At 39.9% G+C, this 288358-nt stretch overlaps 3 protein-coding genes across 7 annotated transcripts; 1 reads left to right on the top strand and 2 right to left on the bottom strand.

Moving 5' to 3' along the window:
* Positions 1-20789: 20789 nt before the first annotated feature.
* GPR6 (G protein-coupled receptor 6) lies at positions 20790-21779 on the bottom strand. Its single transcript, XM_070739433.1, has one exon. The coding sequence runs from the start codon at positions 21771-21773 to the stop codon at positions 20790-20792; it is 984 nt and encodes a 327-aa protein (XP_070595534.1). The 5' UTR covers positions 21774-21779.
* A 71372-nt stretch (positions 21780-93151) lies between these two features.
* Positions 93152-193481, bottom strand: FIG4 (FIG4 phosphoinositide 5-phosphatase). Its single transcript, XM_070733336.1, has 23 exons — positions 193120-193481; positions 181394-181492; positions 179893-180016; positions 162548-162704; positions 158469-158519; positions 156703-156851; positions 154737-154865; positions 151983-152083; positions 150204-150366; positions 145271-145368; positions 136578-136711; positions 133947-134063; positions 126605-126650; positions 125507-125655; positions 124316-124482; positions 123111-123249; positions 116277-116335; positions 113773-113920; positions 112616-112699; positions 107428-107626; positions 99937-100019; positions 97827-97913; positions 93152-93577 (listed from the first exon to the last, which is right to left on the bottom strand). Exons 1-23 carry the CDS (start codon positions 193180-193182, stop codon positions 93400-93402), a joined length of 2724 nt encoding a protein of 907 aa, XP_070589437.1. The 5' UTR covers positions 193183-193481; the 3' UTR covers positions 93152-93399.
* A 1461-nt stretch (positions 193482-194942) lies between these two features.
* Positions 194943-282837, top strand: AK9 (adenylate kinase 9). 5 transcript variants are annotated; one of them, XM_070733332.1, is made up of 41 exons: positions 194943-195040; positions 195950-196074; positions 203177-203240; positions 208295-208347; positions 208829-208925; positions 210599-210711; positions 210990-211181; positions 212125-212244; positions 213865-213939; positions 216184-216282; positions 217960-218099; positions 218178-218358; positions 219637-219781; positions 220186-220305; positions 225919-226029; positions 226996-227147; positions 230575-230731; positions 231988-232102; positions 235750-235805; positions 236518-236613; positions 237764-237841; positions 238265-238342; positions 240417-240623; positions 245310-245446; positions 247207-247419; positions 249264-249539; positions 251511-251632; positions 256404-256623; positions 257820-257882; positions 260256-260459; positions 261104-261322; positions 264639-264852; positions 265729-265930; positions 266760-266906; positions 272883-273103; positions 275274-275470; positions 276280-276449; positions 277849-277947; positions 278029-278131; positions 279601-279715; positions 281961-282837. In XM_070733332.1, the coding sequence occupies exons 2-41, from the start codon at positions 195955-195957 to the stop codon at positions 282158-282160; spliced, it is 5691 nt and encodes a 1896-aa protein (XP_070589433.1). In that variant the 5' UTR covers positions 194943-195040; positions 195950-195954; the 3' UTR covers positions 282161-282837. The 5 variants fall into 5 exon arrangements, 4 of the variants coding, with proteins under 4 accessions (XP_070589433.1, XP_070589432.1, XP_070589434.1 ...); XM_070733331.1 differs by having other exon boundaries at positions 194943-195044; XR_011557404.1 differs by having other exon boundaries at positions 194960-195044; positions 261108-261322.
* The last annotated feature ends 5521 nt before the right edge of the window (positions 282838-288358 follow it).

Raw genomic sequence — 288358 nt, 5'->3', positions numbered from 1 at the left:
TGATGACAAAGGTGGGTTTTAAGGAGTTTACAAAAGGCAAGGAGGGTAGGGGCAGTTCTAATCTCTGGGGGGAGCTGGTTCCAGAGAGTTGGGGCCACCACAGAGAAGGCTCTTCCCCTTGGGCCCGCCAAACGACATTGTTTAGTTGACGGGACCCGGAGAAGGCCCACTCTGTGGGACCTAATCGGTCACTGGGATTCGTGCGGCAGAAGGCGGTCTCGGAGATATTCTGGTCCGATGCCATGAAGGGCTTTAAAGGTCTGTACACCTACATTTCAATATATAATTGAAGAAGGTCAGAACATCCCAAACATAAATAAGTTTATTCTCTGCATGTTGCCCTTAGTAGATTTGCACATGAGTGAGATTAACAATGTAAGCTTTAACAGCGCATCATCCTTCTGTGGGCCCTTTGGTTTTATCCCCAGGCAAAACTCCTGCTGTATATGGATTGAATAAGGTCTGGATAAAGGCTCTGGTATTTAACCTATTTGTATAGCTCATGTAATAAAAAGCTTGGCTTTGGAGTGCTGTCAATTTATTCATTTACTTATATATTTGTGAACATTTTATGACATAAATTGATGCAGAGCAGATGTAGACATTTACCAGCTTCATCCATTTAAGTCTGAAAGCCTTGCTTTATTGATGTCTGTGTAGGGCACTGCGATTTAGAGGTTTCTCTCTCTGCACGACACTCAACCAATCATTAGACTCACTTTGGGTGCCAACAACATGCACATCACAGGCTGGAAGGATTGCTCCTGCAGTGATCAGATTGCATCTTCCCAATTTCCAAAGGAGAAGATGGGTACTGTCACTTTTCTCCTCCTCCTCCTCTTCCTCCTCCTCCTTACACACAATCCACCAGATAGAACTGCCTGGATTTGTATTTTTTAGTTATTATTGGAGAATTTTATTCTTCTCAAGGTCTTAGGATGGTTACAATTATTATGATTAAATCAGCATAATTATCAAGGTACAGTCACCAAAGAGACTCATCAGGCTAGACTTGACATTCTTCCTTCCACTTTTCCATATGGATGCAATGGAGGACAGGGGTGGAATACCGATTGGTAATCTAGAGATATTTGGTTTTATGAAACCTCTCTAGGATATCAACTCATTGCTGGAAATGAACTGATTTCACCAATCGCAAAATATTTACTTCATAGTTAGCTCATTTCTGTCTGGAACAAAATATAATATGCTTCAGGTTATTGAAGTGAGTTGGCATGCATTGTTAGATATGTTATGAGATTTTTATAAAAATATTTAGAAAGAATTTTTATCCCCCCATGCCAGGGGTGGGCAGGAGGCATGACAGGGTGGAATGCTGTTCCACCGGCAAAAATGAAGCTGCGTGCAGCTGACCAGCGGCAGTCGCTTCCGGGATTATCGGGCTCAGTTCCCCTTTTTTTCTCTGCTGCTGCCATCTGCACGTCTTGCTTTTTTCCTCTTTCCTCCTTCCTGGCCTCGAATGAGCTTCCCTCTCTCCTGCTTGGCTCCCCTCCAGCCTCACGCAACCGCCTCCCGAGGCGAGGAAGAAGGAAAGAGGAAAAAAGCAAGAAGCGCACAGCAGCAGCAGTAGGGAAAAAAGGAGAGCCAAAGCCTTTTCATCTCAGCTGCAGGCAGAGTGAGGATTTCGTGAGGGGAAAAAGACCGCAGCCCGGGAGTGAAGCATCTCCCACCGCCGAGAGGAAGGAAGGAAATGGAAGGAAAGGAAAGGAGAAAAGGAATAAAACAGGGAAAAGGAAAGAAGGAAATGAAAGGGAAGGAAAGGAAGGAAGTAAAGAAAAGAAAGAAAGAGGAAGGAAAAGGAAAGGGAAGAATGGAACAAAGCAAAGAGAGCTTTTTTCACAGTTGCCATGCAGCAGCGGCAGCACCTTTGGCGTTTCACTTTTCCACATGACAGACAGGCTCACTCCATTCCCAGGGCTTCAACAAAGCTTTGAGGGAGTTGCAAACACCAGAAGGGCAGTGGCGATGGCGGGAGAAAGCAGTGCAGCATGTGCATGTGTGTTCGCTGCTTGTGTGATGAATGAGCCTCACTTCCTGCTGTCTTCAGCTGGCTGTGATCTATCGCACGGGGCTTTGGGTAGGTAGTCCAAGCAGCCGAGAAGAAGGGAGCTCCCTTTGCTGTGTGCCAGGTGACCTTGGCCCAGGAGGGAAGGAAAAGGAAGGGGAGGAGGAAAGGAATTGAACATGGGAAAAGAAAGGATAGAAGGAAAGGAAACAGGAGGGGGAGGATAAAGGAAGGGAGGAAAGGGAAGGGAAGGGAAAGAGGAAAGGAATGGAATGGGGGAAAGAAGGAAAGGGGAAGGGAGGAGAAAGGAAAATGGGAAAGGGAAGGAGGAAAGGAATGGAGCAGGGGAATATAAAAGAAAGGAAAGGGAGGAGAAAAGAAGGAAGGAAATAGAAGGAAAGGAAGAGAGGAAAGGAGAAAAGGAGGAGGAAAGAAAGGAAGAGAAAGAAAGAAAGAAAGACCTATGACCACAATTGAGCCCAACATTTGGTTGCTAAACTAGAGTACAGGGTACATTCCAAAAGTAATGCAATTTTTTTTAAAAGTAATTTATTGAACAGATTTGCACAAACACTTAAAATTCTTCAAAGTACTGTCCTTGGGCCTCTACACATTTTTTCCAGTGACTCTGCCATGACTGCTACACGCCCTGAAAGGCATATTCGGGGACCTCTCGCAAGGTCTTCATCACAGCTGATTGGATCTCTTCTATGGATGAAAAACGGGTTCCTTTCAGAGCTGGGAACAAAAAGAAGTCTGCTGGGGCGACATCAGGACTATAGTGGGGGGGACGGACAGCATTGGCATCTGGTGTTTGGCCAGGAACTCGCGGACTCATAGCACGTTGTGGCCAGGTGCGTTTTTTGTCCATAGAAGAGATCCAATCAACCATGACAAAGACCTTGCAGAGAGGTCCCCGAAAATGCCTTCCAGGGCATGTAACTAGCTAATTGCTAGTTCTCTGAACTACTCAAAATTTCCACTACCAGTTCTCCAGAACCTGTCAGAACCTGCTGAATTTCACCCCTGGTTTGGTCCTCTCCCTGATCTTGCTTTCCTCTTCCGGAGACACTAGAACACGCCAGGCCTGCACGGGCCACCATAGGCACACCCGATATGAGTGACATCAAGCTGGCCAATCCCACCGCAGCCACGTTCACCCCGGCCATGCCCACCTGGCCCCCTGAGGTCAAACACAACCTGATGCAGCCCTCATTGAAATTGAGCCTGCCACCCCTGATGTAAAGGGAATACAGTGTTCCCTCGATTTTCGCGGATTCGAACTTCGCGGAAAGTCTATACCACGGTTTTTCAAAAATATTAATTAAAAAATACTTTGCGGGTTTTTCCCCCTATACCATGGTTTTTCCCACCCGATGACGTCATATGACATCACCAAACTTTCGTCTGCCTTTAATAAATATTTTTTTTTATAAACTTTAATAAATAAACATGGTGAGTAATAATTTGAATGGTTGCTAAGAGAATGGAAAATTGCAATCTAGGGGTTTAAAGTGTTAAGGGAAGGCTTGTGATACTGTAAATAGTGTATTTACTTCCGCATCTCTACTTCGCGGAAATTCAACTTTCGCGGGCGGTCTCGGAACGCATCCCCCGCGAAAAGCGAGGGAACACTGTACTGTATTCACATCAGGCATGATTTAGAAAGAATCAACGTTAACTTTACAGTCAAGTGATACTAATTTAACCTCTGTAGTTAAGTCATGAAACCGATTAAGCCTAAATTTATCTCTAAATAAATTCTGCTTCAGTTATTTCATACTGAGCCTTCTTGCCATGTGAGCAGGCATTGTATGCTCCTGAATTTTAAATAGCTCTCCAAACAGGGTGAAGAGAGTTTAAAAATGACATATATACAATTACACAGTGCACATCATTTCTTCCTGAAAACGCTTTCAGCATTTGCATATGTGACCCCAGGCTTTTCTAATCTGGAAAAAGCAGAAATGTGGTTGCTGGTAATAATGGTATTCTGCTCAGGTAGCCTTGCAGATCACAACTGTGCCTGATGAAAAGCCACCTTTTTACTGCAACTAGACTGACGTCAATTCTAGTCTAAGAGTTAACCAGAACAAAACTGATCTATCCTCTTTATTTAGGATGATTTCTTCCCAGAAATCGTTAGAAGCAGAGAGTGATTTCTTGCAATTGTCTCTATACCAGACCATTTACATTATTATTCATGTGACTGTTAGAAGCATTCAGAGACCTGGGTTGCTATGAACGTAGGGGGAGGTTCTTTTAAAAATGAACAATGGTTTATCCAATTTTTTTTTGAGAACAGTAATGGCTATTTTACTTACTGTATTTTTCGGAGCATAAGACACACTTTTTTCCTCCCTAAAAGAGGCTGAAAATTTGGGTGCATCTTATACTCCCAATGTAGCTTTTTCGAAACTTTTCTTTCCAGCTCTAACTAGATGTGTTGCGGTTGGCTCTGGCCCAGCTCCTGCCCCAAGGAATGTGGAGGTGGATGCAGGGGAAACATCAACATGTCATAGGCCTGTTTTATTGCCGACAGAGTCAGGTAGTGAAGTTTCCTCGGAAGAAGAAGAAGGTGGGGGTGACTTGGAAGAGGGGAGTTTGGCAGACAGCCCAGGAGGAGATCAATCATCCTTATCATCCCTGGATTCTGAAGAAGAACTTATGACACAGCAACGCATGCGTAGAGTGATGCATCGAAGAGAACAACTGAAGGATTATTACAGGAGATAAGTGAGGCCACCTATGGTTGGGTGGGGCTGTTTTCATTCCTACTCCCTCTGAAAAAGTTTTTTTCAGCTGTAACCAGGGGATAAAATAATGTGCTGAAGCTAGCCAGATGAACCCCTGGGAGGTAGACTTTTTATAGAAGATGGCAACTCCACCTCCTCTATGGGTTTCACGATCAGACTGGCAAACATGATGGTCTCATACTTTATAATAGAGTCAGGGAGGGATGCATTCAGCCATGTTTTGTAGAAAAATATAATATTGAATTTAGCCATTCTTAGTAAGAGGAGGAGTTCAGGTATTTTGTTTACAATGCTTCTTGCATTAATTAACTTGCATTTAAGATCAGCATAGTTGGTATTGAGGAAGTAAGGGGCGTGCATACCTAGTTTTAGATGATTGGGTGATAGCTTTCAATGATGGCGGGTTGGACGTTCAGTTGGCTTTGGATGATAGTGGGTGTCTAAATGAAGGCCTATGGGCTGGATCCAGCCCACAGGGTGATTAGATCTGGCCTGTGGGGCCATCTTGGAAACAGAAAAGGACCAGCCTGCAGTGCCTCAGCCTGGCCCAGACCAACTGGGCACTGATCTACAACTTAGTGGTGTCTGTTTTATTTGGCAGAGTGCTGGAGGAGGCCATTGCAGCTGAAAACAAAGGAAGGAAGGAAGGAAGGAAGGAAGGAAGGAAGGAAGGAAGGAAGGAAGGAGATTATAATGAGAGCAAGGGAGAGTCCTGCCTGAGCCACCAGCAGCCCTGCTGTCCTTTCACCATCTCCCTGTCTCCTCCTCCTGACCTCTCCTGATGGTCTTCCACCCTATCACTGCCAATGCTTTGGTTACAAAGCCGGGTCTCCTCGCATGGAGAGGGAGTGGGCCTCCTTGTGATCCTCCCACACATACCTTGAGCAACCTGGCCAAGGAGAACAAGCACAGCAGCCACCACCTTGAGGAGGAGATAAACTTAGCCAGGCACTGCCTTGGGTAAGCTGGGCTGGGCTTGACTATGGAATTACAGTGCTTTGGGCAGCCTGCACTGCCATCTAAGGGTCCTCTGTGTGGCCTGAATGGGATGGTAAGGGTCCTCCACAGGACAAGGGTTTGGTCCTCTCTCTGGTCTCTCCTTCCTCTACTGGAGACAATGCATCCCCCCAACCCCCAACTGGGCCACCACAGATGCCCCTGACATGAATGATCTTGAGTTGGCCATGCCCCTCCCAGTCATTCCCCCCCCACCCCAACCCTGAGGTCAAAATACTGAATTTTGCTTAATGCAATATTTCTCCTGAAGGAGCAACCACTTATATTAAAATGTAGAGCATTGCTTGTATGACTTGTTTTGCCAGTATGTAACTTGCTGAGTAAACATTAAATATGTTTACTATATACCACAAACCTCCCAGAGATCAATAAGATCACATAGAGTTGACCTCCTCTGTATTCCGTCAACTAAGCAATGCAGGTTGGTGGGGCCGAGGGGGAAGGTCTTCTCTGTGGCTGTCCCAGTTCTATGGAACCAACTGCCCCCCAATGTCCATACTGCTCCCACCCTACTGGTCTTCTGAAAGGCCATGAAGACCTGGCTGTGCCGGCAGGCCTGGTGGCCATGAAACTAACATCTGTCACTGCCAATTATATTGAACGGTATGTATGTGTGTTGCCTGGATTGATGGAATCATGTTTGTTTGTTTTTTAATTGGGGGTTTATAGTTTTGGATTTGACTTCTTTTTTTTTACTGTACAGTGATACCTTTTCTTACAAACTTAATTCATTCCATGACCAGGTTCATAAGATGAAATGATTCCCTTCATTTTTGCCGGCACTGCTTTGAATCCCAGCGAGGGGAGTCTCAGGGGAATCCCCGCACTTTGGCTGACAACGGAAGTCCAGAGGGGGGCATCCCAGTGGCGGCGGCTCGGGTTCATAAGGTGAAAATAGTTCGGAAGAAGAGGCAAAAAAATCTTAAGCACCAGGTTCATATCACAAAAAGTTTGTATGAAGAAGGATTCATACAAACTGTTCACTGTATTTGTATTTTTATATTGTTGTACGCCGCCCTGAGTCCTTCGTGATTGGGCAGCATAGAAGTCAAATAAATAAAGAGAGAGGGAGGGAGGGAGGAAGAGAGAGAGGGAGGAGGGAGAGAAAGAGAGAGAGGGGGGGAGGGAGAGAGAGAGAGAGAAGGAGGGGAAGAGAGAGAGAGAGGAGGGAGAGGGAGAGAAAGAGAGAGGGAGGGAGGAAGAGAGAGAGAGAGAGAGGAGGGAGAGGGAGAGAGAGAGAGAGGGAGGGGAGAGAGAGAGAGGGAGGGAGGGAGAGAGAAATAAATAAAATAAAATTAGAGGGGTTCTCAATGAGTGTGGACCTTAGAAGAAAGACACTTTTTTTAAAAAAAAAATGTTTATTGGTTATATACATTAAAAACAGGGTACAGAAAAGTAAAGGGAATATATATAATGTACCTTCTAGCAATTATAGTTTACTTATATAGCATGTGTGATTGAGGAAGGAGAGGGAAAAAAAGGGAAAAGGATTTAGAAAAAAGGGAAAGAAATACAAGAGGAGGATGAATAGAAAAATAGAGCAAAAAAAGAGTAGTAAGAAGAAAGAAAGACACTTGTGTGATCCTCATGTATGGTGCTGTACAGTATATATAGGTTTTTACCAAGGGGTGGGTTCTATTTACCTTCCCCACTGGTTCACATTGCGACGGAAGTGCACATTTGGCACATGCACATCCTTCTTGGAAAATAATGTAAACTAAGATTGTGGCGCCCAAGTACCAGCACCGACAGAAACAGCTCCGTGACATCACCACCAGTTTACTAACGGTTCTAAAGTTCTAAAGAACTATTTAGAACCGGTAGGAACCCACCCCTAGTTTTCACTACAGGTGTACCTTCCAAAAAGCTTGAATAACCCTAGTGAGAGCCAGTGGTATTTGAAACTGCAACCAGCTGTGGGTGGGAGAAAGGAAGGATCAGCAATTTACCAGTAAGGCAGCCATGAGACTATAACAAGAGTTTACAAGTTCAATTTTCATCTTTCTCCTTCTTCATACTGCTGACTAATTTGTGATAGTGACTTCACTTTGCCTTAGTTTGAAATTGAGTTTATAATTATGAATGTCTTTGGGGTGCAGTAAAAAAGATAATCAGTACTTCTTTTCCAAACTCCAGCATTGTTTACGTAGCCAAATAACAGCCCCCCCCCCCCGCCACCCAATTCATGAGTACATTCGAAGCAGATCCAGGGTAATCCTAAAATGTTTGGAATGACGAGTCAAACTTTATACAGGATACCTCCTAAAATTAAAAGCTGCTCACTGTTCTCTGCCAATAAATAAATAAATAAATAATGAGCCAGTGTGGTGTAACTCAGACGTTAGAATATGAGCAAGGAGAATCAGGTTTAAGTCCATCTTTAGTTACAGAAGGTCAAGCTATTTTCAGCCCAGACTAACTCATTGAACTGATGCTGTGAGAAAATATTGGAAGGCAATGTTATATTTGTATGTTATATCCAGTGATGGGCTCCTACGGGTACGGTCAGGTACACAGAACTGGCAGAAAAATTTTGGTCAGGTATGCAGAACCGGTAGAAAAAAAATTGAATTTATTTTCTTTTTTTCCTTTCTGGGCTCTAGATATGCTTTTTCTATCACAGTAAATGAGGTTGAATTTGTATAATTTTAGAAGAGCTGTGTGTGTGTGTGTACATACACATACAGTTTATATAGTAGATTATATTTTTGTGTGCCTATGTGTAATATTTACACATATGGCATATATACATAGAATTAAATAGTATATTTTGGATGTTCAGTAATAGTAAATAGATAGGGAAATTGTATATCTTTGAGGCAAGGAGAGGCAAGGCACCTTAATCCTAACCCAAAGCTGTGTGTGTGAGTGTAGAGTCTGTATAGTAGATAATGTATATTTCTGTGTGCCTGTGTGTAATATGTATGTACACATATGGCATATATACATAGAATTAAATAATATATTTTGGATGTTGAGTAATAGTAAGTAGGTAGGGAAATTGCATCTCTTTGAGGCGAGGAGAGGCCAGCCACCCTAACCCAAACCCTTGACGTGAGTGACGTCTGGTTGGCCACCTTTAAGCCAGTCCCGGTCACATGATTATCAAGCCACTCCCACCTGGTCACATGGCCAACAAGCCACACCCATAAAATAAGCCACGCCCACAGTGGGGTAGTAAAAAAATTTGCAGCTCTTCACTGGTTATATCCATGCTCTGTATATAGATTTATATATCTGACTCTGGTAAAGCAGGACATGAAGGATGCAAATATCATCACACTATATAAGAACAAAGGTGACAGGGGTGACTGTTACAACTACCGTGGCATCTCTCTTCTTAGTGTGGTAGTGAAGCTGCTTGTCTCTGTCATATTGAAGAGGCTCCAGGTGGTTGCAGGGAGAGTCTATCCAGAATCACAGTGTGGATTCCTGTTAAGTAGTGATGGGCGAACCCAACGGTGTTCAGGTTTGGCAAGTTCAGCCGAATTTTACGCAAAATTCGGCTGAACCCAAACAGAACCTGAACTCAAACCCGAACTCGAACCCGAACAGGGAATCCCTCCCATGAAGAGATTCCGGAGGCGGAGCTTTGATGTCACCGGCAGGTTGCTAAGGATGCCAAGGTGATCACTTCCTGGATTCCATGGAATCCAGGAAGTGATCATCTTGGCGTCCTTAGCAACCTGCTGGTGACATCAAAGCTCCACCCCCGGAATTTGTGGGAGGGATTCCCCAGCTCCTTCAAAGGGAGGTCTTCACGTAAAAATAAACATTGTTGTTTTTATGAAAAAGGACACCGCAGCGATGCTGCAAGTAAAGGGTGGTCCTTTCACGTAAAAATAAACATGATATCCAGCTGATAGCCCAGAGATATGAGTAATACAGTATACAATCCAGACACATTAAGTGTATAAAATGTTATTTACTTTGGCAAATACCTTAGTCAAGAACAGTCCTAGTCATACACAGTTAAATCAGTCAATACATATACAAGTCTTACTTGTTCAGCTTACAAAATACATAAACCAGAATTTAGCACACAGCAATCACAGAGAACATAACAGTAATAACAGAGAATAATCAGAGAGAGTGAATCACACGTCTGGCTCCCTCTTATGGCAATCCGCAACATTAGTTCTTAAAGCAATAGTGTTCTAATAGATGTAAGCGTACAATGTTGGTTTATTTTATATATTGCCAAACCCAACTTGTTATGTACATAATACTAACAATTCAGAGCCCACAGGTCCACTACAGATATTTTCTCCTAGACAGCTGCAGGAGAAATGCAGTGGACAAAGACAGCCACTTTTTGTAGTATTTATAGATCTTATGAAAACTTTTGACCTGGTTAGTAGGGATGGCCTTTATAAAATCCTCCCCAAGATCAGCTGTCCACCTCAGCTCCTCAACAATATCAGGTCCCTTCATGAGGAAATGAAGGGCACTGTAGGATTTTTTTTGGGGGGGGGGATTGTACAAAATTTTCTTTATTTTTCTCCAACGTACAATAAAAAACAACGTATGCAATTAAAAAAACAGCATCACTGCCTAATAATACATAATATTTCTTTGTTACATTAAACATTCAAAAAGAAAGTCTAAATATCTTAAAGTACACTTTTTACTAAAGTGATTTGCTCTTCTCTGCTAAATTAATTAAAGTTAATTGCTCATCAAACATATATCCTCTGCAAATAATGATATTATAAAATCTATTCCCTTATATCCCTTTTTCTATCTATATTAAAACATAGATATCTTGACTCAATATCCAATTTCATCCTTTCACCTCTGTGTTAAATCCTTATCCATTGTTGCCACCAATCCTTATTTTGTCATCTGGGTGCTTAATAGATTAAAATTAAATCATCATACATTTCTTTAAAAGTGATTTAAAAAGGACACGGTAGTTTGTGAGGGCTTAACATCAGATTCCTTTGACATTCAAAGTGGAGTGAACCAGGGCTGCATCCTTGTGCCAACTCTTTTCGGGATCTTTTTGCTGTCATGCTTAAGCATGCTTTTGGAACTGTAACAGAGGGAGTCTATCTCTGGACCAAATCAGATGGGATTTCCTCTTCACTGACGATGCTGCCATTACTGCTCATTCTGCCGAAGATCTTCAACAACTCATTGACTGTTTTAGCAAGGCCTGCCAAGATTTTGGATTAACAATCAGCCTGAAAAAAATGCAAGTCATTGGTCAGGACATGGTTTCACCTCCCCACAAGAATTGGAGGTCGTCCATGACTTTGTGTACCTTGGCTCAACCATTGCCGACTACTCTCTTTCTAGATACTGAGCTAAATAAACATACTGGTAAAGCAACAACCACATTCTCTAGACTCAGAAGGAGAGTATGGCTTAATAGAGAACATACAAAGATCCAGGTTTATAGAGCCTGTGTCCTGAGCACACTCTTGTATTGCAGTGAGTCTTGAACCCTTTATGCATGGCAAGAGAGAAAGTTGAATATTTCCATGTGCACTGTCTCCAAAGTATCCTTGGCATCCATTGCATGACAAAGTTCCAAATACTAGTCTTGAAACGTACTGGAATTCCTAGCGTGTATACAGAGTATACTGAATTTCTAGCATGTATATATTGAAACAGAGACAACTTCGCTGGCTTGGGCATGTTGTGAGAATGGATGATAGGCAGATTCCAAAAGATCTCCTATATGGTGAACTAGTGCAGGTAAAGTGCCCCAAAGGGAGACCACAGCTGTGATATAAGGCTATCTGTAAGAGGGATTTAAAGTCCTTGGGAATGGACATTAACAGCTGGGAAACCTTGAGCTCTGATCGTTCAGCTTGGAGGCTAAAGAAACAGCATGGCATTCTCCATTTTGAGGAGACACTTGTTCGGCAAGCTGAGGCAAAGAGGCAGTCCCGGAACCAGCAAAATCCAGGGGCCCAGGCAGGGGACAGAATGGATCTGTGCTCAGTGTGGTAGGGATCTTTTAATTTATTCTTTGTCCAATATACAATACATATGAAAGAGAATAGACATTGAGTAATATGTATAAAGATAGTAAGTAAAAAAAGAAGAGAAGTATATGAGAGGGATAGAATATATATGATACATGAAATAAAGGAAAGACAATTGGGCAGTGCACTTATGTACGCCCCTTACTGGCCTCTTAGGAACTTGGAGAGGTCAATCGTGGATAGTCTAAGGGAGAAATGTTGGGGGTTGGGGGTTGACACTATTGAGTCCGGTAAAGAGTTCCACGCTTCGACAACTCGATTGTTAAAGTCATTTTTTTTACAGTCAAGTTTAGAGCGGTTAATATTAAGTTTGAATCTGTTGCGTGCTCTTGTGTTGCTGTGGTTGAAGCTGAAGTAATCATTGACCGGAAGGACATTGCAGCATATGATCTTGTGGGCAATACTTAAATTGTGTTTTAGGCGCCGCAGTTCTAAGCTTTCAAGACCCAGGATAGTTAGTCTATTTTCGTAGGGTATTCTGTTTCGAGTGGAGGAATGAAGGGCTCTTCTGGTGAAATATCTTTGGACGTTTTTGAGGGTGTTGATGTCCGAGATGTGTTATGGGTTCCAGACAGATGAGCTGTATTCGAGAATGGGTCTGGCATAAGTTTTGTAGGCTCTAGTCAGTAGTGTGAGATTGCCGGAGCAGAAGCTGCTTAGGATCAGGTTGACAACTCTGGAAGCCTTTTTGGCGATATTGTTGCAGTGGGCTTTAGCACTTAGGTCATTTGATATTAGTATTTCAAGGTCTTTTACTGAATGTGGGTTGACTGTGAGAATTTGTTTATTCAGTTCATATATGAGGTTTGGATTCTTTTTGCCGATGTGGAGGGTAGAGCATTTGTTGGTTGATATTTGAAGTTGCCAGGTGTTAGACCAATCTGAAACAAGGTCAAGGTCTTTTTGGAGAGTGAGTGTGTTGTCAGTGGTGTTGAAAAGTTTCACATCGTCGGCAAAAAGCACACAGTTGCTTTCGATATTATCACAGAGGTCATTGATGTATAGGATGAAAAGAGTAGGACCTAGTACGCTGCCTTGCCACTTTCAGATTTGCCTTGTTAGTCGCACCAGATGCTGTTCTAGGAACTCTTTCCAGAGCACGATACCATCATCTTTCAAGACTCCTGATGATGTTTGCTGTGACATGGGGACTAAGGGAATGAACTACAGTTGTGTATGTACTGTGGAGAACATTGATATCAGGGGTGGGTTCTAACTGACCTTGCTGAAGTTTCGCTTCCTCCTGTGCCATGTGGATGCATCACATTGGTGCTCAAGAACTTCACATGTGCGTGCATGCTCAATGGTGAAAAATCCAAAATCCCCCACTGTTCTGTCGGGCTCTCTGGTAGACTCCTCCCAAAAATTCACAGGTACAGCCCTCTTTTGGTATAGCAAAGAGCACTGGTCTCCAAACAAACTGGTAATTTGTACAAGTCCCTTATCAGTTCTGTGATACTTAGCTTGCAGCTGTGAGGCAATTCACAGTCCTTCTTCTTTCACAAAGTGAAACACACTTTGCTCTGGTTTAGTTTCAAAGCGGGGGAAAATCAGCACACAAAAGGTCAAAGTCAGTAAAGCAGTCATGAAACACAACGATCAGATAATCCTCCACAATGGCCAAACCCACAGGCTGCTATTTATAGCAGCCTCACTAATTACCACAGCCCCACCCAACCACAGGTGGCCTCATTTTCTTTGATAATAATCTCTCAGTTGTTGCCTATGCATAGCTCTCCACATGCGTGGCTGTATCATTAACTCTTGTTCTGAATCCAAGGAGGAGCTAGATAATTGATCTCCTTCTGAGCTGTCTGTCACACTCTCCTCCTCCCTGTCACTCATGTCTTCTTGGTCAGAGGAGCCTTCATCATCAGATTCCACCGGGGGCAAAACAGGCCTGCAGCATGTGGATGTCTCCCCCACATCCACAGTCCTTGGGGCAGGAGCTGGGCCAGAGCTAACCACAACACCCACAAAGCATAAAACAAGATGGTGACACATGTGAGTGATGGAAACCTTGGCTTCTGCACATACAAATTAAAAAACATTGTAAATTGCAGTCACCTGACTGCGGGATACTACAAATAACCATAGAGATGAACCTGTTATAAGTGCCCAAAATACAATAACATGATCACTAGTATGTTTGTGTGTGGACTATGGCCATTGTAACTCCAAAACTGGGCTGTAAATAGCTCTGGCGAATTCTCTTTCAACTTCAAATGCTCATTTACTGATTGTATATCCAGGACTATCTATAGTAGTAGAATTGGGTCACTAATAAAAGTAAGTCCTGAGTATTAATTGTTTCCAGTTTCCAAGATATAGCTTCAGGTCAAAGTTCCATCAAAAATAGGAGGGGTGTGTGTGATTATGCTGCATAACCTTTGTGCAAAATGTGATATAGCAATGAGAATGGTGCCACACCAATTGTTATAAATTTATATTTTTATTGATACCAATAACATAACTTTCCATCCATTCATTGGTTTTTTTATGGAACATTTTCCTGCTTTTTGCATGAAAAACTGACAAGCTCTAACATCAAATTAAACAATAAGGTTCCATCTTTATGAATGGCTTTTCTCTTGTGAACTGCAGTAGGATCATCCCAGGGGAGATTGTTAGAATATTCATGACTGGGAGAGCCAATGGTAACAAGGTCAGCCAATGAATAGGCATAGCAACTAAGTCAGCCAATGAGAGCTAAATCCACCTGAGTCTGTGCAGAGAATCGAAACTGAAACTTAAGAAGAAAGGCTGGGTGTGGCTCAGCCCACTCTGTACTCTGTCTGGTCTGAACTCTGAACTAGAAGCTGCTTGTGTATTTGTCTGTAACTGCTGCTATGTTAAAGAACTCTGTTACTGGTATTGTAAATACTCATCTGTTATTCTTGTAGATAAATAAGTTTTTTATTTAAATGAATCCTGCTGCATCAGTCTGCCTGTGTGTGCTTTCTGGATTTAATTTTCTGCAACAAACTCTGATAGTGTTTCCAGCAGTAATCGGCAAGTATGGACGGACTCCATTTCCCTTTGCATGATGGTGAGAAACACGGAGAAATGTGATGGAGCTGGAAATCAGATAGGCAAAAAGAAAAATGCTTGGGGTGAGCGAAGGTATCTGGCCAGTGCTGGCAAACCCTTCTTCTCATCTTTGACCACTGACACCAAAAGGCAGCGCAAGAGCTGCTGGAAAGAACATAAGAAGAGCCATGCTGAATCAGGTCAAAGCCCATCAAGTCCAGCATTCTGTGTCACACAGTGGTCCACCAATTGTACATAGGGATCTTGAGCAGAAAGAGAAGCAAAACCTTCCCTTTCCCTTGACCCCCAACAAATGGTACCCAAGGGAATCCTGCCTGCCTCAACCAGCATAGAGGCGGCACTTGGACATCTGTTTCAATAAGAAGAAGCCAGTTAACCCAGGAGTCTGGAATACCCTTCCTCCCTTGCTCCACCTTTCTCCACCTGCCACACTCCCAAATTACAGCAAAGGTGAGGGGCAGGAAGCTCTGCCATACCTGGCAAGGGGGAAAGGAGAAGGGGCAGCAAGAGGAGTTCCATCTTGCTTCACATGCTCCAATGAAAGGCAGTGGCAGCCCAGCCGCTTCCCTTCCCCACCCTCTCTGGTGCTGGAAGCCACATACACACCCAGTTACACCTGCAGAGATCAGGAAGGCCATGGCAAAGGCAGGCAAATGTACTGAGCTGTGTGGGAGGCAGCTAAGGGAGGAAGAGTCACCAGGCAGAGATCAGCTGGGCTGCGGGAACCAGAGAGCAGCAGCAGCTATGCCACAGACATGACTATGGGAATCGGTCAAGGTGGGCAGGGCGAGATAATGAGTGAGGGGTGGGGTTGGGCCAGCCAACAATATAATAACTGGCTCAGCCAAAGGGGTGTGAACCAGTTGACTCCCACTAGTCGCAGGTTGTAGCCGGTAGAGGACAATAACTAGTTAGGTCTCACAGAGTTGGCCTTCTCCGGGTCCCGTCAACTAAACAATGTCGTTTGGCGGGACCCAGGGGAAGAGCCTTCTCTGTGGCGGCCCCAACCCTCTGGAATCAACTCCCCCCAGATATCAGAGTTGCCCCCACCCTCCTTGCCTTTCGTAAGCTCCTTAAAACCCACCTCTGTCATCAGGCATGGGGGAATTGAGACTTTCCCTTCCTCCTAGGCTTATAAAATTTATGCATGGTATGTCTGTATGTATGATTGGTTTCTTAAATTGTGGTTTTTAAATTAACTTAAATATTAGATTTGTTTACATTGTCTTATTATTGTTGTTAGCCGCCCCGAGTCTATGGAGAGGGGCGGCATACAAATCTGATAAATAAATAAATAAATAAATAAACGAACGAACGAACGAACGAACGAACGAACAACCAAACAAACAAACAAACAAACAAACAAACAAACATGGCATCCCAGGAGAGAAAATGGAAATGAAACTGCGCGCGCAGCTCCAGTTGACCGGCAGGCAGGTGGGCACATTGGCTGGAAGCGAAATCTTGTGTGAGGATGTGCGTGCGAGTGAGATTTTTGTGATTTTTGCTGATTTTTTGCTTCCACACAACCCAAAATCTTGCTCCTCACACAAGATTTAACTTCCAGCGCATGTTCAGAAGCTGAATCTCATCCTGATGCATGCGCACATGCACGCCAGATGTGTGTGTACCTGCGCTGGTCACCAGGAGCCATCTGGGAGCGCCGGTGAAGAAGAATCCTTGTCTAAACCCCTCCACTGCTTCCTCCCTTAGTTTGTGTCATTTGTGAATTTGTTGAGCATCCCTGCTATCCCCTGAGCTACGTCAACTGTGGAAATGTTGAAGAGCTCTGGATCCAAAGCAGAACAGGAGATAAGCAGTGACCAATGACCATTATATATGGTGGTGGTGCAGTGGTCAGAATGCAGTATTTCAAGCCAGTAGTTCAATCCTGACTAGCTCAAGGTTGACTCAGCCTTCCATCCATCGAAGGTCGGTAAAATGAAGACCCAGATTGTTGGGAGCAATGTGCTGACTCTGTAAACCAATTGGAGAGGGCTGCAAAGCACCATGGAGTGGTATATAAGTCTACGGGCTATTGCTACCATGTTATATATCCATCATAAGCAGCAAAATTTTACAGAAGAGGTTACAAAAGTTCTCACCTGAAGGAAGTTAGACTTGTGAATATTAGTGCAACTGATAGACCTATACATAAGGGCATAGAATGGGGTGGCTTCTTTAAATGAAGCTGTTTTCCCAGCTTTTATATCACTTTGCATGCTAGACTTTATTATTTAAACCAGTGATGGCGAAACTATGGCACGGGTGCCACAGGTGGCAAACAGAGCCATATCTGCTGGAACGCGAGCCGTTGCCCTAGCTCAGCTCCAATGTGCAAGTGTGTGCTGGCCACTGATTTTTGGCTCACACAGAGGCTCTGGGAGGGCATTTTTGGCTACCAGAGAGCCTTCAGGGGGATGGGGGAGGGTGTTGTTACCTCCACACTGGCTCCAGGGAAGCGTTTGGAGCCTGGGGAGGGCGAAACATGAGCCTACTGGGTCCACCAAGAGTTGAGGAACAGGCCATTTCTGTCTTCCAGAGGGCCTCCTGGGGCAAAGGAAGCTGTTTTTGCCCTCCCCAGGAATTGAATTATGGTTGTGGACACTCGCCCATATGCGATAGGGCGTGCCCACGCTCTTTTGGCACTCAAGGAAAAAAAGGTTCGCCATCACTGATTTAAACATTTCATAGCAAGCTATCAAGGGCAGAGAACAGTACTGCAGTCAAGCAATTAGAAATATTTTGGAGGCTTATACATCTGCAATGCTTCTTTGTTTCCTGTTTGCAGACCTGGATTTATAATAGTCCTCAACGCTTCTGCATTTTACAATCTTTATTGTCAAAAACAGTAAAGTATAACTGCAGCTAGTAAACATCATTCACGTTCCACTACTACTGAGCTCAAGTTCCCCATAATAGTCCTTCATAGCAAGCTAAAAGACTCCAGGGGGCAGAGGCCTTTCAGTAAGATGAGTGCTCCATTATCCCTTCAAAAATGACAAGGGGATACTATAATATATATGGCCATACATGCACATGCAGCCCCATTGTTTCTGAATGAAATCCTGCTCCTTCAAACTGCAGTTCAAGTTGTAGAAAATCTAAGTATGAAAACTCATCTCACCTCTGTATGCAGATTGAAATGGGGCATTTAATTTTTTTGTCCATGTACTGTTAGCATTACAGTTGCCAGACTGGTATTATATGAATGTCTGTATGACTGTAGTCTGAATGTGTACGATTGATTTTAACGTATCTAGGGATTTTAGATTGTTTGTTTTAGCGTAATTAATTAGATTTATCTATTGCATTATGTTGCTTTTTATATGTTGTAAGCCACCCCAAGTCCTTGGAGAGGGGCAGCAAATAAATAAATAAATAAATAAATAAATAAATAAATAAATAAATAAATAAATAAATAAATAAATAAATAAATAAATAAATAAATAAATAAATAAATAAATAAATAAATAAATAAATAAAGTAAGTAAGTAAGTAAGTAAGTAAGTAAGTAAGTAAGTAAGTAAGTAAGTAAGTAAGCAAGCAAGTAAGTGTTCTGTCTGGGTTCCCCCAGACGTCAACACCAACTAAAAAGAGTAGCCAGACACGCTGGTAAAAAGCAAAGTCATTTTATATCTTTGAAAACAAACACAGATAACAAAAACTGTTCTTACAAACTGGAATGGTATGAAGCTTCACAGAAGAGTCACAACGGCCAGACAATACAACAGGCTTCTTGCTGGCACACACACCACTGTAGATAATAAAACCCACGCCTCCCCCAAGTTTTCAGCCTTCGAGGCCACAAGCCAGAATCAGAGACGCCAAGGATCGAAGCAAGGTCACAGGACTCCCAAAAGAGAACTCTCCACAATACAGGAAGGGCAGGCCGGCCTTTTCAACCTTTCTGAGGAGAACCACACCCAAACCCAGCTGTTGCCTATTAGGGATGGAAATACCTGGCTAATTGTCCCCTTCGTTGTGCTGCCCTTCTCTGCCTCATATCTATGATGGCTTGTGCGTTCTCATCTAATGACTCCAGGCTACTCGCTGGGGAGAGCTCCCCCCCAGGGGTCTCAGGCTGTTCTCCCTCCTCCTCGTCCTGACATTCCTCTTCCCCATCTGCCTGGTCCTCCTCCTCCTCCTGTTCCTCGTCCTCCCCCTCTGAGCATGGAGCCGGCAGAGTTCCAGTCGTTCCCTGAGGAGCCTCAGGCTGAATCACAACAGTAAGTAAGTAAATATTCTGTCTCAATTTTGCTGTTATCAGATAATAAAGTTAATAAAGTTAGCTCTGACCTTTTTTTAATTTTAATTTTTTAATTTATTAGATTTGTATGCCGCCCCTCTCCGTAGACTCAGGGCGGCTCACAACAATAATAACACAATATATAACAAATCTAATAATCAAAAGTCACTAAAAACCCTTTATTAACAAGGAAACATACACACAAACATACCATGCATAAACTGTATAGGCCTTCCTTCCTTCCTTCCTCCCTCCCTCCCTCCATCCATCCATCCTTCCCTCCCTCCCTTCTTTAGAATACACTATTGCAGAATGCAAACATTAGCCAGTTTGATCTGAATTCTAGATTTTAGAAAACATCTAAATTTGGGAAGGAGTTTGGGAGATATTATACAGCAATTAGCCTTAATATATGTTGCAGTGTTCAAATGAAAAAAAAAGAGCTTATATAGCAATTAGCCTTAACATATGTTGCAATATCCGAACGCAAAACTGATAAATAATTTGACTTCCAATTACAGAACATATTGCCGAGTCTGAAGTATGTTGCAAGAGGTAAAAATGTTACATCCAGAGAATCGTAAGGTTTAAAAGGTGCCTTAAATGTCTGCTAATCCAACCCTTTTTCTGAGGCAGGAATCACACCAAACCAGACAAGACAGGACTGTCCAGCCTTTGCTTGAACATTTTCAGTCATTGGGCATCCACAACTCCAGGAGGCAGCCTGCTCTTTGCACAGTGCTCTCACAGCCAGGAAAAACCCTTCTTTTGAATTTGGCTCTTCTTCTGTGAAGCTTCCACCCAGTATTTCTTTTCTTACCCTTGGGAACTACGAAGAATAAATCCACATATTCCTCCTAGTGACAGCTTTCAAGTATTTGAGGATTGGTATTTTATCTCTCCTTACCCTTCTAAAAAATTGTGTTTATTATGAATTATATTTTATATAACCAAAGATTAAAGCTAGGAATTTCCAGCAAGCAAAGTTAATGACTATTCTAAAGCTTGCTTTGGTGGGTTTTTTTAAAAATGAAAAATAAATTACTACTTGCCAGAAAGTAAACAAACAAAATAGTTTTATTTTGTTTCCTTGTTTTATGATATGATTTCTATTTTCACAGAATTTATATGAATATACCCAATGAATGTTTCTTTTAAATAAAGGTGAGGCGGTGTGAAACCTTGATTGTGTTTTTAAAGCCATTGAAACAGTTCAACACAGAAGAAGAAAAAATGTAATGAATTTGTTTATTTGTATACAAAATGTCATAATTTATCAATACTGTGCAGCAAAATATATTATCACTCACATCCCAAACTAGACAACCTTTCACTTATTTTCATTCTCTCGTTGCCCTTTGAAAATGGCAATACTGTTTTTGGCAGTTCAGCAGCTAAAATAAAGTGCTATAATTATGCAGTCTTGAAATGCCTTCACTTCACAAATACAATGTACAATCTTGTATACATCCATGGTTTTTTGTTTGTTTGTTTGTTTTAGTTTAGTTTCACATAATCAGAAACTCCAGACCTGTCACATTCTCAGGAATACACATACATAAAGTGCTACTGTTTAAACATCTTCCCCCCAAAACAATTTCACACAACATGGGTCTGGTTCATACCAGGCACTGTAATTCACAAAAAGTTGAAAATTGTCACTTTGTGCAAACCTACACAGAAGGAGACATCACTCAAACATCACTGGGGGATCTTGAACGAAAGGACACTTTGGATTGAAAGCAGCCACAGAAGAGAACCCACATGGACCTCTGAATCTCTTGGTTTCTGTAGGCATAAATTATGGGATTGATCATGGAGTTGTAGGTAGCAGGTAAAAGTGTGGCGTAAGTGTACACTGCGGGGTAGTTTGAATCCCCAATGACACAGTAAATCGCGAAAGGTAACCAACTGGCCCCAAAGGTCCCAAGGATGATCGCAAGTGTAGAGACTCCCTTTTTGGTGGCGACGTAGTGAGAGGCGGTTAAGAAGTGCTGTTGGAGTGCGATTTGATGTGCGTGCCTGCAAACTATCTTGCAGATTTTGATGTAGAGGTGGAGCATGAGGATAAAAATGAAAAAGAAGGAGACAGATAACAAAGTCACGTTGCTTTTGGTCAAAGGTCTGACAATACTGCAGGAGGAATAATCTTCCATACAATTCCAGCCTAGGACAGGCAATAGTCCTAAGCAGAGCGAAACCCCCCAGGTGATGATTAGCATCATATGGATGCAAACGACAGTCTTCTCCGAGTAATAAGTCAGGGCGTTGTATAGAGAAAGATAACGATCGACTGTGATCGCCAATAAGCTACTCACTGAAGCAGTGAAGGAGGCAACTAGGAAACCAACGGTGATAAGGCTGATGGTTTCTGACTGAATCACATACTGGAATACAAAATTAAGGATCAGGCCAACTCCAGCCAGGAGGTCTGCCGTGGCCAAGCTCCCGATCAGCACGAACATCGGGGTTCTCAGGTTGGGAGTGTAGAAGATAATGGCCACCACGATGGCATTTTCGCAGGCAATGATGGTTCCCGAGATGCAGAGCATAATATCCCAAGGATTGAGGATGAAGACGGGGAGCTTGGAGGAAAACTCCAGCGAAGAATTGCCGCCGCTGCTCTGAATCCAAGGCGCCGGAGCTCCGGTCTCATTCAAGGGGGCGCTTTCGTTCATTTCTGCCACCGCCGCCGGCAAAAACAAAGCCACCTGGGCAAAGAGAAAAAGACGAGAAAGAAGAGGGGGGGGGGAGGTTAAAACAAGGCAAAGTCCGTTTCCCTGCAGCCTCTAGAAATAAACAAGGAAGGAAAGAGTGGAGGAAAAGAAAGAAAGAAAAAGAACGGAGACGAAAGAGGGGAGGAAGTTGAAGGGAAGGTATGAAGGAGGGAGAATTGTTCTAAGTGTAATCGGAGCAGGAGGAACCTTGTGTGTCCAATCACACTTGGCCGATAAAGAATTCTATTCTATTCTATTCTATTCTATTCTGTCCCGTCCCGTCCCGTCCCATTCCATTCTATTCTATTCTAGGAAGAAAACAAACGAACGGAAGCCGGTTCGCCTCGGTTAACCGAGCCCGGCTTGCAAGAAGCGGCGGAGTGCTGTCCGTGGTGCTGAACTTCAAGTTTTCCTTTCCCGCCCCATTTGCCTCTTGACAGTAGAGTTCCAAACCTAAAGTGATGGGCTAGACCCCAGTCTTTTTACTGGGGTCTAGCCCAGTAAAACAGATCCCTCCATTTGCTACCATGAGCAGCGCGCCGAGCACTTTCTTCTACAAATTCTCCCACCTTACTAAGCCCCCCCGAACCGGCAGACCCCGCTTTTTTTCTTACTCGGATTCGATCTCCTCAAAGCTGACGGCTGCTTTTCATGGGTCTCGCTTTCTTCGGTGGCTGCTGATTTCGCCGCAAATTTGCTCCCGTCCCCGTGGCTTGCAAATCCCCGGCGATTTGCCTTTGGCGGGCAGGAGTCGAGGAGGCGGAGAATTTAGCCGGCGCCGCTGTGCACCCTCCGTAGCTCAAGAGTGAAGGAGGAGGAAAAGAGCGGGAGCCTTGAGACCGCGTTGAGTCTGACGCAAAGGCGAGAGCGAGGCGAGAGGGCAGGGCGAAACTCTCCGTGCGCTCACAGGGAGCTCTGGCCCGGGAGCGCCAGCCAAGCGGTTGGGAGTGGGTGGGAGGGGGTGGGCGGAGAAAGGAGGGAAAAAAACCCTCCCCAGGCTAGGGAAAGTGCTGCCGAGCTCCTGGAGAGGGGAGGGGGAACGAGAGAAAAAAAGAAGGAGGGCCTTATAGTAAACCCAGTCACCATTGGGAGAAAGGGAAGAGTGGGCAGAACGCGTGGACTGCTAGGAGGAAAGCCAAACCTGGCTGGAGCGGAGGAAAGTGCTGTTTTGTGGAAAGGATCCATCGTAAACCTAGAGGAGAGAGGACGGGGGGGGGGGGGGGAAGTTGGAGGAGAAACGGAGAGGGGGGGGGGTCCCATAAGGGGTGTTCAGCGTTCAAGGCAAAGCCAAGGGACTGATGGTAAAGAGCCCCTGCCCAAACAGAAGGATGGAACCTTTGATGCCAACGAGAACCACTTTCTGAAGATTGAGATACTCCCCGTAGCCTGAGCCATTTCAGTGAAAGGAGTAGGGTGATCCACCATGTATAAAGTGAATACCATTGGCAGCTGATCTTCCAGCTCCTACATAGGCTCTATGCCTGTTGCAAACCTGTTCTGTGTTGCACTTGCCTTGGCCATTTTAAAAGCGGCACTTGCATGCACGTTGGTCAATAGGTGGCAGCATGTAGCCAACCTTGTTTTTATTTTTTTATTTATTCGTGTATTTATTTACTTACTTACCTACCTACTTATTACATTCTATCCTATTTATTTATTTTGTCAAGCATTTTTGAGAAAATAACTATAAGTATAAACATGTATAAGCATAAGAAATGAGTAAAAAATGGGAACAATAGGACAGGGACAGTAGGTACACTGGTGCACTTATAGACACCCCCCCCCCTCTTCGGAATGAGTTAAGGTCCACGGTAGACAGTAAGGTTAACGTTATGGGGGTTTGAGGATGTAGCAACTGAGTAGTGTAGTGCATTCCAGGCATTGACTATTATGTTGCTGAAGTCATATTTTCTGCAATCAAGTTTGGAGTGGTTTACTATGAGTTTATATCTATTGTTTGCCCCCGTGTATTATTGCGGTTGAAGCTAAGTAGTTCATTGATAGATAGGATGTTGTAACAGACAATTTTGTGCCCTAAGCTTAGGTCAGACCATAGGCAGGTCCAAATCTCAAGCCTGGTGGCATAAGCTATTCTATTGCGAGAAGAGGAGTGGAGGAGTCGTTTCATGAAATGCCTCTGGATTCGTTCAGTTGTATTAATGTCTGATATACAGTATGTATTCTAGGAGACGAGTTATATTTGAGTATTGGTCTGAAAATGTTTTATATGCCCCAGTTTGCAATATAATGTTACCAGAGGAAGACGTTTTACAAAATTAACAATTCTTAATGCCTTTTTTGGCAATGCTGTTACAGTGAGCTCTAGGACTTAGATCTTTTGAAGTAAGTACTCTCAGGAGTGAAGGTCGTCTACGAGGTTGTATCCTCCCAGTTTGTATTTGGTGTTTTTGTTGCCAGTGTATAAGACAAAGCATTCATTGGTTGAGATTTGAAGTTGCCAATTATTCAACCGTTCTGACACATAGTCTAGGTCACTGATTTTCAACCTTTTTTGAGCTGCGGCACATTTTTTACATATACAAAATTATGGGGCACATTGAGCGGGGGGGGAGTGGGGGGCTAAAAAAAGTTTGGACAAAAAAATTATCTCTCTCTCTTCCTCCCTTTCGCTCTATTTCTCTCCCTCTTTCTCTCTCTTCCTTCCTTCCCCTCTCTGTCCATCCCTCTTCCTTCCTTCCTTCCTCTCTTTTTTGCTCTCTTTCTATCTCTCCCTCCTTCCCTGCCTCTCTTTCTCTCTCTTGCTTTCTTTCTCTCTCTCTCTCTTTCTCTCTTGCTTTCTTTCTCTCCCTCTTTCTCTCTCTCTTGCTTTCTCTCTCTCTCTCTTGCTTTCTTTCTCTCTCTCTTGCTTTCTTTCTCTCTCTCTTGCTTTCTTTCTCTCTCTCTTGCTTTCTTTCTCTCTCTCTTGCTTTCTTTCTCTCTCTCTTGCTTTCTTTCTCTCTCTCTCTCTTTCTCTCTTGCTTTCTTTCTCTCCCTCTTTCTCTCTCTCTTGCTTTCTCTCTCTCTCTCTTGCTTTCTTTCTCTCTCTCTTGCTTTCTTTCTCTCTCTCTTGCTTTCTTTCTCTCTCTCTTGCTTTCTTTCTCTCTCTCTTGCTTTCTTTCTCTCTCTCTTGCTTTCTTTCTCTCTCTGTCTTGCTTTCTTTCTTTCTCTCTCTTTCTCTCTCTTGCTGAGCTTCGTGGCACACCTGACCATGTCTCGCGGCACACTAGTGTGTCACGGCACACTGGTTGAAAAACACTGGTCTAGGTCACTTTGTAGGGCAGCAGTATTGGTGGTGTTAAATAGTTTTACATCATCAGTAAAGAGGACGCTGTTGCTTATTATATGATCGTAAAGGTCATTTATGTATATTAGAAAAAAAGTGGGTCCTAGAATGCTACCTTGGGGAACACCACTATTAATTGGTGCAAGGTTTGATATGGCATTCTGTATTTTGACTACCTTTTGCCTGTTTGACAGGAATGCAACTATCCATTTGTGCAGTGATCCGGAAATGCCACGAGCATAGCTTTTACCCAGTGTACCACTGAATCAAAGGCTTTGCAGTAGTTTATTAAATCGTGTCTATTGCTTTACCCTGGTCAAGTTGTGAAGTCCAAATGTTTCTGCAGTGTAGGAGTTGTAGATTAGAGGACAATTTTTTTAAAATCCAAACTGCTTGTAAGAGAATAGGTTGTTTGACTCTAAGTGAAGGATAATGGATTGGTTTATGATTGATTCCATGACTTTGCAGGTGACACAACATAATTAGATTGGTCTAGGAAGTTAAGCAAGATAATTGGCCTAGGAAGTTAATCTAGGAAGCTAAGCAGAATAAAATGTGGATATTAATTTAGATGGAAAACCAACCAATATTTTCAGAGTGTAGATTAGATTGGAAATGGGAACATGCATCCTGGGATTTTCCTGTGACCAAGAAAAATGGATCAATGTGCAATAGACTCTTGGGAGTCAAACTTGACTCAATAGAATAAGTAGGAATAGTCTTCTCCAATGTTGTACCTCCAAACTGCAAGCTCTTTAATTGTTACTCTCTGCAAAGAATATTTTTTCCAGCCCTAAGTCTTTGCAGGCTTTTTTTCCATTGCTCTACTTGCTCTGTATATGTTTCTTTCCAGCCCTAACCAGGTGCTAACAATGTTCCCAGATCTTACCAGCTCGCAAGCTCTTTCATTGTTACTCTCTCCGAATAAGGCTTTTTTAAAGACATAACCAGGGATAAAATAATGTGCTGAAACTGACCAGATTAAGGACGCTAGCCAGATGAATATCTCGTAGGCAGATTTCCCCCCCTATTTTCCTCCCCAAGACTAAGGTGCATTTTATACTTCAAAAAATGGTTATTTATTATATTTATTTAGAAATTCTATATTGCCACCTATTTGCACATGGTGATTCAAGGTGGCTTACAAGTATATAAAAAACTACATAAAAGAAATAAATAATAATAATAATAACCCCCCACCCTGGCAACCACATGCATTTATACTAGCCATTTAATGGGTTCCATCCTATTCTGGGTTCTCCAGGCCTGCTATCAGAACTTCATCTTTAGAACCTTCCAAAAGAGTGTTAGAGTGAAGACCAATCTAATCTCGGGGTGGTGGTGGTGGTGGTAGTTTGATACTGCAGAGAGAGGGAGCCATAGCAGAGAAGGCCTTTCTTCTCGGTCCTGCCAGATGTATCTCCTTAGGCGATGGGAGCCACAACATTCCTTGTCTTCCCACTCTAGTGGGTTGGGTAGATGTGACCTGCAATAGAAAAGGCTGGTTTGGAGTCTCGTTAGAAAAGTAGAATGTAGAGGCAATGGATGAGCCCATAGTAAGGTCATGCGATGTTATCAGATTCTTCATGTCTGCATTAAAGGTCACGTTGTAATTGCTTTCACTGTTTTTGTAAATCTCACCATTTCAAGGGTATATAACTTTTAAAGGGGGCAGTGCATGATGGCTTGGAGATTAAAGATGCTGAGCTTGTCAGCTGGACCTAAGCACCATGTCATGGGATGACCTGAGTTCCCATTACTTGCTCCAATTCCTGTCCACTTAAGTAATTAAAAAGCATGCAAATATGAGTAGCTAAATAAATAACAATTTGGTGGGAAGGTAACATAGAAACATAGAAGATTGGTGGCAGAAAAACACCTCATGGTCCATCCAATCTGCCCTTATACTATTTCCTGTATTTTATCTTAGGATGGATATACAGTATTCAGTTACTGCGGATTTACCAACCATGTCTGCTGGAAATTTGTTCCAAGCATCTGCTACTCTTTCAGTAAAATAATATTTTCTCACGTTGTTTCAGATCTTTCCCCCAGCTAACCTCAGATTGTGCCCCCTTGTTCTTCGGTTCATTTTCCTATTAAAAACACTTTCCTCCTGAACCTTATTTAGCCCTTTAACGTATTTAAATGTTTTGATCATGTCCCCCCTTTCCCTTCTGTCCTCCAGACTATACAGATTGAGTTCATGAAGTTTTTCCTGATACATTTTATGCTTAAGATCTTCCACCATTTTTGTAGCTCGTCTTAGGACGAGCTCAATTTTATCAATATCTTTTTGTAAGTGAGGTCTCCAGAACTGAACACAGTATTCCAAATGTGGTCTCATCAGCATTCTCACCATTGTACTATAACACCTTCTGTGCATTCATAGTTATGCTGCCACATGTACATGGAAGAACACTGGCTCCTTTGGCTAAGTGACAGAGCTGAGTACACTACCCCCTAGAGTTGGACAGGGGAAACCTTCACCTTTATAACCTGTAACCTTGTTGGATTTAGAGTTCTTCTGCATTCTTTTGGTGAGAAGCCCAGTAATTATAGTAGTTGTGGATGCAAATAAAAGATATTTTATTACATCTGTCCCCAAACATTTTGTTTCTTTACGTTAAGTGGACATTTTTTCACAACAGTTCCTTCAGTAGCAGAATTTTTAAAAAGCCAAAACTGTATATTTTATTTATTTAATAAATAAATAAATGTTTATTTATTTATGTTTTTTATTAGTGTTTCATTGCTGAAGTTCGGGAAAGAGTGTTTTATATTTTATGCATTCACTGAGTATTGTTTTCTAAATTTTAGAGCTTCATTAATATGCTATTGCATTTTTATGTCTGTATTTTGCTCATTGCCCTTTGGTCAAAGGTGCAAAAAATACTTTATAAATATTCAAATGAATGGGCTTGAAACTACTCTCAGACATTCCGCTGCCCCTTTCCAACCCAATACCACTGGAAAGAGTCTAAAAAATGGACATTACAGAATTGGTACTGGTACATGGTGGATCACATTCATTTTGAAATCATGGAAATAAAATTAAACAATTTTGATGAAAACAAATTGGAGAAGCTGATGGAACGATGGAATAAGGTGAAAGATTATATGTTGAGTAGAATTTGTGACGAAAATGCGAAAAATAAACTCCAATCACTCTTTGAATAGTAAACAAATGCAAACTAGAGCTAAGGAAATAAAAGAACATAAACTAGTAAATATTTGAACCCCCCTAATTGGTGGTGGTGGTGGTGGGTATTGTCAGTCGGGTGATGGGCACATGCACTGTGCACTGTTTTATGTTTGTTTTATGTTATATATAAATGTGCAAAACTAATAAAATATATATTAAAAAAAACAAAAAACCAGACATTCCGCTGCTATGCTTTGTGTAAACTCCAACAAAATTTTATTGAACTGATTTTCAAATAACTTTACAAATAACAAAATAAATAAGTTTACATTTAAATTGTATTCTCAGTTCAAAATGACTCATTGTGATCTTAGACAAATTTCTTCAGGAGAATATTGGAAGGAAGAATATTCAAAACAGGAAGCAATTCTCTTATATTTTTATACATATACATTCAATATATATTCCCATCCCCCCCAAAAAAAATTTTTAGGCTTTGTTAAAACAAAGGTGACAATTAAATTGCCTTCTCACATTCATCTGAGAATTTAAAAAGCTATAATTGTGCAGGAGGTTTAATAGGCAAGAAGCTGACCAACATAGCTACAACAACATTTATTGACTTAAACTGGAACTCAAGAACAGCAGGAAATGCCTGTAATGTATACCCTGTGAAATTGATTGTCAATCAGTGGACAGTTTGATTTCACAGAAGTTTGATTTACTTAGAGTTATATTGTGTTGTTTAAGTGTTCCTTTTATTTTTTTGAGCCATGTATATTCAGTTAGGGGTGGGTTCCACTTTTTTTTACTACCATTCTGTGGGCATGGCTTAATTTTGTGGGTGTAGCTTGATGATCATGTGACTAGGTGGGAATGATTTGGCAGTCATGTGACTGGGTGGGCATGACCAACTTGATGTCATTCACATCGAGGGTTAGGGATAGGGTGCCTGGCCTCTCCTCACTGCAAAGACATCAATTTGATACAATTTCCCTATCTATTTGCTACTACTGATTCAGTACATAACAGCTGCCTTACAAGAATTTAATTTAATCTGATGTGTCCCCACAAGCTCCAAAGTACCTTTGTCCTTTTGCATTTACTCTCAGCAAAGGGGAAAAAAACAATGCCTGCAAAAAGGTAAAAATTTCCCTGTCCAGTCATGTCCAATTCTAGGGCACGATACTCATCTCTGTTTCTTGGCCGAAGAAACCAATATCATCCAAAGACAATTTCTGTTGTCCTGTGGCCAGCATAGCTACTGTATATGCCAAAGGCATACAAAATGCTGTTACTTTCCACCAAAATGGTACCTATTAATCTATTTGCATCTACAAGCTTTCCTATTGCTAGGTGGGGAGGAACTGGAGCAAGGAATTGGAGCTCACTTGATTGTCCCAAACTCAGGCTGTCCAACTGACACATTCAGCATCTTTAACCATACTCTCCGTACAATGCCTGACTTAAACCAAAATGAGGGCTACTTGTTTTTGTAGCTTGATGTAAAACATTGAAAGCTTTAAAAGCGTTGACTTTAGCAGGGTGGAAAAATAGCCCAGAAGTTGGGGTGGTGGGGGAGGAGGCAAGAGAGTTCTCACCAATCAGAATCAATCTACTGTATCTTGCACCTTTATCAATAATGCTGAAAGTTACCTTCACAATATTTCCTCCTGCACCATAGCCGAGCCATCATAAAATCATGGAGTTGGAAGGACTCATTTCGAACATAGGATCAACCCTATGTTGACTGCAGGAATGTTAATGGAATTCTTCTGAAGAAGAATTCTAGTGTCGCAATGCAGGAGAACAGAACCAATTCCAAAATGTTACATGTGGAGGAGCCACGCCTTAATCAGAGTTCATTGTGTTTTGGAAGATACAGAGATCATTTACACTAATATGCAATCAACCAACCAATCAACCAATCAATCAATCAATCAATCAATCAATCCATGCACATTAAATATTTCAAATTGTAAGCATTGTACACATAGTTGTATACGCAAAATATCTTAATATATCCACCCACAGAAATCATATATGGTATATGTGGCACAGGAAATGCCATGTAAAGTTAAGAGATAATTTTCTTTAGCTAAAAGCAAAATAGATTATTTTAACATTTGGTTCCTGGAAAATGTTTCTTAAACAACAGTAGGCCATGAAGGCTGATGGATACTTGCAAAATAAATTATTCCCACTCAGTCAGCTTAAAAGCTAAGATTAAACCATTTTAAATTTCAAGGTAGCAGTGAAGTGGAAATGAAGTAAAAATAGAACTACTGTATAAGTTTTTTACAGCTGGCTGAGAAGGTAGCATTATAAGGACTTCAGTGATGTTTTCTTTGAAGGAACGCGATACCAGCTGCATTAATGCACTTAGTTCATGTGTTGTTGTATTGTGGATGCAATGATGAAATTCATCAAATGTATCCACTTTTGAGTCAGTTTCCTGAAATTTTATATTGCATTTCTGCTCAGATATAATGATGATACTTCTTCTACAGTTGCCAAATTCTGTTTCAGACTTCATACAATTATGAACAGATAGGATATTAATTATGATTCAATTAGGCAACTATTGAATCAGGCAACTTATAGATTTTATGTCAGTTTATACTACATTTTTTAATTTTGTACTCTTGAAAACTATTTGTTGTTGTAGATTAGTCAAGTAACCTTACACCACTTTGACTTGTACTTTGTTGCTCTGACTTTTTTATTTGATATTATTTCCAATTTATTTATAATATAAGTGGTCAGTACAATAACAAAAATGTTCTGTTCCATTCTTATACAATTACAGTATATTTTTTCTTGATTTGTTGAGTAGCTAATGACAATGACAGGGTGCTGGAGACTTTTGAGAGAGAAAGAACCAACCTAAAAGACATACACCTATTCCATTTGACATTTTAATATTTTATTCCTTTCTCAGTTTCCAAAAGACCATGTTGCATGGACTTTATTTATATTAATAAATATCTGTACTCAAGGTTCGTATGAATACAGATGCAAATCTTCTGGGTTCCCCCAAAAAAAGGAGAATGAAAGGAAAGAAGGAACTGAGGGAGGGATGGAGGGAGAGAGGGGGTGGGTGGGAGATGGAGAGAGAGAGAGAGAGAGAGAGAGAGAGAGAATTTCAGGGGAAGACTTCATACCTTATATCTTGATTTTTTTTTGCAAACTCAGTCCTCTATTAAAATCTTATTTGTTTGTTTGATTGTTTGATTGTTTGATTGTTTGATTGTTTGATTGTTTGATTGTTTGATTGTTTGATTGTTTGATTGTTTGATTGTTTGATTGTTTGATTGTTTGATTGTTTGATTGTTTGATTGTTTGATTGTTTGATTGTTTGATTGTTTGATTGTTTGATTGTTTGATTGTTTGATTGTTTGATTGTTTGATTGTTTGATTGTTTGATTGTTTGATTGTTTGATTGTTTGATTGTTTGATTGTTTGATTGTTTGATTGTTTGATTGTTTGATTGTTTGATTGTTTGATTGTTTCATTGTTTGATTGTTTGATTGTTTGATTGTTTGATTGTTTGATTGTTTGATTGTTTGATTGTTTGTTTGTTTGATTGATTGATTGATTGATTGATTGATTGATTTCTATGCCACCCTTCTACTGAGACTCAGGACAGCTTACAACATGTTAGATAAAGTCTCTGGTTAAATCACTTCCTTGTAGTTTCCCTGAAGAAATACCTAACCGGGAATGAAAGGTGCAATAGAATAAATAATAGATTTTGAAATAAAATGTAAATTGACTCCTAAACTGGGAAGAAGTGGAACTGGGAAAGTATTTTTAAATATTTGAATTATCCATATTCAAAAGGTATTCTGCTTTTACATTGACTGCATAATTTTTTTTAAATATTATTATTATTATTATTATTATTATTATTATTATTATTAATTAGATTTGTATGCCGCCCCTCTCCGTAGCGATGGATTAATAAACTGAAATCTAAGAGGATTTTTCTCTCTTAATTGTTGTCAACATTCTGTAAGAGATAGAGACACATACTGCGATGTTGTCACGATACACGGAAGAATTCAACTTGAATTTTCTGTGAAATCCTTGTATCATTTGAAACCAACAGATCCACTCTGAAACTGTTTGTTCTGCTATTTCCAGTTGTGATAATAGAAAAGCCCATCTTGCTTTCATTATAACATTTTATAGGTGTTATAGATGTCCTCACAAAAGCATCTTGTTCCCATAGTATACGCAGCTCTTTTTCTTTTCCGTTTTCTTGAGTTGTTTTTGGATTAATAACTGTTTTAATCACATTTTCTCTGAATCACCTCTACATTATTTGCTAGGGTTTTTTTACTTTTGAAAAAGTTCAGAATATGGTTCTTTGCCTTTTCTGTTATGTCTCCTACCCTATAGAACATTCTCCTTCCTGGTCTTCCTTCTAGAGTAGTGATGGCGAACCTTTTTTTCCTCAGGTGACGAAAGAGCGTGGGTCTGCGCTATTGTACATCTGTGAGTGCCCCCACACATAACTTAATATTTGGGAAGAGTGAAAACAGCTTCTCTCACCCCCCAGAGGCCCTCTGGTGGCTGGAAATGGCCTGTTTCCCAACTTCTGGTGGGCCCCATAAGCTCGTATTTTGCCCTTCCCAGGCTCCAAAGGGTTCCCTGGAGTTGGGGCAGGATAAAAATGCCCTCCCCCATCCCCCGGAGCATCTACGGAAGGCAAAAATGTCCTCTCAGAGCCAAAACTCAACTGGCTGGCACACACATGAACGTTGGAGCTGAATTAGGGCAACGGCTCGAGTGCCAGCAGATATGGCTCCACGTGCCACCTGTGGCACCCATGCTGTAGGTTTGCCATCACTGTCCTATGGGCTGGGCTGGGAAGTTATGGCTCTTACCAGTGTGGTCCAGAGCAATGCACCAGTAGGAACCCACTGATGATACAATTTTTTGGATTTCCCCCCCCCCGTCATCTCCATGTCAAAAGAAGTCCTTCTGCCTGACCTCATCTTAATGCCAACCTTTATTCTTCATCTGAAGCACAGCTGAGAAGCTCCTTCTCCGAAGACACTGGGATAAAAATCGCCAAAAATTGTATCATCAGTGGGTTCCTACTGGTGTGGCACACTGGACCGCAGCGGTTGAGCCCAACAAAACGTACCTGTGTTGTAAATTTGTTATGGTGTCTCATCTACTGTTATGTAAACAAGATGGGCAACCATATAAGTTCTACCAAGAAATAAATTTAATAAGGACCAAAGGTTATGCATCTCAGAAACTGCAAATACATTATGGTTGGTTCATCAGGTCACCCCGACCTCACGGTCTTTCCCCCCCCCTCCAAAACAGAGAGTAAAAATCCATTAACAGAGGGCAGAGGTCCGCATGTCAAGCCGGTGCAGAAATTGGTGATAAATTAACGGCTTGTCAGCAGAATTGCGTTTCCACCATTCCCAGCAGCCTCTAATTAAAGTTAGGAATTACTAAAAAGCTTTTAATGGCTCTGAAAGTTAAAGCAAAGAGCCAGGTGATTAGGCTTTCTATTTTTGTAGAAATAGATAAATGAAGTACATAGGCATGAATTTGAGCTAGACCTTTTAGTTCTATTCAGTTGATCAACGGCACACCTTTAGATCCGGCCCCCAAAAGGTATGTATGATTGTTAAGGGGTTTTAACGGTTTTAAATTGCTTTTTAAATGTTTTTTTTTCCTTGTTGGAAACAGCCCACTGTCCTTCGGAAGTTGGGCAAATCAAAATCAAAATAAATAAAGATTTTCTACGTTTGAACTAACCTTTCATGAGTCTCTCAGGCTATATTCATGAAGTATATATTTTCTTTAGAATCACTTTGGAGATCTATAACATTTATGAAGTGTCTCATTATGATGTTATATTTGGGACAGTTTATAGTCGTCAAGCACTATCTTTGCGCAAAGTACTGTTGTTTCTTTTTTATTTTCCTTTTTAACCACTTAGCCTATTTGACTATGACCTGTAATTTGTCACTGAATGTTTGCACTTCAATACTTAGAATTGAAAAGGTGGCTTATATTTTCTCCTTTTCCAAAGGTTGACTTCGTTTTTCTTCTGTGTGATTGGTTTATCAAAGGATTGAATCCCTGAGTCATCACACTTCTCGTCTGTATAATCAGGAGGTAGCATTATCAAATTGTTTCCATTTTGTTTAATTTTGACTGTTTTATCATCAGGAAGGCAACACAGGTACGAAGCCTTATATATGTTGTGGCATCATTCCATTGCTATGTGTGAACCGGTTCTAGCATCTCAGTGTGACAGCACCCACATAGGTTTAAGTCTTGCTAGAACAACTCAGCAGCAGGCAGATTAGACACATACAATTCCTCACATCTGGTTCCAATATTTGAGGGGAAATAAATGTATCTGTTGGAACCCAATGTTCAAATAGACTTGACACTATAATAAGGGGAGAATATATCCCTAAAACTAAAAGTCAAGGAGCTCAGTGAAAAGTGACTAAGATTAAACATAAAGAAGACCAAATTAATGACAACTGGGAGAACAACCAGTAAAACTGCCAATGAAGAAATCAAAATTGTAGACAGATTCTGCTTGGTATGATCAACTATGAACAGTAAAGGAACAAACAGTCAAGAAATATGCTGCAGATAAGACCACACTTGGAATACTGTGTTCAGTTCTGGAGACCTCACCTACAAAAAGATATTGATAAAATTGAACGAGTCCAAAGACGGGCTACAAAAATGGTGGAAGGTCTTAAGCATAAGACGTATCAGGAAAGAATTCATGAACTCAATCTGTATAGTCTGGATGACAGAAGGGAAAGGGGAGGACATGATCGAAACATTTAAATATGTTAAAGGGTTAAATAAGATTCAGGAGGGAAGTGTTTTTAATAGGAAAGTGAACACAAGAACAAGGGGACACAATCTGAGGTTAGTTGGGGGAAAGATCAGAAGCAACGTGAGAAAATATTATTTTACTGAAAGAGTAGTAGATGCTTGGAAGAAACTTCCAGCAGACATGGTTGGTAAATCCACAGTAACTGAATTTAAACATGTCTGGGATAAACCTATATCCATCCTGTAGTCCCTTCTCTCCCTTCCCCTACCCTTTTCTTTTCTCTTCCTCTTCTTTCCATTTCCTTTCCTTTCCTTTTCTTCCTTTCCTTTCCTTTCTTCTTTCTGGACTGGATTACTTGCTCTTGACCATATTTTATTTATTTATTTTGTCAAGTACGTATTGGTAATACACAGTACAAAGATATAACAATGTTTATATACATGATGATAGCAAGAAAGAAACATTAGGACAGGGGACGGTAGGCACGCTGGTGCACTTATGCATTTTTTGGGGGGTGGGCGGAAAAGTATAGTGTCTGAGCGGCAGTCCCTTCGGGACTGGGCAGCACAGAAATAATAATAAAATTTCCCTCTTGGCTTCTGGGCAGGTTTGGAAAACTCTGAGTTGATGATGATTTTTAAGTGAGCGATTGCTCACTGCTCAGCTTAGAGGGAACTATGGCCCAGAGGCCAAGATTTTTCCATAGACCGCAAAAAAAATTTCACGGACCACCAGTAGTCCACAGACCACAGATTGGTGACCTGTGACCTAGAAGGCTTCCTGTCTTCTGTGATTTCTATGCTTTCCCTGCCCAAATTCCACCAGGAGGCTTTCCCAGCACTGGAGAAACTCACCCTCAAACACTTCAGTTGCAAATTAATGTTAAAATATATCTATCATACTATTATTCTATTGTGTAATTGTGTTTAATGGCTTTCTATATTTAACTAGTAGGATATTGCCTATCTGGACTTCAGCAAAGCCTTTGATATGGTTCCACATAAAGAGATGATAGATTAATTAGTGAAGATTGGATTTAATCCCTGGATAGTTCAGTGGATTTGCAGCTGGCTGAAGCGTAGACATCAGAGAGTTGTTGTCAATGGCGAGTATTCTGAGCAGAGACTGGTTACAAGCGGTGTGCCACAAGGGACTGTTTTGGGTCCTATTCTTTTTAATATGTTTGTGGGTGACCTAGGGGAAGGTTTGGTAGGAAAGGTGTGCCTATTTGCTGATGACTCTAAAGGGTGCAATAGGGTTGATATTCCTGGAGGTGTCTGTAATATGACAAATGATTTAGCTTTACTAGATAATTGGTCAAAGCAATGGAAACTGCAGTTTAATGTTTCCAAATGTAAAATAATGCACTAGGGAATCCATAATCTGAGTATTGTATTGGCAGTTCTGTGTTAGCAAAAACTTCAGAAGAGAAGAGTTTAGGGATAGTGATTTCTGACTTGTGTGTCCGATCACACTTGACCAATAAAATTCTATTCTATTTTATTCTATTCTATTCTTATTCATCTTGGCCTTTAAGGTCAGTTGAACCACTGTGCAACACCATCATTACACATGCACAGGTTTATATCCCTCCTGCCATGTTTTGCTTTAAAAATGCTAAACACATGGTGTACAGTGGTGGGTTGCTCCCGGTTTGGCCTGGTTCTCTGAACCGGTAGTGCCGGCGGCAAGAAGCTCTGCCCACCCACCCAGGATGTTTCTGCGCATGCCCAAACCAGCAGCAATGGATTTTAGGACCCACTAGTGATGGTGTGTTATTATGAAATCTGAGGTCTGTGTTTTTACTTACGTTGTCTGGGGATGGTGGGGGTTTTAATGAAAGACCCTGGATGAAGGCTACCTTAGCTAGCTACTGAAACCAGCCCATCCAGCAACTGCTCTCATGGCAAAGCTTTATTAGTGATGACATTTATACCGCTGTAGCAGAAAGAAGAAAAAACCTGACTTGATTTGGAGGTAAAGTAATTGAACAAACGCAGCCAAATCTGAAATTAATTTGTTGAACAAACCTGCCCTCCTTACCTGGTGTGACTCAGCAGCTGGGCCCAGCATATTTTCACCCAGTATCTGAAACATGGGACTTGCCACATTGCTCATGCGAGTAGGCAACATTTCCATGACAACTCCTTCTCCTGCTATGGTAAAGCACAGACTAGGGTTCATCTTTTTTTAAAAAAAAAAAAAGTAGTACTAAAAAAAAAATTAAACTGGAATGAAGATAAAAGCCCTGGGAAAGAAGACATAAGTTACATGAAAATATTGTCAGAGGAAGATTTTCTCTGGCTTTGGAATGTATTTTCATTTGCTTTTGAGGTTCTTGCCTTTTCTGGGCACATCAGAGACTTCATTAGTTAGTACTGTAAGTCATTTGTTTGATCTCATATGTTCAGCAAGGGAGCTGGAGTAATGAGTTTTGCTTCGCTCTTAGGATTTAAATGATCGTATTCAGTGGGATAGAAAAGTCCTGCCTGCCTCTTGATCAGGTGTATTAGCAATCTTGCTTCCCTCCCACACATTTGCTCCTGCCTCCAAGTTGAGAAATTAATTTTTCTTACTTGCTGAGTCACTTGTTTTAGCTGCTCCTGCCTTTGCTTTGTGATATCCCTATAAAGGAGTTTCATGTGGGCAGAATGTGGTGGAGTTGAAGGTACTGGCTGAACCATCCCACTCTGGAGAGATAACTTTATGGACTTCATCACCAGAACCGTAAATCCTCCCCATCACACAACTTCATTTCTTTCTACATATGACCTGCAATATTTTGAATTGCTACCATTAGCGATCTAAAATGTAAATAGGCTTGCTATCTATTTGCTCCTCTTGGTGCAAGTGATTCCAGCTCAGATTCAGGTATTAGTATTATAAAAGTTGTTCTGAGAGAAAATAATATAGTGTTCCCTCGATTTTTGCAGGGGATGCGTTCCGAGACCGCCAGCAAAAGTCGAATTTCCGCAAAGTAGAGATGCAGAAGTAAATACACTATTTTTGGCTATGAACAGTATCACAAGCCTTCCCTTAACACTTTAAACCCTGAAAGTGCAATTTCCCATTCCCTTAGCAACCATTTAGATCATTACTCACCATGTTTATTTATTAAAGTTTATTAAAAAAAATATTTATTAAAGGCGGATGAAAGTTTGGCGATGACGTATGACGTCATCGGGCGGGAAAAACCGTGGTATAGGGGGAAAACCCGCAAAGTATTTTTAAATTAATATTTTTGAAAAACCATGGTATAGACTTTTCGCGAAGTTCGAACCCGCGAAAATCAAGAGAACACTGTACATTCAGTTGGTCCTAAACCTGGTTTTCCTCCATCTTCATCCAACATCTTGACTACTACATGTTTGTTCTATAGAATCCAGATATGCTTCAATTAAATAGAAACAAATGAAAGGGCACCTGCAAAGAGAAACATCTGCAAAGGCTCAAAAGCTCAGGGTGTCGATTGCAACTATGTGATTAAAACCCCATTGCCCCTCCCCATTGCCTCCTCTTTCAAGGAAAAGCTCTTAAAGACATGCCTTGGCCGCCATCTTGAGTTTTCAGAATGTTGCTGCCTGAGTTTGAAGAACTGTTGCAGCATAGAATGGTCTCTGTTCAGCTATCAACCAATCATTCCATTTCTTCTCCTTTCCTCCAGTTTTCAATTATCCATAATTTTCTATGACTACTCAAAATGCACAGTCACTAGGTATCTCATATTTCTGCATATGTCACTAAATTGCCACTAAATTTCTCTTAGGTGTGATAGTTGGGTTTATCCACATAAGAAGGTACTTTTAGACAAACTTTGCTCAGCCAATAGTGAGAGGTTCTGGAAGTTATTTATTCAGCACAAGTTCTTCACCGCTGATTTAAAGCAATAGGGGCCACACTGCAAAGTAATATAAAGAATTGTTGTAGTTTAGCCCAGTGTTTCCCAACCTTGGCAACTTGAAGATATCTGGACTTCAACTCCCAGAATTCCCCAGCCAGCGAAGGCTGGGGAATTCTGGGAGTTGAAGTCCAGATATCTCCAAGTTGCCAAGGTTGGGAAACACTGGTTTAGACCGCTTGGATAGTGATATATTTTCTTCATTTTACACAACCTCTGCCTGGGCGCAGTCGTCAGAATGCAGGATTGCAAGTTGTTTCTGCTGACTGTCAGCTGACTGCAATTTAGCAGTTCAATCTCACCAGGCTCAAGGTTGACTCAGCCTTCCATCCTTCTGAGGTTGGTAAAATGAGGGCCAAGATTGTTTGGGGAAATATATGCTGACTTTGTAAACTGCTTAAAGAGAGGCTGCAAAGCATTGTGAAGCAGTATATAAGTCTAAGTACTATTGCTATCACTGTCGTTGCCATTATCCTCAGCCACAAAAAATTGCCTTCTTTATTTTAGAGGATCATTAGTTAAAGCAAGCAAGTCATTTTTGCATCCCAGAAAATTTCTGTCTCACATCCTAATTTTTCTGAACTCCTTGTTCCAGCACTGCCTTTTAAGTGCCAAGCACCACTGGCAACAACAATAACAATTATTCTTTGTGATTCTCTAAGGGGCACAGGAGACAGTGACTTCAGTAATTCATGGACAGAGACTTGGCCAAACAAAGTGCTAAGCAGACCTTTAACATGGGTGTTATGGATTGAGTCACTTGAAAACAATTCAGAAGATTCCTTTGGGATGGAGGTGATCTGAGCCATCTTTCTTTTCTGCAACTTTTGCTTTACATAAATAATGAAAAGATGGAGAAAGGGGCCCTCAAGTCCTTTTCATTTACTTCTCAGTTTAAGGGAGGGTTGTCTTAATTAGAGAAAATGAATTAAAACACATGGCTCCCTTGACAATTGTACCATTGTGTTATTAATATGCTTATTGGTCAAGAGTTGCCCCATTAGGGGCATTTGAATGTCTATCAAAAGAGTGGCACAATGAACAGGGGTCCTCAAACTTGGCAACTTTAAGACTTGTGGACTTCAACTCCCAGAATTCTCCAGCTAGCAGAACTGGCTGGAGAATTCTGGGACTTGAAGTCCACAAGTCTTAAAGTTGCCAAGTTTGAAGACCTCGGGATTAGAACGTAGTACTGCAGGCTACTTCTGCTGCCCGTGGCTGTCTGAAATTTGGCAAATTACCAAATAATCTCACCAAGCTCAATATTGACTCAGCCTTCCTTCTTAGGTGGCTAAAATGAGGACCCAAATAGATGTGGGGGGCAATATTCTGACTTACAGTCAGTGATTCACAACCACTTAGAGAGGACTGTAAAGGAGTGTGAAATGATATGTAAGTCTAAGTGCTATTGCTAAAAACAAGTTTTCCATCAATGCTGAAGTAACACTAGAAATTGTATATAAACTGCTATGATTGTATGCTTTTAAAGAAGATCCTATAAAGAAGAGCAATTCTTGATCAGTTGGTCTGCCTGTGTATAAATCTCCACAAAGCTGACTCAGTCTAGTCCAGTTTCCACTTTTTTCTTTTTTTTTTCCTCTTTAAATGACCAACCCCTCCAACCCCTGAGACTTTCATTTTGTCCAGTGGCCTTAAAAGGTATTTTAAGAGTTTCATTTGATGGTTAGAAGATCTGTGGCTCACAAGCCTCTAGATTCACCTTGAGTTTAGAATATTATTTCCTCTGATTCAAAAGCAGAAGTGGGAGCAAGGAAAGGAAAGAAACACTGAATTTCTTTTAATAACTCATTAGCAAATCAAAATTATATATTTTGATCTAGTTCTTTGCCGGCATCTCTTAATGCAATTTATATCTCTCTAATTCCTAAATCAGATAATGATCATTAACTTTGTGCAAATTATAGGTTTATTCCACTTACAAATGTAGTTGTTAAAATGCTATGTAGCATTCATGATAACTGACTGTCAAAGATCCTAATTCAGAGTAAAATAGTTTTTACTCTGCATTTTTTAATCTGAGCCAGAAGATCACAACTTTGACTTTTGGATGGCATGCCAAAACATATACTCCCCAAATTACCAGTGTTTGATTTAATGTAATCGAATTGGATAATTCCGATTTAGCACAATTTATTTATTGTAGCCAGGGGACTAAGAATTTCAGATTCTTCAGTCAATTGTTGCTGATGTGCTTAAAATACAATTCTGGTCCCTGTTTTGACTTGTGATTGCTGACTTCTGAAAAAACGAAGTACATTTTAATTTTGTTCTGAAGGTTCATTGATTTTTATTTTTCAGAAGCTTGTGTTCTTTTCAGTTCAATCCCAAGAATTTGGAAGCTAACAGGGGGACAGCGGAAATGAATAGTGTGTGCCTTTATAGTTACAAAACAATTGATATCACAATGCTAAAGAAGACCCATTCTCCCTCTGTTACACAACTCATTCAGTTGTTATACTGAAAAAACTGTATTTAATCATCATTGTGATCAAGCTGTGCGGACTGTTTAGAAATACAGACTGCAGGCACATATTAAATTCCTTTATATTTTTGTTGAATGAAGAAACCAAACTGCTAATATTGCACAATACTGCAAGAATATACAGTATATGTTTGTAGGACAATTTATTAGTTTTATTCAAGCAATTGTGGCCTATTTTCCCTCATTTTCTTTCTTCAAATGTCATAAATTCTAGTGCTCTCTATGAACAATCCTAAACTAACTCTAATTTGTATGAGCAAAAATTAATTTATTTTAATTTCTTTTTTTCTCATTATACACAATGACTATATGACAGTGTCTATATACAGTTCTGAAGAGGTTCTTGTCTATTATTATTACCATTTTAAGCCATGCTCATGTAAGGTTGTTATCACTTTTCCCTTCAATGTTTTTCAAGTGTTGTACATGCAAAGCTTTGGTTTTCCATCTATTTAATCTGCATTCCAGCTGTTTTTCCTTATATTCTGCGTTTGTTTCTGTTATTTTTATAATGTTCTCCATTTTCACAGCCTGCAGTAATTTTTCTGTACTTTGGTTCACATAATCATTCAAACTTCATTCTTCTTCTTCTACAGTTTGATGTATTTACAATAGCCCTCTGCCTCCTATTTTTCTTGGCAGGTGCAACCCGTCGATGTCATTTCGTGGATGTAAAGTGTGATACATATTCAAAAGTTTGCACATTTTACGGTCTGGATTTTCCAGGTCAGCCAAGTTCTGTTGATTATTCCAGCTGAGTTGTGTATTGCTGGAGCTGCCCATGTATTAATGGCTTTAATTATGTTTCCAGCATTCAGCTTTGATTTTAATATTTCGTGGAGCCTCCTGATGTATTCCTTTTGTGTTGACTCTGACTTTTTCATTCAAGATGTTAGCTGCTTCCAAATATGCCTAGGTATTTGTAAGCACCATTCTTTGCTAATGCTTTCATTATGCTTCCATTTCCCAGTTCTATTCATTCTATTTTTTTTCATTTTTCCTCACTGCATGGATAATATAGCACATTTTTCAAGTCCAAAGTTCATTTTGATGTTCATCACTGCTAGACAGTTGAACTGTGTTGAGTATTGATTTAAGTTCAGTGGGGCTTTTTGCATACATTTTTAAGTCATCCATGAAGAGTAGATGGTCTATCTTGCCATGTTGGCTTGAGAGTTGGTATCCCAGTTTTGTGTTTTGTAGGATTATTGTCAGTGGAATTAATGTGATGTTGAACAGTAGTGGTAAAAGTGACTCCCCCTGGAAGATTCCTTGTCTAATGTTGACTTCACCAATGTTTTCCCCATTTGCTACTAGAAATGTTTTCCATTTTGGCATATTTGCTTTCAAAAATATACAGATATTTATTTTATTTTTTATTTATTCATTTATCCAATACACAATACATATGGAAGAGAATAGACATGAAGTAATATATATAAAGATAATATGTAAAAATAGAGGAGAAGATATATGAAAGGAAGAAAATATATATGATATATGAGATAAAGGAAAGACAATTGGACAGGGGACGAAAGGCAAACTAGTGCACTTATGTACGCCCCTTACTGACCTCTTAGGAACCTGGAGAGGTCAATCGTGGAGAGTCTAAGGGAGAAATGTTGGGGGTTAGGGGTTGACATGATTGAGTCCGGTAATGAGTTCCATGCTTCGACAACTCAATTATTAAAGTCATATTTTTTACAGTAGAGTTTGGACCAGTTAATATTAAGTTTGAATCTGTTGCGTGCTCTTGTGTTGTTGTGGTTGAAGCTGAAGTACTCGTTGACCGGTAGGACGTTGCAGCATATGATCTTGTGGGCAATACTTAAATCATGTTTTAGGCATTGTAGTTCTAACCTTTCTAGACCCAGGATTGTTAGTCTATTTTCGTAGGGTATTCTGTTTCGAGTGGAGGAGTGAAGGGCTCTTCTGGTGAAATATCTTTGGACGTTTTCAAGGGTGTTGATGTCCGAGATGTGGTATGGGTTCCAGACAGATGAACTGTATTCAAGGATGGGTCTGGCAAAAGTTTTGTAGGCTCTTGTGAGTACTGTGAGATTGCCGGAGCAGAAGCTATGTAGGATCAGGTTAACAACTCTAGAAGCCTTTTTGCCGATATTGTTGCAGTGGGCTTTAGCACTTAGGTCATTTGATATTAGTATTCTGAGGTATTAGTATAGATATATATATTAGTATAGATATTAGTATTCCGAGGACATATTGTTGCTGATTCCAAAGTTTTCCAGACAGGTGTTAATCCATCTGAGAGGTAAAGAGTCAAATGCCTTCTTGTAATCAATCCATGCCATATTTAAATTCATTTTTCTTCATTTTGCAATTTTTAGTATCATTTTGTCAATGAGCAACTGATCTTTTGTTCCTCTTGATTTTTTATAATTTCCTTTTTCTTCTACTGGATACAGTTTTCCATCAGATGATTGAATACTGAATTTGCCAGTAATCTTGTAAAAAAAAAGTTTGAACGTTGTTGGCAGACAAGTAATTGGGCGATAGGTGATTGGTTCTGTGCCCTTTTCTGGATCTTTCATTACCAAGTATGTTCGGACAGCTATTAACTATTCTTCGCTTGTTGCATTTTGACGCATTTTATCAAATTGAGCAGCTATGCAATGATAGAGGCTGCTCAGGTGTCCATTCGTCCAGGCCAGATGCACTCCAATTCTTGTTTTGCAACCATGTCAGCTGTTATTATAATATTTTCCATTTTATTTCATGTTGTTTGTTTATTATTGTTGTTATTGCTGTTGTTGTTATTGTTACTATTGTGATTATTATTGATATTATTGTTATACACAAAATAATGTGAAATCAAAACTGTGATTTCTTTAGCTGGTGTTGGCCTTCTTCTGTATTGAATTCTTCCCAAGAACCTAGGATATCTCAACCTATCTGCATAGTAGGTCACCAGATCTAAGCCATGTGGCCTTTTGCAACTGATGGATTAAAAAAAATGTCAAGGTCCAGATTTTTTAAGTGCCATCCAGGTTTTTTTTCTTGAATAGCACTCAGTTTGCTTCAATTTTGTTTTTCAGATCTCAATACTTGGTGATCTTCTCCCATTCTCTGTCTTCTGTTCTACAATCCCGTAGTGCTGTTTATTGTATGTATTTAGTTATCCCTTGTAAACATTTACAAAAGCACACTATGTGCAAATCCCCCAAGAGGGTATGCGAAAAGGAGCTATAGAACCATAAAAAAATAGTTTGAGTGCTGACCTAGAAAAAACTGGTTATTGGTCAGAGTCATCGTGACAAAGAAGCCTGGGCTTCTGCTCTGTGAGTGCTATTTGATTGCTACTGTCAACAAAAACATTAGATTATGACGAGAAAGAGAGATGGAGTCATTTCTTTCATTGGTCCAAATGAATGTAAAAATAGGAACAAAAATTAAAGAGAAGTTTTAGAGGTAAAGGCAATTTGGATTCCTCCTGACTAGCAGAGCTGTAATAATTGTTTGAAGGTAATGCCATGAAAGTATTGTTGTAAATGGACGCATGAGTGGATGGATGAACAGTGAAAGGAAGAAAGAGAGATCCCAGAAAACAAAACAATACCTGTTCTTTTTCTTTTTTTAAAATTCCTAATGCTTAATTTGAATATTCATATGATACATCCTAGATGGATTATCTGTATTTTCTAGAGTAGAGTAGAGTAGAGTAGAGTAGAGTAAAGTAGAGTAGAGTAGAATTATTTATTGGCCAAGTGTGATTGGGCACACAAGGAATTTGTCTTTGGTGCATATGCGCTCAGTGTACATAAAAGAAAATATACATTTGTCAAGAATCATGTGATACAACACTTAATGATTGTCATAGTGGTCAAATAAGCAATCAGGAAACAATCAATATGAATAGAAATCTTAAGGATACAATAATAATAATAATAATAATAATAATAATAATAATAATAATAAAAAATAGTAATTTATTAGATTTGTATGCCACCCCTCTCCGAAGACTCGGGGCGGCTCACAACAATAATAATAACGGTATACAATGCAACAAATCTAATATTAAAAATTATCTAAAACACATCATTTAAAAATCATACAACACAAGCATACCATACATAAACTATATAAGCCCGGGGGAGATGTCTCAATTCCCCCATGTCTGGCGATATAGGTGGGTCTTGAGCAATTTATGAAAGGCAAGGAGGATGGGGGCAGTTCTGATCTCTGGGGGGAGTTGGTTCCAGAGGGCCGGGGCCGCCACAGAGAAGGCTCTTCCCCTGGGGCCCGCCAGACGACATTGTTTAGTTGACAGGACCTGGAGAAGGCCAACTCTGTGGGACTTTTTCGTGCACTGGGATTCGTGCAGCAGAAGATGATCCCGGAGATATTCTGGTCCGATGCCATGTAGGGCTTTATAGATCATTACCAACACTTTGAATTGTGACCGGAAACTGATCGGCAGCCAATGAAGCCACAGAGTTACAAGCAACTATTTAGAGTCATACAGTCATAAGTGGGAGGAGATGGATGACAGGAATGATGAGAAAAAACTAGAAATAATAGTAGTGCAGACTTAGTAAATAGTTTGACAGTGTTGAGGGGATTATTTCTTTAGCAGAGTGATGGTGTTTGGGAAAAAATGTTCTTATGTCTAGTTGTCTTGGTGTGCAGTACTCTATAGCGATGCTTTAAGGGTAGGAGTTGAAACAGTTATGTCCAGGATACAAGGGGTCAGTAAATATTTTCACAGCCTTCTTTTTGACTCGTGCAGTATACAGGTCCTCAATGGAAGACAGGTTGACAGCAATTGTTTTTTCTGCAGTTCTGATTATCCTCTGAAGTCTGTTTCGGTCTTGTTTGTTTGTTTGTTTGTTTGTTTGTTTGTTTGTTTGTTTGTTTGTTTATTTGTTTATTTGTTTATTTGTTTATTTGTTTATTTGTTTATTTGTTTATCTGTTTATCTGTTTATCTGTTTATCTGTTTATCTGTTTATCTGTTTATCTGTTTATCTGTTTATCTGTTTATCTGTTTATCTGTTTATCTGTTTATCTGTTTATCTGTTTATCTGTTTATCTGTTTATCTGTTTATCTGTTTATCTGTTTATCTGTTTATCTGTTTATCTGTTTATCTGTTTATTTGTTTATTTGTTTATTTATTTATTTTGCCGCCCTTCTCCTTAGACTCAGGACGGCTTACAACATGTTAGCAATAGCATTTTTTAACAGAGCCAGCATATTGCCCACACAATCCGGGTCCTCATTTGACCCACCTCAGTAGGATGGAAGGCTGAGTCAACCTTGAGCTGGTGATGAGATTTGAACCACTGACCTGCAGATCTACAGTCAGCTTTAGTGGCCGCGGTACTGCACTCTACCTGCTGCACCACCTTAGCTCTTAAATTGTTGGGTTGCAGAACCAAACCAGACAGTTATAGAGATGCAGATGACAGATTAATTCCTCTATATCAGCAGCTCCTTGGGCAGTTTGAGCTTCCTGAGTTGGCACAGAAAGAACATTCTTTCTTGTGCTTTTCTAATGACGTTTTTGATGTTAGGTGACCATTTTAGGTCTTGAGATATGATAGAACCTAGAAATTGAAGGTCTCTACTGTTGAAACTGTGTTGTCTAGTATTGTGAGAGGAGGGTTTCTCCTAAAGTTAGTAAAGGTTATTTTTATATTTTAAATATAGTACTGTCACAAATTTTTCTCTTAAATAGTACTGTTAAAATTTTCAAGATTGGTAAATGGCACAGGTTTTCTTTTGTCTGCTATCAAGTGTTGAATTCCTTATTTGACCAAGTCATTCATTATACTTCCAGATGAAAACTCCTAAGAGATTATTAAACAGGTAACAACCTGCATTCAACCAAGCAAGTAAATGGTTAAGGCACCACTGTTTCTTATGAGCTAGGCATAAAAAAAAAAAACTATGAGAAATTGAAGGGTTGAATTTAGCAACCAGGCAATTTATCACTGAATAGGATAAAAGAAAAGAAAATGTGAATGATAAATGGTAATATATACAGAAAAGAGGGAGGGAGAGAGAGAGAGAGACTGAATGAGAAAGTCTATTAGGTCTTATTGTAAATATTTTTCAGACTACGAACTGTAGGAAAATGGAAAAGTTTTTTGCTTGCTTAGTTAAAGTTAAGCCTCATAATGGACACAGCACAGCAGCACACAAGAGAGTCTGGCACATAGCATATTAGAGATAAGAAATTACTTAGTGGGTATTTTTCTCAAATGTAAAACATGCTTATCTTACCATGGCTTCAATGGTATCCACATAGGGGGTTGCTTGACAGCTGCATTATAATCAATAATGTATTTTTGTAATTTCAGTCTCTTTGGTTCTATGGCGTAGATGCTGCCTGTATTTGGTGGTGAGAGGGAGGTCTTTCTCCTTGGGAGCATTGCTAATGTCTCCTTATTGTGATTGACCCAGTTCTGCAGATGCTTATAACTAAAGTTGTTTTGGTGACAGACTATTGAAATCCTGGGTTTGACTTAGACAAATGGACCAGGGTCATCATTGTAAAAATAATTGAGAAGGGAGATGGAGCTATTGGAGCTCCACTGATGAGTTTATCTCCAACAGCAGAAGGACAGGTTTGCTGTAATTATTTACAGAGAAACAACTTTTATTTATTTATTTATTTTATTTATTTATTTTGTCCAATACACAATACATATTGAAGAAACTAGACATGTAGTAACATATATAAAGAAAAGAATAGAAGAAAAGATATAAAAATAGAGGAGAAGATATAAGAAGGAAGAAAAGATATATGAGATAAAGGAGAGACAATAGGACATGGGACGGAAGGCATGCTAGTGCACTTATGCACGCCCCTTACTGACCTCTTAGAAACCTGGAGAGGTCAATCATGGATAGTCTAAGGGGAAAATGTTGGGGGTTAGGGGTTGACACTACTGCAATGCAATGCAATTGCCCAAATGATGGTGTTAATCAATAGGTGGGCCATCATCAGCTGCAAATTGACCATCCCTATGAAATGAGTAGGAGGACAATATGCAGCACACTAAAAGCAAATCCCAAGATTCTTTTTACCCAGCATAAAATAAAATAAAAATCTGTGAATTTTTAGTGACTGGGTATTTTTTTGATGAATCATTGTTAGCAAGATGTATTCAAAGGACACATTCCTCAAAATGAACCAATGTTATCCCCCAGTAAACCAATCATTGGTCACCAAGGAAACAAGCCTTAGGTGCAAGTTTGCAAGCTCTGTGGGAGTTTCTAATATTAGAAGCTGAATACTAGTTAGTTTACAAGCTGAACAAAGAAAGATTCATCTGAGGCTGCTTTAAAACTGCTTGCTGAACAAAGGGTAGAATCTTTTTGCCCTTATTGGGTTCTGAACAAACTGAAAAGCAAACCTTTTTGTTTGAGATGTTTTAAATAAAACAACCATCTTTGAGTATTGTGGCTAGGAAATCAGCAAACACATGTATCTATAGCAACAAGGGAAATTCATTTTATTATACTTGTATTGCATGTGATGTGCTTTCAGTTACAAACTTCAGATAATGATACATATTTGCAAGCATGATGTTCTTAACTGTGTGGCAAACTGTTTGCTGCTCAAAGAATGATTTCACTATTTTAATACAAAAGACAAAGAACAGGATACTAAATTCCTGGATGCATCCAGTAAACAAAAGCAAAGTCTGCTACTGGTGAAACAATATTTTTACAAAATATTTGCAAAACAATCTTTCAAATTTCCAGAATTGAATTTTGATGTCAGTTTTGGAATTTGGTATGAAAACTAAGAAAAAATGTTCAAATAAAGGACTGCCTTTAAATGTATGAGTAATACCAATATGTACAGTCATCTAATTCTGATATTTATAATTTGATATAGACTATTACTAATTCAATATGGCAAAATAGCAGCATTTCTTGCACATTAAATGTCAAACATAGTTTATTTGCTAGACTTTACATACTAGAGTTCATCAGATATTGCCTCCACCTGCAGGTTCTTTGCTCTGTTATCAAAGGTAATAAACCTCCTCTAAACAAGCCAAGATCCACCCATACTGACATTCTTTTCCCCTAATACTATCTTATTTGGAAACATTATGCTTATGATATGAATATATCCGTGATGGTGAATCAATGGAATGGTGCCAGAGGTGGCACACTGAACCATATTGGAGGGCACGTGAGGCATTGCCCTATGTCAGCTCCAGCGAATTGCACATGATAGCCAGCTGATTTTCAGCCTTGGGAAAGGCTGTTTCATCTTCTGGAGGCTTCAGGAAAGCTTCCTGAAGTCCAGAGTGCGAAAAACAGCCCAATGGACAAACTGGACTTTGGAAAAATGGACTTCCAATTTGCCTGTTGGGCTGTTTTTCACACTTTGGGGCTTCAAGAAGCTTTCCTGAAGGCTCCAGAGTATGAAAAACAGCTCACTGGGCAAACTGGAAGTCCATTTTTCTGAGCATCTAGTTTGTCCATTGGGCTGTTTTTTCACCGTCTGAGGCTTCAGTGAAGCCTGTGTGCATTCACAGGGATGTTGGGGATTGGGTGCATGAGCAGGAGCAGCACAAAGGGTGTGCATGCGTGGGGGAGAGGGAATGGCTGTGGCTATTTGCGGGCATGCTAGTACATGCATTGACTCACACACACACACACACACCTTTTCGCATGTGAACCAAAAAAGGTTCACCATCACTGGGATCTATCATAGTAGTATAAATGAATGGGCACTAATATGAAGTTAATTCATGTGATATTGGGACTTACCAGCAATCCTGACTTAGTGGTATGAGTAACTGGTGCTAGTGCTACTAGCTTCATCTTTAGCTGTGAAATGCTGATAAGATACAAAGGGTAAGAGAATGATCAAATCAATTATTACATAATTAAATTTTCTTTGGCCATATCAGCCTTGATCCCACAAGCTAGCCCTTTACTGCTAGTTTCTTTTCATTAAGTATGATTTTCAAAACAGTTACTGCATGTATGCATTTCAGCCATGCCATGTAGTCATCATTTAACCAACTTGGAAAAGTAGCTTATGGATACCGTACCATATTTTTTGCTGTAACATTTCTAGAATCCATTAAAGAAATTACCTATCAGAGTTAAATAAAAAAAGAGTGAGCTTTTGATTAGTCTGTTCAGGCTTGTACTTCACAAAGTCATATTGACTTCTGGTAATTGCAGTACCACATTGTTTTCAGGATACTTGAGGATTTGCTTTAACATAAACATGAATGGACATCCCTGATCAAAATGACTGGTTCTTTTTCCACCTTTTTTGAAGATATGGTCAATATTTGCCCTCCTCCAGTCTCTTTAATAGTTCTCCAGTATTTCTCATATATAATGCAAGGAGGTTTTGGTCAGACCACCAACAAGTTCCTTCAGTATCCTACAGGTGAAACTTGAAAAATTAGAATATCATGCAAAAGTTCATTTATTTCAGTAGGGCAACTTAAAAGGTGAAACATAATATAGACATTACATGTAAGGCAAGATAGATCAAGCTGTGATTTGTCATAATTGTGATGATTATGGCATACAGATAATGAAAAGCCCAAATCCACAATCTCAGAAAATTTGAATATTACATGCTATCAATAAAACAATGATTGTAGATAGAACAATATCGGACCTCTAAAAAGTATAAGCATGCATATGTATTCAGTACTTGATTAGGGCAACATTTTTGGTTTTCATGAGCTGTATCCCATAATCATCACAATTATGACAAATCACGGCTTGAACTATCTTGCCTTGCATATAATGAGCCTCTCTCGTATATTATATTTCACCTTTTAAAGTTGCATTACTGAAATAAATGAACTTTTGCACAATATTCTAATTTTTCGAGTTTCACCTGTATGTGCAATTCATTCAAAGTTATGAGGGTAATAATTGGATAAAATCCACCAGTAGCCATTGATAGCCTTATTTTCTATATTGTGTCTAATCTTCTTTCAAAGGCCAAATTCTACTACAACTGGTAATGGCAAATTCCATAATTTAACCAGGTGCTGTTTTTTGCTTGCTTGTTGTGATTGTTTTAAAGAATATATGCCTTTTATCTGTCAGTGTCTCAAGTCTCTTTCCACAGCAGCAGTTAAGATTCTGGGTTTCCTAGATTATCAGAAAGATATACAAAATCTCCCTCATAGTTTTTTCTGTACTATAAATAATTATATATGTAGGGATTGTGTAAGCCAAATATTAGCTATGCTCTAGGATATACACAGAAAGAGTTATCTGAAATAGCATGGTGAAGATTTGCCCAGAGACAGTGAGTCATACAATAGCCATGAACTTTGGACACAGTAAGAAAAAACCCTCAACAGCGCTCCTGGCACGAGATAAGACACTAACAGTGTGATTGGCTGGCAACTCAGCTACCGATAGGTGCATAAAGTGAGAATTTAGTAGCCTATCATAAGCTGTAGATGATACCTTTTATAACCAATTAGAAGCTTAATAGAAATAGCCTATGAACAGTTAGGTATCTAGAAGCCTTATTTTTGCATATAGATATAGCCTATGAAAACTTGCGTATTCAAAAGTTTTATTATTAGCCTATAGATTTGAAAAACCTTATATTTGTAGCCTATAAGAAACGTATATTAGGAAAAATTAGACTTGTATTTAGCCAATAGAAAATTACTAGTTGAAACCCCTTCATTTGCATATGAAGGGTATAAAAGAGACATACTTGTAACAATAAAGCTTTGTCACTTTACCCAGACCATTGACTCCGTGTTTCATTGGTAAGCACTAGTAATGGTTTCAGGTTCGGGCCTCGTAAAGTGAACCATCACAGGGTTGTCGAGACCCCCATCCAGCGGGGATCGCGTCTCGTCATATATACATTTTTGTCTTGCCTGTCACCTATTTGTTTTTTGTTTCCTAAGCTAAAAAGAGTTACTCATTTTCTTCTACAGATAGTCAGACTTACAACAGTTGACTTAATGACTGTTCAAATTACAACGGCACTGAAAAAAATGAGTTATGACCATTTTCAACACTTATGACCATTGCAATATCACATGATCAAAATTCAGATGCAAAAGCTGGAAATTCAGCACCAAGGACAGGTCAGCCACTGAGCCACTTGGTTGTTGACTGAAGGGATTTTTTTTCTTTTTCTTTTCCTCCCAGGAGAAAAGGGAAAATTAAATGCGTGCTTTTATCACTCTTTCATTTCAGTCAATAAATCTTTGAAAACTGTTCTACTGTTTTAAAGATTTTTGAACTTGATTTAACATGAGACACAAAAAGATAAAATCTATACTGTCAGAAAGTAGCATATCAGAGGATCCATTTTCAATTCTTTTAATACTCGTTCAATGATTTTCAATTATTTTAATTGCAAATCTTCAGGATAAAAGGCTGAAAAAATTGTCCGAGCAGCTTATTGCTTATTTTCCTTCAAAAGGCATGGCCTGCTTAAAAATGTATTTTACTCTTATATGTTGCACAGAAACTCCTAATAGCAACATAATTTTACTCTTGTGTATGTCCAGGCTAGTGTCAAGAAAATGTCAGAAAAAAATTACTAGTTGAGGCCTGGTGAATTTTATTTAAAGCAGCAGAATGTTCTGATTCTCAATTATTTAAAGATAGCAACACAACCCAATAGACTTTTGTCCTCAATCCAGGTTGAGAATGACAACCTCAGAGAGGATTTTCACATAACAAAATGTAAGAATTCAAGTTTTGGTACTTCCTGACAAAAAGTTCCTATATACCATCTTGCCTAAATTATTCCCACCACTAAAGTATATTCTCAGATATGTTTATCCCTGCATTAGCTCATTATTCTCACCTATATATTTTTCTATATATGATTTTGTATATATTTATTTTATATAGATATTTCTCTATATATGATTTTAAATTCTTGCTTATGTATTGGAAGCATTAGAGAATCTGTAAAATTGTAAGAAAATAGAAATTGAAGGCCATCATAATACCTGAAAATTGGACAGAATATGCTCTCCAGAGATACTCACTTTTTTTTCTCATTTGACAAAGCTGCATTCAACTTCACGATATTGATAAAGTTGTGGAAATCTGCAAGAAAAAATGATCAAAAAACTCTCAAAGACATATCTTTACAAACATTGCAATATGTTTGGATTCCTGGTGAATCCTTGCAACTGATTACACAAGCCAAGAGGAATGTTTTGTAGTTGTTCTGGAAATTATTTAGATTTCAATTTTGATTAATCTCTGAGGGAATATCAACTACAAGACCTCTAGCACACAGTTTCTCTTTTTTCTGCAAGGAAAGCATCTCCAAGAAGACATTCATAATCTAGAATCTAATAACCTACTCTCAAATAAACAATTTGGATTCAGAAAGAAATTATCCTGCAACCTACAACTACTTCACTGCAAAAACATTTGGACTACCCACCTCGACCAAGGAAAATCCATTGATGCAATTTATATAGAATTTTGCAAAGCCTTTGACTCAGTGGTCCACAACAAACTATTCCTAAAATTCAAATCCTATGGCATCTCAGGACTCCTCCACAACTGGATTACTGCATTCCTGTCAAACAGGCAACAAATTGTCAAAATTGGTAGAGCCATTTCCACCCCCGTCCCTGTCATAAGTGGCATTCCCCAGGGAAGCGTACTAGGTCCTACTCTCTTCATTCTCTACATCAATGACCTCTGTGACCATATCGAAAGCAACTGTGTTCTTTTTGCCGACGATGTGAAACTTTTCAACACCACTGACAACACACTCACTCTCCAAAAAGACCTGGACTTTGTCTCAGACTGGTCTAACACCTGGCAACTTCAAATATCAACCAACAAATGCTCTACCCTCCACATCGGCAAAAAGAATCCAAACCGCACATACGAACTGAATAAACAATCTCTCACTGCCAACCCACACTCAGTAAAAGACCTTGGAATACTAATTTCGAATGACCTAAGTGCTAAAGCCCACTGCAACAATACATTAAAAAATATACATTAAAAAAAGAAAAGAAAAAGAAATGCAGAGAAATAGTTCCTGATCCTACGCAGCTTCAGGCAATCTCACACTACTCACAAGAGCCTACAAAACTTTTGCCAGACCCAACCTAGACTACTGCTCATCTGTCTGGAACCCATACCACATCTCAGACATCAACACCCTTGAAAATGTCCAAAGATATTTCACCAGAAGAGCCCTTCACTCCTCCACTCGAAACAGAATATCCTACGAAAATAGACTAACAATCCTGGGCCTAGAAAGTCTAGAACTACAGCGCCTAAAACACAATTTGAGTATTGCCCACAAGATCATATGCTGCAACGTCCTACCGGTCAATGACTACTTCAGCTTCAACCGCAACAACACAAGAGCACGCAACACATTAAAACTTAATACGAACCGCTCCAAACTTGACTGTAAAAAATATGATTTCAGTAATCGAGTTATCGAAGTGTGGAACTCATTACCAGACTCAATTGTGTCCACCCCTAACCTCCAATATTTCTCCCTTAGACTCTCCACGATTGACCTCTCCAGGTTCCTAAGAGGCCAGTAAGGGGCGTACATAAGTGCACTGGTGTGCCTTTCGTCCCCTGTCCAATTGTCTTTCCTTTCTCTTACTTATCATATATATTTTCTTTCTTTCATGTATCCTCTCCTCTAAGTTCACTTTTATCCTTATATATATTACTACATGTCTATTTTTCTTCCTATGTATTTATGTATTGGACAAATGAATAAATAAAATAATAAATAAAATAAATACAGTGGTCCCTCGATTTACGCGTTCTCGATTAGCGCGAAACGCTGCAACGCGGTTTTTCAAAAAATATTAATTAAAAAATAAGTTCGCGGTTTTTTTGCTATACCACGGTTTTTCCCGCCCGATGACGTCATGCTGATTGCTGATTGGCCAAAATCTCGACCAATCGTTGCAAACGCAAAAAAAAGCTTTGCAACTGAACTTTTGGAACTTGTTCAGACTTGTTGCAAGATGCCTCCTAAACGTTGTGCACGGAGTGCTGGCAGCGACGCTAAAAAGACCAGGAGGATACTCACAATTAAAGAGAAAATTGACATTTTGGACATGCTGAAAGAGGGACGCTCTTATGCAGATGTTGGTCGGCAGTATGGGATCAACGAATCGAGTGTGCGAACCATTCGTGACGACGAGAAAAAGATAAGGCAAAGTTCTCTGATGGCATTCAACAAGGCTGCAAAAAGAATGGTGACGCCTAGAAACAAACGGCTTATGAAGATGGAAGCTGCTTTGTCCCTGTGGGTACAAGACTGCCGCAAAAAGAGCATTGCTTTGGATACCAACACTATAAGAACCAAGGCACAACAATTGTACAACCGTCTTGAAGACACAGAAGAAGGCGATGCAGATGAGGGAAACGCAGGTAAGGGCTGGGGTTTTTTATTCTGTCATTAGATACTGTATTTAAGTGTTTTTTAAGGAAGGAGCAGGGAAGGAGGGAAGGAGGGAGGGAAGGAGGGAGGGAGAGAAGGGAGGGAGAGAAGAGAAGGAGGGAAGGAAGGAGGGAGGGAGAGAAGGAGGGAAGGAGGGAGGGAGAGAAGAGAAGGAGGGAGGGAGGGAGGGTTGCCATTGCCGCCAGCGCTGCCCCAAGAAAGCCGGTGAGAGGAAGGAGAGAAGGGAAGGAGGGAGGGTTGCCATTGCCGCCAGCGCTGCCCCAAGAAAGCCAGTGAGAGGAAGGAGAGAAGGGAAGGAGGGAGGGTTGCCATTGCCGCCAGCGCTGCCCCAAGAAAGCCAGTGAGAGGAAGGAGAGGAGGGAGGGTTGCAATTGCCGCCAGCGCTGCCCCAAGAAAGCCGGTGAGAGGAAGGAGAGAAGGGAAGGAGGGAGGTTTGCCATTGCCGCCGCCAGCGCTGCCCCAAGAAAGCCGGTGAGCGGGGCGAATTGGGCGGGCGGGGGGTAGCGGCAAGGAGCCCGGAAAAATCACCATTGCATTGCCAGCCTCCGAATTTGCGTCGCTCCACCTTCTGCGCATGTGCGGCCAGGGCGTGCATGCGCAGAAGGTTTTTTACTTCCGCATCCAGTATAACGCGGAAATCGGTTAGCGCGGGAGGTCTTGGAACGTAACCCCCGCGCTAACCGAGGGATCACTGTAATTTACATTAATGACAGTAACCGGACAAAAAGAAAAAGGCAGGTTTAAGGATGCAGAACCAAGCTGCTAAAAGTTTTGAGCATCAGTTCTGTCCCATTGAAATACATCTATTGAGAACTAGCAGATATACTGCAGCTTTCATGCAGTTTATAACTCATCACAACCTGTTCTATTGAGTTTGGCATCAGCTGAGCTTCCATAAAAAACATGAAAAAACAGCCTAAGGCAGAACACAGCAGCAATGTTACTGAATCTTGAGATAATGAAGAGTTGCTGCCAATTCTTCATTTCTGCTTAGATAAAATTTGATACATTGACCCAGGCCCAGGCTACCAGAAAAGGTGTTCATTATTTATCTTGGCAAATGTCTAAAAGGTTTGTTAGGAGGAGCGTGGCAAACCCCACTGTCAGAAAAGTAGGACTGTTGCTGCTACTGTGCCATCAAGTTGACTTTGACTCTTAAAGATCAAATAAGGGTTTTTTCCCCTATGGTGATCTGTCCACACGATAGACTTTTGGGTCTTCCAAAAGTGCATTCATTGCTATTGTAATTGGGCCCATAAACCTTGTGTCTGGCTACCTTGTTCTCTTTCCTTCTACACTTCCCTGCATCAGTTTCCCAGCGAGCTGAGTCTTTGCATAAGACTTGAATTATCTCAGCCAAGATAATTTGAGCCCACTTGCATGGTCTCTAGTGAGAACTTTATGTTAATTGGTTTGTGGCCCACTGGTTTGTTTTCTTGGCTATTCTTAGAACCTTCCCCAATACTCTTTCTATCTTGCTTCTTCTAAAATCCAATTTCCACAGAGAATGTCATTGCTTGCACTATTTTGATCTTTGCAGGGACAGATACATTCCATTGGGACCAGCTAAGCTTTATTTTACTGACTGGCAATTCCTCAACCCTTCCTAATATTAATACCAATCTAATCTAGTAGCTAGGATACTTATGAAGTTGAAGATGATGATAACATTACGTTTGTTATTTGATTTTTTATGCTGCTGCTAACAATAACAATACTGAATTGACAAGTTCTGGTAAATTGAATCTATGCCTAAAAATGCAAAGCATGAGTTGATTGGAACAATATCGCCAAAAAGAGAAGCAGACTGAGGAATGATTTGAAGAATTAGGGATGTCTTCATAATTTTTAAATCGAGTTATCGTTATTAAGCCAGGTACAAATGAAGCAATATTGTTTGACAATCTGTTTTCTCTGAGCGATGCATTTATGATTCCAAATGTCATTGCGTGCGGATGATTTCGATTGCCTTTCATTCACACAGTTTAAATGATATGCCTTGGAACATCTCTTGGGAGAAGCAGATTGAAAATAAACAGAGTGATAACTATCTTCACTGGGTTTAAAATGATTGCAGATGGGCAATTTTTAAACATCAGAGGTGAAACAGAATAATTGAAATAAGCCATGTTGGTATAGGAGTGGGACAGAAGATGTTAACTGTTGTGATTCAGCCTGAGGCTCCTCAGGGACCGGCTGGATCTCTGCCGGATCCATGCCCAGAGGAGGAGGACAGTGAACAGGAGGGGGAGGACCAGGCAGACGGGGGAGAGGAACGTCAGGAAGAGGAGGAGGGAGAGCAGCCTGAGACCCCCGGGGGGGGCTCTCCCCAGCTAGTAGCCTGGATTCATTGGATGAAGACGCACAGGCTATAATAGACATGAGGCAGCGACGAGCAGCTCAAAGACGGGGCCAATTAGAAAGGTATTTCCATCCCTGAATTGGCAACAGTTGGGTTTGGGTGTGGTTCTCCTCAGCAGGGTTGAAAAGGCAGGCCCGCCCTTACAGTCTTGTGGAGAGTTATCAACTAGGAGTCCTGTGACCTTGCTTCAATTCTCGGCGTTTCTGATCTTGGCTTGTGGCCTAGAAGTCTGGAAGACTTGGGGGAGGCATGGGTTTTATTATCTCCAGCGTTGTTTTTGCCAGCAAGAATCCTGTTTTATTGCCTGGCCTTCGTGAAACCTCTGTGAAGCTCCATAGTGTTCCTGTCTGTAAGAACAGTTTTTGTTACCTGTGTTTGCTTTGAATTATATAAACTGCCTTTGCTTTTTACCAGTGTGTCTGGAATCTCTTTTTGGTTGGTGTTGGCGTCTGGGGGGACCCAGACAGAATATTAACCATAATTGCTGACTTTAAAAGCAAACTGACCGCACTTATTTTATTCATTTTCATGTTTCCCATTTCTGTTAAAAACTCTCTTGAGTTTTTCTCAATTTAACACCTAAACAACCTCGGAGTCTGTGTTACTGTTGTAGTCCGCCAAATTTCCCCAATGGTTTCTTTTTTTCCCCTTCAAAACAAACATGTCAAAAATTAAGGAGACCTGACCTTTTTATTTTTACTTGTGAAATATTTTTCCCACACATATGGAAAGTAATTTCACCAGTAATAGTTGCCCAGGCTGGTATAGCATCAAATATTTCTTATTGGACCATTAGAGATTACTGGCTTTGAGTAACTTGGTTGGAGTTGAGCGTGAGCAGGGGTTGTAGTAAGAGGAAGGAGCCCCCCCCCAAAAAAACCCTGGTCTGAATGAACTCTGTTTCAGTTATTTCTGGATTCAGACAACAGTATAGATATGCAAGATAGATACACATGAATGTACTTCTTGTCTTGTGACTGACAGAATTTATGTTCAGAATGGAAATGTCCCCAGAGCAGCATCTGTTCTGTAGGCAGCCAGCCCAATCTTGAGGGTAGGCTACAAATGCCAAGATGGGCAACTGGCCACTTCCAATGGATTTTTAAAAATTCTGCTTTGATTGGTGAATATATTTGCAGTGGAATTAGAGGCAGGATTTTCGCTCTATTTATCTGAAAAGATATCTAGTTTTTTTTCACCAAATAATTTGTCTTTAAAATAAAGAGATACTCTGAATTTCTTGTAAAGAGTATTTTTTGTTTGGGTTTGGTCTTCTTTTCCTTTATTATAGGCAGGGTCAGGTTAAACATCAGGACAGCCTTCTTTTTCTGTAAACACAGCCATTTCTTCCTGGTAGAATATGAATATATAGACAAGATAGATTCGGTCTGTAACAGCACCTCTCTCTGCACTTTTATTTTTACAGCTTCTCGAGACAATCACTTACTACAGAAGTTCTCAGCCCTCCTTTCACATTAGTATCTCTTGAAGTCGAAAAGCACAATTGGTGCCAAAGGACTCTCTGTTTCTACAGGTCCCAGAAATAACTACAAGGCCACTTGTAACTGTTTGTTCTGTGGATGAAGTGATCTGTAGTAATGTTCCTGTCAGGAACGTGCCAAGAAAAGGGGTTTTATGGTCACAGAGGTAACCACAAAGTTCTTGCATCTTTCTCTGTCTCTCTCTCTCTCTCTCCTCTGTCTCTCTCTGTCTGTCTATCTCTCTCTCATTCCCTCCTCCCTCATTCCCCCCTTCTCTCTCTCTCTCTCTCTCCGCTGTCTGTCTGTCTATCTCTCTCTCTCGCTCTCATTCCCTCCTCCCTCATTCCCCCCTTCTCTCTCTCTCTCTCACACACACACAAATCAATATTTGTATTATTTGTATTTGTATTTATTAGATTGGTATGCCGCCCCTCTCCGAAGACTCAGGGCAGCTAACAACAATATAAAAAGACAATATAAACAAATCTAATATTAAAAACAATCTTAAAAACCCCAATTTAAAGAACCACTCATACATACAAGCATACCATGCATAAATTTTATAAGCCTAGGGGGAGGGAAATTTCAATTCCCCCATGCCTGACGACAGAGGTGGGTTTTAAGGAGCTTGCGAAAGGCAAGGAGGGTGGGGGCAACTCTGATATCTGGGGGGAGCTGGTTCCAGAGGGTCGGGGCCACCACAGAGAAGGCTCTTCTCCTGGGTCCTGCCAGACAACATTGCTTAGTCGACGGGACCCGGAGAAGGCCAACTCTGTGGGACCTAACTGGTCGCTGGGATTCGTGCGGCAGAAGGCGGTCCCGGAGATATTCTGGTCCAATGCCATGAAGGGCTTTATAGGTAATAACCAACACTTTGAGTTGTGACCGGAAATTGACCAATGCAGACTGCGGAGTGTTGGTGTAACATGGGCATACCTAGGGAAGCCCATGATTGCTCTCGCAGCTGCATTCTGCACGATCTGAAGTTTCCGAACACTTTTCAAAAGTAGCCCCATGTAGAGAGCATTACGGTAGTCGAACCTCAAGATGATGAGGGCATGAGTGACTGTGAGCAGTGAGTCCCGGTCCAGATAGGGCCACAACTGGTGCACCAGGCGAACTTGGGCAAACGCTTTTCTGACTTTAATTTTGTCCAAACATAGCCAAAAGGTTCCTGAGAGCCATTTGGTATAGTGATTACATTATCAGGCTAGAAACTGTCAAAAACTGACTCTAAGTCTCACCCCACCTCTCAATTGAATGGCTCTGGATTGCTTGTTGACTTTTCTTCTTCTTCTTTAGGATTGTTCTTCCTTATTCAAGAGTAGTACACAATCTGGGGGTCTTCTTAGCTTCGCAGCTTCTGCTCAAAGAGCAGGTGGCCAGCAGAGGCCAAGAAGGCATTTGCATAGCTTCATCTTGAGAGCCAGTTGTGTTATTTCTTGGGAATGGGAAATCTTTCAGGCAGTTACTCACGTTCTAGTCTAATCACGTCACAGCTGAGTTATTTCAATGCACTCTACATGGAATTGCCCTTGGAGACCACTTGGAAACTTCAATGGTCTGGAATGTAATGATACAGGTAATGATGGGCATGCCTCAGTATGTCCATGCTATGTCTGGTGCAATTATGCACCCAAGTGTAATTCAAAGTGCTTGCTATTACCTATAAACCTCTACATGACATGGGACCAGGTAATTTGAGGGGCTGGCAATCTCCTATGTTTTCTTCCACAATGAGCTGGCAGCATTGTCAGGCTCTGGAACCCTTTGATTAAAAATGGCATTCATTGGGGTTTAGGAAACTTAGATTCTCTATTGTGGAAACTGCCTTCTGGAATAACATCTCCTTAGACTGTATGACTGGGGGAGAAGAGAAGATGGAACCACCAGCATTGGCACTGTAACTTAAAAAACAACATTATTCTCTCCCTCCAAGGTATTCTGCATAGCTTCAGTGCTCCCACAGTTGCAGATGTCACCACTATTCTTTCCATCTAAGCACAGACATAACTGAAGCCACCAAAGGATTATTTTTTTACAAAGGGAAACAAAATCTCAGTTCCTAACTGTCCTGGGAAAATTGTCAGTATCTTTCTTTTCTTTTCATAATGCAATTAAACTCTGAAAGAAGGTTAATGTAAAGAAAAAAGAGTAGTCGATAGACATTAAAAAAGAGTAGACATTAAAAAAAAGAGTAGACATTAAAAAAAGAAAAGAAAAACAAAAGCAGAGAAATAGTTCCTGATCTTCATCACAAGTACAAACCTTAACATTAAATGCTAGTATCTCATCTTATTAACCCATCCCTTACCCACATGCAAATCCATAAATTATTAACATTTAAGTGCTAGTGTCTGCAAAAAAATTTATCATCTCTAATGACCTTAGAAATAGATACCGTATTTTTCAGAGTATAAGATGCACCTTTTTCCCTCCCAAAAGAGGGTGAAAATCTGGGTGCATCTTATACACCAAATGTAACCCTGTCCAGCCTCTCAAATAGAGCTTTCAGTGGCTGAAACAGCCTCTGAAATGGAGCTTTGCAAGGCTGAAAGCAATCTCTCTAAATGGAGCTTTGCTAGGCTGATAACAGCCTCTCAAATCGAAGTTTGCAAGGCTGAAAAAACAACTCTAAAATGGATGGATGCTGGTAGGCAGAATTATTATTTTTGTTATTTTTCTCCCCCAAAAGTAAGGTGCGTCTTATACTCTGGGGTGTCTTATACAGTGATCCCCCGTTTATTGCATCCCCAACCATTGCGAACAGGGTACTTCGCTATTTTTCAACCCGGAAGTCAAAATACCATCTACGCATGCGTGCCCGTGGGCACGCATGCGTAGATGGCAACAGGGAGATCAGCTGCTGGGCGGCTTCCCTGAGTCTTCCCCCTCTTGCTGGCGTCAGCGAGGAGTTTCCCCACCGCCCACGCAAACTCCTCGCTGCCGCCCGCCCTTCGCCCGCCCACGCCGTTCATTCTCGCCGCTTTCGAGCTGAGTCCGGGAGCGAATTTGCTCCCGGACTCAGCTCGAAAGCGGCGAGAATGAACGGCGTGGAAAAGCCGTTCCTTGCCGTTCGTTCTCGGCGCTTTCGAGCTGAGTCCGGGAGCGAATTTGCTCCCGGACTCAGCTCGAAAGCGGCGAGAATGAACGGCGTGGAAAAGCCGTTCCTTGCCGTTCGTTCTCGGCGCTTTCGAGCTGAGTCCGGGAGCGAATTTGCTCCCGGACTCAGCTCGAAAGCGCCGAGAATGAACGGCGTGGAAAAGCCGTTCCTTGCCGTTCGTTCTCGGCGCTTTCGAGCTGAGTCCGGGAGCGAATTTGCTCCCGGACTCAGCTCGAAAGCGCCGAGAATGAACGGCGTGGAAAAGCCGTTCCTTGCCGTTCGTTCTCGGCGCTTTCGAGCTGAGTCCGGGAGCGAATTTGCTCCCGGACTCAGCTCGAAAGCGGCGAGAATGAACGGCGTGGAAAAGCCGTTCCTTGCCGTTCGTTCTCGGCGCTTTCGAGCTGAGTCCGGGAGCGAATTCGCTCCCGGACTCAGCTCGAAAGCGGCGAGAATGAACGGCGTGGACAAGCCGTTCCTTGCCGCTTGCTATCGGCGCTTTTGAGCTGAGTCCGGGAGCGAATTCGCTCCCGGACTCAGCTTGAAAGCGCCGAGAGCCAGCGCCCCCCGGACCCCCAACCCGGGTTTGGGGGGCTGCTAGGAAGCCCTCCATGCCGGCGGCAAACAGCCGCACCGCCCCCAATCTTCGGCTCCTCGCTAGCGCTGTGGGAGTAAAAACACCATCTGCACATGCGCAGATGGTGTTTTTACTTCCGCAGCGCTACTTCGCAAAAACCCGCTCGTTGCGGGGGGTCCTGGAACGGAACCCTCGCAACGAGCGGGGGATCACTGTAGTTTGAAAAATATGGCAATTTCTGAAAGTGATTAGAAAGGAAATGAGAAATCCCAGTGTCCTCTAAAAGGTTAAGATTATTAGAAATAACAAAAGAAACATGGATCAATTTAAAAAACAAAGAGTATTATTATTATTATTATTATTATTATTATTATTATTATTATTAATTATTATTATTATTATAAAAAACAACTGACAGGGGTTTGAAAAAGAAGGGTGTGTGGATCATTAATGTTGCCATATCAGGTAACAGTCAAATTGATAAAAAACAACAAGGAAAACATGGCCGATATCAGGATCTTAAAATCGAACTACAATGATTCTGTCATACAGGGAGTCCCAGTAGTAATTGGTACACTGGGTGCTGTGCCAAAAGAACTCATTTGAAAACAATAACATTGACAAAATCAAAAGGCCACCGTACTTGGATCTCCACACATCATACGAAAATACATCACATAGTCCTAGACCAGTGATGGCAAACCTTTTTTCCCTTGGGTGCCGAAAGAGCGTGAGTGTGCACTATTGCACATGCCCGAATGGCCACATCCATAATTCAATGCCTGGGGAGGGCAAAAATATATCCCCCCACTCCCCGGAGGCTCTCTGGAGGCTGGAAACAGATTGTTACCCAACTTCTGGTGGACTGACTAGGCCTGTGTTCCACCCTCCCCAGGCTCCAAAGGCTTCCCTACAACCAGAGGAGGGTAAAAACACCCTCCTCCATCCTCCTGGAGGCTCTCTGGAAGCCAAAAATGCCCTCCCAGAGCTTCTGTGTGAGCCAAAGATCAGCTGGCTGGCACACACATGCACATTGGAGCTGAGCTAGGGCAACGGCTCGGATGCCAGCAGATATGGCTCCACATGCCACCTGGGGCACCCATGCCTTAGGTTCGGCATCACTGTCCTAGATGCTTGGGAAGTGTTCAATTTATGATATTGTGATACGAAATCCAGCATATAAATCTCGTTTGCTGTGTATTACTGTTTTGGGGTGTGAATAATAATAACAACAACAATAACAATAGCAATAACAACAAAAACAACAACAACATCAACAACAATAATAATAGCAGTTTGCAAAGTACCATGTACCTTACCTTAAATCAAGGTTTGAGCCAAAAGCCACACTTAAAATATCAAAAGCATTACATTTTATAGTCTCTATCTTGACACCTCCCCATGCCCCTCCTATCAGATACCGTCACTGATTACAACTACTTTCTAATGCTTCAGAGGCAACAGCATCTCTGACATATTCATCAACAACTTCCGATTACTGCCCATAAAATATTTTGCAAGCAAAGCATTTTTTTCCTCTGGCGCTGGCATTAAAAAAATGTCCCTTTTGTTGGGCCCCTTCCTACTTAACAAAAAAATATCTGTTCAGCATATATTTTCTTCAACTATCTTAAAGCAACTAGGGTTTAACAAGTTCAGGCTGGAAAGGACCGTATAGGCGAACCTATGGCACACAGAGCTATATTTGCTGGCACATGAACCGTTGCCCTAGCTCAGCTCCAACTTACATGTGTGTGCCAGCCAGCTGGTTTGTGGCTTGCACAGAGGCTCTGGGAGGGCGTTTTTGGCTTCCAGAGAGCCTCCGGGGGGGGAGGCATTTTTACCCTCTTCCGGCTCCAGGAAAGCCTTTGGAGCCTGGGGAGGGCGAAACACAAGGCTACTGGGCCCACCAAAAGGTGGGAGACAGGCTGTTTCTGGCCACCAGAGAGTCTCCAGGGGGTGGGGAAAGCTGTTTTCAGCTTCCCCAGGCATTGAATAGTGTGTGTGCACACTCTTTCGGCACCCAAGGAAAAAATGGTTCGCCATCATGGCTGCCCAAAATTGCTCCGGGGCCAGGAAGAACTCGTCTCAACATGTACAACAGACATGATCTCGCGAGATATCGCGAGATTGCTACACAGGCGTGGCAGCTTCACACATAGCCTCCTCTAGCTGGGGGCGTGCCTGGGTGAGCCCTATTAAGAGGGCTGTGCCCAGGCATCCTGCCTCTCACCCCTGGCTCCAGAAGAAGCGGACACCCGCCCACCCTCCCTATCTTACAGTGTGCCTTGAAGGGGTTGCTCAACTTTTGGCGGTCTCAGCGTTTTAGTGGTGACCGTTTTTTCGCTTATTCCACACTGGGGAGTAAGGATGGACTGGTTAGGGTGTGTGGCACAGTTAGTCACAATTCAATAATTGGCTTCCCTTTGGTCACTGGGGTTGGCAGGTTAGGGGTGGAAATGGGCAGTGGTAGCAACTGCGTGTTCTCCTTTAGAGCATCTTTTGCCAGGAACTTCAGGTACCCGAATGGCCAGAGCAATTGTAGAGGGAGCACCCTTGGGACTCACCTATCCCAATAACCGGAAGAGAATTGGACGGTGAGCCCTTCCACACAACAAGGCGTGGCCAGGAACCAGGTGAAGGCGTGGTACCTTCACCTTGTTCAGCAAGGAGCTACACCCATAGTTGCCCAGGAAGGTTATTCATGAATTATTTCCACCCCAAATTTTTAGTGGCCTCTGCAGGTCCTGGTTATTGGTCGATAATCAGTTTATGTTCATTTAACTTTAATAAACTGACCCATTTAAACCCAGTTCTTGGTGTACGGGTTCTTATTCCGCCTCCGGTTCAATTGCTTTTTCTGCATACCTCTGCAGGTTTGCAGCACAAGCAGGAAATGAACCATGCAATTTCAGTGCCATAGTTTGCAAAAAAGATAACTTTTAAACTTTCTTATTTCTCCTATACCTTTCATTTTCTGTCTTAGAATGTTTGTTGCATTCGTTGTTTTTTAAGTAGTGTTCTGTCAGGCTCTCTGGTAGACTCCTCCCAAAAATTCAGAGGTACAAATTTCAGACACACACACACGTTTGAAAATTCAAAACAATGTTCTTTATAATGAAAATTCACTTAAACCAAGCCATTTTTTGGTATAGCAAAGAGCACTCGTCTCCAAACAAACTGGTAATTTGTACAAGTCCCTTATCAGTTCTGTGATACTTAGCTTGCAGCAGTGAGGCAATTCACAGTCCTTCTTCTTTCACAAAGTGAAACATACTTTGCCCTGGTTTAGTTTCAAAGCGGGGAAAAATAAGCACACGAAACACAACGATCAGATAATCCTCCACAATGGCCAAACCCACAGGTTGTTATTTATAGCAGCCTCACTAATTACCACAGCCCCACCCAACCACAGGTGGCCTCATTTTCTTTGATAATAATCTCTCAGTTGTTGCTGCCTATGCATCGCTCTCCACATGCGTGGCTGCATCATTAACTCTTGTTCTGAATCCAAGGAGGAGCTAGATAATTGATCTCCTTCTGAGCTGTCTGCCACACTCTCCTCCTCCCTGTCACTCATGTCTTCTTGGTCAGAGGAACCTTCATCAGCAGATTCCACCGGGGGCAAAACAGGCCTGCAGCATGTGGATGTCTCCCCCACACCCACAGTCCTTGGGGCAGGAGCTGGGCCAGAGCTAACCACAACAAGTAGTAATTTTGCTGACTTGGTTGTGTATAATTGTTATTTTTTTATGGCAGGAGAAGCTGCAAGGCACACTAGATTAGATTAGATTAGATTAGATTTATTGGATTTATATGCCGCCCCTCTCCGAAAACTCGGGGCGGCTCACAACAATAATAAAAAACAGTACACAATAACAAATCCAATGCCCACCAATCCAATTACAATTTAAAATTAGTAATTTCATAAAACAATCCCAATATATATAAAAAACAGGCACACAGTCAATCAATCAACAAAACAGCATGGGCAAGGGGGAGGTGTTTTAGTTCCCCCATGCCTGACGGCAGAGGTGGGTCTTAAGGAGTTTACGAAAGGCATGGAGGGTGGGGGCAATCCTAATCTCAGGGGGGAGCTGAAGTTACCACACAGAGCTGAAGTTACCTCCAATTTCTTGTGATGTTTAACGATTTTCTTTGCAGGAAGAAAAAAAATTATGTCAGAACATACCAGACACCCATAAAAAAGAGCAATATTTGGAGTAGCTATTTTGATTTCCTCAGAGGGGTTTTTTCTAGCTGTCTTGTCAAGGCTGAAAGGATTCCAGGATTGAACTTGGAAACGTCTTACCCTACACTATATCACATGTGAGGAATATCTCCAGAAACAAAACAAGTCATGTTTTATCTAAACTGTTACCATGCAATATACCTTTCCCAAGTAAGAGTCTTATGGTGTAGCACAGAGGTCTTCAAACTTGACAACTTTAAGACTTGTGGACTTCAACTCCCAGAATTCTCCACCAGCTGGCTGGAGAATTCTGGGAGTTGAAGTCCACAAGACTTAAAGTTGCCAAGTTTGGGGACTCCTTGTATAGCTCTTGGGGTGGCAATAATAACAAAAAATGAATTCATTCTACCTCATGGTTAAGTTCTAGTGATACTCCTGAGCTTTGGGAGTTCAGGGAGGGGGGAAACGCTCTGTCACAAGATCCTTCAAAGTGACCATCTCTCTTGTTGCTTGGATACTGCATTGATTCCCTTTCATAGATGTTTGAAAACAGAGGCTGACAAGTCGAAGATTGGTTCAATACTGAGGTGGAAATTTCAAAAGCGCTTGCCAGCACTGTGCAGATTAAACCAAGTGCAAGAACAAAGATTTAAAAAGTGGCAGGAGGTGTCATTGGAAACAGACACTTTTTCCAGGCGTGTGAGGGAAATGTTGCACTATTGCTTCTGAGAACAAGGTGACGAATCTGAGTTAGCACAGACAAACTCAAAAAAGGGGGCAGGAGGAGCAAGATGATGAAAGCGAACACAGGCTGGTGCATGGCTTCAGAACAAAGGGAGTCTATTTCCCCTCTTGTGTTTTTTGCAGCATGTAAGCGAAAATCAGTCGGCCTGTTAAACAACCCCATTCTTTCATGGAAAAGTATTGTGAAAGCTGCTGGGCTGACTATGACCTTGAGTGGAAAATGAAATTAATGAACCCAAATGAGTTGTTTCAGCCATGGGGAAATATGGATTCTACAATATGTTTCATGAATTACAGAGAAGAGGGGGAACAAAAATGAACATGAAGGCATATCAGCTGATAACACACACACTGGACTTATACATTGTGCCCAGTCATAATCATGGTTATTGATTAAGCCACAATTGATGGGGTTAATTAAGCCACAAACTAATTCACAAACCACAGCATCTGGCTGCAACATTGCACTAAGCTAAAAAGAAATATTACACAAAGGCTGACTGGCTGGGTTTTACTTTCTCTTCTAATATATATATATATTTTTGCATGGAAATAATACTTACTTCAAGTCTTTTCATCGTTCAGAATCTAAGACTTTATGTTGAAGTGACTGTATGAAATTAAGGGAAGATATAATAATAATAATAATAATAATAATAATAATAATAATAATAATAATAACAGCAACAGCAACAGCAACAACAAATAAACATTGCATGGAGATTTTGTCAACCAATTGCCGCTTTATTATTATTAAATTATTAATTATTAAATTATTATTATTAAATGCTGCTATTATTATTATTATTATTATCATTATCATTATTATTATGGTGATGAAATACAAAATCCAGCATAGTGATCTCGTTTGCTGTGTTATATTGTTAATAATAATGATAATGATAATAATAATAGCAACGATTATATTATTATTATTATTATTATTATTATTATTATTATTATTATTAACAATACAACACAGCAATCAAGATCACTATGCTGGATTTCATATTTCATCACCAATCAGGTGTTTCCCAAGCACCTAGGACTGCTTGGTGCAGTGGTGAATTATGTTTGCCGATTCCAGTAAAGCGGCCTTTTGCAATTGACAGATGGCGACTTTGTTAATTCTGATGGTTTTCAAATGTCTGCTGAGATCCTTTGGCACTGCGCCCAGCGTGCCAAGGACCACTGAGACCACTTTCACTGACTTATGCCAGAGTCGTTGCAGCTTGATTTTCAGATCTTCGTATTTCACAAATTTCTCTAGCTGCTTCTCCTCAATTCTGCTGTCTCCTGGGATTGCGATGTTGATGATCCATACTTTCTTTTTATTTATTTATTATTTATTAATTAGATTTGTATGCCTCCCCTCTCCACAGTCATGATGTCTGGTGTGTTATGTTTCAAAATTCGGTCAGTCAGAAGTCGGAAGTCCCACAGTAGTTATGCTTGCTCATTTTCGACCACTTTTTTGGGCATTGTTGTTGTTGTTGTTGTTGTTATTATTATTATTATTATTATTTCAATGGGAGAAATTAATTCCTATCTTTTTCCTCCACATATTTGGGGCATGTGTGGGGAAATCATGGTACTGAATACTGAGGACAGAGAGAAGAGGGTGGGAAAGGGTTTTTTGATGGACTTCCTTAGTAATAAGGATATTCTCCATGGATATGGGACCACATACTTTGGTTTTTAAGGGTATGTTCCATGCCAAGCAAACAAACTGCCAATACTGTATTCAAAGTTTTATACATTTGTGTTCCATGAGGAAGATCCATTCTTAAATCCCTCTCTTTCCCTGAAATTCATAATAAGATCTACATGATACATTGCCGCAATCATTATACCTGTAGATGCGTTAACTGAAATCTTACCAACTACTAGACTATAAGCTGTCCCTGATTTCTTCAGGTTGCATTCAATCTTAAGCACACTGAAAATAGCTTTAAATCTACCTATTATGACCAGATAGGATCCATCCTGTAATAGTCTTCACTTGCTTGAAAATATCCAGAGTCACTCTCTGCCCGCCATTTTGAATGCTATCCTGCAAGAAATTATCTGCTGGAAAGTGGGAGACTGAGGTTGAGAGAGAGGAAATGGGTTATGTTTAATTGAAACAATGGATGGCTGAGGCATGTTTCAGTTCTAGTTCTCTAGTCTCTAGTTCAATCTCTAGTTCTCTTTCATGTACTGTATCTGTGGAGCAATGTCACATATGGGAAAATATTATTATAATAACAGATATTGAAGAGTCTGATTGTGCTGATATTGAATTGCAGAGTTTGTTTAAGAGTGGCCATCACCTGAAACAAGAATAAACGATAGATAGATAGATAGATAGATAGATAGATAGATAGATGGATGGATGGATGGATGGATGGATGGATGGATGGATGGATGGATGGACGGACGGACGGATAGATGATGGAGGGAGGGAGGCTGGCCTGACAGAGGGAGAGAGACGGGCAGGCAGGCAGGCAGGCAATAAGGCTACTGTAGATAAGATTGAATCCATAGATTGAAACATATACACCTTAGAAGCTTTAGACATACCAATATAAATTTTTTTAAAAACTGAAACCAGGTACTATTTCCTTTTCCAAAACTAATAAACCTTTCCTTTTCCCAGTCCCTGACGAGTATATCTGCAGAAGACAAGTGGATCCTTTAAGATGTACATTAACAGTCTACTGTAAGTGGTTTAGTTTTGCAGACTCTAAAGATAAGTATTAGCAGCAGCAATAAGAACAAGAAGCAACTCCAATAGAATCGAAAGGGAATGCAGATACGTTTTTAAAAAAAAGCAGATTTAGCCAAGCCTTTTCTCATTGCTATTCTAGCTGCCTTTGAAACGTACAACAAATATGCTGGTTTTTAGTTCATATTCAAGTGAATTATTTACTGTGGTGATTAATCTTCAATAATTTCACATTATGCCTTGTGCTTTCAACCTGCATCTGTACAATTGTTTTCAACAGTGGCTTCTACAGTATCTGCTACTAGCTAAATGAATTCCTGCTGTCAGTATTTTAGCTGCCCGCATTTCTAGGAAATAGTTGCTGAATTTCCCATTAGCCTATATTGCAGTAGGATACCAGCTTAGCCAAGAAACTAATATATTCTAATTATTAATTAACTATTAATTAATCTAAACACATGAACATTTCAATCTCTTGTAACCTATAATGGAACATACTTACAAATTAGTGATATCCTTGGCTCCTGACAATATTAATGCTGGGTGCTGCTTTCTAGTTTCTTAACTCCCCCTCCTCTTATTTTGCATTTTATTTGAAGGTGCTCACTGCATAATACGATCAGATTAGTTTTACCAAAGCATGGCATATTTTAATTCTGCCGCATGAATCCCAGAGGCCAATTAGGTCCCACAGAGTTGGTCTTCTCCGGGTCCCGTCGACTAAACAATGTCGTCTGGTGGGACCCAGGGGAAGAGCCTTCTCTGTGGTGGCTCCGACCCTCTGGAATCAACTCCCCCCAGAGATTAGGACTGCCCCCACCCTCCTTGCCTTTCGGAAACTCCTTAAAACCCACCTCTGTCGTCAGGCTTGGGGGAACTGAGACATCCCCCCCATGCCTATGTAGTTTTGTGCATGATATGACTGTGTGTATGTATTTTATCTATTGGGTTTTTTTTTTCTTTTTAGACTTTTTAATGTATAACTTTTATTTTAGATTTTAAGTATTAGATTTGTTACCATGTATTGTTTTTGTCACTGTTGTGAGCCGCCCCGAGTCTACGGAGAGGGACGGCATACAAATCTAATAAATAATAATAATAATAATAATAATAATAATAATAATAATAATGAGCCATCCATACTGAACTTTGATTTCTGTTAGTGTCTTACAATCTTGTGTCCTTTATCCTATAACAGAAGGGGGAAATATGGAAAAAGTTGGATTATCAACCTATTAATTTAATAGTAATTAATTCTGAATTTTTAATGAACATATTTGGCTGTGACATCTCCAGTCTACTACTCAAAAGCTCACCATGGTCTTCAACCAAAAAATCAAATAGAAAACCCAACTACGTGTATTCTGGTTTCATGGATTTTTGCAAGTAAGAGAAGGCAGATTGACTCAGTTGCTTTAAAAGAGCATGCACAGAATAAGATTGTGTGATCCTTATTTATCCTAGTGGGAGAAAGTGCTGTGCAACAAAGCAGATTTTCAGTTTCCTGGCTGTAATAGAGCCATTCCTGATGGGTGTTTAGGGAAAGGATTGCAGCATTCTTGTAGAGCATATGAATACGATACAGGCAGATGGGCTTAGAGAAAGTTCTTAGATATTTTTTTAAAATAAATTGTATTAATTTTCTACTATTACATTTAATTAGTATTTAATAAGCATCATGTTGTCTGGGTTATTGTGTTTGCTTAACAACACAAAGATTTAGATCTTCTATCATCCTTTTCTTTACTGTCAGATGACAAAAAAGTGGCATTCAGTATAATTCAAGATGTAAATTCTGTGGATTGTGGAGCCTGCCCAGAATAGATGGGGTTAAAAATATTGCTTCTTGTCTCTCCCCTCTCCATCCCAATTTCTTTGGAAGTTGAGTGCCTGTGAAGTATTGAGTGTCAAGAAGTTGCTTGTTTCTTTTATTGGCAATATTGGGCTAAGTGTATGAATTGACTGACCCAATCAAAAATAATTTCCTTTGTGACTAAAACACTGCCCAATAATAATCTGCCATTGCCCTTGATCTAAAAGTTTTGGAACTAACTTTGTTATTACAATTACAGGCTACAAAGAACACTGGATTGAAAAAAATATGGAGGTCAGACTTTCACTTGTCAAAGAATGCCCATATTCATCCTTAGCAGTTTGAACACTTAAGCTGAGGCAAAGGGCTAGAAGTTTGTAGGAGGGAACCAAAAGGCAGGAATCTTAATGTTGCTACTGACCCCCTCCCGCGTCCTGGCCAGGAGTTTTCTGGGCGTAACACACCATGTAGTCTTGCCTCCTTCCTGTAGTATTTTTACTGTCCACTGCATATTTCCAAGGAAAAGGAATGTTGTGGTCCAACATCCTCTCTTTAACACTGTTTTTGAGACAAATTGTTATGTATGGCCGTACATAGTAAATTTGCATAGCCACCACTGATTGGCCAACATAGTGGTGGCAGATTTGAATGCCTGTCACTGGTTGGCGAGATGCAGGGAAACCCTTAAAAGTGGCTTTCCTGCCTCTCACCACCAGTCTTTTCTTATGGAGCTCACTTGCTTAAAAAGTGCTGAACCGTTTGACATCTAGACTCAGATTCTTGCGCTAATCTAACACTGGCGACGAAGGTAGTGGAAGAAGACAACATAACAAAAGCACCTCCTGTCATCCCCGGCCAATTTTAAAGCTCAATTAAATCTACTCCAGCCAAAGCAAAACAATGATACACCAACAATCACCAGATCCAGCCTTCTTCGACCCCTAAGATGGAAGAATGGCAAACGTATATGTTCCGTGAAGAACACACATTTCAGAGATTTACTTGGCAGTAAATTGAGGGATGATGATGATGGTGATGGTGATGGTGATAGCTGACTATTGTAGTTCCACTGCTGACCCATTTTAAAGTGTGAGATTCGTGAACAATGCTATATTTTAAAAATCAGATGGATTAAATATAGGAAAGGGAAAAGTTTCTTTTAATTTTAGGTGGCCAAATGCCCAAAACAATTACAAGTAGATGAAATAAGAACTAGATTGCTGCCCCCCCCCCAAAAAAATCACAATCAGTGGCTTAATCATGTATCTGCCATAAAATGCTACAGGCATTCTGGGCACAGATCCACAATGGGCAGAAGAACCCAAAGTTTATGATGGAACAAAGTATACAAGAACTGAGTTTGCTTTTCACAAGTTCAGCAAACTTCATTACAACAGTTATGAGAGGCAATTATCAGACACAACGAAGCAGAACCCAGCTCCTGGAAAATAAAACATCAAGCATGACAGTGCATTCCAGTTACAAATTTCTGATACTCTGTTTCAGTGATTGATTACCTGATAAATTCTTCTTGTACCAGATTTCCTAGAAAAAGACCTAGTGGTCCACTGAGTTGTTCTTTGAGGATTTTTCCTTCTTGCTTTTGTTTTCTTTTTAGTTTGATTATTATTATTTATTTGTTTTTAATTTCGGCTTCCTTGCTTGCATACCGCAGTTTCTAAAGGGAATGAGGTTTAGCCATTCACCACAATTTTAGAACAGGATAGACCCCAAACTGTAAACAAAACTTCAGAGAATTTCTGTGGAGTATAGGCATTTGTAAGTCCTGTGGAAAAGACAAGGACCAAAACCAGAGACCAATTAATTGGCTTTCTTGGAAGGAAGATTTCATTCTAGGATAAATCTCATTTCTGAAATGTTGCTTCTGGAGGGATTAATGGGACTGCTGGAACGGGTATAAAATTTCAGTGGTTTTATAAAAATGACATCTCGCTTCTGGCTGGCAATTTATTCTTGTTGAACCCGTCAAGCTTGACTTTTGCATTAGTTTTGGACAAGTGCTTAAAGTCACAAAGGTTGGAGAGCCCTGCTTTTGAGGAAGTGTCTAGAGCTTTGGTTCAACTTTCAAGGTCAGAACAAGAGAATAACAAAGAAGGGACATTGGAGGTCTTCTAGTCCAACTCTGTTCAGGCAGGAAACCTTCTCCCATTTCTGACAAATGACTGATCAATCTCTTCTTGCAAACCTCCAGGGTTGGAGCATCCACAATTTCTGGAGGCAAGCTGTCATTCATCTTAGCAATCTCATGTTACTATCTGAATGGGTTTTTTTGGTTAATTTTATGTATTTATTGTATTTCGGCTTAATATAGTTTTATTCTATGGTTTTTTTATTGGACCACAAGCCATACCAAAGTCATCACAATTAGAAAGCGGGTTTTGTGCAGGAGTTAAAAATGCTAGTTTAGAAACCAGAAGATGGTGAGTTCCAGTCCCACCTCAGAAATGAAAGCCAAGTGGGTGACTTTGAGCCAATCTAGTCCCACTTTAGAAATGGAATGTGATTTTGGGCCGATCACCTCATGCCAATGAGTTGCGGTCCTGCCCTGGGCACAAAAACTGTCAGGATGGGCCAATCACAAGGAGATGGTGAATTCTACTCCCGCCTTAAGCAGGAAAATCAGCTGGGCCACTTTGGGCCAATCACAAGGTGAGGGTGAATTCTAGTTCCGCCTTGGGCATGAAAGTCAGCCAGGCGACTTCAAGCCAATCACCAGGAGTTCTAGCCCCACTTTAGGCATGATTCACTTAACAACAGTGGCATGGAAGATCATGAAATGGGGCAAAACTCACTTAACAAATGTTTCACTTATCAACAGGAATTTCAGTTGTGGCTATACGTCAAGTATTACCTGGCTCGTCCACTTGCTCAACTACTTCAATCTGCAAGCGAAGCTTTCCAGACCGGTTCCTGGATAGCCTCTTGCCCTTAGGGTTGGACAGAATCCATGAGAAAATGGAGCTCTGGGTTTTTAAAAATATCACACTATGGATCTGTCAAGACAAAGGTATCCCCCAGAATACTCAGGATTTAATTGGGTTGCATTTCTTGTCTTAGATGGGACAGATTGCTGGCATTTAGTTCATGGACAGAAAACTAATTTTTGGCTGGATTACCATATTTTTCAGAGTATAAAACGCATCAGAGTATAAGACGCACCTTCGTTTTTGGGGAGGAAAATGGGGAAAAGAATCTGCCTAACAGATATTCATCTGGCTAGCATCCTTAATCTGGTAAGTTTCAGCACATTATTTTATCCCCTGGTTAGGGCTTTAAAAAAACCTTATTTGGAAAGAGTAACAATGAAAGAGCTTACAAGCCGGTAAGAGCTGGGAAAATTATTAGCAGCTGGTTAGGGCTGGAAAGAAATATTTGGAGCAAGTTAGAGCAATGAAAAAACCCCTGCAAAGACTTAAAGCTTAGAAAACATTCTTAGCAGAGAGTAACAATGAAAGATCATGCAAGCCGGTAAGAACTGGGAACATTGTTATCACCTGGTTAGGTCTGAAAAGAGACATTCGGAGCAAGAAGGACAATAAAAGAATCTACAAAGACAGGGTTTGGAAAACATTCACAGAGAGTAACAGTGAAAGAGCTTGCAAGCGGGTAAGAACTGCAAACATCATTTGCATCTGGTTAGGGCTGAAAGAAACATTTGGAGCAAGTTAGAGCAATGAAAAAACCCTGCAAAGACAGGGCTTGGAAAACATTCTTAGCAGAGAGTAACAATGAGAGCTTGCAGGCTGTAATAGCTGGGAACATCATTAGCACCTGGTTAGGGCTGGAAAGAAACTTACTTGGAGCAAGTTAGAGTAATGGGAAAAAAATCTCTGCAAAGACTTAGAGCTTGGAAAACATTCTTTGCAGACAGTAACAATGAAAGAACCTGCAAGATAAAAGCTGGGAAGATTTTTAGCACCTAGGTAGGGCTGGGGGAAAAAGCTTTTTTAAAAAGCTGCATTCAGAGTATAAGACACACCTGAATTTTCAGCCTCTTTCAGGGAGGAAAAAGGTGTGTCTTATGCTCCAAAAAATAGGGTAACTTTGTTATCTTAGGAAGATCTAAGGGACTCCGACAGTAATATCAACAGGAGGACAAGAGTCTTGCTTTTTTGCAAGAGGCAAATGTTTGACTAGCTGGCTTTTTTTTTTCAAAGGCAAAAATGGTACTGTAAGTATAGTGACAGGATCATCTTTTGCTACCCAGTATTGATGCTGTGTATCTGAGGGCTCCTGGGGCCTCAGATAAGATTTTTCTTCTTTCTTTATAACTTGCTGTATGTTTTTTTAATCTTCTATTCTGATAGAATAGTTGAAGATGACCTCCACAGGAAACTTCTTTTCATTTTATCCCAGTAGCAACTATGAGGTAGGCTGGCTTGAGTCAGGGCAAGTGACCTCAAGTCACCCAGTGAATTTCAAAGCAACCAGCCAGCCAGCCATGAGTCTGCCCGAAGCCTGGGAGATACTGATGACCACTAGAGCTCTCTACTATTTCAAACAGAGATGTTTCCAGCTCTACCTTGTTTGTTAAATTTGTTTGCTGCCCATCTCACCTTGGGGCATCTCTTTGCCGGCAGGCATGGGGGAACTGAAACATCTCCCCCGGGCACGTTTAATTTATGCATGGTATGTCTGTGTGTGTGACTGTTAGCATATGGGGTTTTTTAAATATTTAAATATTTTAAATCTGTCGGATTGCTTATGATTTGTTTTTTACATGTTGTGAGCCGCCCCGAGTCTTCGGAGAGGGGCGGCATACAAATCTAAGTAATAAAATAAATAAAATAAATATAACATTGAAAGCTGCAAAAGCACAACACATAAATATTTCTAAAAATAATAAAATGGCGTTACGATCAGGAAAGGATTACAGCTGGAAGATGAGAAGCGAGGGAGCAGGATCCATCAACCATCTCCAGCATGGCACTCTCCTATATGGGACCCAAGCTAGCTGGCAGAGCCAGGTCTTCAGGTCTTTGTGGAAGGTCAGAAGGGGGGGAGTAGATCTACTTTGAGGGTAAGAGATTATAAAGGGCAAGACCCACAACAAAAAGACTCTTGTTTGGGACCTTGTCAACTGGAATTCCTTGGCGGAAGGGGCCTCCAACATGCCGTTTCCGCCAACCCAAGTGGGGCGTGTCAGTCCCAGATGCCACAGTTTAGACCTGGGGTGAAATTTACGTGTCTGAATTGTGCTCTGTCCCTGAGCTATTGCCTCTTTTTAACTGGAGTCCAAATTTCATCTTGCTACGTATTCCTGTGAATTTACACAGGCCAAGATTGGATTGGTGCTGAAACTCTGAAGAGGAACAATTGAGTGAAATTGATTTTGGTTGCCGTATTTTTTTCTAGCGCTTGGACAAATAAATGAAAGGCAAACGTTGCAGCAGGTTGCCTGTTCCATGGTGTGAATTAGTGTTTCCATTTCCAGAAGAAGGGTTTTTTTTAAAAAGATAATTTTTTTTGCATGCTCTGAACAGGTCTTGTTAAACAATTACTCATGCAACGGCCTTGCCAGCAGGGCAGCACAGGTAATGAAAAACTCACAGCAATGTGGTCCTGCCGACATCTGCATCTCTTTCCTTTCTTCATTTAAAAACCCAGGAAAACCTCTCAAAGGGTCTTGATCCTACCTGAATTTGGCCTCTATCTGCCAATCAATGTTCTGTAGCTCTTGAGCCATTAGGCTGTCATTCATATAAAGAGATGTCACAAAACCAGCAAAATGCAGGAATGCCTGGTCTTACATATGAGTAAAAGCATCAATCCATCCTCAAATGCACGCAAGGATTGTAAAATCCTTGGGATTGAAAGGTAAACAGATTCTTCTAAAGCAGCTGCAACTTTTCTTGAGATCTCACAGCTGTCCTCTGGAAGGAGTTGCAAAATGACATCCCTTTGTATCTGTCAACTGACCATTGGTAAGAAACTCCTGGGACATTTTTTTGTTACCAAGAGTAAAACTTTACTGACAGATCCATACAGGCACAGAAGGAAAGCCAGTTCTCAGGTTTTGGCGTGAAGCGCATAGTAAAAAAAAACAAAAAAACACCTTTTTCCTACCCTGGGCCATCCAGTGTCCAATGTCCACCAATCCAGGTTAAGCATTTTACTTTGAGAAAACAGTCTACCACATCTTTCAAAAGTCTTCAGTGCCTGACCCTGGGGTTGCAAGATTTTCTCAGGCTGAAAACTCTCACATAAATTCAGTGATGGGCTGCCAAAATGTTTACTACCACACTGTGGGCATGGCTTATGCATTTTGTTTCAACATATTTCAGTGCAAATTGGGTGCTCTGGGGTGGAGCTCCAAATTTTGCTACTGTTCCTGACCATTCCCATAGAAGCCCATCACTGCATAAATTAATTATTGGGGTTTTTATATATTTTTATTATTAGATTTGTCCCATTGTTATACAAATCTAATAAATAATAATAACAATAACAATAATAATAAATTCCTTTTCTCCCTCCCAGCTTCCCAAGCATTCCAATCATAGCCATGCCCCTCTCTCTTAGTTTGACAAGTGAGAAAAAGCACCTTGCGAGTCAACCTTGACAGTATCTCTGCATATTCTAAAACAGGGCTTTCAAACGCCCAGCCCATGGGCCAGATGTATCACGTGCTGTCCATGGCCCCACCTGGTTTAGCAAAGGGAGGTGACAAGTCCTGATACGTCATATGATGCTGCTGCAATGATGTCATTTTGACACCCCTGTTCTAAAGCCATCCTTCTGATCTAGTATGCTGCCTTCACCTAGATCATATCCCCATCGTCCTAATCAGTTTTACACAGAGGTGGGTTCCTCCTGGTTAAAACCATTTTGCCCGAATCGGTAGCAACCCACTGGTGACATCACAATGACATCGTGGAACTGGATCGGTCAGTGCAGATCCATGGGCACCACCATCTTTATAAAAATACTTAGAATACTTAGAACTAAAACCTGAAATATATTTACTAGGAATTATTAGAGGGCAACATAAAAAGGCAAAATTATACTTAATAATTCACATATTCACAGCAGCAAGACTAAGCTTTGCACAAAATTGGAAAAAAGAATATATACCAACAGAACAAATGGTAATTAGAAAAATACTAGAATGTGCAAAAATGAATAAAATTACACCAGAATTGCAAAACAAACAGGAAAATGTATGGGGAAAATTTTTATAAATGAATAGAGGTGAAAATGGAAACCAAACAATTAGATAAAATCAAATCAAATAATAATAATCAAATAATCAAATCTAATAAATAAATAAATAAATAAATAAGGATAATGTAGAAACGGTAATGTAAAAACAATCATGTTTCAAGAATGTAAATGCTTTTGTAATTTTTGTGTATTGCGCATTGTGCATTATTTTTTGTGTTTGTTTTTTTCATGTTCTATGTTTCAAAATTCAATCTAAAATATTTTTAATTTTTCTTCTTCACCATCTTGCTTTTTGCTTTTAATTTTTTAAAAAACAATTGGCACTGTGCATGCGTGCGGCCACAAGGTGTGGTCACCAGCATAGGAGGAACTGAACCGGCAGCGAGGTAAGTTAAAACCCACCCCTGGTTTTACACCAATGAAAGATTGCCCTGCCTCTATGTTGCATTAACCGTGAACAAGCATGGTGACTATCATGATGATGATGATGATGAATTAAGAAATCACATAGGTATGTTAAGCTTTTGATAGAGTTACAATGCCTATTTAGAACATGCAGCTGGTTAATCCAAAGCCACGTCCTTCTCATTAACAACACTCCATCACCATCATTACCTTGAAAAGGCAAATTAAAAAAAAATAAAAATGTGGTCTGGTGACCAGAAAAAATTGCCCATACCCCCTTCATATGAGACAAACAGATGCAAGCTAAGAAAAAGCTACAAGCACAGTGATTTGTCTTTATTTTTCCAGTGTTAAAATCATACGGTTTTTAACTCTCAATAGGGAAATAAAAGAATAAAAATATAATCAGTATTTGCCTTCTGTGACATAATTTCGAATGAAGTATGTTCTTTCAAGCACAAACTATGAAAATCCTTTTCAACTACACTGTAGCTGGCACTATGTGTCAGAATGTCCTTTGAGATTGCTTTAGAAATTCAGCAGGATTCATATAGTGTGAAATGCCAATATATAGAAGGTGAGGGATTTCAGTGGATAAATGTGAAAAAAAAATTAAAAGTCTGGATCTGGGATTGAAAGACTAGACACATTTATAATGTCACCAGATATGAAAAATGACCAGCAAAATGGAGAAAACTGAAAAATCAATGATGACATAAGATTTTGTCTACACATTACAATATCTTTTTGTCTATTTCAAATGAGAAAACTCACTTTTCCTTTCTCGTGTATCCTTTGCTAATTTAGATATTTTGACTACTACGTTCCTTATTACAAATGCTTTAAAATATGTGTATATATATATATATATATATATATATATATATATATATATATATATATATATATATATAAACTCAGAATTACATCATAAAATCTGAAATATTAAAAAAAAAAAAGCACCCATTTTCTAATCTAGTTAATAGTTTTATTTAAAAATGGACACCAAGCGAAAACTTTTTTGCTGTCTATTAAGTTATATTATACAATACATATCTTATTTCAAGAGGTCTCTTCAGATTATTATTGTACAAACGTCTTTCCGATGATGGCTCTATTTGTCTGTCTATCTTCTATGCAATTGATTTGTCAGCATGACTGATAACAAGATGAGAATCTGTGTAATTTAGGAGAGAGGTGTATTTTTTATCTAAATATTGTCTTTCTGGTCATACCAAGATACATAAGGCCAGTATTTTGTCTTTGATCATGGTTGTCCTAAAAACCTTCAAGCAGGGTAGGAATGTCAAGCAACATTGTGTATGTCCATGCTATTTATTATTTATGTATCATATTGATGCCAAGATTTCTTATATATTTATAATCCAGATGGCTATCCAAAACAATGGTATTAAGGTTGCAGTTCTAAACATTTCAAGAGAGCACCTCAGTACCTAGAGCAGTGGTTCTCAACCTGGGGGTCGGGACCCCTTTGGGAGTCGATTGACTATTTCACACGGGTTGCCTGAGACCCTGGGAAAAGACAAATTTCCCCTGGCATTAGGAACTAAAGCTTCTATTCTGGCCTCTTGGAACATATTTTTACAATCTGACCAATCAGTCGTTTACAGTGGGGGCATCTCTCTGACCTTCCTGCCAATCAGCTCAAAGCTCTGTTGGGAGAATTGGTGCTAGACTTATGGTTGGGGTCACAACACGAGGAACTGTATTAAGGGGTCGCGGCCTTAGAAAGGTTGAGACCACTGACCTAGAGGCTTTTAGGTGAAAAGACATAGCTTTTGAGTGAGTCTTGATTCCTAGCAACTTTGTGGGCAATTCCCTGCAATTTTGCTGACAAGATTTCAGAATTACTTTGCCATTGCTTCCTTCTAAGGGCTGAGAATGAGTCACTGACCCAAGGGCACCCAGCTGACTCTGTGCCTAAGACGGAACGAGAACCTGGGAGCTGGCACCAGGTTCTATGGCAGCAATCTTTTGCATAATTCATTGCAAACATGGGCAAAATTGAACTGATGCATTTGCACTTAGTAATTAGGTTGTTAACATAATGTATTTGATCCTATCTACATTTTTGTATTTTTTTGTATTTTATAGTTTATTATCATACCGATAAGGTACCACAGAGTTGGCCTTCTCCGGGTCCTGTCGACCAAACAATGTCGTTTGGTGGGCCCCAGGGGAAGAGCCATCTCTGTGGCAGCCCCAGCCCTCTGTAATCAACTCCCCCCGGAGATTAGAACTGGCCCCACCCTTCTTGTCTTCCGTAAATTACTCAAGACCCATCTATACCGCCAGGCATGGGGGAGTTGAGACACCTTTCCCCTAAGCTTTTTTATATTTATGTTTGGGTATGTATATGTTGTTTGCTTTTTTAAATATGATAGGGTTTTATGTGCTTTTTAATATTAAATTTGTTTTCGCTGGAATATTGTTTTTATTATTGTTGTGAGCCGCCCCGAGTCTTCGGAGAGGGATGGCATACAAATCTAATAAATTTAATTGAATTGAAAAAATCCTTGAGATAGCTAAGACTGAATCTGGGACTTCATATATTTTCCATAGAACTATGGCAGTGGCACAAGTGGCACCTGAAGCCATATCGATGGGCATGCCAGCTCAGGTCTGGAATGTTTGGAAGTTGGAAAATGGGCCATTTCTGGCCTCTGAAAGGCCTCTATGGTGGGGGGGGGGAGGCCAACTTCTCCCTCCCCAGTGTTCTGCCGGCGTGTTTCAACCGCCCGTAAAGACAGGGTAATTAGTCCAGAAAGACACACACCACACGATAAAAAGAAAAGCCAAAAGTTTTTATAAACAGAAAAACAGAAACAGCTCCCTTTTTAAATGTCAAAGGGATTTTCTGGTACACACAAGGCACAGGTTAAATGCAATCCAATTGCTCACCCAATAACTGGGAAATTGAGTCCAATTCTACACAATCTTGAACAGCACAAAAACCATGATCTTGACGAAACAATGAATCAGATAAATTGCCATGAGGCTAAAACACCAGGCTGCACTTTTATCTGTAGCACTAATTACAGCAGCCCCACCCAACCACAGGTGGCCTCATTTTCTCTTGTAATAATCCTTCATTTGTTGTCTCCTATGCATCACTCTACGCATGCGTGGATGTGTCATTAATTCTTGTTCAGAATCCAGGGATGATACAGATGATTGATCTCCTCCTGGGCTGTCTGCCAAACTCCCCTCTTCCCTGTCACTCACGCTTCCTTGGTCAGAGGCTTCGTCAGCAGATTCCATCGGGAGCAAAACAGGCCTGCGGCATGTGGATGTTTCCCCCACATCCACCTGCACATTTTTGGGGGCAGGAGCTGGGCCAGAGCTAACCACAACACCCAGGCTCCTAGAAAGGCTCTGGAGTTTGGGGAGACCAAAACAATGTGCCTTCTGGTCCAACCAGAAGTTGGCAGATGAGCCATTTTTTGCCTCCAGAGGCCTCCAAGGGGGGGAAGGCTATTTTCACCCTCCTCAGGCTCCCCAAAAGGCGCTGAAACATGGGGAGAGTGGAAAACGGGCATGCCATCGCGTGCTGGAATGTGACAGTGTCATGTGCACATGCAGGGGGCGCATGGAATAATGGGTGTGGGCACACATGTGCATGACCCAACCCCACATTCCCCACTTTTTGGCACGTGAAACTAAAAAAGATTCATCATCACTGAACTATGGTATTTCAAGTTAATGATGGGAAACAATGAGAAAACAAGCTACTATGGTTTACCAACCAATATTTTATGGTCTTATTTGATTGGGTTTAGTTAACAAGCCTGGCTTAATATAATATGTGAAGCAGACCAGCATTCATAGGGATGTTGCCAAAGAGAAATTTGATTTTACCATTATTTTTACTACTAATAGCATCTGATAATACAGTGACATCTCATCTTACGAACTTAATTGGTTCCGGGACGAGGTTTGTAAGGTGAAAAGTTTGTAAGATGAAACAATGTTTCCCATAGGAATCAATGGAAAAGCAATTAATGCGTGCAAGCCGAAAACTCACCCCTTTTGCCAGCCGAATCGCCCGTTTTTGCACTGCTGGGAGTCCCCTGCAGCATCGCAAAAACACGGAAGTCCGGAGGTGGTGTTTCCCATGGAGGGGAGCCTCAGGGGAATCCCAGCAGTGCAAAAACGGGCACTTTGCTGGCAACAGAAGTCCGGAAGCGAGGCATCCCAGTGGCAGCGGCTTGGGTTTGTAAGGTGAAAATAGTTTGGAAGAAGAGGCAAAAAAATCTTAAACCCCGGGTTTGTATCTTGAAAAGTTTGTATGACGAGGGGTTTGTAAGACGAGGTATCACTATATTTCCTCATTCATAGTAATCGTATCCTGTTCCAATACAAGAGAATATACAGTACACTATATGTAGCTTGTGGTTGAACTGGTTGAACCTTGGTTTTTTCTGAGCTTGGTTGTTCACTTGCATATGCTTCATCACCTATTTACTAGAGCACTAATGAAGTTACTAATCAAGTAAGGAAACTTCTGCAAATGAACAAGCTAGTCCAGAGAACATCAAGGACACCACTGAATGCTGTTTCAGAGCGAGTTTTTCTGAATGATTTATTTTAGAATAAAGTAACACAAACACAATTTAAATACGAAGAAGCAGCTATAACCAAGTAATCCAAAGCAGCATAAAGTACAGTACAATACAGCTTCTCTTGATAATTGAAACTTGAATAATTTCTGCTTAATTGGAATCCAGTTTTGGCACATGGGATCTCAGGAAGGCAGCAATTTGTGACAATAACCAACTTAAAAAGCACACCTTAAGGTTACAGATGTGTTACTGAACATTTTAACTGGATTTGTGACTAACCGGTGCGAGGTTAAAAACTAACACTTTTTTTTGAAAACACACATGCTGGAAAAGGTTAAAAATATAACACTTGGGGGTGTATGTGAAGAGCAAATGGATGGAAGATATTCTGGCAGATTGAAATGGTATGCTTGAACATTTGTTAACTGTCCTGTTTCTGTAGAGGCCTTCAATTCCAAAGTCATGACTTTATTCTTCTCACTGAGAATAACTCTGTACCAAAAGAAAACCAATAAATTGTAGCAATTGTTAGGACATGAAGATGGAATCCCCATATACTTGTTGCATTATTTCTGGTTACCTTGCCATTTAATGGAATAAATAAAAAACGACATTCTTCTTGTTGTCAAAATCAGATGCAAATAAACCACTCATATTATATAAGCGACATAGCCACATCATGAGCAAATCACTTCCATATTTTATTGCTTTTTTCTTGCACCATCTACAGTTACACTCTTATCATTTTCAGCATTTTCATAGCACTTACGGCTTCCTTTTCATCCATTTTTTAGGAAGTATACAAAAGCTACGAATAGAGCAAAGAGCCATGGAAAGATGCACACAGCATTACAAGACAAAAAGGAAAGACCTGCGCATGGATTAGAGAACAAATGAAAGTATACAATGTCATCAAGACAGTAAAAGAATTGAAACAGAAATGGGCTCATCACATAGCAAGAAGAACTGATGGCAGGTGGACTCAGGCAATCATAGAATGGATCCCATTTGATAAAAAGCATCTACAAAAGAGACTTCAAACAAGATGAATCGATGACATCAGCAAATATTGTGGGCAAAAGGAAGCTCAGGACAATATCAAACAGACAACAAGTTGTCAAAATAAGGAGCGCCATATCTAACCCTGTTCCGGTTAAGAGGGGCGTCCCCCAAGGCAGCGTACTTGGACCAACACTCTTCATACTCTACATAAATGACGTTTGTGCGCATTTGTGTTCTCTTTGCCAATGATGTAAAACTTTTCAACACCACCAATAACACAGCTTCTCTCCAAAAAGACCTTGACTTTGTGTCCGAATGGTCAAACACCTGGCAGCTCCAAATCTCAACAAACAAATGCTATGTCCTACACATTCACAAAAAGAATCTGAACACCAAACATAAGCTGAATAAACCAGACCTTACAGACAACCTTCACTCTGTAAAAGACTCATATCAAATGACCTAAGTGCCAAAACCCACTGCAACAACATTGCCAAAAAGGCTTCAAGAGTTGTTAACTTAATCCTACATAGCTTCTGCTACGGCAATCTCACACTACTAGCCAGAGCATACAAAACTTTCGCCAGACCAATCCTTGAATACATCTCATCAGTCTTGAACCCACACCGCATTTCGGACATAATCACTCTAGCAAATGTCCAGAGATACTTTACCAGAAGAGCCCTTCACTCCTTCACTCGCAACCAAATACCCTACGAAACTAGACTTACAATCCTACATTTAGAAAGCTTAAAACTACATCACCTTAAACACGATCTAAGCATAGCCTATAAAATCATATGCTACAACATCCTTCCTGTCAACAACTATTTCAGCTTCAACCACAACAACACACAAGCACTCAACAGATACAAACTTAATGTAAACCGCTCCAAACTCGACTGCAGGCAATACGACTTTAGTAACCGAGTAATGGATGCATGGAACTCACTGCCAGACTCTATAGCATCATCTCCTAAACCCCAAAACTTTATCTTTAGACTATCCACTGTTGACCTCTCCCGATTCCTAAGAGGTCAGTAAGGGGCGTGAATAAGTGCACCAGCATGCCTTCCGTCCCTTGTCCTACTGTTTCTTTATATTTTTTTATTAGTATCATGTATATAAATATTATTATATCTTTACATATCCCAATATGTACTTGACAAAACAAATAAAATAAAATAAAATAGATATTAGTTGGAAACATGTGGAAGAGGCCTTCATCCTGCAGTGGATAGATAATGGCTAAAATTATGATGACCCAACATTTATAACATAGATTTCAATTCCACATTATGATCCTCCTTCAACAATCTGAATAAAAGCTACACCTTCATTTCCCTGCATGTAATGTATATCAACGCTATTTTATAAATTTAATCCACCAGTTTAGAGTTGTTAGGAGTTGGGAAATGTGCACATTTCATAAATCATCACCAGGCTACTTAATCCATATCCTTCCCATTACTTTCACAAATATACAATATATTCATGCCATGTTAGAAAGACTGTATAATTAAATGAGGAATATGGATTTGAATATTAATGTATTAAAGAGCAAGAATTTGACAGGGAAAATGGAATGAACAATTTCAAGTTAAACATAAATGATGAAAAACTAGAGGAAGTAGATAAATCTTTGTACATTGGCAGAAAGTTTATTAAAGGTGGAGAAATGGAAAAAGAATTATTAAAGTGTACAAACGTTAATTAAAAGTTATATGGTCTATTACTTTTTAAAAAAGGAGTAAAAATGGTTGAATAGGATTTGGGAGCCAGAGCCAGTTTGGTGTAGTTTTTAAGACCCTGGACTAGAAACATGGAGTTTATGAGTTCTAATTTCACCTTAAACCTAAAGTCTGATGGCCACTCATTCCTTCTCAACCCTAAAATGTAGGGTCTTGTCTGTTATCTGTATCTCATCAATACAAGCCTGGGCCCTAAAATGATTCTTAAACCTTCCTTCCTGACAGATGAAAGTATTCCCCGGCTTAGACCTGATCTGTACTTCCATGAATACTTCCCATTGTTGTCCCCCTGGTCCAGTGATGGGTTCTAAATTCTATTGCTACCAGTTCACGCATGCACCGCTTCTGTGCATGTACAGAAGCATCCAGGGAAGATGGACGGAGCCTCCTGCCACCACCACTACTGGTTTGTAGAACCGTACCATACTGGTAGCAACACATCGATGCCCTAGTCCTGATTTCTTGCTGGGATATATTTTAATTTTATCTATTTATTTAGTCAAATACACAATGAGAGTTTTAGTGGGTATATATACACATAGTAAAATACATGCTGAAGGTTATAGAGGAGATACTCATAGTAAAATATATCTAAGAAAGAATAGAAAAGAAGATATAGTAATAGAACATATCAATGAAAGAATAGAAGAAGAGATATAGGAATAGAAGAAAGGAATAGGAGATATAGGAGAGCAATAGGACAGGGGACGGAAGGCACTCTAGTGCACTTGTACTCGCCCCTTACTGAACTCTTAGGAATCTGGATAGGTCAACCGTAGATAATCTAAGGGTAAAGCGTTGGGAGTTTGAGGATGACACTATGGAGTCCAGTAATGAGTTCCACGCTTCGACAACTTGGTTACTGAAGTCATATTTTTTACAGTCAGGTTTGGAGCGGTTAATATTAAGTTTAAATCTGTTGTGTGCTCTTGTGTTGTTGTGGTTGAAGCTGAAGTAGTCGCCGACAAGCAGGACGTTGCAGCATATGATCTTGTGGGCAATACTTAGATCATGTTTAAGGCGTCTTAGTTCTAGGCTTTCTAGGCCCAGGATTGAAAGTCTAGTCTCGTAGGGTATTCTGTTTCGAGTGGAGGAGTGAAGGGCTCTTCTGGTGAAGTATCTTTGGACATTTTCAAGGGTGTTAATGTCTGAGATGTGATATGGGTTCCAAATAGATGAGCTGTATTGGAGGATGAGTCTGGCAAAAGTTTTGTAAGCTCTGGTAAGCAGTGTAAGATTGCCAGAGCAGAAGCTTTGTAGGATTAGGTTTACAACTCTTGAAGCCTTCTTGGCTATGTTGTTGCAGTGGGCTTTGGCACTTAAATCTTTTGTTATTAGTATACCGAGGTCTTTAACCGAGTGGGGATTATCTGTGATAATTTGATTATTCAGTTCGTATTTGAAGTTCAGATTCTTCTTCCCAATGTGTAGGACAGAGCATTTGCTAGTTGAGATTTGGAGTTCCCAGGTGTTAGACCACTCAGAAACAGAGTTCAGGTCTTTTTGGAGAGTAGTTGTGTTATCGGTGGTGTTGAAAAGTTTTACATCATTGGCAAAGAGAACACAATCGCTTGTAATGTGATCGCAAAGGTCATTGATGTAGAGAATGAAGAGCGTTGGTCCCAGTACACTACCTTGGGGAACACCGCTTTTAACTGGGATGGGGGTGGATATGGTGCTTCCTAATTTGACCACTTATTGTCTGTTTGACAGGAATGCTGTAATCCAGCTATGGAGGGATCCTGAGATGCCATAGGATTTGAGTTTTAGGAGTAGTTTGTCGTGGACCACGGAATCAAAGGCTTTGCAGAAGTCGATATAAATTGCATCTATAGATTTCCCTTGATCTAGATGAGTTGTCCATATATTTTTGCAGTGGAGGAGCTGCAGGTTGCAGGATAGTTTTTTTGTGAAACCAAATTGTTTGTTAGAGAGCAAATTATTAATTTCTAGATGGAGAGTAATTGATTTATTTATAATTGATTCCATGACTTTGCATGGGACGCAGCATAGTGAAATTGGTCTGTAGTTATCAACAAGAGAGGGGCCTCCTTTTTTGAAGATGGGGATGACCATTGCTTTCGGCCATAGTTTAGGAACTGTGCTGGTTCTGAAGGATTTTTCGAAAATTATGCTTAGTGGTTCAGCTACGGCAGAAGAGAGCTTTTTTAGGAAGTAAGCACATAGACCATCTAGTCCGATTGATAGAGAAGGTTTAAGGTCACATAAACCTTAAGGTTTAAGGTCATATATACACTTAAGGTTTAAGGTCATATATACACTTTCTTTTGTTTGGCACTTCTACTACGGAGTCAACAATTTTATCACTGATATATTGAGAAATCAACCGACATAAGGAGAATAATGGTTCTCTATTTCCAACAAGGTTTGCCACATTTTGGATATGTTCTTCGTAGTGGCTTAGAAATTTAAGAATATGGAAGGACTATGGTGGAAAAGTTTATAATAGAGCAACAAATGATAGTGAACAGATTACAGATGACCTAATTAGAATCAAACTAATTATATAGTAAATAACTCCAGAAAAACACAACATTACACTATTTTTTTTCATCTATGGAACAGAAAAATGTTCTCTAAAAGAAGGTGTGGAAATTTGTCATATACAAATTATTATTTTGAACCCTAACCATTACTGGATTACTAAATCTTGGTACATGGAGTTTTTGTTCTGGCTTTATTATATTATATCTTCAAGCTTTCCCTGATAAATTGTGAAAATGAAATTTAAATGTTATTTTTAAAGTTTGTATCATGTAAGGCAATGATGATCATATGCTTCTTCATGAGAGCCCAATCAAAATGTCATTGGATTTCATTTATAATTTTTAACAACCAGGAACATCAACGTATTTACAAAGTGTAGAGTGATTCCAATTTATTCTTTATGGCTCGGTCTCGAATTCTACTAGCCACAAAACCTCTGACCCTGTCCCATCTTCCCATCAATTCTTCCACTTTATTTTCATCGATCGTAATTATTTTAATTTCCATAATTTCAAATTGAATGTGTTCCACCATGTACCAATACCAGTTTTGTAATGTCCATTTTGTTGTGTCCTTCCAACCTATCTCTATTACCGCTTGGGCACTTTCTATAGCTGCTTCTTTAACTTCTCTAAACTCGCCCATGTCCCTCCTCAGGCAAAATTAAAAGAATGGGATAGAAGACTAAACTATTGGATAGAGGATAAAAGACTATCTATTTACTTTTTTTAAAAAAAGTTAACAGATAAAGTCAACAACAACACTAAATTTCTAAGCCCTCTGTCAACAATCTATGGTGGCACAATGTTTAAAATGCAGTATGACAGGCTAATTCTGTGAGGCTAATTCTGCTGACTGCCAGCAGTTTGACAGTTCGATCCTCACCGGCTCAAGGTTGATTCAGTCTTCCATCCTTCCGAGATCAGTAAAATAAGGACCCAGATTATTGGAAGGCAACATCCTGACTGTAAATCGCTCAGAGAGGAATGTAAAGCACTATGAAACAGTATATAAATCTAAGTGCTATTGTATTTCACATGCAGAAAGTTCACAATGGCTTCTAATCTACCATAAATCATTGCAATCATTATCTTTGATCAGTCCAGGATAAAGTATCTTCAATTGATTCTTAATAATAAAAGTTTTCCTTAAAATTACAATTGGGATCTTTTCTAACAATTGCATCTCATTCCCCAAAGTCATAGTAGTTTTTCATACAAGTTGAACCACATCTCTTTAACAGCTGTCTTCTGATTGAATATAATAAATCTTTTCTACAATCTCCGTCACTTTTCGTAAGAAAGTCAAGTTCATTGCTGATCCACTCTGCCATCTCTAAGCCTCTTAAATTCAAACCCTTCAGCCTTCTCCAGCAAACCTGCAATTCTTAAACAAAGCTACTTCTCCTTTAATTCTGTCAGCAACAGATTTCCAATCCACCCAAATGCAAGTGTGATTTAATTGCTATTACCTGTATCTGAGTATCATCCTTAGGTTGATTTATGATTATTGTTAAATCATCAAACCTTTTATTGGAATTTTCATTCAAAGCTTCTAAGTTTAAAAGCATCTTTTCTGAAGGCTTCCAAGAAGGCTTTGACAATAAATTGATCTGGGTCTTGTCTTTCTTTTATATATCTTTTTGTGGGCATTGCAAAGAGTATATAATGTATAATTTTAATCTTCCATTTATTGTTTTCCATTTTAACACAATCCAAATTTCTTTCACAGTCAGATTTTCACAACAAAATGTAGGCAACTCCTCTCAAAAACAAAAGACCATGTTCCATAACAAAGTGTCTGGAGAAAAATTTAAGGTAATATTTCTCATGATAGAAAGTAAATAAAGAGAAAATTCCCATCTCTTCAGAGGGGAAAAAAGAGGACAAACGTATATAGCAAAGCAAAATAAAGCAGCAAAGTTCTTTTAAAAGTAAAATATAGTAAAATATAAAATCTTTGCTGTAGACTTGTTTGGATGTAAATCAAACCAGATCACTACCAAAGAGAAAGTCTTTGTGCTGATGCCTCTCATGCAGCAATATGAAAGTGCTTCCTGACTCCAAGTAAAAATTTCAGAGTCCAGGAAGGGGATATAAAATAAATCAACATTCAACCTGACAATTAATTAAAAATGTAGGTCAAAAGCAAAGGAACCGACAAAAAAGTTCAAAAGATGATATTTAAAAGCAAGGCACAGCTAAAAAATAATAATCGAAGGCTGACAGGAAAAGATGGAGACCCAACCATTTGGTCCCTTCTATTGATAATTGCAATACTTTGGCTTCCTCTTCCCAGGCAAGTGCACAGTCATCAGTGTGTTAGCTTGGGTCATTCCTAGTTGCTCCAGTTCAAAACTAAGGCACACGCTGCCAAAAAGCTGACTTTGGCAGCAAAATCAGTTGTTTGTTGGCAGGAGAAAAAATTCATCCCGTTGCTCAGTGCATTATTTTCTGGAGAATCCTGACACTTACCATAATCCCCTTTAATTATTAAAACATCAACTGGGTGGGTTTTTTGGTAAATCAATTTTGCCAGATCTAGAGCATCTTTTTCTTATTGCTTCTGTAATGAAGCATTTTTTAAAAAACCAAATAGGCCAGAAATATATTAGAAGTTACTTTATAATGGACATGTTTTTAGATCTTTTTAGGTATTTGCTGGGACTTTGGCCACGTATAAAAGTTGAAGTAGAGTTTAATTTGATGGCAACTTTTCACTCTCTATGTCAAAGTGTCCATATAAATTTGCTTATGGATGTCTATATTTAAGTATTCATTAGATTTGTATGCCGCCCCTCTCCAAAGACATATATAGTATGTGTAAATGCTTACATCTGTACACAATACTGCTTTTCAAAATCTTTAATATTCACAATCCTTCTCAAAGATTATATTCAGTTCTTTTTTAAACTAATAATTCACACTTGAAGTTACTTGTATTAGTACCACAAAGCAATTAAACATAAGTCATCTGTCCTCCTTGGAGTTGTGTAGAAGAGGCATTCAAAGTTCTTTCCTCCTAACTTTCCTTGCAAGATCTATCTAATATTCATCAGAGTTACATTCAGAAGAGATTCAGTACTGGCATTTTTTTTTCATAGGTATCTATTCCTAATATACTCTCGGTATAGGAAGATGTCATCTTTTCCCAAAGGCTGCATAATACCCTTGCTTGCTTGGATGTGAGCATGAAAAATCTCAATAGATTTCCTGTCCACTTTAGGTGGCTGGACTTCATAAATGTTGTCTTGAGAGAAAGCAGAGATAGGTGTTCTGTGAAAAGTAAATAAAATAAAATGAATCAGGAGAAATTTCAAAAGAGACTAATCAGAAATTTCCCTTAATATAAAAAAAGTGAGTGGTGTATGCCATACATGTTTTAGTATCCGCTGCGTGACATTATTACATATTTTCAAACACTACACAAACTATCTGCTACTGAATTGCAACACACAAAATTTCAGCATGCAGAAAAGAAAGAAAGGATGTAGTCACACAAAGAACTCAAAAGAATTTGCCTATTGCTAATGAAATGGAAAGATACGTCCCAACACTTTTCAGGAATCTTCTGGCTGCTACAGCCTCTTATGGCCCTGGAACATAAGCTGATTGCTTAGTCTATTTATTGGTTATTAATTTAATTAATTAGTAATCAGAGGGAAACATTATTATGTGATCTGTTTAACGGATAGCAAAATTGGCAGAACCTCACTAATAATCTAATTTGATTAAAGATTTAATCAAAGATTAAAGATGCAAGATTTAACAGTAATACTTAGGAGTGGGTTCCAGATTCTTCTACTGCCGGTTCACTCAGAGATGTGTTGTCTGGGCGCGCATGTTGCACGCAGTCCTTAAACAAAACTTCTGCACATGCAGAGAATCAAAAAACAAGATGGCACTGCCTATGGTGCCAAGAGAACCAGCTCAGGCAGACCTTCGTCACTACCAGTTCCAGCTACCCAGACCGCCAAGAATCCACTCTATAGAACCAGTCCAAACCGGCAAGAATCCACTTATGATAATGCTAGCTTTTCTGTTTCCCTATTTTTTGCTACAATTAAGAATGGTCTCTTAAGGCAGTGATTTTCAACCTTTTTTGAGCCGCGGCACATTTTTTACATTTACAAAACCATGGGGCACATTGAGGGGGGGGGGCGCTAAAAAAAGTTTGGACAAAAAAATTCTCTCTTCCTCCCTTTCGCTCTACAGTATTTCTCTCTCCCTCTTTCTCTCCGTCTTTTTTTTCTCTCTCTCTCTCCATCCCTCTTTCTCTCTTCCTTCTTTCCTCTTTTTTGCTCTCTTTCTCTCTCCCTCCCTACTTTCCTCTATATCTTTCTCTCTCCCACCTTCCCTCCCTCTCTTTATCTCTCTCTCTCTTGCTTTCTTTCTTTCTCTCTCTCTCGCTTTCTTTCTCTCTTGTTTTCTTTCTCTCTCTTGCTCTTTCTTTCTCTCTCTCTCTCTTTCTCTTGTTTTCTTTCTCTCTCAGAGCTTCGCGGCACACCTGACCATGTCTCGTGGCACACTAGTGTGCCACGGCACACTGGTTGAAAAACATTGTCTTAAGGTACTTAAACTTATGTTTATTTATTTTGTTTATCTTAATTTGATGAAGTCTGACAAATGTTGAGTGCAATTTCATTTCGCTGTTCAGTAGAAATTTAGATGTTGGAATGAGACTGTAGGGACCAGTTCATATTGCTGCTTCACCATGGAACTGGAGGCAACTTTGGAGGAGGAATTAACTCTCCCCCAATCAACTTAAGTGTTATCATCTAGTTAAAATAAACAGAAACTTCTTTGCACAGTAGTGAGCTGTTGAAGAAAGGTGGGACATATAAAAGACAAACAATGGCATAATAATAGTAATGGTATAAAATCTAATTCATTATTCTGCTTATGCAACTACTTTAGTCAATAGAAGGGGGGCAGGTAATCATTCCTCCTTTGCCACTCCTGCCATAACTAAAAATTGACTCTGAAGGCTTAGGGACTAGTTCAAAACCAATTTTGGTGAAAGGAGTATGTGTAGGAAGAGAAACTTCTCTTGTGTTAAGTTGAGCAGATATTTATCATCTCTTTTTTCTACAACACCCCCCACCCCCCACCCCCACCCCCGTGTTCCTCATCTTTCATGTGTCATCTTTCATCTTCAGTGTAAACATGGCAGACATCTCTTTTCTATTTTTCAATCTTTCTATTTGGGGACTTTCACTTCTATGCAGCATTCTACTATATTTCATCTGTTTCATTACTGTGATCATGTGATGTCCTACCATGGCTCTATAGTGGCTTTGCTGTGATCCCACATGTAAGCCAAACTCTCTTAATTGTCTGGTTTCCTATTAGGTTTCTATTCTTACATTTAAGTACACAATATGTTATTAATTTTGCTCTTCTGATCCAACCATTCAAAAGTCTTCAAAAGATTCTGCTTTTCATCTTTGGCATTCTGGACATTAGGAACTGCCTACTGACACCACCTATTACTTTACTATTCTATAGGTCCATTTCATGAAAACACTGTGAACTCTTAATGTTCAAAATAACTAGCAGTCAATAACGTAGGTTTGTACAGATTGTCCATTGTCTTACAAAGTAAAAGTGTAAATTATAATTCTGTTCCTCCAAGAAATCCAGTGTTACTTTTTTTTAAAAAAGTATCATTTTAATGTTTACTAGTTATTTTATTAAATACAAAAAAGACCAAGACCAATCCGGGACAGTCATTGGGTCCAAATGTTTTGTCTTCTGAGCTTTTGAATTCATATTTTGGTGGTGTAGTGGTTAGAGTGCAGTATTGCAAGCTGCTTCTGATGACTGATGACTGTAGTTCACCGGTTCAAATCTCACCAGGCTAAAGGTTGACTCAGCCTTCCATCCTTCCGAGGTGGGTAAAATGAGGACCCAGATTGTTGGGGGCGATATGCTAACTCTGTAAACCGCTTAGAGAGGGCTGTAAAGCACTGTGAAGTGGTATATAAGAGCTCTTGCTATGCAGGAGTCCATCTTCAGGGAACTTCTTTCTAGCCTAGACAGAAGTTGACTAGAGATAAGTTATCTGAAGATGGGGTCCAGTATGAGTCCAAAAGCTCGGAAAACAAAATCTCTGGTCCCAGTGACCGACCCAGATGGGATACCACTACATTACCCTGGGAATTAAGGTATTTTCACTTTAATTGATGACAAAAAGACTATTATTATTATTATTATTATTATTATTATTATTATTATTATTATTATTATCATCATCATCATCATCATCATCATCATCATCATCATTCGCTTTTATTCATTCAACCTGAAACTCAATAAACTGAACATTTTAAAAAATATCACAAATACAACTGACTGGTGCTAATGATTGATACGGCTTGCTGCCAATGTCCTCGGTGTTAACCAAGTGTCTTCTTAAAATATTTGATGTTCCGAGTAGAACAGTTTTTTACAGTTCTACTGGTATTATTGCAGGAAACTGCAATTTCTTGATGTCTTTTGTGAAATTCTTGGACATAGTACCAAGTGCCCTGATGACAGTGGGTATCACTGTAACATGTTTCATTTATAGCCAGTTTCAATGGCCAGGCCATGATATTTTGTAATTTTTTCCAGTTCTTTTTCTTCAACTCTGGTGTCGCCTAGTATAGCGATATCAATAAACTGTACTCTTCAGCCATGATATCTGGCATGTTGTGTTCCAAATGATGATCTGTCTGTATTCAAAAGTCCCACAAGATCTTCACTGTTTCATTTTCGGTAACTTTGTGCTCTCCTGACTTTTCGGATACAGGTATGCCATATTTTTTACAAAATGACCAGTGGACTACGTTGCTAAATTAGACTAGTGGACTAATTTAGCAACTTGATCATGTCTAGCTTTGTAATTAGTTTGCACGATTTTGCTGCACTCATATATTAAGTGTGAAAAAGTTTCAACTTTGTTGTTGCTAAGTTCGTAGTTTGGATTGTCAGTGGATTATTGTATCTTCACTTTCATTTATTATTACTATTACTATTACTACTACTTTTATTATTATGACGGTACCAGGAGACGTCAGAGTGGAAGAAAAAGAACTGGGGAAAAAATCACAAAATATTATGACTTGGCCATTGAAACTACACTATTATGGATGAAACATGTAACAGTGATACCCACTGTCATCGGGGCACTTGGTACTATGTCCAAGAATTTTACAAAATACATCAAGAAATTACAGCTTCCTGCAATAACACCAGCGAAACTATAAAAAAACTGCACTACTCAGAACATCGTATATCTTAGGAAGGTACTTGGTTGATACTTAGGATGCTGGCAGCAACCTGTATCAACCATTAGGACCTGTCAATTGTGTTTGTGATGCATTTCAGTTGACTGAGTTTCATGTTTAATGAATAAAGGAAACAACTAAATAAATAACTAAATAACAACAACAACCATGATGATGATGATGATAAATGAGAAAAAGATTAGAAAGAACTTTTGAAACATTTTAAATAGACAGATTGAGCATGCCATACTTACAAATTTATAACTCCATCTACGTTTTTAGGAGAGAAAGTTTGGGAACTTTTTTCATGCTTCTGTTGACTCTGTCCCAACTGAACAAACCTATGAACAGAGACAGAACAAGCACACTGGAAAACAAACTGTCTGAAATAATGAAAATAATATGTTTCTTGCAGACTTTGTAAGAGTCATATATCAGTAAGGGACATCAAGTTCCATTAACGGCAGCTTTAAAATACAATATCCTTTCTTTGAAGTTAATTTGTGAGTGAGTAATGGAGAAGTTCAAATACTTTTAGGCTAGTGTAGTTACATTTGAGGGTCTTCATAGCTTTCTTTTCACTAAAAGCCAAATACATTTTATTGAAAAGATCACAGAGTAAATAAAGACAACTTTTCACTATTAACATGCTAATGTACAAAGGTGAGACTTATATTTATTAGATCTCTAACCCATGCACATAGTATATATCTTACATGCAGAAATATATATGCATTCTTTCCCAAGAAAGAACATTCCTAGTAAGAATGAGAGAATTGGAGAAGTCTTTATATGAACACTATCTCGGCAATTCACATTGAACTAGACTTAATGTCCAAAAGCTTAGATATTGCCAGTAATTGGTTCCAATGAGCCCTATTATCAAGCAGGCTAAAAAATACCATACTCTAGCTCCATGCTGTTACAGCACCAGGCTTAAAAATACCAGCATTAGCAGAAAGGTGCAATATCTATTGGAGTCTTCCTTATTCTTTTCCATACATTACTGTGAAATCCATAGAGAATGGAGATTTGCTCTTAATAACAAGAAACAAGATGAGTGATGTGCCATGCAATAGATGGCAGAGCTCGGTATCACTTGTCAGGCATTTTAAGACAGAGCTAGAGTGGCTAGCATCTTGGATTTAAGACTATGTAAACCAAGATTTAAAATTACATTTAGCAACACAACTAATTTTGTTATCTATCTTGTTTTATACTGCTGTTTTAAATAAAAAATGATTAAGAATGATGTTGATAACCACCACCCATACTTTTTACTTCCAGATTTTCTGGGAGAGACATTTTTTTAAAAAGAAGATATATGAATTTATTTTAAAGATACACAATTAAACAATCTCTTAATGATCTATACCAGAGATGGTGAACCTATGCCATGTGTGCCACAGGTGGCATGCAGAACCCTGTCGGCGGGCATGCGAGCTGTCACCAAGCTCAGCTCCACCAAGCATCTGTAAGCACCTCCCGCCAACCAGCTAATTTTTTGATAATTGCCATGCATGCATTGAGGACAGGGTGCATGCAGGAGATGCGCGTGCATGTGTGGGAGTGGGGTCACACATACATGCAGGGGATGGGGGAGGACAGGGAGATGGATGCCCCTCCACGGCCCGATTTTGGATGCTGCAAGGAGACCTTGTAGGCCCAAAACAGGGTGTGGGGGATGCACTCCACCTGGGGCCTGTTTTTGGTCCCAAGAGGCTGCAGAAAGGCCTGCTAGGCCCAAAACAAAGGATGGAGCAGGCAGAATTCCCTTGGGTACCATTTGTTGGGGGTCAAGGGAAAGGGGGAGGGTTTGCCTTCTCTTTCTGCTCAAGATCCCCATGGACAATTAATGGGCCACTGTGTGACACAGAATGCTCGATGGGCTTTGGCCTGATTCAACATGGCTCTTCTTATGTTCTTATGGCAGTGTGGCATGGCCCCCCCACAACTCATTTTTGGTCCCAGGAGATCACAGGGAGGCCTGTTAGGTGCAAAGCAGGGAGTGGGGCCATATGAGCATGCATGAAAATTCAGGGGGAACACAGGGCGGGTCCTGCATACATGCCCCAGGTGCTGGATTAGCATGAAGGGTCGTATGCACATACACGGGGCAGTAGGGCGCATGGGGGTGTTGCGCACACATTGTATTATGGTTGTCAGCATGCAATGAGAAAATGCTTAGCCATCACAGATCTATACCCAGTAACCTAAGCAAATTAAGCAGTCTGTGAATTCTTTCACCGAGGTGAGTACAATGTAAGTGTGAATACTTCTGGTTGAAACATCTCTATTTACCCCCCCCCCCCCAAATATTTAATTTTGCTTTCTTTAGACATTGTCAAGGTAATAAAAACCTACCTTGTATATATGCTGAAATCGTCCTCTGAAGGCGATTCTGAAAGATTAATTCCATAGACATCTTTGGTAGGCTGCACTATGTTCTGAAACAAAGCAACATAAAATCTTAGGGGCATGCATGTGACGAAGGTGAGACATGGCAAAGCATCTGAACGAGCAGAACCAACTCAATGGCATGACCAGGCTGCTATTTCTGCCAGGTCAGATAATCAGTCCCTAGTTTTACTACCAGTTCTAGCGAACCAATCCAAACCGTGAAGAACCCACCTATGCTACATTAGCCTTAGAGCATATGTTACCACAGTGTCAATTATGCTGTGCAGAAATGATGTTTCCTGCCAATTTTCATTTCAAGCTGAGACTGAATGAAAATAATGAATCTCACTGGTTCCCAGCCTCTTGTCTAGCCATTTCTACTCTATAATTAAAAACACCAACCATTTTTCTCACCAGAGAAAGGAAGGGAGATCTCCCTGCATACATGCTTCTAGCCACACTTGAAGGAAAGCATCTTTCATCAGGAATATTCCTTTTGAGACAAAGTTATATATCCGGTATATCTGGGTTTGCAGGTAACAGTCCAGAGTCCTGGTAAAGATTTGGCTTCATTCATTTATAAAGCAATTTTTTTATTAGAACTTTCTTCAGTGTCATGGTAGCAATTACACTGTTATCCCTTGTGTAAGAACCAGGTTAACATGTTCGGTATTTCTAGGTTTTTGTCAGATTGGCCTCAGAGATTAGGCCAGTGATGGTGAACCTGTAGCGCACAGAATCATATCTGCCGACACACGAGCCATTGCCCAAGCTCAGTTCCAGCGTGCATGTGCGTGCCAGCCAGCAGATTTTCGGCTGTCATGGAAGTTCTGGGAGGACATTTTCTGCTTCTTGGGGGCCTCTGAGGGGTGGGGGACGGAGTTTTCACCCTCTCCAGGCTCCAGGGAAGTCTCTGGAGCCTAGGGAGGGCAAAAAACAGGCCTACCAGGCCCACCAGAAGTTGGGAAATTGACTATTTCTGGCATCTCGAGGGCCTCCGGGCGGGCACGGGAGGCCATTTTTGCCTTCCCTAGGCATTGAATTATGGGTGTGGGCACTTGCACCTGCACGATAGCGGGTACACACATGCTTTCGGCATCTGAGGGAAAAAAGGTACACCATTGTTGGAATAGGCTCTTCTTATATTCTTATGCTGTTTTTCTGATTTAATCACCCTCTAAATGCTTCCACCACCCCCTTTATGATATAGTTAAATAGCTTCAATCCTACAAAGTCAATCCAGTTGGCTCCTGATCTCAAGACCTCTCAGTCTCCTCTCAACTTTCCATCCCCACTTCATTTATCATACTCAGCAAGAAATATATATTTGCTCCAACTAAAGAACTTTCAAGCATGGTTGCCTGGGCTATCCTATGCTTCTCCAATGTCGTTGTAGTGTGAATGAAACTGAACTCTGCTCCCACCAAGTACCACAAGCTGGAATGTTTGATGCACAGCTATAATATCTGCATCTCCAGCTTCCTCACAAGAGAAAGAGAAGATTCAATGAAGACTGAGGGAAGCTGCAAATATGGCTGTGATAAGAGACTGCAATTTATAGGCACTTCTGGCATTTTAAAGTGATTTCAGAGCTAGGCAAGGTCATCAGGACAAGAGTATAAATCTAGCTCTAGTGATATTTACTACCCTGTATAAAGGGAGTGAAAAAGAATTAAGGCTATTGGGTTTGATTTTCAGAATGCAGAATAACAGAGATTTTGGAAGTCTTCTAGTCCAACTCCCTGTTCAAGCAGGAAACCTTATATCATTTCAGACAAATGGCTGTCTAATCTCTTCTTAAAAACCTCCAATGAGGAAGCGCTCACAACTTATGAAGGCAAACTGTTCTATGGATTAATTGTTCTCACTGTCAAGAAATTTCTCCTTACTTATAGGTTGATAAGTTTCCATCCGTTACTCTTTGTCTTGCCTTCAAGGTGCTTTGGAGAATAGGCAGTTTCCCTTTTCTGTGACAATCCTTCAAATATTCATTCATTCATTCATTCATTCATTCATTCATTCATTCATTCATTCATTCATTCATTCAATTTTTATGCCGCCCTTCTCCTTAGACTCAGGGCAGCTTACAATATGTTAGCGATAGCACTTTTTAACAGAGCCAGCATATTGCCCCCACAATCCGGGTCCTCATTTTACCCACCTCGGAAGGATGGAAGGCTGAGTCAACCTTGAGCCGGTGATGAGATTTGAACCGCTGACCTTCAGATCTACAGTCAGCTTCAGTGGCCTGCAGTACAGCACTCTACCTGCTGCGCCACCCCGGCTCTTGGAAGATATTGGAAGACTGTCACTCTAGTCCTTCCTTTCATTAGACTAGACATACCCAGTTCCTGCAATCGTTCATTATGTTTTAGCCTCTAACTACCTAATCTTTTTTGTTGCTCTTCTATACATCTTTTCCAATGACTTAATATCTTTTTTATATCACAGTGACCAAAACTGGATGCACTATTCCAGGTGTGGTCTTACCAAAGTAGTATATAGTGGTACTAATATTTTACATGATCTTCATACTATTACTCAGTTGATACAGTGTAGATTGCATTGGTTTCTTTGGCAGCTGTGGCATACTACTGGCTAATAATTCAATGGTTGTCCATTAGGACTCTCAGATCTCTCTGTTATTGTTCTTTCTTTACTATAGAAGAAGCTACTAATTAGAATGCAAGAGCTTGCGTGAGACAGGTTATCTAGACATTGGTACTACACTATATCTTAAACCCTATGGAGAGACAGTATTTGAATATTTTGATGTCAGAGACCCAAAACAAGAGCTTCTTTACTCCATTTCACACACAAACTCTTATTTCCATCTTTGCAACATCTTCCAACACACCTGAAAGATAAATTTTACAGAGAGAACCCTAAATACTTCTGAAAAAACCTAAGAGGCCTGAGACCATCACAAGCAAGCAAATGAGGACAGAACATGTCCAATTAAGCAGGTAATTCTGAAATGCATCAGAAGAAAAGAAAATTAATAGAATCCCAAGTATGGGAGAATTACCATATTAAATCATACATGATTAGCTATTTAAAATCTTTCATAGGAGTGTACTGCATTTCAACATTATGATGCCAATTCTACTTTTTAAAAACAAGGGACTTTTTTTCCAAATGCTAGAAGAAAAACAGGGTAGGCTACTTGGGAATTTTAGGATCTCTGAATAGATATAAATAATCTGGAGTTAAACTGTTGTAGAAACCTGCTTTTAGGAAGAGACACATGTGTCTCTGAATATTATACAGGAAAATTAGATGCTACATCTGAGATTTGTAATACTTTTATTGATTTTCAAAAGGAATTGTCATTGTTTAAAATAAGTATAAATTGGTTCAAATGTTACAGTACAGTGCATGTGTCAACACTACAAGTGTTATCATTACCCAAATTATTTTGTGGGACTTTTTTGCGTTTTTAAATTACTGGAACAATTATTTTCCTTTGTCTCTTGCATGTTCCCATAAGTCCCCCATGACTCATTTTTTTCTCCAGATACAAGTCTGAAGGGCAGAGAAGATGAGCCAGCCAGGCAATGGAGCAAGGTTAATTTTGTGCCATACTGTCAAGAACAGATAGGTGTTTAAGTGAGAAAGTAATGGCCAGCATTCATGGCAAGCCAACAGACAAGAAGGCAAGAGAACAAAGATCAGGATGTAACATTTCAGGATTATATAGGGGGAAAATGTATGAAATAAGTGTATCTTATACATTTTTGTAATAGTGTCTTCAGGCCATAAGATCTATGGTGAAAGGTAAAGCAGCCTTCACATAGAGAAGGAGAAAACAGAAATAGGAAAATAGGAAAGTGAAATGAAATAAGAAATAACTAAAAGAAAAAGAACAGTAAATATAAGAACACAAAGAACAGCAGAGATGAGTAAGTAATAACCAAAATGTTTTTCAGAGGTATTAGTGAATGAAAAGGAACAGGAATGTATAAGCAGAAACAGGACATGTAATGTATGAATTTATATAAAAAAAACTTTCTTCATTTATGTGTGTTAATGCTACAATCCACAAAATAACAAATTAGTGCTGTTCATTTTTTTCTTTTTTCTGATCTAGTACTCTTCATTAGATATCTAGAGTCAGTTTTCTTCATATTGGAAATATCTGTAGGACACACTTAATCGTAAATGCTAGTTAGCACAAATCCACGTGGCTGCTGGTTCCTATCTGAACAATCAGCTTAATTCCAATTCTGCATGGGGCTTTTTTTTTCCAGTAGAGTGTGCTGGATGAAAGCTAGATTACCAAACTACAGCTGTGTTCTCTAGACAGCTCCAGCCAAAAACATCTTCATTTTGCTTTTCATCAACACATGTAATTTTAAACAAACCATGGTCAATTAATTTGCTAGCCCTGCTCCTAGGAGTGAGGAAAGAGTGGCATTAAGAACATTAGGGCTCCTTAAGCGTGACATGATATATTTCTATCAGTGATCAGGATTCCAGAAAAAAGGGGGGAAATCAATTATCACAAAACACATACTCAACACAAAGCATTTACTATTAATCAATTTAGAGCATTTCCAATAATTAGCAATGTATGTGACAGAAAAGAACCTTGCAATCTTCTTTATAGTCTCAGAGTACTGGTCTCAGAGCAAAAGAATGAAATCCTCCTCTAGTTTTTCTAGGCATCTACCTAGAAGCAAAGTAGTGACTTTGGGACTAAGATTGGAGTAAAAGGAATTAAGAGGCACAGCTCAACACTCATGTTGCTATCTAATTTCCATAGCAACTCAAGCTCTGGGGATGCTTTCTCTTCGAAAGCACTTAGGGAAGAGAACTAGAAATGGGCCAATAGTTGTTGAGGTTGTGTATTAGAAGGATCCCACAAATAATCTGCAATAAATGAAGATTTTCCCATTCATTCACAACTTCTGCAATTACAGCCATGCAAAATCAAAGCAGGTAAAAGAGCAGCAGTGAGAAAGAGTCTATGTGTGAATATTCAAATGCACACCTCCAAAGAGATGGTATGGTTTTTTCAGAAGAAAGGGCTAAAATATTTAATATCCCACGGATATGAGAATATTATGCTACATACTCAACCAAACCTCCCCCTTGGCCTCTAAAAGAGAGAATAAACTTTCAAATTTAAATGTAAACGTGTTCACATTAATTTAAAAATAAATAAAGTAAATAACATTACTAAATGTAAATGTTTAATATTTAGATATTAGATGAACCCCATACTTGAGGGCAATCTGCTTAGTATAAGAACACGGTTTGACCCTGACTTTTTATCACTAATTACAATTTGAACATATTACAGTTCTCCAAATTTGGGGATCACAATATCAAATACAGTGGTACCTCGACTTAAGAACTTAATTCATTCCGTGACCAGGTTCTTAAGTAGAAAAGTTTGTAAGTAGAAGCAATTTTTCCCATAGGAATCAATGTAAAAGCAAATAATGTGTGCAAACCCATTAGGAAAGAAATAAAAGCTCGGAATTTGGGTGGAAGGAGGAGGAGGAAGAAGAGGAGGAGGAAAGTCGCTGCTGAAGGAAGAAGGTGAGGTGAGGGGAATCCAAAGAATCCAATACTTTAAGGCTTTTAAAAAAAGATAGACTCTGAGGCGGCGAGGAGGAGCATGCGCCTCCTATACACCCAATGCGAGGCTGCCTTCCATACACTGCGCCAGAGAGAGAAACACAGGTGGGCGAGAGGGGGAGCACCACCAAAAGGCTCTTCTGGCAGCCCAGAAAAGCCCGAGATGCCTGGGATTATAGGGGGAATGGTAGGAGACTGGCTGGACCTTCGTGTTGCTCTCAAATTTCCTGGGAAATTTTTCTGGGCTCAGGTTCTTAGATAGAAAATAGTTCTTAAGAAGAGGCAAAAAAAATCTTGAACACCCTGTTCTTATCTTAAAAAGTTCTTAAGTAGAGGCGTTCTTAAGTAGAAGTACCACTGTACTGTTAATCTGATTAAATACAAAACTAAAAGCAAAAATGTTTGGACCTGAAAATAAACAAGTATCCAGTGCAGCTCATGCAGCAGAGATTACATCATGGGTCCTCAAACTATGGCCCATGCATCCCATGCAGCCCGCCAAAGCCATTAATACACCCCACGCAGGACCACGAGGCTGCCCTGCTCACATCACCATGCTCATCCCACCCTTTGGCCAAGCACAAGCCTTACCGGCATGAGCCCTGCGGGCTGGAACTGAAAGTTAAGGCCAACAATTTTGGCCTGCAGAGACACACAGATGCCCCAGGAGGCAAAATAAATGGGCCATTTTTGCCTGTTTTTGGCCTGCAGAATGCTGCTGGAGGCAGGGGAGGTGAAAAACGGGGTGCACATTTTCAATGTCTGAAAACAGCCTGTTTTTCCCCTATCCGCTTCCAGAAAATAAAGAGAGACAGAAAGAGAGAGAGAGGGAGGGAGGGAGAAAGAAAGAGAGAGAGAGAAAGAGCAGGAGAAAGAGAGGGAGAGATAGAGTTCTCAATCTCCTTGAAGCTGAGAAGAATTGCTGCAAAATGAGTTTTTTTGAAGTGGACCTAGATTCCTAAACAATTGAAAACATGATCTAGTAAAAAGAAAAGTCAAATAAAACACTTCCAGGAGCAAAACAAATTAAAGTTTAATTTGACGTGCATTATTTAACAAATTGTTAAATTGATCGCGCCCATCTAGTCACATGATCTAGCCACGCCCACCCAGCCAGTCCAGCCCACCAACAATTTGAGGGACAATGAATGGGCCTCCTGTTTAAAAAGTTTGAGGAAGATGGTAAACCCCCACCCACGGCCTCAACTATGGCTTGAATTCCCAATCTGGCCAGCAGTATAAAATCCTTCCTGTATATCATCTTTTGAAAGACAAGGCACATTTTGATCTTTGATCCTCCATACAGTTGTGCTCTGAACTTTTCCTTGTACAACCATAAATGTCTAAGTTGTGCTGAAATAAAATTGCCAAGATGCCTCACCTTATTGTGTTTACATATCTTCATTAACATCACCAGATATTGAAGCATTATAATGGTAGTGAATCAGTCTGCACAAGGGTATCATCTGGCTAAATTAATATTCCTATTTGAAAATGTAGTATTAAGCTATATTTCTATATTAAGCCAATATTCTATTAATCCATTTTTCACTCCTGGCTGAATTACATAGTTTAATTTAAAACACTGATACATATCAAGTACTTCACGGTATATTTTCTGCATGAAATCTAATCAGTTGCACAATCCCTTTTAAAATTGCTTTTTAAGTACTCCATCTGCTTTCCGAGGTCCCTCCTCAGTGTTTTTAGTTTGGTTTTATCTTCTTGTGATTACCATTGTATCTTAGAGGGGGGAAATGTCTCTAATGTATAGAGAAAATCAGATGTGTAAGTATTCGGTACATATTGAATACAAAGCAGAAGAGCAAATATAAAATTGCCTGTCTTTGTTATACCCCAATTTCTTACTTCAGTTATTTTGGTATTGTCTCCAGTATCTGATATTTTCACAGGTGTTGAACGCTGAGAGGTAGCACCCTCATCTTCTTTATCAGTTCCAGAATCATCCTCAGAGCTGCTGGACACGGCCTCCTCGCTGGGTGGCGGAGGAGCACTTGCAGCTGTTTTACGTTGCAGTACCGTTTCTTCTCCTCGGTTGCTTTTGTTCCTGAGGAAAGACAGAATTGTGAATTCAAGAAACAGAACAAAATATTTTTTTCTTCTTCTCCTTATGTTAACTGGTGCTCGGTTTCTCCTTGATATTTCATCTGAGTCAAAGCTTCCCTTAACCTTTGATTAACATGCCAGAAGTCACACTTTTAAAAACAGATAGACAAGAGCCATACCAAAATCTGACTTAATTTCATTTAAACTTCATAATTTCATTCAACAGTTAATGAACTGAAATGAACAGTAGCTTGTTTCTTAACTAGTCTTTGGTTGTGATTAATAACTACATGTTTCCAAAGTTTATCAAATGTTAAATTTTGATAAAATTTGGAATCATGTTTATCAGTTCACCCAAGGTTTTTGGGGGCGGGGCGGGGGTGGGAAGAGGTGCTGACTATTATCTAGATTCTGTACACTTTTGACACATCGGGGATAGGAGTAAAAATATTTCCCTAAACTTAATAACAGCAATATGAGCCAGAGGATATCCTAAGTAGGAAATACTTGTGGTTTATGTTAATTATTAAACTAAGTGAACATGAGTGGTGGCTGTGGGAAAACATTAATTTAAAATGGAGGTTCTGGAAATGGAACATGTGAACCAGGAGCGGGCTCCTCTTACCTTAATACTGGTGTGCTGCGCCCACATCACCAAGTTTTCCCATCCCCTCACGTGATTTTGCTTTTGTGCATGCACAGGAAGCAAAAAAAAGGGGGGGGGATTCAGGAAAAAAGATGGCGCACACAACAGCCCAGCAAAGACAGTACCGCAACTGCCATGTGCAAATTACGCAACTGGTCGGCCATTACCGTAACAGCAGAGTGGACTGTACTGGTAGGAATCCAACACTGATGTAAGCCCCTGGGACTGCTCTCAGTCTCTCAACAATACATTTTTTACAATGAGAATATCGTTAATAACCCTGATCTAAAAATTAATAAAATATCCAATTTGATCTAACAGTGTCAGCTGACGGGGCTCAAAAACCAGCTATACGTTGTGGAATATTCTCCACAAAGTTTTTCTAGTAAACCACTAAAATACTGGTGGTTAGTAATATTTTAGGTTAAAGAGATTAGAATGGCCCCAAACCTGCTGGCCTTTTGTAATGCTTTATAAACTTGGTTCTGTACCCAAGCCTAGGGCTCTGAGAGTGTTAAGGGCTCCATTTCTTGACTTTACTATCATTTCTACTATTATACTATTTACTGGTTAATTATTTTGGCTGTTGTGTATATTTATTTTGTATGTCTGGGGAAGATTTGGATTCCTCTTTCTTTGAACAGCATTTTACGCAGAGCTTGTGGAAGTGGAAGAATAAGGTAAGTAGTACAAAGATAAGAAGTGCCAGAGGAGAGGAAAGATCAAAATTATCCTGCTTTGACTCTGTTTGGTTTAAGAGGTGGAAAAAGGATAGTCTTGCAAATCTTTAAGTTTATATGAAAGTATAGTATGATATTTTATGGAGAAATCCATGAAGCTTCTGTTAAAGGGGCATTTTGTGCAATGTCTTACTACAGCTATAGTGTTCCAGATCTCAATCTTTACCAACACTTTACCAATACTAAAATAATTTGTTTCCTGATGAATTCTACCTCAAAGAGCTGACAATGACATATAACATTTGTATATGAGCTTTTTCAATTTCTTGAATTTCAATGTTTTTCTAGTAAACCACTAAAATACTGGTGGTTAGTAATATTTTAGGTTAAATAAATAAACTATTCAAACTTGAAAAGCAGGGAGGAGACACCACTATCTCTGATATGCCTCCAGATTGAGATCTGGAACACTATAGCTGCAGTAAGACATTGCACAAAATGCCACTTTAACAGAAGCTTCATGGATTTCTCCATAAAATATCACACTATACTTTCATTCTTTTCACTTGCTAGAGTCCTTGATCCTCTAAGGCTAAATTCTGTTAGGCTTTCTGTTCCAGCTACAACTACAGTTTGTTCTGCCTCTGGGCCATTTGGCTCTCCATGTCATCTATGACTTTGACTACAGATTTTAATCTGAGGTGCAAAACCATTAGAAAAGAAGTACCCAATTGAAATGGCTTTTAATGTTTAGATTATAAAGTAAAACTCTACAAACAAAGGTAAGAGGAAAGGATGACTTTGTTAGCTGAAGTGAGTCATTTGCCAACACTTAAAAGTCCAGCCTAGAAAACAGTAAATTGCAAACTAGTGAAGTGGTTAAATGGCTCCAGATCAAGATCAGAACATTTTGACACGGATATTCTTGAAAAAGTAATGATTTAAAGTCTCTGAACTATTTCAAGAAGAAAAATGCAATTGATCTATTTTCTATGAGGCATGGTATACTAAGAACAAAATAAGTCTTTAGATTTTAGTACAGATAGCCTTATTGATCACTTGCATACAATTATAGTATTTACCTCCTTAAAGACCTATAAGAATGTTGCTTTCAGGAAATTGATTTTTAGAGACTAAGGAAAGAGATGAAGAAATGAAACCTACCCTAATGTTCTTTTTTTAAAAAAGGAATCATTAAAAGTAAAAAGAAGAACAGAATGTAAATTTTAAAAAAAGTTCTTAGATGTACTCAATGAAGCAGTAGTTAGTCCTGATTCAATAGTTATAATGTTAAAAGTAAACTTTTTCAACAGGCACATTACAAAATATTTGAGGAAAACTAGGCTAATCAACAGAGTTTGAAGCTCTCTCAAAACAAAAAACTCTGTACCTTCTGTCACAAGACCATTAACTGACTGTTATCACTGCAATTTTTGAAGGCAGAGTTCTAGATCTATTGTGAATTCTTAAGACTGCTTAATGCACTATGGGGACAGGTGGATATACGTTAACACAACGTTGTAACAGTACATTTTATTAGGGAAATATATCTATAAACGTAATGCTTCTCAATACCACCTATTAAGTGAAGGTAGCTCAAAAGATTTCTTTGCAAAAGGCAAGGATACTTGTAACTAGTCTTTTCCTGCAATCCAGCATAGAGCCAAGAAGTATGCAGATTATATAAATTTATCTCAATCTACAGATCTTCACATGTATTGAATTATAATTACCAAAATTCCATTCCCAATTTAGGTTAAGGAATAAATAAAAATAAATAAAAATGGACACAATTTTCTTACTCTTCTCATTTCAGCTGAATCTGATATTAATATCTGAGTTACTTTACTAAAACATAATAAAACCAGTCTCTCATAGCAACGTTGGTAGCAAACTAAGATCTTAAATACACAGAACTAAAGAGAGACATATTGTATGCAGAGTAGATCAGCAAATAGCAGTGTATTATTAGAAATGCAGAAGACTGGAAAATAATCAGAAAAATCAGAGGTACAGTAAATGTGATTAATACTGTCAATTTATAATTACATGACTAAGATTCTCCTAGATCTGAGTAAATGTTATATTCTCATTGAATATTTTTTTCTGTACAAAGTTGAATGTGCACAACAGCATGTGAAAATGATTGTCAATCAGTGTTGCTTCCTAAGTGGACAATTTGATTTCACAGAAGTTTGATTTACTTGGAGTTATATTGTGTTTTTTTAGGTGTTCCCTTTATTTTTATTTTTTGAGCAGTGTATATTGTGTATGTGTATACGGTATTAAGAAGTAAGACTAGCATACACTTCTATTTTTCCCCTGGGAAAAAAAGATCTATTGCTTTAAAATGAGTGGATAAATTGCAGTCTGTCAGGCAGAAGCAACCATAAAACCTTCTGTAGCTTGCTAGTGGGTCAGGAGACCGAATTATACTCTGAACCCAAAGAACATTAGCTATCCTACATTAAAAATTCCTGCAATGGTACATCTTTCTGTATAATTCTTGCTTTACCAGATGCTGCACTGCCAAGCTCTTTAGTCCATAACAGACTATCTTGAGGTGTGGAGATAAGCCTAAATTGAAGAAACGGGAATGACTTTTTGCTAAGACAAGACCTGGCTGATGAAGTGCAAAAAAGAAAGAAGCAAACAGAAGAAGGATGCTTATCTCAGATTTGATTTGAATTCTGCCCCAATACGGTGATCCCTCGTTTTTCACGGGGGATGCATTCCAAGACCACCCGTGAAAAACAAATTTCTGTGAAGTAGAGGAAATATATTTTTTATGTATTTAATGAGTATTTGGACTTTTTAAACCCACCTTTTGCATTAAACAGTCATTCTCTAATGTTTCTCAGCTGTGATATCCTACCGGTTTCTTTAATAGAGTACAGTAGTACTGTAGAAGAATTTTATGAATTTTTAATGGATTTAAAAATTTCAATGGATTTAATGGATTTAAGCCCCCTTTGAAAATCCATGAAGTAGCAAATCCGTGAAAGATGAATTGTGAAGTAGTGAGGGATTACTGTAAACTGAAATGTTGCTAAACAAGCAACTTTGTAAGATAGACACTAGACAGATCAGCAAAAATGCTTATAACCTTTAATGTAGAGAAAGTAACAGTAGAAATACTAAAAAGAAATTTCAGGCAGCAAATGGTAATAAAATGTTGGAGTAGTTTTGTAATTGTTAGATTCTTCTTGTTTTTTCCTGCTCCATTAGAAGAGAGCTGGGGCGGGGACGACGACAACATTAATGCACTGCTACCTGGCACTCTGGAAGCTAGTTATACTCCCATTACTTGGTATTATCTTAGTTTGGTTTATGTAGGTGTCTAGTTACCACAGGAATCCAGAGGAAAAGAGAACAGCATAAATCTCTCTGAGAGAAGCAAAACCAGATGTTGATCTCAATTTGTGGTTCTGCAGGCAGAACGATGGTTTACTGTAAATCTATTAAACTACTCAAGATTTAGAAGCTGGAATTGTGTCTACATTTCACCCCTGTGCCTAATCTGCTTATATCCTTTTGACACAAAAAATAATCATTGGTCCAATTCACACTTCATTCTATCCAATATCAGAGCAATAGCAGATAACGTGAATATATCTAAATAAATAAAGCAATATTATGCTTTTCACAGCACTTCTTTCCTTACCCCAAAACAGATTTTCCAGTTTCATCTGGTTTACGTACAGTAAATGGGCTGGGATCAATGGGAACATTCTTAGGCATAAAATCTCTGAAGAAATGTGGAGGAGAAAGAAAAATCAATAATCAAATAAAAAGCTATATTACTTGTCAGGAGTAATATTTTTCTGAACAATAGAGTATTTCAGATGTAATTGCCATAAAATGTCTGTGTGTACATATACATATACTGTATTTATTATTATTATTATTATTATTTATTAGATTTGTATGCTGCCCCTCTCCGCAGACTCGGGGCAGCTCACAACAGCAATAAAACAATTCATACAGTAATCCCTCATTTTTCGTGGGGGATGCGTTCCAAGACCACCCATGAAAAACAAATTTCTATAAAGTAGAGGAAAGATATTTTTTTATGTATTTAACGAGTATTTGGACTTTTAAAACCTACCCTTAGCATTAAACAGTTATTCTATAATGTTTCTCAGCTGGAACTACATGTGATATCCTACCAGTTTCTTTAATAGAGTACAGTGGTACTGTAGAAGAATTTTATGAATTTTTAATGGATTTAAAATTTTCAATGGATTTAATGGATTTAAGCCCCCTTTGAAAACCCGTAGCGAATCCGCAAAAGATGAACAGTGGTGAGGGATATACACACACACATACCCTCACACACATTCAAATTAGGAAGTGATTTATTTGTATTACTGGTTGGACTGTCCATTACCAACATTAGTTTTATGCATGTATTAAATGACATTCCTCTTGTTACATAATCCAAACCATGTCAAATTCACTTCTTGAACTGCTTCGTACAGCCAATCTATCCCATATACCTATTAGCAAAATACAAATATTTCAGAACAGCTTTTCCTGGTGAATTCCTGCAAAACTAGGTTGGTTTATAAATGCACTACGATGGATACTGGATAGAACTTAGTTTCTTTTGAAACTGGAAGCATACAGTAGAGTTCTATGGAATTTAGCACATTATTTATTGAATTAAGACTTAACCAGTGTGTAATTTCTACAGTGCATTGCTGCTTCTGTCTTACCATATATTTTCTATTATATATTTTTCAAAGACAATTGAATAAGAGTTTGGTGTAAAAAAGCAAGTTCAAAATGTAACATCAAAGAAAAATAGAATTAACATACCGCATTGAATTTGTCATTGCCAAGCAAAAGATGTCATCAAAACTGCTGAGTTCATATGGTCGAAAAAAATCATTATGAATATCAATCTCATCATCAAACGTATGAAATCTCTTCACTATTAACTTCCTCTGGTTTTCAGCACATGTCACTAAAACAAGTAAATCATATTTTAAAAAATAATTACATTTTGTTTTTTAAAACCACAAAACAATACATACAGTATCAATACATCAACATAAATCATACTTCTAAGTGAAAAGGAAAAATACAGCTTGCATTAACTTGTAGATTTGCGGATGCATTAAATCAAAACACTTAAATTTGGCCCTGCCCCCATCAATTCTCTGCCTTCCGAGTCCCAGCTGATCAGGAGGCAATGGGGATTTTGCAGTAACCTGCCTCTGGAGTGGGGAGGGAATGGAGATTTTACAGTATCCTTCCCCTGCCATGCACACCAAGCCACGCCCAAAGAACCTGTAGTAAAAAATTTGAATCGCATCACTGATGTAGCTCCATTGAGAACCATATCTTTCAGTGTGGTTGGTCAGCCAAATGCAAATTCATTTGCTAGTGCTACAGTATTTTATCTTCCACACTGTTCTATTTTACCAAGAAGTAGGCTGTGGTCTACTTTATCAAAAATAGACTTATTGATGTCTAAATTATACTATATTCACATCATTTCCTTGATCTGCTGGAAATCCATTGTTTGATTATCTTTTCCAGGATTTTCTCAAATATTGATGCCAAGCTGATTGGTTTGAATTTTCCTGGATCGTCTTTTTTCCGATTTTGAATAAACCACATCAGCTCTTTTCCAGGAACTCTGAAAGATTTCATTCAGTTGTTCCAAAAACACACCTACCAGCTCCTTCAGTATCCTAGAATATAAACCATCTGGCCCAGGAGGTTTGAATTTATAGATTAGATTAGATTAGATTTATTGGATTTATATGCCGCCCCTCTCCGCAGACTCGGGGCGGCTCACAACGATAGCAAAAAAATATATATTCTTTTACCAAATCTTATTTTGACTTGCATTCCTGTTCTGTCTCCCACAGTGCTGCTTTTGATAAGTTGGACTATATTTTTCTTTTGTTTGAGGACAGATGCAAAGAAGGAATTAAGCACTTGCAACTTTCTTCCTGCTGCCCATTATCTTCTTACCATTGTCTTCCATTAGTTACTGATAATTTCCTTGATTTTTTTTCTCCTTACATTTCAACAGAAATATTTTTGTTATTTTTGCTGTTCGTTGCAAGTCTTAATTCATTCAGTCATCCTACCTGTCCTGGCAGATTCAGGCTATTTGCTAGCATTCTGTTTCAGTTACCTGCCCCTCTTTCAATTTTTTGGTAATTCCCCTTTTTGTCCCTGAGTTTATCAAATAGCTCTTCATGTAACTTAATCCATTAAAACAGGAGGAAGCCAAGCAAAATATTCCTTAAATTGTTATATTAGCAGATGAAGTTGAAAAATGAGGGAAACAATACAGTGATCCCTCGATTTTCGCGATCTCAATCTTCGCGAAACGCTATATCGCGATTTTTCCACCCGATGACGTCACTCCTTTCCTTTCTCATCTTTCTTTCTCTCTCTCTTTCTCTATCTTGCTTCTTCCTCTCTCAAACTCTCTTCCTCCCTCTCTCATCTCTTTCTTTCCTTCTCTCTCTTTCTCTATCTCTCCCCCTCTTGCTCTCGAGCGGCAAGCGAGCAGCCGGGCGGGCGGGTGAACGGGCAAGCGGCAAGCGGCAAGCGAGCGGCTGGGTGGGTGGGTGACGGGCAAGCGGCAAGCGAGCGGCCGGGCGGGCAGGTGACGGGCAAGCGGCAAGCGATCTTGGGGTTTCCCCTTTGCCTGGGCGGCGGGAAGACCCAGGGAAGGTTCCTTCATCCGCCCAGCAGCTGATCTGCTCCACAGCGCGGCAGCAGCGAGGAGCCGAAGATGGGGTTTCCCCTTTGCCTGGGCAACGGGGAAACCCCATCTTCGGCTCCTCGCTGCTGCCGCGCTGCGGAGCAGATCAGCTGCTGGGCGGCCGAAGGAACCTTCCCTGGGTGCCGCCCGCCGCCCACGCAAACTCCACCATCTGCGCATGTGCAGCCATGAAAAAAAGGGGCGCGCATGCGCAGATGGTGTTTTTACTTCCGCAACCCTACATCGCGAAAAATCGATTATCGCGAGGGGTCTTGGAACGGAACCCTCGCGATACTTGAGGGATCACTGTATATTAAGATGGATAAGTGAGATGATCAGATTATTATATACTGTTAAATCCATATTTCATATATCTACATAAAGAAATAATGCCTATTTATTTATTTATTTATTTATTTATTTATTTTTATTAATTGGGTTTATATACCGTCCCTCTCCAAGGACTCAGGGTATATTAACAACATGCAAGTTTAATTCACTGCTATGCTAGATAATGATTTTTATTATGCCCATTTTATGTTGCATATTATACAGGTTATACAATTTTCATTAATATGCAAGTACAATTTACCTTCATCGAAAGGCAGTGGCAAATATTTTAAAACACCGGGAGTCCACCAAAAAGTGTAGCTTTAAACAAAAAAGCAAAAACATAAAATGAGAACATTCATTCATCCTTCATGTATCGTATCATGCATCTTACATTTGTAATTGCCTCTTGCCACATGATGCTTCTCCTCTTGCTGCACTCGGATTTCTCTACCCAAACACTCACCCTATTCCTCGTGCCCTACAGTTGCTAAGCCCACTTATATACATACAAAATTACACATTCAATATTATCCAAACTTCCTTTTCCAATAATCTTGATGTCAAATTTTAGATTATAAATTACTTATGATATCATGCAGCAAATTAGAACCATTATAAAGATAAATGAAAAATTAGCTGTTAGATTGAAGTTAAATAATTATCTAGCTTAATAACCCCCTTTTATATATAATACATTCCTTACTTCTGTCAAGAATTATATCATTCTTAACAGACCAGCCCACTAAAGTAAAATAACATAACTTCCTTAAGAGATCATTCATATCCACCTCAATTTTAATTATAGGTAATTAGTCCTAAAATAACAGAAATATATATTTTCCCCTTGTATTATAAAATGTGACATAGAACAATTACAACATTGCTTGTTTATGTTAAAAACTATATATTAACATTATTAAATGATTTTTCAAAAAGTATTTGTAAAAGTTTAAACTACCTTAATTCTGAATAACAGAAACTGAGCAGAGCATTACACATATGTTTAGCTTCTGGCTGTTGCAGAACCGTACTGCTGCATAATTCCTCCCAAACATTTAACTTAGCAAACTTGTCCTTATTAAACTTAATAAACTTGTCCCAACCTCCATATATTTCAGCTTCTGGCATTTGTGAAATAGAACCAATTGTTGAAGACACTTCTATGCTACACTAGTTTGCTATACCTGATATTAAAATCCTTCTAATCATTCACAGAACTTGAGGTTCAGAACTTGAGGTTATTTCATTCTCTTTCAAATGTCTTCTTTTGCATCAGTGCCTTTTACTTAATAATATGTCAATAAAGTAAAATCATATGTCTGGATATGCTACTATTGTCCTTTCCAATTGCCAGCCTTATGATGTTACCATGCACATTGAATCTCATGATTTAAAAACTCATAATTTAGTCAACTGTGATAGTAAGTACGTTTTCTCATTCCATAGCAGCAGTGAAATCTAAAGATTTTCCCTACCAGATCTGTGGGCATGGCTTATTTTGTGGGCATGGCTTAGAGGACAGGTGGGTGTGGCTTCAGACATTCTTGGTGTTCAGTTAACTTGGATATGCTTGATGGTCATGTTACCGGGTGGGCCTGCTTGGTGATCGTGATCAACTTGTAAAATGTAGTGAAATTCACTTAACAACGCCCCCCGCCAATCCTTCGTATAAACCACCTGCCCCGCTTCTACAAAGGAAGAGCCCTGCAGGGCGATCCGAAGGGGGGGGGGCTGTTGAAAAGACCGCCTTCCACTTTTATCTCCTATGCTGCCTCCACAGGAATTAGGGTTCCTGAGCAGCCCACTGGCTTCCAACCCGGTGCCACAGGAGTGCCGGTGGTCAGCCAGGCTGATCTGCAAAGCAGGCAGGTGGCTAGGTTATAAGACAGTGGGCTGCTTCACAGCTCAAAGGGCTGCGGAGCTGGCATGGCTGAAAGGTGGTCTTTTCTGCAGCATCCCCCTCCCCTCCCAGCAAGGGAAAGGCTCTGCCTTTGCAGAAATGGGACAGCCGCATGTGCAGCAACCACGGGACATCCACTTGCCCTTCTGCCATCCCTCTCAGCATCTGCATTTCCACACTAACCTCGGAAGGCAAGCAGGGAACAGGAACTGCCAGGAAGGCCACATGGAAGTCCGCCAAGCATGGCAGGGCTGCAGGGAAGGGAATAGGCCCAATATGTCTTCCGCTTGCCTGCCTTCACAAGCTGGCCACAAGGACACTGGGAAGGCCCCTTGGAAGGCAGGGAAGCATGTTGGGACTGTAGGGAATGAAGTAGGAAAATCAGGCTGGGATGGAGGCAGGGGTAGCTAGGTAGGCCGCGACTTCACAGGCTTTCCTTGCAGGCAGATTAGTGGTGCAACATTTCAGGAAGGCAAGCTGCAGGGGCAGGGCGAGTGAGCAGTGACCGGGGATTGATTCAAGGGCATGGCCAGCCAGCCCATCGCTACCAGTTTGGCGAACCAGCAGTGGCCATTGCTACCAGTAAGCCCAATCCAATCCGAACCGGGAGCATTTCCCCCCTGCTCCATAAGTCTTGCAATAGAAAAAATACTTAACGATCAAAAATCTTAGACTGAAAAATTATTTAAAGAGATTTTGAAAACTGAAGAAGCTCCTTGGATGAGAAGTGAACTGTTTTCAAAAGGGAAAAAAATCTAACAAAGTCCAGTTAACTTTTGAAAAAAGCATTTTTGGAACTATTTGCAGATATATTAAGATGGAAGGATGTCTTTAAAAGAGGGCCTACAAATAACTTTGCTGGGAAATATTCCAAGCCAATCAACTGTGTATTCTGAAAATGTAATAAAACTTATCAGACATTTTCTTTTGCCGTTATAGTCTTAATTGAATTGTTTGGATTGTTCAGTCCAGTCACCTAAGATTAATTTTACTCCCCTAAATCATGCAAAAAGTTAAATTTTCTCTGCTGGAAAATTGGAATGCTCATAACTGCAGAGTACCATATCTTTTGATCCCTTGTAAAGCAATACATTAGAAGCAAATATATGCATCTGCTAACATTAAAACTAGTAGGTATTTCCCACCAGTGTAAAAGCTTCATTGTCTTCTACTCTTGACCAATCCTTACACTGTTCAATTTCTGTATGTGTGTGTCATTTTGGGTATCAGCCATGTTCTTGCTTTGTTTTTGTTCTCTGAGTGGCATGATGAGACCTCTGAAGGTGACTAAACATTTCTCTGCTCATATTGCTATGGATAATAATCTTAGTCATAAAAAGCCATTCTCTGCAAAGACTGTACATTTTACAAACCAATATAATCAAAGAATATGTTCTAGCTGGTTTCTCCATCATGGTCACTCTGACTGAACAAATTGAGGTAAAGCCTGTAATTCTGAATCATATCTAAAAGGCATTAACTAAACTGACACTAAGATCAAGTGTTTACAGTGTAAACTATCTTCATAGTGTAACTGTATCATGATAATACAACATCTAATAATATTGCTTTAGGTAGTGTCCAATGGGATACTTTTAGATCAAACCTGGGCAAAGTGCGGCCCAGGGGCAGGATGCGGCCCGCCCACTGTCTGTGACCGGCCTGTGGAGGTTGGAAGGAAGGAGAAACGGAAGGAGGAAGGAAGGAGAAAGGGAGGGAGGGAGGAAGGAAGGAAGGAAGGAAGGAGAAGTGGAGGGAGGAGGAAGGAAGGAGAAATGGAGGGAGGAAGGAAGGAGAAATTCTCTTTCCATGCCCTTTTGCAAAAGTCCAATAAATGCTCATTTTTTAATTGTTCATTGGTTTCATTGGCCTTTCCAAGAAATTTAAAGCAAACCCCCCACCCCACCCCACCTCTCAGCAGGGAAAAAAGGGAGGAGGAGGAAGAAAAGGAATCCAAAGCTACTTTCAGGCAAAGCCTCCACTATGTTTTCTCAACTGATAATGTAGGTCAGTTGAAGAGAGGCACCTGAAAGGAATATTTTGAAAGAGAAGTAAAGAACTGCCCAAAAGCAGAAATAAAAGCCAGAGAAAATCAGAGAGACAGAAGCTTCTCTCCATCTGGAGAAGGAAGGAAGGGAGGGAGGGAGGGGGGGACGGGGGGAGGGAGGGAGGAAGGAAGGAAGGGGGGCAATTAATTTATAATTATAATTATTATATATATATATATATATATATATATGTAGATTGTTCTGAGTTCGGGTTTTGCCCTGTGTAATGTTTTGCATGTCTATGCGACGTTTCGGCGAAATCACATTCACCATCATCAGGCTGGAGTTCCAATCTTTGTGTTTTTTTGCAAAAACACAAAGATTGGAACTCCAGCCTGATGATGGTGAATGTGATTTCGCCGAAACGTCGCATAGACATGCAAAACATTACACAGGGCAAAACCCAAACTCAGAACAATCTACATACATATACCCGTGAAAATTTACGAAAACATATATATATATATATATATATATATATATATATATATATATATATATATATATATATATATTGTTCTGAGTTCGGGTTATATATATATATATATATATATATATATATAGATTGTTCTGAGTTCGGGTTTTGCCCTGTGTAATATTTTGCATGTCTATGCGACGTTTCGGCGAAATCACATTCACCATCATCAGGCTGAAGTTTTAAGCTTCGTGTTGCTGTAAATATGAAAAGCGAAGGACGGCGCTGGTCCGAAGCGAGCCGAGCGGGCGGCGGCTTGCAGCGAAGGCGCAAAGATTGGAACTTCAGCCTGATGATGGTGAATGTGATTTCGCCGAAACGTCGCATAGACATGCAAAATATTACACAGGGCAAAACCCGAACTCAGAACAATCTACATACATATACCCGTGAAAATTTACGAAAACAAATATATATATATATATATATATATATATATATATATATATATATATATATATATATGTAGATTGTTCTGAGTTCGGGTTTTGCCCCGTGTAATATTTTGAGTGTCTATGCGACGTTTCGGTGAAATCACATTCACCATCATCAGGCTGAAGTTTTAAGCTTCGTGTTGCTGTAAATATGAAAAGCGAAGGACGGCGCTGGTCCGAAGCGAGCCGAGCGGGCGGCGGCTTGCAGCAAAGGCGCTCGTCCCAGCAACCGAGTCCTGCCGAGGCTCGGCTGCAAGCGGCCAGCGAGGTCGACCGGCTCCAAGGCGAGCGGCCGGAGCTGCGCCCTCCTTCGCCCGCCTCCTTTCCGGCAGGCAGGTGGGGCTGCCCAACTACGCAGAGCGGCTCCTCCCCTCCAGACACACGCTTCCACAACACGCGTCTGCGGCTCCACGCGTGCACCGAGGGAAATCCTTTGTGCCTTGCCGCCGAGCTCTCCCACCTGCTTGGCGGCCGCAAGCCTCTCCCTGCCACCGCGCTGCCGAGGGAACCGCTGCCAGGGCTGCTGCCGCGCTGCCGAGCAGATCAGCTGCTGGGCAGCCGAAGAAACCTTCCCTGGATCTTCCCCGCCGCCCACGCAAAGGGGAAACCCCAATCTTCGCCTCCTCGCTGCTGCGCCGCTGAAAGGACCCTTTCCATTTTTTTCCAATGTAAGACATACCCCGAAAGTAAGACGTAGTGGGGCTTTTGGGGGTAAAAAGAAAGTAAGACACTGTCTTACTTTCGGGGAAACACGGTATATATAATATAATATAAATATAATATATAATTATAATTTATAATTTATAATTATAAATTATAATTTATAATTATAATATAATTAACTCAGTTCTACCCAATAATATACAGTATTGGGTAGAACTGAGTTAATTATATTAATCCGGCCCTCTAAAGCCATCCCAATTTCTCATGCAGCCCCATGGCAAAATTAATTGCCCACCCGTTTTAGATGCAGAACATAAATGCAATAATCAAAAGGAACAAAAATCCAAATGACATCTTCTGCCTGACACCTTACTCATATTGTTCTACAATAAGTAATATTCAAGTTCATGCTATAGTTGATCCTGGATGCAGTGCTGAGCATTTATGAGTGGTAGTTATTCACTGTCATATCATCCAAAGTCATATCATCCTAGTTTACCTAGTTGATCTACTATTTACCTAGTTCTCTTAAAATTATATCTTATATACCTGATGATGTGAGCTTAAATGGACTCCAGGAGATGGTAGAGGACAGGAAGGCTTGGAAGAACATTGATGATGATTCTGTAATTTATCCTAATTTTCTATTCTGTATTCTGAAGCTCACATAATTTTTTTTCTCGTTCTACAAATGTTGAAATTCTTCCTCATAATACCACTGCTCAATACTCCTAAGCATTTTATCTAAGTATTAGCATGTTTTCCAATTCTAAAATATATATTTTTGTCCCAGTGTACATTACATTAAACTTCTACTTCAATATAGCTTTTCGTTTCTATTTAGTTTTGAGAACAATTTTGGAACTCTTGGTATTTCTTTTGTTTTTTAGCACCTTGAATTAACTGTCAGCTGCCAATGTGCCTCCATGCTACTAAGTCCAGTTTATTTATAAAGAAGTTGAAATACTTCAGTTCTGAAAAAAAAAAGATCTTTGAGGGATCCCTTACCAATACCTTTCACTGTGATGGCTGTCTACTGCTTGATGATTTAAAGATTACTTATTTCAATTATTTAGATAGGGCGGAAAGATATTGCTAATAGCAGTTGGGAAAATAATACCTAATACATTTGTTTGAGAAAGAACAGGGTAGATCCCTTTTGCTTGCTATGGGATGGAAAGAGCCCTGCACACAATCTTTGTTTTTAGATCATCTTTTAAGGTGGACTTTTATACAGTATCTCCATACCTGATGTTTTTATATTTGTTCTGTTTTTTTATTGTTGCACGCCACCCAGACACAATTTTTGGTGAGATAGGTGACTGCACAAATTTGATAACCAAATAAATAACTCTATGAATGGGAAGTTTTGAAAAAGTAGAATATATTAATGGAAGTTTCTGCTTGCGATAAAAACCTCTTACACAGGTTTCCATTAGTAAAAGTGGCAGAAAAACCATATGTTCTTTCTCTTGAAGCTCCCTACAACCCACGAAAATACAGGATGGAGGTAGAAGAAAATGAAGTAGAACTATTTGATTTTCTGGATTTCAGAAATATTGAAATGAAATACCTTCGCCTTGCCTGGAGAAGATTCATTGTGTCCTTTTGATGCAAATAACAATCAGTAGAAAGCTCCCAGAGATGAGACTTTCCTTCTTCAGGCTGAAATACTCCTAGAAACAGGTTAATAGAATCTTGCCGGTCAGCATCTAAAAGATACAACGAAAAGTATTTAATTTTTTTTTTAAAAAAATATGTTAACTCAAAATGTATCCTTAGTTTTCCTGGCATAAAGTTTAGCATTGGTATGGGGACAGAAGATTAACATTATAGGAAATGTAGGTCTACAGCTGCAAACAGAATTTTTGTTTCAAATTATTTCTTAACATATTTACATAAGTACATTGAAAAGTCATCATTATATTCTGGGCATTTCTTCCTGCCTCCAGTAGCCAATCACTATGGATAAGTTCACAGAGTACCAGTACTAGTAACCTCCTTACAAAGAGAACACAATGCAGTGGCAATTTGCATGCACTCCTGCATATATCTGTATGTTTTTATAGCCTTTCCATATTTTTAAAAAATATGCTGTTCCATGATGCCTAACACCACAAGTTCCATTTTCTTTTCCCCTTAAAATCTATTTTATTTAATTCCAATCTCAGTTTAATTGTAGATTTATCTTTTAGAAAACTTATTCTCCAATTATTTCTTTCACATTAAACTTGGAAGCTAGATTATTTCTGAATACTTCCCTATTATACTTTTTGGGAGTTTTCTAAATCTCTGCTCTAAAAACAATCTCTTCCTTTTACTAATATCTTTTTCTTTAGCAAAACAGGAATCAGTGAAGAGTCTATGCAAAAGCTTAGAGTTTATGTGTAACAAATCTATTATCTTATGATTTAACACTTATATCTTTTATGTACTCTGAGAGCTTATGCACTGAAGACAAATTCCTTGTGTGTTCTATCATTCCTGACCAATAAAGAATTCTATTCTATCCTATAACCTTGGCTAATATGTGTAAATCAACTTCCAGTACAGCAATACATGGGAAATTAAATTTGGATACACCTTGACTATATATATATATATATATAAAATCTCCAAGCTTTCATTTAATAAACCTCTTTTTAATCAAAACAATATTCTCTGTCAAATCTGATTGCTATTAATTATCATTAATCAGAAAAAAAATACCTCTGAAGTGCTTCTTAAATGAAATGGGGGGGGGGGGGAAATCTTCAATCACAGAATTCAATTCAATACCTGAAAAAGCATTGCTATAGTATCTTGAAAGAGTTTGCATAATATCTTTGGAATGCTGGGTCCAGGGTGCTATTTTTCTGTAGGTTTTTACTCTATGAACCAGTTGAGAGCCACCATACTGGAGTGACAATGTATCCCCATGATCTTCATATAACTCTTCAAATAATCTAATGTAAGAAGAACATCATCGTTTAGAATTGCATCTTAGTGGAACAGATGCAACTGAAAAACCATTAGCTATTTCTTGAGCAGACAGAAATATGTTGCCATGAGTAAACTTAGGACTTTATCACTAACATAGATAAAGTACAAGTTAAAAACTTCCATTATATCCAGACAATACAGAATTGAAACTATGACTCAAAGCAAAGCAAGCAAAATTGATATTGACCTCATATGGCCAATAGCAAAGCTCCCACATAGACATTTGCTTTGTCTATTGTTCCTGCTCGGCAATTATCAGCTAAAACAAAACATTGACAAGGTGCCTCTAGTTCCACTGAAATTATTATTAAAATGGGCACATTCATGGACATCGCTATATCACAAACTTTGTAAAAACACAGGTTACTGTCTCAGTTTCCCTTGATCCATATGGGCAGCTGATAATCTCTAAGCATTTTCCTAACAAAGAGCATAGAGGAGATCATTTTAAAAGCCAAACATAAAAAATATTCTTATTAGGTATTAAATTAGAAAACCTTATTGCAAACAGAATATTTTTATTATTATTATTATTTATTATTTTTCTCTACTAAAAAGAGAAATAATCAACTGGCATTTTAATTTAACCTTTCTCATAACCAATATCCATTAACATTTGACATTCAACCTTGTAGGAACTGAAAAACTTCTCCAATTTCACAAAGCTTACTATAATGTTTACCAAAAAGATTTGAGAAAGATTAAATGCCAATTTAAAGTCAACTAGAACAGTACAAAATCTGCTTGACAGTAATTAAATTGGAACAACAAAGATGTTTCCGCAATAAATAAATAAATCCATCTATCCATCCATGCTTTGGGAATAAAGAAAGATTTTTCAGCTGTCAGATAAATGAATCTGCATTTAAATCTGCTAAAATATTCATGTTAATGTGAAATGAGGCACAGAAACAGAGGTTTAGAAAAGAATTAGTAGTGTAAAACAAATGGCTGTATTTACTAAATCTTGCAGAAGGAAAGTCTTACCTAACAGCATCTGTGTCAAACAGAAGATTGGGTTTGTCGATCAATCCCAAGGAATAGAGTTGGTAAGCTAAAGCACACTTTCCAACCATAAATTGGGCTGTATTTGTGCGATCTAAACAGTCCACACAATTGGTTCGAAGAACTCCTGTCTGAAAAATCATTTTCATAAAAGCAGAGTCTGTAATTAGCTCAAAAGACATCAGTAAATGCCAAAGTCTCCTTCAGGATATGGTATTTGGGGGGGGGGGTGTTTGCCCTCAATCCACATAACATAATCTTAAAGGCTGTGCATTTGTCTATTGGTGCAGATTCTCCCAAGTCCAAAAATAATAATAATAAAATTAATAAACTCAGGTTAGAGCCTTGGTGGCGTAGTTGTTGGAGTACAGCACTGCAGGATACTTCAGCTAACTGCTAGCTGTAGTTCAGCAGTTCAAATCTCAGCACTGGCTCAAGGTTGACTCAGCCTTCCATCCTTCCAAGGTGGGTAAAATGAGGATCCAGATTGTTGGGGGCAATATGCTGATTCTGTAAAAGTGCTTAGAGTGGGCTGTAAAAGCACTATGAAGCAGTATATAACTTATAAGTCAAAATGCTAATGCTAATAAATTAAAAGAATACAATAAACAACTGCAATTTGGATGCACAGAAAACTTTATATAGAGTTTTCATTATTTTGTTTATTGAAATGTTTTGCAGCCAATGGAACTCTTTTTGAAAAGAATGAGCAAGCATCTGTTCAAAGGAGGAAAGTTGTGTTTATGGATATGCTGGGCTTTCTTTTTTGATTCCAGATTAACTATATTGGCTGTAACCAAGTAAGATTGTTCATATTATTTTTCCAGTTGTCCAAATTCCTTAACATTGAGCAGATAATTCAATATTTGCATTATGAGCTTCCTTGTTATGAGATGTGCTGTATTTATACGTACAGTGCAGTGTTTTTAAAATGCTTTTATGAATATAAACTAGAAGCATCATTTTAATGTAAATTTACAATAATTCTCCAAAAGACTGATTTCCCTAGTGATAAATATAGCTTGCCTATCTGAGAATACTGACTGTAATAACACTTTTTAAAAAGTTCATTTCATTTACCTGCAAACGGCCACTGGGAACTACGTATCCTCCTAGTTCATTCCATCTGTAGTATAAAAATACAAGTGCTTTATAAGATAGAGTTTTCCATATATAAAAATCTTGTTCAAACTTTAGAAAAATCTGAAGAAGGAATTCTTATGACAGAAGAATTTTTGTGCAGCGGAATAACTCTATGTTATTCTGCTGAGACAAAAGAGACAAAATTTAGGGCGAATTTGGGAATTGGGATATTTAAGGGGCCAAGTTATCCCTGAACCAGAGGTGGGTTCCTCATGGTTCGGACTGCTTTGCCTGCACAGGTAGCAAACCACTGGTGACATCACAATGTCAAGAAACCGGTTCGTTTGGTGCCAGTCCATGGGCACCACCATCTTTTTTTTATTTTTAAAGTTTTTTCTTAGATAAATAGAGATAGATAGATAGATAGATAGATAGATAGATAGATAGATAGATAGATAGATAGATAATTTTCCCATTTTTTTTTACTTTTGTGCATGTGCAGAAGCTGAGTTTCCGACACTGTGCATGCATCATCATCTTGTTTTCAACTTTTGGGGGAGATGGGTATTTTTTTGGCATTGGGCATGCATGCCCGCATTGCACAAGAGGAAGCCAGCTGGCAGCGATGTAAGTTAGAACCCACTACTGCCCTAAACATATTCAAAATCTGAAAAATTAGATTAGGTTTGTGTTAAGGGATAATATGCAGACATATTCAAAGACTTAAGACACATACTTTGCTTCTTATTCTTTAATCCCCACAAAATGGACCAAAAGATTTGTGCCACCCTCTTCACAGGGCTGTCAGACCAAAGCCATCGTTTGTGTTAGAGACTTTGACCTGCCACAAGTAGAATAGTACTGTGGGAATTGAGGAAGGGTGGTTGTATGAGAGGGAAAAATACTAGCCAGAACAAATTCTTTCCAGAGATTCAAGGTTATCCTTTGTTCAGCACTATCTGGAAACACAGGGGAGAATTGTGGATGTTGAGAGAACAGGAATGGTCCATGTGATGAACTTGTGGGTGTGGGGATGAGGTATGAACCTTAACCTGGGTGGAGAACTGTAGGAAAAGTTAGTATTGGGTTGACTACAGTTCATAACCAACATGGCTCTGTTAATAAATTGGAACTTGGAAGAAAGCACAGGTTTGGACTCTGATTTATTTCTCGGATGCTAATTGGAACACTAACATGGGCTTTCTAGGCTCCCATGTCTATCATATCATGGACATCAGATTTTCTCCGTAAGAAATTTGAGGGTTCTTTCACTCAAATGACCCTTTCTTGTTTGTATTGGAAGCTCTCTGTACAATGTTTCCAGGTTGAAAATGTTAGCTGATGACCTTAGCATTGACCAAGGGAGATCCTTTCACGTCCCTGTCAAGAAGCTGGAATGAGTAATGATAGCTCACTCCGCAATGCAACAGCATTCAGGTCTGGAATCTAGTCTTGCAAACCTAGCGTCCTTAACCACGTGAACCACTATACTGTACTCCTACTCACAATATGGTCTTGTGAATTGTTGATATTTTGGGAGAATGGTATTTTACTGTATGCAAATAGATATCAAAGAAAATGTTTAAATGCTAAATAAATTAATGTGAGTTAATTATATGTCAAAGCTCTGATATATAACTAGAAAGAATTATGGTAGTACTATATGGGATAGGGATGGGGAGGTGAAATGAGTTGGTAAAAGGAATAATTTTGAGAAATTAGAAGTGTGACATTATTTCAAATATTAAGGAGTGGTTTTTGCAAATAAGGAATGTATCAGTCTTGAAAAAAGCATTATTTTCTACTAATCAAAGCTGACATAATACATTCTTTGTTGGCATAGATTTTATATTTTACAATATTATTTTGTATCTAATGTTAGTATTACTGTATATTATATTTTTGTGAACCAATAATTAACTATGTTTGGTATATAAAGTAGAATTCATTCCTTTTTTTTCTACTTTATTTTGTTAAAATTCATTTTTCATTTTTGGATGTTTTTGGTTTAATTTTATTATTTCTGAATATCTTAGTGCTCTTCCTAGATGTTGCAATTAAAACAATGCTTTAAACCTTAAGCTTTACTTCCGTATTCAATCCATCAGCAATGTTATGATTTATTTAAGATTTCTGCAGGCATGTTTCTCTGGCCTAGTAGACCATGCTAGATTCTAACTTTCAAAATATATGAAGATTTATGAATATTCTACAATTCTATTTAAAATACTGGACTGCTGAAAAACCAACAATTATTAGTTAATATGTTGCACAATGAAGAAAATATAAAAACCATTAAAAATAAAGACAGATTCAAAATAAACAATGATTGGGCACAGAGTATAGAGCATTCTGTCTCACACAGAAAAACCTTTTCTATGACCATATCCTATCTTTAAACTCTTGAAAAAAGGAATCACAAGCATATCTTTTCACGTAGAATATAAAGGATGGGAATTTTGAAAGATTAATTCTATTATTATTATTATTATTTTAAATCTGCCAACTCCAAGAGCTGAGACTTCTTATCACACTTTCATCTAGGGAAAACACTTTCTGCATAGTTACTGGGAAATTAACATATAGATTATGCTGTAAGTTTTGCAGGGAATAGAAAACTCAAACCTTAAGATAAATTGTTCCCAAGAGCATCTCATAATACATCCCTTAATAAATAAAGTGGTTGTTAACATTAAATATTATTATTTAATATTAATGCCTTACTGTTGAATAATGCATGCAGATATATTAACTGTTTTAAGGAATTTTACGCAATTGATCAATAACCCAAATTAATTCACGAATTGTAATGAAGAATCAATAGTTCTTTTGATAAATAGGATAAAATAAATTAAAGAATTTTTTGTTTTAAAGATTCCTACAATGTCTGCTGCATAGTATAATGAAGAATGGAGAAAAGATGACCAAAAGCATATTAGCGTTCAGGTCCATAACACTGTATTCTATGGGTAAGATATATAATACAGTGATACCTTGTCTTACGAACTTAATTGGTTCCAGGACCAGGTTCGTAAGGTGAAAAGTTCGTAAGACAAAACAATGTTTCCCATAGGAATCAATGGAAAAGCGATTAATGCGTGCAAGCCCAAAATTCACCCCTTTTGCCAGCCGAAGTGCCTGTTTTCGCGCTGGTGGGATTCCCCTGAGGCTCCCCTCCATGGGAAACTCCACCTCTGGATTTTACGATGCTGCAGAGGAATCCCAGCAGGGGAATCCCTCCAATGCAAAAACGGGCACTTTGGCTGGCAACGGAAGTCCGGAGGTGGGGTTTCCCAGTGAGGGAAGCCTCAGCGAAATCGCAGCATCGCGAAAACGGGCGCTTTGACTGGCAACAGAAGTCTGGACGCGGGGCATCCCATTGGTGGCGGTGGGTCTGTAAGGTGAAAATAGTTTGGAAGAAGAGGCAAAAAAATCTTAAACCCCGGGTTCGTATCTCGAAAAGTTCGTATGACGAGTGGTTCGTAAGATGAGGTATCACTGTACCTTCTCCAGTCTGGTATTATTTAAATGTATTTATATCAACTCTTCTAGTTGCTATTCAACTAGGAAAAACGGTACGTACTCTCTCACTACGTTTGTCTGTCTTGTCCATATTCTTTTTCTAAAGTAGACCAGTTCAGAGTTACATATGTTTGGTTAAATGAATAGGTTTCTATCAATTAAGAGCAGGGTGAGTAAATATTGCATATAAAACCCTGCTTTAAAATTTGGCTCTAAAATTGATTCTGGAATGAAATTGCTAGGGAGATCTGGCTGACCCTCTTCCCACATCCCGCTGGTGTTTCAATAGGCCTTGAAAACCTGCTACTTCACCCAGGCCTTTGATGAGGGTGACTGAAGCTCTCTTTGGAGTGCATGAATTTGTTTCTGTATGGATTTGTTTCTTTCATGTCTGGTTTTTTTTCCTGTCATCTTTGACATCTTTTTCTTGTTTTTAACATTTTAGCTATTTTCCAAAGCAAGTGAGCAAAAGATAACAAGCAATGGATTGGAACTAATCAAGGAGAGAAGCATTTTAAAACTAGGAAGAAATTTCCTGACAGAACAATTAATCAGTTGCTTCCAGAAGTGGTGAATGCTCCAATTTGGAAGTTTATAAGAAAAGATTGGACAAACATTTGTCTGAAATGGTATAAGGTTTTCTGCCTGAGAAAGGGTTGGACTGAAAGACCTCCAAGGTCCCTTCCAACTCTGCATTCAAACATGATGATGATGATGATGATGATGATGATAGACTTCCAACTGACCAAATTTTGAAACATAATACATAATACATAAAACATCATGATTGTGAAGAAAAAGAAAGTATGGATCATCGACATCGCAATCCCAGGAGACAGCAGAATTGAGAAGCAGCTAGAGAAATTTGCGAAATACAAAGATCTAAAAATAGAGCTGCAACGACTCTGGCATAAGCCAGTGAAAGTGGTCCCAGTGGTCCTCGGCACGCTGGGTGCAATACCAAAAGATCTCAGTGGACATTTGAAAACCATTGGAATTGACAAAATCTCCCTGTCAATTGCAGAAGTCTGCTTTATTGGGATTGGCACATATAATTCACCGCTACATCACGCAGTCCTAGGTGCTTGGGAAGCACCCGAATGGTTATGAAATACGGAATCCAGCATAGTGATCTCGTTTACTGTGTTGTATTGTTGATAATAACAACAATAACAACAATAATAATATCAACATCACTATTGTTTGTCATTGCACTGATTCCTCTGTCAACAATACTGAGCAAATCAGGCCATGGCTTTCAAAAATCAAAAACATCTGCCAGACTATGCCATTTGCCTTACATAGACTATCTGAAGTTGTATGGAATACAACTGAAATAGAATTGCTTAAGGTTGTTCATGTAAACAGGCAAGATATTGCGATGAAGTCTGAACTGAACAAATGTGCTACCCTCACTATTAACAGAGGAAAAACAGTGCAAACGGAAGGAACCAAGGTCCCCTATAAAAATAACATCAAGAGTGAGTCCTGATGAAAAAGATCAGGATATATACCTAGGCATTCTTCAGGCTAAAAACAAGAATAAAACTGAAGTCAAGAATAAGATTAGAAGTGAATTCATCAAAAGAGTGAAAACAATCTAAAAATCCAAATTCTTTGGAGGAAATACCATCAAGGCAATTAACAACTAGGCAATCCCAGTCATTAGATACACAGTTGAAATAGTGAACTTGACTCAAGTAGAACTAAAAGCCCTGGATAGAAAGACTAGAAAACTAATGATAATGAATCATACCCATCAACCCATTCGGTGATGTTGGCAGACTCTACTTCCTAAGGAAAATCAGTGGGTGAGGAATGTTGCAAGTATACCAGATGGTTGAAGAAGAAAAAAGGGCATTAGAAGAATATCTGAAGAATCAGGTTCACACAACATTGGAAGGGCAAAGAGATCCCCACAGAACAAAGGATAGTAACAACAATTTTAGAATGTGCAGAAATGAATAAACTAACATTTGAAATTAAAGAAAAGGAAGACACTAAATATTTTGAGGGATGGAATATGTTCTATCGATGGTTAAATAAGAGAAACAGGACTTAGAACTTCAAAAATTAGAAGAGAAAGATTAATTTTATTATTAGGGTTGTTTACTGTAACTTATTAATTTTGATTCATTTTGATTAGTATTAACAATTAATATGCATTAATATTATGAGGGAAAAGCACAGTTATTATGAAATTTATTTATTATTTGTTTGTTTGTCAAACATGTACAAGATACCAGGCATAGATCTGAACATAAACATGAACAAAGGAAGTAAGTACAGATAAATGGGGACAATAAAACAGGTCCTGGTGCGCTTTTGCACCCACCCACCCCTTTACGGACCTCTTAGGAATGAAGTGGGGCCCATAGTAGACAGTTTGAGGTTGAGGTTGTGAGGGTTTGAGGCTGTACCGTTAACAGAGACAATATTATGATGATGATGATGATAATGAATATTACTCAAAAGAATTGTAATCAGACAATACACTGTTTATATGGATTTGGAGCATGTTGCTATTTTTTTTATTTCTATTAATAATTTAAAAAATAGAAGATCTGAAGATGCACTGAATCTAATACACCATAAAAACTTACTCAGTAAATAGAATGTGGTGAAATGTAATCAGAGTAACAGGATGGAGGGAGTACATTCTAAAAGAACAAAATAGGTTTATGTGAAAAAAGAGAGTTAAGATGATTTCTTCCTAGTTCTCAGAGTGTTTGTTTAATGACACACGAGGTCTGCTTTAGGTTTAGATTTATATCTATAGGTGAGGAACATTAAAGGAAACTGCTCAGAAGAACCTCAACATATCTTTCTTAGTTTCTGGAGCCAGAAATTAAGACACCAAACTGACCTACAAGAAAGATAAAATAAAGAAGAGAAAAAAGAAATGGTAAATCCAAGTATTACAGACGACTACATTTTTTTAAAAAAGAAGCAGGCAAAGCAGACAGCAGCAGAATTGCCAATGGATAAGGGCAAGAAAATTGAAGAAAGAAACAGACGGGCTAATTCTGCCAGCACAAGAACAAATGTATACAAAACCAGAATTGAGAAGACAGCAACAGACAGTAAATGCCACCTCCACAAGGAAACTGAAGAAACAGTGCAGCACCTAGTTAGATGCTGCAAGATTAGACCACTGACTATGAACAACAGCATTACAAAGTAGCAACAATACTACTTTCTGCAAGAAATACCCTTTGCCTGCAAGCAAGAAGGAGGGCAGGGGGGCAATTTAATAAAGAAAGTAATAACAATGAAGAAGTACTCTTTAGAATTCAAACAGATAAGCACCTAGTGCCTAACACCCTAGACTTAACAATTGTTGATAAGAAAGACAAACAAGTTTGGATAGCAGACATTGCAATACTTGGTGTCAGCAGAATAGAAAAGAAACAACTTGTGAAAAATACAAAGTTACAAACAAGTTACAAAGTTAAAAATACAAAAGACAAACAACAATACTGTCCTATCCCAGGTCTTTGGGAAGGATTCGATAGGTGGATAAAAATGCCAAATTGCATAACAACAGCAACAACAATCATCATCATCCTCATCATCTTAGTTTTTATGTCAGGTTATACAATATTTTGAGATTTTCTCACCATTGCTTACAACACTGGAATATGATGAATAAAGTTACATAATCTCTAATTGGTGTGAGAACATATGAACCATAATTTTGTATTTGAGGCACGTCTTGATATTAATGTACCATTAGTGTACTAAACAATAGAGATTTTTAGAAATATATTTAAAGAATAATTACAAATTATATCTAGCACTCTGGCCTAATACATACTTTTCATCTGGTCGCAAAACATTGCAGAAGGAATCTGGTCGATTTACAAAGAAGCCAGTTTTCTTCACTACGTTTTCAGCAATCACATTCAATCGATCAAGGACATTACAGAGTTTGCTAAGTGGGAATAAAAGTAAAAAGTACATTTTTTCCCTTTTGTTGAAAATAGCTTTAATGAATCAAAAGTAAAGAACTTTCCAAATGCAAGAATAACTTTCTTTTTATTGCCTGATTTAAATGTAAATGCAGAAGTCCATATACAGCCTATCATATATAAAACGAAAGATGGTAAAACTAAATGTCACCACTGGTCTGGAAAAAGTCATAAGAGGTTAAAACCTGCCAGGATCCCTTTAAATAAAACTAATGTGGTTTTATAGATTTCTATGTTTGGATCCTGATCTCATTAAGTTTTTTAAAGGCCTTTAAACTGCTTCTTTTTTCAGATCCTTTATAAAGCACTGAATGGGTAAACAATTCAATGCAGTTAATCAACACAGTGTGCTTTCACTGTAAAAAAGACCAATAGCATATTACCGATAATAAGAAACAGTATTGAAAATAGAGGTGCCAATATCACAATGCCCTTATATAAATCAATGACGTGACTGCATCTGGAACACTCTGTGCAATTCTAGATACAGTGCAGCTAGAGAAGATACACAGGAGGGCAACTAAGATGATCGAAGGGCTGCAGCAGATACCCCTATGAGGAAAGATTTTGACATTTGGGGCTTTGATGAGATGAATGACAGGGGACACAATTGAGAAGTACAAAACTGTGCCTGGTACAGATAAAATGGATAAAGACAAGCAATTGTTTCCTTCCCCAAATACTGCAACCAGACTTCATCCAATGAAATTGAATCCCGAAAAAGCAGAGATGAACGAAATAGTTTTATACACAATGCATAAGTCAGCTTTGGAATTTGCTACCACAAGATCTGATATGAGCTAACAGCTTGGCTATTATTTCAAAAAAGGCTTGGCTCGATTGATGTGAGTTCTGGGATTCAACAACTATTGATGGCAGTGTGATTGTAACTGAAGGACATTTGCTGGGATACTAGTAGGTTTCCATGTGCCACTGGCCATCGTAAGAAGAAATTGCTAGACTAGACTGGTCAGGGGTTAAATTAGCAGTGCGCTGCTGGTGTTCTTCTAGATCAGTGTTTCCCAACCTTTTTTGAGCCGCGGCACATTATTCATGTTTTCAAAATTCTGGGGAACACTGAAGGGGGGGCGGGGGGGCTAAAGAAAAGTTTGGACAAAAAAAAAATCTCTTCCTCCATTTCACTCTATTTCTCCCTCCCTCTTTCTCTCTCTTCCTTCCTTCCCTTCTTTCTCTCCATCCCTCTTTCTTTCTTTCTTTCTCTCTTTTTTGCTCTCTTTCTCTCTCCCTCCTTCCCTCCCTCTATGTCTTTCCCTCTCCCTCCTTCCCCCCTTTCTTTCTCTCTCTCTCTTGCTTTCTTTCCCTCTCTTTCTCTTGCTTTCTTTCTCTCATTCTCTCTCCCCTCCTTTTTCTCTCTCTCTCTTTCTCTCTCGTCCACCACGCCAGCAACAGAGAGAAAAAGAAAGAGCGAGAGAGAGCCGGAGAGAGAGTGGAGTGCGCAGCAGCCATCAGCCTCCTCGCCCTCCCAGACGTCCCCAGCGCCCAGCCTCGCGCCGCCTCCCGTTAGCCCGGCCGAAAGCCACACAGTCCCGGACTCCCGGATCGCTCGCTTCTCCGGCCAGTGCGGCGCTTTCCTGGGCAGATGGCTTTGCTGACCGGAGAAGCGAGCGATCCGGGAGTCCGGGACTGTGTGGCTTTGAGCCATGAAGAGAAAACGGCAGCAGGGAAAAGTCGGCCGTTTTCTCTTCATGGCGCAAAGCCACACTGTTCCCGGACTCCCGGATTGCTCGCCCCAAGGCAGGAGGCGGCGGCGGAGGAGAGTGGGCGGATCGGGCGGGCAATGGGGCAGGGCGGAGAAGCCAGAAGCCAGAAGCCGGAGGCACCGTGGGGAGGCAGGGGCAGGGGCAGGGAGGCAGGGGCAGGGAGGTGCGGCAGTAGGTGCCTCCGGCCAAACGCACCCCTGGCTTCTCCGCCCTGCCCCATTGCCCGCCCGATCCTCCCACTCTCCTCCGCCACCTCTCGCCGCGGCACACCTGACGGTGTCTCGCGGCACACCAGTGTGCCGCGGCACACCGGTTGGGAAACGCTGTTCTAGATGTTCCAAAGCTGGAATAACTTTTTTTTTCAGTTGCACTGCCCAACATCTCTTAAATTATTTCAGTACAGTATTAAGGAATCAGCTTAATGAGGTGATCCTAACAGGAAACATGATCAAATGGGATAATTCTATTTTACTGTAAAGTTAATAACAGAATCTCACAAGTCAAAAAGTATATTTCTGCCTGTTGCCTTTACAGTCCAAGAAACTAGGAAAAGTCTTTTCTGAGAGATTTACCACATCCACATTTGTTTTTCCTTATACCATTATATAAAATTAGACAACAATGGTTATTTTGTATTAATATAATGCACTACAGTTAGCATAAGTACATACTAAATGCTGCTAAAGACAAGGCTGCATATGTGAGTAAGCTATATTTGTTCATATGTTCTATAAACATACTCACAACCTCACTTACCTCTTTGTGTATTTGGCCATATCCCAAGGAATGTATACAATAGCATGTTCAGGAGGTAAAAACTGATTGAGGTAAGTTACAGCAGCAACAAGCTCTTCACTTAGTATCCTTTCGTGTTTTCTTTTTTCACGTTCCTTTAAAAAAAAAGCATTCACTGAAATGGGATATATACTGTACATTAAATAATTTAGGTTCTTAGGGGAGGGGAAAAAACTGTACTAAAACTAACTGTATACATTAGTAAATAGTACAATGAAGCACTGAAGGATACAAGCAGTTTTTGCATTTTCAAAATGTGGCTGCTCTTTAGTCAGGGCACTCTTTCAGAAATTTACCCTGACACGTAACTAACAACAAAGTTAAATTAACAACTTTAAAAAATGAACCTTTGGAACTTTTTAAACATGCATCAGATATATCTGCACAAACAGGATACACCATATGGTATACTATATAACAGCATACTCAGTTGGGGAGCACAGCTATGGTGGTATTTTGTCCTCAGTAATTGCCTTTTGTTTCAGTTTTTGCATTATACTAGATAATCCGAGCCCCCATAGGGTAATTTTAGAGATATTTCCTTTCCTAACTGGAAACATAGAATAACCAAGGCCATAAAAGCAATGGAGAAGCACTAATTCTGCTGACTTGGCCAGAGCTGACCATACTCTGACAGTCTATACTGCAAGAGTCCCTAACCTTTGGGCCATGGCCCACTTATCCGGCCATGGACTATTCGGAACCAGTGGGTGTGAGAGGTGGACCGGCGCATAAAGCTTTACTTGGAGCTGTGCCACATGAGCATATGCCCACCACTTGCACAGTCCAGTTCCCTGGCCTACAGTAATCTATGGAAGGACTGCTGCATTGAATCTGTGAGTGACAGCATGGCAGTATAATATCATTGAAGTAATCATAATTACAATACCATGGGAATCATAGGTCTCAGATTTTGGATACATACTGTAAGTTAGCCCATTAGCTGTAACTTGGTTCAAAAAGTGATGCTTAAAGCTACACAAAGATATATTCAATTGAATATTGCAAAATACTTAATAATAAAAGCAATCTAACAATCTGGCTTCTATTGTTTGAACAAAGGTTAAATAGCCATTTGTCTAGGATGCTTTAATTTGAATTCCTGCATTGCACTTGGATGTTGATCTCAAAAGTTGAAATGAACATTCTATGATTCTTTAAAACACATTGCCATGTGACATTGGTGCTGAATAGAAAAAGCATCCTCATATAAATTGACCAAAGTCCACTTTTCTCTTATAAAAACATTTATAACAAACTATTCTTTAATTCTACACTCTTTAAACGCAAACTCAAAAAACATTTATAACCAATTAGTATAAAAGAATCTAACTGAAGAATCTAACAATACAATTATATTGTAAACATTGGCTATCATTAATCATAAAACATGGGAAAATGTCTTGCCAAGAATATTTTGTCAGATTTTTAAAAAATCACTTTTATATTTATATTTGTCCCATAAAAATGTTCTAAATACCAATTCCTGAAGCTCATGTTGCTCTAATCCAGAAGTTTCATAATAGTGTTAAACTCTTTCCTATGAAAATGATAAATATGTAAATAACAAAAAAGGCTCTTTACTGTTTCCTATTTCCATATCACACTAAATACCCAATCATTTATCTTAAATGATGTGTCTAAGTAAAAGTACAATGGCTCTACACCTGATTAGGCAAGTGATTCAAGGTTGGCTCAGACATTTAGGGTAATATCCTCTTCTTCCCACACATAAATGACAAGAAAGTGTTAATGGGGTGTATTAGTACTGAGCATCTTCAGAGAAGTGCATTTTCTGCCATATTCCATAAGCCCCGTGAATAACAGCATGCAATGATTCATCTGACAGAGTCACGTGAGCTTAGATACACATGACAGCTGTAATAAAATCTAAAAATTCAACAGCCAACAACATTTTGTTACTAGCTCTCTCTAATATTTGTTTACAACAGTCTCCAGCTCAGCCTCTGAAAACAGTTATCTCCAATTGGGTTCTGGAGGGGGAAATCTGTTTACATGTTGACCCATTGACTTACAAAGTCGCAGTTTGCACATTTCTAGAAGCACAGAGACATTCAGAGCTTGACAGATTTGGGGCTGAATGTTTTACAATGAATTTAAATTTTTTCTTTCTTAGATTTAGGAGATAGATTTTCCACCTGCCTTTTGGTTTAGTAACAGACACATCCAGTTTCTGTGTATGTTGGAATTAGTCTGCATAACTTAATAATGCAACATAAGTCTACTGTGTCAAAAAAAGCCCCTTAAATTTATATGTGATAAACTATGAATCAAAGAACCTTTTTGCCAGAGAGAATACGTAAAAATTAAAAACTTTACAGATCTTTGATCCTGGCATAAAACCGCTAAAGTTATGACAAGACACTTTGTATCTGATAGAATTAAATGGTTTGCCAACTGACAGCTCTTTTGTTCTATTATTACTCAGATAGACAATCTGAGTCATGGCACCAAAATGTGGTGGCCAAAACCTGGCTCACATAAAACAACCATATCATCTTAAAGCAGGGGTGTCAAACTCAAGGCCCATGGGCCAGAATAAAATTGCTCAAATCTGGCCCAAAGGGCCAGCCTGGAAATTTCCAAAGGACTGGTCTGCAGTGTCTCTGCTGGCCAAAATGGGCCACAGGTCCCACACAGCCCATTTTCGGCTGGCAGAGTGCTGCAGGAGGACTGGATTACAATTATGTGGCCTCAAGAAAGTGCCTGATCTGGAAAGAAAACAAGCAACATCTTATGTTAATACTACAGTTTAATGCCAGATTTTAAATGCTGTAAGTCCATTTAATCTCCAATCAACAATCTATATTTGACAACCATTTCTATTTACTATCCTGGAAATTTACCTCTGCTGTTAGATCTTGTATTATGTTATTTATGCTGTTGTATTTTATTATTAGTTGAATCATAATTTTCTGCCTGGAAAAGCAATTTACTATTAAACAATGGGGGATAAATTTAGAAATAAAAAGTTTATGAGTAAGAGAATGAAGAATAAGTAATACATGTTTGCCAGTTATACAGCGAACAAGGTGTATATGGTGTATATAAGAGATAGGAAAATGATTATAGTAAAGAACTGTTGGAAAAAAAGAAGAGAAGGGCCACTGCCACCTTAACCATGCCCACTCCTGGTTGCCATCACCCCCGCCCTCCTCTGAGGTCAAACACAACTCTGATGCGACCCTCAATGAAATCGAGTTTGACATCCCTGCATTAAAGATACTACATAAATCAATTAAGTATGCAAACAATTACAATGTATGCCAGGCTCCCAACACTGGCAGCTTGCTGAGCAGACCCAAGCAAAAGCAGAACCACACCTTCGGTCCACTACTTTTCAAAGACAAGACCCCAAAAAAGACAGACATCGTACAAATGATACTACATGACAGTGGAATGGTTTTAATAAAGCCATCTGAGTGTCATCCTTTAGGTTGACATACTAGCTATATATCTTGGAGATATAGTCAGGGAATATAAACCATTTGGTTTACTGAGCCACATGTTGTTGACTGATTCCTCCCTCTGTTGCCTAGCTCAGGATCAATTTGATTTGCTGTGAATGTTTCCTTATAAGAGCACTTTAAGTAATCCATATGAATTAGGGGGAGGGGAGCTCATGGATTTGGTAGTGAATGCAGCTCACATGTGTATGCTGGATGGTATTTTACAGATAGTCCTCAACTTACAACGGTTTATCTAGTGACCGTTCCAAGTTACAATGGCACTGAAAAAAAAGTGATTTATGACTGTTTTTCACATTTACAACCACTGCAGTGTTCTCATGGTTAAAAATTGGATGCTTGGCACAACTGACTCACATTTATGACATTTGCAGTGCTCTGGGGTCATGTGACCACCTTTTCCAAACTTCTGACAAGCAAAGTCAAGGGGAAGCCACATTAACGTTTGTGTTATAAATTTAACAACTGCAGCGATTCACTTAACAACTGAGTCAAGAAAGGTCATAAAATGGGGCAAGATTACAAATGTCTAGCTTAGCAACAGAAATTTTGTGCCCAATTGTGGTTGTAAATCAAGGACTACCTCTACTGTCCCATTTCAGCTTACAATTCTAGAATTCTCTGGAGATTTTTTCTAAGAATTAAGGAGATGGCTTTCTGTTTAGTCTCTGTGAACAAAACTAGCCATATAGCTACTAAACGCTGAGATTTATACAAACTATCTTCATTAATTATGTTTTACCACAAACAAAAGACTCTTAACTAACATTTTTTATAGCTGGAAATTTTGTTTCATTTGTTACTTTCTGATTTCCCAGCAATTCTCCAGAACAAGTTTTGATTATTTAAATAACCTAATCTTATTTGACACGTCCTTCCTTTTCTTTCCTGTTTTTAAAAAGCTACAATAGAAAGCACTTTGGGCTGAATCCAAGTTTTCCTCTACCAATAATAGAGACATTTGAAGTCATATGTGAATTACTACTCAGATCTGGTGAGAGGGAGTGAAGTTGGGGATGTGATCTGCTTTTGTGAAGGATTTGCTGATGTCCAGAGGCAGCTTAACCTTACCCCGGTTCTTGGCTAAGAAAAGCACGCACTAACACAAAATGAGGAGGAGTACAGGAGAAAAGGAGATACGCTAATGTACAGACAGGGAAGTGGAGGCCACCTCTGGAGATTTCCCAGGAAATTTTTCCAGGAAATTTGAGAGCAGCACGAAGGCCCAGCCAGTTTCCTGCCATTCCCCCTTTAATCCCGCCATCTCGGGCTTTTCTGGGCTGCCAGAGGAGCCTTTCAGTGGCGCTTAAGGAGGCTTTGGCAGTCCAGAGCGAACAAAGCATTTTCCTTTCTCTGGGTGCTTGGAGAGGGAATAAACCTCTGTCAGCGCCCAGAGAAAAGAAATGCTCCCTTCGCTCTGGGCAGCCCAGAGCGAATGGAACATTTTCTTTTTTCTGGGCGCTTGGAGAGGGAATAAACCACTTCACTGTGGTGACTACCTCGCACTGCCTTCCATACACCCGGTGCGAGGTTGCCTCCTGGAGTGTTTGGGCGTGGAAAGGCAAACGGGGGTGCTTCGTCCCAGCCGAATCAACTCGGCTTCAGCCAAACCGAGGAGTCACCACAGTGAAGGAAAGGCGCAGGCTACAAAGCGAGTGAGCAAGAGAAGAGGGGAGCCCTTCAGTATGGGAAGGAAGAGGAAGCAGGTAGCAGCAGCAGCAGCAGCCTTTCGGTCAAAGGAGCGGAAGGTTTCCTCCTCTCGCCCACCTGGGTTTCTCTCTCTGATGCAGTGTATGGGAGGCAGCCTCACGCTGGGTGTATGAGAGGTGCGTGCTCCTTCTCACCACCTCAGAGTCCCTTTTTTTTAAGCCTTAAAGTTTTGGATATTTTTGATTCAGCTCACCTCACCTTCTTCATTCGGCAGCAACTGTCCTCCTCCTCTTCTTCTTCCTCCTCCTCCCACCCAAATTCCAAGCTTTTATTTCTTTCCCAATGGGTTTGCATGCATTATTTGCTTTTACATTGACTCCTATGGGAAAAATTGCTTCTACTTACAAACTTTTCTACTTAAGAACCTGGTCAAGGAACAAATTAAGTTCTTAAGTAGAGGCACCATTGTATAAGTAATATAAAAACTTTTAGAAAAAGCCAAAGGTTTACGTTAAAGACTCTGAGATTTCTGTTTGAACTGAGTATTATTAGACTGAATACAAAGAGCTTGAGTATTAAAGACAGAGTTTCGTGGTAACATCACATTCCAAAGTCCTAGAAGGGTGGAGTTGACTCAGAGCACTGGTCTATTATTAGGGAAGGTAGGTGCTGCAATAAAATATTTGGTATGTTCTGTGATGCTCAGTCCTTGGAGAGCAAAGAACCCTCACAGATATCTAACATCTCTTACTTTCATGGTTGGCTTTAAACATGGTCTGCCTACCCATGACTATATCACCTAGAAAACATGTTTATCTAGTTAGCTATTAATATAAGCAATGACATACTAAGTAATGCTGAACATATGCTATGCACTCAGTAATTTTATCTGTAATATCAACAATCCCATGAGGGACTCTAGGGTACCGAGGAAGCAACAATTGAGAGAGATCATAAAATCACTTCACATCTTCTCCACTTCTGTCCTCTTAGAGGAGAAACTTTTCTCCCTAACAAATAGCTGACTTATTCCCTTCAATTTCCCAAGCTTCTATAGGAATCTTGAATATCTGTTTGAGGGTTTTATACATACTTTGGATACATTAAAACTCTTCACTATTAAAATATTATTCTACATGCTTTCTTTGTCTACCCAAAAAATGTACGAAAGAATATAATGATTATGATTATCACTTATTGCTTGTATGTACACCAAAGTTTATGCATATGAGACAAATTCCTTGTGTGTATCCAATCACACTTGGCCAATAAAAAAATTCTAATTCCAATAATAATTTGGAAAATTGGGGACAATCAGAAATTAACAGCATTACTTGTTATCAGGGTGGTTATTTTACTAAGTTAGTCTCTTTTCTATATCATTTTTTTAATGTCATTGGGTTTGGCTAAAATACTTGCCTCTATTCAGATTATAAGCTTTTTGGCTATGAGGGACCTCACACCATGTACTTGTGTAACTTGGTTGTATAGTATTTAGACATAACAACACTATCCCCCCCCCCGGCTCAGCCATTATTATTATTATTATTATTATTATTATTATTATTATTATTATTATTATTATTTAGATTTGTATGCCGCCCCTTTCCGTGGACTCGGGGCGGCTCACAACACAATAAAACAATTCATAACAAATCTAATAATATACAATTTAAAATTTAAAATAGTTTTTAAAAAAAAGTAAAGCTGACAGCGTATAAGCAAGAATAGCATTCAAATACTCCTACAGGATATGTATATTCTGTGAGATTAATGGCTTTTTGGAATGTCAGATAGGATCTTGAGCAGCTGTTCTGTAAGAAACTTGCAACAAAGCAAGTGAAAATAAATTAACTATTTACTTCATTTTTTTCCCCCACTGTGACTTTCTCAGTGAGTAATTTATGTTCTAAAGTGATCAAAGGGACAATCTGTTAATTAATGTGGGTGAGAAAGAAAATGAAAAAAATATTGCATGCCTAAGTTTTCTCTTCAGTGGTTGCTAACAAAGGAACAGTTAGAAAAGATACTTACTAATGAAGCAGATTTAAAGTTTGGCTTCAAGTGTTGATAGAGTTAAAATAGACTGGAATTCTTGCTCTTTAACATTATTTTTTATTTTAAAATTATGACAATTCAGTTCTAATACAAGTTTATAAAATCAGAAATGTAAAATATTGCCATATACAGGGGTTTAAAATAAGTTACATTAATAATGTATTATTGTTAATTTGATTGGAATGCAAGTTTAAGGCATGCCAGTTGACTATTGGAAATGGTTCGACGTTCTTATAGTGGTAACCTGCAAACGGTCTCCCTAAGGACAGAGGGACCATAAGTTTGGACTAGAGCAGGGTTAGGCAACAATGACTCTTCTATGACATGTGGACTTCAATTCCCAGAATTCAGAGGTAAGATGACTGGCTCGGGAATTTTGGGAGTTGAAGTCCACAAGTCATAGAAGAGCCAACTTTGCCTACCCCTGGACTAGAGCAAACTCTCTGTAGTAGAATCTCACCTTTAAACCCTGACATCTCCAGATAGTGATCAGAAAAGCTCCTAGCCAATCAGCATAGACAATGTTGAACTTGATGGATTGATGATTCATTGATATCATGCCACAATGTATACTGAATATTACTGTTATTCTTCTCCCCATCCTTCCATATAGAAGAGCAATTTAGCCTCACGTTAAAATCATAATTTATTTATTTATTTATTTATTTATTATTTAGATTTGTATGCTGCCCCTCTCCGAGGACTCGGGGCAGCTAATCTAAGATCAATCTTTAGAAACTAAGATTTGGAACTGGGCAAATAAATCAACTCTGAAAATTATGATTTTATAATACAACTGAAAAAGTGGTAGGGTTGCTACTGGTTACATTATGATTACAATAGGAATTATATTTTAAAATCTATTAATGTACTCAGTTTCCACATATGCAAAGACATAGCTGAAATCTTTTAAGATGACAGAAATACTTGATCACACAAAACACTGCATTAAATAATTTAAAATCCTTTATCAAAAGAAATAATTGATTTTACTCACTGACAAGTTATAGTTTTAAAAAAGCACTGCCAAAGGGAAGCACAGCTCTGAGAACTTGTCTCTGACATGCCAAATATTTTTTGTAGCAGCTTTCCAGGGGAATGCTACATGGATTTGAAAATAGAAGTAAATGCAAGTCTCCCTACACAGGGTAGTAACAATATCTTCAATAAACACAGCTTATAGTCAGCATTGAAAATGTTCAAGGAGATTGATAAAGTGAATAATTAGAATGTACTAAAATATTAGCCATAAAGCAAAAATATTTCACAAAATCATCACATCTGAAAATAAAACAGGAAAATTATCCCAAGTACATTAATACATTTGTAATATCTTTGAAAGGTTTGATAAGATATTTAATTTATCTTGATTTTTATGAATGACAAGATCTTGGTCTCTGTGGTCTCTCCTCAAGAGCTCCGCAACATTTAGCAATTAGCACAAGCAAAAATGTTTACCTTGACAAGGTTCAAAATGATGATTGGAGAGCCAAATCTCTGAAGCATTTGATCAAAGTGAAGAGCAGCTACATGAGCAAATGGGTCTGCCTGATCCACTAGAAAAACAGCAATTCATATTAGAGGAACAGAGTCGTAGGCTCTTATTTTGTTTTAATATGCTATAAATTTCATATTTAACAATCCTCATTGAAACTACAAAGCAGATGGAAAGTCATGGAGCTTATTTTCAGGATAGGTGATATCGCTTCCCTCTCATCTAATTTTTAAAATACAAATTTTTAAACCTAGAAAATGAAGTAGTTCCCCCATGTGCATGAACTGCTTATATTGTTATGCAAAGGTCTTTTGTGAAAGGATAACATACACATAAAACATAATAAGCTGGACAATAATGCTTTAAAAAGAGTACTGAGATGCATGTTAAGTAAATACTTCCCAACAACTCACTTGGCTCTCATTGATGGAATACGGCATTTGAAAGAATTCAGAGCAGAAGGCACTCTGGTTTCAGATCTACTTTGGCTACACAGAAGTACCATATAAATAAAAGTCATAGGTTATGAATTACAGTAGCTCTAATTAGATGAATGAGCATGACCTTGTAACAAAAACAGAATTATTTATTTATTTATTTATTATTTGGATTTGTATGCCGCCCCTCTCCGAAAACTCGGGGCGGCTCACAACAAGTGAAAAGACAATCCAATACATAATCCAATTAATTAAAATATTGAAAAATTTAAAAAAAACCCTTATACTAACATACACACACACAAGCATACCATATATAAATTCAACGTGCCCAGGGGAAGATGTTTAGTTTCCCCATGCCTGACGGCAAAGGTGGGTTTTGAGGAGTTTACGGAAGGCAGGAAGAGTAGGGGCAGTTCTGATCTCCGGGGGGAGTTGGTTCCAGAGAGTCGGTGCCGCCACAGAGAAGGCTCTCCCCCTGGGGCCCGCCAACCAACATTGTTTAGTTGATGGGACCCGGAGGAGGCCCACTCTGTGGGACCTAATCGGTCGCTGGGATTCGTGCGACAGAAGGCGGTCTCGGAGATATTCTGGTCCAGTGCCATGAAGGGCTTTAAAGGTCATAACCAACACTTTGAATTGTGACCGGAAACTGATCGGCAGCCAATGCAGACTGCGGAGTGATGGTGAAACATGGGCATACCTGGGTAGGCCCATGACTGCTCTCGCAGCTGCATTCTGCACGATCTGAAGTTTCCGAACACTTTTCAAAGGTAGCCCCATGTAGAGAGCATTACAGTAGTCGAACCTCGAGGTGATGAGGGCATGAGTGACTGTGAGCAATGAGTCCCGGTCCAGATAGGGCCGCAACTGGTGCACCAGGCGGACCTGGGCAAACGCCCCCCTCGCCACAGCTGAAAGATGGTTCTCTAATGTGAGCTGTGGATCGAGAAGGACGCCCAAGTTGCGGACCCTCTCTGAGGGGGTCAGTAATTCCCCCCCCAGGGTAATGGACGGACAGATGGGATTGTCCTTGGGAGGCAAAACCCACAGCCACTCCGTCTTATCCGGGTTGAGCTTGAGTCTGTTGACACCCATCCAGGCCCCAACAGCCTCCAGGCACCGGCACATCACTTCCACCGCTTCGTTGACTGGGCATGGGGTGGAGATGTAAAGCTGGGTATCATCGGCATATTGATGATACCTCACCCCATGTCCTTGGATGATCTCACCCAGCGGTTTCATGTAGATGTTAAATAGCAAGGGGGAGAGGACCGACCCCTGAGGTACTCCACAAGGGAGAGACCTCGGAGTCGACCTCTGACCCCCCACTAACACCGACTGCGACCGGCCAGAGAGGTAGGAGGAGAACCACTGAAGCACAGTGCCTCCCACCCCCAACCCCTCCAACCGGTGCAGAAGGATACCATGGTCGATGGTATCGAAAGCCGCTGAGAGATCGAGGAGCACCAGGACAGAGGATAAACCCCTGTCCCGGGCCCGCCAGAGATCATCCATCAACGCGACCAAAGCGGTTTCCGTGCTGTAACCGGGCCTGAAGCCCGACTGCTGGGGACCTAGATAATCGGCTTCTTCCAAGGACCGCTGGAGCTGGAGTGCCACCACCTTCTCGACAACCTTCCCCATGAAGGGGAGGTTGGAGACTGGACGATAGTTGTTGAGTACGGCTGGGTCCAGGGAAGGCTTCTTGAGGAGGGGGCGCACAAGCGCTTCTTTATAGAGTGATGGAAAAACTCCCCTCCCCAAGGAAGCGTTGGTAATCTCCTGGGCCCAGCTCCGTGTCACCTCCCTGCTGGCCGAGACCAACCAGGAGGGACACGGATCCAGTAAACAGGTGGCGGAACTCACAGCTCCAATGGCCTTGTCCACTTCATTAGGTGTCACCAGATCAAACTCTTCCCAGACAGGTGGACAAGTACGTGCCCCAGTCACCTCGACTGACTCATTGTCAGTCGACTCTGTTTTACAATTGGAGTCGAGGTCGGCCCGGATCCGAGCGACTTTATCAGCGAAAAACGTGTTAAACTCCTCGGCACTACTCTGCAAGGGCTCCCCAACTCCCCCCTGGTTAAGAAGGGAGCGGGTCACCCTAAACAGAGCGGCCAGGCGGGATTCCGCTGATGCAATCAAGGCGGCATGGTACGCGCATCTTGCCGCCTTGAGCGCCACTTTGTAAGTCTTAATAAAAGCTCTTACAAGTGTTCGATCAGATTCAGACCTGCTCTTCCTCCATCGCTTCTCTAGACGTCTCTTTTGGCGTTTCAACTCCCGGAGCTCCTCGTTGAACCATGGGGCTCTACGGGGTCTAGCGCCACGGAGAGGTCGCAAAGGCGCAATCCGGTCGAGAGCCTCCGCAGCAGCCGTATTCCAGGCCTCCGCAAGAGACTCCGCCGAACTGTGGATGAGTGCCTCTGGAATAACCCCAAGCGCCGTCTGAAAGCCCTCTGGGTCCATCAGGCGTCTGGGGCGGAACATCTTCATTGGTTCCGCCTCCCTGCGGGGAAGGATTGGAGCCAGGAAGTCAAGCCGTAGTAGAAAATGGTCTGACCATGACATAGGCACTGCTTCTAAGCCCCTTAGTCTCAGACCATTGCTCAATTGCTCGGAAAGGAATACCATGTCAGGTGCGTGCCCCCCCTCATGAGTCGGACCCCGTACTACTTGAGTCAGGTCCATGGCTGTCATGGTGGCCATGAACTCCTGTGCCAACCCAGAGGTTTCTCCGAGTGACGGCAGGTTGAAGTCCCCCAAGACAATAAGTCTGGGGAACTCCACCGCCAACCCGGCTACCTCCTCGAGTAGCACAGGCAGGGCTTTTGACACGCAGCTGGGAGGCAGGTACGTGAGAAATAAGCCCACCTGAACCCCTAAGTCCAACTTCATCAAGAGTGACTCGCAACCCGCAATTTCCGGAGCAATGAGTCCACGTAGGCAAAGGCTCTCCCTGGCTATAATAGCCACTCCTCCCCCCCTTCCCTGGGGTCGAGAATTCCCACATCACCATGGTTTTATCTGTTGCATTTATATTTTGCTGTTTTTGCTGGAGTTCAGAATGGTATGTATGCAGTACTGACCCTTTCAATTTTACCTAATGATTTAAACAATCTCATCAAGAAGGAAACTGAACAAATAATGGATAATGCAGTCAGTTATTATCGCTTTGATGGTAGAACAGTTTGAGCTACTCTCATATCAAAGTGCAACCAGCAGAGGTACAATTTCCAATGATGTTTACTTCTTTCCACAGCTTCCTATACCACTTACAATGCTGTTCAAAAAGCTCAACCAACTGGGCAGTGTAGATGGGATAAAAGGAAAAGAGGGATTTTTTTTCTTATTTTCAGTACCTGAAATTTTACTGTATCAATGAAACGATACTACTTGTATACAATTGCCTTTTTATTTTATTTTTTTTATGATTTTTAAAACAAATAGTGCATCATATTTTTTATCCCCTGGCTCCATCTTATATAACTAGCTGAAATAGGCCAAACAAATCCATAATTCAATAACACACTATTATTTATCTTTTCTATTTGTGAGCAAAAAAAGACAATAAAGCAGCAATAATTTTATGTCTTTTAAGCGTCCAATATGTCTTTTCAATTCTGTTCAGTTAACTTAAGCAACATACAGGAAGAAGCAAGAAACACTATTTTTGCTATCTAAGCAATAGGTAATAAAGGTAAGTCTATGCTCTTAATAGCTAGTTAATTAAATAATATAGTACAGTACTGATTTTCTAAAAAACTGTCATAGCTCTGTTGGTGAATTACACCCAGCCCTGCAGCGGGTAATATTTATTACAGGTAGTTCTCAATTTACAACTGTAATGGAGCGTGCCCATTATAGTTAAGTGAAGCATTTCATTCAGTGGTGGGTTGCTGCTGGTTCGGACCGGTTCTTTAGAACTGGTAGCGGAAATTTGCTGCCACTTGCCATATTGGCAGCCATGGTTGGCAGTACACACTCCCAAACTGGTCCTCTGGTCACCACGAATGCAGTATTATAATTTTTACCTGTTTTTGCAAAAGGACGGTTTGGGAGGCCTGGGGATTGCTCCTCGGGGCAGGGGAAGAAAAACCCTTTTTTCTTACTTACCTCTTCGAAATCTTGGTGCATCTTATACACCGGTGCATCTTAGTCCGAAAAATACAGTATGCTAGTGTGGCTATGAGGAAGAAAATATATTTGTCTATGCCTGGTAATGCCTTAACTATGAAATATTAATAGGGTTCATGGCCACTATCCCAGTATGTGGTAGTATCAGAGTACATATGAAAGATTTCACTTAGAAAATGTTTACCTGTACAATTTACAATTAGCTATGACTGGTCAAAATATTATTCCTCCATCTTGAAAATACATCTGGAAGCACAACAGTAATTTATCAACACATAATCTGCACACAATCTACAAATCAATATTTTGTACGTACGTGTAATTGGTGGCTTAGGCATCATAGTTGATATGTCCTGAGACCAATACAGAGGGACCGAACCTCGCACTTGGACATAAGAGGAATAGCTTCCGGCAGAAAATGACATTACTGAAGCATCATAAAGTATTTGCTCAGTTTCTACTTCATTTGCTACATCTCCCTGCATGAAAAAAGCAGTACCTTTACCATATTTCAAATTATCAACATCATCTTCAAAAGTCTTATCACTCAATTATCACTCAATTATCACTCTAGTTTCCATTTTAGCATAGCAAAAGCAATGACTGATTATTATTCATGGCATTGTCTTAATCATTCAACAATAATTTCCCAAATAAGTTTATTTGGAAAAAATGTCTCACTAATTTATTTTTGTTCTCATCTACATTGAAATTTTAATTTTTCCTTTTGTTCCTAAATCTACAGTTGCTCCAAACCAGATATCTTGATTGCAGGAGAACATTGTGCTTCAGAAGTATCTGACTATGCATCCCCCAATGTGGTCCCCTGAAAAGAATTCTGCTGTGCAACTACAGAAACAAAGAATCACTTCACTATCCAGTAGACTGATACTGATGGAATGAGGCAGTTGATCATGACATTCTATATTCATATGGTTGATTGAGAAGTGCCATTGTACTGATGTATACACTACCACTAATTACATACATTTTTAATATCTACAATTCTTAGATGATATTCACATTTGTTTGGGATTTGGGTATCTGAAGTGTCCATGGGACAATTGGAAGACAAAAGAAAAAAATGAAGGGCAATACCATTAGACCAGTGATAGCCCACAGGAGATCAAAAAATATTGTATCACAATTACTGATCTCCAAAACTCAGGGGGGAAGCCATTCCATCTTAATGTATATTTAAGAAATTTTCTTGTGTAAATGAGTATCAATATATTCCCAGAAATTTTTTTAAAAGGTCAAGAAGTTTTGAATAAGTCCCTAGGTTTGCAACCTGATTTAAACAGTTTGACCTTGATACTCCTGTGGATTTATGATATAAAATCTAAATTCTACTAACTTGTCAGTGTTTTGTCAGAGAAATCTTAAATCTGAAATGCATAAATGAACATTTTTCTGGACACACAAAAACTGTGATCATAAAATTGCGATACATATAAGTACTGTATTTTTGGAGTATAAGACACACCCTTTTCCTCCCTAAAAGAGGCTGAAAATTTGGGTGCATCTTATACTCTGAATGTAGGTTTTTTTTAAAGCTTTCTTTCCAGCCCTAGTCAGGTGTTAATGATGTTCCCAGCTCTTACTGGCTTGCAAGCTCCATTGTAACTCTCTCTGAATAAGGTTTTTTTTAAAGCCCTAACCAGGGGATAAAATAATGTGAAGAAGCTGACCAGACTAAGGACCCTAGTCAGATGAATATCTGGTAGCAGATTTTCCCCTCTATTTTCCTCCCCCAAAACTAAGGTGAACCTTATACTCCAGTGCGTCTTATACTGCGGTGCATTTTATACTCCAAAAATATGGAATATTGAAAAGCCAGGACATCTAACAATAACAGATTTTGTAATTTTATTAAAATTTATTCAAATGAAATATAAACTAGAGCTTGTCTTGGACCTCATGATATACACTGTCCCAAAATAAGAAAAAGTCTGATTTAGAATTTCTTTTTTTTAGATTTGCCTAAATGTCAAAACACAGTTACCACCAAGACCGAGCCTGCAGGGTGGAGGCAAAGTACATCTCATGCAAGATTTTATACAACAATGAAAAAAATGTCTAGTATATGGATTACCTCACAGTTTGCTCCTCTCTTTAGAAATCGTGTTCCAGCAAATTTACTTGATCTTCTGGCTATCAAAGTAACATACACTGGACGACCATAAATAAGCAGTTCTTGGAATCCAGGATAAGGTTTATAAATATATGTCATTCACTACCCCATATTCTTTTTTTAAAACTTCCTTTTTGGTCCTGGCATATACATAAACACAGAGCAAGCATAGAGTTCTCATTTTTTTTAAAAAAGAATATTCTTTTAGTCTAGCAACATGACATTTTAATCTTTCAAGCTACCCTAAAAAAAACAAGAAAGGCAGACATTTTATTTTAGAATTGAATGCAAAAATATCAGGCACTACTGTTCAAATTGTATGTTTTGTGCATCCCTTGGTGAAGACAGGTTCACATAACTTCTGCATGATACAAAATTAAATATTGTATCTTTTGGGAAATCTGAAGTACATTCAACCATTTCAAGATTCAAAATAAGAAGGCAGTGAATACAGCAGGTGCAGAAGCTTAGACAGCATTCCAATTGATTGTTGTTTTTGAAAAACATAGTAAATATCAATAAGGCCTCCAAATGTGTTACTCATTACTCCTATGGCACAATTAGCCAGACTTTCAGAGGTAAATAAATACTCTGATTCTTCCAAATCTCTGCTTGTGGTTATTATTTTTTCTATTTTAATAACCATGGGTTCCCTTAAGCAATTATCCAAAGATTTGAAAATTAAGGCAATTCACACTTGCAAATCAGAGGGGTAATGTTTGTGCAATATAATATTATGTGGCCAAACAAAAGAACAGATTTTCTCAAAGGTGCTATTTCGAAAGGCAACTGGCCTTTGTTCTTCCTTGAAGAGGTTTCAAGAAAAAAACAAAGAAATGAAGAAGCTCCTTGGATGAGAAGTGAAACATCTTCAAGGAAAACTAAAACCCAGCGAACTTTTGAAAAGCACAATTATGACCTGGATGCCTGAGAATCTCTATAGACAAAAAGAACAGATCCTATTAAATATTAACAGGATGGCATTTTTTCTAGTTTTCCTTGAAGAATATTTCTGAGCTAGACAATTTTTATAAGAGTGGGGAAAATGCCAAAAGCCAGGAGAGAAAGACTACAAAAGTATAAAATGAGTTGGTAGCTGATGTCAGCATATATTATCTAGAACCTATGGTACAGGCGCCACAGGTGGCTCGTGGAACATATCTGCTGTTGCCCTAGCTGAGCTCAAATGTGCATGTGTGTGCCATTAGCTGATTATTGGCCTGCACAAAAGCTCTGGGAGGGCATTTTCGGCTTCCAGAGAGCCTCCGGGGGATGGGGAGGCCATTTTTACCCTCTTTAGGCTCCAGGGAAGCCCTTGGAGCCTGGGGAGGGCGAAACACAGGTCTACTGTGCCCACCAGAACTTTGGAAACAGGCCATTTCTGGCCTCCAGATTGCCTCCAGGGTGCAGGGGAAGCTGTTTTCGCTCTCCTCAGGCATTGAATTATGGATGCGGGCACTTGTGCATTCACAATAGCACGCACACACAATCTTTCGGCACCCGAGAAAAAAAAGATTTGCCATCACTGATCTAGAATATATCCAGTGTGTGTTGTAAATATGGGCAAGATGAAGGGACATTTTATTACGCTTGGTAAATATGTAAAAAAAGGGGGGGGGATCCGAAGAATTTTAAATAATAATATTCAATTTATGATCATTGGGCAAAAGCTATTACAGTATATGCCCAAAGATTGAAATATTTGGCACTATCAGCCATGAATAGTTGACAAAATTGACTGCAACCTTCTGAGATAACCAAATTGAATTATTTGATTTTTAAAAAGGTCACTATTGACATTCATCAATGAACTGCAAACTCTTTACAGACTTTTTATATTAAAAAAGAAAATGATTTTCTGACTTTGTGTATTGTTGATTAGAAAAAAATATTCTACAGAAAGAAGAGAAATATGATGTAAGAGAGGGATTTGATTAAAACTGTATGTATAGCTGCCAAGAGAAAGATCAGAAGCCATTTCTTATATTTCTGTTCACCTTTGCTGTTCTGGTTTTTATACCTTTTTTTCCTTTTCTTTCTTTTTTCCCTCTTTCACATTTACTATGTCTTTTTCTTTGAATATTTTTATTGTACAGTATATGTAAAATGTTTTAATAAAAACTATTTTTAAAAAAGAAAATAAAATGCACAAAAACTACATTGCTCCTTCAACTGATTTACAAGTACAGGAAAAAGTTTATATGTATTCTAAAATAATAAGGTCTCAATTACTCTGGTATATCAATTTCCATTTTTTGGTTGTATTAAAAATGCATTTAATCATAATGAAGTTTTGTTAGCTATTCTACTATCTGCTCCAAAAGGAGTATGCTTAATTATTCCATTGCAAGCTAATTTCACAGTGAAGTCCGACACAGTCATTGTGGTAGGAAATGAAGTCTTTATTTCTTTTATTTCTTCACTGGCAACACTAACCCCATTCATAATTTCTCGTAATAGGCATGCTTAGAATAAGAATTTTCCTTCATTGTGCTTCATTATCTGCATGTAGACGAACACTGAAAATTTGTTTTCCAGCTCTTAAGATCTAAGAGGTTCTTTTACAAACAGCTAATTAATTTGTGGGTGAGTTTAATAGCAACATACAAAGAACCTAAGGAAGGACTTTATTGTATGTTACCATGATTCAGTTTTCTTTCTCGAATAACAATTTGCTGTTACTGTAACAAACATTAATAACTAACAGAAGGATACTCGACTGCCCACAAAATCCATGAATAACATACAAAAGCCAGTCTCGATGAACTGCAGTTTTGACAACATCAAGCAATTTCCCATTCCATACATATTTTCGATAAGGTTCGCTGCAAATTCCAAATACACCTGAAAAATTATTGCAAAAACATTAAGAACATTATTTTGAATTTTATGTTAGAGTGATCATTGTCAGTTTATACTACACACATGCAGTACCTGTTTAGATAAGTATCTGTGTTTATTAACTTGAAATATAACTAGTGAAAAAACAAACAGAGGTTCTTCCCATGTTAAGGATGTTTTGGAACACAAACAGAAAGAGCCATATAATATCTGAATCATTGCATAAGATTAGACAGATCAGAACACCAGAAACATTTTGTTCACTGCTACTGGAAACGAAATAATTATCTATATTACTTTTTGATCTGATACAGTAGAGTTCTTCCCTTCACACTGCAATGCCAAGCAAGGCCTGTGCTTTTTTAAAGGGGAAAAAGGGAAGCGGATATAAGGCACTGTTGGAGAGCATGTTTATTTTATTATTTTATTGAATTTATTGAATTTGTATGCCGCCCCTCTCCGTAGACTCGGGGCGGCTAACAGCAATGATAAAAACAGCATGTAACAATCCAATACTAAAACAACTAAAAACCCTTATTATAAAACCAAACATACACACAAACATACCATGCATAAATTGTAATCGCCTAGGGGGAAGGAATATCTCAACTCCCCCATGCCTGGTGGTATAAGTGAGTCTTGAGTAGTTTACGAAAGACAGGGAGGGGGGGCAGTTCTAATCTCCGGGGGGAGTTGGTTCCAGAGGGCTGGGGCCGCCACAGAGAAGGCTCTTCCCTGAAAGAAAGTTCTCACTCCAGTTCTTTAAGAAACTGGTGGAATTCACACTCTTTTGCTCTGCTGAGAGAAGACTTTCAGCAACGGAATAGGAAAAATGGTCATAGTTCCAAATTCTGTATCAATATCCAAATGCTTTATGAGACTTTACAATCTTCTATTTGATAGAATGGGAAGACATCCAATGCGCCCTTATTTTAACTACATTTAGGAAAGCTGACAGTAGTAAAAGGGCTTCCATTTGCTTTCTTTACAGAATGAAATCCATATGCGATCTTCCTCACAACTATGTAATATTTGCATATTGCCTAGATCAGTGGTCACCAACCAGTGATCCGCAAGAAAATTTTGGTGGTCACCAGAAGTATTTGCATTTTTATATTGCACTAAATACTATTTATCTTTTTTTACAAAATTAATATTAGTGGTCTGTGGGATTTAAAATTATAAATTTAGTGGAGTGGTCCCTGAGGTCTGAAAAGTTGGTAACTCCTGACCTGGATGAATGTCTCCAGGCTTATGTCCTTCAGATATGTAACTTGTAAACATTCTGAAGTTCAAGAGAATTTTCCACACATTTACAGTAGTAACTTGTGGGAACAGCAGTAACTTGTAGGAATAGATATCCGGTATAAATAATTAAGCATAATTTAATTTTAATTACTTCACACAGTTGAGCTAAAAACTGAACACTTTTAGTCAATTATTATTGTTTATAACCCAAAGGTATCAGACAACCACAATTTTCCCATTAGTATTTATCATTAGTATCTATTGATATTAATTATACATCACAGGAGATGTTTCTTTATAAATAAATTCATAACCACTAATCCTTCTTATAAAAGTATTTTTGCAAAATAGTGACAATCACTTGTTTATATTATTCTTATATTAATTTACATGCTAACATAACCAAAATAAGGGATTAAGGATTTATACAAATTTTTGCTTTCAAAATCAAACTAGGTGTAATTGATAAGTAACATATAATTCTTTATTAACTCTGAACACTTTCAGTGTAATACTGATAAATTTAAAGAGGTTCATGTCTCTGCATTAAAAGCATTACAAAATTAGACAGCTGTATGGAAGGGATACTTACAATTTCCATTTTGAGTCGCAAGTCCTTCATCTTCAAAAATATCAAAACACTCTTGACGAGTACGTGTTGTTTCTGTTTTGAGAACATCTAAAGGCATTCTCAAAACTGTAAGGTTATATTGAAGGGAGTGGGATAGATCATAGCTATAGCTAAAATTTGGAGAAAAATAAAAAAACTGAAAAAAAATATTTTACATCATTCTGAAACGTTTTCAGTTATTCAAAACAAGTTACTTTAATTTACAGTACTGTCTCTTCTAATTGTACAGTTCCTTGGAAATAAAATACCAATTAATCCAATGATAGTGAACAATCAGTATGCTTTATGGACTGAATTTCAAATATGTTCGAGTATGTGACAAATTGAGTGAATTATGAGAGTCACAATTCTAGATTATACAGTTTGAGAAATCTATTCATAAAATATAATTTTCTAATATATTACAAGGTCATAAAAAGGGAGGGTTTTTTATTATGATGGACAAGATCGAACCAATTCATATATGCATTCTAATCCATCACATTATTCTTTTGGAGTGGGGGTTAAGCAACTGAACAAAGGGACAGAAAAAACAGTAAACCAAAGATAGCAATAGCACTTAGATTATATATACATAGTGCTTTTACAGCCCTCTCTAAGCAGCTTACAGAATCAGCATATTGCTCCCAACAATCTTGGTCCTCATTTTACCCACTTTTTAATTCTTCAGTTACTTTTCCTATGAAATACCACAGGACTCAATTCTGTCAAAATTATTTTGAAATGCCATAATGATAGCTGACAGGATGTGACAGTAGTCAAGAATACTGGAGCCTAAAGACATTTTTCACAGTGCATCTGGAAAATATACATTTAAAAGTTACATTCCAAGTCCTTTAAACCTGGCATATTGAAATGTCTGTATTGTAGTCATTCAGGATTACAGAATACTTGATATGGTACACTCCAAAGGAAGATCAGATTATGCATGTTGGTAAAGAGATAAACAAGAAAGAGAGAGCTGAGTAACTTATTCACGGAGATGCTGTATTTCAGTGTTTCCCAACCTTGGCAACTTGAAGATATCTGGACTTCAACTCCCAGAATTCCCCAGCCAGCATTTGCTGGCTGGGGAATTCTGGGAGTTGAAGTCCAAATATCTTCAAGTTGCCAAGGTTGGGAAACACTGCTGTATTTCAGCCATTTCTGAAGGATAGGATAGGATAGAGCAGGGCAGGGCAGGATATGATAGAACAGGTTTATTGGCAAAGAGTGAATATTTTAAATATACTATTCTAAGACAATAAGAAAAAGAAATATGAAAATTCTATATCATCCTCAATAATAAATCATGGAGCCCTTTTGGCACAGTGGTTAAAATGCAGTATTGCAGGCTAACTTTGCCCATAGTCTGGAGTTCAATCCTGACCGACTCAAAGTTGACTCAACTTTTCATCCTTTTGAGGTCAGTAAATTATGATCTAGATTGTTAGGGGTAATATGTTGACATTATAAATTGCTCAGGGGGTGTGGTAAAGCAGGGATCCCCAACCTCTGGCCCTTTGCCCATTGGGAAGTGGCAAGTGACAGGAGATTGGACAAATGTGTGGGTGCACGAAGCTTCATTTCAGCAAGCTGTAGGCACACACGTGAAATCATTTCTTCCCCCTCCCACTACTGCTGCCAGCCCATGGAATGAGAATGGTTGAGGACCGCTCCTAAATGCTATTGTTAGTGTTATTATTAATAATTTCAATGAATACTTCAAAAAACAGTTAGAAACAAACCTGAAATAAAAATTACTGGACAGGTCCACATTCTGAAAAATTCGGAGGTATCTACAGACAAAACCCAAAAGATAATAAAAGGTATTTTATGCAGAAAGGGTATGCTGTCTTTGACACTCAAAACCTTTTGTACTAGCTTTATCAAAATCCTTTATTATGGTCAATGATAAAATGTAAATACAGTTGAGTTACAATATTACAGGGGGCACAGGGGATGAGATCAAAATAGGTGAATAAATTACGCACAAAAAAGGAGAGGAAAAGTTAAAACTGTATGAACAAGAGTAGGAGACGATATTTAAAGTAAGGCAGCAAAAATTTGAAATAATGCTTCACTATTAAGTGCAAGGTATATTTCTATATGATGTTCTATAAAGTATTAAATAGTAATATGTTACAATTTAGATAAACAAAATGTGGTAATAAAATGTAGAAGCATAAACTAAAATAATACAATTTTATCTGGAATACATTAAATACAATTGATGTTTACTTAATACCTACTTGTTTATCACCAAAATTTGGGTTATATAAGATGAGAAAAAAAGTGAAAGAAAAGGAAAAGAAAAAAATGATTCCAGGAGACTAAGTAATTAGGTTATTTGCCTAGTTTCAACTGTTGCAGATATAAATTCAGCTACAATGTTAGTGATATCATGATTTGAGACTGAATAAAGAGAATGGATATAGAACCTGACTATTTCCTCAGCACTCACAGCAAAATGGGATTTTTTCAATATACAAAAGTTACATATTTGATTGTTTCAATCTTCCTGGCAATGTAAGAGCATGGGATACAGGGTTGCTGGCATGTGTTAACTAAAACATTAGTTTTTATTCATTCTGTTGTCTATGACTTAATTTAGATTTCTACTTTCTGAATTCAAAGTCTTCCTCTCTTCTATAAGAATGAAGATGCCAGGTAAACACATAACAACAACTTTCTTTAGTAAGAAAATATTATAAGAATAGAGGTTGCATTAAAGTAGATCTTTATCTTTTACTAAGTATCATTATCATCATCATCGGCATCCTTCAGTCTCAAAGGACTATGGTATCATGCTCTGGAAAGAGTTCTTAACTTCTCCAGAGCACAAGACCTGGGTAGGTTAGTATGGAGAATAGACTGTTACCAAGCAGCAGATCCCTCCTCTCCACGTTTCTGAAATAATCCAATGGAATGGCAAAGCCAATACGATTGGTTGCAGTTATGTCACAGGAGCTATCAGAACGTGGCTGTACACAATCACTAACTGCCTCCGGGACTCCAGGTCTGGATTTTGACTCAAGGTTTACTCCTGAAGCCCTTTCCAATTATGCGTATAGCCATAAGGCAGTGTAAGTTTGCAGTGAAAATTTCCCTTCTCCTAGAAGATGGTTTTGCCGCTTTATCTGCCGTTGGGACATAGAGATGCTTCCGCTTCAAAACCGTTGACCATCTCCTCCTGTAATCCTGGAAAGGGGCACTTACAAGATGCTACTAGCTGCGCCAGCTGGACCAAGGTTTTTTTAAATGAGGTATTACTCCTCCGACACGATGGCATAACAGACAATAAACTTCCAAATATTTATGTAAATTTGGACATCTTCCCCCACAATTAGGATCAGAAATGTTAGGGGAGAAAAGCAGCCCACTGGTGGCAAAAGGTAGGACCAGGAATTGGGGGGTAGGGATGAAAACAGCCCAATTGCTATTGGTGGAAAAAGGCAAGATCAGGAATGGGGGGGAGGAAAGGAGCTCAATTGCCTGTTGGTGGAAAAAGACAGTACTATATGCGGTATTAAATATACGATCTTTCATAAAACTTCTATTTAGCATCCCACCTTGCCAAGTAAACTGCAGCTCTGTTCCTAAATCCTACCCCTCTACTTCAGGGGTGGGTTCTAACTTCCCTTGCTGCCGATTCACTTCCTTCGGTGCCCCGCGCACATGTGTACTTCGTATGTGAGTGCATGCACAATGCCGAAACCTCAGCTTCTGCACATAACCATAAAACAGATTGCAGCAGCCAGTTCGTTGACAGGGCCAGTCGGCCATCACTCCTGGTTCAGCGAGTGGGAGGAAATTCCCATTACTGGGCCGAATCGGGAGGAACCCACGTCTGCTCTACTTCTATATAATTTGGAGGTTATCTAAGATGAGAAGTTCACTCCATTATCCTTAAAACAAAATACCTTTTGTTACGAGAACCAAGTTCTTAATCTGTAGATACTTCTATAAAAGAATGGCTATTAATTAACTTGAGAGTCTCATTATTAATGCACACCAAATATCAATGAATTACACAAAAATCATAGATTGGGGCCATTTAGTCCCTAGAGGCAAACCTCTACCTAGTGCATCCCAAACAAATTTCTGTATACTTCCATTTAAATCCATATATAAATGGCAGCCTTCTAAGTAATACTGTTGGTCGCATCTTCCATGTGACACTGCTTTAGTTGAAGAGCATTATCATATCTTACTTCTCTTTTCAAAATTAAGCATGCTAACATAGTCCAGCAGCAAGAATCCAGAAGCAGGTCCAAATTGTGAATTTTGCATATTAATTTCCTGACAGTTAGAACAATTAATCCGTGGATCAGCTTGCCTCCAGAGGTTGTGAATGCTCCAACACTGGAAGTTTTTAAGAAGATGATGGATAACCATTTGTCTGAAGCAGTGTAGGGTTTCCTGCCTAAGCAGGGGGTTGGACTAGATGACCTCCAAGATCTCTTCCAACCGTATTGTTGTCGATATTGTTATTATTAATTCAAGCTAAAGGCAACAAATTTAAAGCTATTACAGGCTACATCTGTTATGTGCATCCTCCTAAAATCGTACAGCAGAAACATTTATTTCTTATGATATTGAACATGTCACTGGAAAGAAGGGGAAGCTATAAACCATACAACCCTATTTGCTAGGCACAGTTTTTGTTAAAAGGTTTCCCCCTTTCTTTTCCAATGTTCTTGCTCAGTTTTGCTGGGTTTTTGAACTACAGGAAAAGTGTTACTCATTCCCCAAAAGTCATTTGTTCGGGCTGATCAACTCACTATGAAAATTAGAATCAATGTCCTCCATCAATTTTTTTTACATGAGTGATCCTAAGATGGAGCTCAAGATCCTACAAGTAAAGACTCTCTTGATACAAGCTTCTGTGAATACAGTGATCCCTCGGGTTTCGCGAGGGTTCCGTTCCAAGACCCCTCGCGAAACTCGATTTTTGCGGTGCGGAAGTAAAAACACCATCTGTGCATGCGCACCCTTTTTTTCATGGCCGCACATGCGCAGATGGTGGAGTTTGCGGGGAAACCCCATCTTCAGCTCCTCGCTGCTGCCGCGCTGCGGAGCAGATCAGCTGTTGGGCGGCCGAAGGAACCTTCCCTGGGTCTTTCCGCCGCCCAGGCAAAGGGGAAACCCCAAGATCGCTTGCCGCTTGCCCGTTCACCCGCCCGCCCGGCTGCTCGCTTGCCCGTTCACCCGCCCGCCCGGCCGCTCCGCTTGCCCGTTCACCCGCCCACCCGGCCACTCCGCTTGCCCGTTCGCCCGCCCGCCCGGCCGCTCCGCTTGCCCGTTCACCCGCCCGGCCGCTCCGCTTGCCCGTTCATCCGCCCGCCCGGCCGCTCCGCTTGCCCGTTCGCCCGCCCTCCCGGCTGCTCGCTTGCCCGTTCGCCCGCCCGCCCGCTCCGCTTGCCCGTTCGCCCGCCCGCCCGGCTGCTCGCTTGCCGCTCGAGAGCAAGAGGGGGAGAGATAGAGAAAGAGAGAGAAGGAAAGAAAGAGATGAGAGAGGGAGGGAGAGAGTGTGAGAGAGGAAGAAGCAAGATAGAGAAAGAGAGAGAGAAAGAAAGATGAGAAAGGAAGGGAGTGACATCATCGGGTGGAAAAATCGCGATATAGTGTTTCGCAAAGATCAAGATCGCGAAACTCGGGGGAATCACTGTATATCTAAATTGTTTTCTTAGCAATAATATAGAAGTGGATTACATTGCTTTCTTTTTCCAGCCCATATGATAGCTTTTTAAGATCAGCTAAGGTAAGCAGTATATGGCATATCACATGTTGGTTCCTGTTATCCAAAACGGAGACTGAAAATTACCTTGTTTCATCAGGATGACTCACTCGTACAGAGTCGTTTGGAATGTAGATCATATTTGTATCTTCTATTTTATATATCGCATGTCCTCCAATATCTGCCATCTTTCGCCTCTTCGTAATTAGCACAATGTAATAACCTTCTAAGAATCTGACGAAACCTGCAAGAAACAAAATAAATTACCTGTTATTTGTATCTTTCACTTGATTCACTACGCCACGAGAAGGCTAAAAAAACAAGCTCAAATTCTGTTATGGGTGCAATAATTATATTGTACTCTGGTATCTTAGGACACTAGAGATTTAGGGGGTGGGGGATGGAAACTGTGATTCCTGAATAAATATTTAATCTACAGAATTTTGTTAAAGTGACCTCCTTTTCCTATTAAATTATACATGAAATAATTAATGAATATAAATTGAAAAGTATTTTTCAGCATGGCTGCTCACTTCATCTCTTTTGAAAAATTATGTACTGCGTTCTCAAAGCATATTTCATCAAATCAATGCCTGGGGTGAACTGAGGAAAATGGAATGTCCCATTGAGATGAAATCTAAGTAATGAGTTAACTGAAAATTTCTGTATAAGGAAGACAAGGCAGACAGATAAAAGAGCTGGAAATGAGAGACAGGAAAGAGGCAGTTAACAAAAGATAAAATGAAAGGAAAAGAAAAAAAACACTATCATTTTGCAAATAAGCATACTTGCTCTACTTCTCTACTTCTACTTCTACTTGCTCTAGCCGCTCCGAGTCCTCGGAGAGGGACGGCATACAAATCTAATAAATTATTATTATTATTATTATTAATTATTATTACTAATTATTCTTTAAACTTATGATTTATACATTGTATGTGTGTGTGTATGATATCATATGTACAATATATATATATAATATACAATATATATAATGTGTGATATTATATATACAATATACTGTATACAGCTTTAATTGACCAACTAAGTAAATGAGAAAGCATACTGTAATTAAACTATTAGGAAGAGCTGATGCAAGAGGAGATAACTGCAGCATAAGAATACTAGATTTATCATTTTAAACTATATTTTACCCATACCCTATCATCTATACCCATCATATAAACTCAGAAGCATACCACTTCTAATCAGATAAAACTAATTTAAATCTAATTTAATTAAATTCTAATTTAATTTAATCTAATTAATACTTCCATTAATAACTGGCATTACTACATCAGATATACTTTGTTCTCCTTAGTCTCCATCTGTATCAACTGTTTAGCATTGCAATGTACAGTGTATTTTCTAGCAAATCCAGATGGTTAGCCTTTCCCATAATGAAAATTTTCAATAATCTACAATATTTGACATGACACATCAGATTAAAATTTCACTCCTTCAATCTACCACAGTTATCAATCAAAACTTCTGACACATGACCTTTCATTGTGATTCTACAAAGAAGGATTTATAGCTCTTTGTATAGACAGTCATTCTGTATACTGTAATAATTGAAAACAGTATGATGCTCAGCTTCAACAGCAAATGCTGCAATCAAGTAGTACTTCAATGTAAAACTGTATGCATTTTAAAAAATAATGTTTTTCCCCACCAGCCTGTTTCAAATGCTTCTAATAAAGAAGCACCAGAAAATTGGACTTTTTCAATAGTGGCACTACTTTCAATGGAACATCTTTCTTATGTACTCAATTAGCACTTCACAATGCTGCATAAAGAGAAAGCAAATAGGTGCAACCCATTTTTTCCTGTAATCTCCCTACAGCTTTACTACTACTATTACTGTCCTAAAAATATCCCTTGAGGACTAGGAGTACTTCAGGGGTGGGTTCTAACTTACCTCGCTGCCGGTTTGCTTCCTCCCGCACTGTGTGGGCATATCTCGCACACACTTTGCACACACATGCATAGTGTCAAAAAAATACCCCCCCAAAGTCAAAAACAAGATGGCGACGCATGTGCAGTGTAAGAAAATTGGCTTCTGTGCATGCTCAGAAGGAAAAAAACAGGGAGAAAATAGGCGTTGATTGCTTACCTGAACGCCTCTTCTCGTACGGTGAGCGGGTACAGCAGTCACATGGGTTGCTCATGTCCAATCCGGTGGAACTGAGCCTAGTGTTAAAAAAAGCTTGCTGGATCCGCCCCTTCCCCAGAATTCGCGAATCCATAGACTAGGCTCAGCTGTGAAGCTCTGTAGTGTTCAACTCTCATTGTTAGAGGAAGAAAGGTTATAGGAAGGTAAAGAAGACACATACAAGGGCGGGAAGTGACTGCTGTACCCGCTCACCGTACGAGAAGAGGCGTTCAGGTAAGCAATCAACGCCTATTCTCCGTACTGAAGGAGCGGGTCCAGCAGTCACATGGGACATACCCAATAGATGGTCCCTAGGGTGGGATTAGATTGCTATCGTGAGAGATAACGGATTGGAGTACCCTTCTGCCGAAGGCAGCGTCCGCTGAAGCGTAAGAGTCAATCTTGTAGTGCCTGATGAAGGAATTTGGCGAGGCCCAAGTGGCTGCTTTGCAGACCTCCTCCAACGGGGCTTGAGTCGCCCAAGCGGCCGAGGTGGCTGCGCTCCTGGTGGAATGCGCTGTAATGTTCTTTGGAACTGAAAGGGAGGCCGACTCGTAGGCCTTAGATATAGTCCCTCTGATCCAACGGCCAATCACTGTTGAAGACACTTTGGTACCCATGACTCTGGGGTGATAGGCTATAAAAAGTGCTTCTGACCTCCGAAAGGGTCCTGTGCGTTGGATATAGATCCTCAGCGCTCTGATGAGATCCAGGGTGTGCCATCTAATTGCCAAGGGATGGTCCCGTTGGAGACAGAAGGAAGGTAAGACAATATCCTGGGTTCTGTGGAACATGGAACTGACCTTGGGTAAGAAGGTGGGGTCCAGTCGCAAGACCACCTTGTCCTGATGAAATTGGCAGAGGTCCTGCCTGATTGAGAGGGCAGCCAGCTCCGAAATGCGTCGGGCAGAGGTAATAGCCACCAGGAATGCTACTCTAAAGGATAGGTACCTGAGGGACGCCGAATTTAGGGGTTCGTATGGTGCCTGCGTGAGGGAATGGAGAACCCGTGGCAAATCCCAGGATGGATACCTGTGGACCTTGGAAGGTCTGAGGTTGGCTATACCCTTGAGGAATTCCTGAACTTCTGGAAAGGAACGGAGAGGCTGTCTGCGGGGCCCCGCTAGGACAGAGGAAATGGCCGCCAGATGACGCCGGAGGGTGCTGGTGGAAAGTCCTTGATGGAAACCTTGCATAAGGAAGGAAATGATCCTGTGTATGGGGATGCACAGGGGAGAGAGGCCTTCCTGTAGACACCACTGGTGAAACTTGGACCACGTATGGTCGTAGATTCGATTGGTCGAACCCCTTCTGGCCTTTAAAATGACCTCCACTGTATCGGGGTCGTGGCCACGCAGTTCTAAGTCTCTCCTGATAACAGCCAGGCGGTGAGGTGGAACCACTCCGGGTCTGGATGGAATGAGGCCCCCTGCCGCAGCATATCCCCCGAAACGGGGAGTCGCCAAGGGTCCTGGACGGACAACTGTTGGAGATCCGCGAACCAGGGCCGGCGGGGCCAATGAGGGGCGATTAGGATTACTCGGGCCCTCTCGGTGAGGACCTTGTGAATCACGTCCGGGAGAATTGGAATTGGAGGGAATGCGTAAAGTAGGCCTGGAGGCCATGGGCTCCGGAGGGCATTGATTGCTTCCGCTCCCGGGGATGGAAATCTGGAAAAAAAGCGAGGGAGTTGGGCGTTCGCATTGGTCGCGAAGAGATCCAGAACTGGTAGGCCGAATCTGAGGCTGATTTGATGGAACAGGTCTTGATGGAGATTCCACTCTCCTGGGTCTATCGTTGCTCGAGATAGCCAATCCGCCTGGACGTTGAGGCTCCCCGAGATGTGGTCGGCTAGGAGCGACCGAAGATGTTTTTCCGCCCAAAGGCCTAACTTGAGGGCCTCCCTCATGAGGGCCTTGGATCTCGTGCCCCCCTGTCTGCAGATATGGCTTTTTGTGGCAATGTTGTCGGTGAGAATGAGAACGTGCCGGTTGGGAATGCGAGGAGAGAAATGCTTCAGAGCCAGGGATACGGCTCTTAACTCTAGCCAATTGATTGGCTTGGAAGCTTCCTCCGGGGACCACGTGCCCTGGGCTATCATCCCCTGGGCGTGGGCGCCCCATCCCGATAGACTGGCATCTGTGGTGATGACAAATTGATCCGGGCACCTGAACGGGGATCCTTTGTCCATGGCCGGAGACTTCCACCACTTGAAGGATCTGCGAACAATTGGTGGGATGACAATGCGACGACTTGAGTTGCTGTGCCCCGATCTCTGAAAGGGTAATAGGAGCCACTGTAGTTCCCTAGCATGAAGGCGAGCCCAGGGAATGATGCCTATGCATGACACCATCTTCCCCAAAAGGGAAGACAGGGTTACTATGGAAACTGAAGGTTGAGATAAAATGCATGAAATTAACTCCCCTATACTGATTTTTCTCTCAGGAGAGAGAAAGACCTGGGAGGATTCTGAATTAATAACGGATCCCAGGTGTAAAATGGATGTGGAAGGTTGGAGATGACTTTTGTCAAAGTTGATGGAAAATCCATGGTCCTGTAGAACTGACATGGTGACAGAAAGGTCTGTTTTCACTTTCTCTAGGGAGTTCCCATGAATCAAAATATCATCAAGGTAACATAAAATGTGGATGGGAGACGCCCGGATATAGGCCGCCAGGGACCCCAAGAGCTTTGTAAAGACCCGAGGGGCCGAGGAAAGGCCAAATGGCATCGCCCTATACTGGAAATGCCTGCCCTGAAAAGAGGAACGTAAAAATTTTCTGTGGCATTTGGCTATAGGAATATGGAGGTAGGCCTCAGTGAGGTCTAAAGAGACCATGAAATCTCCCGGGTGGATGGCGGCCAAAATGGATGATAAGGAGTGCATCTTAAACTTCCTATATTTGATGAATAGGTTCAGCTTCTTTAAATCCAAAATAGCTCTCCAACCTCCGGAGGATTTTGGAACCATAAATAGGATGGAATAAAAACCTAGGCCCTTCTGACCGGGGGGAACCGGTTGAATGGCTCTGATGGACAATAAGTGGGAAATGGCCTCCTCCATACGGTTACAATCTGAGGAGGACCTGGGAGAAGGGCAGGAAATAAAACGTTTAGGGGGGGGAGAAGTAAATTCTAAAAGAAGGCCTGTTTGAACAGTGTCAATGACCCAGGGGTCCTTGGAGGTGAGACGCCAATTAGAGGCGAAAAAGGCTAGGCGGCCACCTATGGGAATCGAGGAAAAACTACCATCTAGGTTTTTTTGAAGCCCTGTTAGAGGACGCTCCCCTTTGGAAGCGAAAACCTCTGCCCCTGGAGTTCCTACCTTGGGAACGAAAGCGGGGGGAATACTGACCTGGAGATCTCTGATAGGAAGCCGCTTGATCTTGTTGACGCCCTGGGCGACGAAAGGACTGCGTTTTGGTGGCCTTTTTGGTGGTTGGACCCAATACTTTCTTCTTGTCCGTGGTTTCCGTGAGGAGTGGATCCAGAAGATCCCCGAAAAGAAGGTCGCGCTTTAAGGGTCCCAGAGATAACTGCCACTTCTGACGTACTCCTGCTTGCCAAGGGCGAAGCCATAGGAGTCTTCTTGCCGTTGTAGAAGCTGCAATAGACTTAGCAGAAAATCTAGTAGATTGTAAAGTGGCATCAGCCACATACTGAGCGGCTGCAAATACCTTGTTGAAGTCTTGTTGACCTCTCAAGTCATCGGGAGGAATATGCTGTTGAAGTTGGCGAAGCCACAGAAGCATGGCTCTGGAGAAAAAGGAAGCCGCTGCAGAACTTTTAATGGCCCAGGAATCTGCGGTGAATCCTCTTTTGAGCATCTGTTCAATCCGCTTGTCCTCTGGGCGGAGGACTTCCTCTGCTTCGCCTGGCACAGCAGCCGCCGAGTGAAGGATCTTGACAGGTTCATCCGGTTTAGGGAAGGATAGGAGCTCCTCATAGGAAGAGGAGAGTTTGTACAACTTTTTGTCCTTGGTTGTGGGATTAAGCCCAGAGGCTGGGAAATCCCACTGCTTAAGTAAGGCATCTTTAAACAATTTAGGCATAGGAATTACCTCGTTATCCTCCTGTTCCTCTGTGAAGTAAGGTAAATTCTCCTCCGGGGGATCAGTGGATGTGGAGGCCTGTTTCTCCTGGGCCGCCAATCCCGTAGAAATTCTAGCTTTGAGGAGGAGAGATTTGAACAATTGAGAGGGAAAAATAGTAATTGGAGAAGGAACCTTTATTTGGGATTCCTCATCATCTGAGAGGCCTTGAAAGGGATCCTCATCCTCCTCCATATCCTCATATTCGTCCTGAGAGGAATCTGATTCATCCTGAATAGGAGCTCTAACCGTTGGGGAAGAACCCAAGGGGCGGGAGGGACGAGGAGGTGGAGGAGGTAAGGGAAGCGCATTGATGGTAGAGAGTTTAGCATCAATGGCCTTGGATAACACAGAAAAAATAGATTGGAATTCAGGAGGTAAATTAGAAATATCAGCAGGAATGGCAGAAGAATCCCTGAAGGCCTGGGAGGATCCTGGCTGGGGGGAATCTTCAATAATATCTGGTTCCTCTGGACCTACTCCCCATAGGTTAGGTTGGGGTCTGTCTAGGTTTGGCTCATCCAGAGATAACACAGTGACCCCAGAAGAAGGCAGATTAGAAGCCTCTGGGGGGTCATGACTACTGAGTACTTGGGCCTGTACTTTCAAACGCTTTGCTGATTTGTCATGGATTTTTTGTAGGGCTAGGTCCCTTCTCTTCTCAGCCCTGGTGACTTTGGTCGAGGGGCGGGCCCCTGAAGAAGAGGAGGTCGAGGCCTGGGGGATACTGGTAATCTCATCGCCTGTAGGCCTGGCCTCTCTGGGACCTTGAGTGGTGCCTCTCTTGGGAAAAGTAGCCATAGTCTGACAATTAACAGAAGACAAGGCTGAGCCAAATAACTGAATAATTAGGGAGAAGAATTTCAAAGACTTCCCAAGAGGAATGGATCCTGCTCCTAGGCCTCGGAGCTGCTGAGACTTGAGGGCAATCTGGGCAAACCCAGAGTTCGTGTCCCCAAATACAGCGTGGCCAGCCTCCCTAAACTTTAATTAAAGTAACCAAGGCACTCTGGTTGGAGGCTTAGCCGGTGGAGAATTAAGCCTGAGCGTCCCAAAGCCCACTCCGGGATCCAAGCGGTGGACTGAGGCCTACGCGGCTGGCAGAAGGCCAACACGAGAGGCCTAAATTAAAAAAAGGGCGCGAAGGCCTTCGCGCCGAAAAATCGCTCCGTAATAGAATTCTTAAAGGGGAAGCGATCGACTAAGTCCAGGAGACTAGAAACAAGCGTCTCACTCCGCAGGAGGTATTTCTTAAGCCCTTTAACAATAATACTATAATAAATCAATGAAGCAATACTTGCACCAAGACCTCCAGGCCAAAGGATTAAAGGAATCCACAAGCGGCAGCGGGGATCGTAAACGGCAAAACAGCCGGGGGAAAACGAAACCGCAACTTCTCCCAAAGGAAAAAAGCCGAGCCACAAACGGCTGGCGCTATTAGTGCAAGTAAACAAATAAGGATAAACAATTCTTACTACTTTTGAAGGAAAGATCGAAGGGAAGGTGTTAGAATGTTGAACGAGCTATCACAATACAACCGCAGGATATGCGAACTGAGCGAATTCTGGGGAAGGGGCGGATCCAGCAAGCTTTTTTTAACACTAGGCTCAGTTCCACCGGATTGGACATGAGCAACCCATGTGACTGCTGGACCCGCTCCTTCAGTACGGAGAATTTTAAAAATTTAAAATGACAGCATCTACGGACTGGTATCGACTGAACTGATTCCATGACATTATTGTGACGTCACCAGTGGGTTGCTACTGGTTCAGGCAAACTGGTCTGAACTGGGAGGAACCCACCTCTGGAGTACTTCCACACACTGTGAACTGTTTTCTCCTAGTTGCAGGACAGTAGATTTCAAATGTGAGGATTCTATTATTAAAGCTACTCTATTATTAAAGCTAGAAATATTGTAAAATGTTATGCAAAATGCAAAAAAAAATATAATAATGAAGTACAGTTGGCCTATGAGATGGTAGGCAAGCACACTCCGTGGCTGGATGCTGACCTGGCTCAATCTGAAGATGATTTAAAAGAGATTCTACCATTTTCAGGTTCTGGAAGTTCAAGTCTGTACATCTAAAAGTGCCTAAGATTGAGAAACAGTGATCTAAAGAATAATTTGAAAGAGACTTTGAAATTTCTGTTAAAAGAAAACACCTAAAAAAGGGAAAAATTTCAAAGGATAAGAAAAACACTCCAGGTTGGTACCAGAGATTATCTGAGGAAGATGCTGTAATAAAAAAAACAAAGATCTGACTAGTTGATATTATCCTATCAGTTCATTCTTCCAATGTCTTGACCATGTCAGTAGATCCCAATAATTCCACAAAATACTTGTTCCATTAACTGTTTATATGGAGGAATGATTGGCTGTGATTGTCCAAAATTGAGCAGTTCTACCTTGTTTGGATGAATCTCACATCAAACTCCAAGGGAAATATTACTGTACTTTGTGTGAAGTAGAAATTAGGCACAATGTGAAATAAGTTGAACATACTTGCATAGTACAATATTTTTAATAGTTATACATCCCAGCTGTGTACTGGCATTTCTGCTAACAAATGGAGCTTTGTAAAAAATGCCTATGGCCTTTTATGTGAAGATGACAGCATTTGTCATAAAAAATGTAATCACCTTGGGAAACATTCAACATCATAATTTCTCTAGCAGAATGGGGGGTTTTCCCCTCTCCTCCATTTCACAGTGTACCCTCTAAAGTTCTTTAGAGATTTGGGAAGGAATATAAAGCAATAGAGGTCAAAATGAAGATAAGGGCTTATTGTTTGAACAGAACTGAATAATTATTGGTGCAGTCTTTTGAGCTGCATGTGGAATCGCATAAGTCGCTTTGAAGCTAGTATTCCCATTTGCACAACATTCTTTAGAAGAGCATGCCAATGTTGCAACGAAATCAGAATATGAATTTTCTATCAGACAATTCTCAGATTAATAATATATCAAATAGCTGACTGTTGTATCATTACAGTGATCCCCCGAGTTTCGCGATCTCGATCTTTGCGAAACGCTACATCGCGATTTTTCCACCCGATGACGTCACTCCCTTCCTTTCTCATCTTTCTTTCTCTCTCTCTTTCTCTATCTTGCTTCTTCCTCTCTCACACTCTCTTCCTCCCTCTCTCATCTCTTTCTTTCCTTCTCTCTCTTTCTCTATCTCTCCCCCTCTTGCTCTCGAGCGGCGGGCGGCACCCAGGGAAGGTTCCTTCGGCCGCCCACCAGCTGATCTGCTCGGCAGCGCAGTAGCAGCGAGGAGCCGAAGATGGGGTTTCCTCTTTGCGTGGGCAACGGGGAAGCCCCATCTTCGGCTCCTCGCTGCTACTGTGCTGCCGAGCAGATCAGCTGGTGGGCGGCCAAAGGAACCTTCCCTGGGTCTTCAACTCCCAGAGCGGCAGACAAGTGGCAGCCGGACAAGCGGAGAAGCGGCCGGACAAGCGGAAAAGCAGCAGACAAGCGGCGGGCGGAAAAGCGGCGGACGGACAAGCGGCGGACAAGCTGAAAAGCGGCGGACAAGCGGGCAGGCAGGCGGCTCCTCAGCTGCTGGGTCTTCCCAGGTGCGGAAGTAAAAACACCATCTGCGCATGCACGGCCATGGAAAAAGGGGCGCGCATGCGCAGATGGTGTTTTTACTTCCGCACCACTGCATCGCGAAAAATCGATTATCGCGAGGGGTCTTGGAACGGAACCCTCACGATAATCGGGGGATCACTGTATAGGAATTTATATTCTAAGGCTTTTATTTTCTAAAAGCTAGTTTTCCTAATGTGGTTTTTTTAAAGTATTTTACAATATTAAATTTTATATATGATGATGAAATTGGACTGATAACTGATATCATCTTATGATTAACTTCTCACAATAAGCAACTTCTGGAAAGCATTGAAGACCTGGCTTTTTCGGCAGGCTTGGAGCCATTGATCTCGCAATTTTACAAGGTCCGGCCTTGAATGATATGTATGTATGTGATTTTTAACTGTTTTTTCTTAATCTTTTATGATGTTTTAAAATGTATTTATATCCTGTTGTAAACTGCCCAGAGTCCTTCAGGAGTTGGGCGGCATAGAAATATAACAAATCGTATTTTTGGAGTATAAGACGCACCTTTTCCCCCCTAAAAGAGGATGGAAATATTGGTGCGTCTTATACACTGAATACAGCCATTTTTTTGCTGTCCCAAAGCCCTACCTCTGCATCCCATTTTTGAACAGAGGGTTTGAAAAGCCTGCAGGGTCATTTTTTGTCCTGTTTTTTCCTAAATATTGAGGCATTTTTGCCTCCCCCAGTCCCCAGGAGCTCGCTGCAGGCTCCCCAGACCCCTTGCCCATCCCGTTTTTGTGTAAAAAGGACAAAAAACCAACCCATTTTTCACAAAAACAGGGCCATTTTTGCCATCTCCCAGCAGCCAGGAGTTCCCTTGCAGGATTCCCAAACCCTTTGCCCAGCCCATTTTTTTGCAAAAATGGGCTGGGCAAAGGGTTTGGGAATAACAGCCTGTTTTTTCAAAAAAAATGGGCTGTTTTTGCCTTCTAATTACCCCACCTAGCATGATTGGAAGAGGAATTCTGGGAGTTGAAGTCCACTAGTCTTAAAGATGTCAAGTTTGAATACCACTGGGTTAGGGATTGGGGTTGCAAGGGTCTTCAAACGTGGCAAGTTTAGGACTTGTGGACCTCAACTTCTATTCCTGAGCTAGCAAGACAGGAGGAGGAATTCTGGGAGTTGAAGTCCACCGGTCTTAAAGATGTCAAGTTTGAAGACACCTGGGTAGGGTTGGGCAACAGGCAGCAAGGCGGAAATATTGTTGTCTTAACCCCGTGATGACACGCGGAGCCAATATCTGCTGGCACACGAGCTGTTACCCTAGGGTGCCGACCAGCTGATTTTTAGCTCATGTGGAAGCCTCTGCAGCCTGGGGAGGGCAAAAACGGATCTATCAGGCTCACCAGAATTTGGAAACTGGGCTGTTTCTGGCCTCTGGAGGACCTCTGGAAGTGGGGGGAGAGGCTGTTTTCACCCTCTCCAGGCTCCAAAGAAGGCTCAACGGAAGTCAGAAAATGAGGCAGTGGGGGAGCTGTACACATGCACAGAGGCATGGGTGGTATGGGGGCCATTGAATTATGGCTGTGAGCACATGCGTGCGCACTTTCAGAACCCAAAGGAAAAAAGATTAGCCATCACTGATTTAACCATTCTTCAGTTATGCCTGACTCTCAGTGACTTATAGGCAAGTTCTCCATGTTAGTGTCAACTTCAAGCACAGTTTCTTTCAGTCATGACAGACATTAGGGCAGGGGTCGACAAAGTTGTTCAGAATCTAGGAGCCAGCCAAAAAATTTAGGAGCCAGAATTTTTTTTAAGCAAACTTGGTTTTTTGCCGAGTCTCCACCTGACATCTCTCTTCCTCCCTTTCGCTCTATTTCTCTCTCCCTCCCTCTTTCTCTCTCTTCCTTCCTTTCTCTCTCCATCCCTCTTTCTTTCTCTCTTCCTTCCTTCCTCTCTTTCTGTCTCCTCCTTCCTCTCTCATCTCTTTCCTTCCTCTCCCTCCCTTTCTCTCTTTCCTTTCTCTCCCTTTCTGTCTATCCTTTCTATCTCTCACCCCTTCTCCCTCTTTCATTCCCTTTCTCTCCCTCCCTTTCTCTCTCATTCCTTTCTCTCCCTCTTTCCTTCCTATCTCTCTTTCTTTTTCTCCCTCCTTCATATCTTCTTTCTCTCCCCCTTCCTCCCTCTTTCCTTTCTCCCCCTCCCTTTCTCTTCCTTTTTCTCTATCCTTTCTACTTCTTACTCTTTCTTTCTCTCCCTCCTTCATTCAATTTTCTCTCCCTCCCTTTCTCTCCCTTTCTCTCTCTTTCCTTTCTCTCCCTCCCTTTCTCTTCCTTTTTCTCTATCCTTTCTACTTCTTACTCTTTCTTTCTCTCCCTCCTTCATTCAATTTTCTCTCCCTCCCTTTCTCTCCCTTTCTCTCTCTTTCCTTTCTCCCCCTCCCTTTCTCTTCCTTTTTCTCTATCCTTTCTGCTTCTTACTCTTTCTTTCTCTCCCTCCTTCATTCAATTTTCTCTCCCTCCCTTACTCTCTCTTTCCTTTCTCTCCCTCCCTTGTTCTCCCCTGGGGCTGCCTGTGCCTGCCCTGCACCACCCAACACGGACGGACAGCCCCTGGTCGTCGGTTCGTCGCCCCCCACCCCCCCACGGAGGGAGATCAGGCTGGCGAGGGCGGTAGAACTACGTCACCAGCCACTGGAGGGAGATCGGGCTGGCGGGGGCGGCGAATCCACCTCCCCAGCCGCGCGGAGGGAAATCCGGTAGGCGGGCGGGTGGCCGCGGCTCCCTGCGCGCCCCTGGAAAAGCGTACAGGGAACGGTGCCCGGGGCCGCTTTAGCCGCCCCCCGCTCCCCCCACCATCTCCCCGCGACTGCCTGTGCCGCTGCAGCCGCGGCCCCCCCCCCCCCGCTCCCACCGCCAGTGCCCTCCCGCCGGGCCCCAAAGGACACTTGCCGATGACGACAGGGAACCTTCAGCTGGGCGGGCGCTGCCGTGCCGGTGCCTCCGACCTCCCGGTTCCTGCTCGATGCCGCGGTTTCTGGCGCTCTCCTGCTGGGCCCCAAAGACGGAAGGCGGGAAAAAGGCGCGAAGAATGGAGCTCTCCTTCCTGCCTGCCTTCTTTGGGACCCAGCAGGAGAGCGCCAGAAACCGCGGCATCGGGCAGGAGCAGAGAGGTCAGAGGCACCGCAGCGCCCTGCCCAGGCGGCACACCGGTTGGGAAACGCTGACATACAGTACAGCAGGCAACATTTTCTAGGCGCCAGACAACATTTTCTAGGCGCCACTGGCGACCAGGCGCCTGGGTTTGTCGAACCTTGCATTAGGGGTTCAGCACTGTGCCTATTCCCGCTCTAAGACATGGTGAATTGCACAAAGAAAAACAAGATATACAATTCGGTACAGACTGATCTTTCAATACATATTATCCCTGCCTAGATAATGATGCATCAAGTGGAATACAGTTCATTGGCCTTCTATTACAGTTTATCAGATGCACAATTATTTGTTTCATAGTCCCAGTTGAACAATAAACATTTCCTGAGCGTCTTATGGGATTCTTGAGCAACAATGTGTAATTGCATAACAGCTGCTTATTCAGTTGCCACTAAAATTTTAATAGTAAACCTCCATTCTTGTTGACAGCAGTTTTTGTGACAATTCACAAATCAGTAGTTTGATTTGATCAAACTTGTAACATTTACATTTGTAAATGGAACATAAGCTTCCTAACAGATAGGAAGCAGCACGTGAAGTTGAGCAAAATCACACCAGATACCTGTACAATTAGCACAGAAGCACCCATGGGCTGTGTGCTCTATCCACTTCCCTTCTCTCAATACATCAGTGATGATGAACTTTTTTTGCTCAGGTGCCTAAAGAGCGTGCACGCATTTGCACTCATAATTCAATGCCTGGGGAGGGCGAAAACAGCTTTCCCCGCCCCCTGAAGCCCTCTGGAGTCTGGAAGCGGCCTGTTTTTCAACTTCTGGGAGGCCCAGTAGGCTCGTGTTTCACCCTTCTCAGGCTCTAACGGCTTCTCTGAAGCCAGGGGAGGATAAAAACTCCCTCCCCCATTCCTTCCCACCACCAGAGGTTCTCTGGAAGCCAAAAATGCCTTCACAGAGCCTCTGCAAGCCATAATCGCTGGCACACATAGCTGAGCTAGGGCAGCGGCTTGCTGCCAGCAGATATGGCTCCATGTGCCACCTGTGGCACCTATGCCGCAGGTTCACCATTATTGCTATACACCAATGACTGCATCTCAAAAGATCCCTCTATTAAAGTAATGAAGTTTGCAGATGATACAACAGTAATTGGTCTCATTTGAGAAAATGATGAATCTGCATACAGATAAGAGATTAAACAACTAGCCTTGTGGTGCCATCAGAACAATCTTGAACTAAATATACTCAAAACCGTAGAAATGGTGGTAGATTTTAGGAGAAACTCTCCTATACTAAAATCTTTTACAATATTAGACGACACAATATCAATAGTACAGACCTTCAAGTTTCTATGTTCTATCATACCTCAAGACTTAAAATGGGCAACAAAATGGACATCAAAAATGTCATTAAAAAAAAAGCACCAAAAATTGTTCTTTCTGCGCCAACTCAGAAAACTCAAACTGCCCAAGGAGCTGCTAATACAGTTCTACAGAGACTGCCATCTGCACTTCTATAACTATGTGATTTGGCTCTGCAACAAAACAAGACTTCAATGGATCATTAGAACTTCAGAAAAAACAATTGATACCAACCTGCCTTCCATTGAGCTCCTGTATACTGCACGAGTCAAAAAGAGGGCTGTGAAAATATCTACAGACCTCTTACATCCTGGACATAAATTGTTTCAACTTCTACCCTAAAAATGGGGCACTGCACACCAGAACAACTAGACACAAAGTTTTTTCCAAAATGCCTCACTTTGATAAACCACTAATTCCCATAACAATGTCAAAGTACTTTACTAAGACTGTATTATTATTATTCTTTTCATCCTTCCTAGTACCTATCTCTTTCCACTTACAACTATAATCATATTGCTAGTATCTTTACAATTTATATTGTTTTGTTTCCTAGTAAGATTTGATTGCTTATTAGTAACCTATGACTATCACTAAGTGTTGTATCTTATGATTCTTGATGAGCATTTTTTTTTATGTACACCGAGAGCATATGCACCAAAGACAAATTCCTTGTGTGCCCAATCACACTTGGCCAATAAAGAATTCTACTCTGTTCTATTCTCTTCTATTCTCTTCTGTTCTATTCTATTTTCTATCAGTAGTTCAATAATAAGTAAGGGATAATCATGGCTTTTACCCTTCCATTTTAAACTGTTAAAGAAAGTGCCATTAATTTATAATAGCAATTACAGTGCATTCGGAAAGTCTACGGAGTCTACGGAGAGGAGCGGCATACAAATCTAATAAATAAATAAATAATAAATTCAGACCCCCCCTGAACTTTTGTCAATTTTGTTATTCTGTAGCCTGATTCTAGAATTGTTGAAATTCATTTTTTTCCTCATTTATCTACATTCAATATCCTTTAACAACAAAGTGCAAACAGAATTTTAGAAATGTCTATACATTACAAAACAACCCCAAAACCCTGAAATATTTCACAGACATAAGTATTCAGACCCTTTGCAACAACACTGTGAAATTTAGCTCTAGTGCTTCCCATTTCTCTTGATCATTGCTGGCATGTTTCTGCACCTTGGAGATCTGGGGAAAAGTACAATAAAATTTCTGCTGCACTGAAGGTTCCTAAGAACATAGTGCCTCCATAATTCTCAAATGGAAGATGTTTGGCACAATCAAGATTCTTCCAAGAGCTGGTCATCCAGTCAAACTGAGCAACCAGGGGAGAACAGCCTTAGTAAGAGACATGACTAGGAACCCAATTATCACTCTGACTGAGCTTTAGAGATGCTGTGTGGAGATGGGACAGAAGGACAACCATCATCACTGCAGCCTTCCACGGATCTGGGCTTTATGGCAAAGTGGCTTTATGGCAAAGTGGCAAAGTGCAAAACAATTGAAAGCCCACTTGGAGTTTGCAAAACAAAAACAAAAACACCTGAAGGACTTTTAGATTGTGAGAAACAAATGTTAAGTGGGCTTTCATATGTTTTGCACTGAAGAGGGGCATTCTATCTGATCACTCTGTCATAAAGTCCAGATCGATAGAGGGCTGCAATGATGGTTGTTCTTCTGAAACTCTATCCCATCTCTACACAGGATACCTGAAGCTAAGTCAGAGTGACCATTGGGTTCTTGGTCACCTCTCTTACTAAAGTTCAACAACTGTAGAATCAAGCTGCAGCTTAACAAAATTGAGAAAAGTGAAGGGGTCCAAATACTTTCTGAATACACTGTATTTTCAGGTCTCTACTCCTGACAGTGAAAAGAGGATATAAATTGACATGAACATATGAAAAAGGCATTTTTAGTTGTTCTTGACAATTAGTTCTACGTTGCAGTTCTTGAAGAAAGTAAGACAGTTAACTTTATCAAAAACAAATCATCGGTTCCAAGAAATTAGTCATTGTATAAGAACATATACGTAACATTTTTCACCATCCAACTTCTGACAACCAGTATTGGATTGAGCAATAAAGTCTTTCATAAGCACATGTCTATTCTGAAAAGAGGCTATGAATTGAAATAAACTACTGTGATTCGTGTTTCAAATGTTTAGTATCCATACTGGTTCTGAGCTTATCATCTTAATTCTTGTCTTTGGGGAAAATATTTCCTTGAATGTTGTTTGCCTCCTTTTTTTTTTAGCATTGAGACTTTTAATTATGAAGTGCTGAGCATAGGCTTTAAAAAAAACACAATCCTGGTTTTTTTTTAAAAAAAATAGACTATAAAAGTTATCTTTTTTACACTGTTTCTCATAAATAAATGGAACAGCCTAAGCTCTCTAATCAAAGTTGTAGCTTTTACTTCCATTATAAATGAAGGCTTATGTTTAGCCTAGTTTTCTTTGTAAATGAAAAGGATATTAGAAGTATTTTTATTAAAATGTGAAATATTTTTATTGTGTTATAGATGTATTAAGTGATAATTCATTACTACTTAATGAATTCACCAGGGTCCAAGAAGAAAAGTAAGTCTGTTGTGCACACCTGCGTTTTGATCACACAGTGTTGAGTATCACCAGTAGCCTTTAGTTACAATAAAGTCTGCTCTATTTTACTGAGAGTATAAATATTTTGCATCTGCTTTGATGGTATTCTCTCTATAAACTCTTTTTAAAAAAATCTACATGTTTTCTACCATTGATATAGAGATCACGTACTTTTTATGCTGAAAACCAAACTAACAATGTATTTATGTATTTATTTAAACAAGCACACAAACATATCACTTATTTTATATGTTATGGATTACCTATTTTCAAGGCAAAAATTAAGAGAGATTTCTAAGGTCATATCAAAGATGCCACTAATCCACAAAAACATGAATCCACATAACTTCCAAATGATTATCCTATCCTTATTTGCAGAGTTCTTGTTTTGCTTCATATATGTGTTTTGTGCTTATGTTCAAAATAATAACTGCAGTGCCTTGGCTGTTATTAAAACAAAACTAATAAAAATAAAGTAACTTACCTACTATCCCAAAAGCAGAGACAGCACGTAATAATCCAGATGAGCCTTTTTGTCCAATTTTTGTCCTATTGCCCAGATCTAAACGGCCTAGTAGCTCTCTCACTTCTTGCTGGGTATATACATGCTTGAAAATGAAAATGTATAGTCATTTAAATATTTCCAAATGTATTAAAAACTTCATTTATAACTTCTACAAAGCAGTTCCAGTCACTTTCCTAGGGCAGAAGTACTGTACCTATTTCGCATGAGCTCAACAATAGCATAACCTTTGTTTGATATGATTCACTAATAAATGTGTAACAATACTGAGAATCTTTCTAATAGAGGTCTGAGAATCTTTCTAGTAGAGGTAGACACCAGGTGGCACTGATAAGGATTGGTAAAAAAAGTAAAATGCAAGGGACAAAGCTTGGTGATTTATCTGAAAGGCTGATTTGCCAGAAAAGAGATAAAGGGATGCAGAGGCCAAATAACATCCTGAGAAGTAGGCTAGTGCAAATGACAGGGCATTTGGAAAAAACAATCTTCTATGGTTCATTATTTTGCTCATAGTGACTACTTTATGAATGAGCAAAGTATTTCATCACATGTCAGACATTTTGTCACTCAAAATTTCAAATGCATACACAAATATATGCAAGGTTGATTATCATTAACAGTTTAAGGATTATTTTACTTGAATCTTATTATTACTTTCTCTTATTTCTATGTTGCTTGTCTTATAATGTTCACCATACATATTATTTAGTCCCAAGCACAAATACATGGAATATTGTAAGGGGGTGGGGGGCATTAACAAAAGGAAGAAGCATTCCTTTTTAGCATCTATATCCAGATTTCCTCTGGAGAAGAAATTTTGAATTTTATCTTTAAAGTAAATGCTGCCTAAAATTCAAAATGTTTTATATTTTCTCCCAAAGTTCCAAATGCCCCCACAACAACTTTGTCATATTCTTTGGGGGAGTAAATTGTTAAGAAAAATGGGGAGTTTATTATACGACTCAGGTGAAATTAACTCAAAATAGAAATTCTCAGAATTACAATCTAAGAAAAATAAGAATCCCTTCCAGCATAAATACTGGCTTGTTATTATTACACAGAATATGACATTCATGGCTTTCCCGGAATAAATCTCAGAAATTCCAATTTTCCTTTCAGAGTCCAAAAAATGAATCTAAGACATGGTTTCTAATTGAGCTTTATCCAAAGATGTCCTTCTTTACTTGAAGGAGCTCTCTCAATAAACCCTGTTGTGGAAGGCAATGTTATAATTCTTTTTATTCAGAAATTGTTCTAGAACCAAGCCTTCTCTCCAAGCAATGGATTTACTGTTGCTTAAGTCATTTATTAGGAAACTATGTAAAACAAAATAGTATTATGAAAATAAGTAATAAAAAGAAAAAATACTGAGAATTTAAATGCAGCTTAAATCCAATGTAGTGTCATAGTGAATTCTTATATTTTCTTTTAATAGTAACATCTCAAATGTTGAAGTACTCACTCTGTCATCAATAACAACTAAATCCTTGGGTTCTGTGCGATCAATTTTCAAAACACGATATTTGGTTTCTGCCTGGTTACTTCCAACAAGAAAATATCGCTGGGGATGTTAAAGAAAAAGCAAATAAAATAGTAAAGCAATAGTTATGGACCTTATATATTTACTGCAAGTCATGCAATTATATTGATATGAACTTTCATTTGCAAGAACAAAGTTCACCCAATTTACAGTACTAATTCAACCAGTTCTTCTATTAACAATACTCTTCAAATATAATTTATCATCTTAATAGTTTTTAAATATACATTTAAAAAAACCTGTCCTAACACCTTCATTCTATTTTAAGTAATTTCTGATTTTTCAAAATTGCAGCGATAGAAAGTGCCCAGGCAACTATAGTGCTTGGGTGGAAAGACGACAATAAATGGACGATAAAAAATTGGTGCAAATATATGGCGGATCACATTCACTATGAAATTATGGAAATTAGACTACATAATTATAATGAAGGGAAATTAGCAGCAACAATGAGGCGGTGGGAGATGGTTAAAAATTATATATTAACAACATCAGTAAGTGATGCAAATGTAAGAAATAAAATTCAATCACTCTATAAAGAATGAACAATGTAACCCAGAGACAAAGCAAATGAAGGACACAAAATTGATTCTTATTTATTTATTATTTATTATTTAGATTTGTATGCCTCCCCTCTCCGAAGATTCTTCCCTGGTGAAGGGTTTTTTTTCTGTATGGTGATGGTACACATGTTTTCTGTTTTGTTTTTTGTAAAATCCTTTAAAATTCAATAAAAAATTATATTTAAAAAACAAAACAAAAACAACCTTTCCTTATTTTTGTCCCGTTGAACAATCAATTAATACCATTCGTGATGCTTTCTAATACAGTGATACCTCTACTTAAGAACGCCTCTACTTAAGAACTTTTCTAGATAAGAACTGGGTGTTGAAATTTTTTTTGCCTCTTCTTAAGAACCATTTTCTACTTAAGAGCCCGAGGCCGGAAAAATTTACCAGGAAATTTGAGAGCGGCACAAGGCCCAACCAGTTTCCTGCCATTCCCCCTTTAATCCCAGCCATCTCGGGCTTTTCTGGGCTGCCAGAGGAGCCTTTTGGCACTTAAGGAGGCTTTGGCAGTCCAGAGCGAACAAAGCATTTTCCTTTCTCTGGGTGCTTGGAGAGGGAATAAATCTCTGCCAGCGCCCAGAGAAAAGCAATGCTCCCTTTGCTCTGGGCAGCGACTCTACTCCTCCTCTTCTTCCTCCTCCTCCCACCCAAATTCCGAGCTTCTATTTCTTTCCTAATGGTTTTGCATGCATTATTTGCTTTTACATTGATTCCTATGGGAAAAATTGCTTCTACTTACAAACTTTTCTACTTAAGAACCTGGTCACGGAACGAATTAAGTTCTTAAGTAGAGGTACCACTGTACAGTACTTCTAAAATTTTTGAGGTAAAAATGACATTGTACTAATTGTACTAGGTGCATGATTTAATAAAATATTGCAGAAAGCAAATTGTATTTATACAAGGAGCACTAATGCCATTCTGAGTCACTTCGAGAAGGGCAAAGTAGAAGTCAAATAAATAAATAAATAAATAAATAAATAAATAAATAAATAAATAAATAAATAAATAAATAAATAAATAAATAAATAAATAAATAAATAAATAAATAAATAGTCATGAGTTAAGTGAATTACATTCCATTTTGTGATCTTTTTGCTTCAGTTGTTAAGTGAATAATTGCAGTTAAGTAAATAATTCAATTGTTAAACAAAACTGGCTTCCTTCATTGACTCTGCTTATTGGAAGTTGGCTGGGAAGATTACAAATGATGATCACATGACCCCAGGACAGTACAACTGTCATAAGTGCATGCCAGTTGACATCCACTTGAATTTTGATCATGTGTCCATAGAGATACTGCAATAATTGTAAGTACGAAAACCTGTCATAAATCTCTGTTCAGGGCCATTGTAACTTTAAATGGCCACTAAACTAAAAATTGTAAGTCAAGGAAATGATGTAATGGTTAACTTAAGTCATTACATTACATTATTCTTACAAACCACCCTCCCCAAATTTAAAAGCAAAATCTTCTGCTTCTTTGCCCTTGGACCAGAGGTGGGTTATGGATCATTTTGCTACCGGTTTGCTCAGGGTTGCGCTGGGGTAGAGCACTTCTTGCAGCCATCAAAAAAAGATGGTGGCGCTCACTGACTGGCACCAACAGACCCAGCTCCATGATGTCATTGCCGTTTTACTAATGGCTCTAAAGAACTATTTAGAACCAGTAGGAACCAACTTCTGCCTTGGACCAATTTTACTTCTTGCGATATAGTATTTCCATTGATATATTGTTGCACAATATTAGCGCTACTAGCTGTTGAGTTTTATTTTATGTGTTGTGACACCGGTTGGCTTGCCATTTTGCTGTTATAAAGCATGAATTGTATACATTATAAGTAAACTGAAGTTTTCATACTTTTTTTTGCAATTTTCTCAGGGAATTATTTCTCAGCATTATTTTATTATATCTACAACATAATATACTGTATTTATTATTAATCATACAACACACCATAAGCCATATAATTTTTATGCAGGGATATCCTGTGTTATGATAACTATTTCAAGGGTTAGACTAAGCCATAAACCATATGATTAATACATCCACAGAGAAGGACCGTTGAACTTACCTGAACGGTCTTCTCGATGCACTGCAAGGAGAGTCCAAGATGGGTAATTCTACAGTCTGATTGGTCGGGACTGAGTTTAATTTAAATATTAGGCTGGCACTGCCCCCTTAGCCCTCCAGTCTAAAAGAAACGAAGGAGCAGTAAAGCTAACAAACATTTATTGAAACATTCAAGTTAACTAGTAAAGAGAACAAAACCACACACAACCTTCCAACAGTGACCCCGGTCCCGAATTCGGGTGGGTTTGGACTCTCCTTGCAGTGCATCGAGAAGACCGTTCAGGTAAGTTCAACGGTCCTTCTCCAATGCACTTGCAAGGAGAGTGCAAGATGGGATATACCCAAGATACTAACCCAGGGAGGGAGAAGGTTGGACCGGGGGCTCTGAAAAGGAACACACCCGCTGCAATACCCTCCTCCCAAAAGCAGGAGTCAATTCGATAGTGTCTGACAAATGTGGACGGAGCCGCCCAAGTGGCCACCCTACAAATGTCCTCTAGTGAAGCCTGGGTCCTCCAGGCCGCTGTAGTGGCCGTACTGCGTGTGGAATGTCCAGTAAGTCCCTGTGGTACAGGGGATCCCCTAGTCCAGTAAGCCTCCCTGATGCATTCACACAACCAGCGGCTTATTGTCCTAGAAGAGACTTTGGTGCCCAAAGTCCTAGTAGCAAAGGACACGAATAAAGCCTCCGATACCCTGAATTCCTGAGTCCTGCGGATATAAATTTTCAAAGCTCGTCTCACATCGAGCTTATGCCACCGCAGCTCCGAAGGGTGAGTCCCATGGGCACAGAAGTCCGGTAGCACTATCTCCTGTGCCCTGTGAAAGGTAGAGTTGATTTTTGGAAGAAAAGCTGGGTCCAGTCTCAAGACCACCCTATCGGGGTGAAACCTGCAGAGGTCCTCTCTGGTGGAGAAAGCTGCAATCTCGGAGACCCTCCTGGCAGATGTGATCGCCACCAAAAAGGCAGTCTTGAGAGTTAACATTCTTAGTAGTACATGGCGAAAAGGTTCGAATGGAGGACCAGTTAAAGCGTGTAGCACCAAAGACAAATCCCAGGAAGGGAACCGATGTATCGGTGGTGGCCTGATGTTGGCGGCCCCTGTCAGGAAGTCCCTGATCCAAGGATGTCTGGTGAGGGGGCGGTAACTGTCTCCTCCTATTATCGTGGATAAAGCGGCCACATGACGGCGCAACGTGTTTGGTGCGAGTCCTTTTTCCAGGCCTGCCTGAAGAAAGCTTAAGACCATGAGGGGGTAGGCCTTTTGTGGATCCACCTCCCGCTCCTCACAGAACTTGGAAAAAGAAGCCCAGGTCGCCTGGTAAATTCTTCTTGTCGAAGGTCTTCGAGCAGCCTGAATTGTGTCGATAACTGTATCTGGCAAATTTTGGCGTCTTAGATGTTGCCGTTCAATTTCCACACGGTCAGCTGCCACCACTGAGGCTCTGGATGTGATATCGAGCCCTGGGAGAGGGAGATCCGGCGATCCGGGATCCTCCAGTGGGGTGACACTGACAGCTGCATCAAATCCGCAAACCAAATGCGGTGAGGCCAGTAAGGGGCCAGCAACAGCACCTCCGCCCGTTGCTCCAGAATCTTCCGCATTACCCTGGGAATGATGGAGATCGGTGGAAATGCGTACAGAAGTCCTGGTGGCCACTGAAGTCGAAGAGCGTCTACCCCTTCCGCTCCCGGGATCTGGAAGCGGGAGAAGAAACGTGGGAGCTGAGAGTTGCTTCGAGTAGCAAACAGGTCCAAGACTGGCCTCCCAAACTTTCGAACAATGTCCAGAAAAACTGCGGGATCCAGCTGCCACTCCCCTGAGTCTAAGGTCTCCCGGCTCAGCCAGTCCGCGCACACATTCTCCACCCCCGAGATGTGCTCCGCTGACAGGGAAGCCAGATTGGTTTCTGCCCACCTGAGCAGGGACTCCGATTCCCTCATCAGTCGTCGAGACCGTGTCCCCCCCTGTCTGTTGATGTGAGACCGGATAGAGACGTTGTCGGTCCGAACAAGGACATGCTGACCTTTTACCAGGTCTGTGAAACTGAGGAGAGCCAAGGAAACCGCCTTCAACTCCAGAAAATTGATGTTGACATCCCTCAGGTCCGATGGTTCCCAAAGGCCCTGGGCCAAATTTGAGGAAAGATGAGCTCCCCACCCAGTCAAGCTGGCGTCTGTTGTCACCGTAAGAAGGTATCGTTCCAGAAACAGGGAACCCCTTGTTAGAGCTGGGGAAACCCACCACTGTAAGGACCTTCGAACCCTCGAGTCGAGACGCACCTGTAGGTGAGAGTGACTGGTCTTCTTCCTCTGGAATGGCAAGAGGAACCACTGCAGAGGACGTAGGTGATACCTGGCCCATGGAATGATATCGATACATGAAACCAGCGTACCAAGTAGCTTGGACAGGAAGGAGAGCTTGGGGTACCGTTGCGATGCCAAGACACGAACTAGCTCCCTGATGGTGGACTGTCTCTCCTGGGAAAGTAGGCCATCAGGCGCACCGATTGATGCCTGAGACCGGCCGTGAGGACATCCAGCAGCTTCGTGAATGATCTTGGGGCCGATGAAAGCCCGAAAGGCATGGCCCTGTATTGAAAATGGGCCCCATCCAGGCTGAAGCGCAGATATTGTCGGTGAGGCGGAAAAATGGGGACATGGAGGTAGGCCTCCTTTAGGTCTATGGATGTCATGTAGTCCCCTTGCCTGATGGCGGCCAGAATGGACCTTAGAGAATGCATTTTGAACCTTCTGTACTTGACATAAAGGTTCAATCTTCGGAGGTTCAGTATGAGACGTACCCCTCCTGATGACTTCGGGACCAGGAAGATTGCTGAGTAGAACCCCATACCCTGCTGGGGTAGAGGGACCTCCTCGATGGCTCCTATCTCCAACAGGTGAGACACCTCTTGGTACAGAAGCCTCTTCTTGGGAATGTCCAAGGGAGCACGACAAGGCAGATAGCGGCAAGGTGGAGGGCGAAGAAACTCGATTCTCAGACCTTCTGAGACCGTGGCAGCCGCCCATGGGTCCGATGAGGTGTTTGTCCAGGCATCTGAGAAATGAATTAGCTTGCCGCCCAAGGGGGTATCCACAGGAAAGTCATTTGGCCTTTCTGAACCCCCTGCTGGAACCTCTAAAGGGGCGGCGGCCCTGGAAGGACCTGTTGCGATCAAATTGCGGGGTCCTGTCCGAACGAAAGGAACCTTGTCCGAAGGATCCTGGAAAGTAGGGCCTCGACCCTTGGTTGTTGGTCGAGGCGGAGTCATTCCGAAAGGGCTGCCTCCGTTGGTAGGGGGTAAAGCGCCTTCCTTGCTTTTTGCTGGAGCTGGGCATAACCTTTTTCTTGTCCCTGTCCTCCACCAATACATCATCCAAGACCTCTCCGAAGAGCTTCTTGCCCTTGAACGGTGAAGAAGCAAGGGCCCATTTAGATTTCACGTCGGCCTGCCAATTCCGCAACCAAATGAGCCTGCGGGAGGCGACCAACGACGCCATCGCTCTAGATGCGAACTTAGCGGCATTGACTGTGGCGTCCGCGGAAAATTCTGTGGCCGCCAACAGTTTGTTCAGGTCCTGGCGAAGCCTCGCATCTTGTGGATCGACTCTGGACTGGATCTCTTGTATCCAGAGGATCGTAGCCCGATTAAAGAAAGAGGCCGCAGAAGCAGCCCTTACTGCCCAAGCCGCCATTTGATGAGCCCTGCGAACGACATTGTCCGCCCTCTTGTCCTCAGCCCTTAATCCCTCCTGAGATTCCGAAGGGACAAGGGCATTCGAGACCAAGCTGGTCACCGGCTTGTCCACTATAGTTAGCTCCAAGAGATCTTCCATGGCCTGGTCAAAGGTGTAGAAGCGCTTGTCCAGGTTAGACGGGCCCTGGGCTGTGGCAGGGCTCTCCCATGGGCGTTGTATGGTCTCCAGAAACAAATGGGATGATGGTACATTAACGGTCTCCTGCTTTGGAAACACAAAGAGACCCCCTGTGGGTTGACCTAGGGCCGAAGGAACCCCTTGACCTCCTTCTCCCGCCTGGTCAATGGTCATCTTGGCCTTGTTCAGCAACACCCTGAAGAGGGAGGACTTGAACAGACCGGGCAGCACGGGTTGTTCAGGTGGCTGTTCATCGCCGGATAACTCATCCTCCGCCTCGCTGAAGTCACCTCTGGAGAAGTCATCCTCATCTTTGGACTCCAGCATGGATTGAGTGGCCGGAGCTATCCAGGGGTCCCTGAATCTAGATGGAGCAGGGCCTGCTGGTAATTGCTGCTGCTGGGCGACACTAGCCTGTCCCTGCGTGTAGGCGCTGACAATTAGGTCCTGCAGGGCCTGGGGCATACTCTGCCAGGCATCCTGCGCTGTGCGTAATCCAGCAGCCGTAGGGGTGAATGTGGCTGCTTGTGCCTGACCACATTGTGGAAGGATTGGCTGTGGAGCAGGGAAGCTGGTAGGCCAAGCTGTTTGCCTTCCAAATGGCAGGGTCGCAGGCCTAGAAGAGGTTGAGGATTGGAAGGGCCTCTCTGGTGACCAATCCCTCTCTGAGGCCGAGCCTACAACCCCTGGAGTGAATAAGGGGGAGACCGGCGGAGGGATGGCCATGAGGGGTTGAGCAGTTAGAGAAGAAGACCTTTGAGAGGCCTCTAACTGTTTCTCAAGCACTTTAATGCGCTTCTCAGCTTCTCTGAGAGAAGCTCCCTGGGAAGGCTTGGACTTTGGAGCCCTCTCTTTGGGAGTACTGGGCCTGTTGGCATTGGCCTCCTCCCCGGCCTGGATAGCTGGATCTGCCATGGCCCAAAAATTAACTCACAATTGTCAATATGCAGAGCAGGAAAACGAGACGCCTCAGCTCACAAACCACCGACAAGAGACACAATGACAGAGGCTGATTGCGCCTGCGTGTCTCTAAGCAGTAGTTGTCTGCTCCAAGCTGGGCCAATGAGGAATCCCCCTTCACCGCCCTGGGAGGCGGCAGAATCGGCCTGCTACCATGGCAACCAGGGATACATTTGGGCGCGAGGCAGCTCCCTCGGCCGGTTTCTGTTAAAAAATGGCTGCCGGGCCATTGCCCCGGCAACCCTGGATACATTCAGGCGCGTTACAAGCAGCCCGGTTAGTTCCAGTGTCCCAAAATGGCCGCCGGGCCGTTACTATGGGAATGGGCGGGAAGCCAAGCTCTCCCGCCCTCCGACTGCGCCTCCATAGCCCTGTAAGCGGGCCTACACTTTGAATCCCAGCGCGTCTCCTCTGAGGCCTCACCGATGCCGATCTTCTCGGAGGCTGTCAGCTGGCAGTCGGGGCTCACGGCGCTCACTGAGGTGGCGCGGAACGGTGGGGGAGGGCGCGTCCATTGTAAATCCCCTCGTGGAGGCCCCTGTCCAAAATGACAGGCGGCCTTGTGACATATTCGCCACGGGAGGGGCGGACCCCCCCAAGGCGTCAGTCACCCCCTCGGCTACCGGGCGCTACCACGGAGGCAGACAGCCCGGGGGCTCTCTCTGTCTCCCACAGGCCCTTTTCACAATGTGGGGAGAATCACAGAGGAGCAGCAGCTGACAGGGCATACCGTCTGGAGGTTTAAACCCTGGCTGCCCGAGGAAATCCTTTCCCCCTGCTGCACCTGAAAGACAAAAACAAAAGAGAAAAAAATATTAGTAGCAAAATTTATTAATAAACATCATTTTTAACTAAAACAGAAAGGAAGAACAAACTCAAAGTCCCTTTACTGCGACTGAGTTTTTAGACTGGAGGGCTAAGGGGGCAGTGCCAGCCTAATATTTAAATTAAACTCAGTCCCGACCAATCAGACTGTAGAATTACCCATCTTGGACTCTCCTTGCAAGTGCATTGGAGAAACTCTAAAAGCCACTGAAAGGCTAACCAAATCCTCATGCTGTATATGAAGATTCTTAGTCATCCAAGTCACGGTTGTTCCAAAGGTGCTTTTTTTGCAAGGAATATAAACCATTCTCCACCATTCAGTCAGAACTGAAGAAGCTTCTTGGATGAGAAGCGAACCATCTTCAAGAAAAAACAAAGAAAATCCAGCTGCCTTTTGAAAAAGCACCTTTGGGACAAACCTTCAGGTTAAATTAGAGGTTATCAACATTGCAATATTGCCATTCCTAAAATAAACAATTGACTCTTTTCTTGGAAAGTGCACATTAGCAGTGTGTTAACTCATTTTTATCTTTCATCCTCATTTATTGTGCAGAACCCTTCTGCAGGCTTACCAGGCAAACCACAAATGAGTTTTGAGTATGCAATTTTACCTAGTCCTTCCTCCACACATACATTTTGTACTGCTTATTGCAGTCATGACCCACAATTTGAGGACTCTTGGGTTAAGTGTAATTTTTAACTTTAACAATATGATCATCTGTATCAAGTAAACAGATGATGCAATAATTTCAAACAAAGATGTGTGGCTCCCTTTTTCCGCTGTTTCCGGTATGAGCCACTTCCAAATATATTTATTACATCATTCAATCTGCACTAATTTAGCAATAATTTACAAAATAAACCAAAGCCAAACAACTAACCATTGCTTATAATAATTTGTACATGAAAGCTTTTTGTACTAATTGAACAGATGTATGAGCCAAGATCATCTTAACCTTTGTTTAAAATGGAAAACAGAAAACATTTTAAAGTGGGTTCCAATATTATCAGGCTAAGCAACAGGGAACTTAAAAAAATATAGGAAAAGTCAACAAATTATAAACATGAGCCGCCCCGAGTCTGCGGAAAGGGGCGGCATACAAATCTAATTAATAATAATAATAATAATAATAATAATAATAATAATAATAATGTATATATAGGTGAAACTAAAAAAATTAGAATATCATGCCAAAGTTCATTTATTTCAGTAATGCAACTTAAAAGGTGAAATGTAATATATGAAAGAGACTCATTACATACAAGGCAAGATAGTTCAAGCTGTGATTTGTCATAATTGTGATAATTATGAGATACAGCTCATGAAAACCCCATATCCACCATCTCAGAAAATTACATGTAATCAATAAAACAAGGATTGTACATAGCACAATATTGGGTCTCTGAAAAATATAAGCATGGATATGTACTCAGAACTTGGTTTAGGCCTCCTCTGCAGCAATTACTGCCTCAATGCGGTGTGGCATGGAAGCTATCAGCCTGTGGCACTGCTAAGGCACTATAGAAGAGTACGATGCTTCAATAGCAACTTTCAGCTCTTCTGCATTGTTCAGTCTCGTGTCTCTCATCTTTCTCTTGGCAATGCTCCATAAATTGTGGAAACTTTTATATCTCATTTGGAAACCAAGGACTCAGAGTATGGAGGAAGAATGGAGAGGCACGCACAGCAAGATGCTTGAAGTCTAGTGTGAAGTCACCAGTCTGTGTTGATTTGGGGAGCCATGTCATCTGCTGATATTAGTCTACTGTGCTTCATTAAGAGTCAGGGTGGTAAAGTAAAGCAAAGCTATATTTTAAAGGCTTGCTGAGCTTGACTCTTGCAAAGTACAGGGGGATCTTGTTTCATTGGGCAAACTAGATTTCAGATATTCGGTATAAATTCTACAAACATTTTTAACTACCATACATTAACTTTGCTAAATAATGGATTTGGAGTTTATAGATACAGTATTACTCAACTATTATGCAACATATTATCTGCAGTAAGACATCAATATATATAATACTGTTATTGAAAAGGGGGATTAATATATCCAGTACATCAACCATTATCCAACAATAAAATCCAAGCAGGTTTCAGAAACTGCATGCTTCCATTATTCAATATACTGTACAGGATAGACATCTTATTCAAGCAGCCCAACATCACACTTTTTCCTAGTTAACATTAACATAGCCAGTATTGGGCATTGTGTCATGAATGCTCGGATACCAGAACTATTCTGCATTCAAGAAAAATGCTCCCTAGGATGATGAAATAGATAGGAGACTTTATAGTCTGCAAGTATGTTCTCAATGGATACAGAAACAGTCACAACAGTTACAACAGAAGTTTCAAATTATAGTACTGATCAGTATCTCCACCTGGAATGTGTTGCATTCTGGCCAGCCGTTGTGGAGAAAAACAGCTGGTGCAGACTTTTTCTACACTGAAGGGAAAAAATAGACTTAAAGAAAAGTTTATCTACTTCAGATCCAAGGATTTAATTTAGTCAGGGAACATATTTCTGGGGCTCTTTTTTGCATGATTCACTTAAAAAATGTTCAGTGAATGGCATGCATCAGCATCTTATTCCCTGCCTTCACTAAGATTGCATTTCAACAAAAAAGTAAGACTTAATATGTACTATCTAAATTTGAAATAGCTCTAATTTTGTGGTGATAGATTTACCTTGGTTAAAATATAGTAAATAAACTCTAAAGAAGAGGGAAGCTGTTAGCTCTCGTGTTCATTAACCAAGTATGTTGGCTTAACATATCAAAACAGAGTTTGAAAGGAGTTGGGTGGCTTATAAATTTAATAAATTAAATTAATAAATTAATTAAACACATTGCAGTGATGTTTCTAAGAAAGCTGCACCTAGGTATGACAACCACCAAAATCCTACCACTAGTATTGACATATCTGCTAGCTCTAAATGTATAGATTCCAGTTAGCTACCAGATCACTTTACCAGGCCTCAAAGTCCAATACAACTTCAAGACAATGCAACTCATCCCAGCATTCTATCCTGGTTGCTCCTCTATAGTTACAAAAATGGTACCAGGTAGCTCTCCATAGTAAAGAAAATATAATTAATAGGTGTTCGTTGGAAAATGAGAGATTAGGGCATAACAGCTCCTATTATTCCAGCTATGGGCTGCACTCCTTTGTAAAGCAGAAAACAAAACTTCTAGCCTGGTCAGTGTAGAAATCCACCAGTCAGACTAAAATCTGTACCTAGGGGACTTCCTCCCATGTTCAATGGGAATAACTAGGATCCAAGACCAATCAATGGCAAAAAATAGTAGGGAAGCAACAGGCGTTGTGGGGGTTACTTACAGCTCTAGTTTCGTACAGCACCAGTTTTTGCACAGAGCTGATGATCGGAGCCGCCGCAGGCATGGTTAACGCAGCGAAGGGGGCTTACACTCAAGGCACCTGCGAAAACTCTCCCCTGTCCTATGACACCCCTTCCTCCTTTCTTTGAAGGATAGGCTCGGGCCTTGGCTAAGCTACGGCTCGAGATAAATGCGGGCCGCGCGAACCCATTTCCTTCTCCGTTGTACTCGACCGGCGAAGGACCCTATGAGGGAAGGGTCATTCGGGAGCCGAAGAAACAGGGGAGACCCGCACCCCCGTCTCTCCCCATCGAAGAGGAGGCAACCGTTCCGCCGACACCGAGCAAAGTCGCGAAGAATGACAGCTAAGGGAAGCGCAAAGCCACGTGATTGAATTTGCCGGCGCCGCGGCCATTTTTGGTTTGGGAACTCTGCCGCTTCATGCCCGGAGCAGAGGAAATGTTGCAGGGGTTGTAGTAGTCTTTTTTGTCCTATCCTCCGCTTGCGCTATTGTCGAGTGGCGTCTAAGATATTTATTTATTTATTTTTATTTATTTATTTATTTATTAAAGTATTTATTTATTTAATTTATATTTTATTTGTCAAACATATGTCAAATTTATGTTACGCATAAGTGCACCATTGTGCCTACCGTCCCTGTCCTACTTTTATCCTCTTTTATCCTTTTATGCTCTTTTATCATTACTTTTTACTTGTTATATTTATACAAACTACTATCCTATACATGTTTGACTAATAAAAATAAATAAATAATGTATAGGATAGTAGTAGTTTGTATAAACATAAGTAACGATAGAAGAGGACGATAGGACATTAGGACAGGGACGGCAGGCACAGCGGTGCGCTTATGTACGCCCCTTACAGACCTCTTAGAAACGGGGAGAAGTCGACTGCAGGCAATCTAAGTAAAGTTTACACGTCGAGGTTAAATCTACCACAGGGATTAGTAACTCGCAGGACACAAGCTTTGCGAAGGCTGCTCCTTTCACTTTTTTTTTTTTTTTTGGCTTAAAGGTTTTCGGCTTTTGCGGATGAAAATCCACGTCGCCGTTTGCGTGAAGTTCCATCCCTCTGTCCCTTGGGGTGTATACCTCACGCCCGCTGACGCGAATACTCCGTTGAGCAGAATTCAAAACCGGGGCCATTGAATAGGCATAGCGTTTAGATTTATATGCCGCTTCACTGTTTACAGAGACAGCACATCAACCTACTTGACGTTTCAGCTTTATTAAGCGCACCACTGTGCCTACCGTCCCTTGTCCTACTGTTCTCTTTAATCATTACTTTATGTTTATACAAACTACTACTATCCTATACATGTCTGACAAATATAATAATAAATAAAATAATAAATAAATAAATAAATATCAGTGAGACCCACCAACCCACCACCTTCACCACCCGCGTGCCTATGTCTATCGTTGCCCTGCGACTGTCATTGAAACCACGGAGCCCAATGAGGAATCCCGTCGTTTGCTACATTTAACAAGATGATCCTCGGGGCTGCGAGTCAGCTGCGCCCGTTTCAACCCCGCGCAACTCCCGCCGAGGACCGGAGTCGGCTCCCTTAATTTTCCCCTGGAAGACGGTTACATTGAAGAAACCGTTAGCGAAGCACCCTTTAAAATGTTCTACGGGTTTGGGGTTTTTTTTAAAAAAAAACACGTTATAAGGGTTTCCTCGCGCTCTGCTGTGGTAACGGCCCTTTATGTGGGCGGGATCGCGCAGGGACCCGTTGATTGGGCGAAGCGAGCGTTGAGGAGGGGATTCCGAGAACGAGAGAGGAGGCGGGGCGTTATCTCCATGGTTACGGAGGAATACAAATCGCTGCGGAGCTTTTTTCAGGCCGTGCCGTTGCTAAAAGCCAAGCGGCGATACTCCCGCTGGGGCCTCATCTTGTAGTAAGTAAGTCTTCCGTGGGTGACCCTTTTCTCCGTTTGCTGCGCCGGCGATACAGGCGAAAAATGATTTCATCAAGTTCATTTGTGCCCCCCCCCTCGCACCTTACTCAAAAATTGTCGAGAGGGGATGAAGCACCATCCTGTGATCGTTGGATTTGGTTTGGATTTTCATTCATTTATCATATTTTTACTTCACTTGTTTGGGGGTTTTTTGGTCTGCGCTCTCAAGAAGGGCTTTTACTTGAGGGGGCGGCGGAAGGGGGGAGAAACCCAGCCTAAATTTACTACCAGTCGTCATACCCACAGGGTACAGTGAAATACTTTTAGGAAGAAGGCTGTTGGAAAATTTGGTTTAGCAGGAAAACTTTCAACGAGCTGTGTTTATGCTGCAGTTCATATGTCAGCGATATATTTATGAGACTCACAGATTATTTATTTATGCTGCCCAATCCCAAGGACTCTGAGCCGCTTACACTAATAAAAATAATATGAAAAACAGTTTAAAACCCTTTAATACAGTCATATAGGTGGACATGATGTCAGTTGAACTGATGCCTGTTTGTCTACATGGAGACACATCCATGGGTTTTTTGTCAGCATCACAGAAACTACAGGATCAGGAAAAAAATGAGTTTTTTGTAATTGCAGAGGTAGTGTGCTATTGCCTTCTTTGCCTTCATGATTTATATTTTTGCTTTACTATTATTTTGGATTCTTAATATAGTCTGCTGTCATAGGATTGTTCTGATTGTCTCCCATTCAAAATCTAGGTGCAACCCTTTTCCCTTATCAACCAAGGTGCAACCCCTTTCCCTTTCCTTATCAACCAAGCTCAGCTACTTGCTGCTATAGCTGCAGATGTAAATAGTAGTAAGGATCCTAATAATTAATTCTGTCTTTTAAACATAGATTGAATGATGGCATCTCCGGAAGATGAACAACCTTACCCTTTTGTAGATATATATGATGAAGATGAAGCTGACAGAGAGTTCCTTTTGTCCAAGCCTACTTGTTTCCTCATCCTTGGAAAACCAGTAAGAAAAAGGCCAACATGATTAAATTGACACTTTAAACAGACAAATTCAAAATACAGCCACATATACTGTATATCTTTATTTAGAAATCCAATGAAACCCCATAGGTTTTATTACTAGAAGAATGTACATGTAAGTAATAAAGTAATATCTGTGCAACATATGAACTCCTGAATAAAATTCAGAAAGTGGTGCTGTCGGTGGGGCAAACTTTTCTTTGCCCAGGATATATTTTCTAGATCACTGTTAGAATGACAAAGCATGTCATGTCATAAAGTATGGATTTCAGGGCCTCCCCAATGGAAATGTTCTGACTCTGGATGGGGAAACACCCCCCACAGCCAGAGTTGATGCATAAATTGGGGTCCTCTTGAATTCACTCTTGAGTTCGTGACAGCTGTAGCCAGGAAGCCATTTACACAAATCCATATTGTCAGTTGACTCCATTCATGGAAGTCTTCCATATCTAGTCAAATTTTAATCAGCTTCCACTTGGAGTATTGCAATGCGTTACTGTTGGAGCTTCCTTTGAGAAGCAGTCAGAGGCTGCAACTGATCCAGAATGCAGCAGAACGTATAGCTTTGGACATATCCCATGGCATATCAAGGTATCACTGTTTCATGAGCTACATTGCTTTTGATGGCTTCCAAGTCTGGTAAACACCCATATATGACATGAGGTCAGGTAAGGATAGGATAGCATAGGATAGGATAGGACATGACAGAAATTTTATTGGCCAAGTGTGATTGGACACACAAGGAATTTGTCTTGGTGCAGATGTCCTCTGTACATAAAAAGAAAAGATAAGTTCATAAAAATCATAAGGTACAATAACTTATTGTATTTTTCAGACTATAAGATGCAGCATTTTACTCCCCAAAAGAGAGTCAAAAACTGGGTGCATCTTATATTTCAAATATAGCCCCACCCACCCACCAGCCTCCTCCCTTTGGAGCTTTTCGACCTCTGCGCATCACATTTTTGGGCAGTTCCAGGCAGCAGGGTTCACTTCCACTCGTGGCCAGGGGAAGGTGGGGACTTGATTGGCAAAGTGGGTGCTGCGCAGGAGGCATAAGGAAAGGTGACTCTCCAGTTGGCCTGGAGAAGAAAGGGTTTTCATCACATTTCAGGTGACAGTCAGTTCTGGTCAGCATTGCCATCCAAAAATTATTTCCTCAATTTCAAAAATGGGGCGTGAACCAGAGCTGCCCGTTTCCTAAAATACAATGCTGTTTTGGTCTCCCCACTCTATGTTTTTTGAATCGAGAAAGAGAATCATGGCGCTTCTACCTGAAAACACTTTCTTGCCCATTCCAAAAATAGAGCATGCAGAGATCAAAAAAGAGTATTGTGTTTCAGGTGGTTTCTCTTCTTATGCACTATGCTGCATTTTGCAATGCCATACCAAAACAAAAAATGGATAGGCTTGGTTTGTTGATAAATATGACATGAGGAAACCAAATCCCTCACACCAAATCTTTTTTTTCTTTTGGACATTAACTTTTTCTCCACCAGAAATCCCCGAGCAAAAATTACAATATTTTAAAAACTCCCTCATTCTTTGTTTTGCTCCCCCAAAATTAAGATGTGTTCTATGCTCCTGTACGTCTTATACTATACGGTAATGATAATCCGGGTACAAATAAGTAATCCAATCATATTAGGAACCAGTCAATATAAATTGTCAGGATACAAGCAACAAAGTTACAGTCATACAGTCATTTGTGGGAGGAGATGGGTTATGGGAATGATAAGAAGATAAATAGTAGTGTAGACTTAGTAAATAGTTTGACAGCGTTGAGGGAATTATTTTTTTGGCAGAGTGATGGCGTTTGGAGAAAAAACTGTTTTTGTGTCTAGTTGTTCTGGTGTTCAGTGCTTTGTAGTGTCCTTTTGAGGATAAGAGTTGAAACAGTTTGTGCCAGGATGTGAGATTATTATGGGACTGGCTGTTTCTGTTGGTTTCTTACCAAATCAGAATGGGTCTGTTCTGGATCTGTTAAGCAGTGTCAATTAGTTGGACCTAGAAAGCATACCATTTCTGTCAGAGTGCCTGCCCTTCTCCTTTTCCTAACATTCAGATGGCCCTAAATTTGAAAGTCTCCCAGAAAGTGTTGAAAATCTTTTCCCTCAGACATTGAGGCTACAATATTATCTGAGACCAGTAGGTATTTTTCATGATGCATTATGGGAGAATTTTGCTCACAATCTCAGTTGCATTTTACTGTACAGTAGTACCTCTAGATATGAGCTGCTCCACATGTGAGTATTCCACGTTACGAGCCGCGACGCAAGCGAAATTTCTGTTCGACATCCAAGCTCAAATTCGGAATACGAGCCGAGCTTCCACTAGGTGGCGCAAGAATCTCCTTGCTTCTTGTTCTGTTCTGTATTGTATTATATTTATTCTATTTTATTGCTATTTGTTGCAGGCAGGCAGATAAATGATTTTTTGCTATATCAGAAAGTATGGTGGCTATAGGGAGTCATTATATAAAGGCTCATAAAATCTGTCTTTTTCATTTCACAATGCTGAGTGTCACAATCTAATTTTGCACTATATCTTATGAGCTGGCTTTTGTTTAACTTTAATCAAGTGCCTGACCATGCACCCTCTTGACTTTGCATTAGAAAACAAATTACATTGATTTCTGTAGGATTTATTTCTATCATGCATTTGGGATGCTGCTGCATGGAATTACAATTATCTGATTGATAATTGCAGTGGATCTAATTCAGTGAGCCAAAATTTATATACACCATTAATGTTTCTGAATTTATTTGATTAGACTTTTCTTTAAATTCTCATTTGTATGATTAAAAGTTGGTTACTATGATGGCAGGAGAATTTAGGCATTAGTTGCATCTTTATAACTCTGTTCTAGTTTATACTGGTCGCAATAACACTTCTGAGGGGTATTCCCAGAATAAAGCAGTTCATGTCTTTCATATACATTAATTCAGCATCTGAAATATTAAATTAATGTTCCAGATGTATTGGAATTCTTTCAGCTATGATCAATACTGCTATGCTGGATGTGGATGATGAAAGTCATGTTTCAACATGTTACTCTGTTGAGTAAACATTAAACTGTTCCTTAAGTACAGAATTAGGAAAATAATTATTGAGTGATGCAGGAATAAGTTTTATCTCTCCAATTTATTTATCCTATTTATCCTCCATCTTGGAGGCTGAAGCCAAATACCCAGATTCACTGGTCATCATTCTAGGTGATTTCAACAAAGGTAACTTAAAGAAAGAGCCACTCAAATATTTTCAGCATGTCAATTGTCCCGCCAGAGGCAAGAATACTTTAGATCAGTGATGGTGAACCTTTTTTCCCTCTGATGCCGAAAGCATGCGTGCTTGCTATCGCACATGCACGAGTGCCGACACCCATAATTCAATGCCTGAGAAGGGTGAAAACACCTTCCCCCATCCCCCATCCCCCAGAGGCTCTCTGGAAGCTAAAAATGCCCTCCCAGAGCTTCTGTACAAGCCAAAAATGAGCTGGCTGGCACACTCATGCATGTTGCAGCTTTGCTAGGGCAGCGGCTCACATGCCAGCAGATAGGGCACGGAAATGGCCTGTTTCCCAACTTCTGGTGAGCCCAGTAGGCTCGTGTTTCACCCTCACCAGGCTCCAAAGGCTTCCCTGGAGCCTGGAGAGGGTAAAAACACCCACCCCCATCCCCCAAGGCTCTTTGGAAGCCAAAAATGCCCTCTCAGAGCCTCTGTATGAGCCAAAAATCAGCTGGCTGGCACACACATACACGTTGCAGCTTTCCTAGGATAATAGCTCATGTGCCAGTAGATATGGCTCTGTTGTGCCACCTGTGCCATAGGTTCACCATCACTGCTTTAGATCATTTTTACACAACACTAAAAGACACTTATCAGTCCCTACCAAAAGCAGCTGTGGGCCACTCTGATCATTGCATGATTCACCTTGTATCTGCTTACAGACAAAGACTTAAAGCCATGAAACCAACAATTAAATCAGTGAGGACCTGGACTAAAGACGCAACGTTAAAGCTACAGGCTTTGACTGCATGGACTAGAATATTTTTGAAGATACCTCTGCAGACCTGGATGAACTCACACATACACTGCTCAGAAAAATAAAGGGAACACTTAAACAACAGAATATAACTCCAAGTAAATCAAACTTCTGTGAAATCAAACTGTCCACTTAAGAAGCAACACTGATTGACAATCAATTTCACATGCGGTTGTGCAAATGGAATACAGGTAATCCCCGACTTACGACGTCGATCCGTTCCTACAGAGCATTGTAAGCTGAATTTCCGTGTAAGTCAGAATACTGTATTCCGATTTACACGAATGGAGGAGGCGGTGGCGGTGTCTTCAAGGGACCAACAGTCCTTCTCGGCGCTGCGTTGCCACCCATCGCAGAGATCCCCTCGCCCGAACGGAGGTGGCAATGCAGCGCCGAGAAGGACCGACTGTTGGTTCCTTGAAGCTGCCGCCGCCACCACCACCATTCGGGTGAAGGGATCCCCGGTGTGGGTGGTGGCGGTGGCTCCGAGGCCAACCACAGCGGAGATCCCCTCACCCGAATGGAGGTGGTGGCGGTAGCCCCGGAGGCTGCAGCAACGCAGCACCAAGAAGGACCGGCTGTTGGTCCCTTGAAGCCACTGCCGCCTCCATTCAGGCAAGGGGGTCTCCGTGGGATCTCCGAAGCCGCCACCCACCATGGAGATTCCTTCGCCCAAACGGAGGCAGCAGCGGCAGCGGTGGCTTCGAAGCTGTCCCTGGGTCGTCGTAACGACGAAACGTCGTACATCGAGGATGACGTAACCCGGGGACTACCTATAGTGGCTTTAGGGTGTGTTATTTGACTGTTCCCTTTATTTTTTTGAGCAGTATACTATGACTGTAGGTCTTCAATTTTTGTGAAGATCTACAGGGTGCGTTCCAAAAGGAATGCAATTATTTTTTTTAAAGTAATTTATTGAACAGATTTGCACAAACACTTAAAATTCTTCAAAGTACTGTCCTTGGGCCTCTACACATTTTTTCCAGTGACTTTGCCATGACCGGTATGCGTCCTGGAAGGCGTCTTCGGGGACCTCTCGCAAGGTCTTCGTCACGGCTGATTGGATCTTTTCTATGGATGAAAAACGCACTTGCCACAATGTGCTACAAGTCTGCCAGTTCCTGGCCAAACACCAGGTACCAACGCTGCCCCACCCCCTCTATAGTCATGACGTCGCCCCAGTAGACTTCTTTTTGTTCCCTCGGATTAAGGCAGCCCTGAGAGGAACCTGTTTTTCATCCATAGAAGAATTCCAGTGCCAAAGAAGCCCTCCATCAAGGAACTGAATGACTACAGACCAGTTGCTCTAACATCTGTAGTTATGAAAACCTCTGAAAGGCTAGTGATGTCCCACTTGAAAACCATCACGGACCTGCTGTTAGACTCCCTGCAATTTGCATATTGAGCAAATAGATCGACAGACGGTGCTATCTGTTTAAATTTCCTCTTTATCATTTATTTGCTACTGGGAAAGTTCATCAGAAAAATTCAAGTTTTGTATCATCAATGTGCTGATGAGATTCAGATTTATATCACTACCCCAAATCAGACTGATGATGCCATTGAGGTGCCTTAAGAGCCGGAGCATAAAAGCCTTAAGCTGAATCATAGGAAGAAAGAATTATTGTTTTACTATTGGGCTTTAGAGTTCTGTCTTGATAGGATAATACTGTACTATCCCTGAAAGAGCTTGTCCATGACTTGTGGGTTCTTCTAGGCTCTCAGATCTTCTAGAACAGAAATTGGGGTATTATAGGCATGGATATTCCTAGCTCTGGCTGTTGTACAAGTTGGACTGGGAAGATCTTCCTGTAGTCACTCATGTTATCATCACCATGATGTTTAGATTATTGTAACAGATTCTATATGGTGTTGCCTTTGAAGATCACCTAGAAAGTGCAGGCTTCTAGGTACAACTTAAAATGTTGGTGTTAATCCATGCTTCTCAAATAGTGGGGCAGGCCTCCCTACAGGGATGCAGAGCAATGCCAGGGGGCGTGTGTGACCCTGGGGAATATGCCTGTCCTTCTCAATTGATTCCCCCAGATGGGGAGTATTTTCCCAGTTGCATGCTCCAAGCCTGGAAGAGAAGGTGGCCAGGCGGGGTGGGACGGCAAACCTGCTGCTGGACAAGGGGGAGCATCCCCTGCAGCTGGGCAAAAGCTTTGAACAGAACTCTAAAGCCTCCTTCCACTGTGAGTGCAAGGCAGTGGTGGTGTTTATGGGCCAGGCTGGTGATCCCAAACATCAACTTCATTAAACCAGCCTGGCCCTATGTCAAAAGAGGGCCCTAACCACGGAAGCATTTTGGAAAAGCATTTTTATTTTATACAAAACTCTTCCGGAAGGTATTTAGGCCTTGATTCCAGCTTGTTTTAATTACAGTTTTACTTGATTTATTTAAATTTATTTCATATTTTCATTAGCTTCTGGAACCTAATACTTAATGTTTATTGTATGTTGTTTCTTATATATGTTATGTAATAAGCTTCTCTGAACCCTCAGAATTTAGCACTTTATGAATATGATTAATTGATTAATTAAGAAATCAGCAATAGGACCAAGCTCCTCATGTCGCTCTATCAATTTTGTTTGTAAAATGGAATGGCTTGGTAATATATGAAGTACCGTATATTATATAGTAGAATCAAGCAAATGCATGATCTTAGTCCTAGTTTTCTTTGTTTCTTTTTATCCCTAACACGAAACCTTACAAGCAGATATATTGCATAGAACATAGAATCACGTTGATTTAACTATCAGAGCTAATGACTTAGAAGTGTCAAATATATCTTTGCTTTGAAAGGTAGCAAGGGCAAGAAGGAGACAATTTTTCAATAAAAATTGGAAAAACAATATATTTCATAGACAATTAGAGCCATATATACGATTTCTGACATTTAATAATGTGGATGGAAATTCTGGTCACTCCTTGTTATAATAAATATTTCAGTTTTCATTGTTTCATTCTAAGTTATTACATTTGAAGTACTTCATTCTACTTTTAATAATCCTTTTCTTTTTGTTTTCTCATTTTAAGGGTGTTGGGAAGAAAACATTAGCTAAAAAAATAGCCCAGTTTTGGAAGTGCACTCTTGTAGATGGTAAATATAAAAACTATATTTATTTTATTGTATTTCATTCTATGCATGCTTGTATAATTCCTAACATTCCAGAGACCTATTTAATTAAAGAAAAGTTTGCAACATTTTCATGAACTAACATATCAATTCAGAAAAGTTTGAAAATGTATATTCTTCTTCTGTTGGAGAGATTTGAATTTTTAGCAGATACCACTAGGAATCTTAACATATTTCTATAAAAATGAAGTACCAAAAATGGGAAAATGGAATCTAATGCTTTGGAACTTGACTTCTGATGGTGAAATAAGATATTTTCCAACCATCCCTCTTCAAAAAACTTATTTTAAAGATATAAAAGCTAACTTTTTCCTACTCATTTATAGGTAGTATCAATAGCAACATAGACAATATCCATATTACACATAAAGTATAATATAGAAAACTACTTAAAACAGCAAGAAAAAAATAGTCCACTCTATAAATATTTGTACCATCAATCTCTGCATTAAAAAATATATTCTATCTATGATTTTTGTGTGATTTAATGTGTATCCTACTTTCCATACTCCAATGTTGTCTCATTATGGTCATACAAATATAACAGATACAAATTTAAGATCACCAGTTGCAATATATCTTTTTTTTAATGAATCCTAACTAAGTCAGTAACCGTGACTTTGGTAAAAGTCTACGGAGAGGGGCGGCATACAAATCTAATAAATAAATAAAATAGGAAAGAAAAAAATATTGTAATAGCATGTAATTTTTTATTAAGGGGTTAATAAATTGCTTCTGCTAATCTCTGGACTAGTCATAGATCTTCACTGTATGAAAAGGAAAAATGAAAAAAAAAGAGTTGGATCAGAGTGTTTTTTTTTAAAGTGAATATGAGACCAATAGAAAGAGGACATAAAAAGTTTTCTGTATACAGTATTTGTGCAATATTCCCTTAGTCTTGTGGAGGATACACCTTTAAATCTTATACAAATTTTCTCCTAGCTACCTCAATTTCAGTAATCTGAAGATTTTCTTCAAGATATTTACCAACAATGTATGACTAAAACATGCTTGAGTCCAGCCTTTCCCATTCCACTTAAACTTCCCTTGCCATGATTAATTCACCTAGGGAGTGTGGGATAACTGAAATGATTAGAGGGAAATATAAATTCTCTATCAGGTACAGCTTTCAGAAATCTATTTTGATTTTTAAATTAAGTTCTCCTCAGGCATATTCTGTTCTATAGAGAGACTACCTGACTTTTGGAAGCAGTAGTTTTCACATTAAATTTGCAAGAGTGAATAAAAAATGTAGCACAGCAAGCTAATGATTGGATTCTGGCTTGTTCCTTTAAGATTAATTTGGCATCAGCAGGTTTCTGAATAAAAACCTAAAACTATGAGGCAGCATGTACCTGATTTTCCAGGTTGTTCCCAGAAGCACCACTTCTTTGAAGTGCTATCATTAGAACATAATTACAGTGATTTCCAAAGAATCCTGCGGTAGGACTAAAATTTCTGAATTTTTAAAATGGCAATATTATTTTATTTAAGTTCTGAAAGGTAAATTGTTTCTATGAACATGCTCTTGCTACCTGCTACTTTAAAATTAGAGCAGGTAACAATTAGAACAACATGGGAGCCCTCTGGTGGCTCAAAATATCTTTTATTTTGTGGAAATCATGATCAACTCCTGGATTATGAAGCACACAGAACTATAATTATATTTATTTAAATAGGAGTTTTAATGACAATGATAATCATCAGTCCATGGTGTGCACTCTGGAGATATAGAGTTAGCTTTAGAGAAAAATACAGTACATTGACTCTTTCTTCTCCAATTGTAATAGTTGGAAAGAAAAAAGAAATGAAAATATTTAATATTATTTTAGAATACTTTGCTAACATTTGGACTCTGGTCAAATTATAATAAGAAGATATAATACAGCTATTATACAGTTATTGTCCAGTTGCAATAGTTCATTTAGTGACTATTTGAAGTTACAGTGGCACCAAAAAAAGTGACTTATGGCCGTTTTTCCCACCATCTGGTGAGATGATAAGAGTTCAGACTTTTGGAACTGACTCATATTTATAATGGTTGCAATGTCCCAAGGTCATGTGATTACCTTTTATATCTTTCTGAGAAGCAAAGTCAATGTGAAGGCAAGATTTGCTTAGCAACATGTTACTAACTTAACAACTGTGGTGATTTCACATAACTGTGGCAAGAAAGGGCAAACTTCACTTAACAACTCTCTTGCATAGCAAGAGAAATGTTGGGCTCTATTGTGGTTATAAGTCCAGGACTCCCTGTATTAGACATGCAATTATGCTGGAGTCATTATAAATAACAATAGAAACATAGAAGACTGACGGCAGAAAAAGACCTCATGATCCAGCTAGTCTGCCCTTATACTATTTTCTGTATTTTATCTTAGGATGGATATATGTTTATCCCAGGCATGTTTAAATTCAGTTACTGTGGATTTATCTATCACGTCTGCTGGAAGTTTGTTCCAAGGATCTACTACTCTTTCAGTAAAATAATATTTTCTCATGTTGCTTTTGATCTTTCCCACAACTAACTTCAGATTGTGTCCCCTTGTTCTTGTGTTCACTTTCCTATTAAAAACACTTCCCTCCTGGACCTTATTTAACCCTTTAACATATTTAAATGTTTCGATCATGTCCCCCCTTTTCCTTCTGTCCTCGTCCAGACTATACAGATTGAGTTCATTAAGTCTTTCCTGATACGTTTTATGCTTAAGACCTTCCACCAGTCTTGTAGCCCGTCTTTGGACCCGTTCAATTTTGTCAATATCTTTTTGTAGGTGAGGTCTCCAGAACTGAACACAGTATTCCAAATGTGGTAGTGTAGAAGTGTATTAGTTATTTGGAAACACATTTTGATTCTTGGCCAATTAATGTGCATTTAAAGCATATCTGCAAACTCTGCTTAACGAAGATCAAAAAGGTTAGCATGAAAAAGAAGAAACCAGAGGAAAGGCCCTGAGTAACATTACCTATCCCCATGATGGCGAACCTATGGCACATGTGCGAAAGGTGGCACGCAGAGCCATATCTGAGGGCACATGAGGCATTGCCCTATGTCAGCTCCAGTGTGCATGTGTGTACTGACCAGCTGGTTTTTAGCCTTCTGGAGGGCTACCCAGGCTTCAGGAAAGCCTCCAGAGCCTGGGGATCACGAAAAACAGTCCCAACAGGCCCACCAGAAGTTTATTTCCTAAGTTCGGAAATGAACTTCCGGTAGGCCCATTGAGCCACTTTTCCCTCTCCCCAGGCTTCAGGAAAGCCTCCAGAAAGCTCTTTTGGCACCCAAGCAAAAAAAGGTTTCACCATCACTGGCCTATCCTTTCCCTTCTAACTTCCCTCCATTTGATATCAGGTATCATCAATGTATGAAAGTAGAGTAACAGTACTCTTCTCACCTCTTGATCATAATTTATTTGAAGAATTCACACATACACAGAGTGAGAGAATTGGAGAATGAGAGCTGCCAACCACAATTTTTGGTTAATTTCTGTGTAGGACATTTTAAAATATAAAAAGTAAAAAAGCGAACAAAGCCCATTCTTCCCAAAAAAAAATTTTTTACAAAAAAACCCAAGTATTTTTGTTTTCATATGGAAATAGCTTCTGAATTTTGTGCTTGATGTGGAAAAGAATGTAATTTTGACTTTGGGTTTTATGGATTAGATTGATAGATCTTTATAGAAATGACTTCATATTATTATGGAAAAATAAAAAGCTGTGATTTGATGCTAAAAGCTTATTCTATTGCAATAGAGAGAGTTGGAAGTCAATGCTTCTTTTTCTTTTCTTTTCCCTACCTTTCCTCACTCCTCTTTCCCCTTTCCCTCTCACTGTTTTTTATTTACTTTTGTATTTTGTATTTTATAATACTTTATAACTTAATAAATAATGTTTATAGTTTAAAAAAATTACAATAGCAAGAGAGATGGTGGATGAAATAAATCTGTTTTTTAATCTTTCTTCCCTGTAAGCAATTAGTGAAGACAAATTTTTGTTGACTGACATTTGCATATAATAATAATAATAATAATAATAATAATAATAATTTATTAGATTTGTATGCCGCCCCTCTCCGAAGACTTGGGGCAGCTCACAACGATAATAATAACAATGTTACAATGGAACAAATCTAATATTAAAAAACATCTATCCTGTATCCACATTGTGATCTGCTTGATTTGATGCTAGCGTGATCCGTTTATGTTTCACTTCATGCAAAGCTATTTTATTTATATACCACTTAACATTACAAGCAGACTTAGAACTATGGTTTCTTTTACAAAGTGTTTTAATATTATCCCAACTATTGTCACATATCCGGGTTGTATGTGTGGATCCAACTCAATGACTCACACATTGTACAACTTCTCCAGACATTTTTGAATATTTAGAAGTTGTGTTCAGTGTCTTGTGTTATTTTCAGGGGGAAACTTGGCTACAGCACAGAAAGATAAATGTTCCTATTCACAGGAGATTAGATGTTACCTAACTAGACCAACACAAAATATGGCCACGTCATGGTTTCCACACTTATTATCTGCACTGTATTTATTATCTCTTTGTAGAGAGGATATACAACCAGGGGTGGCTTCCTACCAGTTCTAACTAATTCTTTAGAAATGTTAGTAGTTTGGCAATGACATCATGGAGCCAGTTCTGTTGGTATTTTCGTGGGCGCCACCATCTTAGATTTTGCTCCTGCGTATGTGCAGAAGCTAATCTTTGCTTCTACACATGCGCAGAAACTATTTTTTTTAATTGCTGCAGACACGCCCATGTGCACAGCGTGACCCTGAACAAACCAGCAGCAAAAGGATCCAGAACCCACCCCCATGTACAACCATCACTGCAGATGCATTTTCATGGGAAAGGAATGCATGAACTTCAATATTTTAAAAATGGTTTTGAATTGCCATTTAAAGTTATCTAAATTCTGTTTCGCATTATACAGCACTGCATATATACTGTGTATGCAAATAGCACGATCTAAACTTTTTTTCCTATGTGATATATTTTTTTAGCTTTTGAACTTATAAATGAAAACATGACAGCTGAAACAGAATATGGACTGAAGGTAAAGCCCGTACTTATTTATTTACCTGGATTTCGAGGTGTATTTTATTCCTTAGTGAAATTATAATTCTTTCAATAGGCACTATTAGTTGAAGCAAACATCAGCTCAGAACTTTGAATTATTGCAATTGATTGGATTTGAACTATGGGTAATGTACTAAGTGCAGTAGTGGACCACATGTTTTGCATACAGGTTCATTTTTGGGCATCTCCAGTGTAAGACAACGCAGAAGATAATATACAGTAAAATAATTTATACTTAAGGAGGTGCTATAAAAGAAAGTAGAAAGAAAGAGAGAGGGGGAGGGGGGGAGAGAGAGAAGCAAAAAATTGTGGGGGTTGTAGTCCAAAACATAAAAGAAGCATTATTGAGAACATTTGGATATTTTTTGATATGGTATAAGGCAACTGTGCACATTAATTATATATCCCCTGTTACATATTCTCAATGCAGTTCAATATTTTACATTGTTCTCCCTAAGTGTAAGGACCTGCTTTACAATGGTCAAAATGTTCCTGAAGAGTTGGTGATAAAGATGCTTATGATCAAGCTGGACTCACCAGAAATTAATCACTTCGGTATGGGTTGCTGCATCTTCTTTTTTCCACTATCTATTAAGTAAGCTCATCATAATCCTAGAAATATATGCCTCTGACTAATTTATTTGTCTTGTCTATTTCATGGATTGTATGGGATTTAGAAAGCTAGTTTAGTGTAGTGGATAAGGCATTACGCTAGAAACCAGGACACTCTGAGTTCTGATCCTGCCTTGGACATAAAGCCATCTGGATCACCTTAGATCAGTTACTTTCTATCTGCCTTAGAAAAGAGGTAATTGCTAGCCACTTCTGCAGCATCTTGTCAGGACAACTTCAGGGACATATCCAGGCAGTCTCCAAAAATTGGACAAATGTTAACAGAAGAAATAAAAAGAGCCAATATTGGATAGTGGTTAAGGCATAAGGCTAGAATCCAGGAAACCTGAAATTTTGGTCTCTCTTTAGGCATTAAACCTGCTGGACTGGGCCAGACACTTTCTCTCAACTCTAGGAATGAGGACAATCTTGCCTAGTAAATAGCAGGAATTTGCCCAGGCAGTCTCGGATAATTGCAAGTGATTGAATTGGGGTGGTGGGGAGAGGGATTTAGAGGCCGTCCAATTCCCACACAAGTCTGGGTGGTTCTATAAAGCAGTGGGGGTTATATTGTTGTGTTAGTTCCTGAGTCCTTTGGGATTGGGCGGCATAGAAGTCGAATGAATGAATGAATGAATGAATGAATGAATGAATGAATGAATGAATGAATGAATGAATGAAATATTTGCTGACTTTGAGCATACATATTATGCAAAAAAAACACCCTAGTAAATTGTCCCCTGTCGTATTGTCTCTCCTATATCTCCTATATCTTTTCTTCTATCTTTTCTTCTATTCCTATATCTTCTGTTCTATTCTTTCTTTGATATATTTTGCTATGAGTATATCCTCTATCACCTTCATTGTGTATTAGACAAAATAAATAAGTAAATAAGTGTGTGAATGAATGAATGAATGAATGAATGAATGAATGAATGAATGAATGAATGAATGAATAAGATTAGCAAAGAAAGTGGAAGTTTTTAAGGTTGAAGGGAAAAAATGTTGGGTGGAACTAGTCTCCAGGTATGGGTTAAGACCGTTGTATGACCAATAAGGACACTTGGAGAAAGGGCATATTAGTAGGATCCAACGCCCAGTCTCTGGTTTACAGGAGACCATTGCTCTTTCAAAATTGGACACCTCTACAGACTTTTCCTCTTGCTTTAGGAAGAAAAATAAAAAGTGTAGTAAAGCCTACAGTATATGGAGACCAGAGGGGAGAGAGTACTTTCGTTCCTATTTCAAGGGACTGGTAGGTTCAGGCTGATTCTATGTTCTAGCTTATCAAATGGACTTCCAATAACATAGGTATTGAAATACTATACAACAGATTTGACACACTTTGAAACTGGTGTTGGACTAGAAGACCTCCAAGGTCCCTCCAACTTGTTATTGATCTAAGGGGAAAACATTGTTTTCATACATAAAGCTATTACTTGGTTGAAGACAAAATGAGGACACAGTGGTATAAAATGTTTCCAGGAATTGGTTGTACAGTGGTTAGATACAAATGAAGAAAGACCCAGAGTCATCCCAGAATTACTGTAAAATAAATGCTAAGTGTAGGTTCTTTAAGTACTGTATAAAAATATTTGCATTTCCCCTCCTTGCAGGTTATGTTCTCTGTGATTTCCCCTCTCTTTCTGAGGATTTCATGTCTATACCAGAACAAATAGATGTGATTAAAAATTTAAAATTAAAACCAGATTTCCTGATTAATATTAAGGTAATCGGCGTTTGAAAGTTCTTCGTAAATCCTCTATTTATTTTATATCTGTGTTTCATACTTTTACAAATTATGCTTCGTAGAGCCATTCTGGTCTCCTTTAAACCCATTGTCATAAAAGTAGAAGTTTCCCACTGTCTTATTAGTTTTAAACAAACCTCTACCAGAACATTAGCAATAAAAGCTCTCCTTCTAAGATCTTAGAAAGGAGCATTACAAAGTTATCTTATTGGATTTGGAACAACTTCCATCTCATAATGATCTGTTTTCCCCACTAGTGTCCTAACAATGACTTGTGTAAAAGAATCACTGGTCAAAGACAGCAGCCTGACACAGGACATATATTTAAAAGAGAAGATTGGGATCCTGATATTATTGAAAAGCGTAAGAAAAAGAAGAAAGAATTACATAAAGGTGAAGAAGATGATGAGGAAGCAGAAGAGGAAGAAGAAGAAGAGGAGACAAATGAGGTAGCTTTCCCATATTTTCTAAAAAGCCAATTATTTGTTTCAAATAAAAGAAAAGCTTGGATCATTCACAAATACAATGTTTAATATGTTTTTAAATAATGCAACATTCTTCTTTAATAAAGTTAATCAAATTAAGTTATACAATAGTTATACATAATACCCTAATTCTACATGATGCATTTTTTGGGGGAAATCCATTTTCATTTGTAACCATATTAAAACTTTATGTCTTTAATTAACAGTATTACTAACCCTTTATATTTATCAATTTAGATTTGAACTTTGTAGCCTTACTTTGAAGCAAAGAACTGGATGGGGTCTCCTCCCATTCCAAGTATAAAATTGTCTGGACTAGCAGAGTTCAATTTTAGCATTGAGAACAGCATCCTTCAGAAGTAGCAGCCTTATTTGGGTGATGCAGGGCAGGTTTTATGATACTCTCTCTCTGTGTCTGTCTCTCTGTGTTTCCCTCTCATCCATCCATTTGTCTGCATGCCTGCCTGCCTGCCTGCCTGCCTGCCTGCCTGCCTGCCTGCCTGCCTGCCTGCCTGCCTGCCTGCCTACCTACCTACCTACCTACCTACCTATCTATCTATCTATCTATCTATCTATCTATCTATTCTATCCTATATAATTCAGAATTTCCCAGCAGGAAATTATTTTTTTAAAAAAGCTTACAAATCACTTCAATTTAGTAACTGGAATTGCATATTTGTTCTGGAATAAAGTTTTATCAAAGGTTCATTTCACCCCATAACTAAGCCAGTCACAATTTCATTTTAGACAGTTGAAAATTGTTTTCACCTAAGTAATTTTGTTCTGCTGAGCATACAGCTAATGGTTATCATTTCCGATTTTACACATTCAGAGTGGGAAGTAGAACCAAGCTTTACATATGTATTTACATTATTTTAAAAAGGGTATTTTTTTTCCTTTCGTCTAGGCAGATCAAATTATGTTGACGGAAATTTTGCCAACTTTAGTGCAAAGGCCAGAAGATTTTCCAGAAAATGCACAAAAGAGAATTGAACTCTATAAAGATATTATGCTGCGTGCTCTAGAGGTAAGATAAGGATAATAATACTTTTTGTACTTTTTAGTACAACAATAACACCCAGAAGTAAGAAAAGAAAGGAAAAAATACCAGATATCAATGTTGTAACTTTTATTATTGCTAGTAAGCTTAGATAACTGTCTCACGAATCTATGAACTATATTATATTGATGGTAAAATCCATGAAATTTTAAGACCTAGTTTTACATATTACAACCAGGCATGGTTTGATTAATAATAGTTCATTGAATAAATCACAGTTGGCTGAATTTATAAGGTACTTTAAGCATGGAATTTATTTATTTATTTATTAAATTTATGTACTGCCGACCTGACTATCCAAAGTAACTCTTGGTGACTATGGCCCAACCTAATATTTTTGGAAGAGTTAAGACCAACTTCAGTGAGATAGTACTGCAGCATGGATAGGACTGTATTATATATGTGGATTTGAGAAATACCATTTTAAAAAATAAAACAATATTTAATCTTTTGGGAAGATTAAAGTGTGGTTTCCTCAAAGTAGCAGGAAACAACATTACAGGTTTTTTTATTAGAGGAGTGTTTGAAACTGCAAAGTTGGGGCAAGAGTAGAAGCCCATACTAAACCATAAAATGTGACATAGAGTCCAAAAGCTAAATCTACATATTTATTTATTTATTTATTCATTCATTCATTCATTCATTCATTCATTCATTCATTTATTGGATTTGTATGCCGCCCCTCTCCGTAGACTCGGGGCGGCTAACAACAGTGGTAAAACAGTAAAAAACTGTTTTTTTATTGTTTCTCCTCTACATTTTTTCTTATTTTTTATTTTTTATTAGGTTTTTGCCTTGTAATTTCAATTTTCAGTGATAGTACTACTGTATTTTTAAAAAGAGGATTTTCCCCCTTTTGATACTGCTGTATAGAAGACAGGGATCCTTATTTAGGCATCTGCTTTAAGAAGAAAAAGGGGAACAAAAGTAATCATGGTTTCCTCTAATCCTAGAATTAGTACTGCGGGAACCAAAATATAAAATATTTTTAAAATCAATTATATTCTAAAATACCTTGAATCTCTTTTAGAAATTTGGGAGGGAATTTCCTTTTTTCTTCATACGTCCATGTGCATTTATCAAAAAATAGGGAGGCATGAATAGTGGTTCTGTACTGGAGGCTTATGTTTGGAGCCAGAGTGTAGAGCTGTTGTTTGCCAAGCCATTGTATTTGGTTCTAGAACGGTCTTGCTTGCCACATGGACAGATTGTTGAATAGAACAATAAATTCAATATTGTCCTCAGTCAAGAAATATAATATGGACAATGTGGTTAAGGTAGATTTTGGCTCCTCTGCCAGTCCGACATCTCTTCTTTGTCAGATTCTAAGCTGTGTTTACTCATAAATAAATACAATGATGGAACTTATGCAGATCTGGTATAAGTGAAGTGTTTGTCTTCACATTCCTTGCCAAGTAAATATTACAGTTATAATAATACATGATATTAAGAAAAAGGTATGTCAAAAAAAAATAAAAATAGCAGCACAGATTTTTCCCTAGACATGTCAGTGCAATCATCTGAAGCAATGGGATCCGAATAAATCCAACCTATATATTCAGTTATATTTCTGATTTAAAATTTCAGGAATTAATGGCTGACCAGGACTCTCAGTATCTTTTTGAATTGGACGGAAACAAGACTGTAGATGAACTTTTTAAAGTAAGTCAAGAACACACACTTATTTTCAATGCCAATTTTATACAACCTCATTCCAGTTTCAACCCTGCCTCCTTTAAGGCAACAGGGTTTCTACAAATTGGCAATGAGTTTTCTGTCTCTATCCTATATGTACAACAGTTAAATATTTTGATGATACTAGTATTATTATGATATTAATATATCTATTAATGACCTTTTAGAAATTAGAGAACTACATTTCCCACCTGCTATCTTTTATTGAGCAAGTTGTTTCTTTAAAAACCCTGCTGTTCTGTTTGGGTCGTATGTGACCCGGAGCCAAGTTTGAGTCCCTGTAAAAAAAATTTCCCTGCATATCTAAAACTTGAAATTTCATGACTTTTCATCATTTCAGGGGTTCTCTGTATGAGAATTTTTTTTGGGGGGTGGGGGGTTTCTTTCTTGCTGAAAAACAAAAAGTCACAGTTGTTGTGTTCCCAGGTCACCCTGACCCGGACCGAAAACTCTTCATTTGAAGTGCTTATGTTTGGTCAATTTGAATACTTTTTTCACTTTGAAAGTAGTCTGAACATTTCTGCACACAATGATATGAAAATTGAAATGAAAAATGTAATTCTTATTGGTTTATTTTGCTGATAGAATGCCCCCCCCCCCCGTTTTTGTGAAATATTTTTCAATTTATGGATAGTTTTGCTTGCAAAATGTGTTCAATTTTACTAAAGTTGGTGTGGAATTGGTAGTTTGAACATTTCTGAATATAAGAAAAATATAAATGAACTGAAAGAAATGTTTCTTATTGGTTGTTTACAATCATAAATAAGCCCCCCCCCCCCCCTTGGCTGCTTGCAAACATTTTCACTTTATATTTACGCAGGCTTCAAATCCGAAATATTTTTAATATCTTATGCATTCATTTACTCAATTTAACATTGCTGATCATCAAAACAATATTTTTGGGGTGGTGGCTAATTCTTTTCTGGGCAAAAAAAAAAAACCACGTCGAGTTTGTTTCTGGTCGTATATGACTGGACCAAAAAGAATTTTTTTAGGTACTTGAATTTGGTCTTTTTGGAAAACTTTTTCCACTGGAAAACTAGTTTGAACATTTATGAACATAATGATATGAAAATTGAACTGAAACAAATGAGGCTTATATTTTTATTTTGATCAAAAAGCCCCTCCCCCCATGTTTTCTGAATTTTGTGTCAATTTATATTTTTTTAGGCTACAAATTTCTAAGGAATATTCCCCCAAAAGTTTTGATATACTAAATTGAACAATCCTGAACATATGAAAAATAGAAATGAACTGAAAAAAAATATTCTTATTGGTTTATTTTTGCCACAAAAGGGCCACCACCACCACCACCCCGGCCTTGCTGTGTGACATTATTTTCACTTTTTATATATATTTGGCTAGAAATATTTGGAATATCCTTTTGAAAAGCAAGCATATTGTAGCCAGACAACTAATTTTATGAAAGAAATCCATTTTACTAAAACCAAGTACGTAAGTTTGAAATTAACAGCATAATTTTTATATAAATTGAAATAGGGGGGGGGAGAGACTTTTATGTGCAAAATAAATGAATATGCATCATTTTTTCCAGTTCAATTTTCATATCATTATGTTCAGAAATGTTCAATCTACCAATCCCACCCCAACTTTAGTAAAATAGAATGTATTTTGCAAGCAAAACTATCCATAAATTGAAAAATATTTCACAAAAACAGGGGGGCACGTATTTCATCAGCAAAATAAACCAATATGCATAAATTTTTCCAGTTCAATTTTCATATCATTATGTTCAGAAATGTTCAAGCTACCAATCCCACACCAACTTTAGTAAAATAGAATGCATTTTGCAGGCAAAATTATCAATAAACCTAAAGAAAATTCACAAAAACGGGGGGGAAGGCACATTTATGTGCAAAATAAACCAATAAGGATTAATTTTTTCAGTTCAATTTTCATTCCATTGTGTGCAGAAATGTTCAAACATGTTTCCAGGTGAAAAAAGCTTTCAAAAAGACCAAATGTAAGTACCTAAAATGATCAATTTGCAGTCCGTGTCAAATAGACCCGGGAACATAACATTAGGGAGTTTTTTTGAACAGAACTGCAGGGTTAAAAAATTGGACTGAAGTACTCTTTCAAACTGGCTTTATATTTCAAAACCAAATATTTATGTATTTATTTATTTATTTATTTATTTATTGGATGTATGGATATTTTATGCACAAACTGTTCTGTGGTTTTGCTCAGTCAGTAATAACCCGCCTTGAATCCATGGGCCAACGGCATGGAGCTCTTATAACCAAGCTTCAGGGTGCGGACGAAGAAATGTTAGATGGCCTGGAAAATGTAAGTGTAACATTTGTAGGACAATTTCCTATTGGTTGCTAGTAGAAATAGCATACAGTCATATTAAAAAGAGTGTTGCTATAAATGCTGATAATAGATTGTCCTTGCTCATAGCAGACTAAAGACAGGACCATCTTCTGCCTCATACATCCCAGCATCTGGTAAGTTCCCACAGAATCGGCCTTCTCCAGTTCCCATCAGCCAGGCAATGTCATCTGGCGGGACCTAGGGGAAGAGCCTTTTCTGTGGCAGCCCCAGCTTTCTGGAATGAGCTCCCCTCAGAGATCTGTACTACCCCGACTCTCCCTGCCTTATGTAAACTTTTAAAGACCCATTTCTGCTGGTAGGCCATTGAAACACCTTGCCCCACCCAATGAATGAATGTGAAATAGATGATGAATGACTCTGTTGTTAACTTTTTAATTATGGGAGTTTTAAGCTGTAAATTTTATTTAGATTTCTACATGTTGTGAGCCACCCTGGGTCTCAGGAAAAAGGCGGTATACAAATCCAATTAATAGATAGACAGACACAGACAGACAGACAGACCTTGAAATAATGCCTAAGTGTTTCCATAAAACGTATCAGGAAAGACTTGATGAACTCAATCTGTATAGTCTGCAGGACAGAAGGAAAAGGGGGGACATGATCGAAACATTTAAATATGTCAAAGGGTTAAATAAGGTTCAGGAGGGAAGTGTTTTTAATAGGAAAGTGAACACAAGAACAAGGGGGCACAATCTGAAGTTAGTTGGGAGAAAGATTAAAAGCAACATGAGAAAATATTATTTTACTGAAAAAGTAGTAGATCCTTGGAACAAACTTCTAGCAGACGTGGTTGGTAAATCCACAATAACTGAATTTAAATATGCCTGGGATAAACATATATCCATCCTAAGATAAAAATACAGGAAATAGTATAAGGGCCGACTAGATGCATCATGAGGTCTTTTTCTGCCGTCAGTCTTCTATGTTTCTATGATACAAGCAGATAACTGGGCTTTCTCATTCCTCTATTGCTATTCCTTGTTATTGTTTATCCTGTGCTATTTGTTTTTATATTATTTTATCCTACCTTTACGTTTTTTTAAAAAATCAGGCAGTGAACATGTCTAATAATCTCTCCTCATATTTTCCCCACATAAGAGTAATCTTATGTGATGGTTTGGGCTGAGAGGGTGGGACTGGCCCAGTCACCCAGCTGCATTTCATTTCTTCGGCAGAAGGACTCATGGTCTCCCTGCTTCTAGGCCAGTGCCTTAACCATTACACCAAACTGACTACAGTATAAGTAAAATATTCTCACATTTCATTTTTAAGAAAAATCCTAAAAATATTCTGATAAGAGCTTATATGTAAACTTTTCATATTGTCACTGAGCCGTGTTAGCACAGTGGTTAGAATGCGGAATGGCAGGCTATTTTGCAGTTCGATTCTCCCAGCTGAGGGTTGACTCAGCCTTCCATCCTTCTGAGGTCAGTAAAATGAAGGCCCAGATTGTTAGGGGCAATATGCTGACTCTGTAAAACTGCTTAGTTGAGGGGCTTTTCTTTTAACTTTCAGCAGCATGGTTAAAAGTAGTGATGTTTGAAAATAGGGGATAGTAAAATACCCATCACTTTTCAGTACAATATGTTTTTCAGTGGCTTCCATTGTTTTCTTCATTTTGGCCCTCAGGGTGAACTTTTTCGGGTGCTTGCATCCTATAAACTTGTAGGACCTAGATATCGATGGCATCGCAGCAAATGGGGCCGAGCATGTCCTGTGGCTTTAAAAGATGGCGACATTATCATGGGAAGTGCAGACAATGCTGTTAGGTAAGTAGAACTTTGTTACCCTTAATTCAAAATCCATTTTTCCAAGGTTGTAGTTCTGTATTTTTGCTTCCTTTGTAGCTTCTTAGGTAAGATGTACCTGCTTTCTACAGAAGACACATTGAAACAATTCATGCTGAATCCTCGTCCCTACCTGCTTCCACCTATGCCACTTCCACCTTGTAAAGTAGTGATAATGGGCTCTCCACTATCTGGGAAAACAACCTTGTGTGAGTTGCTTGCAAAGCATTATCAGGGACAGGTGGGTATAAATTCACATTAGTATCAAAATCTCAAAGTGCAGTGATCCCTTGACTTTCGCAGGGGATACGTTCCAAGACCGCCCGCGAAAGTCACATATCCACGAAGTAGAGACGCTCTCTTCCTTCCTTCCTCCCCCTCCCTTCTCCATTTCTGGTTTTACTTATCTCCAGAACCCACAGGGGCAACGGGGCAGCAAGCTGGGGACTTTGCTGTGCTCGCTGCGGTGGCACTGGGTAGCAGTAAGGCTCGGATTCAAGTGGAGCGTACTAATGCTCTGAGAATTAAAGGAGAGGGATTGGGAGGCTGGGGCAGAAGCGGAGCTTTTATTTAAAGAAGCAGGATGGCTGGTGGGGGAGGAGGAGAGTTAAAATGCACAGTATTGTACATCGGGCGGCCCCAGAAAACCCTTGGTGTGCAAAAAAACACGGAGAATTTTTTAAATAATATTTTTTGAAAAATCATGATAGATTTTTCGTGAATGTCGGACCCGCGAAAGTCAAGGGAACACTGTATACCTTATCTAAATAGAAGACTTTAAAAAAAAAGTTTTATTAGTTTTTCCAAATTTTAAAAACATTTCTATAGTTTAATACATAATTTAATAATGCCTGTTTATAGTATATGTTTATAGTATATCTTATTTAAATAGAAGACTCTTAAACATAATGACTTTGACAACCAAGAGCTTAATACAGGACCACAAAGAGTATACATATCACTGAAACTGGGAATTGGGATTCCTAATTATTCTGGGAGACCAATTATTAAAGGCCAGGTAAATTATCCTTGGATTATTTTGTCACCTGATTCTGTTGAGCCCTATAAATGGCAGCTCAAAGTTTCTTGCTTTTAAAAGTGGCACCAGACAATAGCAATAGTGGGGAAAGATTTTAGAAAACCTTTAATTTATTTATCTATGTATTGGGTTTCTATATCAACTCTTCTCTAGTGATCAGGAAAGTTTACATGGGCAACTGCTTTCATACAATTTATTAAATTTTTGCCACCCATTTCCTCTATAGAGAGACTCTGGGAATGTGCAGACACAAAGTTAAGCATGCAGAGAAAAAATGACGTTCAATAATGTTTTCATATTCAAATATAACAAGATTAATTTTTTAAAAAAATGAAATATTCATTTTCACTATGAAAGTTAAAAAATGAAACCGAGGGGGGGGGCAGTATTAGGGCTAGGGCTGTTAAAGAAAGAAACTGGACACTAGCAATGTATCTGCCTCATCCCCCCTAAGACGCCATGTTCATTCGTTTTCTGTAGGTTCTTAACATGGAAAGTCTCCTGAAAGTCCGTTATGAACAAGCAAGACTAGAACTCATTGAGCAGACCCGAGCTGATGCAATCCTGGTAGGCATTGCCAGAGTGAAAGAGAAAATGGAAATGGAGCAGCAAATGAGAGACCAAGGTGAGACGGTTCCATGTCAAAGCATTGTTTAAATTGTTTCGATTCATAAGTTATGTAAGAATGTTTCTGCAAGGACTTGCTGAATGAAAGAACGAATATTGCAGTGATTGAATGCAAGCAGTGAATTGCTATTTAAAATGAGAAGAATGAGGTCATTTTTTTTTCTGTTCTCCGTTGGGATGATGTTGTTTTTAACATTTAAATATTTTCTTGGTAAGGTAAAATAATGAAGAGATGAGGAAGCACAACCAAAACTATAACATTTTCTAAAATTATCAAAACAAATACGCAAAATTTAGTACTTAATGCAATTTGTTGAACATCTATCGTGTTTATTAAGATCTAAAATTGTCTGAAATGTTTCTTTAATAGAAATACTTTGTTAATTGTTTTTTTAAAAATAGCTGAACTATACACCCAAGAGTCCAGTGAGGGGGAACTGGAAAATGAGGAAGAGGAGGGCACTGCCACAGAGGATAAAAGTTCAGTCCCACCCAGTGTTTCAACAGTTGCTAGCGCAAAAGGTAATCTAAGGATTTGATTTTTCATACGTTCTATAGAAGACTAGGATATGCCCACAGAGCTCTTCTTGCAAAGTGAAATAAGCCCCATCCTTGGTGTCTAGTTGTTTAGGTTGTCAGAAGACTTGTGATACATTTTCTTTTGATACGGATATAAACCTGGCATTAATTCTCCATTGTTGTAATGTGATAAAGTGCTGGTGGGGGGAGTGGGGGGTTTCAAAACTTTTTACTACTGGTTCTGTGGAGGTGGCTTGGTGGCCGTAGTGTGGCTTGGTGGGCGTGGCTTGGTGGGTGTGGCAGGGGAAGTATACTGCAAAATCTCCATTCCTTCCCCACTCCAGGGGAAGTTTATTTCAAAATCCCCATTTCCTCTAGATCTGCTGGGACTTGGGAGGCAGAGAATAGATGGGGCGGGATCAGTCAGAGGTGGTATTTACTGCTTCTCCAAACTACTCAAAATTTCCACTACCGGTTCTCCAGAACTGGTCAGAACCTCTGAAACCCACCTCTGGGTGGGTGTAGGTGAATATTTTCATTGGTAAAAGAAAGTGCCTACATGTTCAAAATGATCTGATCAAACAGGACAGGATTTTTTTTCTAATACAGAAGCATTATTTGTATATGTACATTTGTAAGTGGTTTTTAACACTCTATATCAGTGATGGCAAACCTTTTTTTGTTTCACATGCTAAAAAGGGATGCAGGGGGTTGCGGGCAGGCAGGCCCACATTCATAATTTCATTCGTATCCCCCCACACATGCATGGATGACACACACACACTGATAAATCAGAAGAGTACAAACATAACACACACCACTCCCAGGGGAAGAGCCTTCTCTGTGGCGGCCCTGGCCCTCTGGAACCAACTCCCCCCAGAGATTAGAATTGCCCCCACCCTCCTTGCCTTTCGTAAGCTGCTTAAAACCCACCTCTGCCGCCAGGCATGGAGGAATTGAGATCCTCTTTCCCCCTAGGCCTTTACAATTCTATGCATGGTATGTATGTATGTATGATTGGTTTTTATAATAATGGGTTTTTAACTGTTTTTAGTATTGGATTATTGTTATGTGCTATTTTATTACTGCTGTTAGCCGCCCCGAGTCTGCGGAGAGGGGCGGCATACAAATCCACTAAATACAATACAATACAATACAATACATGATGCCATGCCTGTTTTTCACTCTCACCAGACTTCAGAGCCTTTCTAGGAGCCCAAGGAGGGCGAAAACAGCCTTTCCCACCCCACCCTCCAGAGACCAGAAATGGCCCATTTGCCAACTTCTTCAAGTTGGGAAACAGGCCATTTCTGGCCTCTGGAGAGACCTCCAGGGGGGGGGGGGTGGAGAAGGCCATTTTCACCCTCTCCGGGCTTGGAGAAAGGCTCTGGAGCTTGGGAAGAGCAAAAAACAGGTCCCCCCCCACCTGCCTCCAGAGGCTGAAAACAGACTATTTTCCTATTCCTAGTGGGCCCAGAAGACCCAAAAATCAGTTGGCTGGCACGCCCGTGTGCACCAGACCTGAATTCACATTCCCACCAATATGGCTCCACGTGCCACTTGTGGCATGCATGCCATAGGTTCGCCATCACAGCTCTGTATGGTCCCAATCCTGAAGCTGAGATTTTACAGTTGTACATTGAATGATTACAGTGTTCACTCACTTTCCGCAGGGGATGCGTTCCGAGACCGCCCGCGAAAGTCGAATTTCCGCGAAGTAGAGATGCGGAAGTAAATACACTATTTTTGGCTATGGACAGTATCACAAGCCTCCCCTTAACACCTTAAACCCTAAATTGCAATTTCCCATTCCCTTAGCAACCATTTAGATTATTGCTCACCATGTTTATTTATTAAAGTTTATTAAAAAAAATATTTATTAAAAGACGAAAGTTTGGCGAAGACATATGACGTCATCGGGTGGGAAAAGCCGTGGTATAGAGAAAAAACCCGCGAAGTATTTTTTAATTAATATTTTTGAAAAACCGTGGTATAGACTTTTCGCGCAGTTCGAACCCGTAAAAATCGAGGGAACACTGTAATTGATCTAATTAATAATAGGAGACAATAATTTACTGATATATGAAGTAACAACAACTAAGTTCAGACTTTTCACAGACATTCTTTCTTCCATTGTTTTATGAAAATAAGAAGCCTTTGTTTCCTTTTACTTTTGCCACAGTTCCCTGTGGTCTTAGAGGCCAGGAGGTTATTTGTTTATTTAAATCATCCAAATCCTGAAACTATGATTTATACTTAATTTGTTATTATTTAATTGAAATTTAAATAAACTACAGGTAAAGTTGTTTTTCAGTCTTTTTCTCTAGTATATAAAAGGAAGAAGGGGAAAATATATGCCATGCTTTATTTCTTAATCTTAAATTGTTTTCGTTTATATCAAAGGAGGATAATCATAATTACAAAAAATGATAATGTAACAGTAAATAAGATATACTGTAATAGATAATAGACAAATTATTTATATTTTATCTGGAATGTGAAAGCAGATCTGATATCCATGCAAGTCCATTTTGAGGATACCAATTACATATGCTTGTACTATATTTTATGATTCATGATAATGCCCAACTGGTTCAAGCAACCAGACATCAGTTTAAGTCTGGAATCCTATTCCAATTCTCTAGGATTAAATTCCACTGAATTCACTGAGACTTACTTCTGGGTAATCCACCTGTTAGAGTGTGATGTAAGTCAACATTCCTTAAACTTTTGTTAGCTAAAATTCATTTATGGGTTTTTTTGTTTTAATTTTCTCTCAAATTCTCTCCCATTCTGTTCTGTCTCAGTATCGAGCCCCCCAAAATAAGATGCACAACACCAGATTTAGTATTAAAAGTTTCACTACTTACAAAAGTCTTAGCAGTTTGAGTCTTTTTAAAAAAGAGAATAAAATCTAATAAATGCTTCTCCATGCTGATTATAATACCTTAGCAGCAGGCCAGAGTTCCAAGAACAGGTAAGCACAATAGTAATACTAGATTGTAGCAAAGTTCCATATCGTAGACTTACAGAGGTTGGGTGATGTTGTACATACTCCTGATCAGTGGGAGGATGATGAAGATATTAAGGACTCAGATTCAGATAGTGTTTATGAATTAGTGGGGGACCCGGGGTTACAGGTAATAGAACAGGTGGGAGGCCAGCCACAGGATGGGGCTATGAGTTCAGGATCTAGCGAGGGAGAATCAGACGCTCGCTGGGTTAGCCATAAATTCAGAAGGGTCCATAAACGTAGAGAACAGAGATCTGGAAGAAGATATTAAGGAGAGGAATGGGTTAAATACTGTAGTGATGTATTTGGCACGTCAGGGTGTCAGTGGAGAAGAAAGGTGGAGTTTCAACATTGCCGAAGGGAAACTGGATGTGTTTTTGCCGCGTTAAAGTAAGCAAAAGGATTCTGTGTTGTTAACCGCCAGTTCTGTTGTTTTTTAAAGTCATGCTGTTAGGAAAATAAATCTTGTTAAGTGGAGCAGGAGAAGGAATGTGAGAAATGCAGCTAAGAGAGATGACCGAGTTTCTTTATTCATGAAATGATGCATTTAATAAGAGTTATTTGTAATTGCTAAATTTCTACCAGAAACCAGAACAGGTGAAAGCCAGGAACTAATTAATGCAGACAAGAATGTGATTCTTTTGAAACATAAGCCGAAGACAAGAGCTGGAACAAGATTCTGGAATGAACTGCATTGTCCTCTGCACCAAAGTGTCACATGACTCCTCCTTAAATAGCCTGAGGGCATGGCCCAATAGCCAGTAGTGCTACTCAGGAAGAAGCCTCCTCCTGAGTAACCTCTCTTGCCTCCATAGGCCCTGTGAATCTTAGCATCAAGAAAAGGCTCCTCCTCTTCTGAGTCACTCATCTCAGGAGGTGCAGAAGGCCCTGGTTGCTCTTCAGCCTCTGACACCATGGCCTGTTCACTGTCAGTCTCAGGTGCCAGGAACACAGTCGCTTGTACCCCGCCTCCACTGTCTCTTAGTCCTCTGGATCCATTGCTAACTGTGCAGGACGCAAACGGGCCACAACACATTCTTTGTTTCTCAACTGCAAATATTTATCTTTTTAGAAAAATCTAATAAACAGTGGAGAAAAAAGGATTCAGTAGTATATGCAAGGTATGGCACAGGAGAGAAAAATTAACCCTCTCCTACATTATTCTCCTGATCTAAATTTTTGTACCAAAATTGGGAATGTTGTTCTTTTAAAATACATACAGGTAGTCAACTTACAACAGTTTGTTTAGTGACTGTTTGAAGTTACAACATCACTAATAAAAATGTCTTATGACTGTTTATCACACTTACAACTATCACTGCATCCCCACAGTCAAGATCAAAATTCAGACACTTGGCAAATGACTCATATCTATGATGGTTGTAGTGTGCTGGGGTCATGTGGTCAACTTTCTGATGAACAAAGTCAATGGGGAAGCTAGATTCACCTAAAAACTATGTTACTAACTTAACAAGATAGTGGTATCATAGCCAGAAAGGGAATACTTAAAATTCTATTCTCTATATCCTGCATTAACGATTATGCGACGCCGCAAAGTCCCTGAGGGGATCAAGGTCTTCAGAGGGACTCAGGGTGACCCAGACGCGTGGGGTCACTCACAAACGCGAATCCTAGAAAGAAAACTTGGACACATTTCTCTCCGGGTGAAATGACACAGTTTGGGGCCGTGCACTTCCTTTTATTGGGGGGAATATGCAAATTGGGTAAGGTTATACGTATATGTCAAGTGGTATACAAACATCCAATAACATAACTCTTAAGATATGACACAACTTCCGAGTCCTTCCTATCTACATATGGCACGTAACTAGTTTCTACTGAACAAATGTCTCTCATGGCCAATTTCCTGGGACCTTTGTTGTGAATACGGCTATCTCCTGTTTACCACAAAGCAAGGTCTTTTATCGCTGCCTTCGTCCTGTTTATCCTAGGAAATGTAAATATGCACCCTTTTATCACACAGTTCTCATCCTGCTGACCCATTCTTGTTATTCAAGGGGAGCTGCCATGAACCGCTTTATGGCCAGTCACTTCCTCAAGCAGATTTTACCAGAAATGCAGATTTACTTTGTGACCTTTATGTACAGTCCTGTTCTGGCTAATGAAGTCGGTGTGTATGAGGCATTTATGTCAGAAGTCCAGATATCAAATCCTATCCTAACATTATATGGCAGCTACACGATTATTAAGCCTTGTTCCTACATATCAAATTTTAAAGATCCATTAGTGTTGTTTTTAATTACACCAGGATAATCAAATAGAGCTATAAGCTGTTTCCATGCAGATTCTTGGCATAAACGTTACTTACTATGTTGATGTCAATCCCAATAAATTATTTTCTTTCTTTTTTTAATTAAAATATAATCTTTATTGAAAATAAATAGAGAAAAGAAAAAACAAAGATATATACATATGTACAGTGCTATATTAATGTAGTTTACAATAATATATTGTAAATTATTTTCGGTGGCAGTCTAACCAAAATCAAAGAAACCACATTCTGATTTAGAGTACTGTGTGAACCAATCATGTGAGTCCACAGAAACACATCTGCATGACTCAATGTATTTTATTTCTCTTAGCTCCTGATCTAGAGGACAGTATTATCAAACAAGGGAGCACAATAAAAGATGAGGAGGAGGCTGAAGAAATGTCTCCAACCCAGTCTCCAACCCAATCTTCAGAACAAATAGGTATGATTGATTGATTGATTGATTGATTGATTGGTTGGTTGGTTGGTTTGGTTTGGTTTTTATGCCACCCTTCACCTTAGACTCAGGGCAGCTTACAACATGTTAGCAATAGCACTTTTTATCAGAGCCAGCATATTGCCCCCACAATCCGGGTCCTCATTTTACCCACCTCGGAGGGATGGAAGGCCGAGTCAACCTTGAGCTGGTGATGAGATTTGAACAGCTGACCTACAGATCTACAGTCAGCTTCAGTGGCCTGCAATACAGCACTCTATCTGCTTCACCACCCCGGCTCTTATGGATAGAATGTGAAAATTAGGCAGAGATAATGATGGTTTTGTGAACAAAAACATAAATTAAGCCACAAAACAATGTAAAGTGTAAGAAAAATGCTCAGATTGACTCTGCCCTAATTCACTAGAGCAAGTGTCAGCAACCCACAGCTCCAGACCCACATGAGGCTCTTTCATCCTTCTGCTGCAGCTCCCTGTCACCCTGTTGTAGCAGACAGATGAAAGAGGTGAGGCAGCAGTGGTCATGGCCAGAGCCTTAGTGTGGGAATGAAGCATCCCTATACTTCTGCCTTTGTTGTGGAATTTGCTTTTGCCACCAGCAAAGAGGGCTGGGAGAGAACGGCAGGGGCAGATCTTGTAGGGTGGGGTCCATCCCCAAACCTGGCCTCCCTCCTCCCTCATTGGGGCCAAGAGAAAGAAGGGACCCATTTCCACACTTCCAGTAGGCCCTGTAGGCTCCTTTATCGTCCTCTCCAGGCTCCGGAGGCATTCAGAAAATTATTCAGAAGTTCACGCAATCCTTCCGTTCCGATTTGGAAAAATAGGCCCTTTTATTCCACTAATTCCACTAATGGAAACTTCCATTCCTCGTAGTAATGTTAACAGGATTTTTTTTAGAGTTTACTATATTTTGGGATACTTACACATGGATTTTTATCTATATAATAAACAGATATCTCAACAATACAAACAGAGTCGGAGATCCCTCTTGACCATCCAGATATCCAAGAAGCAGTGCAGAGCGCTGTAGAAGCTGCAATGCAGTCTCCCATTATTCTGCCACCAGATATATATGCAGAAGTATTAGAAGAAGCCATTGAAGAGGTAAAAGCACCAGTATCAAATGAAAGGCATGCATGATAGAAAGATCTTTCTATAACCAATTTGGTATTTAATGTATTTAAAATTATGTAAATCATTAAATGTTATAAGGAAGATTACAGATTAGTTTAAATATAAATTCTAGTGGTTCCATACAGAGAATAATTTTACTAAGGAATAGAAACTATCAATCTGGATATGCCATTAGAAAATTAGACCTGTTAAAATGCCCTAAACTACTGCTTTCCCATGGTCTCAGAATATCCTTTAAAAATTCTTTATTTATTTGTTCCCCATTACTCATTTTTAGAATGCTCCTCTCTTGTTTTATATATTATATATTTTATGCCCGAAGACTTTTTGTATTTTGTAATGTCCTTTTCTTATAAGGGATTTTTTTGGACCAATATAGAAGAAAGTTGCTAATAAAAGTGCTTGGACTTCTCTAGGACTTCTAAAGAGAACCAATTTTGTATAGTGATTAAAGCATTAGGCTTAAAACTAGGAGACTGTGCTATATAATCATGCCATAGGCATAAAGACAGCTGGGTAACCTTGATCCAGTCACCTTTTTTTGGTCCTAGAAAAGAGGCAATAGCAAACCATTTTTGAAAAATCTTGCCAAGAAAACTGAAGAGACTTGTTCAGGCAGATTCCAAGAATCAGACAAGTTTGAACAATTTCTAAACAAAATCTCTAATAAAAAACATTAAAATCTCTTATAATCACTATGGTATACTAGGGATCGGCAGTTTTCATTGTAAATCTGATGCATCTCACGTCCTACTTTCTGTTTTTAAATCTCTATGGCAGGGGTGTCAAACTTAAAGCCCAAGTGCCTAACTTGGCCCATTGGGTACTTAGATCTGGCTCGCAGGGTCACTTTGGAAACAGTAAAGGACAGACTTCTTCTGCCTGTCAGGGTTCCAGATAGTATCAGAAATTAAATCGAGTCCAAGGCAAACTATTCTTTAAAGTTCCAATTTATTTATAGAGCCATGTTGGTATGTCTGGAAGAAACCCGAATCTGAAGTCCCTAGGGTTCTTCACCCAGTTGAAAGTTCAAGCCCTTGTACCCACACCCCCAAGTCCATCACGCTGACCAATCTTCAACTGCCACCCTGGCAAGAATCCACCTGTCTCCTTCTATGCAGGTGTAGAAGTGCGAAGACACATAGACGATCTTGACTATCTTCAAAGAATTTGTCATGGCAAATTCATGTAATTCCCCCTCCCAAATTCCCACAGTAAAGAATGCCCATTAAAATACTATAAAGTGTGATAGACCAAAGACCCCAACTAAAATGGCTTTGGCTTGACTCTGCCAGTGAAAACAGAGCTTGGGAGGGCTGCCCTCCTGAGCTATGTTTTCGCTGGCAGAGGGTTGCAGAAGCCATGGAAGTCGAAAACAAGTTCGGGAGCTTGTTTTCACTGGCAGAGCGCTCAGGCTGCCACAGGTACCCTCAATATGATGTTGAGCTGGCCACATCCACCCCGACCCCCCAAGGTCAAACACAACCCTGATGAGGCCTTCAATGAAATTGAGTTTGATACCCCTAGTCTGTGGAATCTGCTTTTCATTTGCAGCACTTCTCAAAATGAAAGTAATTCTCACTCCAGTGTTTCCAATTATGCTGGTCCTCAAATGTCACTTCCTTGGCATGCTATTGACCACAAAGAGAAAAAAATCTATGAGGATGCTGTAGTCCTATATGCATTGCTTTTGCAACTTATAAAAATATTGTCCATAAAGATGAAATGGTTTGAGTGTTCCAAACATCAACCATATGATTCATACAATGTTCCGTGCAGAATTCAACATAATGCTGTATTGCTTCATCTTTCTTTATTACAAAACTATAATCTTCACATGAAATGTTATATTTGTATTAATTAAAGGGTTTGTGCTTTCAATTCATATCTATTTTATTGCTCTGAAGAGATTCTGATAGGCAGAGTGGTGTTAAGGTAGAAGAAAACCTCACTAAACATGACAAAGATTACTCTTGAACAAACTAATATAGACTTTCACTGTTAATTGCCCACTCTAGATTTCTGCTTCTTCTACTCCCAGCACCAGAAGGATAGTTGATATTAGGGTTAATTAAAAAGTATCATCGAAAGAAAAATGAAAAGGCCATTTATTTAAATTTTCCAATTTTAATAATCAGAAAGCAAAAAAGAGAAAGAAGGGGTGGAGAGGTAGGACGGTTAAGTTTTGCAAAGCCAGTAAATTCTAGAAATCTTCTTGGGACAGTCCCATGAAAAGCATAGAACTACAACCATTTGATGATGATGTTCATCTATGGTGTTCGAAGAAGACCTTGATATCTAGCCCCTTCCTCTTACTATAGAGGTGAGTAGTGTGGTCCTAAAGAGGGCTGCTCAGTCACTCAGGTAGATGCCGAATTCAGCTGTTGCTTTGGTCAGCAAGAAGATGACTATTTGACCTGAGTCACTTGCATGCAGGTTCACAGCTACAGTTTCCAGTGTATCCACACCTGCTGCTTCGTCGCTTGCCCCCCGCCACAGGACTTTTTATGGGAATTGGGGAGATATCAAGACTTGCACATGAATTTAGATTAAAGTGAGGGAGAAGTGCACATAGTCAGACTCACTCTCTCTTCCTAGATTTCATCTTGCTCCAATAGTAGGATAAGAGTTGAGGCAGTTGGAGATGGGCTGGACATAGTGGTTGACCAGGGCATCTTTCGTGTCTTGCTATGCTCTTAGCATACCACATCGCTTGCAGAAACCGCCTTCATGACCGTAGTCCTATTCTAGTAGATTTCATCCACTCAGTCCGCCAGAATCTGTCTTCACATGCACACCCTGGGCAACAGTTTCGACCCACTGGCCAAACCAGGTTTAGAGTAGCCGTTGAGTCATTGACCTTCAGTGAGATTGGGACTAACCATTTCATAATCATTTAACAGAATAACAAAATAACGTAGTTGGAAGGAACATGAAAGTCTTTTATTCCAAAACCCTGCTCAGTCAAGAAACCCTATTTACAGCACTGGCATTTTTTCAGAAGGGGTTAGACAATCATTTTTCTGAAGTGATATAGATTTTCCTGTCTGAGGATTGGACTGGAAGACCTCCAAGGTCCCTTCCAACTCCATTATTCTGTTATCTGGAAAAAAAAACCCCGAGTCTTTAGAATAACAGAGTTATTGTAGAGTTCAAAGAAAAGATTTTGTCCAGCAAGTGCAAATTGTCATAATTTTGTAACTGTCTCTCTCTGATAGGTAACATACTTTTAAATGAATTAGCTCATTGCAATAGTTGATTAAAATTCTATTGCTGGGGGGCGGGGATCATGCAAGCCAATCAACTGAACTCAAAAATGTGTCTTTATTCTAAAGAATGTGTTTGTCATTCTGCACATTCAACCATTTAATATGCTCATTGCACTCCTTTATTTCAGGTACAGAAGGCAAATGCAAGCAGATATCCTGGAGCTGCACAAAAAGGAGGATGGGTAGTGGATAATTTCCCTCCACAAATAGAACATTGGGTTGCTTTGATAGAAAGAGGACTCCTACCTGATACTGTGATTTGTTTGAAGAATGTTGAACAAAATGGTTAGTGAATATTTAGACATGAATATATAAAATGAATGTCACGTAAGAAACAATCATCATAGCGGGTTACATTTTCTTTTCTTTCTTTTTTTTGAAAAAAGTTTGTTAGGTATTTACAGTAAAATCACACAACAGCAATACATATAATACAACAATACATACACAAAGATTTAGATAGAGAAAAAAGAGAGAGAAAGAAAGAAAGAAAGAGAGAGAAAGAAAGAAAGTAAGAAAGAGAAAATAAAGCACTCTGCTTTATATATTACATATTTGATATCGTTATTTACAATTGAACTACTCTAAGAGTAGTGAATTTGGTGTGCAGCTTAAGTCTGATCCATAAAGGAAAATCTTCCTTTTGCTACTTTGTTATACATCGGTTACATAAGTACATTTCCAATTCTTCATATCATTTTGTCAATCATATATCCTTCCTGTTTCAATGGTATAATGGTGCTATGGTATATTGATATAGTATTTGAGTTTATTTCTTTTGAATTTAGTATTGGGGTTCCTAATTTTGACTTAGATTAGTTAAATTTTTATTCTAATTTGTTTTTGGCAACCCAGATATACCACCTGTCCCAGCTTTTATGGAAGTCTTCCATGTCCTTATTTTGCAATTCATAGGTCAATTTTGTCATTTCAACTACCTGGTACACTTTAGTTATCACATTGTAGATTGTGGGTGTGAGTTCCTCCTTCCAACTTTGAGCATACGTAATTCTGGGTAGCGGGTTACATTTTCAACATGTTCTTTCTCCCAGCTGTGGAATTTGATCTCTAAAAATGTGGATGCTGTTGTTGGATTCCAATTCCCATAAGCCTCATCCAGTATCACCAATCAGAAGTTAGGGAACCAGAAGCCTGACCATAGCTAGAGATTCAATCCCTGCTTTAGAGATTTCTCAGTTTCAACTTGCAAATAACATAGAAAAGAACTGTACACACAGATAATTGTTATTTCAATCCTACCATTACTATATTCTACTTTACCACCAGTTTAATTCCTTGTTTAGTGCATATTTTCATTAAAGTGAGTGATTAATAGTGATATACTATTTATTTCCTTCAGCTGCTCAATTAATTTTATTCAGCTATTGAAAGACCTTTGATTTTTTAAAACATTTAAAGCCATTGCCTAAAGAATGTTGTCTAATGCACTTAATTATTAAGATCTGTTTAAAAAAGTTGTATAGTTTCTGAGATGTGGTACCCGGCCCTTTTCTGTTGTATTGTTTTCTATTATATTGCAGGACAGCTGCTACTGCATAGACTGTATATAGCAAATAAAGACGAAATTGATGGTCAGATTATGCAAAGGCTAATAGATGATGCTTTGAAAAAGAAACAAGAGGAAGAAGAAGCAAAGCAAGTATTAGGAGAGGGGAGGGCAAGATAGACATTTACTTAAAACAGACTACAGTAATCCCTCGCTACTTCGCGGTTCATCTTTCATGGATTCGCTACTTAACGGGTTTTCAAAGGGGGCTGAAATCCATTAAATCCATTGAAAATTTTAAATCCACTAAAATTCATAAAATTCTTCTACAGTACTACTGTACTCTATTAAAGAAACTGGTAGGATATCACATGTAGTTCCAGCTGAGAAATATTATAGAATGACTGTTTAATGCAATGGGTGGGTTTTAAAAGTCTGAATACTCGTTAAATACATAAAATATATATTTCCTCTACTTCACGGAAATTCGTTTTTCGCGGGTGGTCTCGGAACGCATCCCCCGCGAAAAACGAGGGATTACTGTTCTAGGAAAGTTGGTCTACATTTTAAAAAACACCTGGTATTCCTTGACAAACAAGTAAACAAATTGCTAAAAATCCCAATCCAGATTTAGCTATTTTATTTTTACCGAAATGTGTATAACCTATTAGATTATGGGCAGACCAATATGGCTTTTTATTTAGAATAATTTATATTCAGGAAGATTGCACTTCATTTTCATTCATGTTATATTATCATTTGAATTGTCTGAATTCTACTTCAAAAAATGGTGCCTCGAACCAAGCCTAACAAAAATAGAAGTAGCCATATTCCACCTCAGCAATAGGTAAACAAATTACCATCCTTTGGTGAAGTACTGGAACTGTATTTTACAAAGTAATAACTCTCCAAAGTACTTGGGGTAACATTGGGCAGATCATTAACCTTCTAATGACACCAGGAAAAAACAGCTGCAAATTTGAAAAGCCACAAAAATTTACTGAACAGACTGGTTGGAATATCCTGCAATGCTGATGCTAATACCCTATGAACGACAGCCTTGGCTTTATCTATGGAGATTCTCAGTCATCCAGATCATGGCTGTCCCAAAGGTGCTTTTTCAAGAGGCAACTGGATTTTCTGGTTATTCTTTGAAGACATTTCCCTTCTCAATCAAGAAGCTTCTTCAGCTCAGGAAGCTTCTTGAAAGAGAAGTAAAACATCTTCAAAGAAAAATCAGAAAATCCAGTTGCCTCTTGAAAAAAGCACCTTTGAAACAGCCTTGGTTTTGGTTTATTCCATAGCTAAATATTGTGCCAGCATGTGGCTTAACAGTGGTTAATGTCCAATTCTGCCAGTCAAATGTGCAGGGGTGAAATATTACTGGTTCAGGCCGGTTTGCCCTAACCTTTAGTAACAAATACTTCTGGTTCTCTGACCCAGTAGTAATTTTTAAAAAAATAGTGGTGCAGCTGATTGTCACAGCTGAGGAATCTTTTTTTCCCACTTAAAGCATTTTTAAAAAACTACTTTTCACTGGAATTGTGATTCTGTGAGGTTCCCGCTTTGTTGCAGGGGCCATTTTGTGTGAAATCCAGCTGCTTCTACAGTTGTGTAGGAGTCATGTAGCTTTTGTGTTATTTTTTTGTAAAGTGTGAAAGTTGATTTTTTAGCTCTTTGCGGCTCTGTGAGGTTCCTGCTTGTTGTAGCAGGGGCCATTTGTGTGTAAGTCAGTTGTGTAGGAGTCAGTTGTGTGATTTTTGTGTGATTTTCATGCAAAGTGTGATAGTTCTTTTTTGAGCTCTCTATGACTCTGAGGTTTCAGGGACCATTTTGTGTGAAGTCAACTGCTTTTGCGTTGCGTGTGAGTCAGTTGTGTGACTTTTGTGTTGTTCATATGTGAAATGTGGTTTTTGAGCTCACCTGGTCACATGACCATGACCACCAAGCCATATTCGCACAATCACATGAAAACCAAGCCACTCCCACTAAACCATGCTCACCAGGCCATGCCCATAAAACTGATAGGTAAAATTTTTAGATTTCATCACTTTAAATGTGTATCATCTCTGGCACATTGCATCCCATTCCTGTGCACTGGTAACCAGTACTTAGCAATATTATACCACCCCACATGAAAAGACAAGCTCTCATTCGGCTATGGTCAAGGATGCTGAACTACAAGTCTCTCCTTATTTACCAGGACAATGCACAGCCTGTCACAAGATTGAAATCTCATAGGCCAGTTTGGAAAACAGCTATTCAATTAACATCTACCCAATCTAACCCTAAGAATGCCTGGAGAGAGGAATGGTCCAAGGTACCTTCTTGTGGCCTGACCATTAGTGATCCCTCTATCAAACCATCTGCTTTTGACTTGCCTCGCATTGTCTGGTTGAAATTGAACAGAATTAGGTGTGATACTGGAAGAATTGCCTCTGCCCTGTAGCAGTGGCATTGGTAAGATTGTTGCAATTGTGATGCTGATATGGGGCAAGATTTCCCACAGCGTGTGTTCTCTTGTTCCCTAGAACAGTGTTTCCCAACCAGTGTGCTGCGAGACATGGTCAGGTGTGCCGCGAAGAAGGAAGCTCAGCTTCTGGTCTCGCAACTTTTTGCTGAGAGTGCGAAGAGCAAAAAGTTGTGAGACCGGAAACTGAGCTTCCTTCTTTGCACCTTCCAAGTTTTCCGGCAGCTGCAGCGCCCAACTGGAGCTTCCCTGGCGGCGGCAGCAGGTGAGCTTTGGGGCCTGGTGTGAGGGCGGCGGCAGCAGCGGCACCGGGCAGTAGCCGCTGAGCGGCGGCAGGGTAGCCAGCTGCGAGCCAGAACTCCAGGACAGAGGCACCGACGGTGGCGGCTGGACATGTTGCTGTACGCCGTACATGCTGGCATTGTGTGGCTGGCACTTGCCTGCTGGCTGGGCCAGGACGGAGGCTCCAGCTCCACACACATGCCCAGCACAACGCCAGCATGTACGGCGTCTAGCAACACATCCAGCCGCCACCATTGGTGCCTCCGTTCCGGAGCTCCACCTCACAGCTGACCACCCTGCTGCCGCCCCATGGCTACTGCCCAGTGCCGCTGCTGCGGCGTGGTGTACGAGAAAGAGAGAAAGAAAGAAAGAGAGAGATAGCAAGAGAAAGAAAGAGATAGCAAGAGAGAGAGAAAGAGATAGGGAGAGAAAGAGAGAGAAAGCAAAAAAGAGAGAGAGAGAAAGAGAGAGATAGCAAGAAAGAGAGATAGGGGGGAGAGAAAGAGAGAGAAAGACAGCAAGAGAGAGAGAGAGAGAAAGCAAGAGAGAGAGGGAGAGAAAGAGGGGGAAGGAGGGTGAGGGAAAGACAAAGAGGGAGGGAAGGAGGGGGAAAGAAAGAGCAAAAAAGAGAGGAAAGAAGGGAGAAACAGAGGGATGGAGAGAGAGAAGGAAAGAAAGAGGAAGGAAGGAAGAGAGAGAAAGAGGGAGAGAGAGAGAAATAGAGCAAAAGGGAGGAAGAGATAATTTTTTTGTCCAAACTTTGTTTAGCCACCCCCCCCCACCCCGCTCAATGTACCCCAAGATTTTGTAAATGTGCATAATGTGCCGCGGCTCAAAAAAGGTTGGGAAACACTGCCCTAGAAGAGCTGAATGAAGCAATGGCAATGGCCTGGATAGCTTAATTGGACATCAAGTTAGGCCACTGCCATATCCCCATAGAGGTTTTACTTATAATTACATGGGATGTGTACATATGTTTACTCTTCTGTCATGTTCTCAACTTACAGTAAATAAGTAAATAATTGCTTGAACTTCTAATTGCAGAAGAGAACTGCAAGAAATATTAAAACTGCAATCTCAGGAATCTGCTGAATTCAGAGGTAAGAAGTACAAGTGTGTATTTAGAATTGGGACCCGGATTGTGGGGGCAATAGCCTAGCTCTGTTAAAAAAAGTGCTATTGCTAACGTGTTGTTAGCCACCCTGAGTCTAAGGAGAAGGGCGGCATAAAAATCAAATAAATAAATAAATAAATTATTACAGGAATGAAGTTAATTTTGTGCCTATTAATCATATTGTTAAATTCACAAGCTCTATTAGACAAGGAAGAATTCAAATTTGGGGCATGACCCTATCCCTACTATTCATCATGCCTACCAAACTCATACAGTATATGAATAGGAACTGGAAGGCATCTGATGCACATCATAAAAGCATTAGGAGAAATTAAGCAAATGAATGGCTTGGGCAAGAGCCTCATAGTAGTATCAGGAAATAAATTCCGCAGAGGTGAAGCCATCGATTTTTAGTGGCTAGCCCAAGCAAGTTCTGAAAATTGATGACTTCCGATTGATATTGAAGTAGTCCTTGAAATTCTAAATTGTGGAATCTAGCACTCTGCCTTTATTTGTAATTCTAGGATTCTTGTCATTGTATTTTATGTTTTTCTAAAGCGTAAATTGGGATCCAATTTTGGGTTGTCTGGTGACTTTCTAAACTGTTTATCTTGTTTATAGAACAGTAAAGTTCTACTGTAGCGTTCCAAAATTGCTTTATAAATGTTTCAATTTAAATGTTTTTCTTGTATTTATAGAAGATGCAGAATTAATGGAAGGTAGCTTTGGGGCTGAAAGAAGCCAACCAGAACAAACCATTTCTTCTGAATCTAAACAAAAAGAAACATCTGGAGGTTAGGATATCACAGATATTTATCTTTGTTTTCTGACAAACATCAAGTTGTTTTATTACATTATTGTGTCTGTAACTCTATATAGAAAATCTGAGGGCAGTAAAATATTTTTTTTACCATGTGTTATTTTTCCAATTTCTTGGACAATATTCTTATTACAAATAGTATTCTTCTGTCTATTAAGACATTCTTAAAGTATACTGCTCAAAAAATAAAGGGAACACTCAAATAACGCATCCTAGATCTGAATGAATGAAATTTTCTCATTGAATACTTTGTTCTGTACAAAGCTGAATGTGCAAAATTAGCATGTGAAATTGATTGTCAATCAGTGTTGCTTCCTAAGTGGACAGTTTGATTTCACAGAAGTTTGATTTACTTGGAGTTATATTGTGTTTAAGTGTTCCCTTTACTTTTTTGAGCAGTGTATAATTCTCATGTGGAAACATCCATTTCTGCACTGACTGAACTAAGATGCCACTTGAATCATGTTAGTAGACTAACACTAATACGTGAGTTATTCCTGCTGAGAGCCACATCTGGCCTGTAAAATTATATATCCCAATGACACAATTTAAGTATGTATTGGGCAGAATGATCACGAAGAAATTAAAATTTCACAGAAAGCACATATTAAAAAGATTATATTGACAAAGTTACTCTCCAATGATGCATTAATAATTTCCTTCCTAATTCACATTTAAAATTATAATTTTGTGACAAAATATGGAACCTGTGGGGATACTGCCAAGGCATTTAAAAAGCTAAAACCCGCTCTGAGGCCATGTTGTAAAGTCTGATACCGGTAGTAGCCATTCTAAAAAATAAAATTTGTCGTAAAGTTTTTTTTCCACATTACATAATGGAAAGATTGACTGTGAAAATCAGTTTACCTCCTTCTGTACCAGCTATTGACATTCAAGTCAAATTTGCATCACAGCAATTATACATCACAAATAACTTAATTAGCCTGCTGTCTCCCTTATTTGTATACTTTGCATTAACGTTATTCAATAGGTTTATTGTAATAATCTTCAATTCTGTATAACCTTATGGTTTCTTAGCATATTTTTAGCTTTACTATGATTATATGGATCAGGGGAAATCCATTTAATAAAAACCCTCAGTGTTTTTATATACCTGTTTACAGAAACAGTGGAATTTGTAGAGCAGACTGATGAAGCACAGGTATCTTCAGAATTCAAAGAACTTGAAGAATCTAAGACAGGTTAGATTTATATATATGTATATCTCAGTAATAGTTCATTAGAGGAGACAACTATTTTTATTTCTTTAATCTTATGTCAATGTTAGCGTTTTGTTTTGACTGTATTTTTCATATAAAATACAATGACCAGCTGTGATATGATGGCCTCATAAATCTATCACCACCACCAATATATCTATTAAATATCACCATTTACATTTCATTCTTTATTACCATCTAATTATGTATTTATTAGTTCTTCTTTGTAAAAAAAAAACCTTTTTACTGGCTTAATTGAATAAATTTTCATAAGCAAAGACTACAAAGTGAAAATCTGGAGAACATCAGAGAAACTGCTAATTTCCTATATATTTTAAAAGCTCTTAACAATTCAAATAGACTATGCAAAATTAAGTAATAACGTTTCTCCCCTGGTCTCTACAGAATCAACAGAACCCCTTGAAAGTGAAGAAAAATCTTTATCACAGTATGAACACCTGAAAAGTATGGCATCTGAACTAGGTTAGTGATTGACTGTGTCACTCATCCTGCCATGGGGTGGTCTGCATTGAATAACCCATAACTAATGGCTTTCTATAATCATTCCAATCAAAGGTGGTTCCTGCCAGTTTGGACCGGTTCTATAAAACCAATAGTGGAAATTTTAGCCCGCTCCTGAACCAGCTCTCTCGGCAGCACCATAGACTCCGCCATCTTGTTTTTTGCTTCTGAGCATGCGCAGAAACTGGGGTTTTAAACACTTGTGAGCATGTTTACTCGTGAGCATGGTGCTTTTCCTCTCCAACTTCTGTTAGAGAGAAGGAAGAGGAAGAGGCAAGCCTTTTTTTCTCTTTTCCCCATCCTGCTGCCACAAGGGCTTCGCGGCACAGAGGCTTCTTCTGTATTAATAACCATGTTTATACCTGTAGCTGTTATCCAATACGTGCTTCACAAAATAAATAAAAAATAAATAAATAAAAATAAATCTAAATGACTCATGGCATTTTGCAATGTGATAGCTCCAGAACATAACACATGCCCATATCTCGTAATCACTCCGTGGACTGCATTGGCTACTGATCTGTTTCCGGACACAATTCAGTGTTGGTTATGACCAATAAAGCCCTACAGGGCATACGACCAGACTATCTCCAAGGCCGCCTTCTGCCGCATGAATCCCAGCGACCGGTGAGGTCCCACAGAATTGGTCTCCTTAGGGTCCCGTCGGCCAAAAAATGTCGGCTGGCGGGACCTAGGGGAAGAACCTTCTCTGTGGGGGCCCCAGACCTCTGGAATCAGCTCCCCCCAGAGATTCGCACTGGATGGGAGTAGCCACCTCCCAAGGTTTGGGGAGGGAAGTGGGGCACATTAAAGAAACATAAAAGGGAAGTGGAATAGGTGGGTAGGAGAGATGCACATCTCGCAGTGGAGTGCAATTTTGGGGTGGCAGATGGGGGGAAGGTCTGAGAGATGTGCATCTTACCGAAGACTGGCAGCTCCAGGTTGTCTCTCAGCCGTTGCTTGCAAGGAAGAACCTTGCAACGTAAAGAAAAATTCTTGTGAGTGTCACAAGAAGTTTTACTTTACTTTGCAAGGTTTTTCCCTGCACGCAACAACAGAGCAACGTGACAGAGCTTCCAGTCTCTGCGTGTCTCACAGTGGGGCGCAATTTGGGGTAGCAGATGGGGCAGGAGGGCCACGATATATTCATCTTACCGGAGACTGTCAGCTCCAGACCTTGCAACTTTTTTTTTAATTAAAAAAAAACCCTGTCTCTCCAGCTGAGCTTGAAACTTTGCTTTGAGAAGGGACAGTCTGGCATTGTTCCCCCCGCCCCCTCCTCCCTAAGCAGCTGCATGAAGCCTGCAACTTTGGAGCAACTCCTGGCCCTTGCACAGTAAATAAAAACTTTTGCCAGTGCGAGAAGTTAATTGCCTCACAGTCACAAATTTTTCTTTACTGTGCAAAGGCTAGGAGTTGCTCCAAGGCTGCAGTTGCCCCCGGGGTGGAACCGCTGCCCGAATGCTCCCTCCTGAAGCAACCTTGGGAGTTTTCAAGCTCATCTGGAGACATTTTGGTGGGTGTGGCTAGGTGGTGAGTGTGCATGAGTGATGTCAAATTGGCCACACTCACTCAATAAAATGCCCCCCACCTAACCATGCCCACAGAACCAAAAAACCCCAATTAGAACCTATTACTATCCAATTCTAATTCTTTCTTAAAAATGTAGAGTTGAAACAAACTTTGATTGTGTGCCCTGTCCCAGTTTAAAGTTGTGCTTATGTCCTTGTTAGAATGCTTCATTCTTTCTACATCCAATTGTTCACTTTTCTTGCAGTAGTTTCATTAGCACATTGAGCTGCTAGAGGAATTTCATTTGTTAAGTATTTCTCCCTCCCCCTTTCAGATTTTTGAACTTCTGCAGAAGTCCTCACAGGTCTATTTAGTTTGCCGATCCTCCTCCTTCTGAAGTCTTCCATGGTAGCTCCATAAGAACTGGACACAGTAGCAAAAAGAAAGTCCTGCCAGCACACATAAGAGAGCATCTTATTGTTACTACAAAATTGTTTCCTAAAATGCAGCTTGATTTGTTTAGGAGTCACGATGCCTGAGTATCCTGAAGATGGTTTTCCAGATGTACCAGAAATGGAGCCATTTAAAAACCAGCTCGTCCAGTTCCAGACTAACTGGCAAAAATTAGAGGCACATATTTCAGAATCACTTTTGCTCCAGATTACTGAATTGGAGATTGAAGGGCAGACTCCAGAAATTCTACTTAGTAAGAATGTGCAAGCTATGCGACGTAAGTAATTCCCATTCACTGTTCCTTCAAACTTTCGGGTAGTTTTTGGTCTTTGTTTTAGTAACAATTTCTTCAAGTATAAATAAAGTTGGTTAAAGCAAGCTTGTACAAATTATGAGCTTATTTATTTTATTTTGTTTGTTTGTTTGTTTGTTTGTTTATTGATTGATTGATTGGATTTCTATGCCACCCCTCTCCGTAGACTTGGGGCGGCTGACAACAGTAATAAAAACAGCATATAACAATCCAATATTAAAATAGTTAAAAACCCTTATTATAAAACCAAATATACATACAGACATACCATGCATAAAATTGTAAAGGCCTAGGGGGAAAGAGTATCTCAGTTCCCCCATGCCTGGCGGCAGAGGTGGGTTTTAAGAAGCTTACGAAAGGCAAGGAGGAGCTACTTCTTAAGAGGCAAATAATGTCTTACAATTGCGGTCCACAACATAGTAATAAACAATAAGTGCAAGAGAAATCATTTGAAATTAATATTTAACATTCTATAAACCTTTAATTGGTTTAATAAAAAGGCTGTTTAATATGAATGCACTGTCCCGAATAATCAATATGACTTCTTTTACTCATATTTGAAAAAAAGTATTCATGTATTAAAATAGAACATTTAAAAAACTTTTTTTAATAGACTGCCAGCAGAAGAATAGAAGGAAATAGAAAAGTGTTCTTACTGTTTGATTATGAAATTGAAGGCAATGTTGACCAAGCTGGGCTGGCTTCATCTAGAGATAAATGAACAAAACAGGACTTAATTTTACTTCTGGAAAATCCAAGGATGCTATTACCGTAATTATAGTTTATTTGAAGAGAATGAATGAAGGGAAGGAGACCTGCTTTTCAAATATGATGTTTTTTCCTGCTGAATTATCTCTTAGAATCAAGTACAGTACTGTACTGTACTAGTTATGAATATGAATATGGACTTGAAGCTCCTGCTTAAACAGTAGATGTCTACTGTAGCCAGGAACTCTGCACAAATCCATCTGGTAACCAGTTGCATCCTTCCTGAATCGGGTTTTTCAGAGAGTGACCTCTGTTACTTCTTGACTTGACTATTGCAATGCTCTCTACATGTAGCTGCCTTAAAAACATCCTAGAGGCTTCAATGGGTCCAGAATGTGGCCCTCTCGAATGAGGTTATTGCCAATTTATAATTGACCCCAGTAGTGTTATTTAGAAGACCTTAACTCATCACTCAGGATGCTGGTGAAGGAGAGAGAGATCCCTCGCTTCACCACATTTGCCATAGGTTTTATTTTTTTATATTTTTTTATATTATTTTATTAATAATATTTTTTCTTTCTTTGAATGTTATGAGTCACCAAGAGTCATAAGCTGCATATAAAAATATGAAAAGGAACACGAAAAAATTGCAAAATACCAGGACTTAAAAACCAAAATTCAACAATTATGGCACAGACCAGAAGTGGTAATTCCAGTGGTGGTTGGAAAGCACTGGAATTAAATTTAAAACAGCTCAAAACTGACAAAATCACAATCAGTCAAATACAGAAAGCCATACTGCTCAGTTCCGCACATATACTTCAAAAATATATTACAATGTCCTAAGCCCCTGAGTGGGGCTCGACTAGTAATTAATGCCAAATCTGATGAAACAACTGGCCGCTGTGATACAATTCTAGATAATAATAATAATAATAATAATAATAATAATAATAATAATACCAACAAACAATATCTGCCTATCCTAGGTCCCTGGGAAGGACTTGATAGGCTGATAAAAAAAAGCCAACTGCAACCTAAATATCTAGCTGACTGCAACCAACCATTAATAATAATTATTATCTGTTTCAAATATCAGGGATTATAGTTATGGATTGACCCATTCTCCTGAATATTTAAAGTTATCAGAGCTAGTAATTATAATATTGCTACACTTTATGACAATGACCTACATGTTTTTAAAGAAAGAATTTGGTGTATACAGGAAATATGGAATGATATTAGAAGGGATAGAGAAAATCAGTTCATAGCTACACATATTGAATTGGGGTGTTTGTGATTTTTTAACAGGAGGTTCTGGTTCAAAGCTTTCATGATTTATAATGATGATAAACAGAAACTATCCAAACTGATTTTATTCTGCACAATATGGATTCAAAATAAATAGTGTGCTGTATTAAATGAATGAAATCATGAACCTTCATTTCCTGAATATTTATTTTATTTATTTAATTGGATTTATATGCCGCCCCTCTCCGAGGACTTGGGGTGGCTCACAGCATGTACAGAAAAACAGGAAACAATAATAACAATCTAATTCAGCGTTTCCCAACCGGTGTGCCGCGGCACACTAGTGTGCCGCGAGACACAGTCAGGTGTGCCGCCAAGCTTCAGCTGGGCGGGGCGCTGCCGGTGCCTCCGAGCTCCCACTCGCAGCTGTCCCCCGGTTCCTGCCCGTTGCCGCAGTTTCTGGCGCTCTCCTGCTGGGCCCCAAAGAAGGAAGGCAGGAAAAAGGAGAGCGAGTGGGAGCTCGGAGGCACCGGCAGCGCCCCGCCCAGCTGGAGTTTCCTGGCGTCGGCGGCAAGTGTCCTTTGGGCCCGGCGGGAGGGCACTGGCGGTGGGAGTGGGAGCGGGAGCGTGCCGGCTGCAGCGGCCCCAGGCGGTCGTGGGGAGATGGAGGCGGCGAGAGGGAGCATCAGCGCCACCCCTCTACGAGCAGCAAGACCCTCAGCGACGGGGCACGCCGTTTCCCTTTCGGCTCCGTCGCTGAGGCTTTTGCTGCTCGTGGAAGGGAAGGCGCCGATGCCCAAAGCCTCAGCGACGTTTGGCTGCCGGGGGGGTGGGGAGGAGAAAATCCTCCCCCCCCTCCAGGAGCAGCAAAAGCCTAAGTGACGGATCGCGCCGTTTCCCTTTCGGCTCCGTTGCTGAGGCTTTTGCTGCTCGTGGAAGGGAAGGCGCCGATGCCCAAAGCCTCGGCGACGTTTGGCTGCCGGGGGGGTGGGGAGGAGAAAATCCTCCCCCCCCCCTCCAGGAGCAGCAAAAGCCTAAGTGACGGATCGCGCTGTTTCCCTTTCGGCTCCGTCGCTGAGGCTTTTGCTGCTCCTGGAGGGGGGGTTGGCGGTGCCGATGCCAAATGCTTTCCCTCCGCGGTGGGGGGTGGAGGGCAGCCGCAGTCAGCCCCAGGAGACAAAGAGGGAATGAGAGAAAGGAAAGAGACAGAAAGGGAGGGAGAGAAAGAACAAGTGAGAGATAGAAAGGATAGAGAGAAAGGGAATGAGAGAAAGGAAAGAGAGAGAAAGGGAGGGAGAGAAGGAATGAGGGAAAAAGGGAGGAAGAGAGAGAAATTAGAAACATGAGAGAGAAAAGGGGGAAAGACAGGAGAAGTACCCAGAAATGAGACAGTAGTATAAATTTCAGGAGGGATGATTGATGATTGACTGTACAGGTATTTATAAGGGGATGTTACATGGGATTGTATATATGAGGGGGTTATTTATGTATGTATGTATGTATGTATGTATTTATTTATTTATTTATTTATTTATTTATTTATTTATTTATTTGTGTCATTTTGGTTGGTGGTGTGCCCCAGGATTTTATAAATGTAAAAAATGTGCCGCGGCTCAAAAAAGGTTGAAAATCACTGATCTAATTGTACCTTAAAAAACAATCTTAAAATTCTAATTAAAAACTATCAATATCATTCATTCAGCAGTCAAACTAAGCATTCATCGGTCAGGGGGGAAGGTCTAAAGAACCCCAGGCTTGGCGGCAAAGATGAGTTTTTAAACTTTTTCGGAAGGCAAGGAGAGTGGGGGCAGTACGAATATCTGGGGGGAGCTGATTCCAGAGGGCTGGGGCCCCCACAAAGAAGGCTCTTCCCGTAGGTCCCGCCAGCCAACATTATTTGGTCAACGGGACCCTAAGAAGACCAACTCTGTGGGACCTCACCAGTCGCTGGGATTCGTGCGGCAGAAGGCGGTCTCGGAGATAATCTGGTCCTGTGCCATGTAGGGCTTTATAGATCATAACCAACACTTTGAATTGTGTCCAGAAACAAATTGGTAGCCAATGCAGTATATATTTATGTGGGCTTTTAATTTTAAATCTTAGGATTCAACAATTGTTGTGAGCCGCTCCGAGTCCTCGGAGAGGGGCGGCATACAAATCTAACAAATTATTATTATTATTATTATTATTATTATTATTATTATTATTATTATTACTGTATTATTCAGAGGCTGACACCTAATTTACAAGAATATGGAACTATAACAGGTGGTGGTGACAATTGATAGAAGACGGTCTCTTACATATCTGTAAATGGTGGAACTTATGTCATGTCACCAGATTTTTCTTTTCATTATAGCATTACTTTGATTAGGAGTACATAGTTATGAGCACCAGGATATTCTTTATGAACCACTGATTTCAACAATCTTGTATTTGTACACTTACACATCAATCTGATGTGTTAGAACTCTAGTTTTTAGCATGCTTTGCCAACTTTTCATGATGGCTAGGAATTTGTGAATTAGAATTCTAATACATTTCTGGAATACCAGAATAGAATATGATCAATCTTTCATGACCATATAGCATTCCATGCAAATTCATATTTTATCTCTGGTCCTACATGTGCAATATTTTTATTTTTATTTTTAAAAAAAACATGGCCTGAAAAGTGACTGTCTCCTACAGAAAGTTTTAAATATCATGGCTGGGAATTAACACCTGAAGATGATGATGAAGAACAAGAAGATTTGCAGGCTGAAGCAGAGGCACAGGCAGAAGAAGAAGAAGAAGAGGGTGATGAAGAGGAAGAAGAAGAGGAGGAAGTAAACTCTAGTTCTCAACTTGATAGATTATTTTAAACTGTAATTTACTGAATGACATGTTATGCAAAATAAAAGGTTATATACAGGTAACTTCAACTTTATAAAAAGAGTATACCTTCAAGAATGCAATGAAAGGCCAGCTAGTTTTTTGCATATATGCAAACTCGACTAAAGAAGTCTATGCACAACCCCTACTTTGTGGAATCCTGCCAGGTTAAGTACTCTCTCTGATCCTGTTTAACATGTACAGTATATGAAGCCTTAGGGGAAAGTCCTCTATTGCCAGGGGACAAAGCTGCTGATGTCTTCTTTTGGTATTTGGAGGCTGTTTATTTTATTTATTTTTCTTTTATTTATTTATTTTTGTCAAGCATATATACGATTACAGTAACAGTATAAACGTGTATACGTGAGAGACTTTTGAGTACATGGGAACATTAGGACAGGGACGGTAGACACCCTTGGGAATGGGGTGAGGTCAACAGTATACAATCTAAGGTTAAAGTTTTGGGGATATGGGGAAATTTGGGCTGGGAAACATCAGGCTACAGCAAGACTAAGTAGGCTTGGGTTTTGGGACCTCTGTGAACTTAGATAGATGAAGTGAAATTGCCACAAACAAACCTCATGCATGACTTGGAGTCCTTTTGGACACATTTATTTATTTATTTATTTATTTATTTATTTATTTATTTACTTATTTACTTATTTACTTATTTACTTATTTACACTTACTTACTTACATACTTACTTACTTACTTACTTACTTACTTACTTACTTACTTACATACATACATACTTACTTACCTACCTACCTACCTACCTACTTTATTTATTGATTGATTTATCTATCTATCTATCTATCTATCTATCTATCTATCTATCTATCTATCTATCTATCTATTTATTGGATTTTTATGCCGCCCCTCTCCGGAGACTCGGGGCGGCTAACAGCAATAATAAGACAGCGTATAATAATAATCCAATACTAAAAACAATTAAAACCCATTATAACAAAAAACCAAACATACATACAGACATACCATGCATAAAATTGTGAAGGCCTAGGGGGAATGGGTATCTCAATTCCCCCATGCCTGGTGGCAGAGGTGGGTTTTAAGTAGCTTATGAAGGCAAGGAGGGTGGGGGCAATTCTAATCTCTGGGGGGAGTTGGTTCCAGAGGGCCGGGGCCACCACAGAGAAGGCTCTTCCCCTGGGTCCCTCCAAGCGGCATTGTTTAGTTGACGGGACCCGGAGAAGACCCACTCTGTGGGACCTAACTGGTCGCTGGGATTCGTGCAGCAGAAGGTGGTCCCTGAGATAATCTGGTCTGGTGCCATGAAGGGCTTTATAGGTCATAACCAACATGCTCATGACTTCTTTCTCCCACCTCCTTATTCCCTGTCTACACTCTCAGACTGGCTATGTCCTAAGCAATGGAGGGTTTTTTTTAAATTGTTTGTTCATTAGATTAAATCTAACCTTAGATCCAGTCATCTTAATTTATTCCCCAACAACCATTTTATGAGAGAGGTGGGGCTGAGAGACAGAGTGATTGATCAATGTCACCCAACAGGTTTCGATGCCTGCGGGTGGAATTGAATCTGGGTTCCTCATTGCTTGTTCAGCACCTTAACCAAGTAGAAAATGGATCTGCAGCTCTGACTTAGCTAGTTCTGGGCCAATATGTTAGATTAAATTCAGATTCTTTAAAGTATTAATGTAAGTAATCTTATCAAAAATATTTTGCTGCTTTAAGGATGAAGAAAAAATTGCTGAGAGGAAGAGACACATGGGAGATACCAAGAATTTTTGTCCAGTGATTCTGAAGGAAAACTTTATCCTTTATCCAGGAAATTCTGAAAATGGAGCTAAATATCGAGAAAAATACTATTATTTTTCAACTCCAGAAAACAGAGATAAATTTCTAGAAAATCCTGAGGAGTATGTTTCTCACAATGAGCCATTAAAAGTATGTCGATCTTACGTATAGGAACTACAGTATAAGACTTAACACTGATTGAGATTCCAATATTTTTCAAATATATATCTGCATGTACACATTTGTGTTTATCTCTGCTTAATAGTGTGGTATTTTAACAGCATGGCAATGGTGAATATAATAGGTAATGACATTCAGGTTCCTCCATGAAAAAATGGATTCATTGACTGTGTATCTACATTATATAACAAAAATTGTTTCCGCACATTTTTCTGGATTGATTAGAAGTTGCAAAAGCAACTTGGGTCTGAATATTACTTTATATGTTGAATTAGAGGTTATTTCTGAGCAAGAGGAGGTCTAGAACTCAATATTGAAGTGCAGCTGTCACAAGATGCTGTTAGCTCTGATGGGTAGAGAAGGAAAAAATGTCAGTCCATGTATTAATATCAGAATAACAGAGTTGGAAGGGACCTTGGAGGTCTTCTAATGCAACCCTCTGCTCAGGAGGGTAGGAAACCCTGTACCATTTCAGACAAACAGTTATCCAATCTCTTATTTAAAACCTTCAGTATTGGAGCACTTGCAACTTCTGGAGGCAAGTCGCAAATCAAATTTAGTTAAATAGATGTTTCATTCTGTCTACCTGTCAGGATCAGCATTGTCTTCTTTGTTTGACAATGGCTCTGGAGCTCACTATTCTATACTTCTGCCTCTATATTACTTAAATGAATAACAATTCAGTATATCAATAAAACCAGTTTTGAATTCCAGTTCCAAACACTGCTTGCTAGCACGATTGGTAATGCTAGGGATTGTAAACTTAAAATATTTGATAGCTAACAGTTTCCATCCTTCCTTTAAAATACACATTTTCATTTTGTAAATTAGGAAAAGTCTTATCTGAGACACATCCATATAGTTTTCTAACAAAAATAGTTTATTGTTTCTGTCTTCTGGGATTTGTTTTCAAGTTCACAGTTTTGACTCTAGCTCTGGAAATTTCTGATGGTCTCTCATCTAATTTTCTTTTAGTTTTTTGAGATCATACAAAGTTAGCTGGATATTTCCACGTAATACAGCTGGGTTGCTTACTTATTTATTGTTTTTTAAACTGCTAAGGCTATGCAGTGCTACAGGTTTGATTCCATAGAGATGCTTTGAAATGTACAGCATCTGAGTAGGACAGCTGCCATGGAGCATACTTTCTATATGTAATTCTGTTGCTCATGATGAAGTATTTACTATTAGTCAATAATATGTTTTAAAATATGGATCTTCCGCCCAGAGGTGGGTTCCACTTAACTTCCTACTAGTTTGCATCTCAACGGAAGTGAGCATTTTGCACGTGTCGCTTCGTGCTTGTTTTGTGCACGCGCGCATGTATGTATTTATTTATTTATTGGATTTGTATGCCGCCCCTCTCCGCAGACTCGGGGCGGCTAACAACAATGATAAAAAACAACATGTAACAATCCAATTTAATAAAACAACTAAAAACCATTATTATAAAAACCAAACATACCATGCATAACTTGTAATGCATCCCCATCACATTATACAAAACACCCAGAAATGATCCTCTGGGCACGTGCAGAAGGCTTTGTGCATGGACAGAGAGTTTTTTGCAAGTCGCAGCGACCGGAGGACCAGTTTGGAAGTGTGAACCACCAGTCATCACTGGTGGTAAATTTCCACTACCGGTTCTAATGAACCAGTCCAAACCAGAATCAACCCACTGCTGCTTCTGCCTAATGTTTCTCAAAAAGGTTTTTCTTAGAAATATTTACTCAATAATCTTATTGATCAAGACTTTCTCTTTTTCAAAAACGTATATAAACTTATATAATTATATTCACCCATTTCCTTTTCAGGCTCCTCCTATAAGAATATGTTTGTTGGGACCACATGGAACGGGTAAAACAGTCTGTGCCCGGTGGTTAGCAGACAAGCTAAATATTTTTCATATTCAATTTGAAGAACGCTTGCAAGAATTGATCATGCTCAAAACAGGAAAAAGAGTTGGACCTGAAGAAGAGGAGGAAGAAGAGGAAGGTGAGGGAACACAAGAAATGGGAGAATCCACTATTCCCGAAAGTTCACCTGAATTTGAATTTGAGAGTGAAGAGGAAAGTAAGCACATTCCTGAGGTAATCAAGCTATTATATATATTCCTTGTTAGCTTCCTCCAAAGTGAAAAATGAGTTTCCATCAAAGAAAGCTATGATGGAAAATGCCAATATTGTTAATGGAAAGAAGACAAGAAGACAATCCTACTTTTTAGCTCATATTTAACCACCCTATTGCACCAGTTGGGCTAAAGAAGACATCACTCATTTCTGATTCTTATTTTAATAATGTTAACTTAGCATCTATTCACTTTATACACCAACTGACTCCATATTTATTTATTTTATTTATTATTTATTTATTTATTGGATTTCTATGCTGCCCCTCTCCGAAGACTCAGGGTGGCTTACAACATGTAGAAAAACAGTAATTACAACAAAATCAATCCAATTAAATTAAAATTACAAAGCAATCTAAAATCCCCTAAGTAAATTAAAAATCCATCATACCCATTCGTACAGCAATCATCGAATCAATTTTAAAATAAATGTTAAACATTCTGGAGATCACGATGGCTGTTGCCTCTTCATTTATAAATACACCTGGAACTTGCATTTTTAGGACAATTCTTTTTATTAATATACCGGTATATATATTTATATATATAAACATTGGCACAGCAAAAGGCATAGAAGGCTTATTCCCATTCAACCATTGAACAAGTGTTGATCCACATGAATTACAGCATACGTGTGCCGCCCAGTTTTTGTCCTGGTCTCCTATTTTGCAACTGAAATACAACTTGTAGGTTTTCTTGAACATGGCTATCATCCTTTGTTTTGGGGGTGAAAAAGTAACTTCATTGCAAATATAACAAAAATTATCACCCTTATTTAAACAGGTTTGAGGCATAACTAAATTTACTAGCATAAAACGATGTTTAAAGATGCTATCTAACTCACCAAGAACAGATAATGTCTTTTATAGAATTTGGTGACAAAATATTAGCTAATGTTGCATCATCTTGGTACACGTGGCAGTTTTCTATTGGTCACCAATACTGACTATGTAATCTATGGTGTAAGTTGCATCATGTATTTTATAAACCTTACTTCATTAGTTGATGGCTTATATCATGAAAACTAGATCCAATATACATTTTTAAAGGTTATTTTTATTTTTAGCACCCCAAAATTATGTAATAACAGTTGTTTTCATGCTCACAACTTTTTACCTGTAGAACAGTGATTGCATGATCATGGGCTTGCATCCGATTTTATGAGCTTTTTTTACAGGGGTTGTTAAGAAAACCCAGCAATCATTAAATGAACATAGCATTTGGAAGGAAAAAATAGTGGCCATTAAGTGAACCCATTGTTCACTATGGGACATTTTCCCCCCAAGAAATTGGGAATAGATTCTGGTTTCTGGCAAAAATGTTGTAAACATCCCATGCCATAAACCCATGGGATGCTGTAAATGGCTATAAATGCAGATCAGTTGCTGATTACCAAAATGCAATTCACGCTTATGACCATTGCAGCATCCCCATGGTCATGTGATCGGAATTCAGGCACTTCTCAACTGACTCATATTTATGACAGTTGCAATGTCTGGAGGTCACGTGATCATCTTTTACAACTTTCTGACAAGCAAAGTCGATGGAAAAGCCAGATTCACTTAGCAACCACGTTACTAGCTTAACAACTATAGCGAGTCATTCTCTTGCTTAACAACACAAATGTTGGGCTCAATTGTGGTCGTAAGTTGAGAACTATTTATTTCTTTATAGATAGTAATATCATTAGTGCAGACTAAATATACACTTGTTCCATGAATGCATTTCTGAGAAATGAAATAAATACATTCCATACAAATTATCTAGTTTTGTGGCACATAGAATATTGTGTTTTATAACTATATACTGTAACTATGTAATTAATTAACTTATGAAAATAAAACTTTCAATTATGTAAAATTATTAATCAAAGTTCTTAATTACATTACTACATTAGATAATTATTTTTCATGTATTTTGATCACTTTAACAGAAAGAGCCGCTGTTAACAGATGAGGAAGAAGCAATCAAGGCCAATATATTAGAAAATGAACCAATTCCCATGGAAGTTCTTGATAACATTGTTCCTGATTGGTGGATGAAGGAGCCATTTCGGTAACTTTAAAAAAAAATAATCTCACTTTTTTCTTCTGTATAGCATTTAGATTCCAGCAGAAAATATCAATCATATTATGTGTCCAATATTTCACATAGAGTACTTCTCCATATGTAATCAATCCTACAATTCTATAAAGAAGCAACTACCTACCGATACTTTCACAATTAAATAATGTTAATAAGTCCTGTAAGACAAGAGCAAATATAGATTTGTTTTAACCCTGACTTTTTAAAAAAACAATCCAGAGGTGTCCTGGAAACAAAACAAAAAAGGTCATGTAGCCAACTTCAAAAACCGCTACAAAAATGTATGCCACCAAATAAAGAGAGAATGCTTCAATTACCACAGCAAACAAGAGGAAAACCTCCTGCGCACCAAATCCAACTGTGCCTTTGACAACTTTGTAAATAACAAACTCAAGAACTCAAGAGCCATCCACTAAAAGGACACAACAACAAACAATGCTACCATGAATCAGCCAAAGCTAACCTCTTCAACACATTGTTTGGCTCAGTCTTTGTAAACAGCAACAGCTCATCCCCAAAATTCCCTAATCGCATCTCAAACACAATGACTTAACACAAATAGACTTGACAGAAGACAATGTTGAAAAAGCACTACGCAACCTTAAACCTTCTCTATCAATTGGGCCTGATGGTCTATGTGCACACTTCCTTAAAAAAGATCTCAACAGCCATAGCCGAACCACTAAGCATAATCTTTAAAAAATCATTCAGGACCAGTTCACTACCAAAGCTATGGTCACAAGCAACTCTCATCCCCATCTTCAAAAAAGGAGATCCCAATCTAGTTGAAAACTACAGACAAATCTCTCTATGCTGCATCACATGCAAAGTCTTGGAATAATCATAAACCAATCAATTATCCTCCACCTAGTCCCCAAAACTAATAACCTACTCTCTAACCAACAATTTGGTTTCAGAAAAAAAATATCTTGCATCTTCTTCACTGCAAAAACATATAGACTACACACAGTGATGGGCTACCAAAATTTTTACTACCACACTGTGGATGTGGCTTATGCATTTTGTTTCAACATCTTTCAGTGCAAATTGGGTGCTCTGGGGTGGAACTCCAAATTTTGCTACCAGTACTGTGTTCCTGACCGTACCCATAGGAGCCCATCACTGTCTACACATCTTGATCGGGGCAAATCAATAGATGCAATTTATATTGATTTCTGTAAAACCTTCGACTCAGTGGTTTATGACAAACTATTTCTAAAACTGAAATCCTATGGCATCTCAGGATCCTTACATGGCTGGATAACTTGTTCTTTTTAAACAGACAACAAGTTTTCAAAATAGGGAATGCCATAACTAATCCTGTTCCGGTTAACAGCGGCGCACTCCAAGGCAGCGTACTAGGACCAACACTCTTCATACGCTACATAAATGACCTTTACGATCACATTACAAGCAACTGTGTTCTCTTTGCCGATGTTGTAAAATTTTTCAATATCACCAATAACACAGCTACTCTCCAAAAGGACCTTGACTTTGTTTCTGAATGTTCAAAGATCTGACAACTCCAAATCTCAACCAAAAAATGCTTTGTCCTACACATTGGCAAAAAGAATCAGAACATCAAATACAAGCTGAATAAACAAGACCTTCCAGACAACCCTCACTCTGTAAAAGACCTTGGAATAATTATATCAAATGATCTAAGTACAAAAGCCCACTGCAACAACATCGTCAAAAAGGCTAATCCTACGTAGCTTCTGCTCCAGTAATCTCACACTACTAACCAGAGCATACAAAATTTTCACCACACGAAGCCTTGAATACAGCTCATCTGTCTGTAACCCATACTGCATTTCAGACATAAACACTTTAGAAAATGTCCAGAGATACTTTGCTAGAAGAGTCCTCCACTCTTCCACTCGCAACAGAATACCCTACACAACTAGACTTATAATCCTAGGTTTAGAAAGCTTAGGACTACATTGCCTGAAACATGACCTAAGCATAGCCCATAAAATTATCTGCTACAAGGTCCTTCCTGTTAACGACAACTTCAGCTTCAATCACAAAAACACACAAGCACAACAGATACAAATTTAAAGTAAACTCGACTGCAGGAAATACGACTTTAGTAACCAAGTAGTTGATGCATGGAACTTACTACCTGACTCTGTAGTATCATCACCTAACCCCCCAAACTTTACCCTTAAACTATCCACTGTTGACCTCTCCCGATTCCTAAGAAGTCAAAACACTGCATCGAAACACGGGCACACCTGCATCTCCGAGTGCAATTCTGCTACTGGCACAGGTGCAGTACAGAATTGTGCTGGACTCTGCTAGCACTCAGAGCCAAGGGGGTGAGCACACAAAACTGTTCCACCCTAGCAGCCCACCTCTGGTATCATGTATATAAATATTGTTATATCTTTGTATACCATCAATACGTACTTGACAAAACAAATAAAATAAAATAGGAAATAAAAATAAACCAACAAGGCCATTACAGCTTGTAGCCAATTCATGGTTTGTACCTTGCTTTCTTCTTCCAATGCAGGAATTTTTAAAGAAGCATTTTAAAAAGCTCATTAAGCCTCGATTAAGCTTACAACAAGCTATGGATGAAATAAGAAAGAATACATAAACTAACAAGTTAATATTCTTGCTTTATTGCCAGAACTAACCCATCGTGTATTTCTTGTGATAGGTTCAGGGTACAGACATAAACTTCAAACAAAAATAAGTTGCTTTTATATTGATTGCAGTATATTAAATATAATTTTTTTGTCCATGCACTTTCTCTACTAACCAGCGCTATGGCATTTCTCAGCCCTCTGATATTTGACAATAGAAGAATTCTAGGGAAAAAGAAAAATCAATTACAACCTTCTGCTTTGAGAAAAAAACCTCACAGACTGGTGAAGAGAGCTAATCCCTAAATGTTGCTTTGCAAAGCTAATCGTATCCATTTCCCTCACACTTTTCACAAGAAATGTTTGCACCCCCTATTATCCTTGCCTTTCTCTCAGAATCTTTTGCTCAGTGTGATGCCCCAAAATAGACAGTTTCTGAAATCATTTGGCAATAAAGATTTTATTTGATGCAACTAAAATTGTTACCAATTCTGATACTCTAAACCAGGCTATGATAATGCATGTTTATTTTATTTATTTGTTTGTTTGTTTTGTCCAATACACAATAATACACGATGAGGGTTATAGAGAATATAATCAGGTAGAATGTATTAAAGGGGGAATAGAGGAGAAAATAAAGGAGTGAAATATAACTATGAGAGAATAGCAGAAAAAGATACAGGTATAGAAGAGAAGATATGTGAGATATAGGAAAGACAATAGGACAAGGGACGGTAAACACTCTGGTGCACTTATGTACACCCCTTACTGACCTCTTAGGGACTTGGTGAGGTCAACCGTGGATAGTCTAAGGGTAAAGTGTTGGGGGTTAGGGGATGATACTACAGAGTCCAGTAGTGAATGCCATGCTTTGACAACTCGATTACTAAAGTTGTATTTTTTACAGTCAAGTTTGGAGCGATTAATATTACACTTGTATCTGTTGTGGGCTCTTGTGTTGTTGTGGTTGAAGCTGAAGTAGTCTTTGACAGGCAGGACATTGCAGCATATAATCTTGTGGGCAATACTTAGATCATGTTTGAGGCGTCTTAGGTCTAAGCTTTCTAGACCCAGGTTTGTAAGTCTAGTTTCGTAGGGTGTTCTGTTATCTCATGCATTATCATAAGCCAGTGATGGTGAACCTTTCTTTGCCCAGTGCCAAAAAGGTGTGTGCGCAGGTGATAGTGCATGCACCTATGCCCACATCCATAATGCAATAACTTCACCCTATGCATCCAGTGCACAACCCCCTCCGCACTGCCCCACCCCCGCACATACACAGAGGCCTCACTGACACCTCTGGACTTCTGGTAGGCCTCTTGGTCCTTTTTTCACTCTCCCCAGACTTTAGGAAAAGCTTTAGAGCCTGTAGAGGGCGAAAAAGAGGCCCATGTTCAGAAAATGACCTTCCAATAGGCTCATTGGGTCCATTTTTCACCCTCCACAGGCTCCAGAGACTTTCCTAAAGTCTGGGGAGGTTGAAAATGGCCTCCTCCATCCTATAGAAGGCCAAAAATCAGCTAGTCAGCACCCACATGGGCGCTGGAGCTGACATTATTATTATTATTTATTTATTATTATTATTTATTTTTTATTATTATTTATTAAATTTGTATGCCACCCCTCTCCGTAGACTCGGGGTGGCTCACAACAATAGTGGAAAACAATGTACAATACAAATCTAATATTTTAAAAAATAAAAACCCATAATTTAAAAAACATACACACAACATACCATACATAAACTACATAGGCCTGGGTAAGATATCTCAGTTCCCCCATGCCTGATGGCATAAGGGCAAAGCCTCCTGTGCTCTCAGATATGGCTCTGTGTGCCACTTGTTCGCCAGCACAGTCATTGTTTAGCAGGTTTCTTAAACATTCTAGCCTATTCCAAAGCAACGAACAGATTAATTTCTGCTTTATTACAAATAGAATTTTCATCAAAATTTTGTTTTTCCAAATGGGACACCATTTCCGCAAATTAAATAAAACTGTGCTCCACATCCCTGATGTGTTCTCCCATTAGCTTTACCCACAAAACAGTATGATATTTTTCTCATCATTTGATTTAAAAAACCCCAAGCAAACTAAACTCCCAAGGAATAATGACAACTTTTTCCCCTCCAAATATTGTTTCCATTTAGTTCTACTGGGTTTATACTAGATGGTTTTCCACGGATAGGAGACGAGGTCCTGTACTTAGGAGAACGTTCACTTTTTCCGGATATTGTAGTTTGTCTTGAAGCTGAGGAAGATGATATTTCTGATCGGCTTCTTATGAAACAAGTACAAAAATGGAAAGATAAACGAAATAAGAAGTTGGAAAAGAAGCAGCAGATTAAAGAAACGAAGGCAAAAGTGAGAGTAAGTATTATGGGTATTAATTATATAATTCAAGAACAGATAACATTTTTAATGATAGAGACTACTTTTTTAAAAACTAGCCAAGTTGGTTATTTGGAGTAGACCAGTTGAAAACTAGCATAGTAGATATTCTGGTTGGATAGTACACTGTCTAAATATTTTAGCAGATCTAGCACTGAGGATTGAGTTGTTTGAGCTAAATGATATCTGAGGTCGCTTTCTGTTATGTGTGATCCACGGCCAGGTCAGTTAGTGACAGATTCTGAGGAGGTTGAACAAGGCCCATCTTGGTACCCTAGGCCGATGTTCTTACCAGCTGAATCAGAGAGTGAGAGTGAGGGAGAGCTGGAACCAGAGGAACCTGAGGAGGAACCTCCAGAGACTGTAAATACCCCAATGCTGGTAATGTCTAACTCAGAGCAGGAGGGGGACATTGGAGACCAAGAGCCCCTCTTAGATGCCCGAATCAAAAGGTTCCGAAGCAGACATGAATATTTGTATGGGAAAAGTTCTAGAAAGTGAGTCTATGGACAAAATCTAGAGTGTATATTTCTAGGGGATAGTTGACTACAACCAGACAATATAAAGGGAGATTTTCTGAGTAAAAGAGACGTGGTGTTACAACGTTCGTAATGGTGGCAGTCCTAGATTTGAGGATACAGAATTGCCATGCTGGCAATCTGCTATTCTCCCCCTAAAATCCATCAGGCAGAGATGCAGCTGGGGGGGAGTAAGACTTGGAGAATTGTAAGTGTGGGTATGTGTGACTAAAGAATCCTTATCACTGAGGAATGATAATTAGTTTGGACTCTTTTATCTCTTAGCAAATTTATCATGGAGAACTGCCAAGATAAACTCAAAGGCTTGCATTTGTTTGTATAAATCCTGTTTTCTATATAAAAAAGTGTTCTTTGAAATATCAGCACGTGGATTCTTCCTTTGTTCTGATTTGCGTGGGCTAGAGCAGAACACTTCCCAATCTATAATTTAAGATTAATTTATCAGATCATCTTTATATATCGTGCTGGATTTACTACATTATTTTTGGCTCAATTTTTTAATGAATTGAGGAAGGTTCTTTTAATGAATTGTGCTTAGCTTTATTATCAAGGGTTAATTGGAAAAAAATGAGATTTAATATTAGTAGATTGGTTAGAAATAATGTAAATATGTACATTAGGATATTTTATTAACAGGAAGAACAAATTTCTAGAAGACGGGCAGAGCTTCTAATTGAACAAACGAAAAGGAAATTAGAGGTAAGACTGATAAGGCAAAATTAAATTTCATAAATCCTATTTTTAAACATTGTTTTGAACTAATTTTATAGGAATTTATAAAATGACTAGTATTTGGACTGTGCTGGACTTGAACAGAAAAGAAATAGCTAAAAGATTATGGAACATTTTTGTCTAAATTGGCTGGTAGGGAATAAGTACAGTGATACCTCATCTTACGAACCCCTTGTCATACAAACTTTTCGAGATACGAACTCGGGGTTTAAGATTTTTTTGCCTCTTCTTCCGAACTATTTTCACCTTACGAACCCACCGCCGCTGCTGGGATTCCCTGCCTCCGGACTTCCATTGCCAGCCAAAGTACCCGTTTTTGGGCTGGTGGGATTCTCCTGAGGCTCCCCTCCATGGGAAACCCCACCTCTGGATATTGCGATGCTGCAGAGGAATCCCACTAGGGGAATCCCACCAGCACGAAAACCGGGCGCTTCGGCTGGCAACGGAAGTCCAGAGGTGGGGTTTCCCAGCGAGGGAAGCCTCAACAAAATCGCAGCATCGATGCGGACTTCCGTTGCCATTGAAGCGCCCATTTTTGCGATGCTGGGATTCTCCTGCAGCATCGCAAAAACACCGAAGTCTGGAGGTAGGTTTTTCCATGGGGGGGAGCCTCAGGGGAATCCCACCAGCGCAAAAACGGGCGCTTCGGCTGGCATAACGGGTGAATTTTGGGCTTGCATGCATTAATCGATTTTCCATTGATTCCTATGGGAAACATTGTTTCATCTTTCGAACTTTTCACCTTACGAACCTCGTCCTGGAACCAATTAAGTTCATAAGACAAGGTATCACTATACTTACCGTAAATGTTTTGCTTTGAGAGAATAATAATTAAGAAGCCTTTGTGTTTGTTTGCTTGTTTGTTTGTTTGTTTGTTTGTTTGTTTGTTTGTTGATTGATTGATCGATTGGATTGACCCACTGGGTTTATTTATATGGAAAAGAATCAGCTTATTTTGGCTTCATCTGTGTTAACAATAATAAGCAAGCAAAAATGAGTATGACATCATTCCAAAATTATTTTTGTCCAGAGGAGAAAAATTAGATGATCAGTAGGTTGGTCTAGACCCAGATTTCAAAAATTAGACATGTTGAAGCACAATTCTTTCTTTCCTTCCCCAAGTATTCTTATATTTCCTCCCCCCACAATTGTTACACAGTACTTTTGATTCCCCCCCCCCCAATTTATATACCTATTAGAAGCAATTTCTCTGATTTTGTTAAGGATCATCCTTTCTACTTCAATCCCACCACATACTATAACAGAAAAGTCTCTCCTGCAGCTTTAGGTTCTTGAAAATCTTGGGAGCAGCCCCAATGGACTCCCAAAATTATTATGAAACTATAATATTTAATAATACAGAAGGATAACTACCGGTATGTTAACAATGAATGAAGGTGAATATACCTGCCCCAGGATAATGTTGCAAGATCCAATCTGGGTTGATCACCGGGACCAGAGATTTTATATTACAAGATTTTGGACTCTTGCTGGAGTCCATCTTAGGGAACTTCTCATACCTTATATAATGGTGATGTACCCAGATTGGGTCCTGCTATATTAACAATGCTATATTTAATTTTAATGAAATATCAAGATTAGGAAATGAAATCAAATATTTATTTTCACCCTAGTCACATACACTACTTATTGTATTAAAGTGCCCATTGTGCCCCAAAGGACAAATGTGGATTCAGTCCAGGGATGGATTCTAACATACCTCATTGCCAGTTCACTTCCTCCTGCGCCAGATGGGCACGCCACATGGGTATACACATGCTTTGCATATCATCATCATCATCATCATCATCATAATATAATTTATTAGATTTGTATGCTGCCCCTCTCCGCAGACTCATGCATATGCAGTGCTGGAAAAAAAATTAAAAGGTGAAAATAAGATGGCAACACATGCGCAGTGCCAGAAACTTGGCTTCTGTGCATGTACAGAAAAAAAAACCCAGAAAAAAATAATTTAAAGAAAAAAATATTTTAAAAAAAATAAGATTGCGGCACAGGTGTAGACGGAACCGATTTTGTGACATCATAGTGACATCACCAGTGGTTTGCTACTGGTCCGAACCAGGAGGAACCCACCTCTGATTTAGTCCATAGAAAGGTTGAGTATCCTTGTCCTATTCTTGTTCCTCAACACTTTGTGTAGCATCAACATCTGTACATAAATTCAAAATGAGTTCAATCATATGGGAATTAAATTTCACCAGCTCTTGAGTTCCATATCTATCAATATTGCAACATTTCAGCAAACTATTGTTGCTGACAATACTTATTTCATGGAAGTCTTCAAAAATCATTCTACAGCAACATGCTTAATTTTAGAACGAGGCGAGGAAGCTTGAAGGTGAAGTTGAAGATGAAGAAGAGGAAGAAGAAGAAGATATTGAAGCTATTCTGGACGATGAGTTTCCAAAAGAAGAAGAGGAGGAAGAGGAGGAAGAGCAAGAGACTGAAGCTATTGAGCGTTTAAAGACTGAGATTGCAGAGAGATATGAAACAGATACTACAAATGTGCAAACTATGCAGGTATTTTCAGCATACTTAATTGATCTCTCTCCTGTCTTAACATTTGCCTGAACAGTTTAGAAATTTGCGTAACAGATGCCTCAGAAGAATTGGTCAGTAATATGTTACTTTGGAACATCAATAGTAGCTGTCCAGCAAAGTAAAGGAAATTAGTTAAAATTTGGGGTTTATCACAGGGAGCTTCTATTAAAAGCATTTGTGAGCAATCTTACTCCTCTTCTTAATCCAGAGAGCAATTCAGGAGTCAATCCATTAATCAGCTACTCTTTCTGCCATGATCTTCAGCTCTGCTCTTGGCAGAGCTGTCTTCAGTCCACTATGAATATTTTTATAAATCTTTACAAAAAATGAATATAACTGTGCATATTAAGACGAATGACAGTACTAAACCAATTGAAAATACAGGTTTTCAATAACTTATTAATTCTATGTATCGGGTGCCGCTAGTGGATTTTGCAGTGATATCTTTTTAATACCTTTGCCATCTGCTACTCTTCTCAACAGTAGTTTGCCAATTCCATAACTCTAGTTAACATGTGATATGCCCACAGTGGTGATTTAGTTGTTGAGGTTTTATGAAAGGTACTTATTTAAAATAGCTTTTAACCATATTTTTAAGTGTCTTTCCTATTGTTTGTTCCCAGGAAGAATTTGAAAAATTACTCGTGCCTCTAATAACTCTCTCTTGCAAAAGAAAGCCTCGCATTGTGCGCTACCAGTTGTTTAAAAAGATAAGAGACCTTGTAGAAAATCGTGAGAGCATTTTTGAGAAATGTTATCCGCTAAGTTTTTCACTTGCACGGAAAATGGTTGCTCTGTCTTATAAACATCCAAGCAATTTTGGACAATGGGATCCTGTTAAGGTGAGCAAATAGTCAGGTTGCTGGCTTTCTAAAACTATTTCTCAATTCAATATAACTTTTATTATTTATAATTATAAATAAGGACGTATCATCCTGGGTTACATCCATAAAATGTTAATTAATAAAACAAATATTTATTATAAAAATTAGTCAACAAATGAGCTTCAAGGGAAGGTTTGGTAGGGAAGGTTTGCCTATTTGCCGATGACTGTAAAGTGTGCAATAGGGTTGATATTCCTGGAGGCGTCTGTAATATGGTAAATGATTTAGCTTTACTAGATAAATGGTCAAAGCAATGGAAACTGCAGTTTAATGTTTCCAAATGTAAAATAATGCACTTGGGGAAAAGGAATCATCAATCTGAGTATTGTATTGGCAGTTCTGTGTTAGCAAAAACTTCAGAAGAGAAGGATTTAGGGGTAGTGATTTCTGATAGTCTCAAAATGGGTGAGCAGTGCAGTCAGGCGGTAGGGAAAGCAAGTAGGATGCTTGGATGCATAGCTAGAGGTATAACAAGCAGGAAGAGGGAGATTATGATCCTGCTATAAAGAGTGCTGGTGAGACCACATTTGGAATACAGTGTTCAGTTCTGGAGACCTCACCTACAAAAAGATATTGACAAAATTGAACGGGTCCAAAGACGGGCTACAAGAATGATGGAAGGTCTTAAGCATAAAACGTATCAGGAAAGACTTAATGAACTCAATCTGTTTAGTCTGGAGGACAGAAGGAAAAGGGGGGACATGATCGAAACATTTAAATATGTTAAAGGGTTAAATAAGGTCCAGGAGGGAAGTGTTTTTAATAGGAAAGTGAACACAAGAACAAGGGGACACAATCTGAAGTTAGTTGGGGGAAAGATCAAAAGCAACATGAGAAAATATTATTTTACTGAAAGAGTAATAGATCCTTGGAACAAACTTCCAGCAGACGTGGTTGGTAAATCCACAGTAACTGAATTTAAACATGCCTGGGATAAACATATATCCATCCTAAGATAAAATACAGAAAATAGTATAAGGGCAGACTAGATGGACCATGTGGTCTTTTTCTGCCATCCGTCTTCTATGTTTCTATGTTTCATTTCGGATGTAGAGAAATGCATCAGCCCCATTTCCTTGCTTTTCAAGCTACTTATTAACAGAAAAAGTGCCTCCTGGTACTGACCATTAGTTACTTTTGTTTGTTTGTTTGTTTGTTTGTTTGTTTGTTTGCTTGCTTGTTTGCTTGTTTGCTTGTTTGCTTGTTTGCTTGTTTATTTGACTTGTATGCTGCCCCTGTCCGTGGATTCGGGGCGGCTCACAGCATATCAGCAAAAAACACAATATATAAAATACATCTAAATCCAATTAACATAAATAATTAGTTTAAAATATTCTAAAAAGTTAAACATTTAAAAATCATTAATTCAGATACATTGCAAACATCCTACATATTCAATGGCCAGAGGCTGGGGTCTAGAGACCCCAAGCCTGGCAGCATAAATAAGTTTTCAGATTTTTATGAAAGGCTCATTCCAGAGGGCCAGGGCCCCCACAGAGAAGGCTCTTCCCCTAGGACCACCAGGTGACATTGTCTAGTTGACAGAACCTGGAGAAGACCAACTCTGTGGGACCTAACCGGACTCTGGGATTCATGCGGCAGAAGGCGGCCCCATAAGTAATTTGGTCTCATGCCATGTAGGGCTTTCTTTTCTATACTAAGGTATCTAGGAAGCCAATTCTGTGTTCCACTTGCCACCACAGAATCCCAATCAGAACATTGGCAGAGGAGATGCTCATGCCATGTCTTGCAACTGGCAGAAGAAAAATTCTAAAAAAACACAATGCAAAGATTTTGGGGTTACAGATATGTTCTTCTCAAGTTGCAGTTCTGTCTATTGCAACGGTGGCGAGCCTTTTTTTCCTCGGGGGCCAAAAGTGTGTGTGTGTGTGCTATCACCATTCACGAGTGCCCACACCCATAATTCAATGCCTAGGAATGGTGAAAATGGTCTCCTCCCTCCCTCCTGGAGGCCCTCTGGAGGCCTAAAACAGCCCAATTCCCAATCACTGGTGAGCCTGATAGGCCCGTTTTTCACCTTCCCCAGGCTCTTTGTTTTTCTTTCAGGTATAACATGCAAAAGATGTAGATAGGGATAGGCCTGTAGTAATGATTTTTAAACGTAGCTTTACTAGTCAATGCTTTTAGCATTAGCAATATAGCATTTAAACTTATATACCACTTCAAAGTGCTTTACAGCCCTCTCTAAGCAGTTTACATAGTCAGCATCAGGGGTGGGCAGCAAGCAGGACGGGGTAGAACGGAGTTCCACCGGCAGAAATGAAGCTGCATGCGCAGCTCCAGCTGATTGGCGGCAGTCACTTCCTGGATTACCAGTCTCGGCTCGGCTCTCCTTTTATCCCCTGCTGCTACTGCTGCGTCTGTGCTCCTTGCTTTTTCCCTCTTTCCTCCTTCCTGGCTTGGACAAGTTTCCCTCTCTCCTGCCCAACTCCCCTCCAGCCTCAGACGGCCACCTCCCGACTGACGTGCAAGCAGAAGGCATGGGTGGAAGCGGTGCTGGCAGCATTTATGCTTCTGGCAGCACCCATTCACCTAGCTACCCAGTCTGAGGTGGGGGGGCGACCCAGGAAGGAGAGCGCGGCAAACATGAAGCAAATTGTCACCCCAGTAAGCAACACTGGTAAGGTTGTAAATCGAGGACTTAACAGTTCACTTGAACGATGATGATCGTTAAAGTCACTCCCAACTGGTCACATGGCCGGCAAGCCACTCCTACCCAGTTACATCACCATTAAGCCACACCCACAAAATAAGCCAAACCCACAGTGTGGCAGTAAAAATGTTGGCTGCCCATTACTGGTCAGCATATATTACCTCCAACAATCTGGCTCCTCATTTTATCCACCTTGGAAGGCTGGAAGGCTGAGTCAACCTTGAACCTTGTGAGATTCGATCTGCCAAACTGCTGGCAGCTGGTGACCAGCAGAAGTAGCTTGTAGTACTTCACTCTAACCACTGTGACACCATGGATCTTTTCAGCAAGTATTGGTAGTAGCATAAATCATTTTAGCTTCCTTCTCACAAATAAAAGATTGGTAGTAGCATAAATCAGCTTAGCTTCCTTCTCACAAATAAAAGATTACTATTTGTCAAAATCAATTTAACATAATAAAATACTATTATGGAAGTTACAAATAATACATTGTTTATTTATTCTTTAAATTTCTTGACCATCTGAATTGTTTGTTCGCCTCCAAAGGGCTCTATAATTTTAATGTAACTTTGGACATCAGTAATTCTGCGTTTATTGCAGCTAAGTGAAGGAGATGTAATCAAGCCCTTTCGAAATGAGGATACACCGATTTATCCCGTTATTCATCGAAATTGTATATATTTCTTTACAAATAAAGAAAATAGAGAAAAATTTATGAAAAACCCTCTCAAATATCTCCGCCAGCCCAAACCAAAACCAACTGTACCAGTTAAAATTGCAATAGTTGGGCCTCCAAGTTCTGGAAAGACAACAGGTAGGTTTCTAACTTAACTGTAGGAATATTGGTGTTTGCGTTTGCTTGTGTATTTTTTTTAAATTGTGGGGAAGCAAAACATAACACAACCCACCTCCTTGTGGTTCAGAACCATGCAACTAAAATTTAGTCATTGTATCATCAAACTTTGGAGGCAGAACTCTAAGCCACTTTTTGAGGCTTGGAGGATTTTTAAAGGTGGAAATGAGAAAGATTCTTTCTCAGTCTCGCCCTTTGCAGTAATATCAATATCCTTCTAATAATGTCAGCTGCAGTGTTTTATTTAGCTTCAGTTTTAAACCCTCAACCCTGGAAACTTACACATCCCCTTTACGTAAAGTATGGGATTTTTGTACTTTTTAAAATTTTAAATATTAATTTTTTAACGATTAAATTTAAATTTAATTTAAAATAAGCTAAATTAATAAATCCACTGCAACGTAAATTTAAAAATATTTTTATGTAAAGTATATTTCCTCCAAGTAATTAAGGCATAATATATTTTAAAGTATATACCATATATCTTTTCTACTATACATACTGTAGGACATAATGCAAAATAACTGTAATGTAACCAAGGGAGATATGCACACGTAGCTGCCGATATGAATATTTTCATGTAATTGGTCCCCCAGAGAATCATGGGCAAAGCTGTTTTTCTATTAATACACTGCTATTCTTGTTTAGTCAAGTGATGGTAATTAAACTTTAAAAATATCTTGGGCTATGTATTTTTTCCCATCAATATTAGTCACCGTAATTGTTTTTATTTTAACTGTCTCTGTTGAATCATAATTGTTTATTCTTTAGAATACAATCAGTATATTTCGCTGATATAATAAAAAGTGTATTAAGAATCAGCAACATGTTTTGCAGTTGCCAAAAAATTTGCAGAAACATATGGATTAATGCGCCTTTCCATGGGAGATGCTATCCGTTCAATATTAAACAATCAGCCAGAAACTGAATTGGCCCTTGTGCTAAAGTGGCATCTTCACAAAGGACTGACTGCACCTGATGAACTTGCCCTAAGGGCCTTAGATATTGCCTTGATGGATACTGTGTGCAATACTTCAGGGTGAGCAATTTCTATTTTAGATATTGTATTTCTGTAGGGTTTAGCAAAACACTAAGAAGCTATTTCCAGTCTATGTCACAAACTGTTGTGGATTGTCTACCACATCATTCTGATAATTCTCATAGCAGTTTATTACTGGGAAGTCACATCTCTGTATTTCAAAACAAATAAAAAAGAGTGAGGTTGCTTCTTAAAGCATTGCTATAATTGTAATACTTTTTAATTTATTTTTTACTAAGAAACAGTGGTGAAATCCAGGGGTTTTTTTTCTAGTGGTTCTGTGGGTGTAGTTTGGTGGGTGTGGTGTGGCTTGGTGGACGTGGCTTGGTGGGTGTGGCAGAGCAAGGATACTGCAAAAAACTCCATTCCCTCCCCATTCCTGGGAGAAGGATATTGCAAAATCTGCATTCCCACTCTTAAATGGGGCCAGCCAGAGATGGTATTTGCCGATTCTTCAAACTACTCAAAATTTCCTCTACCGACGCTCCGAACTACTCAAAATTTCCGCTACCGATTCTCCAAAACCTGTCAGAATCTGCTGGATTTCACCCATGCTAAGAACTCAGTGGATTTATTTGTTTGTGGATTCTAAAATATATATATAGAACAATAACTTTTCAGCATTTGCTAATTTTAAAATACTGTATCAGATATTTATACACACATACAGTATATATATATACTCCCCCCCCTCTCTAATTTTTGTTGTTGTTTCCTTCTCGTTTGTGTTCTCTACCTTATTAGCAGCATTCATGTATTACAGGAACTCTTATTGTTGCAAAATAAATCTCAACTCAGATATGAATTCTATTCATTTTCTCTCCTGCAGAGTTGTTATTGATGGATATCCAGTTACAATGAAACAGGTAGACCTCTTGGAAGAAATGAAAATCATTCCAATAAAAATCTTTGAATTGGACATTGATATAAAGGAGGTTTTAAGAAGAGCACTTCAGGACAAACAAAGTCCTAACAGGTAGGAATACCTGGGACATGGAAAGGAATAACCCCTAATAATAATAATAATAATAATAATAATAATAATAATAATAATAATAATTTATTAGATTTGTATGTCGCCCCTCTCCGTAGACTCATTTGCTCACAACTAAATAATAACAATGTAACAATTGTTACGGAGTCTACGGAGAGGGGCGGCATACAAATCTAATAAATAAATAAATAAAACAAATCCAATATTAAAAACATCTAAAACCCATCATTAAAACCATACAATACAATCTTACCATACGTTAACTATATAAGCCTGGGGTATCTCAATTCCCCCATGCCTGGCGACATAGGTGGATCTTTAACAACTTACAAAAGGCAAGGAGGGTGGGGGCGGTTCTGATCTCGGGGGGGGAGTTGATTCCAGTAGGTCGGGGCCGCCACAGAGAAGGCTCTTCCCCTGGGACCTGCCAGACAACATTGTTTAGTCGATAGGACTAGGAGAAGGCTGACTCTGTGGGACCTTATCGGTCACTGGGATTTGTGCGGCAGAAGACAGTTCCGAAGGTATTCTGATCCAATGCCATGTAAGGCTTTATAGGTCATTACCAACACTTTGAATTGCGACCGGATTCTAGGATTCTATTAGTAAAAGTAAAACTTTTTTTAGACAGACATTCTATGGTTTTTTCTAAAAATAATAAAATAACATGTAAACAAGCCACATCAAAGTTGTCATTTTCAGTTCCATTATTGTGGACAGAACATGGAAAGGTCAATAACTAAATGTGCTACTTAAATATTATTTCAATTGTCTACCCTTGTGCCTCATGATAATTTCATAGGATACATAAATATCTTTAGTATTTATCTGTAACTCCCTGGTTTTCTAGAGCAGTGTTTCCCAACCTTTTTGGAGCCGCGGCACATTTTTCATATTTTCAAAATCCTGGGGAACATTGAGGGGGGGGGTGTAAAAAAAGTTTGGACAAAAAAATCTCTCTTCCTCCCTTCCGCTCTATTTCTCTCTCCCTCCCTCTTTCTCTCTCTTCCTTCCTTTCTCTCTCCATCCTTCTTTCTCCCTTCCTTCCTCTCTTTCTCTCTCCCTCCTTCCCTCCCTCTATGTGTTTCTTTCTCCCTCGTTCCCCCCCTTGCTCTCTCTCTCTTGCTATCTTTCTCTCTCTCTCTCTCTTGTATCTCTCTCTCTCTTGCTATCTCTCTCTCTCTCTTGCTATCTCTCTTTCTCTCCCCCTTTCTCTCTCATTCCTTTCTCCCTCTCTTTCTTTTTCTCCTTCCTTCATATCTTCTTTCTCTCCCCCCTTCCTCCCTCTTTCCTTTCTCCCCCTCCCTTTCTCTTCCTTTTTCTGTATCCTTTCTACCTCTTACTCTTTCTTTCTTTCTTTCTCTCCCTCCTTCATTCAATTTTCTCTCCCTCCCTTTCTCTCTCTTTCCTTTTTCTCCCTCCCTTGTTCTCCCCTGGGGTTACCTGTGCCTACCCTGCACCACCTAACACGGACGGACATCCCCCGGTCGTCGGTTCGTCGCCCCCCCCCCCCCACGGAGGGAGATCAGGCTGGCGAGGGCGGTAGATCTGCATCCCCAGCCGGGTGGAGGGAGATCGGGCTGGCAAGAGCGGTGGATCCGTGTCCCCAGCCGCGCGGAGGAAAATTGGGCTGGCGGGGGCGGCGAATCCACCTCCCCAGCCGGGTCGAGGGAGATCGGGCTGGTGAGGGCGGTGGATCCGCATCCCCAGCCACCGGAGGGAAATCGGGCTGGCGGGGGCGGCGAATCCACCTCCCCAGCCGGGTGGAGGGAGATCGGGCTGGTGAGGGCGGTGGATCCACGTCCCCAGCCGCGCGGAGGGAAATCGGGCAGGCGGGCGGGTGGCCGCGGCTCTCTGCGCACCCCTGGAAAAGGGTGCACGGGGGGCATTTTGGGGTGCGCTGGCACAAATTGAACAAATTTGGGGCCCTCCCGCCGGACCCCAAAGGAGATTTATTGCCGCCCCTGCCAGGGAAGCTCCAGCTGGCCGCGGAGAATAAAGCTCAGCTTCCGGTCTCAGAAGCTGAGCGTCGCGGCACACCTGATCATGTCTCGCGGCACACCAGTGTGCCGCGGCACACTGGTTGAAAAACACTGTTCTAGAGACACCCCCAAAGAACCAAGACACAGAACAGGACAACAGCATCGCCCTCCTCCCTTACATCAAAGGCACCACAGATAAAATCAGCAAAATTCTCCACAAACAGAACATCAAGACAGCCTTTGGCACAGATAAAAAAATAGCCAACATCCTAAGAAACCCCAAAGATAATATCTAGCTAGAAAACCAGGGAGTTTATCAAATACCATGTAAAATCTGCCCAGCCACATATACAGTAATACCTCGTCTTACGAACTTAATTGGTTCCAGGACAAGGTTCGTAAGGTGAAAAGTTCGTAAGATGAAACAATGTTTCCCATAGGAATCAATGGAAAAGCCAATAATGCGTGCAAGCCGATTAGGAAAATCCAAAACATTAAGGCTTAAAAAAAAAAAAAGCTGCCGGAAGACGAAGCTGAGGCGAACGGAGTGGGGGGAGGGACAGTGAGAGGTGGCAAGAGGTGGCAGTCCCAATGAAGCAAGGCGAAAAGAGCCTCTCTTGATCTCCATGAGTCCCTCCCGTTTTTTCCCACCCTGTCCTGCAGCTTTCTCCCCTCTGGATCTCCATGGGTTCCTCCCGGTTTTTCCCACCCTGTCCTGCAGCTTTCTCCCCTCTGGATCTCCATGGGTTCCTCCCGTTTTTCCCACCCTGTCCTGCACCTTTCTCCTCTCCGGATCTCCATGGGTTCCTCCCGTTTTTCCCACCCTGTCCTGCAGCTTTCTCCCCTCTGGATCTCCATGTGTTCCTCCCATTTTTCCCCACCCTGTCCTGCAGCTTTCTCCCCTCTGGATCTCCATGGGTTCCTCCCGTTTTTCCCACCCTATCCTGCACCTTTCTCCCCTCTGGATCTCCATGGGTTCCTCCCGTTTTTCCCACCCTGTCCTGCAGCTTTCTCCCCTCTGGATCTCCATGGGTTCCTCCCGTTTTTCCCACCCTGTCTGGCAGCTTTCTCCCCTCTGAATCTCCATGGGTTCCTCCCATTTTTTCCCACCCTGTCCTGCACCTTTATCCCCTCTGGATCTCCATGGGTTCCTCCCGTTTTTTCCCACCCTGTCCTGCACCTTTATCCCCTCTGGATCTCCATGGGTTCCTCCCATTTTTTCCCACCCTGTCCTGCACCTTTATCCCCTCTGGATCTCCATGGGTTCCTCCCGTTTTTCCCACCCTGTCCTGCAGCTTTCTCCCCTCTGAATCTCCATGGGTTCCTCCCGTTTTTCCCACCCTGTCTGGCAGCTTTCTCCCCTCTGGATCTCCATGGGTTCCTCCCGTTTTTTCCCACCCTGTCCTGCACCTTTATCCCCTCTTGATCTCCATGGGTTCCTCCCGTTTTTTCCCACCCTGTCCTGCACCTTTATCCCCTCTGGATCTCCATGGGTTCCTCCCATTTTTCCCACCCTGTCCTGCACCTTTATCCCCTCTGGATCTCCATGGGTTCCTCCCGTTTTTCCCACCCTGTCCTGCAGCTTTCTCCCCTCTGAATCTCCATGGGTTCCTCCCGTTTTTCCCACCCTGTCTGGCAGCTTTCTCCCCTCTGGATCTCCATGGGTTCCTCCCGTTTTTTCCCACCCTGTCCTGCACCTTTATCCCCTCTGGATCTCCATGGGTTCCTCCCGTTTTTCCCACCCTGTCCTGCAGCTTTCTCCCCTCTGGATCTCCATGGGTTCCTCCCGTTTTTCCCACCCTGTCTGGCAGCTTTCTCCCCTCTGGATCTCCATGGGTTCCTCCCGTTTTTTCCCACCCTGTCCTGCACCTTTATCCCCTCTTGATCTCCATGGGTTCCTCCCGTTTTTTCCCACCCTGTCCTGCACCTTTATCCCCTCTGGATCTCCATGGGTTCCTCCCATTTTTTCCCACCCTGTCCTGCACCTTTATCCCCTCTGGATCTCCATGGGTTCCTCCCGTTTTTCCCACCCTGTCCTGCAGCTTTCTCCCCTCTGAATCTCCATGGGTTCCTCCCGTTTTTCCCACCCTGTCCTGCAGCTTTCTCCCCTCTGGATCTCCATGTGTTCCTCCCATTTTTCCCCACCCTGTCCTGCAGCTTTCTCCCCTCTGGATCTCCATGGGTTCCTCCCGTTTTTCCCACCCTATCCTGCACCTTTCTCCCCTCTGGATCTCCATGGGTTCCTCCCGTTTTTCCCACCCTGTCCTGCAGCTTTCTCCCCTCTGGATCTCCATGGGTTCCTCCCATTTTTCCCACCCTGTCCTGCAGGTTTCTGCCCTCTGGATCTCCATGGGTTCCTCCCGTTTTTCCCACCCTGTCTGGCAGCTTTCTCCCCTCTGAATCTCCATGGGTTCCTCCCATTTTTTCCCACCCTGTCCTGCACCTTTATCCCCTCTGGATCTCCATGGGTTCCTCCCGTTTTTTCCCACCCTGTCCTGCACCTTTATCCCCTCTGGATCTCCATGGGTTCCTCCCGTTTTTTCCCACCCTGTCCTGCACCTTTATCCCCTCTGGATCTCCATGGGTTCCTCCCATTTTTTCCCACCCTGTCCTGCACCTTTATCCCCTCTGGATCTCCATGGGTTCCTCCCGTTTTTCCCACCCTGTCCTGCAGCTTTCTCCCCTCTGAATCTCCATGGGTTCCTCCCGTTTTTCCCACCCTGTCCTGCAGCTTTCTCCCCTCTGAATCTCCATGGGTTCTGAACGGCAGGTTCGTAAGGTGAAAAAAGTTCGTAAGAAGAGGCAAAAAAACTCCGAACCCTGGGTTCGTATCTTGAAAAGTTCGTATGACGAGGGGTTCGTATCATGGGGTACTACTGTATTGGACAAACTAACAGGAGAGTAAATGCATGTGTTGCAGAACATAAGAATGAATTAAGAAAAAAAGAAAAAACTTCCTCCCTTTTCCAACACTTCAAAACTACAGGACATGAAATTGATTTTGACAGAACTAAATTAATTTACAAAACAGAACACTACAGCAAAAGAATATTCATGGAAGCCATTGAGATAGAAAAACACCCCCAAAATATGAACAAGTGTGATAATACCTCCCGCCTACCAGACATCTGGAAACCAGCCCTCATTAACAAACGTATCCCAGCCATAGAAACTGAAACCAGACTCATAACACACATTGCAAAACAACTAAGTAGCCTGCAAGCTCCAACTACTCAGGATATCACCCCCAATGCACAAACAGCATACCTCAGTTACATCAACGACCCCAGGTGTTACCCCACTGATTCACCAGGAAGTTTCCACACAGCTTGCAGCTGCTGAGCCATCAAACCACACCCACCCACCAGTATTTATAGAGGAAAGGTAGCTCAGGTCTCGCTGTGTTCGCCCTAGAACAAGGACAGAAGCACCAGCCTGAAGATGATGAGTCGAAACATCGTCCGTGCACGCACAGGAAGCAAAACTGCACCGAAATCTCTCGAGGGGACACATGCGTACGTGAGATTTCAATGATTTTTTGCTTCTGCACATACGCGGAAGCAAAAAATTGCCAAAATCTCATGTGTGCAAGCATCCCCTCACAAAATTTTGCTTCTGTACATGGCCAGGAAGCAAAAATGTCCAAAAATTAAAGAAAAAAGATGGTGGCACTGGAGTGGTTACGCGCCTATTGCGCAATCTGGTGGCAGCTACCAGAGCGCAGTCGCCTACAACCCACCACTGAACCACACCCAAAATATCTTGGACTTCTGGAGAGCCTTTCAGAAAATAATGAAGGGAGGAAGGTAGCAGGAAGGAAGCATAGTGAGAACACTAAGTAAAAGAGGAAATCATGTTATTACCATTGTTACTATAGCAGTCAACAATCTTTATCAGTATAACCTGCAACAGAACAATTTTTAGGAGTCCAAACTTTGAGGTTTTGCATTAATATTTCTTCAAATTGTTTTCTCAGACCTCTCTACCCACTGCACGACAGCTCTCACATCATTTCCCTCAAGAATTCTTGTTACAAAGCACAAACTGAGGAAATCAAGCCATTCTATGAGGAACAGCACCAGAACTGGTATGTTCTTGATGGATCTCACAGCAAATGGTGGATCTGGAACAAAATCCTACTGGAAACTCAAGCAGTTACTAAGCAAATCCAGTTATACCTGGAAAGAATTCGGCAAGGTAAACTGAAAGTCTTGTTTTAAATGAATACTGTACTTCTTTGTCAAGGAACGTCATGTTTAAATCTACAATATTATACCTCCTATTGCTACATGAATTGCACACATATAGGACAGAAGGATCTCTTTCTCATATATGTGTGTGCGCATGTGTGTGATATTTTTTGTCGCGTCATCCTGTTATATGGAAGAAGCATGCAGCTTCCTTTTTGCTTCTCAGCCCCACCAGGGACCATATTTCAAGGCAGATAAGTTTTATTATAGCCGACAACTTTAATCTATAAGTGTAACATATTTTTGCTCATAAGAAAGGAAACGAGATTACTATAGATTTATTTTGGGCTTATTTGACCTCATCAGGTAGCCACACCCTTGCTGGGATTTGAACCTGGGGCTCTGTCTTATAAGGCAGTGACCTTAGCCTTTAGGCTGTGTGTGTGTGTGTGTGTGTGTGTGTGTGTGTGTGTGTGTATAGAGAGAGAGAGAGAAGGAGGGAGGGAGGGAGAGTACTGAAAGGATGAGGTCCTGGGGCCTAGAGGTTAATTCTCTGCCAGAGGCTACAGGTTCAAATCCCAGTAAGGCAATGGCTAGCTGATGAGAGAAAACAACCTCGAAATAGGTCTATACCAGTCTGCCTTCATTTTCAATTCAGCAAAAATATGTTACACCCACACATACATATGAGATTACACACACGCATACTCACATGACTCATTCTTCCTTCTGTCCTACATGATATGTGCAATTCATGTAGCAGTAGGAAATCGTATATTTTTATATCACAGTTATCATTAATCATATCTTTATTTTCTACCCTATAGGCAGGATAATTGAATTTAAAGCACAAGCTTCTTAGTATTTGAATTATTTCTGATTAATTACTAATGGTTATTAATGTTATGTTAATTTGAAGGCATGGTGGTATTTTCAATTTTTAAAAAATGATATTGGATAATGTTTAAAAACCATACTAGGAGTTCTTTGACCACTGCACTATTGAAGTAGTCTCCATTCACTCTCAAAAATTAAATGGCATGAGACTTTCTATACCCATTTCCAATCCCTATTCCACCTCTATCTTCTCCATTCTTAGTCTCTGCAAGTCACCAACGTCTTTGCAAGAAAATGGATGAGTAAGCCTAACAGATTTTGCGCACTTTGAGATTGTCCTTGGGTAGCATGGGAGTGGGAAAGTACTTTTAACACCAATAAGGACAACTTAAGCTTGTTTCATTCATGTACAGAGGATGAGATGAAAGCAATGTCACAGGGTCACAGCCCAATATAGATGTTAGTGGAGAATCTTTATTAAAAGCAAATGTTGAACAACTAAACTTTCCTGGATCTTGAGGCCCTGCGCTCAGTCACTCATGCCCAGTGATGGGCTCCCAAAATTTTTACTTCCACACTGTGGGCGTGGCTTATGCATCTTGTTTCAACATCTTTCAGTGCAAATTGGGTGCTCTGGGGTGGAGCTCCAAATTTTGCTACCGGTACTGCGTCCCTGACCGTACCCCTAGGAGCCCATCACTGCTCATACCCTACTCATCTTACCCTTGGACTACTTTGCAATGCAGTCTACATTGGGTTACCCTTGAAGAGCATTTAGAAACTACAGCTATACAAAATGCAGCAGTGCAAACACTTTTGGGGTCTCCATGTGACACCTCTGTTGCGCAAACTACATTGGTTACCTGTCTGCTTTTGGATGCAATTCAACTTGGGTCCAGGCTACCTGAGGAACCATCCCACTCATTTGAGATTGCCCTATTTATCCACTGCATCAGAAGGGGCATGCAGCAGACCCCATCGCTCAAGGGATTCTGACTGTGGGGTCCATGAAGCAAATCTTTTCTGTGCCCTTCGAGGTGAGAACCGCCTCTACCCTCTTGTCTTCTGAAAGAGCCTGAAAATCTGTCCACTGGCTTGGGGTTTCCCATTACGGAAATGACTAGATTAGATACAATTCCATCTCCATCCTGTTTAGGAATCGGATCTTTTATTTAATTTGTTGTTAATGATGTTTTAAATTTTATTGTTTCATGTTTTTCTAACTCATTGTCCAAATCGCTATTTATGATGTCGTAAACGTTACTTGATGGTGAGATGGGTGGCTTATAAATTTAATAAATAAACTAAGATAGTAGTGTGGTGCATTCAACTGTTAACAGGAAAAGCCGCCTGTATTGCTGATATGTGTATCACGCCAAATGAACTGCTCTCTCGGCTGGGAGAGTTTGGGCAATATTGTCCAGTGAGCCTTGCGGAAAGAGAAGAACTTATTGATTGCTCCGATCCACCTTCTCTGAAGTTTGCTGCAGAATTTCGAGGACATTACTACAAAATGGTTGGACAGAAAGAATTAGACGTAAGTATTATAATAGTAATCAGGAAAACAGATGCTGATGCAAAGAGTTGTGAGAGATTATAGGTCTTGTTAGGCATATACAAATTGAAATCTGCTTGGCGGAAACATTTGTAGAGAAACAAGTGGGGGTATGGAACTGATTAGCAAGTGAGAGCAAGCACTGGACTCTTCAAAGATGTAGAGAATCTTCTGAACATATACTTCCAAATCTCTTGACCATTTGGGGAAGGATTGGAAACAAAAACAGATTCTAGGAGCTCAATTCTGCTTCTATGGCTTATACCAGAACTGCTGTTTTTCTCTCACCATACATGTCATGTATAAAATGAGTGGGGAAGCCCCTATGGTATCTCTGCACCCACCCAGCATTCCGGGTTGTCTTAGGCCATTGGTTCTCAAACTTCCTAATGCCGTGACCCTTTAAATGAGTTCCTCATGTTGTAGTGAACCCCAACCATAAAATAATAAAATTATTAGGAAACTCAGGGGTGGGTTCTAACTTACCTTGCTGCCAGTTTGCTTCACCCTGCGTGTGTGCATTTTGTGAGCGCATGCATGCGCAGTGCCAATTTTTTTCAAAAATTGCAACCCTCCCTCTTAATAATTTGATCTTTGCTTCTTAAATTATTACTGCATTATGTTGTTGTTCTAGAGAGCACTTATCAAAGGACTGATGATAAATATTTTGTAGTACTAAGTTGACAGTAAAAAAGGAAGCATCAATTTTTTTCATAAATTATCATTGTGGGGGGGGTTTTCTTATCTTAAAGTATGTTTCTTCTTGTGAACTATTATTTCTTTCACTGCAGAAATTCCTGAAAACTCCAGAAATATATGTCCCCCCACTAGCACCTTATCCTCTTCCTTTACTAAATAATTTACCCAAAAGGCTGACTGTAGCAGATGTGAAAGCTTTATTTCCTATGCAAGCTGAACTGCAGGGCTACTGCCCAGTGACTTTTCTTGATGGAAAGAAAAGGTATACACTGTGTTTTCATTTCCATTAAATGTAATGTCAAAAAAAAAAATGCTTTGAAGTGTTTCTGTCAGATTTATACTCAATACCATCAACTGGACTGTCAGTATTTTACAATAACGAAGAGAATCAACTTGAAGGAAAAATAACCATACCTAGCTTTAAAAATTAAATGATAAAATGCTTTATGAAGCAACTGAAGTAGGGATGAAATGCTACCAGTTTGGCCTGGTTTGGGTGTACCGGTAGTAGCAGCTCCCGGTGGCTCCAAAAACTGATAGCGGTGGCCACACAAGGCTCCATCCACCTAGCCAGACGTCACCATTTTCCTTTTTTAAGCAAAGCTTTCTGCATATATGGAGATTTAAAAAGCATGTATGATGGGGGTGCATGCACAAAGTTCACACTTCTTAATTGTTTTGGAAAATAAGTAGATTTCACCTTGCAGTACCATTAATTGGGACAATTTTTGAAAAGGTTTAAGAACAGTGGTAGTTGAAAAGATTAAGCCCTTTTGAAAAATATGCGCTAGATGAAATTTTGATCAGAACCAATTACTTGAAGCATGTGACCTTTCTTTTATCTTAGCTCACTGGTTTCTGGCGCATTTCTAATATAATTTAATTCAATTTAAAAGCTAATCATTATCTTTAAAGCCCTAAAATAATTTTAAGTGCTTGATATTTTAAGGATAAATTCCTGACACAATTTGAAATAGGAAGGCTAGGTTCATATACACACACACACACACACACACACATATATATATATATATGTGTGTGTGTGTGTGTGTGTGTGTGTGTGTCTGTCAAATGTTTTTAGCTGGAATTTTAGCTGGAATTTTAAAATTAAGGGAGACTAGGATGGTCCCATTTCGGCCTTGTTCTGGCCTCATCAGCTAGCCACACCCTTCCTTACTGGGATTCGATCTGGCAGCCTCTGCCTTGTAAGGCAGAGAATTAGCAGTTGAGTCATCAGACCTGATCCCTTCCAGCTCTCTACCAGGGAGGGGCTATATGTTTTTTTATGTCGGATCACCCTGGTATATTGAAGGAACGTCACAGCTCCTTTTTGCCTCTAGGCCCAACCCAGGACCATTTCAAGGCAATTAATTTATTCATAGCCGACAACTATATTCTGTATGTGTCAAATGTTTTTAGCTGGAATTTTAAAATTAAGGGAGACTAGGATGGTCCCATTTCGGCCTTGTTCTGGCCTCATCAGCTAGCCACACCCTTCCTTACTGGGATTCGATCTGGTAGCCTTTGCCTTGTAAGGCAGAGAATTAGCAGTTGAGCCATCAGACCTGATCCCTTCCAGCTCTGTACCAGGGAGGGGCTATATGTTTTTTTATGTCGGATCACCCTGGTATATATATATATTGCTCTTCTTTTCTCTTGAGATATGAAGCTCTGGTACCTGGGAACATTGAATATGCTGTACTTTATCGCAATAAGCTATATATTTTTGAAGATGAAGAAAAACTTCAGAGGTTTATGAGGTATGGAATGCATTAAGTACCTTTATAACTATACATTGAGCTAGGTTAAATTTTGCTGACCTCTCCTTTCTGTATTCTTAGAAAACCAGAAAAATATTGGAAACTGACACTTCCACATAAGCTTCCTCCCTTAAAGGAACCTGTAGTATTGACAGCTCTTCCTCTGACTGGATATCTTGAGCAGGTTTTTTTCTTCTTGTTATTTTTAGTCAAATTTAAATATTTATTTAGATTCTAATCTGTGTTAGCTATATTTATACACATTTCGAAACTCTGGAACAACTTTTCTAAAACAAAAATGGATCATTTTCATTAAAGTAATTCGGAGAAGGGCTGCATACAAATCTAATAAATACTTAAATACTCATATTCATTGCTACACCTTTTCTATAATTTTATAGATTTGATTTGTGAAGCTGATAATGCCAAATAAGTTGATTATACCTAATTATTCCCTAAGTCACCTAGAACCTAAATTGGCATACGCTAGGGCTGTGATGGCAAACCTATAGCGTGTGTGCTATAGGTGGCACGCAAAGCCATATCTGAGGGCATGTGAGGCTTTGCCCTATATCAGCTCCAGCATGCATGTATGCGCTGGCCAGCTGATTTTCGCCCTTCTGGAAGGTGGGGTGGAGGCCATTTTCACGGTCCCCAAGCTTCAGGAAAGCCTCCAGAGGCTGTGGATGGCAAAAAAAATGGGCCCAAAAGGCCTACAGTTCAGAAATAAATGGGTAGGCCCATTGGGCAATTTTTCACCCTCCCCAGGCTTCAAGAAAGCCTCCAGAGCTTGTGGATGGTGAAAAACGGGCCCAATGGGCCTACCAAAAGTTCAGAAATGAACTTCCGATAGCCTATTGGCCCATTTTGCACCCTCCCCAGGATTCAGGAAAGCCTGGGGAGGGTGAAAAAAGTCCCATGGGCCTATCGGAAGTCCGCAGGCTTCAGTGAGGCCTGTGTAAATGTGCAGGGGGGTGCAGCATGGGTGGTTTTGTGCACATGCACGGGGGAGGGCATTGCATTATTGGTGTGGGCACATGCCTGCATGCTATCACACGCACATGGATCATTCTGCCACCCAAACAAGGGTGCACTAGGATCACCGCTGCTTGTCAATCATGTTTGATCTTCCACTCAAATTAGGTAAACCTATCCAAATTTCTGAATCTCAACAAATAATAATAATTTATTAGATTTGTATGCCGCCCCTCTCCGAAGAATACATATTCAGCTCTTTTAAAATATGATGATGATGATGATGACAACGACGACAATGGTAATGATATCCATTAAGTCGTGTCCAACTTTTGGTGATTCCAGGTCTCTCTACATCATTTGATTTTGCACCACCACTCTGGTTGGTGTCAGCTTTAATGGTGTCTAGCCACTTGTGTTCTTGGCCTGGTTTCCTTTCACCACTAACTCTTCCAAATATAATTGCTTTCTGCAGTGATTTTTCCCACATCACATGGCCAAAGTAAATGAGACATATACTGTATCTTTAACATACATCTAAAATATTTTTTTAAAGAATCAAATTTTAAGGAGCTTCAGAAATCGTATTCAGTCCCATTATGTAGCTCAATATCGCCAGTATATCTAAGAAATGACATCATACTAAACAATTAACATTAAAAATATTTTATCCAAAAGGGTGTGGCTACAGCTTTAATCAAAGCAATGAATGCAGTTGGTTGCTTAAAGCCAAAATTTCCATTCCTGAGTGTGAAAAGGACCGCTTTGCTATTCATAGCCTATCATTTAAAAGGTAAACAAAGAAAAAGAGCACTATTGTTATAAAAAATTAAGTATTTCTATATACCAGTAGTTAACTGTAAAAACATCAGATTGAGCATTAACATCAGAATTACTCCAATGAAAAAACTATTAATAATTATTAATAATAATGATAGATATAAAAAGAACATTTTTTCAAGTAGTTACCATATTTTTCGGAGTATAAGATGCACCAGAATATAAGATGCACCTAGATTTTAGAGGTGGAAATCAAGGAAAAAAGTATTCTGAACCAAATGTTGTAGTAATATATTATTTAATAAAATGCCAGTGTAGCAGAATACTTTTTACAAACTTCAAACTTGACAGTTTAAGACTCGTGACTCCCAGAATTCCTCCTCCAGTCACTTTAACTCAGGAGTGGGAATTGAAGTCCACAAGTCTTAAACTTGCCAAGTTTGAATACCCTTGCACCCCTAACCCCTAAACCAGGGGTCTTCAAACTTGACAGTTTTAAGGTTAATGGACTTCAACTCCCAGAATTCCTCCTTCAGTCATGCTGGATGAGGTAATTAGAAGGCAAAAACAGCCCTATTTTTGCAAAACGGGGGCTGTTTTTCACCCATTTTTTTTCACAAAAATTGGGTGCAAAAAAGGGTCTGGGAAGCCTGCAGGGAGTTCCTGGCTGCTAAAAAATGGCAAAAATGCTTCCATTTTTGTGAAAAATGGGCCGGTTTGTGCTTATTTTTTCACATTTTTGTCTTTCCTCAGTCCCCAGGAGCTCTCTGCAGGCTCCCTAGACCCTATGCCTACCCAATTTTTGTTAAAAAAAACAAACTAGTGAATTTTAACTCTCAGAATCTCTTGGGCAAAAGGTCTGGCAAGCCTTCAGGGAGCTCCTGGCTGCTGCAGGATGGCAAAAATGTTCCCATTTTTGTGAAAAACAGGTTGGTTTTTGCTCACTTTTTCACAAAAATGGGGCCATTTTTGCCATCCCCCAGCACCCAGAAGCTCTCTGCAGGCTTCCCAGGTCCTCTGTCAAAAAAGGGAAAATGGGGGCAAGGCTTCAGGACAGCAAAAATGGCTGTATTCAGTATATAAGATGCACCGCCATTTGCACCTTCTTTTAGGGGAAAAACAGTGCGTCACATACTCGAAAAATTTGATATGTCCCTTTTCCAGAAGTTATTTTTAATTTTAGTATATTTTTTTACCATGTGAAGAGAGGGGAGCAGGAAAGGATTTCTTATAAAGAAACAAATGGTTACATTAGTTATGTCAGTGTAAATATTGACTTCTAAATAGAGAGATGAATAATGAAAGCATCATATACATACAGAAATAATGAAACAAAAGATCATTTAGGCAATATCCATAATATGAATGCTAGGAAAAACATCCCATTAAGAGGGAAAAATACTGCAATGCAAGGGGTAACCTAATGCAGAGTTCCTCAACTTTTCCAGCTTTGCGATCCAGAGGAGGCGGAAGGGATGGTTCTGTGTGAGTGTCTGGCATGTAAATGGACTGCACATGCACACGCTCATACCCTGCTCGCACAAGTGGGGATGCACATCTGTGCTCGTGTGATGTTTCCGTGGTTTGGGTGAAACAGCTCATTGTCCACTAATGGGACATGCAATCATATCAAAAAATATGGTTGCACATAAAATTGATAAGAAGTAAAACTGAATCTGAAAAGAAAAAGGTTCTCTTCAATACCAAAAAGAAAATTGAAGGGGAAAGGATTTCCTTTTGATTTTACCATATTTTTTCCTCCATTTCAAGAGTTAAACCCAGTATAATTTGATTAGATTTACTTGAACAACAATTGCTTTTGTTTTTATGTTTTTGGTTTATAATTATAATTTTTTTAAAATTATATAGATTGCATTTAAAAACTAAAAATAAGAACAGCAGTCTCGTGCCTTTAAAGATGAATTTTTAGCCTATTAATGTATAAAGTGTTATGGAGAAAATATCTGAAAAACAAGCAAGTGCTGAGATATTTTTATTCCTTATACTCATTATCCATTTTTCTCATAGCAAAACCTCAATATTAGAAATTACCACTACAATAGCCACTCTTGTAAATTGCCAAAGGCTGGTTTTTCTATGAGTGCATGGATGCAAGTTTAAAAAATAGTTAAATTAACATCTAGTGAAATATTGGGAACCACTGAAACATAGTATGTGCATGCATTCTATGACTTTGTATAACAGTAATGTGAATTCTGAAATATGATGGATAATTAATGATATTTAATTTCTTGCAGCATATAACCCTAACAGCCCTGACTATATACGAAAGAAGTATAAAATTAAATTGGAACGGTTCATAGACCATTGTGAACTCCTCCCATATCTGGGCATCAAAATGACAAAGAAGTACAAGGAGCCTCAAAATCGACCTATTGATTTTGATCACAAGTTGCAGACTTTCTTGTCTCTCAAAGATGTGGACCCATTAGTGTGAAATATTGCAAGAATACTGGAAAGTGATATATTCATTTTTTATTGTTAAATTATACGAATATGGTTGTTTATATGCCTAAATACAGAACAGATCAAAATAAGCTCACCTCACTGGCATTACTATATTTTCCTATAGGATGGTTTGCAAAATGCTCTTTGCAAAACTGATAGTGTACAAACATATTTGTAAATTGCCCTATAGTCCTAACTGGAAAGATTGTTTTTAATAAGTCTACTTCTAAGAAAATATGTTTATAATTGTGGATATATTAATATTCTTCAATGATTAAATATAAAACTTTAGCTGCTGTAAGCTATTTGGTAAATCGTTATTGTTTGACATTACTGTTCTTAAATATTTAGTGTGTTTATTTAAATATAAAGATCTGAGATAATTTGAGATACTGAGATATTTCATAAATTTGAAATAATATCTTGGCTTTCAATTTACTGTAGTGGTTTAAATTTGTTACTTTTATTAACTAGTAAAATATTAACTTCTATAATACCCTGGATTTCAATTGTTATTGTAGTGGTTTAAATTTGTTACTTTTGTTAACTAGTGAAATATTAACTTCTATATGTAATTATTTGAAAGAATCTACATTGTCATTGCTATTGTTTCTTCCCTCACCCAGTTTTAAATAAATATGAATAATTGCTTCATTTTACACTTTTGAATAGTTTGGGAGTAATCTCATTCTACTGTGTATAATCTTTCCACAACTCTATAATACTAAGCACAATGGAGCATTACAGTCAATTACATATTTTTACCCTATTTACCTTGATAGAATGGAAAACTGGAAAACTTCTGAATGAATATTTGTTACGAACAGTGTGGATATTCAAATGGCTTGTCTTAATACCATGTTTCCCTCACTTCAGTGGTTAATCAGATTAGCAGTTGGTATAGACTTGTGAATGAGATTGGTGAATGAGGTCTATACCATTTCAGCTAGCAGAGGCTCATATAGTTGAATGCTCTTCTATTCAAAAATAAATCTTCCATAGTTAAAATGGAAGATTTATTTCTTCATGCTGTCTTTTCTTCAGACAGCAAGAAGAAAACATCAGATATTTCCATTTGAATCCTGAATATTAGCAATTATATGATTTCGCTCCAATCTGAAATAATTGGGTCAACAAAGACACACTCCATTTTAATCAGTATTAATCAGATTTACGGGTCAGTCAACTGAATAAACCATTATGACTGTGTTGTAGCTTGTTTAATCATACTTTGCTCAATAAAATCAGTGCCAATAAAGAATATTTGTAGCTCATGGTTAAAATGAAGGTTTCTTGGTGCTCTCTGAGCTTGGTTGCTTTCTTGCAGATGTTTCATTACCCAAACTAGGTAACATCCTCAGCACTAGTGGCACTGATGAAGTTACTTAACTTAGATAATGAAACATCTGCAAAAAAAACAACCAACCTGAAGAGAGCAACAAGGACCTTTCAATTAGATCAGTTTATGTGTTTGTCAATATACTGAGCCATAAGTTAATAATACAGACAGATTTATATAACATAGTAAGCTAAAATGTCAAGAGCTAGTTTAATAAATTGGTAATTAGCAAATGGCTCAGTCTGTTTGGTTGCTGCAGCACGGAATAGGACTTTTTGCTTCCTCCACTTCTTCGAGTGTGTTTCGTCCCCAGCCTTCTGCCCCCCCCCCCCAGCCATTCATTTGCTGCCTTTTCACCCTTTCGCCAAACGGGCTCAAAAGCACTTTTGCCCTGTCCTTTTGGACGCAGAGGACAATTTCCTGTCTGCCAATCAAAGTTATAGTTAGTTTATAGTTTATTAGATTTGTATGTCGCCCCTCTCCGAAGACTCGGGACGACTCACAACATAACAGTAATACAATACATTACAAATCCAATAGTAGATAAATTAAATCAATTTTAAAAACATTAATAACATAGTAAAATCCCTAACTATACAATCATACACATTCAACTTAATGCAGAGGATTCATTACTTTTCATTCCCTTCCACTTTGCCTCCCTGTGTGTCTGGAAGCAGCGTTTTTAGAAGAAGGAGCCTGTGCTGTCCCCAGAGACAGAGATAGTTGGACTGTATTTAGGCATGTCTCTTTAAGATATTGCATTAGGGGAAATGTAGTGAAATTGCACTATGGGTAATGTAGTTTTACATGTGACCACATTTGTGTATTCCTATTGGCTCTGCCTCGGGATGAGGGGTAATTGGAGAGAACATTCCAGCAGGTCTTTTGTCTTCACTCACTAAGCCAGCCAGCATGTAGATGCTACACCTAGAGGCTGGGTCAATTCAATCTCTTTTAACCTGCACAATGGGAAAGATTATACTGCAGAAGAATCGCATCATAATTGTGAGTTATTGTGAGAATGCCTGTAATAAAATGATCTGTGATACCTTATTGTGCTGAGTTATCAGACTGGGAAAAGTTGAGTTTATACCAGAACAGAGCCATAGTTTTATATTTTAATTTGATTAGATGTAAGGCAGAGATTGAAATAACAAATGAGCGCAATTTCCCTGTCTTTATCAAAAAAGTATCTATTTCATGAAATCTTTTCTGATTCAGTAATTCTAAAACAAAATTACATCCCCTCCTTAAGAATCCCACCCCGTTCTTCATTCCTTCTGCTTCATTTGTAAACCTAAATGAATGGGAAAAATTTGGAACCAAAAGTACAAACTAACTCTGGCAGTCCCGTAAAAAGAAAACCTTTATAAGATGTATTACCGTTGGCACCTTCCCCCATCCCGTATAGCAAAAATGTTTCCCAATTTCTCATCAAAATGTTGGAAATGTAAAGAAAAAATCGGCACCTACTACAATTTAATTTAATTTATTAGATTTGTATGCTACAATGTCTGGTGGACATGTGCAGTAGCAAAAAAATATTGAAACAGAATAAAATTATATTTGGAACAAATTACTAAGCAAAACATTCATTTAAAACCAGAATTGTTCTTGTTAGGAATCTGTAAACAAAAGTTTAAAAAAGAGGACGGATACTTGATACTTCACATTCTGATCGCACCTAGAGTACTCTTCACTCAATATTGGAAGAAGGGCACAATCCCGACCACCTTAAACTTAATTAATAAAATATATGAACGCGCAGAATTAACAAAAATGACATACGAACTGCAAGACAGAGACAAATCAGATTTTTAAACAGCATGGGATTGATGGTACAATTGGGTAAGACATTATAAATATGTAAAAAGTAAGGAAAATGAGTAAAATGAAATTAAATTTTATATAACTTAATCTGAAAAGATCAATTACCAAATTACAGATAAGAGGAATAGTAACATAATGACAGACGACAAATCGAATGATACAAAGAATAAATAAAATCAAAATGGATTGAAACCTTTAAATAACATTTAAAACAATAAGTCACAATATAGCTGTCAACAAATATGATTGACAAATTTGTTATATATGTGGAAAATTTGGATGGTAACGTTATAAACTTAAGGAGACTAGTATTATTGATTACATATGATTCACTAACAGAGAAAATGGAGAAAAAATATAAATTGTACGATGAAGATACAAATAATAATATATTTTATACACTTACTTATATATTGACTAAATTACTATGAACAAACTCTATGTAGTGAAAACACTTTAAATTGTCTCTTTAGTACCCGTTTTATGTTTACCATTTACATTACACTATGGAAAAATTATTATTTTTCTTCATTGTTTGTATTGTTACTGTTTTTCTGTTTTGTTGTTTGATTTTCTTTATTATATAAGTTCCTTTTTTTTCTGTTTGTTTTTAATATATATTTAATAAAGATTTTTTTTAAAGTAACAAATCCTCTGATTGGCTGACAGGAAAGTGTCCCCTGTGTCCAAAAGGCCAGGGCAAAAATGCTTTTGAGCCCGTTCAACAAAAGGGCCAGGGAAAAAAGGCAGCAACGAATGGCTGGAGGGGGGGGGCGGAAGGCTGGGGATGAAACAGGCTCTGAGAAGTGGAGGAGGAAAAAAGTCCTAGACCCATTGCAGCACTAGCTGAACTAGCAGTGGAAACACATAGCAGCTTGAAGAACTTTCTCAGCTGTACAGAACCATTCTGGAATAGAGCTGCATATAGAAACACAGAAAAAGACCTCCTGGTCTACCTAGTCTGCCCTTATACTATTTCCTGTATTTTATCTTAGGATGGATATATATTTATCCCAGGCATGTTTAACTTCAGTGGATTTACCAACCACGTCTGCTGGAAGATTGTTCCAAGTATCTACTACTCTTTCAGTAAAATATTTTCTCACATTGCTTCTGATCTTTCCCCCAACTAACCTCAGATTCTTTCCCGTTGTTCTTGTGTTCAGTTTCCTATTAAAAACACTTCCCTCCTGAACCTTATTTAACTCTTTAACACAGAGGTCCCCAACCTTTTTTGCACCAGGGACCGGCTTTAAGCTAGACCAGTTTTCCATGGCCCGGTGGGGGGGGGGGGAGCTAGCTGTCAGCGGCGCCGTAAAAGGGGCGATCAAGAGAGGAATGGGTGAATGAATGGACGGAGGGTGGGAAGGAAGGAAGGAAAGAGGGAAGGGACAGGAACAGAAGAAGGGTGCAAAGAAGCAAGGAAAGGTGTGAAAGGGGAGAGTAAGAGAGGAAGGAGTGAAAGAAGGGAATGAGGGAGGAAAGAAGGGAGGAAGGAAAAGGAAAGCAAGAAATGGAGGGAGGAAAGGAAGGAAGGAAAGAAAGAAAGAAAGGGGGAAGGGACAGGAACAGAGGAAGGAAGCAAGGAAACTTATGAAAGGGGAGAGGAAGGACTGAAGGGAGGGAGGGAGGGAAGAAGGTAGGAAGGAGAAAGAAAAGAAGAAATAGAGGAAGGTTAGGTAAAAGAAAGAAAAAGAGCAAGAAAGAAAGAAAGAAAGAAAGGCAACTTCAAAGAAAGGCTCACTGAGCATCTCTCACTCTCTCTCTCTTTCTATCCCTCTTTCTTTCTTTCTCTTCCTTTCTCTCTCTCCTCTTCCTTTATTTCCTCTCTCTCTCTCCCTCTCTCTTTCTCTCCCCCCTCTCTCCCCCCTTTCCCTCTCTCTTTCTCTCTCCCTCTCTTGCTATCTCTCCCCCCTCTCCCTCTCTCTCCCTCTCCCTCTTTCTCTCTCTCCCCCCTCTTTCTCTCTCTCTCCCCCTCTTTCTCTCTCTTCTTCTCACTTTCTCTCTCTTGTTTTCTTTCTGTCTCTTTTGCTTTCTCTCTCTCTCACTCTTTCTCTCTTGTTTTCTTTCTCACGCTCTTTCTCTCTCTTGTTCTCTCTCTCTTGCTATCTCTTTCTCTCCCCCCCTTTCTCTCACTCTCTCTTTCTCACTTTCTCTCTATCTTGCTATCTGTTGCTCTCACTCACTCTCTTTCTCTCTTCGTTTTTCTCAGCGGTGACGCGCGCACACCCTGCCTGTCTCACCTTTGCCGAGAGCACTTTCGTCCCGGGCTCTCAGCAAGGGGGTTTCAGGAGAGACGGGGCAGGCGTTCTCTCAGCGGAGGCCGGCGAAGGTGATATTCAATGTCGGGGGCGCACGGGCGGTTGCGCGCGCTCCCTATCTCCCTGCTAGCCCACTCGGAATATTCAAAATAAGAAAAGCCTTTGCCGGCGAAGGTTTTTCTTATTTTGAATATTCCGAGTGGGCTAGCAGGGAGATAGGGAGCGCACGCAACCGCCCGAGCGCCCCCGACATTGAATATCACCTTCGCCGGCCCCGCCTCTCCTGCAACCCCCTTGCTGAGAGCCCGGGACGGAAGTGCTCTCGGCAAAGGTGAGGCGGGCAGGGCGTGCATTCCGGGTGCGGGAGGAGCTGCGGTGAAAGGCAGGAGGTGGCGGGGGAGCAGAGGGGGCAGATCGGGCGGGCGGTGGGCAGCGCGGAAAGGCCGAGGGGGCCCTGGCGCCGCGGACCGGCTGAAAAACCCCAACGGTCCGGTCCTGGTCCGCGGACCGGCGGTTGGGGACCTCTGCTTTAACATATTAAAATATTTTGGTCATGTCCCCCATTTCCCTTCTGTCCTCCAGACTACAGATTGAGTTCATTAAGTCTTTCCTTCCACCATTTTTGTAGCCTGTCTTTGGACCCGTTCAATTTTGTCAATATCTTTTTGTAGGTGAGGTCTCCAGAACTGAACACAGTACAGTATTCCAAATGTGGTCTCACCAGCACTCTATATAGCGGGATCATAATCTCCCT

The sequence above is a fragment of the Erythrolamprus reginae genome, chromosome 1, assembly GCF_031021105.1.
Source record: "Erythrolamprus reginae isolate rEryReg1 chromosome 1, rEryReg1.hap1, whole genome shotgun sequence".
NCBI classification, from domain to species: domain Eukaryota; kingdom Metazoa; phylum Chordata; class Lepidosauria; order Squamata; family Dipsadidae; genus Erythrolamprus; species Erythrolamprus reginae.
This window is presented reverse-complemented; position numbering and strand designations above follow the sequence as displayed.

What these genes read in the sequence shown, in the direction of transcription:
- GPR6 (XM_070739433.1), bottom strand. Translation starts at nt 21,773, where the DNA reads ATGAACGAAAGCGCCCCCTTGAATGAGACCGGAGCTCCGGCGCCTTGG.
- FIG4 (XM_070733336.1), bottom strand. Translation starts at nt 193,182, where the DNA reads ATGCCTGCGGCGGCTCCGATCATCAGCTCTGTGCAAAAACTGGTGCTG. An exon ending in TAGTTGTTATTGATGACAGA is followed by an intron (nt 180,017 to 181,393) that starts GTGAGTACTTCA and finishes TTCATTTTCAAG; the next exon opens with CATGTATATACCCAGCAAGA. An exon ending in TCATTTTGAACCTTGTCAAG is followed by an intron (nt 136,712 to 145,270) that starts GTAAACATTTTT and finishes TTTTTTTTAAAG; the next exon opens with GAACGTGAAAAAAGAAAACA.
- AK9 (XM_070733332.1), top strand. Translation starts at nt 195,955, where the DNA reads ATGATGGCATCTCCGGAAGATGAACAACCTTACCCTTTTGTAGATATA. An exon ending in AAGAAGAGGAGACAAATGAG is followed by an intron (nt 211,182 to 212,124) that starts GTAGCTTTCCCA and finishes CCTTTCGTCTAG; the next exon opens with GCAGATCAAATTATGTTGAC. An exon ending in AAACGAAAAGGAAATTAGAG is followed by an intron (nt 257,883 to 260,255) that starts GTAAGACTGATA and finishes GCTTAATTTTAG; the next exon opens with AACGAGGCGAGGAAGCTTGA.